The sequence below is a fragment of the Triplophysa rosa genome, linkage group LG15 (genome assembly GCF_024868665.1).
Source record: "Triplophysa rosa linkage group LG15, Trosa_1v2, whole genome shotgun sequence".
NCBI classification, from domain to species: domain Eukaryota; kingdom Metazoa; phylum Chordata; class Actinopteri; order Cypriniformes; family Nemacheilidae; genus Triplophysa; species Triplophysa rosa.
This window is the reverse complement of record NC_079904.1, coordinates 7,920,687-8,209,044: the sequence shown is the minus strand read 5'-3', so window position 1 is coordinate 8,209,044 and position 288,358 is coordinate 7,920,687. Positions and strand designations below refer to the sequence as shown.

Below are 288,358 nucleotides of genomic sequence, written 5' to 3'. Positions count from 1 at the left end.
GAACACAAATGGGGTATAACACGGGCATCATGACATAAACATGATTTATGAGGACGCTTTCTGTGTCCTCAAACCATATATGGCTTAAAAAACACTGGGTTATGTTTAGGGGTGGGGTTAGGAGATAGAAAATATGATTAGTTTAGCACAATATCCATTACAGCTATAGGAAGACCCTATAAACCACATATGCCAACATGCATGTGTGCACGTGTGTGTTTTTGGATGACACAGCCAGAGAAAATGGCAGGAAAGCCAGGATGTCAATTGTGTTAAGAGAGTGACAAACTGTTACCTCAAAATTCTTCATTTTTGTTCTCTCAATTCCATCCGGTCAGCCCTTACTTTAAGAGGACCAGGCTGGTTTTAGAGAGCCGATCGCCATGGCAACAGGAATAGGATGGGCAAAGTCTCATTCTTTACCTTCACTCTGTGCTCTGTCTCATTCACTCAAGACATCTTACCATTAAATAATTTCATAAACTGCACCTACATACACCACAACCCTCTTCTGTAGTCCAAAATAATTATTACACCACATGCGTCTATCTCTCATTTCCAGACAGTCTCTTTCTCTCCCTTCCTTTCCAATTGTTGTTGACTTCAAGTTTAATTTCCTGCTATTGAGAAAAACAACAGGAAAAAGAATCAAGGACATCCACTTCCAACCCAACCTGCTGTTCGTGCGTGCATAATCCAAGATGCAATTGACTCACATTGTAAAAAAGTGCATCCATTTATGTTGAGCAGCAACACCTGCCGTCCAAATTGAATGTCAGGCAGTTAAAAGATCTTCTCTATTAATGACATAAAAGCATCCTTTATATACCTTTTTAATGACTCTGCTATACTCTACAATCCATACACAATCCCAGCATGCCTCGCAACCTATTGCTGCCCGCTCAACCTTGGCCAAGGAGAGACACATACATCACTGTCTTTGTCAGTTGAGATCTAGATTTATGACAGATCACTGTCTTGCAAACAGACACGCACACATAGACAGTCTAGACGGATTCTGACAGTCTGAAGGGCATGGCCGCAGGATTGTGCTATAGTGCAGTGCACCTGGGCGCGGCCCCAAAATTGAAACCACCTGCTATTGTAACCTCTGTAACATGCTGCAATACACCCTTGACAATGTGGCATCGTGCCATTCCGTTATGCCAGCCTTTAATCCCTCGACAGCCTACGCAGTCAAGTGCCAACCTACATGCCCCTTTTAAAGCAAACAAGTCAGTCCTCCCGACACCTGCAGAGCAAACAGTTTCTCTCGATGGCTGGCACCGTGCCAACATCACCCGGCAGCGTGTTATCACCTCCACAGCAGAGTGACATGCCAGATTTCTCCCTCCTCAACACGCGGACACACACACCATCTTGTGTTAGATGCTGTAGTGTAGCTACTACTGTGAAACATGTTTGTGTATGTGTGTATATAGACAAGAAGGTTGGCATTTGAATCAATCAAATATAATAATTATTTTTTGATATTACTTTTTAATATTATGTCAAAACCAATTTGAAGAAATGTGCCGTGTCCTGGCACCTGTGACAAGCTATGACAAAGCCAATAATTGGGTGGTATTCTTCAGTCTGTAAAAACAAGCAAAAATCACATATGTAGTGCAGTAATGCCCTGTAAGTGCAACAGCCGATTCAAGATTACGGATCACTGAGTTGGAGTGAAACTGTAGAGTAACAACCAAGTATGACAGATCATTGTATTTCGCTGCAATGCACTGCCCTTTAAACTTGCATTGTATGTGAAAAACTGAAATTACATTTTTTTAACAGGACAAGACTAATTTTATCACGACATCATGCCAAAAGTGGCTCTTATAAGACACTAAGTATGTGTGAGAGTTGCTTTTTGCTTTATGTGTAACTTTTTAATAGTTCACAGCAAAATCGCCAGTGTTAAAAAGGGTCAAATTAACTCTCACAGTGTTTATATAATCCACACTTTGACAAGTGACCTTACACATACTGGTAGATTAACCATTACAGAAACATAAACAATTATTTTGGTCATCACCAATACTGTAAGTTTAGGGCAGATGTGGCACAAACCTTACGTTAGGTGATGGTCTACTAAATTTGTTAAGCACACCTACACTCTTAAAAAATTACTATAAAATGTTTTTACAGTGATGACAAAGAAAAAAAATTGGTTCACAAAAAAAACCATTTCAGTCAAATGTTCTAATAAGAGCTATTTTCTTTCTTGCCTTTTTCTAGTCTAAAGAACCTTTTTCTACTACAAAGAACCATTTGTGAAACAGAAAGGTTATTTATGGAACCATTCCGCCAAAAATGGTTCTTCTATAGCATTGCAAAGCACCTTTTTTTAAACCAAAAATAACCAAAAATAAAAATGTGAAAATTGAAAGAAAGCGAGTGCTGAAAATCCTCTGTTCGGTGACGTGAGAGTTAAGTCATGTTTGACTCTGCCATTTAGTCTTTCACTACAGGTACAACAGCTAGCTCAATAGCGGCTCATTCAACAGCGAGGGACACTGTGCTTGTGTGTGTGCGAGTACAAAAAAGTCAAGACAGGACACCTGCCTGTACTAACATTCATCTGATGTGACACCTGTAAATGCATGACTGTATGTGTGCTCATCAACCCTGTCTGGGTCACAAAGGCATTGTGGCCTTTCAGTGGGTCATGGAAGAAAACAAAACTGCTGACAAAATCTGACGAAAGAGAGAGAGAGAGAGAGAGAGAGAGAGAGAGAGAGAGAGAGAGAGAGAGAGAGAGAGAGAGAGAGAGAGAGCACCAATTTGTCAATATCAAGCATATTTTAAAATGGCATCTAATGGAAATGATTGCTTAGTTACAAATAAAACATAACAAGGCTAGAGGAAAAATGACAGATGTAACGTGATCGATTACAAATCAGTTTCCAGGGTCCAGTGATATATTACATAACTTTAAAGGTGTGTGTTTCACTCACAATTCAATGGCTTTGTTCCACATGATGGTATATCCTGAGAGGGTAAAGGACTCCACATTCACAATGTGGATGTTTCCTCGTTCCGAGCCGATATACAACCATTTACTTTGGAAGGGCAGATGACAGAATGTTATCCTGAGAAAAAAGAGATTTAAAGAATTAAGAGCACAGAAAACATTTCATTGACATTGCATTTGCTTTTACTACACAGAAATCACATTAAAGGGAATACTTTGTATACTTTGAATACTAAATGTAAACTTGCTTATTGCGACTGAGATAAATACCTGGGGTACTCTCATTCACTATGTCCCTGCTACAGTTACATAAAGTATCTTAACAATGGCTTAAATGCTGCAAAAAAATACGATTTCTGTCTTGTTTTCCAGTAAAAATGAAATTAAACATCCCTAAAACAAAACAAATTTGAGACATTAAACTTAAGACATTAAAAGAGAATATGTCTTGAAATAGATTATTTTTATACCCCACTAGGAAATATTTTTATAATATTTTATATTTTTTCCTGTTCTAAACTTACTGTAAACCTTATTAAATTAGCTTTATGCCTAAAACTTCGCCAGTGGGTCAACAACTTAATTTAAAACACAATCCTGAAAAGAAGTTTTAATATCTTATGCAATTTTGCCTCTCAAATAAATTCATTTTTATGTTTACTGCAAAACAAAACAAAATTGTTTTCGCCCAAAATATATTAAAGCCTGCCATTACAAAATTTAAGTTCTCCTAATTCAACAAAATGTATCAAGGACGTTATGCCTTTCACGTTCATTTTACACCCCTTAATGTCAAAAATAGACTCATTTGTTTCTATTTTTAGTTCTTCTACTCTGTTTTATGAGACATGTCTTAAAGTTGATAAATAAAACATAGCTGAAACCTCATTAAGTTTCCTGTGCTGTTAAAAAGCAACCACGAGCACAGAAGCAATAACATGTTCCTGTGGGACCTGATGGTAAAATAAGCCTCATCAAAAATGACTGCATGCAAAATTTAGTACATACAGTACAGGCTCATGATATTGACAATCACATGCTCTATTAATGAACCGTGCACTTTTATTCCAGCCAAACATGTTTACACATAACTTTTGTTATTCCAGAGCAAGTAAGGAGTTCTGCTTGCTCAACTCAAATGTACTTTGCTGTACGTCCCTAAGGAACAGAAGTGTAGGGAGTAAAAGATTGAGTTTCGGTTTAATCAACACTACAACAGCCAAATTACTGACTCATGGCATTTTCTAAAGCATTTTGTTTAAAACGTGATTTTATGAAACAATTGGTGCAAATGCTGAACAATTTTAATGAAGAAAAGCCCCGTTTGTTTTGGTGCTGTGTAAGACGGCTTGCCTCTCACCTCTTTCACACGCTACACAGACCTGCACCCAACACTTCACTCCGGCACCTTGCAGCATTATAAATATATTCATGAGAGTAAGAGTGTTGAGAGAAACACCATGCATCAAACTCAACACACTTCTTTTCTCTGTCTGTCAATCACACACGCACACGAGAGGGGAGAAGACAATAATACACAATACGAACACAACACGACTTGGACTGCTGACTTTTATTTTTCTCCCTCATAGAAAAGCAAAAATGAAACAAAATAGAGAAATTTACTAGCCATTCAGAAGTAATACAAAATGAATCTTATTTAACATGATAAATGAGATCTCGTATTCAATGAAGCATTTATGTCAAAGACGCAAAGCATGAAAACACAAAATAAGACCCTTGGGGCCTTTCATGATGAGCACTGACATCCAATTCTGAATCTACTCTTTGCATAAAGCATTCCGGATGGACAGTTACCCGAAGATACCACAGGTTGACTGGTGCACAAGTGTGTGTTTATTAATGTGGTTAAAAAGAGCAAGACATGGCTGTTCATGTGTATATGTGGGCTAAATAACTCATTCTAAGGTAATAAAAACATAACCCTTCATTATGTACTGAGGTCTATATATACCTCTGAACACATAACTATGTATATTATATTGCATTTTTGTCAGATCCTCCAAAAAACGACACACTGGACCTTTAAGTATCAAATGTTTAAAAAATGAATTTAACTTCGGATAATGCACACACACCAGAGAAAGAGAAGGAAGGTCATTTCTGTTACCTTTTGCATAATTACACGTAATGAATCTTTGTTAATGAATTCAGTCATTAACAGAAGCCAAATTTAATCACATCTATCACATCATTGCAAATGTGTAATCACATAAAGAGAATTTAACATGACATCTGCAAGGGTACATCTGCACATCAATTCCACAATGACTAGACAAAATGCCACATCATAATACATCCGTTTTTATCATGGCGAGGACTTTCCGTTGAATAACCCAACATTAAGCCTCACAAAAACCTTTTTTATTTTAATTTAGTTTTTTTTCATTGGATGGCGTACCTGAGATATTTTTTGTATCCAGTATAGGATTAGTATAGTTAAATGAAAGTTTGAGTTAATGCTGACAATCTGAGACATAAAGATAATCAGGGGCGGACTAAACCAATAAGCGAGGTAAGCGGCCACTTGGGGCCCCAGGAAACCAGGGGGCCCCCAACAAATACACAGAAGTTCATATAAAGCAGTGGTCACCAACCCTGTTCCTGGAGATCGACCGTCCTGAAGATTTCAGCTCTAACCCCAATCAAACACACCTGAACTATCTAATCAAGGTGTTCAGGTTTGCTTGATAATTACAGACAGGTGTGCTGAAGCAGGGTTGGAGCTGCAGTCTGCAGGACGGTCGATCTCCAGGAACAGGGTTGGTGACCACTGATATAAAGCATGTATAACATATTAGTTTTCAATAATATTTTGTACGGTCAAGAGGATACAACCATTAAAATGTAACGTTATTATTACGTTCGTGTGAATTTGCCTCCCCCTCATCATGGATCAGTGGAACAGGCCATTAGTTATGCACCTACGTCAGCAGCTCAGTGGCCAGAGTTAGAGAACGTTGCGGCAGACGGGAGGGGAGGCAGAGATGGTTAGAACTTAGAAGAGAGAGAGACAATTTGCCAGCGCCAGATTAAGTATGTAATGAAACGCATATACCCCAGCGGAGCCGAAAAAGAAGAGAGAAAAGAGAATTTGGCCAAACTTCCAAAAGTCTCTCCTTTTTTCACACAAACTCCAACGATAGCTAACACGGTGAGTGCTGCTCCAACAGCAGCAGCTGCAGCAGCCTATCTCCCGCCAGACACAGAGGTGTGTTTTCTCCAAGCCCTGGAAAATGACAATGTGCCGGAGAGTGCAGCCCAAGATCAGCACGCAAACAGCACACAGACAGACAGCTTTATTGAGGGACGATCCTGCTTTCTGGCCAAAACATTTATCTGATAAAGAGTGCTGTGAGCTTATTAGGAGAGGGCCAGTTCAAATCAAAGATAGTGTACAGTGTAAAAAAATTATAGTGCAGTTTGCTTTTGTTGTCAAATCTTTAGTGATCTGTTCAGTGGAGATGGGTATAATAACTTTAGAAATTTGTCTTCCCAGTTACAAATGCATAAAAGGACTCAAGACCACAAAAATAATAATAACAGATGTTGTAAATAGTTCATTAGTGAATTTCGTTTTTTTTCATGATTTCACTTTGAGACCATTTTTTTACAGAGAGTAAGATGTGACATAGTTTATTTAAAAATGTAGAGATGGCAAAATAAGGGTTATAAAGGGTGCATATTACAACTGTTGAGGCCCCCATGCCTGGAATTGCTTAGGGCCCCCAAATCACTAAGTCTGCCCCGGAAGATAATTGGGACTAATTTCTAAGAAAAATGTCATAAAAAGCATAGACACAATAAATACCTAGACGTGGCATTGGCCGCTCTGCTCCGCTGCTGCGATACGTCAACGGTGCCGCCATATTAGGTAGGCCAAAAGCCCACTAAACTCATAGAAGCGAATGGGAGAGCTGAGTTTTCTCTGCATTAAAAGCACAATCACGTTTACATTTCAATGATTTACGATATATGTAGAGTACACATTTATCATGTCTCTAGTTACTTAATATCTCCATAGTAATACTTTAAAAGTAATCGTTGTCATAAGGAATTGTGAAACATAAATTGAGCCTGTTATTCAGGAGAATCCACTAGATGGCACCATGTTCAGTGATGTGTTAGGGATATACGCACCAGAATAAAAAAAACACACTTGGAAGTATTAGTCGAGAATAAGACACATGTTGAGATTGTTTCTGAGTTTTATTTGAATCATCGAACAAAACACCCAAGGTAAAATTATTTAATTTACATATTATCTAAAAAATAAAGATTTTTAACTGTGTAAATGGCTTTTTCTGTCATCATTTTATACAATTTCAAAAATAACAGATGTTTTATAAATCTGGTAAAACAATTACAGCAGTAAAACATGTATGTGAGAAAGTAAAACAAATAACACTATCGTGCATTATAAATAGTATGAAATAGCAGTATGGTAATATAGTAAAGACCCAAGAGTAATATATAACCCAGTATAGTTTTCCCCAAGATTTTAAAGTGAAAGAGCTGTGTTCTAATCATGTGCATTTCACCTGCCTTAAATTATATCACATTAGCTATGTGAACACAATTACTAAACATAATGAATGCTTGACAAGCTTGGGTTTTAACAGTTTCGTATGACAATACATTTTTTTCAAGTCTAACCATCTTTAACTGTAGCCAATAGCCATAACGTTTCTGTACTTCACGTAATTTTAAACGTTTTAAAGGTTATTGTGTTTATATGTAGAAAACCGCAGCTCCACCATTCACTTGTTTATAGTCTGCTTTTGTCCTGTCCAATATGGCAGCGGTCTTAACCTACGATCCAGCGGACAATGGCGCGTCTAGGTATTATCCCAGCAAACACAGAACGTTCCCCTAACGTTAGTTTTTGGTTCCCTTTTGGTTATTTTTTTGGGAACCAAAAAATAACGTTCTAAGAACGTTCTTTTCAGGTTTTATTTTTTGCAACCAGAAAATAACGTTCCCAGAACGTTGCAGGCTGGTTTGTTTTAAATAACCAGAAAATAACCAGAAAATAACGTTCCCTGATGGTTATTTTCTGGTTATTTTTTTGCAACCAGAAAATAACGTTCTCTGATGGTTATTTATTGTTTATTTTTTTGCAACCAGAAAATAACCAGAAAGTAACGTTCCCTGATGGTTATTTTTTGGCTATTTTTTATGGTAAAAATAGTCAAAACTGGTAAACGTCAGTGACGTGAAATACATAAATTATAAGATCACATTAACACATGTTATACTGACCAAATGAAATTAATAAATGTGCCTTTTAATGGCTGAAAATAATAAACTAGTTAAGCTAAATGAAAATGCAATCATATATGTGTATTTCTTTAGTGTGGTTGTCTGTTATGTGTGCGCGCTCGAGCACGTGCATTCTCCGCTCTGTCGCGCACTTCCGTCATTTAAAAATTAACGGTCATTTCGTTTTACCTCACCCACTAACACATTAGTTTAGCGGTTTATTTATTTTAATTTTTTATTTAAAACCGTACAGATTTGAGAGTAAACTTATATTTTCGTGATTTTCGATTGATTTGACACATCTAAATCAACAGACCATGATGAAAGGACTGAAACTGAGGGCTTTTGATTGTTAAATCTAAAGGAGCCGCGCTATACTTCTGTGGTGAGACAATAATATTGTTAGCCTGAAGATAATTCAATGTTTATTCTTCTGTCAATAAAAATCTGCTTTAAATATTGTGTTGAAGTCATTGGTTATTTTATTTCGATATCTATAATGTCTGATGTTGAGGTAGTCACAGTGTGGTTTTATTAGAAATGATATACTGCTGTTTAAATCGAAAATTAGGCTACTTTAGTGATGAAAAAGGAATTATTAGGCTAAAAGAATAATCTAATGCATTGATTTCATCCTCCATATTGTGTGGGATGATGCAGTTTACTTATTTTAATTAGATTAGATTGCGATGGATAAAAACACAGCATGAATGTATTCATTACTGACGTGTAAATGGACCGAGAAAAATATTTTAGGCTAACGTTCTGGGAACGTTCCCATAACGTTAGTTTCTGGTTCCCAGAAAGTTTTTTTAAGGTTTGTTTTTGGTTATCTTTACGGAAATAAAACGTTAGTTTCATGGTTTCTATAACGTATTCTATAACGTTAGGGTAACGTTCCCCTAACGTTAGTTTTTGGTTCCCAGAACGTTATGGGAACCAGAAACTAACGTTCTATTAACGTAAAGAAAACTTTCCTGGAGAACCAAAAACGAACCTTAGAAAATAACGTTCTGGGAACCAAAAACTAACGTTAGGGGAACGTTCTGGGAACCAAAAACTAACGTTAGGGGAACGTTCTGGGAACCAAAAACTAACGTTAGGGGAACGTTCTGGTAACCAAAAACTAACGTTAGGGGAACGTTCTGGGAACCAAAAATTGTTAGCTGGGATATGTCTATGATAAAAAGCATTTAAAGGTCCGGTGTGTAATTTTTTGGAGGATCTATATTGCAGATATGCAATATAATATACATAACTATGTCTTCAGTGGTGTATAAAGACCTTACATAATGAAGCGTTATGTTTTTATTACCTTAGAATGAGCTATTTCTATCTACCTACACCGTGGGTCCCCTTGCATGGAATTCACCATGATGTTTCTTTCTACAGTAGCCCTAAACGGACAAACTGCTCTACAGAGCATGTTTCATAAATACGTTATCTCCTTCAGCAAAGAAGTAAAAATGCGACAACATCTTTGTCCTGTGAGTACCGCCGTAGTGCCTCGAAGGGGATGGGGTGGAGTGAGCCGTTGGTTGCAATTCGCAACCTCACAGCTAGATGCCGCTAAAATCTCCACATTGTTCCCTTAAGAAACATCTTAATTTGGTCACCATTTAATATCATTGTTGTGTAGGAGAAACCACTGAGATATTAAAGAGATTTCTTTAATATGAAGATCCACAAACACAATCACCGCTTCTCTCCTGCCGTGTAACATACTTTATTTGTTAGGAAAAGCGTGCCGAGAAATATCATCACTTTTCCACGTGTTAGACTGAGACGTGTGTTTGTGTTCAGATGGCTTCTGTGACAGTGTGATAACGAGCTAAATGAGTGTATTAGCATGACAGACGGATGCCCTGCACCCCTGACATTTGGCTTGCTCTTTACTGAGCCTTCCTGCAGGGACACACACACAAATACACAAACAACACAAGATCAAATCCATTCAGGTTAGGGCACCAAGGTTTTCTCTCTATAACACAGGGTCTCATTCACTAATCATTCATTCTTGAAACTGTCCAAAAATGTTAACAAAAATATGATAGATTAATAGGCTGACACTTATATTTATATATATTTATAGAGACCGTTTTAACGGACGTGCGTGCCTGGACTGCAACTACCGGTCTGTGTTTGTTTATATATAACTATATATATAGTTATAATACAATTATTTATGTTTTATTTAATTGATATTTTATTTTATTAAATTAATATTCATTTAAATTATTATTTTAATTGTATTTAATGAACAATTTGTTGAATTTTGTTGTATGTTAATTTCATTAAATAAAAATGTTCCTGTTGTTTTGATGCATTTAAAGAAATCATATGGAACATTGACTACATTTACATGCGCATCAATAATGCAATTATTTCCAATAACCATAGTAAGGACTTAATTGCTGTAACATGAGAACACCTCTTTGCTCCCGTTTTATTAGTCTGATTATTTGCACAAACGATGCTCTCGGGTACAGTAGGTGTGTGTTACTGGCTATCGTTTTAATATATTCACGTGAATCGCGTCAAATGCAAAACACCGTTATGTGGACGTCTTTTATGGTTATTTGGCGCCGTGATGAATATTGAAATATGATGGAAAAGTCTCCGCAACGGTGGTGTACGCTGTCATCGCATTCGCGCTGTTTCTGTATGAAGGTAAGGAGCAGAGACTGCTGACAGCGAGTTGTGTTGACGGTCAAACTTCAGACTGTCATGTTTACCATGAATTTGCACTTAAGGTGCATGACAGAAGCACATGCGCACCTTGATCAGAGCAGCATAAATGCGATTAAGGTGTTTACATGCCTTCATATTGCGATTAAAACCGGCGAACAAATATGTTACTTCGATTATGCTTACTGCGATTATGAGCTTAATCACATTATTTAAATCGAATGATTGCGTTTACATGAGGTAAAGTGTAATCGCAGTATTGCCAAAATCCTATTATAATCGCAATATGAGGGTGCATGAAAACATAGTCATTGAAATCTAGTGGTTGAGCTTGGTATCGCAGTCTAAATTCAAAACATTGACGGGGCAAGTTTAGCTAAATAATGGTTCTTCTTGGTTTCTTTTGTTTGTTATCAGAAATAATTTGCATGCACTCTATTATTTGTGAATGTGTACCGAAACTTAAGGGCAGTCTACGAACACGCGCATGCACCGAAACGTTTGTTTATGTTGTTGCTTTGAAACCGTCTATAGCATATTTAATATTATATTACATCAAAAAACACACACAACAATCACAGACTCAATCACAGATTTATACATAATACAATTAGAATTTTAATAATTTAGGGGCCTAAAAAAAGTATATTTTGAGTGGCTGTAGCACAGATTATACAGAATGGAAATGTTTTGAGTGTGTATTATGCAAATGACTAACCGTGGGCACATGCTCACTCGTTTAGAGTCATGCAGATCCATGATTTGATAAAACATGAGTTGATAAAATGCTTGGGCTTTTGCATGTCACATTTTGCCTAAAAAACATTTCTGCACATGCATGTATATGCAACATAATAATTAAGTAAGGACAGGACACCCAATTGATTCAATTGATGGGCTTTAAAGTAGAAAATGTTGACATGAAAGACTTTGACTCAAAGAAAAAATGTCAATTTGTCTGACTCTAAATACCTCTAAGAACTGGGCTCTAAAAATAATGGCAAGAATCAAAATCAATTGACAAAATGTTTCCACAGGCAAGCCAACCGTAAAACACACACAAATGCCCAGCTGCGCATAACAACCAGAAAACTGCAACAACACGAGGACAGAACCTGCTTAAATTAGCCTGAAATTCATTTCATTCTGTAAATGCTTACAGGGACAAATGTGTCATGCTTAAATCAGTCACATTTTTTTAATGTGTGAAACAGTTCATGTCTTGAGTGCAGCACAAGCATTTTCAGTCAATGTGCAATGAAAGCGTCTCTCGCTGTTCTCCTTCAGAATGTGTTTGAATGTTTTGAGAAGTACTTTAAACGTCTACTTCAGGAGACAGACAGACAAGGACGTTCTTTAACAGCCTGTTCCGCTCTCTTTCCTCTTTGGATTTTGTAACATGCTCAGACAGCTTCTTGTCAGGATGTCAGGACATCTGATGACCGTGGTGTCCTGACAGCAGGTTCAACTCTGTTTCTCCCCAAAAATCAAGCAGAATCTTTTACCAGCAAGATCTCGGAGGGGTGAATGCTTATATAAAACCGAGAGCAGGATGTGAGCTGCATTCACAGATTTACATACAAGGATTGGCTGCCAGTTTCAGTGCTAAAAACGATTAACAAATCAGTTACTAGCAGTAAAATACTAGCAGTAATACTATCACAATAGGGAAAAAATAAGAAGTGAAAGACAGAGAAAATACCGTAAAACGTCTGGAAAAACAATCAAGAATACCAGATTTTCTTTTTTGCTGTATCACCCAGTATTACAGTACAAGAAGTGCTACCACATCGATATTCCACCGAGCACTAGAATTGTACAACCTTCATGTTTTGCTACTTTAATAACTAGCCTGATTTTAATAGCTCATCACAGAGACACTTCATTTGCACTCGGGGGCTTAGCTGCCTCATTGTTTCCTCAGGGACAAGCCACGTCGTGGCAGGAGACACTTTATAAATGTCAGGTACACACACATCACTGACTATACCTATGCCCACTGCCTCCTGTTTCTGAGGCACACACAGAGAGAGACAGATAGACGCGTACACACACACACACACACAGTATTTGGCAAGAACTTGTTCGACCCTGAAATACGCTGCCGGCGACTTGTCACTTTCATCAACAGCAGCAGTCCAGATTATAAGTGAAGGGCTGCCTCATCTCTTATTAGAGTCAACAGCTGTCCAGAGCGCATCAGAAGGTTACAACCTTCCTGCTCTGATCTATAGCTATAGAGTGCCATTAAAGGTCTCACAAAGTCTACAACTCTCACCACACTACTACTGAAGTGTCCTTATGTTAGAACATGTCTCTTTTAAGATACTCCAAATAGAAACCAGGTTCTTACCATTTCAAATAACAAGAATTTATTCCTCTCAAGTGGTAAGTAGGTTTCCATTTTCTGTCTGCCTTTATAGTATGTCACACATATGCTACAGTACATGTAATGCACACAGTTTAAGAACCAAGTGCTTAGTTAGGACTAAGGAGTTTATGGCCCGGTTTCATAGACAAGGCTTAGCCTAAGCCAGGACTCTGCCTTAGTTAATTTAGGCTATTTAAGTCGCTTTTATTAAATTAACTAAATTTAAAAAACATTACTGATGTGCATCTTGAGACAAAACAATGGCACTGACATATTTTAAGAAGTGTCAGGGCAAGTTATTTTCAGTTAAGATGGGTCAAAATTCATTTTAGTCTGGACTAGTCCTAAGCCTTGTCTGTGAAACTGGGGCTAAATAACCAAGAAATAACCAAGTGCTTAGGATCTTGAATATTGTTATTTAAAGGAGTAGTTCACTTCAAAATTGGCCCCCATTGACTTTCCACAGTAGGAATAAAAATTACTATGGAAAGTGAATGGGGGCAAATTTTGAAGTGAACTACTCCGATACATATTAAACTAAATTAAATATTGAGAAATGTCTCGGAGGTTTTGTGTCCATAAAATGGAAGCATGCTTTCCTGTGGCTCAGTGGTAAGAGAATGGCGCTAGCAACACCAAGGTCATGGGTTCGGTCCCAGGGGATTGCACATAGTCAGAAACAAATGTATAGTACAATGCAATGTAAGTCGCTTTGGATAAAAGCGTCTGCCAAATGCATAAATGTCAATGAGGTACAGTGTTGTTTGGTTACCAGCGTTCTTCAAAATATGTTTTTTTTGTGTTCTCCAGGGTTGGTATGACATGAGGGTGAAAAAATTATATTTATTTCTGGATTAACTGTCCCTTTAAGAGCATCTCACTTATTTCCACTTGTGCACTTGTGTGCAAACACTGTGACAACACATGCACGACTGCCTCCCTTTGTCGCCAACACAGAATTGCCTGGTGTGTTCTGAGCTGCACCTGTGTACCAACACAGAGGTATCAGGTGTGACTGCAAACCTACAGACTCAAAAAGACCTGCCAGAGGCACATGCGGTAATGTATCGCTTACACAAATCAGCATCGCACATGCACACGCACACGCACATTCAGAGCAAGTGGAGATAATGTAAGTGTGGCTGACCTCTCCTTGTTAAACTTGAGTGAGTGTAGCACTGCTGGTCTCTTCTGTCGCAGGTTCCACAGGTGAACACTATCATCGGCCAAAGCACTCACCAGCGCCCCCTATAAGAGAAAGAGAGAATTGCAACACTTCTATTGTATGGACACAAAACCAATGCAAGTCAATGGGAACTGCCATTGTTCGGTTACAAACATTCTTCAAAATATTTACTTTTGTGTTTTGCAGAAGAAAGAAAGTCCTACAGGTTTGAAATGAGAGTAAATGAGGACAGAATTTTTATTTTTGGGTGGACTATCCCTATAACTCCCACTCGACAACACCACTTATTCAGTCACTTCCAAATCTGAATGAACTTGAAATGACATTGACTATAGTCACTAAGTCAAGTGAGTCGGTTTCCAGCAAGCACTCAAGTTAAATTACAGGTGCACCTCTGTGCCTGCATCCATCATTAGAGTTTTTACGGTGCATTTGTCGACTAATGGTCCGCAAAGGTGACTATAAATAATAGGTGAACAACAGCTACAATATACTGCTTTCTATAATTTTGTAGCTATTTTTGAAGCAACATGAAATGTTTTAATATAACTTTATCAGATTTGCACGCAACTTGGTTTTAATTAGTAATATGTTAATATAAACATACATAAATATTAATGGTTGCTTCTTGATTTGGAAAGTGTTATACAAGCTTTTTTAACAATGCAACCATATAAACACTAAATGGAATTCTCCTCATAAAGAGACCAGACATTGCCTGTTGATTTAAGAAGTCCTCTGCACGCCACTAAGTTACAAACACACACACATAATATAATATAATCCAACAGAAAAAGAAAACTATTTATTCTGTAACATTTCTGGAGGCTTGGAAGATTCTAGCTACAGTGGTGGGTGGTGAATATACTGTATGTGTGAGAGAGACAGGACAGAGTGGAAAAATACATCGAAAGAGAGACAGTGTGGGTGGGACAGACTGAAGGAAGGAGGAGAGATGCTAGCGCAGAATATCTACTTTCCATCTAGACACTGACATATTCAGACCAAACACACACACATAGCCTGTAAGAGGCTGAATATAAAACAGTCTGTGCTTCTCCCAGGTGTGTATGCATGTACAGGTTTTGCTTGGTCTGCTCATCGACAGACATACAAATACACCTTTCTATCTGTAGTACTGTCTAAAAGCAATTCAGACTCATTAACACTTTCAATTATCAATTTATTTTCATTGTATTTATAAATGTATCAAATATTTATAAAAACATAGACATTTTATTTAAAAATATAAAAAATATGAATTTAATATAGTAGGTATTATTAAAATGAACACTAAGATTTTTTTATTCAGGAAATCATTCTACAAATGATCTATAAATTCATATTACAGGGTTCGTACAGACATTGTATACTGAAATTCCAGGACTTTCAAGGATTTTTCAAGCACATTTTTATGTTCAAGGACAACAATTAGAGATCTCATTTACCACAGAAATTCTACATTAATATTTAAATAAATAAAAAATGAAGAGATAACCAAAATATACTCGTATATAATTATTCGGTCATTTCATTTATATTGCCTTCAATAATTTAAGCACTTTTCAAGTACCTCTTCGTAAATATGGTTGTTTTCAAGGGTTTTCCAGGACTTCAATTTTAAAAAGGCACATTCAAGTACTTCAAGCACCAAATCCTGATTATCAAAAGCTAAGTTCATACTGAGTGATGATTATGTAAAAATAAATTAAAAGCTGAATTAAAACCTACTTTTAATGTAAAGTTAGTAAATAAACGTTCTATATGCATTCAGGAATAGTGCTCAAATAAATCTCACCTTTTCAGAGTGTTGTCATGCAACATGTTAACCTTAACTCAACTAACAGCTCGTGGTCCAATAACGCTGAAGTCTTGGGTTCAACTCCCCAGCATACAAACATACTTTTCCTGTGCAAACATAATTTTCCTGTGAACAGTAAACTAATTGTTTTGACACTAAGGAATACTATCTACAAGACAGCTTAATGTAAGAGATTCCCGTGGTCTCAGCTGCTGGCAACACTCTAGGGGATGAAATGCTAATATCTGCTTCTACTGTAGGGTCCCTCCAAGGCCACTCTGCAGGACAAGAGGGTATATGGCAGCAAAGGCTCCAAGCTGAGGGATCATTTAAGCCTCTTGAGGCTTCATCCTAGATTATTTAACCAGCCTCTTGGAGCTCTGAGGGAATAGGCTCACAGCATGGGGCTGAGCGGGATACGGGATGTGAGCGAAAAACAGAAACGCTCACCTCGTTTACGGGATGAGAGAAGAAAGAGAAACGCTCACCTCATTTATGAGAAACTGTAGATGGATGACGGCTGCTCCGCTCTCATGCTGACAGTAACACTCCACACCGGGCCGGCCGAATCTGAAAGTGTTTTGAGTCAAGGAGAGAACTGCAGAGCAAGTCTGACTGAAAATATTATATTACAGTTTATTAAAATATAAATAATATATTAAATATCAAGGCTCTTGGGAATGCTCGATTCTGATTGGGCAGTCACACAATTCTGAGGTTTGATAACAACTAATATAATATAATATATGTCTTAAATGCCATAATGATACTATTTACTATTGTTATACTAATATAAATATGATTTTTTAAATATTTTAAAACATAAAATGCATGGCAGTCATTCTTCATTATCTGCGGACAACATATGAAGAGTTTGGTTCCAAAATGAGATTGTAATTTTCAGAAATCATGTTTTTTATTGTGCATTCCAATTAAAATCAATCAAGCTGCAGTTGGTTTGTTTTGATTTAAGCCATAATAAATAAAAAATACAGCTCAACTACTACAATAAAACACAATAAAGATATAATAACATAATAAACATGAACATAAAAAACATGATTTAAAAAAACCCTCTTCATATCAGTTAATTCCCCCTGCCAATCCCTCTGGCCCAGCTGCTGGCCTTCAGTCCCAGTCAAAAAAGCTAATAAAGAAAACAGCCTACTGTATGTTTCACTTTACATGTATGTCATCTTACAATGTCAAACTTCATGTTCTCCCTTTACCAAGACTGAATACTCTCAACAATCGCTTGTACTCGTTCCTTATTAACAAAGAATTTAACACACAGTGACAAAACGTTCTCCTCATTTTAAAAAGCTCACTATGAGAGGGGCCAATTACAGTCCTTTGTACAAAAAGCAATCATTAACACAGCAATTATAGAGCCCTACACCAGAAAAAAGCATCTACACCACATACAGCCTACATTTTGACATCAATCCTTAAAGAGACAGTTCACACAAAATGAAAATTCTGTAATCATTTGCTCACCCTCTTGTCATTTCAAACCTGTATGAGTTTCTTTCTTCCGCAGAACACAAAATAAGATATTTTTAAGAATGTCAAATTATATATTATTGTAAGCTTTCATTTTCAGCTTTAAATTTCACAAAAACATAGTTGGGTAAAAACACAATCAAGATCAAAAGTCATTGCATGTAACTTTTAAAAAAACATCTGTTTATTACTTGTGTCTAAATACTTGTCTGTGCAATGTCTTAGCAGGCTTATGGTTGAACAACAGTGTGTCGGCTTGGCACGCAGGGTGTGTGTGTGTGCGTGTGTTCTGTAGAGATATAATTTGATGATAACCTCTACTGGGAACCTGGAAACTGCACACATTCATTCTCCAGAGCAAGGAAAGAGAGACAGAAAGGTGGGGGTGCAAAATCCAAGTGCGTATACATTAAGAGTGGAAGAAAGAAACAATTAAAACAGATGAAACGAAAGTGTTGCCAATAAGATAAGGACAGATAAGGACAGACAGGAGTACACAAGCATACATAATGATGTATGTAATGGAGTCTTACACTGGGAAGGGTTATAAACACAGACACAACCTGCTTGAGGTTTGCAAGGGACACAGTGGGCCTCATTTATCCATCTAACGTAGAAATGAGTGCAGATCCGTGCGCAGAAATCATCTTACGACAGGGTTCACATGTGATTTATCAAACATTCGTATGCCGCCACTCTCATTGTACGAATGATCGTACCTTGATAAATGCGGCGGCTGAAATCAATCGTAATTTAAATATCACGCCCTTATAAATTCAGGGTGTAGACGCCTTGCTCCTAGATTTTGCGACATGGAGAAACGTAATCTGGCCAAAAAGAGGAACTTTTACGATTTAGATATGTAAACTTCAACCTTGAAATGCGAAATCAGAAGTGGAAAAAAAAGTTTGTAAAGAGATCACTGCTGCGGGCAACAGCGAAGCGAACTCCAGCTGAGGTTGGTATTTTTAGTTGTATATTTACTGGATATTTATGTTTTGTAAAAATGACTACAAATAATTAATTATTATTGTTTCACTAAATAAACTCAAAACATTAAACCTTTTCTCTCATAAACGTTATCTACGTGATAGCGTTTTTTAAAAATGTTTTAGTAGAAAATCATTAATCTGTGTTTAACTGAAGAAAGAAAGTCATATGCATCTAGGATGGCAACTTTCATATTTTGGTGAACTATTCATGTAATTTAACTTCAAGTCAAATTAAAGGACCAGTCGGTGAAATTTAGCGGCATCTAGCAGCGAGGTTGCGTATTGCAACCAACGGTTCACTCCACCCATACCTTTTCAAAGCACTACAGTGGCTGACACAGAACTAAGATGTCGTGTAGAAAAAACATGGCGAATTACATGCAAAGGGGCCCACGGTGTATGTCGATAGAAATACTTCATTCTAAGTTAGTGAAAACATAACAGTTCATTATGTAATGTCTTAATACACCTCTGAAGCCATAGTTTTGTATATGAATAGGGATGCACTGAATGTTCGGCAATCGAAAATATTCGGCCGAAAATGGCACAAAAAGCATGTTCGGTGAATAAGTGAAATGGCCGAATAAATTTAACCGAACATGACATGTGATATGATCAAGCAGCAACCAGAGCAGGGAGAGAAAGAGCGAGAGCGAGAGAGATGTGCTTTATTAATGCAGCAAACATGTTGGCAGTGTGTGTAGCATTTTAAAGTGTCAGAGAAAGACACAGCATGGAACTTGCCGCGCCGGAGTAAATTTCGGAATAATTTTGCAATGTAGCCTATAATAATCCAACAGTTTTCGTTTATTCATATTTTTAGCTTATAATGTTGAATGACACTTTTTAATTAATTGTTTAGTTGTAGGGGTACAGAGTACAGTACATTCTTTCAGCAGTCAGTCATAGGCCTAATATATGCTATTCAAGAAGTGAGAGGGCTCATTTTGTTTGTTTTAATTTAACCTACTTTTTTTGCTAAATTTTATTTTAAGTTATATTGTATTATATTGAAAAGCAAGACAAAATATAAAAAGCATTTTGACCATTCAGTTTATGCAATAGTGAAAAAATTGGCTAAATAAATAGAAGAAATACGAAAAGCCATGTTCGGTCAAGTGTTTCATTTTTATTCGGTTTATTCGAATTTTCATTTCGGTGCATCCCTATATATGATATTGCATTTCTGTCCTGTGTTCTGTTCTGACACATTGGACCTTTAACATTCAACCATTATGCACAAAATAACAGTCACAGCATCTATGCATCAAACTACTTGCTAAACAAACACACTGTGCCTTGAGAAATGACACTATTTTGGCTGCGTTCTAAAGTTGCAGCACTGTACTAAAGTGCATCATTTGTCACCAAGAGGAAGCCCGTACAGTCATGCAGCGGCTGATCTCATCTATCCATCACAGACGCTCTGAAGTGACAGGGATGGAAGATACCAGAGGATATTGTGTGTGCCGATAAAGACACGCCTTGAATCTCATTCATCCTCCGACCACCTGTAGCCACCTGCTTTAGACACCAGTGTTCCATCATGTAATGAGGAAATAGGACACAGAGGAATTGGCTGATATGGTGAGATCAGGGGCAAATGGTGTGGGGCGAGAAAGGCAGGAAGTACACCCCGGCAGAAAATACTAGGAAGAAATAATGTTTACAGGAACGATGAAAATGAATCAAATCAAATAATAAATTATTATTGTAACCATATGAAGACTTATATAAAGTGCTTGTTTCATAACTGATTTTTGTTTATATAAAAAGAGTTAGTAGCTTCACTATTCTGCGTGTGCAATCTCAACCCCTGTATCACAGACATCAGGCTGTCGTAAGAAGTGAGCTAAAGAAGGGATGAAAAAAAGAGAGAATCAGCCTAGGGGACCCATGGTGACGTTTATTCTGTTCTGACGTCAAGAATGTTCAGCTATACTTCACCCTAACCTAACATAAACAACACACAAACACAAAAACACATCCACATAATTCCAGCGACGCAAGCAACTTTTCCTACAAGTATAAAATCCTTTTTCAAATGCTCCTGGGAATAATTAATTTGTCTAATATTCTTTCCAAATAAATAAGCCCCAGGGACCCGTTTGATTTATTGGGAACCCAAACAATTAAAGTTGCAAGCGCTGTGGCTGTCGTTGCAACACGCCGCCTTCACCTTGAGCACGCTCGGGTGTACATCGCCTCCGAAACAAGCCCTCCGCAGATACTCTTGACATGCGGCGGGCTCTATTAAAACATGCAACCGGGGATGATTAATTTTAATACACTTATTCATGTTTTGCTGCTTTTACAGAGCTGCCCTTGTCTTAAAAATTTGCATACGTGGACAGGGTTTTTTTTTCGCAGTCTTGGCTTTCGTCCATGTGATATCGGCTCTTACAGTATGTAATGCTGTATTTGTTGAACTAAATATGATGGCTTGAGCATTACAGCCCTGCTTTAACATGATATTTGCTGGCAAAGATACAACACTGTGGCTAAGAACTGACCAAGAGGCCAAGTGATTTGTATAAAACATAACTGTCAATCAAATTGCTTTTGTATCTACTGTATGCATTTACATTTGTATCCATTGCATGCCCGTATGGATACATATTTAGTAGATATTTATTTGTTCACCCTCATGTCGTTCAAAACCTGTATGTGACTCTTTCTACTGTGAAGCACAAAAGAATATATTTTGAAAAATGTGTTAGCGGTTTTGGGTCCATACAATGCAAGACAATTGGGGCCAGTGTTGTTTGGTTACCAACGTTCTTCAAAATATCTTCTTGTGTTCTGCAGAAGAAAGAAAGTCATACAGGTTTGGAATGACAGGCTGAATAAATGACGAAAGAATTTTCATTTTTGGGTGAACTATCCCTTTAAGGATGTTATAAAGAAAGACAGACTGTATCACTGCTTTACTTTTGTTCTTGCTCGTGATCCAAATAGACAGATCTAAAGAGTGTAAACTAATGTATACTGGAGGACAAACAAAACAGAAAGGGCTTTGTGCATCAATAAACCCTCTTTCGCTGTAGTTGGGTGTGATGGACCAGAGACTATTAATGACCCTGTTCTTCAGGCTAAATTTAGACCCACTGTTCATCACTCACAGATGATGATGTAAACCCTACCCTTTAAACCACAAAAACACAAGAAGATAGTCAAGAAGATAGTCGAGGCGAAAGAGAAGAGAGAAAGCATAAAGATCTAATAGATTTTCTTGTAGCCAGAAGCTACAGAAGAAAATGTCTAACTTCAATGTCGAAGCAATAAACTTTGAGAGAAAAAATTCTCAAGGGCTTTACTGAATTTTAAAGTAGTCCTTGTAACCTTCTTGCACTGTAGGTTACTATGCTTCTCAACAAGAGCTACAGTATATTTCTATCAAAATGAGCTACAAACACAATTTGTGCTTCAGAAAGCTTCCAGGTTATCCACCTACAGGATGCATCTCTTCAAAGCTGAAACAGTTGCACACAGAGCGATTCATCTCATTTATATATGAGCCTGTAAAATACCTTCAGACTGTATCATGCATATCGAATGTTCTTTGTGTTTAAGATGAATAGAAGAAGACAGAATCGATGGCAGAGAGAGAGACAGAATCACTGTGTGTTGGGAATGAAACTGGATATTGCAACCCGTTGGGAGCAAAGAAAGAAACTCTACACTCCTAATCAATCAACGTTTAAACGTTCGGCATATGATGTTGTGTCTGATACTGCGAGAGGAGGCTCAGATTTGCTGCAGTCATTATGAGTGTTTAATAAATGTTTGGATTGAAGGTGTCATATTGAAACGCACAGCACTGTGGGGAAAACTAGACGGGTGACTGCTATACACGTGTTTAGTCACGGTTTCCAGGAACATGAAGAAATCAAACATACAGAAGCCTAAAGTCTTTAACAAAGAGGATTATGCAAGAAGAGACACAAATGAGACGCAAAATGGGAGGAGAAGAAAAAGAATAAATCGAAAAACATTTTCTCCCTGTTTAATAAATAATGCATGAGACCAACTGGGAGTGGGCACATGCATTTACCTTTGTTAATATTTTAAACACCCCAAATGCCAGAGTGCATGTTATATAAGCTTTAGCAACCAAAGATTGTTACTGCATTATTAACTTGGAGTTAACTATATATATATAGGAAATATTTGCTTGTATATATTTAAATGTATTTATTGAATTTATATAAATATTGAATGTCTCATAGTTTTCTTAAATATATACATGTGTGTATATATATGTGTATATTAATACAAAATTAGCATGCACAGTACACAGACATATATTATGTTAGCAAAAACCTTTATTCTGGATGCGATTAATCGCGATTAATCGTTTAATGGCCCTAACTGTAAGCATGGCGTGAGATCGCACAACGGGTATGTAGGAAGATGATAAAGGACATTCGCCTATTAGAGCGATGACTCCAGAGAGCTACACATTAAACCAAATAAATGATTCCTTTAAGGGTCATAATATCCAGTCACATTAGATGTTTGATTTAAAGGAAGAGTAAATAATGGACGATTGATATTAGCATATTTTAAAATTCTCCACATTTTATATTCCTAGCACATAAAGACACATTTTCTATTGGCAAGGCGTCCAACTGTGACTTCAACAAGGTTATGGTGCAATGCACTTACATTGAAGATGGCTAATATTTCACTATTAATCTAACAAATGGAAGGTCAACCCCCATTGAGAGACTTTACAATATGTCTCTTCCCCTGCGATTCCTTCTAACGCTACAGCAAAATCAACTTCTCGTTCACTGTCTTATCTGTCCAAGGACACCGTACGACACGCACACAGCCAAGAATTCCAACACTGGAGCAATTCCCAGAGCACACTGCTGATAAGCCAAACATTAAAAGACTGAAAGAGAGGGAGGGGAAGAGAAGGTGAAAAACAGAGATGGCAGAGACAGATAGTGATGGAGGGAAAGAAGAAAGGAGGAGAAAATGAGAAAGAAAAGATGAATTTTTTTTAAATAAAATGTCCTTAGGTGTCGCAAAGAACGCATTTTGTTCTTGTTGCGGAGGATTCTGGAATCTTGAATTTCTTTGTTTGGAAAGTCTGACTCTGAAATTGAGCATTTTGAAAAAAAGAAATCAGTCCTAATATACAGTAAATGCATCTGACTAGAGATTATTTAAATACACACAATCCTTTACTTTTCAATTTGTGATAATATCTTGTGAATCATCTAAGCGGTTTTGTTGGTTATGTATTGCTGTGGGCATCATTCCACGTATGACACGGTTTCCTAAGCAAGGCATGAGAAAACGATAAAAGCTTTCTCTTCCACGTCAATCAGAGCTTCTGTCGTCTGATATTCACTGGAAACCTCTCATGTACTGTATACCTATTATGACACTGAGACATCGATTGTGAGATAAAAACATTGAATATGACAAAGTTGTCAATGTTCCAACTGGCTGTGTCAACTCTCACTTTAAAGATCAGGCATCACACGCAGTTTCTCCCAATCTCATACTAATCTTGAGTACCTATTCAGTAGTATTGCATACGTCATATCTTCGAAGAGTGTTTAGTTTGGTCACATTTATAAAAGATAGATACAGCTGTACGATTATTTCCGGAGAAACACAAGCTGCTGGAGACTGGCAGTGGGACGGACCTACAGCACGAGCACACAATTATGCACGTATGCAGCGATTGCCAACAAAACACAGACATATGACTTAGTTTCACTTACCGCGTGCAGTTCATGTCCGGCATCCTGGGACTGCGCCATCTATCAGTTCAAATGATCTCCAAATCCAGCGTTATTTACATTTACATTTATGCATTTGGCAGACGCTTTTATCCAAAGCGACTTACATTGCATTGTATTATACACTTTTTTTGTTTCTGACTATGTGCAATCCCCTGGGATCGAACTAGGGATGGGCGATATTATATCGTTTGCGATATACCTGTAGAAATTCCCCACACGATAGGAATTAGTCTTCCCGCGATATAAACGATAAATTCTAGTTGATGACGTATTTCTTTGTGAGACCCATTCACAGCTCATATGTGAAGCGAAAACGGGTATAGCGGAGGGCGGACGTGAAGCTGAGAAAGAGTTTGCACTAAAACCTCTAAATCTCGTTTAGGTTGGCACTGTAGATGCATCCGAGTTAATGTTTAGTTTCACTTTCGTTTTATTGAATTCGTTTGTTAAGTATTCGTTGATAGTCATAATATGTTACACCACAACATTTAGTTTGGCTAAAAGTATTTATTTAAACATTCGTTAGATGTTATGCGCGCATGCGCAAATTGTTTAATACGATTTCTTGCCTGTTATATACAGGATGAACGGAGCGTCCCGTGCACAGCTCGCGCCCACATGTGCTTTCATAGCGACACAGTGTGCACAGCACTGCTGCCTGTTTACATACAGTACACATGCGAGTTTGTATTACGTTATTTTAAATACGTTTATGAGCTTATAAAAGCATGGATTATTTAATTAGATTTATTTTATCCGCATTTTTCTGTTCTCTTTCTGTAGCGCGAGTCATAGACAGATTCAGTGTATGTTGCTGTGAGAAGAGAAGGTTCACACAGTTCAAGAGAGAGTGATTGACAGCGTGATGTGATCGATCGTTTCCACCCAACAATAGAATATATAGAGTTTGTCAGGGATCACGGAGGGGAAGAACCCAAGCGCAGGCAGCGGGGTTGAAGGGGTTAACAAAACTTTAATTATAAATACAAAAGACAAAACAAAAACCCACGATGGGGATCACAGAACAAGGGCGAACTAAAATGCAAAACATGAAAATAAACACTTCCCTCGATGGGGCAAAAATCTCTCGAACTAAAATACGACACAATGTCAAGGCAGGGTAAGGTAATTAAATAAACAAACAAACAAGGCACAGGTTTCGGACAACGAACAGGAACTCACAATACAAGGCACGAAGTACAAGGTACACAGTACAATCCACGAGCACAGGACAAAGAAACATGAGGGCATTTATAGGAGAGACAAACGAGGGATAATGACACAGGGCAGGTGAGAAACATTAGACACGGCAGGGAAGCAATACATGAAACAAGAGGGGCGGGGCCAATGACGAGACACAAGAAAACACATGAGAAGTAAAAAAACATAAACAACTCATGGCTTTCTCACATAAAACCTAAGGGCTCCGCCCCGATCGTGCCACATGACTAGAAATACAGAACCAAGAATGCAGTGACACAGTTTTAGGTATGACATGATGTGTTTATTGACCTTTATACCACGGGGCTGTTGAATGCTTCATTCTGATTGGCTGACGAACGTTCGACGGGTGTGCATTATTTTTCAGTTAAACACACACCTATGAAGGTGTTCCAGGTCTGCTGACCGCATTACAGTTCCATATCACTTCGCCAGGTTTAGCCTACTGTCCACCAGTGAATATGTATTTAACAACAGACACAGTGACAGGCAAATTCCATTGTCTGAGAAGAAATAACTATTAATATTTATGGACAGCATGAACATTTGAACAACAATGGCGAGAGCACTGTACAGGACTGTTCAGACGAAAAACTAAAGCATGTATCAAAGGTAACGGCAAACTACATGACACAATCAGCGGGTTAAAGGTAAAACACGAAGCACAAAAATAACAACAACAACAACATGTTAAATTCGTCTGTGGAATGGGTAAACGGGACTTAAAACACGCAGGAAGCTTTCTATGCCACTGCGAGAACCGCAGCTGGCGCAGAAACCTCCATGTCACTTTTTTCTCTTAATACTCTTCTTATATGACAGGGGTGTTAAATACGACGAAAACAAATCAAATATACTGTAAATACTTGTCTTTTCACTCTCAGTGAAGCAAACGCGTGTGCATGTGCACTGTCTGTCTTCCTCTCGCTCTCGGAAAACTGCATGCAGGCTCAAGCAACGCCTTCAGATGAGATGCGTAAGAAATTAGTCCTACCAGCAAGTGCATTCCGGGACAAATACCATACAAATGTCTTGAGATAAAACATCGTAACAACGTCTTGTGGTATCAGAACAACGTCTTGTGGTGTTGTGACCGTGGTATAAGCGGAATAATTGACTCCGGTCCGTTCAATTATCGAAAGTTAATGCACACCCGAGGTGTAACTCCGCTTCGCGTCGTGGCCGCATTACCACCTCGGGGTGTGCATTAACTTTCGATAATTGAACGGCCCGTCGTCAATTATTCCTTACTTAGTTCATTTAACTTTTCTTTACTACAACCTTTTGAAGTCGTATCTCACTATTATATTTTATATTTACAAAAATACTGTAGGTATATTTTAGGAGCTGTTTGATTTGGGGTAAGTTTTATTTTTTGATAATATTTGTTTTTCTGAGGGTCTAGACTACATGCAGCTACTATCACTTGACGCAAAAAACAGCCGTGGATGGCGTTATGGATATATCGTCATTTTTATCGTTATCGCAACAAATACCAGGAATTATCGTGATAGAGTTTTAGGGCCATATCGCCCATCCCTAGATCGAACCCATGACTTTGGCATTGCTAGTGCCATGCTCTAACCACTGAGCCACAGGAAAGCGAAGTAATATCCATTAACATCCATCACTGAAATGCCGTGAACAAACAGACACACCTAAACTTCACTAGCGCAAGAGTAACGAGCTGCCGCGCACCGAAACCAAACTTGACGCAGCGCAGACAATTGGGTCTCGCTCGTCGGTTGGCGCATGGGCGGGCTCTTTCTTTTGCCTAGCCGTGCTTTTCCGGGAGAAAAACAGTGTGAAGAAGTCAGAGTGCATGACATAGCATGTTACCATCACTTTAAGTGCGTACAGATTCTAAGTATCGCTCAGCATCACGTCGTTCCTAATTAGGACACTGTGTGAGAAAAAGTATTGTCCTCAAGCGTATTATGTTCTCTTGATGATGACTAGAACCAGACAAGAAGAGAAAAGCAGGACTGACAGAGGAGGCAGAAGCCCAGAGTGAGGATCCTACAAAATAATAAAAAGTATAAAAATGAAAACTAAATTTGAAAGTCCAGCACACGGTGAATGAAAACAAAATATGAAAATAAAAAACAAAAAAACAAATGAGCAGTAATAAAGTTAGAAATAGACTGTAATGTAAAATAATTAAAGAGGGACATAGATCATGAAAAAATAATGAGAGAGAGAGATAATAAGAACTCATGTTCCTTTTGAGAGCTTACAAATTGGTGCTGACCCCTCTCAACAGGCCCAGGGGTGAATCATAAGGCAGAACAGTGGCGCATAGTGCACCGACCCATAATACCTCTGTCCCTCTCACCAGATTCTAGAGAATTTCGTCAAGGACAAAGCCTCAGTGTGAAGCTCTGCTCTTCCTATGAGTCAGCACGCTGCCTGGACAAGAAACATCCTTCAACACCAACAAAGAAATACCGACTTGCTGCACTGCCCATTATTTCCTCTTCTGTATTTTGACCGCTTGTGCTTTTGTTCTTTCCATTGAGAACTTTTTCAGGTATTTCTGAAAACCAAAGAAGTTCAATTTCCCTTGGGAATATCGCACAGGGGTCATTTTGAGTCCAGCATTACTATTTCTGTTCAGATTCCTACAAAAAAGGCCATTTGTTTTCTTAAGAGGAAACAAGAGAAGCAGAGGAACGAGAATATTGGGCCAATCCATCATACTCACAAAATACTACAGCACCTTTATTTCATTTTTGTTTATATCAAAATTACAATTCAACCACAAATGAGCATTCTGTTTTCATTTACCAACGTTCAAAAGCCGTGCCGTTCAAGACGTGCGTTCTGTTCATCTTATGAAGTCATGTGATGCTTTTATGTGAAGGACACAAAATAGTGAAAGTCATTAGGTCGAATAAACAAGGTGACAGTTCACCCAAAAATGAAAATTCTTTCATCATTTACTCACCCTCGTGTCATTCCAAACATGACTTTCTTTCTTCTGCAAAACACGAAAAAAGATATTTTGGTAACTGAACAACATTACCCCCCATTGACTTCCAACAACATTAGGGTGAATAAATGATAAGAATTTTTGTTCTTGGGTAAACTACACCTTTAACTGATCTATTCCTTCCTTATAAAACAAGAACCAAATAAAAAACACAACCAACAGTAATGCTTTAAAGAATCTGTAAATAATCTGCCGTTTCATGGTTAAACTGCATAACTCACAAAATCTCTTATTCGCAACATCACAACCCCCCTCCAGCTGTGACTCTTTCATCTGCACCCCAACAGCCATCAACATAAACTTGAAAGCGAGAACAAAATCACTTGTTTGCCCCTAGAAAAGAAGTTCGGCACAGCTGAAGGCTGCATGAATCTCCAAAGTCTCCTCTGAGGTATATAAGTGCCTTATTCAAGAACACGACCATATCGCTTCCAGAAATGAGACACGTCCCGCTGGGACGGTAATATTTTCCTGGTGCATCAGTGAGATTTTATCACCGAGCCCTTTAAACAACACGCACGCGGGCTCGACCGATGCCACCTGACGATATCCTCGCACGTCACTTATGTGGCATTTCAGCCAACGCGAATTACGGTGAGTGACGGCCTCCCGATCGTCTTGACCTTTAATGCACTCGTCCCTACTGCCATATCGCATTAGACAGCGTGTCTGCATCAAGAGCGTCCGTGGGGTGGAACATATGGACACCGCTGTGTATAATATCATTAGCGTCTCGGTTGGCTCACGCCTACAGTTCTTCAACACCTGGAATGCACACCACGTGAAGAGCTAATGGAGATGGATGAGGATGAGAAAATGAGGAGTAACATAATTCAGCTTATATACAGAACGTATAGACAGGCAGGTAGATAGACAGCAGATTATAAACATATGTTTGGATTCAGGGACCCAACTTGGCATCAATGAAAACCTTCCATTTGTGTGCATGATGCAAATGCTGTTGTTGTGTGTGATGTCACTTGAGTCCAAAGCCAAAGCTTGAAGATAAGAGCACAACCCCCCACCAACCTCGTCTGCCTCTAATCTCCTTCCTCTCTCTCTTTCTCTCTCATGACACATATATTCTGCTTCCTTATACATGTAGTGTGTCCCTTGTTAATGCGCTGACCTTCATCCTCAATGCTCATCCTCCATGGGTATCAACTATATGACTCTGAAGCATCTGAGACACGCACACACTTATTCTCCCGCTGGCTCTACAAGAACGGCCACACCCCTTCAGCGCTCTGCCTTCCCGACGCTCCTCCTGCTATTGTCTATAAACCTCAGCGTGACAGTTTGATTGGCGATACGAAACACAGCTGTTTATTAAACCCCCAGGACAGATAGCGAGCAGCAAACAGAGGAAATATGGAACCTTTTAAATGATAACGAAATGAATCTACCACTGATCTGAATATCACATCCGATCAACAGCGGCTCGGTTGTTTACGGTGGATGAGCTAGAGTGGGCCGCATTAAAACAGCGACTGGGATTCAAAATCTAATTCGAACCATGAGATAAAGTTTTAGGATTTTGAGAAATGTAAAATGACAAAAACACTATAATGTAAAATGAGTGAGTTCTTGGGATTCTACACTAATCAAATAAACAAATTTGTGATGCTGACTGTAGTTCGCATCGAAAAGTCAGACTTCTTTGCTTTAATTTTAGCTGGAGATGAAGATCAGTATAGCAGCATGGTTACGAGAATCATATTGTGTTTACAAAGTTGCATAAACCCATTCATATTGAGTAACTTTTAGACACAAAATGGACCCTTATTGGAATAATCGCAACACTTTACAATAAAGCTGTATTTGTTTAAAATTAGTTTAACATGACAATGAACAATACTTCTACAGCATTTAATCTTAGTTCATGTCAATTTCAGCATTTACTCAAACATTTTTTAAATCAACAGTTGTACTTGTTAAAATTATTTAATGCACAACTAACATGAATGACTGTATTGACATTAACTAACATAACAATTAATATGCTTAATTAGGATTAATATTCCTACTTGTGCTATGCCCTAAAAAACATGCACGCTGTATCTACCGTAAAAGAGTACACAAGCGTAACCTAAGTAAACATTGTTGCCCAGACAACATCCTTAACAATCACGAACATCAGTTCATTACTGATGATCATTCATTATTTCTTAGCAGTGCTTACTATGTCGTTTAATTTATTCATTTAGTGAATCATGACTTATTTCATTTATTCAGTGTAGCATCACTAAACTCCTCCTTTCTGCAGTGGGTAATATCAGCCAAAAGGGCGTGCATGAATCGGCATACTGGATACAGTAGATCATCCAGGAAGACTACTTAAGGAATATTAATTTCGACATACGCCTGCACGATTAATCGTGAGCACAAAACTCCTGATCTTTAAAACTGCCACTTTACAGGAAATAAAAAAATGTCACTGCTATTTTAATAATATTTTAATAAGCAAAACCCACAGACAAACATGAAGGGTGACCAATGGTTTGTAAAAAAAAGAACAAGAAATCAAAAATGGAGTAGCAAGGTTTCATTCCGAAGGTGACAAAATGTTAATTTTTTGTGGTGGTGTTTAAATGATTGATTGCGTGCTTTGAAACGCGGTGTTAAAGAAGTTCAACAGCAGATCATAACATTCATCGACTGTAAAGTATAGGCCTAATAAACATGCTGAAGTGAAATTAAAAACAAAAGTTCTGAACTGACAAAATAATCGTGTTAATTAATCGTGATTTAAATTTTGAGCAAAATAATTGTGATTATCATTTTACCCAATATCGTGCAGCCCTATTTCAACATATTACGATTCGCAACTAAGGAAACAAAATATATTGAAATGATTGAAACATCGCAAATGTGCATATCGCAGTACACATTACAATACTGAAATATCGAAACTTTTTAATACTGTAATGTAAAATATGATGATTTTCAGTTTTACAAATACATTTCAGCAAACTAAATAAAAGAACTGAGGATGGTGGTTTCAGACCTTTAAAGCACACTGTGTTCCTACATTTACTAAACTAAGCCACAGTTTACCTCCCAAACATGCTAAGAACAGTTTTACGGCATTTGTGTAGTATTTACTCGCAAAGCTTTCGTACTTACACACCTGCAGCATTAACTGCTCGATCCAGAGGACACGAGGGTGAGATGAGCTTTTGTCCAAACATACACACTCAGCGTCTCATAGAGTACAGTGTGCAACTTTGGGAGGCAAATTAAAAATGCATTGCTCTGCAGCAACTGGGTTATGAAGAAACAGGAAGACGACTGTACAGTATTCTATTGATACGTGTGTGCATGAGCACAAGCGTCTCTGATGAGAGATCCGAGCACACAAAGCAATTATATAAAAGCAACCATGCGTAACACCCATCCGACGATTTAGAAACCTCACCGCAACCATCTAGAACACCCTAGCAACCGCATAGCAACACCTTGGCAACCACCTATAACACTCTCTCACTCCACGGTGGTAAATTGTGCACTTGTGCAGTATTCATATTTTCTGAATTTTGTTTTCTTGATAAACAACTGTTTACTGCCTGGGCTGGGGCAAGTGTTTAAAATGCGTCTATTTGTGTGGGTGTTTGCCCTGTCATAGAAGGCCGCTGTCCGGCAAATGTGGCCAAAGTACCGGCGTGTGGGAGGTTGCAGAAAAAGCAACACTTGCACCAGATACCCTGCCTCAACTGTGACACACACACACACACATACAGAAAATGCCACCCACATCTCACTTTCTCTCACAAGTGACAAATTTCTGAATACCAAAATAACGTCCCTTCTGTTTTCAACTCTCTCTCCCTCTCTTTATGTCTATACGTGCATTTGACATCACCGCCTGTTTGGCATTCTGAACCAATGCGACGTCAACGCAAACATCCCTGTAGCCACGAACGTCCCACGTCATACAGGTTCTGCATGTATGTATGTACATGTCTGAGGGCGGGAGATGTCAGCCGTGTGCCTCAATGAGCATTAACAAAACAATGACTCATCACCTTACACATGCTCCTCCCTCTTTGTCAATGTCTCTCTCAGAGTCTCTCTACAGCAGTAGTTCTCAAACTGGGGGCCGTGGCCCCTGGGGGGGCCCCGAGATGGATCCAGGGGGCCACAGATTTTGTGGCATTTTATGAAATATAGAAATTGATCATAGATTTTATGCAATCAAACATCAGAAAAATAAGACCACCAGACAAAAGAATTGATGTTTCAGCATTGTATAACCGAATATGTTTGTTTAAATAAAAATGTTACATTTAAGATTATAAGTCTTTTATTTGGGGGGCCGCAAAGTGATGCACTCTACACAAAGGGGGGCCTTACAACAAAAAGTTTGAGAACCACTGCTCTATAGGGTCTCTGTGTGATGACGGCAGTAAAGCAGTGCTGCCAGCATCGGACAGGAATTAACATCACAGTCAGCTCCGTTTATAGCAACTATGTGTGTGTCATGTGGGGGAGGGGAGTTATAGCATTGTGTTTGCAATAATTGTGTTGTGTCCCTTATAGCAGCACAATACACCAAAAAACATCCTAGATGTGGCTTACTTGGTAAAGCATGCGCTGCGTTAACAGCGCAAAGACGGATTCCCAGGGAACACACATGCTGATAAAAAATTTATAGCTTGACTGCACTATGAGTCGTTTTTGATGAAAGCGTCTGCCAGATGCATAAATGTAAAATGTAAATGTAGAGGCAACGGCAGAGGTTTGTTGCAATACATTTTCTTATGGTACAGTAGGAAATATCAAATAGAAAAACTGTAGTCGTTTAGGTAACACCTCAACTGATACCATTTTAAATGTAGTTTTGGTGTCAATTTGCATGTCTTTTTAAGTTTCAAAAAGAAAAACTTAAAGATTTCCTAAGCCACTAAAACAGTGATATCTCTGACTCTCCTTTATAGATTTTTCTCAGTCTAACTATAACGCTAAGCAATACTACCGATATACACAACCAACAAGAACAGAGAGGACGAATGAAAAGCAGATTAGACATCTGGAGCAGAACCATGAGGATATGAGCCACAAATACCAAGAAGTTCAATATGATCGTTCAGGAGGTTGGATGACTCCCAGATCCTATTGAAACTAACTCCATTGGATGGCACAGTGATTTCCCTGAATACTGACACACATTCAAGGAATAAGGTCATGAACTTTGTGTGAGCTGTATTCGCTCTCTTCACAGTTTTAGAAATCACTGCTGAACAAACTCCAAATCAAGTGTTTCTCTTCCATTTCAATACAGAGCAAAAAAAGTCACACCTGGATTAACCGTTTATAGTCAAATCTTTACTATAAAGATACTGATTACAATCTTTAGACAATTCATTTTATAGTCATTTTCAGTCGAGTTTCATCAATGCACATCGTTCTGAGAAAATCTGCAATAATACCATGTATTATAACATCATGTATACTTTGTCTTCATTTTCATAATGTTATCTCTTTACTACAGTTTTATCGGTAGCACTTTATTTTACAGTCCTGTTTCCCATGTACATACTGTGTACTTATTACAGTAAATATAATAACTGGGTAATAACTAGGTACTAACCCTGAACCTAAACGTATACATTACATTTATTCATTTGGCAGACACAAACAATGCTTATACCAAACAATAAATATATACCATGTAGTTATACCTTATACTACCCCAGTTCTTTATTAGGTAAGTACACTGCAAGTACACTATAGGTACACGTACTGTAAAATAAAGTGCAACCGGTTTATCACTAAGAAGACTAGTAAGTACAAACAGCCAAAAATAAAATAATTGGTCATATGGTCTAATAGACAGCCAATCAGATGCCTCATTCACAAAGAGTAAACACGTGAAGCACTGCCCACATATCTTCCCCTGTAAAAAGTGACCTTTTGTGTCATGAAACATAAACATTTATTCCAACTTTTTTGATGAGAAAAGAAATATTTTAACAATGTCAGTAAGATATTGTAATAAAAAAATGGTATTTTGATGTAAAGTGACACTTTTAGTTGTTAGGAATGCAAATTAATAAAAAATTGGATAAATGTGGCACAATGCTGAAAGACAAACAATAACATTCCTTAAAAAAATTACAACAATACAAAGAAAATACATATCACTTTTGTTTTACAGTATAAAATAGAAAACTCTCATAACAGTTGAGTAACTAAATCAAAAGTAAAGAATAAAGAAATACCAGAATGCTTACACAAAGAGTAGTAGGAACAGCAGAGGAAAAGAGCTTGATAAAACAAGGATATTTCGCTGTCAGTGAGCGCTTCTCAACCCACAGTAAAGCGTGAATTCAGAAAGAATGAAAAATAAAGAGCGGATTGAGTCGAACACCCACACAAACTCCCTGTCAAGGTCACACCTGCTACCGCACGCAGTACAGTATACGTTTGGCTGAAAGCCACTGTGGCCATGAGGTCCATTCAGGAACTTTGATGCTAGCACTTAATGTTCAAAGGCCATCTCATGGGTGTGATGTGTATTGAACCCCAGGACCGCTGAAATGTTACCAGGATCACAGGCCAGCTGCTAAACAAACAGCAGGCCAATTAGCCCTCCTATTCTCGAAGGTGGGACTGTCCCTGCAACTGGCCAACAGTAATCTGTCAGGATAACACTACACGACACATTCCAAATGAAGCTGAAGACTTGCATGCTAGCACATCTGATCTTCTGAAGCTGTGCAGATTTATAGAAGGGCAAGTATACAAGTAACAAAATATTATTTTGAATGTTGGATTGATTATGGTGTCATTTAAATGACAGCAATTTCCATCAACACTGTACATTTTGGTTTTCTGAGGCAGAACATCGCTCAACACGCTTGAGAGAGATACACATAAACAGGGAATGACCAAAAGTCTGCAACGTTTGTCAAAAATCATTTCATATTTTAACTTATTTCAAATCAGCAAAAAATATGAAAATGACATTAAAATCAGTAGAAATCTATCAAATATAAATACAATTCAGTTATTGAGCAAGTATATGAACACACATTTGAGCTGTCCGGTCAGATTTTGCAGGAAATGTCTCAAATGTAATATGTTCATCAATAAGTTACAAGAGGCTGTTTTTTATTGTGAATAACCCCGAGTACCTTATTGCTTGTATAAAACGGTTACCACACAATACAAATATTAAAGGGACAGTTTAGGGCTGGACGATATGGCCAAAATTGATATTGAAATATATTTCTTCATTTCGGTCGATACGATATAATTCCGATAACAATATGAACAATATTACAAAAAGCAAAATGTAAGATCTAAGTTGAGAGAGCCCTCTGATATGAACAATAATGCTGATCAAAATCATTCTAGATTCCAGCAGTGTGCAAAGCTACGTATGATTAGAATAAAATATTTTTGTATAGGACTGTGCCCTTACCTTGAGTAAGTATCAAATATTAGAATCATAATACCAATAAAAGAGAGAATGACTTCTCTAAATGTGCTTCAAAGCATAATTCCATAACTTCAAAATGTGCTTTAAAGCATGGGCGTATCTTCTAAGCTCTACAGGGGCACAGGCCTCCCATTACTTGACACTTTTTTCTTGAAAGCCTGCTTTTGACATATTCATCTAAATTAACAATCTTCAATTATTAACGTCCACTGAATTTTATGTATGACTGTATTTCCAGTTTTTTTGGTCAAAACTTTACACAAAATTTGCCATTCTCTCCTGCAAGTTGTTTCTTAGCTATAAAAACTGTACGAAATTTGCCATTCTGTCCTCGAAATTGACATTGAGAACTCTTTAAACTTGTTTGTGTTTATTTTCCGAGAAAACGGGTATTTCAGACGAAATGAGATGATCCGTTGTAACTTGTAACATGTGCATCATGGCTGTCGCACACACGATGAACACAACGACATTTAATCCTTAAATTTGAAGTCAAGACTTTCTTCACAAACACCTCATTATGAATGGCCACCGGACGGTAAGCACAGCGCCGCGCGTCACATCTATAACGCGAGTCAGATGCGTACATTATGCATGCGCGTGCTCGATCAGGTTCCAAGTTTACTCCCGAAGCAGGATGGGCCACATTTAACCATTTTTATTCTGTTTGAGTTAAAAATGTGTGGCTCTTAATCTTTAATCAATGAATAGATATTGCGCGGCTGCTTGCTGCAGAAATAAAACAGTCCCGCGCAGACATGAATTTCTGTGCGCATGCGGTTGATGTCCGGCTGTGTCGCTTTTACAAGCATTAGTAAGTTGCAATCCGTGTTGTAAATGAATATAAGGAAGGACAAAAATGATAAATGTTTAACTTAAACTAGAGATCTATACTGGGGCACGAGTACGATGGAGTGCCGCTCCATAACACCAGTAACGTTAGCCGCTGGTGCGATAACACGATATCGATAATATTGTTACATCCCTAGTACGTAGTGATACACACACTTTGTCCAAAATCACCTACTTCCATACTATATAGCAGGCGAAAATCAGTATAAGTCATAAATAGTATTTCCGAAACTGCAGAATCCCTACATACTGAAGGTCTGGGAACTTTTGCCGCTTTGATTGGCCAAGGCCCGCCCAAAGAGACCATATGGCTGATAGGTAAAGCAACCAATAACGTTTCGTTTTGTGCTGCATCATGTTTGGAGGCGTGGAAATGTCCCCACATTAACAGACTGGTGTACATTCACAACCATGTCAAAAGTTAACAGCAACAAAGTTTATGAGTGTATGCAGTGATCTTCGCATACTTTTAAGAATTTAGCGTTCAATCGATCATGATGAATTTTTATTCCAACCGATGTAAACATGACAGCATACTTCTTCAATCAGACGGCTTCGTGTTGTTTCCAGGCGGACTGTTAAAGAAAAATTCTTGGAAAGCCTGTAAAATTCAACCAATCAGATGACGACTTTGAACGTGCTGAAGTGTTTCCAGAAAAGTGTGCCTTTTGCATCAGAAGTTCAGCCAACGGTCCGTGGGCGTGACGGCTGAGGCTGAGACTAATACGTCGTAGGTCAAAGAGCATACAGGTCACATGACCATAAACCATGGCGGATGCAGTATGTTGAAATCTATTCATTATACTCCCACATACTATATAAACCGTACTAATTTAACGGTCGATAGGTAGATACTTGTTCAAATTCAGTACGTACTGTCACAGTATGCAATTTCGGATGCAGCTTTAGAATCATTAAGTAAAGCGGTGAATAAAGCACAGCTATTGACCAATCAGAATCAAGGACTGAAACTAACAGTTTTATAAGTTATGTACACATAGGGATAAATATGCAAATTAATGTTTAAAACAATTTTATTTTTCAAAATGAGATGGCAATAAAGAGGCAAAAGTTACATATTGCAGCTTTATAAAATTTACTTCTCTGGTCACGCGCAATACTGACTTAACAAACATTCCTCCATTTTACAATTTCTACAGCTGCTATGTTGAACGTACCATTTTTCCACTTACATTCTGTCTCCTCCTTTATACACAGTATATCTTAGAAAGTGTTATCATAGGGTGCATTCTCCCTTTCAAACGGCTGGACAGAACTAGACAACTATGATTCATCTGTCGAGTGCTCAAACAGACAAAAATAACACTCATCCCTAATGCAAATGCAAAAAACCCTAAAAGAAAAGACTGCTGTCCACTGGCACACTTCCTGTGATCCAGACACAACATATTTCATCAGTACAAAACTGTGAGCGTGTTTGACGGCGGATAAGCTTGGTTGAACGGTGTGGGGTGCTACAGACTGATGGAGGGGTGGAAGGGTAAGGGAAGGGGGGGTTCTGGGGCTGGAAGCTTCTTTGAAGTGATGAAACAGATCAATAAGCCAAGGACGGGCTTTGATGGCGAGAGAGAACAGCGAACAGGCAGCTCGACGAAGCCTTGTTAGCATGACGAAGAGCAAGCCGGGGTTTGCGACAGGCGACTTATCGCATATGTACGTTTCATGCTGAGCTTTTGCCAAAAGAGTCCAAGAAGCGCAACATTCCCTCAGTTGTGTGTAATTACAGCAGGTAGGTGACCTCAGAGGCACCGGGGACTCGCAACACTGCAGAGTTTACCGTGAGAGAATGGGAGGCTGTCTCGCCTGGCAACCGCATCCCGTAAACTGCACCACACTTTCTAAACTGCATAGCAACCACTTAACAGAAACAGACACAAAAATGCACTGCAGTGAGGTGGGTTGGGGAGTGAAGACGCGGGAAGAGAAACAGAAAGTGGAAGGTACAGAGACAACAACAATATTTGGAATTTGATCATCGAAAGGCTTTTTTAAGTCAATATTAAAAAGAATTTAGTTTTGGATGCCAGTACATAAAGCATCTAAACAGGGTGTCTGCCTAATGCTGGGTTCACACCAAATGCGAACAATCACTTTCCACGCTCTTTATTACTCGCGGGAAAAGTTTTCGCGTGAGTGACGCGATCGGACAAATATTTTCAACTTGCGCGAAAGACGAGATTGACGTGCGTTCGCAGCAATCACGCGGCCCGATTCGCGTCATTCGCATCTCTTGCCGTAAGTTCGCATCTATTCGCGTCTTTTCATTGACTTTATATGTAATTTACTCGTGCAAATCGTCTAATTTGCGTTTGGTATGAACCCAGTGTTACATGCAGCGCATCAATGTCAGTTCCAAAAGCAGTGGAACCAATCAGAAGAATTTGGAGGCGGGGCAAGCGTTGCAAGCTTGTTTACAGTAGCAAGTTGGCATGACAACTGTTTTATTTGAGGGCAACATGGCAGAGGAGGCGTTCTAGGATGCGCTTTTTAAAAAAAACATAACTGAGCGCTGCGTCTCGCGTTTTTACACGCAGAGACGCGTTCTGTCTGATTGGCCCCTAAGTTCAGAGAGTAAACGCATGTACATAGCGATGATGTCTTCGCACGTAACATCACCTTGCACTTGCAGTGACAGGTAAAAATGTATTATGACCTATTTTTTACGAGCTTGTCCAAAAAAGTCTTGCGCAACCTTTGCATAAGGCAGAGGAGTATTTGCACCTCAAAACATTAACAGAGACAAGTGCAAGGTTTATAAAATTAATACATGAACACATGAAATCAAATATTTGTAAATAATGACAGAATTTAAATTTTGGGGTAAACTATCCCTTTATTGCAGCGTTTCTCAACAAGGGGGGTGTAGCCCACAAGGGGGCCCCAGCTGACTTCAAAGGGGCCCTCAGGAAGACTACAATGAGCACTGAAATAGATTTTAAAACTAAAAAACAAGATATTTCTTATTATTTGTCAATTTTATATTAATATAAACACTTTTCCAGTTAATATCAAGATCTTTTTTTCAAATTGTGAGTTTTTGTGAGAGGGACTGGGCCTTTGAATATTGATGAATACAATGGGGGGTCTTGAAGACAAAAAGGTTGAGAACCTCTACGGTAATGGCAGTAAAAGGCACGTTGTCTGAACTTTGAGAGCCGTCACAAACAAAAGCTGTTTCTGAAAGTGACGACAATACTGAATCCTCCTGCAACTTTTCCATTAACCTCTCCTTCAGAATGGTGACTCAAGAGTGCCTTTATGTTAGAGTGTCACCCAGATCCCATTCAGCCCTCCTCCTTGTCTAGCATCCCCAACGTCCCCTCCTAGACTGTAACAGGAGGGTAATTTACTGTAAATGATTCAATAGCCTCTTTTTGCAATGTCACAAAATCATATTTCTATGACGACCGGGTACCGACACATGGTATGTCCAGATACCATGGTATGTCCAGAGGTTCTCTCGCACGCACCTCTGGGGAAACGGATGGCAATATAGGCCGGCCTTATTACATCAGCGCAATAAAAGAGAGGCACTTCGGACGGACTTGTTGTAGTTCTACTGGAGAGCAAATAAAGAGAGAGTATTATTGGAGCTTTTTGAAGAGGTTAGCATAAAAATGAGCTGATATGCTTAAAATCCTGAGGCCAGAAATAGAGAACCAATCCGGGAGCTATTAGATGCAAAAATGCTGTATTAATAAAGCTGTAGCATAACAGTGATTCAAGTAAGGTGCCATTCCATCAAACTGATCTGATTCATTCAGATTCATTTACGTCTCTAAATCTGATTCATTCATATTTATTCAGTTATGAACGGCCACTTCCGGCAGTGCAGTAACACAGTAGAGTAACCTACACATTCACACACTCAATAATAGACGACTACTGTGCCATTATTGCAGAGAGGACCGAGTTAAAGTCTTTTCTTAAGCGGATCAGAGAACAGGAGCACACGCACACACAACTGCCCAGATTTTGAGAAGATGAGCCTCACTTCTGTGGATTATGTAAGAAGTGGCATGGGCATCCTCAGGCAACGTCCGTGTGTACGAATGTGTATGTGTGTTGGGCACTGTTCTACATGCATGACGCACATGAAACAAGTAACAAACAGAAAATGCTAAAGCCAGGTGACAGCTAGTATATTTCCTATCTGTAATGTAATCAGCAACAGTTGATCTATATTCAGTTTAGTATAGTTCATCTGAATTAAGGCTGTCACGATATCAGGTTTTTCACGACACAATGATCACGGCCAAAAGAATTCACAATAACAATGCTCTCACAATATCTACAGTTTTTTAAATGATAGTCAAATTCCTCAGTTTCCTTTATTTTATTTCAGAATTCTGAAAAGTTTACTATTATTCTAAAATGCGGAAAAAATGAGAATCAGTAAATAAATCTTTTGAAAACTTTTGACCAGTGGTGTATGTGTAGAATTAACATTAACAATAATCATAGTTTTTAATATCATGGTTATTGTCAATACTGGTATGGTGTGACACCCCTAATCTGAATACAAGGCTGAAATATACCACAATCTTACTGTATGTGTACGGTCCAAGAAAAAAAATGAAATTAGGAAAAATGCAATTAGGAAATAGTATATTATAGCAAATATTAGAAATAATAGTTTATTTCTTTTTTTCTTAGTATGCCTTTATTCATAGCGAGAAATAAGCTTTGCAGCCATTAAGTAGTTCCAAGGTCAAGGTCAAACCTAACTCAAGTTTGTTCTACATCATCAAATGTGGCGGTATGGTGCTTTGAAAGTCAGTCTGTAAGCACTTTAGCAAGTATCCTTACACCAAAACACTGCCTGCTTAGTCAACGACCGACTAGGTGGCAGGGAAACTACATTAGGTTTGGACAGAGCCACCATATCATTGTATGACATTTTATTCAAGTGTGCTCCAAACAAGCCTCTCTCCAAAACATGCTATTCATAATGGGCACGAGGCGTGATCATTGTGACATACATCTTTCAAAATAAACACCCTTCATTAAATTTGAAGAGGCGAATCATCATCATTATGAACCAAATGATAAGACTCATAGTTGGTTGTAGTCTGAATTACAGTCATTACGACTGTTAGCAATCAGCACCGGAGAAAGATCGCATTTGCGCATAGCAGTCAATAACATCACAGACAGTCGAGGAAGTTGAAATCCTCATGAGACAACTTAAAATGTATCCTCACACCACTTTGTGTGTGTGTGCGTATGCAACATGCGTGCGCGTGTGTGGTGTGTGTGCGTGCGTGCGCGTGTGCGTGTAACGTTGATCAATAGATCTGCGTGTGAGGTGCACAGTCCTCGTGCCCGCAAGGTAGTTGAATTATGAGCGTGTCATTCTCGCCCCACTTTGCATGAAAATACAATTCACAGGACAGGGACCACCCAAAACAGCGTCAGTCACAACCCACCAGTGAATTATTAAAATGAGACGAAAAATATTATGCAAGTAACAATTTTTAGAAAATTGGGTTTTATTGCCCATTTTGGATGTGAAATGTTTTATTTCCTACTTAATATTCAGACACAATTATAAGTAAGCTATTGTAGGTTGTTGGTCACTGATTGTATAAAATATCACAAATTGAACCTGATATAAAATATTTCTTCTTCAATCAGCCATTGGTTGGACAAACATACAGTATATGCATCTAATCACAGAAGAGTGTAGCGTTCGTCAAACCTATTTAAACACAATTACTATTCAAGTCGGTTTGGTGACGTCAGCGACAAAGAAATTACACACTTAAGTTTAAGTGCTAAAGCTAAAGGTCATGCTAATTCCTACCAGTGACCGCTGGAACAGATCGTGAGCACTCAGCTTCAGAGAAACTACTTAATGTCAAACATGTCATGTGGGTTTTTTCTCTCGGCTTTTGGTCTTTTAACATGCGGGTGTCGTGTCACTTTGGGGAAGCTCCGGTCTGAAGTGAGCTGTGGGAAGCAGAATGCTTTTGGGATCGCTGTGCATTTGCCCGCTGGCCTGAGACTGAAGATTCTCTTCTCCCTCCTACCGCTCTAATCTTCTTGACGATTTTGCCAGGATTCTGTCATTCTGCTCTCTTGATCTGCCACTTTCAGTCAATCTCAAGTAGGGAAAAGTTTACCCAACTGCAAAGACAGATCTGCATGGCGCTTCGCAGCAAGAAATACACAACACGGCCTGTTTACGTCTTCCGAAGTGGTGCACTGAGTTTTGTATAGCAGTTATAAAAGAACACGTAATTTAGCAATTTGCAAAAAAATCTACACAATACACAGCATTAACAAACCTAGCTGTTTCAACTCAATATGCTTGATATTGACCGCAGGCCAACGTCATTTACAAAAACCATCTTGATCTACATCAGTTTACCCCATCCAGGTCAATCACAAGATTCCTTTGTACTCCTGTATCACTGCCGACAGCTCAAGATGAGAAGGAGGAAAATGAGGTGGTTGCACTAATCAAAATTTCGAGTCTCTCTGGGAGATTCCCATTCGCCTTCATTTCGCCATTTATCTGATCACAGTCGCTCAAAGAGGCTAAATATCACACATCTCCCCAGACGGCAGAGGTGATTTGTTTCTTGTAAGGCTTTGCTCTCGAGAGGCGCGTGCATCAACCTTTCACCGTCATTGTACAACATCTGACAGAGGCGGAGTCAGGTAAGCTCTTCCCACCTGATTGATGGCACATGATTGTGTTGTGATCGCAGAAGAGATCAATTCAATTAGAGCCGCAATCACTGTAAAAAGTAATGTCATGCTCCTGTGTGAATGAATGAACAAGGGATTGCAAATCGAAGGCCATCTTTCTGAATAACACAGTGTGAATGGAAGTTTTGATTAGACAGGAACTTCGCCATCTCTTAGGTGGGAACACACATCTTCAGTGAAATAACTGAATTCAAAGATTCAGTCCTAAGGGTAATGTGCCATACTGATCCTAATCCCAATCCAGTAACAATAAACACCTCTTTATGAAAGACTTATAAAGGTCCTGACTGACATGCCATGACAGCGGATCATCTCAACATTTAAATCACATTTATGAGAGACAAACACTTGCAAACAGTGGGTTTTTGCACACATCAGTAAAGCTCTGGATTTGTCACGACAACGACAATAAAGACAATGCCGACACGCACCAGTCTATCTGATAAAAAACAGCTGGTAAAGAAATCCAAATACTTACTGATTGGATCACAGCGCACCTGAAACAAACACATGCAATCAACTTTCCATTGAACAGCAGAAAGGATACAATCGTAAAGCTCCGTTCTGAGTCCCAACGGCCAGGATTTTCTGAACCGGGTCGAATGCCATAGAGGACGGTTGGTAGGGAAAGCCATGGCGCACCGTCTGGAGATCAAATCAAAGAGAGTTAAAAGGAGCATGCAATGCAAAAATGCAAAATGTGTCAGAACTGCCAATACATACAGGTTATTAAATGGCCAGTTCGTAGATTTTTACACTTCATTTCACTTTAGTCTTGAATAGTCCGTTACATCCTTATGTGATTTGACTGTATAATATTTTTATGTTACAAAACATAATAGATGTTTCACATGGTAAATTACTATTTACTATGCTTCATTTAATCATTTTAAAGAGAGTGGCGATGTATGAACGACAAATATCTTGTTGGGGACAATTCTTTTCATGACAACATATCCAACTAATGCACAACCAAAACCTCATTACGTCAGGCCCCTTTGAATCTGGATGTCCCACAGTTAGATAAAAACAACAGAAAGTGAGAGTAGAGACTTTGCTGCATTGTATCCAGAGAATAACAGTGGTTGGCTGCAGTTTCACAGCTCTGGCCTCTGCTCAACAGCTGTCATCGCGCGCGCTTCAGGGCTTCGCTTTAAAACCTTGTGACGTCGCCACACAGACAGCATTTCTGGGCAATAAAGGCGGCCCTACGATGCTATCTAGATAGGCAGCTCACTAGGTGTTGCGCACACAGCGTCTGTCTCTGTTTGTTTAGTGGCTAAGCGCGTTACGTAAGCGACGCGCGCGGGGACTGGTAGTCTACCTGTCGATGAGACAAGCTTCCGTCCATCGCGCACGTTTCTTCTCGTCTTTTTGGCAAATATGAATTAAATATTAACCCAACACAACGCTGACATGTTTGCATGCGTATATTTAATTTAGATCTGACAAAAAGGATCAAAGCCTGTGTGTAAGCACTTGTATAAATGATCGTAAATTATTAATCCTAGAAAGTGGTATCGTGGAAAAAAAGTGTTTCGAATGGCGTGTCAGCATTTTCCCCAAAATAAACACGTGTTCGTGTTAGTTCCTGAAGTTCAGGGACTATTTACCCCTGGACATAAACCTCATGACATGACATAATATTTTTTTATTAAATACGACGTGTGTGTGTGTGTGCAAACATTACCGACGTAAACGAGAGAAATGGATTGCAATACTTCGGCGTGCCGTTCTTTTTTTGTGCGCTCGCGTGTTGTTTTATAATCTAACATCACGTTCAGTCAGACGTGGCTTTGAGTGCGCTTGATGTAGAAGAGAGGAGCGGACAGATAACGCATTTCTCGCTGGGAACGATTAACTTCGTCCATTGTACAGTCAGATCTAAACCAACAAGGCGTATTCATAACTGTGACTGTTTCGCAGGACACAGTGGTCGCGTCTCAAAACCCAGCGACCTGCCCAGTACCCAGCCATTATCTCGGTCACCTGGTGACCAAAATGCAGTTGGGGTGTGCAGCTCATAATGTCATTTTGGGTAAAATGAAAATACTCAAGACTGTAAATTGCATGTTAATCCCAGCACAGTATATTATGCAAGAAGCGGGTTGTTTATCCCCCCTCCCTCTCCGCAAGCATCACAGCTTCATTCTAACCCCACATGATTCAGTAAAATACAGTCAAAGTAGCAGTTTTTTACAATCACGGCTGCAAAGGGGAAGAAATTTGAGTCGAGCGTTGGAAGAGATTGGCAACAAAAGCGTATCGTGTTGGCTACAAACAGATCCATCACGCATGAATATTTTACGCATTTGTGCGCATTTTCGAAACATAGAGTCAGCTCTTTTAAAGCACGCACCTGACACACAGCTTGTGTAAAATCATACTGTGTGTGTATTTGAGGCAACAGATTATGGCAGAATAGTGTGCGGATCGAATGTATAGCCTGAGTGCGGATTTAACGCGTAGCCTATGCACAAGACTCCACCGGTGCGTGATTCATAATGAGAATTATGGAGCTCTTTGTGAGATGCATTACAAAATAAGAAATAATGTATAGCATTAGATTGTCTTGTAATATAAGACACTAATATAAAAATATGAAATGCGCAAATGTAATATTACATAGTATAATTCTGCCTACCTGAAAAGACAAACGTCATTTTAAGTCTTTGTGTAAAGTAAAAAAGAGCATGCACCAAGCATCACTTGTTTGAAGTATAGTACCAAAAAAAAACATTAGGTGATGTTGCATGACGTGAAGATACATCGTTACTTGACAGCTTTCTCACCTTACAGAGCTGAAAGTGTTCAGACTGGATCGTCTCCGGGATGAGATCGTTCTCCTTTGCCCCGGGCTGTGGGGACGGAGAGGGAGACGACACGGCCGACAAACCGTCCAGCACCTTACGGATATTAAACTTCTTCATTTTCCCCCGGTTCGAGTGAAACGGAGGGGACGCAGCACCCGAGTCGAGATCACCCGTGAACGATGAGGGGAATAACCGCTCTCGCTCGTTTTTGCAGCACGTCTCTTTTATAGCTCACATTTTAGAGAGTTTTTCACCGTATCCTCCATGGCTGGTGTCTGGGCTGCCACCGTCGTGGGTTGTGAAGGTTGAAAGTTTTTTTCTTTTTTGCGTGAGCGTTTGTGGGGTGTCCGTGTAAGCTTTTCTGACTCGGCGTCCCGCTGCGTCTCCAATCCCCTCTCTCCCTCCCCTTCTCCACTCAAAGCGGAAACATCGCTGCAGCGCCGCGCGTGCGCACATCAGACTTCGAAGCCGCCTTTCAAACCCCTTTTTCAGTGACCAGGCAAATACGACTTGCTGTTGAGTGAGCTGGCGTCACATTGCAGAAACGGGGGCGGGTCTCTGCACCTGGAGCCGCAGGGATATAGGATGGAAAGCGCATCCGCCCATCTGAACCATCACATACAGTCAAAATATAGCTGCAACAATGCGCTCTATAATCTTGATGTGATACATACTACAGAAATTCTTTGTCTCTGGTGGTAAATGACTCAGACATCTGTCTTTGTTTATACAACACCAAATTTACTATTTGTGACAATATTATGGGGGAGTGGGGACTTACCGCAATGAGACTTATTTCTTTATCAGAAAACGTGTCCTTTGATCATACCAGCTACTCAACAGAAAGGCCATGCAACCAAACACAATAAGATATGTCAGACTAATTACAAATTACAATATCAAATGAACATCATATTCATATATTATCTGTGTGGTAGCAACAAGCTTAACATCTCATATCCGCCCACTTTTAGTTCTTTAAAAAATATTAAATGAATCCACCACTTGTAACAAATGATGAATTAAAAACGCCACAATCATGAGGAAAGAATAATTAAAGTAGGCTACACCATATATTTTTGTAATATAATTTACAACATTTTGAGGGAGACGGGTTTGCAAATGCATATTAAGACCGGGTCAGATTAGCAGGGTCAGAATTCTGTTAAAGGGATAGTTCACCCGAAAAATAAACAAATCTGACATGATTTATTCATCATTAAGGGGCAACTGTTGTTTGGTTTCCAACGTTCTTCGTCTTCTTTTGTGTTCTGCAGAAGAAAGAAAGTCGTACAGGTTTGGAATAACGTGACAGAATTAAACTTTCCTTTAAACAGAAATATATGTAAATTGCATAAGGGGATAAAAATACAGCACACATATTAAGACATTCAGCGAGGTTTGGAATAGATCTCTTTGATTCTAAATCCTTTTATAGTGCAGTGATGGAGATGATAGAGATAAGACGATGAATTTCCTTATCAAGCCCTGGAAGAGACTGAAGAGACCCTTATAAGGTACGGGCCGTCCTCATACGAAACGCTGACCAATCACCGGCTCCCTGCCCCGCGCATACACACCGAACACGCCATAAAACCACAGACTGGAACATCAATGACTTTGTTTCTCGTTTATTTTGCTGCCTTTTATTCATGATATTAAAGAGGGAGAGGGTTGGGCATTTACACTCAGCATTAAGTGGCTTGCTGTTTGCATTAATAGGATGTTTCTGTTTGTAGGCTTTGATTAGGCCCTCCCATTGATGCACGTTTTATTGTTCCCTGAGGAAGGGCCAAAGTTTACAGAAGTATGACTAAAGCAAGGTGCTCCCTCACTGACGTGTTTTTCCTCCGAGCAGCTGCGAATTACCACAAAGAAAAGATATTCATAGTTGTTTTTTAGTTACCATAGTGTTATTACACTTAGATGTGTATTAAATAGTAGCTAAGGCTTCTAAAAATGGTCAAATTATCCTTGAAATTTCTAAAACATTGATCAATTTGCTCCAATCCTACATGACGTTTGCTTTCCTCTATGGATACACAAAATGTCTTCCCCTCCATTTCTCCCCATGTAAAGAATATTAACCTGATTATAAAGTGACACAGGTAATGAAAATCATCTCTAGATGCAGCGTGCAACAGATGATGTCATCTGCTTGTCCAGTCTCCCTTTACCCTTGGCATGTTTAGTCCCGCCCCTTTATTTTAATCGTGCACCTATTCTACACAAGCTGATGATGATAATACTTCGATTGTGTGCTTTATTTTATAATCAGAAGACCAAGCATGTCATTATTATTTTGTTTTGATGACCTTCCAACAGGTTATGAATAATTCATGAGATGATACAATATGCAAATATCTGTCTGGTGATTGAACCTAGTGATTTATACTGAGAGAAATGTAAAGTGTTTAATATTGAAGTGTCTTATAGAGAACAGTGTATTACGATTCATTCAAATGGATGAGACATGCTTTACAGGGACATCATTATTATGAGTAGCCTACAATAAGAAAAAAATAGGCACTTACTGTATAGTTTGTTTCAATGTGTTTGAGATCAATCTTGTAAAAAGTATACAGTGAGGTAAAATGTTGCTTTGTGGATTTCTGGGGACATATTTATTAGGAAATATGGTTACATATAACAAATAAGAGTTACACCGTGTCTACACCGGACGCGGCGCGGCAGGATGCGACGCGACACACGGTTTGTTCTAAAGGGATTGTCGCGCCGCACCGCGCCACGTCCGGTGTGGACAAAATTTAAAATTATAACGGTTTCTAATGCGTTCTATTGTCTCTTGTCGCGTCGCATCCGGTGTAGACACGGTGTTAGGATGAAGGTTGGATTTTACTGATTATAATTAGCTTAATATAAAATATAAATAAATAATGCTGTGTGCGCGCGTGCGTGCGTGGTTATACACTGGGCCAAAATATAAGTTCAACAAGTTCATATTCGAATAATGATAATAGCTTTTGGTTATAGGTTTAGGGTTGTAGTGTGAGTCTATGAGATATTCTCAGTAAAAGTGTGTGAGACCTGTCAAAGTCAGTAGAGGAAAGAGAGAAAAAGAGAGAGAGGTTGTCTCATTTGCACTCATTATAACACATCTGCTTTCAGCAGCAATAATCAACAGATGCGATTAGACACCCATCAAGAATTCTCACCAGATACACAGACACAACTCACTGTGATGTCTAAAGGCTATTGGCTATGATACAAACAGCCATGGGTTTAGCTTTATAAATATAAGAGGCATAATAAAATACAGAACGACAAAGAAATTATTTTAAAAAATGTATTATTATGACATGCTTTGGTCTGTTAAAGGTCACTTGCTCAGATAGTCAATAAATCCATTTATTTCTTCAGAAATGTATATGCTGTGAGGCAGAAATGCGAACTCAAATCTGAAGAAAAATTAAGTCACAGAAGATTTGCTTTAGACTTGCAGAGACGTGGACTGTAAATTAGGGAGTTGTGAAGAACACAATTCTTCTGGTCAGTATACTAAAAGACACAACGTTTGTGCTTTATAAAGACAATAAAATGCATTTTTTTCATGCATGTTCTTCTCGTGTCAAATAAAATAAAAAACTAATAAATATTATTAAAGATTACATTCAAGTAATTTAAGATTTGATTCCTTATATACTTTTCATTAGATAATACTTTAAGCATTTACTTGCGAAAACAGATAACTCCGTTTTTTCATTTGTTCAAAAGCATGTTTTTTTATTTTGTTATTATTCTGTTTTAATGCGTTTGTTAGCTGTCTTTTTTTAGTTATTAATAATTCACCAAAGCAACCTATCTGTCTTTTGATTGATATTACTATGCCAATAAAATACATAATTTAAAAAAATGAACTAATCTGTTTTTGCAAATGAACTTTTTAATTACACTTATATTTGTACATACATTATACATACATTTCTTATACAATAAATCAAATGGAAATTGGAAAACGTAACATTTGAGAGTTAACTTGAACTACGTGTTGCTACTTATTCTTGAAGCCATGTACAGTTTGGGAGGGGGGAGATCGTTGGAAATCTTCACATTTCATTGGCATCAACTAGACTGATCAAATAACATCTAAGTGTTCACTGCGAATAACATCTGACAATGACTTACTCTGATGAAAGTGACAACCTCACGCTCTCTTGCCATTTCTGAAGTTTCTCTAAGATAGTCAAAGGTTTAATAGTGTCTGACTATACCTCTAAGCCAGTAACATGCTTCCACTCAGACTGAGAAAGCATTCAGACAGATGACATCAGGGTCAGCTGAGGAGAATCTGTTAATCACAGTGAACAGTAGGGGTCACCAAACAGTCGTAAGATGCTATCAGTACTGTATGCAATTTAAATACACTTTATATGAAAATACGAATGTTACATTTTTATACAGTACAGGTGATCCAGTGTATATTTGTAATATATTTGTTTTCACTGTATTGCGTACTTTTACATTAAGTCATTTAGCAGACGCTGACATAACATAAGTTATCATGTGATATAATCTATATAAACAGATTAACAGTGGTGTTCTGTAAAACTCTGCATCTCTTTCACTGAACATCCTTCAGTATATGTTAAAATAAAGAAACATCTGCCCACAAGATTAAAATAACATTTGTCCCTATTACTATGGACACGCTGTGATAAATGTAAATAAGTGAGGCCTTTCAAATGTATAGAAAATTGTCACTGCACAACACTACAATCAGTACTCTTGGGGCTCTTTTGATGTCCCGTGAGGCCTAATATGAGTCATTAATGGCTCTTTCATAGTTCAGTGTGGGTGTGTGGCACTCATGGATAACTAGAATCAAATCCTGTGCTTTACACGAGCCTCATACCTCATACTGCGTTGAATGTGCCGCGATGCAAAAAGAATTTTTTTTTTGTGTATGTGTGTAAGTTCTGACCATGGCTTAGTGATTTAGCTCCCTCATATGATTTCTGGGGTTATGAAGGTGGCTTTAGTTGGATGTGAAGTGACAGACCCCAGACTGAAGAGTCAGGAAACACATGCACACACGCCTTCCTGTCCCAACACACAGAGACGCAAACACCCAACCTTTTTCTGTTTTTCTACGCTTTAGGGACAAGAAGATAGCTGGGCAGAGAAAACAAGGACAGAGAGAGATTTAACCTTAATTATCCTTATGAGCCGAGGCATCTTCAGAGCGGATGTGAGTAATGCTCTAACTGCCCACTGAAATGGAATATATCCTGGAGCAAGCCTTCCAAAAATCACAGAGAGTGTACTTGAAAAAAAAAAGAATGTCTGGCAGGACAGACCTCCTGCAACCAACTGAGGTCATTCACTCCGTATGGATAGCTGCAATGTAACTGCATTAAACATTCTGACACAATCCAGTATAGTTTGATGATGTAAATAAAATAATAAAAATATCAGTCTAATTGTTTATACATAATTTAATGACAGTAAATCTGGCAAGTTAAGAAATAGGACTCACGTTTTATTGAGCATTAATGCTGTAAACTCATACTGACAGATTTTCTATTACGACAGAACATCAAATAGCAGACTGCAATCTGCTAGAACATTGATAACACTTTAAGCTTGAACTTTTAACTGTAAAGATGCAATCTGTAACTTTTTTGGTTGAAAATGAAAAGTTATTATTGAACAAGTACATAAACAATCAGTGTCTCCCTCCCTTACCCCGATTTACAACGATAATCTTATAAAAAAATGTGAAATTTGAATTTTCAGGTTGTATTTTGCAGGAAATGTCAGTTCTTTATGTCAAATCATGTTTTAAACAAATAACTGGAGGAAGTAATCAATTATTATATATCTGTAAAATCACAGTGGATAACTCAGAGCTAGTAAAATTCTGACAGTAACACATTAAATATTTCTACTGAAAAGATGATAACATTTGAACTGAATTGATAAAAACTGACAAGTTCGGTGTTGTAAAGTTTTGACCAATCGGCTCACTTCCTTTTGCCTCCACTCTTACGTGAACCTGGCTGGATTTGTGGGGGGTTCTTCTCTAGCTCCACCTGTTCGGCTGCCTCCACGGACACCTCTTCTTTCTTCTTATGAGACTGCTCCTCCAAGACATGGGAACGGTACGCATCCCGAGCCTGAAGCATCTTTTGGCGATATTTATCCATAGCGTCCTATAGCACAAACTCAGCAGCATTAAAAACAATCATTGCTCAAATAATTAAAAGTCAGTAAACCCAGTGCAATTACAGTATCAACACATCACAAACCTGAAAACCAATGTAAGTCTCCAGCTGACGTTTCATCATATCCCTTCGTGCAGTTTTTTCCTGTTTGCGTTGTTCTAGAATGTTGTCCCAGATCAGGCGGAAGCTTTGGAACTTCTCAGAACGTTCCCTTCTCTGTTCTTCCTCAAGCACTTCATCTTTTAGACGAGGCTGAGGCAAAGACTTCCTGCACGCGTGAAACATTGAGTTTCAAGTATTTGTCACATACATACTGTAACACACTATGATATATAGTGAAATGCTATGCACCACATTCTGTCCATAGTGTGCAGTAAAACATGATATACACAGAATACAGAATTATTTTTATATGAGAATAAAAATAAATGAAAAAAATAAAACGAAGAAAGCAAAACAAGAACAAAAACAGTATTTATATGTAAAGTATATTATGTATGTGCACAAATACACATGTGGACGTGAATATTAAGATTCATAATAGATACATCATGATAGACAACAGTCTGAACTGGCAAAATGTGCAATATGCATTGCATGTGAGAAAGAATAAAACATTATATTAAATGTTTTTGGATGTCATTTACTGATATGCTTGGGAGACACATGTTTAACAGATGTGTGTGATATACCTGATAAACGGTGTATAATCAATGTCAAATCTGTTCTGTATAAGAGCACTGATCTCTGCGCTCTGTTGGGACTGAGGTGTGCCTACACAAACAGAGACCAACCATTTATATACCCATGCCTTTTAATAAACATACCCCTGTATGAAAATAAAATCATGAGAATTCCCCCCAAAAAACAATTTGTTTCCATTTTGCACCTGAAAGCGTAAAAACACAATCCATAACAAGCCTAATTTACATACAAAGAAGCCATTTGTGGTAAAAATGACTGTAATTTAAACCTTCACAGCACATCACTATTTAGCGCATTTAACACTCATTTACACTGGATTGCAGGTGGTTAGCGAATAAGATAGTTTTTTCATTTTGCATAAAAGCAGTGCATCTGTTTAGTGAACCCTCCTGAGTGTATGTTTGTGTGTAACCTGTCTCAGCTGTGGTCGGTTCCTCCACGTCTTTGAGATAGCGCAGACGGGTCTGATAAGCCTTCGGGACAAATCAAAACCAGGTACAGATAAGAGCGCTTGTGCTCACAGAGCACATGTACCTTTGCAGTGGATCATGTTGTGATACCTTTGCTGCTCGGCCGGGCTCAGCGCTTTCCCAGGCCAGTTTCATCGCTCTGATCTCCTCCAGTGTCTCTGTGTCTTTCTTTACTTCTATATTTCTGGCCTCACTTTGATCGCTCACGACACGCAGGGTCCAGTGGGGCTTAGTCGTGTCCAAACTCTGCACACACACATACACATAGGTATTTACAGTAGCTTTACATTTTTTATTGTTATATTGTGCATGTATATACACTGTTAGGAGGTTTGTGTAGTATCTGAAACCATGTCTGAAAATGTAAAAAGCTTTATATAGAGTGCAGATGATTGCTTTAAATATAAACTGGGTTTTAACACACACACACACACACACACTTGGCCCATGGTGAAGCTTGACATGGATGTTAGTTTTTCTTTGTCCTTCTCTCGTTCCTTGGCCTTGTGTGTTGATTTAGGAGCAGATTTCTGGCCGTCTCTGTTTTGTTGTTCTGTACCAACAGAGGCAGACGTGCCGTCCAAAATATCTCCAAACACTGCCAATGTCAAAGACAGAGACAAAAGTGAAATTAAGTCTTCAATTAAAAGTGGGGCAAATATTTTTCAACAAACCTAAATGCCAGAACACACAGTTCCCCTTTAATATAAGCATTGGAAGTTGCAGACGCTTTTATCCAAAGCGACTTACAGAGAGTTCAGGGCGATATGTCATACAGGAGCAATAATACAATACAGTAGGTGTTAATACCAAGAAACTAGTTTCAACAAAAGCCAGAACAATACCTGTTGAGAGAAAGAGAGAGGGTTCGTTTTTTTTCTCATTTGTCTGTCAAGTATTCACAGAAGAGATGGGTTTTAAGTCGTTTTTTGAATGTTGTGAGAGATGGGAACTTCAGAGATGTGAAGTTAAAGAGATAATAAAAAAAATCCTCATGTCAATCTATACCTGTATGACTTTATTTCTTCTGCAGAACACAAAAGACATTTTGGTAACCAACATTGGTCTCCATGGTATGGACACAAAACCACTCAAAATATCCTCTTTTGTGTTTCAAAATGTTAAAAACAATCATTTTGCAAATGGGTTTAGTGGCTAGAGGTCCCGAAATGACACATTTTCAAGTGTTTCACATCAAGGTTTTTCTTGCTGTTAGAACTGCATGTGTAGATGTATACCCTGCTAGATGGCAGTATTGCTCTATCAAAAAAACTGAATTCATAAAACCCTTAATCTCATTTACCTTCCCCTGTCTTTCTATAATGCCACATCCTTCTATGCAGTTTACTTAGGGCACATACAGGATCCACAAGAACATCATCACAGCACCCTAATCACTGATTTAATCTGAAGTCCAGCCTGCTCTGTGACAGGTCAGCGTGTTACCAGAATGTCACTACATATCAACTTCACTCTATTTTATCTCCACTCACAGTATGACACTGAATCAATATATCAGAAAGCCATTTCAGATATGCCTAAATACGGATTATTGTTATATGCATAGTCAATTATTCTTTAAATAACTGGGATATGTGATCATTATGTATGTATAATGGACTTCAACTATTAAGAGCGTTCATCAGTTTGAGTTGAAATGCACCTTTGTCATATTTTACATATAAATTACAAATAAATCAAATGTCTAGTTGTATTCAGGAAGTGTGCAATACTGTTTTCTTACAATACTGTACAATGGCTCGTCCTACACAACAAAACTATGTTAGTGTGTGGACATACTGAGAAACCCCAGAATCAGTTGTAGGACATTTGCAAATCCCGCACGAGACCATCTACACATATTGTGAGCATTGTGCATGGAGGTCGTTTCAGTTGCAAACCCATAAGGCTTCCATACAGCAGGCTGATGGGCCTTCAGCAGAGTTGAGTTGAGCGCTGTTCTGGGTTCCCATGTGTTTTTATTGATTGGTGTATGCTTACTGTTCTCAGGGTGGCTCCTGCTCCACCGGGAGCCACTCAACTGGGTTAATTCAATTCTCTCCCCTCCAGAAATATTTCCCAGGGCAACAGAGGCCAAGAGCCAACTTCATTTGACTTCCCACTGACCCATTTACAAAGGCCTATCTGGAAATGAAACGAGAGGCGTGACGCACATGCTTGTCAATGTAAATTCCAAGAATAGAGCTCCCACGTGGATATATACGTACATACAGCATGCACGCTGACAGGTTACCACTTATTATAAGCTTAATGTGATAATTCATTCAAAACTTGTATAGAAGATATTTTGAGAAATGTCTCTCTGGTTTTGTGTCCATACAATGGGGGTCCATGGGGGCCAGTGTTGTTTGGTTACCAACATTCCTCAAAATATCTTCTCTTGTGTTCTGCAGAAGAAATTAAAGTCATACAGGTTTGGAATGACATGAGGGTGAGTAAGGCCCAATCCCAATTCTATTTTCTACCCCTTCGCCTACCCCTCGCCCCTTCCCCTTGAAACAAAGTGGCAAGGGAAAGGGTTACAAATTTTCCGCTAAGAAATGGGACACCACTACTATACTGTTATACGTCATCATACGCCGTTGCTAGCTCCTAACGTTACGTCAGTGGACATGCGCCGATGCACCGGGTATATGACATAAAAATATATTTTCTAATATCGTGCAATCAGTGCTGACGTTTTTGCAAACGTTAAAAGAACATCACCGTAAATACAAACACAAGATTGAATGTAACATACATAAAATGAAAAACTGTCATAAAAATCCTTATTAATGGCAAAAATGACTTACATTTATGGGTCTGCTTGCTCGAGTGAGCAGCCATGTTGGAAATTTCTCTTAGCCCTTCGTTTGAAGTGAGGTCCCGAAAAATCTTCGTTTGAAGGGCTATCTGGCCCTTCCCCTTACCCCTACCCCTCCAACCAAAAGACAATTGAGACACCCCTACCCGTTCAACGCGCCAAACGGAGGGGTAGGGGAAAGTGTAGGGGTAAGGGGTAGAATTGGGATCGGGCCTAAATGATGAAAGTATTTTTATTTTTGGGTGAACTATCCCTTTAACCCAACTTTCCATTCCCTGCGCATTTAAATTATAGATGCAACATTCATAGGCCCTTAAAGCTCATTATACACGAGAAGACTTCACATTGCACAATACATGATCACTTTTGATCAACAGCAACAAAATGTGCTAAATGTTAACTTGTTCGTTAGCAAATATGTATGAGAGTGCCACGTCTTATGAAATATACATAACGCATTGAATTAACAAGGAATACAATTATTTTCAGAGGATCGGGATTACAAAAGAATCTTAATGTGATTACTGGACACAGGCCATCGCACTAAGTAGCTCATCCACATCAACCCTACTACCCAATCAAAATACACACAACCAATAGACTCGCTCTCTCCTCCTTCATCTCCCTGTCCTCTATTCATCTCGATCCTTCACATTTCCATTTCTATGAGCTTGCTGCTTATTCATTTTTCTCTGCAAGATCAAGGTTATTCGCAGCTCGTCCACTGAGCTGACCCACAGCAAATGACATTATGTCATCGGTCCAAGGCCAAAGCAAATCACATTTTCCCATTTACCACAAGCAGATGAATTCAGCAGGCTTCCATTATACTCGTGACGGCCAGCTCTCAAATAATGAAAGAAGCGCAGGTGGGATGGGAATTGGTGCACAATGAGGAAACATGAGCATGGATTCAAATAGCACCTATCTGATGCAAGGTTGTTATCATCTGCAATAACTATAATGATGATGTAAGCAGCAGTGATGCATTTCTGGTGATGAAAATGAAAACGGGAGTTTGCAAAAGAGGAAAACTTAACTGAAACTATAGACGGTTTCAATGTGACAACATAAACAAACGTTACTGCGGATGCGTGCGTTCGTGGACTGCCCTTAACTTCCGGTACACATTCACAAACAATGTAGTGCCTGTAGATTATTTCTGATAACAAGTAAGAGAAACCGAGATAAACCGTTACTTGGCTAAACTTGTGTCTCCAATATTTTTTATTTAGACTGCGATACCAAGCTCAACCGCTAGATGTCAATGTACTATACGGTTTCTTTAAATGTAGACCCAACTGTTTATTTAATAAAATGAACATACAACAAAATTCAACAAATCGTTTATATATAACACAATTATTATACAATAAAATAATGGTGAAAATGAATATTAACATAAATTTATAAAATAGAAATAGTTATATTATAAGACCTAGCCAAACACAGACCGGAAGTTAACTGCAGTCCCGGCACGTGTGTCCAAAGTACTGTATAATAATATACGTGAAGTTTCATTTAAAATGATTCACTGTATTTACCCAGTAAGCCAGATTGTTAAAAGATTTAAAAAAGACATTTATATAACCTGTGCTTTTTGTAATATGGATGATGAAACTATTTTGCATCTTTTTCTTGACTGCATTTGTACCAAGTTATTTTGGTTTGACTTTAAGGTATTTTTTAGGGAGATTTCTGGCATTGACATTGTTTTGGATGCTAAAAATATTTTGGTTTTGTATGACAAACCTTTAGATAAAAAAAATCCTTCTTGCTTAATCTATTTATTATTTTAGGCAAGTACATATTCACAAATGTCGATGGTCAGAAAAGACACCAAACCTTACACATTTTAAATGTGAGCTCTGTCAATATTTTGAAACATTGAAGGGTATAGGAACACTAAAGCTAAGAGAACGGTGGACTGTTGTAAAGCCTTGAATTTCAATTTTCTTTAGACCTTTTATTATTATTTATTTATGTTGTATGTATACAATGTTGTTTGTTAATCTGAATACCCCTGTGTATAGTTTTTATTATCTTTTTCTCTTTTATGCTATATGTTGTTGTTGTTATTATTGTTATTTTTTTGTATTTGTCTCATGTATTTGTTGTTGTTAATTAAGCATCAATAAAAAAAAAGATGTGCCGTATAGACGGTTTTATCAGACAAACGTGCCTGGCCTGAAGTTAACTTCCATTCTGCGTTTGGTTATAATATAGCTATGTATTTTATATTTAATTTATATTAATATTAATTTATATGTATATTTTAATGTATATTAATTGAATTAAATTAACAGTTATTGATAGTTATACGAAAGACTTTCGTATTTTCAATCAATGCTGGATGGTTGGATTTAATATCTTAACACAACGCCTGAAAATATGTATTTCAAAACTCATAAACTTGCTACGGGGCCAACTGACATGGTGGTGGAAAAAATATGAGAGGGAAGTTTTTTTTTAAAGCTTTTGCGTGATCTCACAAAACTTTTGCGCTCCCCGAGAAACATTGCGTTCTCTCGCAAAACATTCTTCGAGTTCGGAAAAACACTTCATGTTTAATGTCCCGCTGGCAGAGTTTGAGACTAGCTCCGTATAAACATTGGTCTATAGTCGCAGATTCCCGGACCAATAACTCGTGACCGAAACGTTCTTATAACACAAATGACACCTCATTCTATGTAACGTAAACAATGAGCTACAACTTAATTTTCCACAAACCCAGAATTGTATAGAGAATGTGAAGCTGACGTCACGCCCTATGTTGCATGTTGCGGTGGCACCGGTGGCCTTCTCATATAGAGATCAGTTTATGTTATAAGACTCGTTTTGAGGACGACTAGGTTGTAGATATTTTTCTAAAGAATTATATGTTATTTGTGTTACAACAATGTTTAGTTCACAAGTTATTTGGTCTGGGAATCTACTATGAACCCCTCCATTGTTAATGTACAGAGCGGGACAACAGGACGTGTTTGTCCGAAATGACAATGTTTACGAGAGAATGCAAATATCTTTGCAAAAGAATGTAAAGGTTTTGTGAGGGAACGCAATGCATCTCAGGGGAACGCAATAGTGGTAAAAAATATTTTTCTCTTCCCCCTCATATTTTTTCCACCACCATGTCCCTAAAGGGGCTCCGTAATTTACGGACCCGAGTGGATCCAGAATGAATCATAAAGCCAAAATCATAAAAAGATCTTCAAATCTATGATTAGCTGTACCTCTCATTTCATTGCGCTCCATATCTCTGAGTTTCTGGATGAAGGAGGCAAGCGATTCATCTAAAGGCCAGCTCTCCCGTAACACCACCGCCTGTATACAATACTTATGAAACTGAAGACACAAGAACAAAAAGTCAGAGCTGAGGCTTGGCGTACTGTAGAAACAAATGGAAACAAAAGGAAACCAGCCATCCACATTTAAACACAAAAAAACAGTGGAACACCAGAATATATGTTGTGTTTTGGATGCTGGTCCTTAAAATTTGGACCAACATGAGAACTAATCCTGGCCCATGCACGCACACACATACACAATGAGTGACAGCAGCTGTGTGTTGTGACAGGTACCAATGTGTCCGCAGGGTGCTGGTCACTCCCTTCCTTTCCTCTTGTCACGGTCCCTTCTGCTGTAAGGCCGCCCTGATCCTGTCTTGCCCCCGCCTGGGCCACAGAAGCGCCTGCAACCAGCAAACACACACACACATGAACACCCTATAAATACACTGGCAGGGCTGGCAGAGTGAGGCTGTAGCTAAGTAACCGAGACAGTGACTTTATGAAGTGAATATGTGTTAAGACAAAACGTGGAGTGGGCGGACAAGAAGTGTTAAACTGAAGAAAGAGAAAGGAATGCAAACTATATCTTAGTAAGTTTGTACGACTGGGGATATTATGGCTTGTTTAGAAATGTGTGTGCTTCCATGTGTTTGTGTTTCTGTGACAGAGCATGTGTGATTGTTTAGGTGTGAAAATATGAGCATACAGTATGTGAATGGGCATGTTTCCACATGTTTATACTGTAAGTTTGTATGCAAACATTTACAGTAGCCCCAAAACTATTTGAAGCCACTTTGGCAAAAGCACAAATTTCCTTTCACAGATAACATTCCTAAAAACAAAACAAACATTTGCTTGAATTGTTTTGTTATATAATGCAATAGCATACTGTACATGTTCAAGCGTGGCTTGGATTTCCAAACACTTTTGAGGTCACTGCATCTATACAGAAGTGTGTGTTTGTGTACGCACCGTTGTTGGCTAAGAAGCAGTAGATTGGGATGATGACATGACCTTTGCCCTGGTTGCTTATGACTTCTTTCTCATTGTCTAGGATGCTGAGTTTAATATAGACATCTGACTGTGAGGTCTGAAACTGTACAGTAGCGTTGTGATCACTGGAGACTTTAACCACGTGTCTGACAGGAAAAACACACTAAATCAGTCTTGAACGTCATACAGAATGAATCACTCTGATAACTTTAGGGTGTAGATGCACCTACTCTATATTACTTTACATTTGATGGTAGTGCTAACCTGCAGATGATGTCCTTTTTATTAGGGATGTAGTATCCTTTCAACTCTTTGACAGAGAAATTATTTCTTGGTGTTTCCTTGGACAGCTGTGGTAGGGGTTCTCGGGAGCCAATGAGACGCATGCGCCATTTTCCACCAGTCAGGGCTGTGTTGCCAGCATGTGCCTCAGCTACAAATGTGTAACCGCTCTGCAGCATGTGAAACGAACGACGTACAATAGACTAACGATTAATAAAGAATTCTACAGATTGCATACAAATGCAGTTAAAAACATACATACCTTGTTTGCGGTGTACAGGTGTGGCTCTACTCGGTTAAAGACTCTGGGTATTTCCTCTAAAGTGTCATTATTTATGACATGCAAAGTACATACAGGAAGAGGGGAGTAGATCTTAGGAACAAGCAGCATGTTCTTGTGAACATGAAACACCTCCCTGGAAGAGAGAACATGCAATAAAAATGTCTCAAAGGGACAGTTCACCCCAAAATAAAAATGCTATCATCATTTACTTACATTCGAGTTGTTCCGAATGTGTATAAATGTATTTGTTCTGATGAACACAGAGAAATATATTTAAAAGAATACTTGTACCCAAACAGTTTTTGGCCACCATTAACTGCCATAGTAGGAAAAATTACAATGGTAGTCAAAAATGCCAAAAGAAAAACTGTTTGCTTTCCTCCATTCTTCAACATATCTTGTTTTGTGTTCAACACAGAGAAAAAAATCCTACTATGGTTGTCAATGGTGGCCAAGAACTGTTTGGTTACAAGCATTCTTCCAAATATGTTTATCAGAACAAAGATATGTATATAGATTTGAAACTATTTAAGGGCGAGTAATTGAAACCAAAATTTTCATTTTGGGTTGAACTGTCCCTTTAAATAAATACACAATGAAAATGTGTTAATATTTTTGTTAGTATTTTAGTGCATATCATATAAATATATATTTTGAATCTATCTTGCAGTAAATCAGAACAATAATGTTGATGACTTCAGGATGACCATAAGGTCTTCACTGGGATGGGATATTTAATGATAACTGTTGATATAAATAATAATAAATTAAATAAAAAATTGTTTTTCCCTATGTTTAAAATGAGTATTCCTGACCTGAAGATCAGAATCCAGGAGTTTGTCACCTCTGGTACAGCTACTGAATAATCAGTGAATGTTATTCTGTTGCACTCATCTTCTCTGCAGGGGTACAGATCTGCTATTCCTTCACCATTAGCAACCATGTGCCTATAAGAAACACGCACTTAGTGTTGGATAAAGATTCAAAGAGACAAAAACCGACCTATGACACTCAGACTGTCAGAGTTGGCTAGGTTAGGCTACAAGTGCAGAGAGAATCCACCACCCACCCACTGAGCCCAGACACATGCCACATTCACCCCCCAGGCCAGAGGTCACTCACTACAGACCCACCCCGCAACTAAAACACAGGCCGTAAACAGCAGATGGTACCACCAAAGAGAAACGACGGAGGAAAATAATGATGGAGAAATGATTAGTTAATAGAAACAATTTACCTCAGTAAAGCTACGGCATGTTTCTCCGAATCTGACACCACAGAATCCCACATCTCCTCTAGAGTCTTTGTGACACTCAGATTTTCCTTGGTGCCTATAGGAACGCACGAACAATACAAAGAGTGTGTAATAGGAACTCCAGGTTTAATGAAAAAAATATATTTTGAAGAATGCTGGTAACCGAACAACGGCAGCACCCATTCACTTCTATAGTACAGCAGACAAAACCAATGCAAGTCAATGGGGACCGGCGTTGTTTAGTTTGCAACATTCTTCAAAATATTTTCTTTAGTGTTTCTACGAAAGAAAGAAAGTCATACAAATTTGAAATGACAAGACACTGAGTCAATGATGGCAGAATGTTCATTTTTGGATGAACTATGACTTTAAAGCTCATTGAGCTCATGAAGCTCATTGAATGAATGAAAGTGCAAAAACGACAGAACTATCAAATCTCTTAGAAGAATCTGCATAATGACATCAGGTGAGAGGATGCAATGTCACCTCGTACCTTGCACTTTGCATTGAAAAAAAAAGACGCACTCGCGGGATATTACTGTAATTCAAATATGAAACCAATCCACGTTTTAGCAGCAAATCTTTTAAATCCTATTCGAAAAGAGTCCTGTTCATCTGTGTATGAATGCTGCATCCAGACTGTAATTTTCACACAATAAATGACTTGTTTGAGGTGAAAAGCGCTTGATGAGCAATAGTCTTACGAGTGACTTCGAGTGTTTTGACTTCCCGGATGCAATGAGTTCAAGCTATAGTTTCCTGAAAGTAACACGTTATCTCGCTTAGTCAATATCATCTGCTTCCTTCATTCCTTTAATTCTTCCTCTCATGCTTTCCCTATAACCTTTTAGTATGCTTCTGTTTATCTCTGTGTCCAGTGGCAACTCTAGGAAATGTGTAATAGGATGGCCAGATGGGAACTGGCAGCAACCTTATTAATGCAAACAAACGTATTCCATATTTTTACAGAGTTAATCGCTTGTTTTGTGGTTTACATAAAGACGCCACATACCTCTAATCCCAAATAAATGCTTATTTGTAAGTTTTGTTTTTATTTCAAGTTCAAAGCACACGTCTCACAAACACCGCAGTATCCATTGGCGTGCTACGGGCGGCTCATCCATAAGTAAAAATGGAAAGCTTGCTCATTGCTCTTTGAATTTTGACAAGTGTTTCTCTCTCATCCTCTGTCACTCAGGCTGGATGGAGTGATGCTGGGAGCCAGATGGAGAGAGCGACGGAGAGGTGTGTTATTCTCTCTGCTGTCATACTTACTTGAAGTGACTGGCAGCTTCATTGATAAATATGAGCTCTAGGGCCTTGCAGCAGAGACTCTCTGTCTCTCTCTCTCGCTCACAACACACAGAACAGATGTCAGATATAACTGGCCATACGAGTATGGGTTGGAATAAGTTTCTTGGCCATCAAGAAGCATTGAACTCAGTCCCACACTGAGCCTGTCCTGCTGAATTGCTAAAGCTCGACTTTACCAGGTCTTGCTGCAGTGAGGATTTCGCGGACCAGGTACCCCTTCCATCCTGCTTGCAGAACAGTGGCCGCCTGCATTTCCTGATCCGTGGCCTGCCTGCCGTTCCATCCCTCAGGATTGCCATCTAAAATGCGTGCGCAATCACATTCATACGGTGAATGAGTCATTGATACGAGAATTGTAAGATACAGGAACTCTATTAGTCACACATCTCAAAGACTTCCACCTGATGCCGTGTCCGCAGCTCTTTCATTGCTGCCGTGCAGTGACGGGTCTCCGGTTAGAGTCTGAACCGCGAAGAGTTCCTCGGAGGTCAGTTTCCGCCCCAGCGCAGAGCAGAACATATGATACACAGCCTCATTGAACACCTGGCTCACAAAAACAAAATACAGTCTGCTGTCCTATCTTTAAAATAATGTGTGTGTGTGTGTGTGCGTGCGTGTGTGTGCGTTCATGTTTGTATATCCCGGTGGGGACCTAAACCTGAATACACACCAACACATGGGGACTCGCGTCACCGTGGGGACCAAAATTGAGGTCCCCAGGGGCAAAACAGCTAATAAATTGTACAGAACAATATTTTTTACAAATCTAAAAATGCAAAAAGTGTTCTATGATCTTTAGGTTTAGGGATAGGGTTAGGGGATAGAATATACAGTTTGTACAGTATAAAAACATTACGCCTATGGACTGTCCCCACGGGGATAGTCAACCAAAGCCTGTGCGTGTGTGTGCGTGTGTGTGTGTGTGTGCGTGTGTGTGTGTAACTCACTCTTTGTTGCTGTATGCCTAGACCATGGGTCTTCTCAAGCTCTTTGGCAGCTGATGGCAGTTCTTCTGGATCTGAGAAACAGCTGACAACTCGACCCAAAGCTCTCAGAATCAGTGCTGCCTGCTCGCAGAACCTCAGACTCTCCTGGACACAGGCAGAAGAGAGACATGCTAGCGAAGAACTGTATGACACAGATAACTTATTAGGGGAGTAATTCATGTTTCATTCACTGTATGTGTGCTTTTGTGCGTGTGTGTGTCACCTTGTCAAGGTGTGGCATAACAGTCTCCTCATCACCAAACACGAAAGGAGACATGCTGCAGAGATGTACATGGATGGCCAATGGAGCCCTTGTTTGAATATGAAGAACATGACGTCTGAAAAGCAATGAAGAGAGATATTGAGAGAGATCACTGTTTGTGTTATTTTTAATTGGTCTGAAGTATAAGATCACAAAATGGGTTATAGTAAGATAGGCTACTCTAAAATAAACTTTGATCTAATAAACCACCTGATCCGTGTATCTCTTTTTATGAGCTTGGTACTGTTTTATCCAGGGTCATGTCCTCAGACTCACAGCCAGTAATAATGGGAGTTATGACTTATTCATCTTGCTCATGATCATCACATGACTACTGTAAGTGAGGAAAGTAAATCTAATCTATTGAGAGTAAGCTAACAAAGCAGCTATAAAGAGCTAAATGCCTCTGAAGTGAACTATTTGCTTTACATAATTCACCCATAAAAATCTAATAAAAGCTCACAGGATTTGAGGTCCAGAGGGAGAGAGAGAGAAAGAGAGAGAAAGAGAGAGAGGCGTACAGAATAGGAAGGCAAAGAAAGGCCAAATGTTGAGGCATAACAGCCAAGATTAGGTGTTAACGCATGTAATGAAATACGCATGGTCTTATTGCATTTTTTCAATTTGACATTTTGTTCATTCTATTCATGTCATTTCAAAAGTCTTAATGAAACCTTTAGATCTGACCTCAGCTACTGGCAGTCATAGCACAGGGTTCACACGCGCACACACACACACGCATATTGGTGGTTTACAGGGACATTCCATAGACGTAATGCATTTTATAGTGCACAAACTGTATATTCTATCCCCTAACCCTAACCCTAATAGTGTGTTCAGACCAAACGCGACTTCCGCGAATGAATCGCGCTATTCGCGCGTAGTTGGACGCTTGAACATTTTGAGTTTACTCGCTTCATTCGCGCGTGAAATTCGCATCATTCGCGCGTGAAATTCACAACAGACGCAAGCTCGGAAAAATAAAATGGCAGCCGAAACGCCCGTTGGAGCATAGTTTTGTATAAATGTAAGTTTCATTTTCACTTTCAACAACTTCTGATTGCATTTCTAGCGAGAAATTAGTACTATATACACGCGTCAAATGCCCGAAACGCTCAATTCGCGCGAATCGCGTCATTCGCGCCGCCTCATTCGCGCGAATCGCGCCGCAAGTAGGTCTATCGCGTCTTTGCATTGACGTAATATGTAAATCACTCGCGCTTAACGCTTCATTCGCGTTTGGTCTGAACACACTATAAGAATCATTAAAAAGTTTCTGCACTTTTACATTTTCAATAAAACATTTTTTTGTATGTTTATTTTACGTTTTGAATTACAAGGACATCGGCATGTCCTCATAATGTAGGGGGCGTGGCCAAACACATGAATACACACCGAATTGTAAGGACTGTACGTCCATATAATGTAGGTCAAACCAGTGCACACACACACACACACACACACACATCTAGTCCCTAGTGGAGAATGTTCCTTAAAAATTCTTTAAAAAATAATCAATTATTTTATATTTTATGAAAAACTCTAATCCAGACAGCATGTTCACAAGTCATGCTCTTTGAAAGGTGAATTTTAATTATCATGGAAGCTCAACAAGTGAAATGTCGGTGAAACAATGTCATACAGATGCTAATGTGAACACCAGTGGAGGTCACGGGTCCTTTAAATAGATATGCACATACATTCTGCTCTGAATCCCATCCATGTACACAGCCGTGTAAAAAAAAAATTCAGTTTTTCTGAATTGACTATTTATAGGTATGTGTTTAAGTAATATGATAAGTATAATTCTGTGAATTAGTGACAACATGTCTCCCACATTCCATTGTTTTTATTTGCAGAAAATTGACTGGCAGATTTGTAGTCTGTTTTCTATGTATTTTAGCATCAATTCACAAATGAATATATGACAGAATATGACAACTGTCATGCATCTTGCCATTCTCTGTCTTTCACATTGCTTTTGGGTGACTTTACGTCTATGAATTTTATGTTGCTAAAGGTTTGTTTCTGTTGAAATTCAACAGACACTGGACTGGTATTGCCACATACATGTACTGTGGAAATGCTTGCTGACTAAAGGCAAAACTAGAGTGCTCTCTTTATTTGTTCTGCAGCTGAACATTACCAAACCCGAATAGTTACACCTTTATTTGTCATTATTTAGTTATTCTCTATTAAAATGAGCAAGGACATAAACCTACAGTAATCCTGTGTGTATGAATATACTTATATACAGTATAATAATAAAAGTAACCATGATTAAACATTTTAACTGACTGACTGTTCAAGTTAGATACTAAGTGGTAACAAAATATTCTCTTATTTTTCTTTTCATCCTGTATTAACTTGTTGAACTGCAAATGAATTGAAAGATGTCTACATACACTCCTCTGAAATTTGCCATTTCCCTCATAGTGACCTCTGAATATAGTCTCTTAGCTTTTAGGTCACTACGTAGCTAGAAATAGCAGACTAGGTCATACAGTATCACTCTCTCTTTACATAAACCCAATTTTCTTATCTCTCTTCTCCATTATGGTCTCCTAACAGAACTACATTACATGAATCTCGGTAGTAATATTGAGAGCTTTTAGTAAGATGTGCACTGCTTTAACAGTTCACTTCACAGTGTCAACTGTCATAGCACTGATATCAAAGTTGATCAATTACATAGTCCTCAGTCAGGGTTAAAGACAAATCAGCAGGGTCTTGAAGATGCGGTTATGTTTGCTTAGATAGAACAGCACACATTAAATGAATTGGTACCCAGAGAAATAAACTATTCAATAATATTATGTAAAGCAATGGTGACAGGCAAATTTGTAGTATTTCAGGTATGAAGGAAAATTTATGATATGCTAAAATCACCATTCTATCTAAACATTTGCAGTAATAGTTAAGGGTAAGTGAGAAATAGGAGCGTTAGTTGTTACCCGGGAGGCAGAGTCATTAATTTAGCTTTACTAGCAGTGGTTTGGATCTGCACCACAGGAAGTTCAGAGACGATGCTCTTCCATGAGAAAGGCTTAGCTGTCAGAAAAGCAGGCCTGGGAGGAGACATCCTCTCTAAACACAATGAAAACAACAAACACGTTTTAATCAGGAGCCCGGTTTTTGCAACTGACAGACAAACAGTGTGTATAAGTGAGACCATGTGTTCTTACTCTGTTCCACACTTTCTCCCCACTGTGTTAATGCTGAGAAACAGATGACAATTTCTGTGGGTAACAGGTTGTCCACAAACAGGAAGTGAGTACATTTTCCATCTGTAGACTGAGAGGAAAAAGACATGGAAGTGAATGACGCATCACCAGCAGATATAGCTCATCCAATCGACATGATTTTCTTTCGTTTTTGAAACAAAAATAGGTACTTTGATGAACCTTAACATGTCTTCAATGCGTATTCTTATTTTACACACAATACACAGTCACTTTAACCTTCTATGAAAATGTTTGCAATAGTACACAGGTTTACATTGACATGAGGATGAAAAAAATAATTATTTAAAGGGACAGTTCACCCAAAAATGAAATATCTTCTTTTGTGTTCAACAGAACAAATAATTATATAATATTTGTTTCTACTACGGTAGTCAAGGGTGCCTCAGAAATCTCAGTTGCTAACTTTCTTCCAAATATCTTTCTTTGTGTTCGACCAAACAAAGAAATTTATACAGGTTTGGAACAACTTGAGGGTGAGTAATTCATGACAGAATTTTCATTCCTGGGTGAACTATACCTTTAAATGAAGTCTGTTTATTTTTGGGTAAACAATTTTTTTAATGTGTACTAGTTTTGAATGTGTCTATAAAATATCTGGCCTCTACGCACACAAACCGTTGCATAAACTCACACTAAAGTAATTACCGAATATTAATCAAACCACATGTTCCCGGGGGATAAGGTTTGAAAAAAAGCATTCCTCACCAGCACACCAGAGAGAAGTGCAAAAACAACATGATTATGAAAAACAGCACAGTGCAATACAACATTGTGTGTGTGTGTGTGTGTGTGTGTGTGTGTGTACCTGTGTGTGAACAGTTGCTGTAGAATCCGGTTGTCTAGCGGGAGCAGTAACAGAGTGGGTGGAGGCCACAGCATTGGACAGTGGAGTAGCAGACAGTCGAGAGGAGATAGAGTTCTAACAGAGATATGAGTCACTTTCAAGTTCTTTCCTAACACATCACATCTCTTCCACTACGGATACCATAATTATAACAAGCTCCATTAAATGGCACAATAACAGGTTTGGGTCTGTTTTTAGTATTGGGTGTTTTAATAATATGCACTCTGAATGTCATCCTCTGAGATTTACAAATAATCCTGTTACTGTTTTTATGACATGTATTACACTCCAATTCAAAAACACCAAGGACGAACAAAACATCTTGCATGCAATAGTTACAGCAAAGTCTAGTAGAAATATTAATATGCAAGCACCCTTCCATTAAAGCTGAATTGTCTTTTTTATTATAGTATGCAGAAATATAAATACCATCGTCTGAAGTTAAAACAGTGTGTCTTTAAAAACATTCCTCTTTTTCTCTGAGCATCCTAACCAGCATAACACAACAACGCTGGCTCAATCTGATTGACCCACCAATTGCAGATGAAGCATGTTCGTGATCCCTCATTATTAATATTCCAATTCATTCTAACTGGTGCAGAAAAGACACACTTTAAGGACACGTACTGTAATATACAGTAAAGTCTGCCACAGACTTCATCTTCTATAAACTTTACCTGAAAGTGGGCCCATGCGCATTGATGTGCATGTGTGTCTGGCTTGTGGAAAATCAGCAACGTTCTACAAAACACATTATTAGCATATTAGTCTACAGCATAATACGAACAAAGCATGTGCAACATTTTGACAAAAAAGATGAGAAATGATCAGCATAATTTAGCTTGGGATGTTGCTGGAGATGATTGATCCTCACTGGAAGCATTTGGTGAAGTTGTGAAGGTCCACCCAGGTTTCCTGCAGCAGGGGTTTGTCTGATGAATCCTGGGACTGAAGCGGTGCAGAATTTGATTCCTTGGCTGTCTGCACCTTCTCTTTATCTTTTTCCTCTTTCTCAGGATTTGAAGTCGACTCCGCTTTCTCTGCATCTTGGGAATTTTAAAAACATTACACAGTCTGTTACAAACTAATTAAAGGGATAGGTCTTCCAAAAGTACAACTTCTGTCATCATTTATTCACCCTGACATCATTCGCAATCTCTATATGACTCTTTCTTCTGTGGAACACAAAAGAAGATATTGGCGAAATGTCTCAGTGGTTTTGTGTCCATACAATGGAAGTCAATGGAGGCCAATGTTGTTTAGCTATCAATGTTCTTCAAAATATCCTCTTTTGTGTCCTGCAGAAGAAAGTAGGTCACACAAGTTTAAAATAACATGTAGGTAAGATGAAAGAATTTTCATTTTTGAGTGAACTATCACTTTAAGCAGTGAAATGATGCATGTGACTGACAGCCATTTTTAATGACAAAAATTCAAAGGCCATATTAAACACAATATTGCTGTATTAGAGCTCTGAAGTGGTCTCACATTTCTCCAAAGAGGAATGAGATTCTCTTAAATTACTTCCCATGTGATTAACTCAGTAGTGCCAATCAGTAAAGCTCATTAAGCTAATCGGTGGCACCATAATAACATTTCATTTATTAATACTGCATTGATGTCTTAATTCATTACGCCAATTTTTGGCATCAATGTCTGAAATGTGATATACTGAAGCTTTAATTGATAACCCTCAGTGTGCCGAGCTGACGTACTGCATTCCACCGTGAGAAAAGAGATGCCATAGCAAAGGCATTCAATTTACTTATCCACAGGTGTTACTAAGCAACACACTGGGCTCTCTGGGAAAACACATAATTGGCCTGTTGTGATGAGGGGCGAGTGCAAGATCATGATCACAGACATAGAGGTTCGCCGCGTCTGTGTTTGCGCTCATGAAATATCATGAGATAAATGAGAACTGTGAAGATACACAATTCAACCAGCTATCATATCATTACAGCAGCCATTAGCCTCATTGCTCTGATGGCTAAACAATGACTGGAGAGAGATAAGTGTGGCGAATTATCTGTCTTTACAAATGCATTCTTTTCGCTTCATTTTCATTTGTACTTCGCATTGTTACGGAAGCACTTAGCTGATGAAAATAGATTCCCCTCTTGGCGAATAACAGCTTACTTTATCTGAATAAAAAGATTTCACTTTAAAGGAGTACTTCACCCCAAAACTAAGATTCTGTCATCATTTACTCACCCTCTTGACATTTTAAACCTGTATGACTTTCTTTCTTCTGAAAAGAAGATATTCTGAAGAATGTTAGTAACCAAAAACCATTGGCCCCCATTGACTTCTATTGTATGGACACAAAGCCAAAGTCAATGGGGACCGACGGTTTTCTGTTACCAACAGTTTTCTAAATATCTCCTTTTGTGTTCTGCAGAAGAAAAAAAGTAATACAGTTTTGAAATGACAAGACGGTGAGTAAATGATGACTGAATTGTCATTATTGGCCCAACTATCCCTTTAAGTGCTTTTCAGACAGCTCTCAATTTCAAATTTGCATCAAAATTAGATTAACGGACTTTCAAGATAACATCAAATGACCATTGTGCATACAATTATTTATATATATATAATACAGTTCATATATAAATGTCAGTCTTTGAGTGACCGGACAGGCTGTGCAGTGATACCCATCTTACAGTTGGCGATGTTGGCGTCCTTTTTCTTGTCCTCTGCTGTTACCTAGTTAAACACAGGAGGGATAAAAAAGTGCAAAGGGTTAGCTGGGGGTGACATGGAAGAGGAAGGCAATGGATGTCCATATTCATCCAGTTAGTGTGCACTGAGCCCACTTGGCTTCCAGAGCTAGTCAGAAATCCTCTAATCCGACATCTGGACAGAAAGGGTTTTTTCTTCAACTAACTAGTCACAGGATGTCAAGCGTCGAAAACATTAAGAGTCTTTGGATGAGGTTTGATTAGCATGTCTGTCTTTACCCGCTACTTGAGACACCTCTGTGTAAAACTATTTCACTGTTCTTTTTGTAATGCACGGTTAGACTTGAAGTAACCCATTGTGGTGCCATGGAAACAATCCAACTTAAGTCTTCGAAACTTCTCAAAATGGACTTTTTCCGTAATTGAACCCAACCTCGTGTCACTTAGAAAGCCTTTTAAAGCCTGAGGAGTCGTCCGACTGTGCAGTTTAAATGTGGAGGACAATTAAGGGCTCTCTAACGAACAACAGTGCCAGTGATTCAGAGATAGTCCGTGACTTACCGCCGATCTGAGGTGAGAAGAACAGGAAGACAGGAATGGAGGACAGAAGAAAGGAGGCCTAACCATTTCATGTGACCTCACCGCATATGGCATGGCCCTACAGGGGATGTAACCATTTATTGGTGATGTGATGGCACAAATTCCCTTCGTCACCAGTCTACTTATCGCCAGGATGCACATCTGTGCACGTGCTCTACGGAAAGCGACCTGTATCTGAGCTGAACTTCCTGTGAGACAACCGCCCTCAATGACAGGCTAATTGTGCTGCTTTTTATATCGTTACGAGGACGTGACCCGTCCTTTTATGTAACGCTTCACCGTTCTGTCTCTCGTTCTTCATAATGTGGGATCTGCCAGAGGCGCTCTCATGATTAGGGAGACAGGCAGAGTGACATTGGAGCTGGAGAGAGAGAGAGAGGTGTTAGACGAAGTCATAGCCTGTCGCTGCCTTTCGGCCACCAGCCGCACTGTATCCAGAGCGCAGAACATTGTGCCACAGCACACATGAGAATACATGCACATGTAAACAGCACATCAGTGTTTTTTCTGACCGCATCTGTTCAAAGAGGGTCTTATGACACAGATGCTTAAAGGGATAGTTCACCCAAAAATGTTAATTCTGTCATCACTTACTCACCCTCTTGTCATTTCAAATCAGTATGACTTTTTTTCTTCCGCAGAACACAAAAGAAGATATTATGAAGAAAGTTGGTAACTGGCCCCCATTCACTTGCATTGGTTTTGTGTCCATACAATAGAAGTGAATGGTGGTCAACTTTCCTCAAAATGTCTTCTTTTGTGTTCTGCAGAAGAAAGAAAGTCTTAAAGGTTTGAAATGACAAGAGGGTGAGTAAATGATGAAAGAATTTTCATCACTTTAAGTGTTGCTTTATCACACTGTGATTTTCTGGAAGATTCTGACCAAAACTATTTTGATTGTCCCTATGCTCTATATGTTATGAGGAGATATTGAACTAGAACTTTTGGGAAAATTGTTAAATCACAGTGCACAATTACAGTCAGATCCTTCTTGCGTACCTCATTATTTTCAGCGGCATCCAAAGTATTGGGACTGTTCTGGGTGATGTCATTCTGAGGATGGTCCTCTTCGCTATCATCCATTTCAGAGAAGGAGGTCAGATTTGAGCTGTAGCCACGCCTCTTTACAGCACCCTGCTCCCTAATAAACACACACAAATATTCAATAAAGGCATAGTTTCCATAACACCTTTTATGATCCATCCCCCCTAAAACAGGAAAACAAAACCACTCCCTAAACCACTCCGACACGCTCAGACTACCTAGAATGGGTAATATTGGCTTGTGATCAGAGACAGCACAATGAGAAACTCAATGCCTTGTCTGACTCCCCCACACAGCCAGTTACTAGCACCCACTGTGCTAATGTACTCCCTCCTGCAGCTACAGATAAAATTCCTGGAAGTAAAACAACGCCCATATTCTAACACTCTACACAAGCGAAAAAAGGGTGCTGGGTAGCAGGCATGCCATTGGCTCGGTTGTGATATGGCATGATATGACAAATAACTTTTCCATTACCCTCAGGTTTCCCATTAATGGTACTAGGAAAAAATATATATAGCGTAGTACAAAGCTTACATGTCATGGGTGGCCATAGTCATGAGTCTGAAGTTGATAAAGGGGCTGCACACCTCTATGAACTGCTCTGGCTTCTGAACAGGAGGTTCTGAAGAGCACAGACATCCATTTGAGCCATTCATTCATTACAATATTTTCTTTAAAAAACAAAATATGCATGTACTACCTTTGGGTTCATCCGTAATGTTGGTCTGCTTGCGGGGGCGAATGAGCTTCCAATTAGGAACAGCGGGTGGTTTAGGTGGGGCCACCAGGGGACAGCCTCGAGTACTAGCAAGCAGTACTGGGTGACTGTAGAGCTGAGAAAGGCCGTACTGCCTCAGACTCTCAGATGAATCGGCCTGAATAACAAACCACCCAACACGATCATAGATTAGAGACTTAATAATGGATTAAACAGTCAGTACTAATCCAAACAGAGCTACATAATACCCAAGTGTGTTTTCACATTAATGAGCTTTAGGTAAATTTGTTTGGTGAAGGCGTAATATCAACAAGCTGAGTGGATATGAGTTTAAAGCTGCAGCGCACGTGTGACCCCATTTTTTCTGTTGCCAATTTAACAAGATGTAGGAAAGGCAGACTATTACAGCTATTTGATATTTAAAATGATAGTTCATCTAAAAATGAAAATTCTGTCCTCTCCCTCTTGTCAAACCTGTATGACTTTCTTTCTTCCGCAGAACACAAAAGAAGATATTTTGAAGAAAGTTGGTAACCGAAACAATGGCGGTACTCATTGACTTGCGTTGGTTTTGTGTCCCTACAATAGAAGTGAATGGGTACCGCTGTTGTTCGGTTGCAACTTTCTTTAGTTTTCTTTTGTGTTCTGCGGTAGAAAAAAAGTCATATAGGTTTGACATGACAAGAGGGTGAGTAAATGATGACCGAATTTTAATTCCTGGGTGAACAATTTTTTTTATACAACAACACTTGTGTCATAATGTTTTAATGACATATTGTGTTTTATTACACTGAAAATCATGAAAAGTACCATCTTGGTAAGCACTGAGGTCCTTTTCTCCGAAAGATGCAGGGGTTGGTAACTAGCACACACAACCATTTGAGGGCCAATGGCTAAAACAGAAAGACAGAAAAACATAATTTGAGAAAAAGACTAATATAAAAGAGAGATTTTTATTATTTTATCTACGTTGTCAACTTTCCATCTCTTTAAGATAATGAAATGAAGCGAGTGCAGCTGTCTTAGAAGAAAGAAAAAGACGAAAAGAGTGGATAGATCAAGGCCTGAGTTTCAAAGACAAAGGCGCTTACAGCGGAGAGGGCACCATAATCTGTCAAGCCTTATTTTCTTAATTCAAGCAGCACACAAACTCCCACTGTCGAGAAAGAAATGAGACACGCTGCGTTTGATCTTAATTTCCTCCGGCCATCTCTGATCTGTTATCAGGCCATCAGTGCCTCGACTGTTACAAGCTCAGTGCCAAAAGGAGAAGAAAGGGTGAGGAATAAAGAGACAGAAAAGGTCCATGAACAACATGAAAGAAAATGGCCTTCTTTACCTGGAATTAAAGTGATAGTTCGCCCAAAAATAAAAACATTTAGTCATCATTTACTCACCCTCTTGTCATTTCAAACCTGTATGAATTTCTCTCTTCCGCAGAACACAAAATGAGATATTTTGAAGAATGTTGTTAAATGGCACCCATTCACTCTCATTGGTTTCGTTTCCATACAATAGAAGTGAATGGACTTTGAAGCTTTCCTGTAGCTCAGTGGTTAGAGCATGGCGCTAGCAACCGCCAAGGCCATGGGTTCGATCCCAGGGATTGCACATACGTATATACAAATGTGTAGTATCATGCAATTTAAGTCGCTTAGGATAAAAGCGTCTGCAAATGCGTAAATGTAAATGAATGGGTGCCGGCGCTGTTCGGTTACCAACTTCCTTCAAAATATCTTCTTTTGTGTTTTGCGGAAGAAAGAAAGTCATACCAGTTTGAAATGACAAGGGGGTGGGTAAATGATGACAGAACTTTCATTTTTCACTTGGAATTTTTGTGATCACAATGGGGTAGAACGCACCCAATTATGTGATCATTGATTCGCTATTAGAGTCCTTAACTGGTAAAATTGTACAAAAGTAGGCAAACGCAATTGATTCTGTACCTCCTTTATATGTCAAATGATGGAAAGCATTTTGCATTATCCACAAATGTTTTCAAATGATGCTGATGTAGATATAAATGCAAACCAGCTGATGTTGGGTAAAGTGGACCAATGTGACTACTTGCTCCTCTTATTCAAAATAACACTGAATTGTAAAGGCTTGAGTACTATAAATAGAATGATCAGCGATTGCACGTTTCAATAAGATACCGCTTTAGGCACTAAAGATCTAGGCCATGGTGCTGTAGTGATATATGTCAAAGCATGTTATAATTTCCAACCCATTAATTAGCATCAAGTACCCAGAGGGAGTGAGAGGAAGACAGAAGAGATGGATTCATTATATGAATTAAAGGAGCCTATGGATAAGAGCAAATGAAGGAGGTTTACGAAAGAGAAACACAGAGAGAATGTGTTTGTACGGGGCAAAACGTTGTATTATCGGAATGTAATCTGAACCATTTGCTTGCAGAAGCCAATTATCCAAAACAGTTTAACTGAACAGCAAAGCATTACATTTAATAGACTCATCAAATCATCGGTCTCCATAGAACTGTCAAAAATCCCTGTTTACATGTACACTGACAATTACTCCTCTTTATCACAACACCACTGTGATATTTCAAAGCAGGCCGGTGTAAAACTGACGCATATTGTGTGTGCGCGTAAGTGTGCTTCTGTGCTCTTTGCTCTCCTTGCATATTTCAGGCATAAACGGCATTGTGACAGAATTGACAGAGCTCGCCCGAAGCTGTGCCAGATTATTCAATTCACTTCACACTACCTGTGGGAGAGACAAAAACACACACACATGAGCACTGCTGCTCTACTCTGGCACTGAAGTTCTTTAGTGTAAACACAAACGCACACATACACCACAATCACCATAAGAGGACTGAAAAATGGTTGTTTTATTTATTAATGCTCATGATACACATCTGGTAGTGAAGACTGTGGAAATGACTCCATAATACATGAACCCTGCAGAGGGTGGATTGAGACGGGTGAGGTGCTGCCTAAGGATGCCAGACTGGTACACACAGCATGCGTGACTTTACCCATAATACCCTGCTAAACAAAGCATCACAAGGGCACTGTGTGCTCAATGCCATACTGTATCAGCCAGGAACCATTCATGTGTTTGCAGAAAGCATACACAACATTGTTGTATAGCGATCAAATATTCATATCTCAACTGCATTTTTGGAGTAAATAATGTATGGAGGAGACAGGGAAAAGCACCACATACTGTACAAAAATATGCAAGGCTCAAAAATAACTGTTCATATTTGACGTGTACAATCCTTTTTTTTGTGTAGATTATTTATAAATTATACTTATTTTTCTGTCATTACAAAACAATGCTACCGTAGGCATACATGCAATGGCATTAGTAATAAAACAAAAAAACATCCAAACACATAAATGGAGGGGGGGAAGGATTACGAATTTACTTTCAGTTTAAAAGATAGATATATAAGGTATAAATTCTGTCATTGTACTTTACCCATACGACCTAAACGTAAATGTAAGGCTTTAGGGAGCAGTAAACCTTACAACTGCCGTGTTTCTTTGGATGGATTAACCACAATACAAATCTTCAGTCTTTACTTTACCTTTAAAGGGATAGTTCACCCAAAAATGAAAATTCTGTCATCATTTACTCACCTTCGAGTTGTTCCAAATCTGTAAAAATGTCTTTGTTCTGATGAACACAGAGAAAGATATTTGGAAGAATGCTTGTAACCAAACAGATCTCGACACCCATTGACTACCAGAGTAGGAAAAAATACAATGGTAGTCAAAAGTGGCCCCGAACTGTTTGCTGTCCTACAGTCTTCAAAATGTCTTCTTTTGTGTTCAACAGAACAAAAAAATGATAAAGTAATTTTTCCTACTACGGGAGTCAATGGGTGTCGAGATCTGTTTGGTTATAAGCATTATTCCAAATATCTTTCTCTGTGTTCATCAGAAAAAAAACATTTATACACATTTGGAACAACTCGAAGGTGAGTAAAAGATGACTGAATTTTCATTTTTGGGTGAACTATCCCTTTAAGATGCTTATCTTTTTCATTAGGCTCTATCTCAACTTGCAAAGACTGTGAACAAAGGGTCTCATAGGGTACAAGGCTATAATAAAAGCCTGAAACAATTTACACTTGCAGACTTAAATTACTTTGATTCCTAAACTTCTCAGACCACTTTAAATTGCCATTAGAATACTGTCACAAAAAGAGTCATGTTCACTGCAGGTATCTGTTCATATCGATTCTCTCATTTACTCGCTCTGTGAGTGTCTTTTAATCAGATGTATCACATTCTGCTAATGGATAATCAACTGCAGTGTGTGTGTGTGTACCTCTACTCTTAGGTTCTGTGGGAGATTCACTCTTGATCTCGTTTCCATCAGAATCCTTTGAAGTCGTGAGGTCAGCAGTCGTGGTCTTCTCCTCTGATCCGTCTTCCTCCAGCTGGAATTTTGCAATAGTTTCCTTCAAAAACTCCCAGATTTTTTCAGTATACCAGTACCTGCAGCAAGGAGTAATGGATAACATCATGAGTACATCATCTGTACTCATCCAGAGTGAGTAAAAGAACTCACAAAATCACTCTGGACCCCTCACACCCCGCACACTTTCTCTTTGAACTTCTGCCATCTGGTCGGTGCTACAGAGCACTGAGCACCAAAACAGCCAGACATAGGAAAAGTTTCTTCTCTCAGGCCATCTACCTCATGAACAGTTAAATCTTCTTCTGTGCAATACACAACTATATACTCATATTTATTATATATATGTTGTTGATATAATATTCAGCTATCCACATTCTCCTGCATAACTTGTATATAGCAGTATAATTTGTATATAACACATCTGTACATCCAATATACTGCCTATTGTCCTTTCTGTCAAATGTGTATTGTCTCTAACACATTTATTTTTTACGTTTTGTTACCTGTGCCTTGTTACTTTTTTAACATGTATGTGCACTGGAAGCTTCTGTCACTAAGACAAATTCCTTGTGCATCCAAGCACACTTGGCAATAAAGCTCTTTCTGATTCTGATAAAGGCATCGAGCAATATCTTGATCTACATCACTTAACTGGGAATTTATCGAATAATCTCAACTGATTAAAGTCAATTAAAACCTGAAATAACAAAGACCTTGAATCAATTTAATGGCCAGCAGTAGGATCAATGGATGAAACTAATAAGAGCGAACAAACATTTCCTGCACTTTACACCAATCAATAAACAGCAATTAGACGTAAGCCAAGGAATGCTCTATTTAGAAATGCATTTAAAACAAATTACGCAAACAACAAAGACACTAATTTCTTTTTTTTCTTGTATGAAAAACGAATCTTCACCCTTCCTCATAACTGTAAAAACTATATATGATGTTCTGGCAAGACCTTCCTTCAGCGTAAGCTGCAGAAGTGCGATATGACTCTCAAACCCTACAGGGCTACAACATGAAATAAATCACCTCAGGAGATCCAACAATCCCAAAAAAGTGATCAGGTTCTCTTTTACAGTTAGCTCTCACATCATTCTGCACTGTAAAAGTTATGCCAAAGTTGTACGCTTATCTTACAAAGTTTTAATTTCAAAAATATAAGCACACGCTCACTGAATGTGTTTACTGCTGAGGTCTCTGAGGAGGCATCCAAACATGAAAACTCATCCGAGCGTGAACTACAAGGCATCACTGCATGTTTCCCAAAACAGAGCAGATGGGAGGGTAATGCTGAGGGAGTGTCAACTACAAGCTACAAACAACAACAAACTACAGAGTTTGTAGACTCGAACGCTACAGAAGAGTTACATTCCTGCAGTAATTTAATATAGCCGGATGAGCAGAAAAGTCCCACAGAACAACAGCACACTGTCTTAAAAGGCTTTCTGAAATGAGGGATGAGTTAGTTAGCACATACCACAGAAATAAACAAACTCATATTTTTGGGGGCCACTGTGTACACATACAATACATATCATTCTTATAAATGCTCAAAACTTGTATGTGCATTGTATAGACATGAAGAATCCAGTTTTGTGAGAGTCTCACTTCAAAGGAATGATCTCTGGGATCCAGCCAGTAAGAGAGTGAATGACTGTAAACTCTCCCAACTCCCTCCCGGAGCTCAAGACCGGAACACTGCGGAGAGAACATAAATATCACAGTCAGGGGTGTGACAACCATGTTAACTTTCCGGAAAGCAGTTATTATATTATGAAAGTTTTAGCAACCGCACTAAAAAGGACTAAATTGGGCTAAAATGAATATTACAGTGGTAAGCAATAATCATTTGGCTTATCTATCTTAAGTGTACAGTATTAGGTGAATGATACGTCACCTAATTAATATTCATAAATCAAGCAGATTACGTTTATATCGGTTCCCTCATCGTTACGCGTATGTGTGTGTGCGTGTGTGTGCAACCTCTTGCTCTCCATCTCATGAAGAAACCAGATGGCTGATGCTGTAATTGTGCCTCACGAGATGTTGAATTCAACCAGTCCGGCAGCTATTAATTAACTGCACAATTTTACTGTTCATCTTCACACAAAGTGCGATTCGATCATTATCACCCCCAAAAATACCACACGCAAGCACATGCACTCTTCAAACAGCGGCTTCAGGTGAATCACTTATGTGATTACTTCATCAATAACCTTTTGCAAAAATAAATTAAAGGGGTCATATGACACGGCTAAAACGAATATTATTGTTTGTTTTAGATGTAATGCAATGTGTATACACGATTTAAGGTTAAAAAACGCTGTATTTTCCACATACCGTGCATGTTTGTATCTCCTCTTTGCCCGACTCTCTGAACCGCGCAGATTTTTTACAAAGCTCATCGCTCTGAAAAGCGAGGTGTGCTATGATTGGCCAGTTAACCAGTGCGTAGTGATTGGTTGAATACTGAAAGCGTGTGAAGGAAATGTAATGCCTCTTACCATATTTGGAACATCAGGTCCCAAAGCAATTGTACTGACAGGTGCGCCCACCTTACTTGCGTATACATTTGGGCTTAGTAAAATCATACCACGAACTGACGTAGATTTGTGGGGGTGTGGTAACACGAGGCGTTTTTGGCAGGTCTGGGTGAGCATTCGCTTTTAAATAAGCAATAAAGATTAAATAATCTTTTGTTCCGACACTTTCACTTTTGCAATTTTACGTGTCTAATACATGTATGGGCAAATTATAACACACCAAAGACACTTAAAAACACGTATTCCCGCCATATGACCCCTTTAATAGAACGTATGTGTTCAAAAACCCTTTTCTCTCAGGACACTTAACTATATTCGTTTTTTAGCTGCGTCCCAAATCAGAGGCTGCGTTCTCTGAAGGCTCCACTCCAAGACAGAATGTGTCACAGCGGTGCAACTAAGGCCATCCTATTCCGAAGGATCCTTCAAATGAAGCCGTGAAATGTGTTCTTTCACTATAGGCTGCGACATACTACATACACCGCGGGTCCCCTTATATGGAATTCGCCATGTTGTTTCTACACTAGCCCTGAACAAACTGCTCTACAGAGCGCGTTTTGTAAATGCATTTTCTCCTTTGGTGAAGAAATGAAAACGTGACGACATCTTAGTCCTGTGAGAGTCACCGTAGTGCTTAGGGAAGAGTGGAGTAAGCCATCGGTTGTAATTCGCAATTCCACTAGATGCCGCTAAATGTCATACACTGGACCTTTAAGAAAAGTATTCTGCAGAAAAATGGTCCATGTCAATGTTTTGCTATTCTATATGTTTTGCATGACGATTTTATTGCTGTATATGTTGCATTTCATATACAACTGTACATGTCTTAGGTTTGTCTATTTGATACTTATTTGGCACTACATTTTGTCTATGCTGTGTCCCGATGGCTGCTGTAACTAGGTGGGAATGACCACCTAGCAGTGGGCGGAAACAGCTGATGATGCAAACGGGAAATCCTCCATAGGCTACATCATCTCATTTCAGTTTGACTTTCATTGACTTCTTAGTCCATGTCCTTCGAAGACCAAGTCCTTGCTTTCAAAGTTCAAGTCCTTGTCCAAGTTTTTAGCATCCAAATTCGGACGCAGCTCATATGTGATTAACAGACAGAGACAGACTTCTCATTTCCTATGCTAAATGAAACACTGACTGTGTTACAAAGTGCTCAAGCACACAGACAAGCAAATTTTTCTCCCACAACATGACATTGTGGTCAGAAAATACTCACTCAGTGCTGGCCAACTTTAGTATGCCTTTAGCCAAGACCATCGGCCACAGCTCTGATTGGTTCACAGTAGCAGGAAGTAGAAGGTTGTTGTCCTTGTCAAATGGTAACATGTCATCCACAACAATCTTCCTCCACCATCCCTGAAAAAGTAAAAAAAATAGAGCCGTCAAACTATTAATCGCGAATGAAAGAATCCAGAATGTTTACATAATATACAGCATGTCTGTGTACTGTGGATATTAATTTAGCATTTATAAAAACATACACATACATGCACTGCATATATTTAAGAAAAGTATAAAATATAAAAATGAATAAACATTTATATATTTATAAATAATTTAAAAAGATGTAAATATTTTCTAAATACTGTCTATACATGTATGTGTATGTTTATAAATACAAATTAAATACGCATAGTACCCAGACAAATATTATGTAAACACAAACGTTTATTCTGGATGCCATTAATCGTGATTAATCGTTTGACAGCCCTAGAAATTACATTTGTTAATGAGATTGTATTCTAATATTTGTTCAACACAGAATTGATCTGAGCTGCTGTGTATCACTGTAATAGAAAGTATTGTTTTAAATGGTTTTATAAATACAAAATCAGAACTCATCAGGAGCCTTAAACGTCCACGGTTCATGGATGTGTATTTTGTACACAGTAAAATGAGCAGAGTAAACATTGCAGTGCTAAACATCATTAAATCTAATAGAGCTGTATTAAACCCAGTGAGCTGAGCAGATCAGTGGGCAGCAAAATAACTTTTACAGCTCTGCTAAACTCTACTAAATCTAATGTGTGCAAAAATATGGGGCTACAGAGCTAGCGGTTGTGTTTCTAGTCCTAAATCTAGAAGAGAATTGGTATTTTCGAGCATTATTACATTTCTTACAGAATTTAAAAGAGTGGTTTCAAATGGCCAATATTTCATTTTGTTTTATTTTATATATATATTTCTTTTTAGAAAAAAAAACTGACATAATGCTAACAACAGACCTTTATTTACTCACCAATCCAAAATTGCTATTATTAAAACCTTGCAGGAAATTCCTCAGGCAACCCAAAGCAAATTAGCCTTCCTGAAGTTCCTGGTTGGCCTACAAATCGACATCATGACTGAACTGCACTATTGAGACACGCTTGCTTTTCAAACAATAGACAAGCACTGGGCTTTATCTAAAATACTCTCAGGCTCATGAGAGTGTGCTTGTGTATTATTCTTCAGGATCACATGTCAAACAAATCACTGTTACCAGCGCGCAGTTCAGCGTTCACTCATTTAATACTGTTACAGTAAATAATTGGTTTTCTGTTTCTGGTGCCCAGAGGATAGCGCAGTCCGACAGTCAAGGCTCCAGTGCCTTGCTCAGCTCCCTGATAAGCGTTGTGTTATCACTTAATCACTGCCTAAAGGACACTGTGTCCCTTTAACAGGAGAATGTGAACGTACAGTTTCATACAATAGATGTTGAGGGGTCTTGCAATCATTCCTCACTGCCTTCTGTGTACATTTTAAAGCCATAGCCAAATTATTTGGGGCATAACTCAATACAATATTAGTGAGTATTCATACTCAACCTAAACTTACCATCCAGTAGAGTTTAATGACATACTTCCCATAGGCATTATAGAGGGGCATATGACCCTTAACTGCTTTACACAGGGAGTAGATGTGTTCCCAGGGTCTCCAAGGGTTGGCAGCTGTTTCCGTGGAGACGGGCTTGTTGTCACCTGTATTACAGACTTTCCACAGAATGTAGATCTCACTAATGATCCATCGCATGAGCTGAGAAATCACCATACAGAGGAAAAGAATGACAACCTAGTGTTATTTAATGCCAACTAAGCTAATCACTCTTTCTTCCATCCAGTAATACAGAGCATCTGAAATGATTTATGGACTCACCTCGCTTGAAAGTAAATGCTCATTTGCTGAGGTAAGGTCAAAAGCAGCTTCATTATCCACAACAACAGGAGTCTGTTTTAAATGCACACGAGATAAAACAATTATGCTTATGTTTTTGGATGTTCAACCATGTTTTTGGGTCCTGTGATGCTCCTATGGATCAGGGTTGTTTTAGTTTACTAAAATTAAAACTTTGAAACGTTTTTATTTATTCAAATAAAATAAAATATTGGCCTAAAAATTATTGGAAAAAATAAATTCACAAAAAATGTAAATGCTGCCTCTGAAATACGTTTTAAGCACTAAAATAATAATAATAATAGACTTAATCTTACATAGCAACATAAAAAATAAATGAACAAATAAATAACAAAGTTGCGAAATATTTAACTAAAATTAACATAAAAATCTAAAAATCTAAAAAGAAAAGCTAATTTAAAATATTAATAACACTGCTATGGATGATAACGTCTTACCTTATTAACTATATACTCAGAAGACCGTTTCCAGGTGTGAACTCTCAAAGAGGCAGGAAGTTCAACCTTACCTTCTGGATCATCAAAGAACTGTTGACAGAGAAAATGGCTCACTGACTCAGATTGTCATTCAAAATGAAAAGGCGCAAAACAAAACCAAAGCAAACAAAGATTGCAAATTAAAGTAATCTGTAAATTGGCATGTTGCCAACTAATCTGAGGTACCAATCACAATCTCACAGTTAAGATGTTTGCTGATATAACTTTAAATACTAATGTTGCCCTTTCCAAGGGACAAAGACCCTAAAAGTCATCATTACTCACATTATTACTAACCTTGCTGTCTTTTGAGGTTTTCACTGCATCCCATTTCTCGGCATTAACCTCATTGTCATTCCACTCTGGCCAGAGAGGGAATCGACTCTTCTGTTCTCCAGGCCCTTCTGATGCACTGGCCACTGCCGAGGATGTGCTACAGACAGTGCACGACTTTAAAGTATAGGCCTATGCTTGTTATTTATCTTTGTTTATACCACGGGGCTGTTGAATGCTTCATTCTGATTGGCTGACGAACGTTCGACGGGTGTGCATTATTTTTCAGTTAAACGCACACCTATGAAGTAGTTCCAGATTTGTCGACCGAATTACAGTTCCATATCACTGCGCCCAGTTTAACTTAAATGTAGCCTACTGTCTACCAGTGAACACGTATCTAACAACAGACAAAGTGACAGGCAAATTCCATTGTCTGAGAAGAAATAACTATTATTTATGGACAGCATTTGAACAACAATGGCGAGAGCACTGTACAGGACTGTTCAGACGAAAAACTAAAGCATATATCAAAGGTAACGGCAAACTACATGACACAATCATCGGGTTAAAGATAAAACACGAAGCACAAACATAACAAAAACAACATGTTAAATTCGTCTGTGGAATGGGTAAACGGGACTTAAAACACACAGCAGGAAGCTTTCTATGCCACTGCGAGAACCGCAGCTGGCGCAGAAACCTCCGTGTCACATTTTTTCTCTTAATACTTTTCTTATACGACAGGGGTGTTAATTACGACGAAAACAAATCAAATACAGATACTTGTCTTTTCACTCTCAGTGAAGCAAACGCGTGTGCATGTGCACTGTCTGTCTTCCTCTCGCTCTCGGAAAACTGCATATGCAGGCTCAAGCAACGCCTTCAGATGAGATGCGTAAGAAATTAGTCCTACCAGCAAGAGCATTCCGGGACAAATACCATACAAATGTCTTGAGATAAAACATCGTAACAACGTCTTGTGGTGTTGTGACCGTGGTATAAGCGGAATAATTGACTCCGGTCCTTTCAATTATCGAAAGTTAATGCACACCCGAGGTGTAACGGCCACTCCGATTCGCGTCGTGGCCGCATTACCACCTCGGGGTGTGCATTAACTTTCGATAATTGAACGGCCCGTCTTCAATTATTCCTTACTTAATTATCTTTGTTATGTTTAATCTTCCAAGCACTTGTACGTGGTACATGCATGTCGTTCAGCAAATGCAAATATAGGCTTGCTGAATCTAAGTGTGTACAGTACTAAAGCACTACAGTATTGAACAGCGCTGTAGCTGTAACCTACAGTACAGCGATCTCTGTTGATTTGCAAACTCCGTTAACGGCAGAAAAATAATCATAGTAATCTACACAATTTAAGTAAAAAAGTAAACCAACTTGCCAAGAACAAATGTTGCAAAAACTTGTCAAATTCAATTCACGATTATAGTAACGAATCTGCAGTCGAATCTTACTCTTTTTTGGGAGAGTATCCTGGCGAAGAAGCGACGAGGCTGGTTGAGGACGCTTTTTTCTTTGGTGTTTTAGACATTGCAGTTTTGTGTCTTTTTGGCCTGTCTCTAAGCTAAAAGTTCATACTTTGAAGCAACACTTGGCTGACTAAAGCGGAGAAGCAAATGGTAAACAGAGGGTGATACTGAGGCTGAAGGGAAAGTTTGCTTGTTGCCAGGCGACAGGATCGCTTGGGATTGCCGACAGCTCGAGCGCAGGGCTTTATTAGCGCTTCACGCCACTGAACAGCTCCAAGAAACTTATAAACCTATTTACTGCTTTAATGCACGCGTCTATTAATTAAGACAATATGAAGAGTTTGGTTCCAAAATGAGATAATATAATAATATACATTTTACAATATTACATGTTTTTATATTGTGCATTCCAAATAATATCAATCAAACTGCAGTTGGTTTGTTTTGATGTTTTGAAGCTATAATAACTAAAAAATACAACTAACACAATAAAAAACAATAAAACATGATAACATAATAAAAAACATGATTTTTTAATTTTTTATCTCACTTTGGAACCCAACTCTTCCGATATTGATTCCTAAAAAAAATAAAAAAATAAGCTGAAATGACAGCATGTGTACCTCAGGGTCTGTCACAGCTCTTTTAGCCTAAAAACGGCTTCATAAGACACAAGATGTTAAACGCCATTTTGAGTAGTCATAAACTTGGAAAAATACCAGCTATTACAGCTTTTAACAAAGCAGTTTTATTCATTCTCACTGTTAAGAAACAGGCATATTTGTCTCATTGACGTATAAAGGCATGAACACAACAGGTGCCCAGATCCCTCATTCAGTAGGCTACCAATTAAAAACAAATGAACAAATATGAATATTTATATTTTCTCCATTCGTCGATTGGAGTATAGTTTTGACTTCTAAGTTTGTATGATTTTCAAATTGTAAAAGTTCAATAAAGATAAAAAGTAACTTCTCAGCATAAACTCACTAAATGCCCTGGGAATTTACTATTTTGCCATAAAGCAACATTATGAGAACCTTTTTTCAGCAAAACTTAATAAAGATATTCCCAGTTAGAGAGGCGTACAGCTCAAGAGTACACTGAATTGATAATATATGCAAATAAAAAAAGGAGAATCTGTCTATATTTACTCACCCTAATCTCATATGACTGGGTATAAAACAGATTTAGTAGTAAATGAAAACCAGGGACTGTACACTCCAAAACAGAACAGATAAGCACCGTAAAAACATCATAAAGTAATCCATATAACTTGCACTACTATATACTGTACTGTAAGTCTTACTATTTCCTTTCATTTTAAAGAAAAAAAACCAAGACATTCTGCAATAAATAATGCTTTTCTGTGTTGCACAAAAGAGATTAAATCTGGATGTCGAAAATCATTAAGGTGAGAAAATAATGACAGAATAAAAAAAATGGTGGGGGGGCTATTCTTTTAAAACTGCTTACCTTCTTTAATAGTTTAATGCACATTCAGTTTTGCGTAGAAAGCGTACACTGGTATTTGTCTGCCTATGATATTGATTTAGCTTCTTTCATTATATTCAATATTAAAACATACATACATGTGTAATCGGCTTGACATAAAATAAAATAGCATTTTGTGGTACAAAACTGACACAGACCAAGAATGACACAGAAAAACTGGTATTTAAAAGCCATCAGATGTTTTTTATCTTTTCATCCATCCTTTCGCAGTGCAATCTCCTCTTCAGGTGCACAAACTGACAAGCCTCTTGTGACATACAGTATGTGACCCATGGCAGGGGTTATCTCTTGTGTTTTTTTAAGATTAGGATGCAGGGTGGGATTGTGGTGTAGGTTGGGGGGAATTTTCTTTAGCTGAGTCCCTGGCCTCCTGCTTCCACTGTGGGTATGATGGGACAGGTAAGTGCATCTACATTAACAACAGCCTGACTTGCTCTCAGCAGGCACAGTTTGTTGGTCCAGTTTAATTCGGTCACCGTTGCTCTCTTCATACGGAAGGCCTTTGTCATTGAGAAGGATGTTCTCCACCAGGAATCGGGCGGCCTCATCCACGTTAATGTTTTCCTGCAGTGAACAGAGAAGATATTAAGTCAAAATTAAATCAAAATTGATGCACATTCTTAGTCTTATTGTGGAGGATTGATTGTTGGGTGTCGGATGTACGCCTCTGTGTGAATGCAAGCCTGCTAAATGTTTGACATGTTCCGTTTAAGCCATCTTTCCGGAACATTAGGATCAATTACAATGCTGTCAATAGACAAAACTTGTTAAGCCAAATTGATGCGTGGTGAGACTCAGCCTTTGAGAGGTACTTCAGGATAATGGTGGATTGATGTCACCCGCCTACACCATCTCTGTTCTCATCACTCTTACAAGACGATTCACTCACTGTCCATTTACATCCCTATATCCCTGAGCAGTTTCTGAGGTTGTAAATGTGGATAACTTGAGGGAAGGTGGAAAAACAGTGAGGTTAAACAAAAGCCAACCATCAGTACTTGACATTCATCCAGAGAACTGAGCTAGATACGGGCGGCACAGGCATGCTGAGGGACAATTTCTGTTTCTGTGAGAATGTCCAGCATCGTAAAAGGCCATATGAGGGGGAAAAAAACTTCAATGAAATGATATATGGCTCTATTTTTGTTTATATGTTTTACATTTTTTTATATAAAATACAGGTTATAAGATTAAAAATAGTATTTTTTTAACTATATATCACCTGCACTTTGAGCTCAAGCTTTTTCTTGAAACTTGTTAATATTGTTAGCACTTGTATGATAAATTACCTGTGATTTTCATAACTTGTAAGTTAGCTTTAATAAAAGCATCTCCTAAACAAGGTTATTTTAGTTTACTGAAATTAAAACTTGAAAAACATTTCTGTTTGTTGAATCAAATAAAATATTGTCACAAAAATTACTGGAAAAACAAACTAAACAAAAGATGTAAGTGTTGCCTCAAAAATAAACTGAAATACATTTAAGGCACTAAAACTATAATAATAAACAAAAAACTAAAGTTTACTAAGCTAAAACTAAAGTAAAAATAAATTAATCTACAGGAACTTAAAAAATAAACAAATAGATATAAAATGACAAAAGCATATATTGATAAAAATTAAAAAATATATATAAAAAAATTAAAGTTATATATTTAATAATAATAAAATATTATTAAACTACAGTAAAACTAAAAACAAACTATAATAAATGATTAAATGTAAAATTTCATATAAGGAGTAAACAATGTTCTAGTGTTTTTAACAGGGCTGTACAAGTGTGATGTCATGACTAAATGAAATTATTGTGATGTCACAATCATAATAAAGAGATTAATAACAACACTGCAACTGCCTCAATGCACAGGATTTAAAACTCATTTTAGCCTCATTAAAGTACAATGGAAAAAGGTTAAAAGCTGTTTAAAAAATGATTTCCTAAGTGCGAGCAGTTGGTATTTTGCAACTAACTTTAATTTTCAAGCTTGGGACTGTTTCAAGGGAAGTGACCTGTCGTAACCTCATCTGGTCACAAAATCTTCAAACCGGTTGATAGAATTGGCTTTTAAAGCAATGCGCATGTGGCATGGTGAAACTTGTTTGAACTATATCCACAGACATGCTATGAAATTATTATGATAATCGATTAGGGCTACAGAGCTCACAGAAGCCCACACCGTGATACATGGTGCATGCTTATAAACAAAACCTTTTCTCTCACTGGTTCAAATCGAAATGTTCTGCAATCGTATGGAACCTGTTTTCATTGCAATTCCTCCTCAGGGACTCTCTGATTCAGAACTGAACCAACAATGCCTTATATATTCCACATCAGTTCCAGTAGCCTATTGAAATTGTGAACTGTAAACAGAATTATGATTTTGATTTAAGGAAGTAGATTTGAATGAATACAAATTCAGAGTGTGTCTTCTGGACGTTTGTGCTTCTGTTGTTTACATCTTCCAAAATGGTCCGTATGAAACAAAATTGTCAGAAAGAAAGAGATAGGGACATACAGTAGAGCAGACACGAGGAACAGTGGCTGCTTGTCTGAACACAAGGATGTCCTCATAGATGAGAGCTGTTCATAACCATAAACACACATGTATGCACGTGCACACAAATACACACGACAGGTGCCAGAGCTCCCCGCCAGACATCTCTGTGTTGAGTCCCTAATGGAGAGATCTATTTCAGAAACATGTGCTTATGCAGACTGAGGGCTGTGACACCTTCTGTTAAACAGTTAAAACCAGACACCACCACAGGGAGACAGAAACCCAACATAATAATACTTTCTTTAAAAGCAAGACACTTGCAAGATATTTAAGGCCAAAACTTGTGACTAGAAATTTTTAAGGGGTACAATTAAGCAGAGTGTTAAATACCTACCCAAATCACATACACTGGCATAGACAACATATTCCCTAGAATTAACACCAGACACTTCCTCCTCCTCCCTGCTCGTCTATTTTCATTCTTTCCCTCGAGTCTATTTCTCTATAGCTGTCAAACAAGGGAGCCTTCAGCAACTACATTTTTCTATCCGGCATCCCTCAGTAGTGTGTGTGTGTGTGTGTGTGTGTGTGTGTGTGGGAAGGGTAAACCCTACGGTATGGGGACAAAATGTCCCCACAAAGATGGCAATATCCAAAATCCTTGTACTTGTGGGGACATTTTTTGGTCCCCATGAGGAAACAAGCTTATAAATCATACAGAATTAACTTTTTTGAAAATCTAAAAGAGCAGACAGATGTGTGTGATTGTTAGGGTTAGGGGGTGGGTTAGGGGTAGGGAATATGATATACAGTTTGTACAGTATAAAAACCATTGCGTCTATGGAATGTCCCCATAAAACATGGAAACCCAACATGTGTGTGCGTGCGTGTGTGTGGGAAAGAGAGAGAAGATTAATACGCACAGAAACATATCAGAGAGTCTGCTGATGTAAGATTATAAACACATATTTCTCTATCTTTGCAAGAAGATCAGTGACAATGAATCTTGACAGCCATTTGTAATAATAAACGCCATGGAACTCAGCATACTGCAGACACTACAAATCCTTTTTAATCTAGAAAGAACATAACTTTTATGATACATTTTTTATTAGTAGGCAGCAGTGGTCCCCTGTGTTTTAAAGAAACACTTCTACTTCTCAGTTGTCTTGAATACCCAAATGTATGGTGATTTTCTGCCAAAATAATAAAAAATTTAAGATGCCAAAAATGTATAGGGATGATGATGTTTATATTGCTTACGTACAGAATATTAAGATCCAGCATTCGTATGACTTGATTATTATAATGCACTTCTGGATTGATGCCACATAGAGTCCATAAATAATCTGCAGTATTTTGTTTAAAATGCACCAGGCAAAGTTCTAACCAGGTCTAAAAAAATATGTGACTAAACCATAAAGCAAAGTACCCTCTTTCTAATGATGTTATTTTTATCTTTCTTATCCAGACTGCTGCCTAAATATAATAATTTAATATATTTACATTAATATTTATAACATTTATATTCCTTTTCATTTTAGTGCACAAAACACAAAATGTGTTCAAATTACTCAAAATAAATGGACCAAATCAAATTAGTCAATTCCAGTGTCATAGATGTGACATTTTCAGGCAAAACTTGAAATATAAACTCCTGTTGATAGAGTCTAGACCAGTGGTTCTCAAACTGGAGGCCGTGGTCCCCCGGGGGCCCCAAGATGGATCCAGGGGGCCACAGATTTTATGTCATTTTATGCAATCAAACATCAGAAAAATAAGGCCACCAACCAAAAGTATTGATGTTCCAGCATTGTATACCTGAACATGTTTTTGGTTTAATAAAAATTCGAAGTTTAAGATTATTAATATTATTATTAAGATGTTTTTATTTGGGGGACCGCAAAGTAATGCACTCTAAACAAAGGGGGTCTTACAACCAAAATGTTTGAGAACCACTGGTGTAGACAACAGAAACATATCAGTCTATGCACAAATTTTCTATTTAAAAAAGGGAAATAAACATGCATTATGGATGTGACCATTTGTGAGAAACAACATACAGTTGAGCTCAAAATTATTCATATTCATGATTTGGTGCCCACAGGAATAAAAAGTACCCCATGTTTAAAATGATATACATCGCTGTATCTTTAATGTTTTGGGCCTAATTCTCTGCTCGAGATCCTGGATGTCTTGTTCAGATAGATGGCATCATGGATTCCAGCAAATACCAACAGATAAAAAAATCTGTCCCTGCTAGGAGTCACTTAATGAGCCGAGTTTGGATCTTCCAACAGGACAATGGTCAAAAACAAACATCAAAATCAAAACAAAATTGAGCACAAGACAAAGCTTCTGCCGTGGTCATCCCAGTTCCCTGACCTGAACCCTATAGAAAATGAGTGGGGAGAACTGAAGAGGAGAAGCACCAGCATGGAAATCTGAAGGGTCTGGAGTGATTCTGGATGAATCAATTGTCTCTGATCTCTTGTCAGGTGTTCTCTAAACTCATTAGGCATTATAGGTGAAGACTCAGAGCTGTTATCTTGGCAAAAAGACGGCTGCAAAAAGTACTGAATAAAAGGGTATGATAAATTATGAGCAGTGTGTATTAGAGAAAAACATTTATTACTTAATGACATTCCCCTCCCCACTTAAAATTCCTGCTCTCTAATGAAAGGTTTGATTTTTGTATTTTTTAAAATAAAAGATCTAAAGGCTTAATGATGCAGATTTATTTTTACAGCCTTCTTTGATTGATCATATGTGCAAATGGTATGAATAATTTTGAGCTCAACTGTACTTTATAGGATTTCTGTGAATTACAATTTACAAACCAAAAGCAATAAAACCAAATTGATGGCACTTAATAGAAAATAAAATAATTATTTTCAATTTTCATGTACCCATTTATGAAGAATATGGTCCGTTATGGACGCTTTAAAAAATGCTTTAAAAACTGAGACATCATTTTAAACCACCAAATACTGACCAAAATCTGTGCTATCAGTATGGAAAACTTAATTTTTTATCATAAGGTTTAGCTTTGAGTGAAATTGCCCATATGATAATACCAATAATACCAGAACTGTCATCTTCTGATAATACCAAAAGCCAAATCCACTGGAGGTGAAAGAGCATTTTCCAACAAAGCTATTAAGCTTTAGGACACTCTTTCTAGCAGTGTTTGAAGCTCAAACACGATTTCTTTCTTTAAACCCACACTGAAGGCTTGTGTTTAGCCAGGCATATCAGTAAATGACCGTAGTCTTTTTTAATCCTGCTGACCTGATGCTTTTGGCCGGCACACTGGGGGGGTTTGTTAGGCTCTATTGTTTGTAATGTTGCTTTGGAACAATGTACTGTGAAAGCCCTATTTAAATAAATACGTAAAGACATTAAACTGTCCATCTCTATGAGAAATGGCCCCAGTTAAGACCAAAAGTTTCTCCCTTCAAAATCGTATTTCATTGCGTCACATGACAAGTCACAAGGCAGCTTTCATGGTCGTCTGAGCTGATTAGTCAGGAAAGGTGTAGAAAAAAGCTTCTATTCGTAGCAAAAACATCTTGTGACAAGTTCCAAATTCTTCTGTTTCACCAAGCACAAACAAACACGAAAAGAGCGTTAGCGTATAATCAGTGTACTTTACCTTAGCTGATGTTTCAAACCAACCCAAAAAGCCAGCTTCTTTGCAGAAGTTGTCCATAAGAGAAGCATTGTTGGAACCATCTTTTTTCTGATCACATTTATTGGCCAGAAGGACAGAAGGGATTGTATTTCCATTGGCTAGTTTCACCTTGCTGTCCAAATCGTGCTTCCACTTTGAAACGGCCTCAAACGTAGAGCCTCGAGTAATGTCGAAAACAACGAAAGCACCCACGGCCTCCTTATAGTAAACCCTGGTCATGTTCCCAAAGCGTTCTTGACCTAAACAAGAGACAAAAGGCAAAATGAATGGGGACATAAAACCATCACCATTTTTAACCAAATTACAATGACTGTGTATTTATTTTTTTCCTCAAAGCTATCCAAAACAGTTCGTGTAGCAGTGTTATACTGCAACTGCACTCATTTCAGTTCTATCCCAAAGCAAACAATGTCTGGGTACGTGTGGACAGATGCTGTCTTAGATCTGCTGCTCTTTCTCACAGTTCATCTCCCCGTGGAGGGATAAAGCCCAGCACTGCACCAAATCTTCGAAAGCTAGATGGACAGAAAAAAAAAAAGAGCGAAAAATTCGCCCAACGGTAGTTGCTAATAACACATCAAAGAACTCCCTTTTCATATCCCTCACACCTCAATTCACCACAGCGATTTCCTCCCTGCTTTATGTCATATTGGATTGATATGTAAAACCCAGGATTATACATCAAGCCTTTTTTTAGTACACAATTCATATTGTACAAAACAGCATGGAAAGAAAAGAGATGAAGCAAAAATGGCAAATGTTTGAAACTGAGAAAGAATGGAGAAGGGAACAGCTTTCGTATCAAAAGTGAAAATGGCATTCAGACTCGCTTGAGGAAAGAAACTGAGCTTGACCTCTTTTCTCATACAACACGCTGAGGCAAAATACAGAGATTGTGAGGAGGAGAGAAACTAAATAGAGAATATGACAATCTGAGGGAAATGAGAAACAGACAATTAGGAAAAGAGTAAATGGTGTGAAATGGTGGAAACACACAATGAACTTGACTTACAGGACAAGCAATTTGGTGCTTGAATGGAACCAAACTAACAAACATGTAATATTGTAACATTTATTTTCTTTGGAAATTAAAGCATGTAATGGGGAGATAATCACTCGATATCTTCTGGATCCCAATGATCTGGTCCAAGACCTGTCTTTTTTTTATGTGGTATACAGAAAGCATTGGGGGAAACCCATTAAAATAATCAAAATGATTTTAACATTTTTTCTGCTGCAAAGTCTCAATTTGACACCACAAACGTACAACACAAACAATTTATCTCCAGCAAAAATGATTACAGCAGCATAACATGTGAAGTCTGTAGATTATGGTTATACTGTATTTAATTTATTCGTAATAATGGCATCAACACAATATGCACTTAACGCTAGTGTATGTCATCAGATGACTGAAATTTATTTATATGCAAATAAGTGACCACGGTGTTCTTTTTAAAATAATTCAGTGTGCTTTTTCCCTGAGGAATGACAGCTTTTGAGTTTAGTAAACTTGTGTAGATGAGCCAGAACCCAAATTACTGCTTCAGATCTGAGTTCAGACTGATCACAGGGCTGTCTGTGACGCCTGACACTGCTTTGTTCTCCCCCCCTCTCTCTCACTCTCTCTCTCTCACTTTGGAGTTTGAGGGAAGCAGAGGAAGTGCAGTAAAGCATTATATGTGTGTTTAAAGGTTTGACTATCGTCATAAGAGCCCAATTTTTGTCTTCACAAAAATCTATTGACAGATATGCAATATAATCTATACACAAATATGTCTTCAGAGGTGTATAAAGACCTTACATAATGAAGCGTCATGTTTTTTTCATTACCTTAGAATGAACATTTCAACCCCAACGGTCTCCGTTTCATTATCTTCCCTCACTCTGTTACGCACTTCACATGCCAAAAGCTCCTCCGGTCTCTTGGCACTTAATTGCTCTTGATTGCTGGTCTAAATTTAGACCATTTAACCTCAGGTGAACACACGGGAGGCCTGACACACAAGACAGAACATCATTTTTGGCTTCTTGACAATTTTGGGCACACAGCCCCCAAAAAATCTTTGAAAAGAGAATTAAAAATACAAAGCACCAGGAGACCAGGGAGAAAGTAGCTTGTGAATGTATTTTGTGAGATCAGCCAGCTGTCACGGAGCAAGTCAAGAGTGAAAATTAAAGAACAGCTTTTATGGTACTAGAAATAACATGAGGAGGACCAGAATCATAAGCATGATCGATATTCCACAATATGCCACGAGTGCCTGCTATTTTCTCAATAATTGAAGGTTCTTTGTTTATGATGCTATTATGGGAAAAAGAGGGCCAAAGAGGGGTCAGTACTTTCTACTGACTGAGCAAATGTACCTGTGGTGCTTTATAGAAAGAAACCGAAAAAGAAAAGAAGAACTAGTGTTGAAACAGGTGAGGTTTAGCACAGCGTTAAAAAGGGCAAACTGCAGTAGTATGCTCTTGTATTAACTGAGAAAAAGCCACAGTTTGATGTAATAGTTTCACATTTGCAGGTGCATTCCCTAGTCCCTAACATTGAAATGAGGAAGTGGAGAAAAATATTTTTCTCTAGTTGGTACATTTCGACGAAATGCACTTTGACAAGTCAACATTTTTTTTGCTGAATGTTTTGCTTGACAGATGAGGTAAAGTAATAGACTATTGGCTGACTTTTAGTTGTATTTTCCTGGTGGCATTGATCAATACTGGAGCTCCTAACCTTTCAAGCAGGGAATGAGAAAGTGTCAATAATTGTGCAGTGGGAGATCTTTCTCTCCTCTCTGCGGAAGCAATGTAAAGAATCAATCTCCATTTATCACCGATCGATGGACTTGTTTTTACATCCCACGAAGGAATCAATGAGACAGGCACAAAAACTCGCCTGTAGCATTTGCAAATATAGCACAGCACAACACTGACAGTTTTACAACAATAAAAAGGAACCAGGAGTAAACAAAACCTTTGATGCATGGTGGTAATAGAGACAGGCCGATCAATGTTTTAAGAGGTCAATGCTGACTAATGATTTATAACATATATGATAAGCTATTTTATCGAATTATTATGAGAGATACCACTTAATGACCAAAAGTATGTGTACATTTACATTTAAATGTAAAGTGTGTTTACAGGAATGCACTTACATTAAAGGGATGCACCCCTAAATGAAGATTCTGTCATCATTTACCGTTTACTCACAGTCTTGTCATTTCAAACCTGTATGACTACTTTCTTCTGCAGAACACACAAAAGATATTCTGAGGAAAGTTAGTAACCAAACAACGATGGTACCCATGCAAGTAAATGGGTACCACCGCTGTTCGGTTATCAACTTTAGTCAAAATATCTCCTTTTGTGTTCTGCAGAAGAAAGTAGTCATACAGGTTTGAAATTACAAGAGGGTGAGAAAATAATGACAGAATTGTCATTTTTGGGTGGACTATCACTTTAAATGTATTGGTTTTATATTAGTTATATTTAGTATATATTTGGGCAGGGCAGGCAAATTATTCAACTATTAGTTTTTATTAAGACACCTTATAGCTTGGGTTTTAAACAGGGGACTATGAAAATAAATAAATAAATTATTCAAAGCAAAAAAGAAAAGAATGGCATGGAGCCAAAATTAAGACTACCGAGAGACATCCCTATTTGATAATGCAGGCACAAAAAACAATACAATTGCTAAATGGCAAAATAAAAATAATTCTGCATTGTATAATTTAGTTTAGTGCCATTTCTATGATGCTATTTTCTGGTTAAGCATCGTCATCAGTAAGAAAGAATATTCATGAGGCAGTCATATGCAAATGAGTGTGTTAATGGGAATTGTGCCATTCTTCATAAAAAAACAGATTTTTGTTCTCTTAAGTCTTTATTATACCAGAATTGTAAACCGCATTGCAGACCTCCAAGTTAATGAACAATAACTACTAATCTGATCAGCATTATATGTAAATGTTTTACTAAAAAGTCATTTTAAAATGTTACCAGGAAATTATAATTTTTTTTATCAAATGTATAATGCATAAAAATGTGAGTCCTTAACTTAAATGGGAGACATATGCTTGATGTTATAGTCAAACATGTTATGTGTAGGCCAAATGAGCCATGAAGTATATAATATACACATTGTGGTCTCTTGACCTCATTGAATGAAAGGAACAAAGAAATGCTGCTCAACTCACACATATAGAACAAAAATCCAATTGATCTTAAGGCAAATTATTCTTTACCTCCTGATCCTCATGTGAGACTGAAGCTGATGAAACACAACGGAGAACTCCATTATATATTGATTTCCTAATACATACATTGTAAAGTACAGTATTGTTCATTATCTTAAACCACATCAGAACAAATCTGTGCATCCTTAAATATAACAGCTATAATGTTTGTGATTTTTACAGATTACTTAAAAGCTTAAGATACTGAAAGACAACAACAGAGGAGACAGCAGCGAAAGGAGACAGGGATACTCGCTGTCCATAGCCATGACAACCTAAAGTTTCTCCTGCGTGGCCTTTATCAAGATAACAATCTTGTGGGTGTGTTGCTATGGCAACAATCCAAGCCAGACGAGCCAGCTGCATATTTTTGTGATGCTCCGCATAACAGAAACACACTTCAGACACTCGGAACTGCCGACCAACAGTACGTCGAGCTAATGACTAGAGACAGAGGTCTCATGGTGCTCGGGGAGCGAGTACCTGCAATCACCACGAAAAACTGTTACCAAATTATTATAAAAAGTCCTAGAGAAGGTACATTTCATTCCAAAAACAGATCATGGATGAAATACAACCAGCTATTTTGCAAGATAAATGCATAACTTCATTACTTCAGCAAGCATTAACTGGTGGTATAGCATTGATCAATGTTGACACATCTGGCTGGGCTCCCAGGCACCTAAAAATCTGAAATCCCCCACCCAGTTTGAGAAATGTATCAGTGGTTTTGTCCATACAATGGAAGTCAATTGGGGCCAATGCTGTTTGGTTACATTCTTCAAAATATCTTCTTTTGTGTTCTGCAGAAGAATGAAAGTCATACAAGTTTGGAATCATAATGAGGGTAAATAAATGATGATTTTTAAGTGAACTATCCCTTTAAGGCTTTCTCTTAAACATCAAGCCCCGTGTCTGTAATAAGCATGTCCCTTTCAGACAGCCCCAGTGGATCACTACTATTCCGGGCCAAGGTGGGCGGATGAGCCCCAGCTTCAGTCAGGGTCCGACACATACGTATTTGCAGAAGGCCTTGATTACAGTCATCCAATTCAGGGTCATTATTGTAAATGTTGGTCGGTGCGAGACTGCGAGTATGGAAAAACAGCGTATTTGATTAGTACCACAGAGCCACCAATTATGTGCATGATTAACAGGGTTAAATAGCGATGTAGAAGTTAATGCGTAAATGGAGCAGACTTTAACCAGGATGATACAGGTCCAGACCGGCTTTGGGAACTGGTCCACGATGTCACAAAGCTACACAATTGGCATTGTTGTTAACACAAACTAATCTCATGGTTTAACAACAGCCAGCCACCGATTGCTAGAAGATATGTGAGAAATATCTATTGCAGGCTTACCATAGTAACTTATAATGGCCTCAAAATAGTATTTTAATTTTTTGTCAAAATAAATTAAAATGTGAAAACAATGCATGTATGCATGACGCACACACAGGACATTTAACAAAGCTCAGTGTCGTCCAGCTGTTCTCCAGACACACGCACAAACCCACACACCCAAATACGGTACAAAGAAAGAATGCAACCTGTCTAATTCACACATCATTGACGTTGTCCTTGCAGCTCAATGTGACAACCAAGACTTAGGTGAGAGAATAAAAGACTAAGTGATAAAACAGGGAATAAATATTAAGGTTGAAAATGAGTTTTAATAAAACACTGGGGTCTAAATGAAGGACAATTCATGACTGATTAAAAGACACAGTTTAGCACGTCATACCTTTTAAAGCATTGAATAAGACTAGGTATAAAAATAAAAAGGTCAAATGTGTAATTTTTGGAGAAATGCAATATAGTACACTGAACAAAATTATAAACGCAACACTTTTGTTTTTGCCCCCATTTTTCATGAGCTGAACTCAAAGATCTAAGACTTTTTCTATGTACACAAAAGGCCTATTTCTCTCCAAATATTGTTCACAAATCTGTCTAAATCTGTGTTAGTGAGCACTTCTCCTTTGCCGAGATAATCCATCCACCTCACAGGTGTGGCATATCAAGGTGCTGATTAGACAGCACGATTATTGCACAGGTGTGCCTTAGGCTGGCCACAATAAAAGGCCACTCTAAAATGTGCAGTTTTACTGTATTGGGAGGGTCCGGGGGTCTGAAAACAAGTCAGTATCTGGTGTGACCACCATTTGCCTCACGCAGTGCAACACAAAGTGCCAGACGCCATTGAATGTAAGCATTTGCTTACATTTTGCAGTACATTAGTAAGACAGACAAAAAGTGCAAAAACATAAATGTATAAAAGTGAAGCGAGCAATGTTATGCATTTTGCCTCCTTCTCCTGCGTCGTCGTTACAAGCAACAGGGTAAACCGCTGCAGGCTTGATGACGCAAACAAACCGCGGTTCGGACCCAAATAAAATAATATGATCGCAGTCCAGTGGGGGCAGGGGGAGCAAATGAACTAGGGTTCAGACCAGGCAATCGAACTAAATGTGAAACCGCAGGTTATTTCATCTTTGCTTCTTGTCAATTTATTTAAGCATTGTACAAATTACTGCTTAGACTTCACAATTGAAATTGTCCACATGCTTTGTATTGACTGTAATAGGACATTCATAAACTTTCCTGAAGGCCAGTAAGAAAGTTATACATCATAAAGGAGATTAGTCAGTGATATCATGCGTTTGTCTCAAATTCAGAAAGTAGCAACAATTAAATATCACTACTGTCCTCCATATTTCGTGATTTTCATTTTTTGCCATAAATCCTTATTATTAGTCACCCTTTATGTTTGTCACTGGGTTTTGCAAATATGTAACCAATAAAAAGTATTAAAAAGAGCTTGACAACAAAGTATTAATCATTTTTAAAAAATCAATTTCCTGAAAAACAGCGAATTTGGACATCCGAGGTTTCAGAAGGACATATCAGATTGATATTCATAACCTATAAAAACATGGCTACAAAGAGCAGTTAACATCAGGGCTGAATTCTGCAAAAATATGCAGCCTTTATAAAAAGTGTGAAAGTCATTAAATTCTTACTGTATTCCAAATAACGATTTCATTTGAATCAGGTGATTTATGTCTGCCTCATTATACAAAGGCTGACAGACAAATGCACAAACCAATGTGGTCTAACAAAGACACATGATTCAATTTCACAGGATGCTCAATGCACATGGCGCTGAAATTAAATTGGAATCTAAACCTGTCCATTTATTTGGTGTGGACATTTGGTAAGTATATTGAATTAAACATGCCTCCATGGTGCTATTGTTCTTGAAGAATACTGCAGTGCAAAGCTGTAATCTCTCTTCAGGGAAATATAGGTCTGCAGATTGAAGCAGGACATCAACCTCTAATGACACCAGAGGTGCAGCTATGGGATGAGAGGGTGTGAATAGAATAAAGACCGCTCGCCTCTCAGCTCCCAAATGTCTCAGGAGCACTTCAGTGTGAAACCGCTGAGTCACTGCAATGATTGTTAAGCATATGAATCAAACGCAAGAACTATGCGAGGTAACAAAAAAGCTGAAGGACAGAAAAGAAATAGAGATCTACAGAATTGTGTCTTAAAGGGACAGTTCACCCAAAGATGAACATTATGTCATCATTTACTCACCCTCAATTTGTTCCAAATCTGTATAAATTAATTTGTTCTGATGAACATAGAGAGAGAGAGATGCTTGTAACCAAACAGTTCTTGGCTATCATTGCCTACCACAGTAGGAAAAAACACAATGGTAGTCAAAAGTGCCCCAGGACTGTTTGCTGTCCTACATTCTTCAAAATATCTTCTTTGTGTTTAACTTATAAAGCAATTTTTCCTACTATGGTAGTCAATGGTGGCGCCGAACTTTTTGGTTACAAGCATTCTTCCAAATCTTTCTCAGAAAGGAGAGAGAGAGAGAGAGAGAGAGAGAGAGAGAGAGAGAGAGAGAGAGAGAGAGAGAGAGAGAGAGAGAGAGAGAGAGAGATTTCCTGCATTAAACGCTGACTGAAAGTCCTTCTGTCTGTTAAAAGAGCTCCTCTAGACTCACTTCTGTAATGGAAACTCAACCAAGACTTCCAGTAACGGATAATAACCAAGTCAGCCGGTTATTATGGCAAAATAAACCCCGCAGGGTGATCAGGACCTCCTGTTTCGGCCTGAAGGGATTTCTTGATAACAACCAGTAGCTGTACATGATCTCAGCAACTGGACACAAATATCTGATTCAAGATCAAATATTTTTATTATAGATGTACCGATATAAAAGCTATTTTTCCACAGTTAATGGAAAAAACACGTATTCAAGTACTTATCCTAGCACCTTCGCTAACACAAAAAGAAAACAAAACACTTACCTTCATAATCAAACAGGTACTGTTCAACGAAGAATTTGTATCCTTTCTCTAGCTTTGATCTTGTCGTTAGCAAAAATTTGTCTGCAAGACGTTGTACATCATCTAGCCGTATTTGTGGCAGATGTGCAAGGGACTTTGTAAACTCTAAGGCGCTATAGCGGAAGTGGCTTCTTCTTGAGTTTTACTGGCGGTTGGCAAACCAGCTTATAGGTGCATTACCGCCACCTTATGAACTGGAGTGCTAGCGGAAGTAACGATACACTGCTTCGCGGCAGAACGGAAGATGCGTGACGTCATGTGAAAAGGGCGTATTCAGAGTTTAATGACTTGCAGGTTGCTTCGTAGATTTACGAAGTCACATCCAAAATTCAGCTGCCTGAATATTAGGCACACCTCGAAAGGCCCAAATGCTGTCTAGGTAGGCAACTACAGTAGGTTTTTGACACACAATCACAGTAGTGGCACAAGGCATATCTCCCCCTCCCCTCACACCAGTCTCATAACATGACCTACATTCCGTTAGTCATTATGTTCGCTAACGTGATTATTGTGCTCACACGTATCTGCTTAAACTATTGTGCTTCCAGAACAGTTCTTCAATATTCGTACGTGCTGATAACGTTTCAACCAAATATTTAAGTTAATTCAAAGCAGCCAAGAACACTGCCATTTACAGTTGCCTTGAGGTGTGTACAGTGGGCGAATCTACTGTAGGATCGGCGTCTTTAGACCAACATTACAGAGTCGCTTGCTGCTGTGTGCGCGCTTGAATGATTTAATTTTAAGAGTTTATCGATTAACTAGTTTCAATCATTTTATAAGTGTGAACCTATATACGCCATCAGGAGGACAGACTGATGACGTTTGTTTACGTTCGCCACATGTGTAGGTGGAAGCTAGGGAACTTTCCCGTGTTATCTTACCTGCGATGTCCCACAGCTGTAACCGCACTAGTGTTTTGTTGTCCCAGTTGATGACTTTGAGGGCAAAATCCACGCCTATGGTCGCTCTGTAGTTTTGCGAGAAAAGCTGATGCACGTATCGTTTAATGATGCTCGTCTTTCCAACACCCAATTCCCCGATCACCAATACCTTAAACAGATACTCCTTACACTCCGACACGGACCCGCCTGCCATGCTGTCAGTTAATTTAGTGCAACTCCAGATGTCAGTTAAATGAGAAAAAAGTTTTGCCAACTCTGAGCGACCACTTCCTTCGGTTTGGAGAAGTGCTCGACAGCTTCACGTTTCGGGTGAGAGAAGAGTATTCAAACAGAAAGCATAAGCTCCCATCTCCTCCCACCGGGCAACCACCTGATAAGTCACAGGACCCGGAAATATCGCGACTGGATTGCTTTTCTATTGCCTGGGGTTTAGGGTCAAAGAAATAAAGAAGTTATGATTCACGAGCTGTGGTATGGTGAGTCGTGTTGGGTAAATACGGAACCACGAACCGATCGATTTCAACATGCTCTTGAGAGGACACACGACTGCAGAGAAGTCGAAAACTCAAATTGGTTTGTTTAAAAGCAGGCGAGACGCGAACAAGAAGATTAAATAAAAGCACGAGGTTCCACTTAGACTGAATTGTATTTGAATGAACGTCCTTTATGAAAATTAACCCTGGTTTAACCTTAGTAACCAGTTCTAACCAAAAGTTTTCCATGTTCTTACTAAGGAGTTCAATTAATGATTCAGAATTTGAGATCAATAAAATATAATCATATTTTCATAAAACTAAAAGCTATACTGAATTGGTAATCAATGTTTGAGAGCCTTTACATAAATAAAACCAAGGGTAAATGCATTCCATTTCATTACAGTCATTTGTGGAAAAAATCACACAGCATTAGATATAAAATATTTATTTTACAGCATGATTTGTCCTGGCAAAAAGAGAATTTTTCCTCATTTGTAAGACAATGTAAACAGATGATCTGTCAGTTACTTTACATTTAACAAACAACTTGCACTAAAAGACCTAATATTACAATCGATTATAACAAGTACAATACTTATTGAATAATATTCTTTTGAGAGTTGCATTCTAATAGTCCTTTGAAACTTAAAGCATTACAGTCGCAATGTGATAATCCTACGCAAGATCGGCAGTAAATGCTACAAGTTACCACTAGAAGCAACTACTCATAGGTAAAATGTAAAAAATGGCACATTTAAAAGAGAAATCCTCGGATTTGTAAAAGTTTCTGAAAGGTAACTCCATCCATAGCGTCACCGCGTAACCCTTTATCATAAAGAGCAAGTTATAAGACGTTTTTAAAACTTACAAATTTCTAACATTCTAATCATAGAATCATATAGCAGATGTACAAAGACACCATCTGTGTGGAAAACAATAGATGGCAAAAACAGTATACACATGTTTGCAAAACATTACTCCCTTTTCAAAGCTGAGTTCATACATGTGTTCTCTTTTTATGTACCTTAGCTCCATATTTATACTAAAAAAAGCTTCCTATGTCTATCATATACAATCACAATTCCTATCTGTGACTCTCTAAGCAAATACTGACTTTGGGAGCCTAAAGGAAATTGGAAAAACCCTTAGCTGGGGAACTCCATGTTTACTCATCCAGCCTGCCAGGTGAAACATTATTGTGTGCACACGGAGTTTCACTTTGTGTTGTACACAGTTAACCGTTTAAAAATGTAAATCATTGAAGTAATACCAAAATCACACAGCAGCATGAAAACCGATGAGAATGATTTGCCTATATGTGCACACATTTGTTTGGTGTTGATTTGATGTCTCTGTGCTGTCTGCTTCCAAACCCATGGTTTTTCCTATATGCCTTATCCTAAATCCAGCTACAAAGTTCAAAAGCACATATTCCAGAACACCAGTGTCTCGTCTTTCTTCAAGAAACACATATAAGAGTGAAAAAGTAAAGCAGCAAGCTGGCAGTATCACTCCCGCACTGTTGTGATGCCAGCTGATTTCGGGCACAGCGACACAATGAATATTTGGCACTCCAACTTTCCACAGCATTTGGAAACCGGATACTGCCATTGTAGCCTCCAAGAAAAATATTCCCAACAGGACATTCCATTTGCTCACGCTCCTTCTTTGTTTCTGAAATTATGTCTTTTTGACAGAGCCAAGTAAGCAAGCGAATTATGTCCTCCAATGATTGATTTATAAACAGCGGCATTTGTACCCTGTGTCCTGAGCGTGTGCTGTTACAGTGTCAAAGAGCTCTGTTTGGGAGCGTAGTTCAAATTCTGGGAAAAGGGGGGGTTGTTGTCAGAGGTGGGGGATCCGGGAATGGACCCCCCTGACCGAAGCGAGTCCCTGAAGGGAGAAGGTGGAGTGAGCAGGGTCAGCTTACTCTGTGCCAACTCTTCCTCCTCCTCCTCTTGAGTAGCACTGTCGCACAGAAACCTGTGAATGAGGTCGAGAGCTTCCATTTCGGAACCATCCTCTGTGAACGCCTTCCCCTGCAGAGGAAGCGGCAGTTGATTGGCAGATGATTTATAGGCGGGGCTCAACTTGTTGCCTGTGCCGATGACAAACTGATCAAAATCGGGAACTGTAGAGCTCAGCGTGTCTACCTGCCCCCCCTGTGGACGATCAGTGGTGCGATCTATTAAATGAGTAGGAGAATAGGAAGGCTCCTGGGTCGTATGTTGTTGGAGATGTTGACTTCCGTCCTCGTTGAGGTTGTAGAGAGCCTTGTCTTCGGGATGCGAGCCGTTGGGGGCTGCGTTGAGGCCAGCATCATATTCGGGATGGGGGGGCTGTGAGGCATTAGTTAGGGGTCGTATGACCGCCGTCTGACTCTGGCCGACTGCTTGCCTCCTCACATGCACAGACAGTCTGTGGAACACACTCGACCCCCTCCCCTGGGGTCTGGCACCTGATTCAGACCATGACACAGACTTTCCATTAGGACTATGAATGAACAGAGACCCAGCGTTATTCCCACGGAGAAACGCCAGAATGCAACACAAAGACACAGAAGAACACCACAGAAACATTATCATTGTGCATGTCATCATTTTTCCAACACAGCAAATGACTACTATCATCAAAACTCTCATGATAAGGGTTAGCACACGATGCGTAACTGAACGTTGTTAATTCATGAAGTTGCTGACAAAGACCTCCCTCAAACATGCTAATTGCGTATCTCATAATGACCTGCTTGCAGAGCATTATGAAAGCCGTGATGGCTCATTCTCCGCCATCCATTATCTGCGCCGCTCTGCTCAAACCCAACACCATGCAATGGGAAACAAGGGCCTCATGGAATTCCCCGCCCAGTTTCAGATCACGGCATTTGCTGTCCGCTCCTAATAACTGAGTTAATCGGACAGAGACGCCTCAGAGCTGAAAGCTGTTTCAGAGTTAGAGGGAACAGGATGTTTCGAGCTTCTGAGAGAACTGGGTTAAATTTTTAGTCAAGAAAAGGAGGGACAAGGTTTGACATGGGGGAGGCGGGCACTGAGAAGTGGGTTAATACCAGGGAGGAGAGGGACTCGACGGATGGGTAGTTTGATGAAAATTAGGTTACGTTTTGGAAGAGGATTCAACACAGATAAAAGACAGCCGTATAGTTGTCTGGCTCTAACAAAACACTACGTACATACTTTTTGGTTTGCAGAAGGTAGAAAAACGTGGGAGAGCTAGCATAAGAGAAACTGAAATACACACACATGCTAGAAAAGAACAACCAGTGCTATCGTTGCGCTCCAACTTGTTGATGTGCTACTGAGAAAGACACACTATTATTTGGTTTCATAGCCTGTATGTGCATTTAGCCCAAATGTCAAAAGTGTGACGCACTGCGACACAGCAGAGGATACTCACTTGGTGCTGCCGGTTGCTTTGGCGGTGTTCTTCTTCCTGCGAAACATGTTGAGGATGCTATTGCTCTGGCAGGGAGCGGCCTTTCCGTCGCCCACATGCATACGGACCACGTCAGAGGTCGTGAAGGCGCTGCGGACGTTGCGCTCGGGCTTGGAGATGATGATGTACATTTTGGGGGTGAACATGCAGCCAAGAGCTACTGTGACGCTGAGGCTGACGGAGAAGGAGGTGGTGATGATCTTGTAGTTGGAGCCAAAATAGATGGGCACAAAAGCCAGCCAGATAATGCAAGTGGTGTACATGGTGAAAGCAATGTACTTGGCTTCGTTGAAGTTGGCCGGCACGTTGCGGGTCTTGAAGGCGTAGTAAGTACAGCTCATGATGAGAAGGCCGTTGTACCCCAGCGGGGCCACCATGCCCAAATTACTGGTGTTGCAGATGAGGTACACCTCCCTAATGCTGGGGTAACTCTTCACCGGCTCAGGTGGTTCCAACACAATCAGCGTGACCACCAGAGCCAACTGCACACTAATCAGAATGAAGGCAATAACTACCTGGGCCCAGGCACTCATGAAACGGGGCTTGCGTGTGCAGATTTTCTTCTTGCTGCCAGCCAGGATGCGGGCAATGCGATTGGTCTTGGTGACGAGGGCGGAGTAGCACATGGCGGATGACAAGCCCACTAAGAGGCGCTGCAGGTAGCAGGAGATCACAGTGGGATAGGCGATGAGCGTGAATGGGCAGATGTAGCCAAGGAAAATACCCGCCAGGATGATGTAGCAGAGCTCGCGGCTGGAGGACTTCACCACCGGCGTGTCGCTGTACTGGAAAAAGATGAAGGTGACGAAAAACGTAATCAGGATACCGAGGCAGGAGAAACACACTGCGACGATGGACTCCACGTTGCTCCACTCCAGGTATTTGAGAGGGAGAGGTTTGCATCCTGAAATAAAGGAACAAAAAAGACAGACTTCTGGTTTGTATGTTAAGACATGACATGTGGCTAACATTTGTTAACATAACATGTTGGATTGATGTTTTAATGATGTTTAGAGATGGGTTGACTATAGACCACTTTGGAAGACGTAAACAGTGCTGGTCCAAAAGAACGGTTTCAGGGTTTTTTTAACACTACACCAAGTTTGAACAAAATACATCCATCAGAACCTTCATAACCAAGTCAAAATGTTAAACAAATATCTTTAAGATTTTACTTTTTATGTAAGATTTTAAAAGAATAATATGAAATAAATAAAAACTGAAACTGGAAGTGCTTCTGGACCATCTTGCAAAGTGGTCAATAGTGCTCACAATATCACTACACGATAATTTTGACAAAAATTACGATTTTGTTGCATTTGTATTGGGAAAGTGGCACTGAATTATTTAAAATATTAACATACGTATGGGATTTACATGACATCAATAATCATTATTTATATGAATATAAATAATATATTAATATCGCCATTATTATTGCCATTCCCGGTATATCGCAATACCCACAGTTAACTAGTTGTCCGAAAACCACTAAATCAATTGGGGATTTTGAAAATATGTAGTTTTGCACATGACATGTTTTATACAATACCATCATGTGGATTTTTCCATCCATGTTAAATTTCATATGACTCCCGTATTCATGTTTAAAAAAATTCTATACATTTTAAGCTCTCTCTCTCATTCACTATGACAGAGCTCTTCTCTATCTCAGATCAGTCTGCCTCTGGTAATCAGAATTCCCTGTAGCTGCTCAGGTTCCATGGTGAAACTGTTGAGTCTGACACGGCTGCTGGGTACTAATGGGATTCCAACCTCACCGTTATCCAGCTCTGCTCACCGCTGCAAAGAGCTGTCAAAACAACGCGCCGCTCGCAAGCAAGAAAGAGAGAGCGAGAGAAAGTGTTGGAGTGGATGAGAAGGGCATAGAGAACAGAGCTGGGAGGAGATAAGACTTAGATCTAAACGTTGCCCGTACACGGCAAATATATCGTATTGAGAAGGAGATATTCTCAATGGAATAGTGTTGTAAGCATTTTGAATGAATGTTTAAATATGTTTCCGGATAACTTAATGGATGAATGAATGCGTGTTACCTGCCAGTTCGTCNGAGAGAGAGAGAGAGAGAGAGAGAGAGAGAGAGAGACATTTCACTTCGCTTTTATGAGAGCACGCGAACTTGCACAATATTGGCAGTGTGACTGGTTGCGTCACTCAGGCTATAAAAGCGCATAGGCCCTTTTCACAATGACGTCACTTAACTTCCGCCTTTTCGCAAAGCAGTGTATCATAACATCCGTCTTGCAACAAACAAGAAGAAGAACTTCCGTTTTGCCGTCCTGCTGGAATTTAACAACAGTGGAAAAAAACACGTATTCAAGTACTTATCCTAGCACCTTCGCTAACACAAAAAGAAAACAAAACACTTACCTTCATAATCAAACAGGTACTGTTCAACGAAGAATTTGTATCCTTTCTCTAGCTTTGATCTTGTCGTTAGCAAAAATTTGTCTGCAAGACGTTGTACATCATCTAGCCGTATTTGTGGCAGATGTGCAAGGGACTTTGTAAACTCTAAGGCGCTATAGCGGAAGTGGCTTCTTCTTGAGTTTTACTGGCGGTTGGCAAACCAGCTTATAGGTGCATTACCGCCACCTTATGAACTGGAGTGCTAGCGGAAGTAACGATACACTGCTTCGCGGCAGAACGGAAGATGCGTGACGTCATGTGAAAAGGGCGTATTCAGAGTTTAATGACTTGCAGGTTGCTTCGTAGATTTACGAAGTCACATCCAAAATTCAGCTGCCTGAATATTAGGCACACCTCGAAAGGCCCAAATGCTGTCTAGGTAGGCAACTACAGTAGGTTTTTGACACACAATCACAGTAGTGGCACAAGGCATATCTCCCCCTCCCCTCACACCAGTCTCATAACATGACCTACATTCCGTTAGTCATTATGTTCGCTAACGTGATTATTGTGCTCACACGTATCTGCTTAAACTATTGTGCTTCCAGAACAGTTCTTCAATATTCGTACGTGCTGATAACGTTTCAACCAAATATTTAAGTTAATTCAAAGCAGCCAAGAACACTGCCATTTACAGTTGCCTTGAGGTGTGTACAGTGGGCGAATCTACTGTAGGATCGGCGTCTTTAGACCAACATTACAGAGTCGCTTGCTGCTGTGTGCGCGCTTGAATGATTTAATTTTAAGAGTTTATCGATTAACTAGTTTCAATCATTTTATAAGTGTGAACCTATATACGCCATCAGGAGGACAGACTGATGACGTTTGTTTACGTTCGCCACATGTGTAGGTGGAAGCTAGGGAACTTTCCCGTGTTATCTTACCTGCGATGTCCCACAGCTGTAACCGCACTAGTGTTTTGTTGTCCCAGTTGATGACTTTGAGGGCAAAATCCACGCCTATGGTCGCTCTGTAGTTTTGCGAGAAAAGCTGATGCACGTATCGTTTAATGATGCTCGTCTTTCCAACACCCAATTCCCCGATCACCAATACCTTAAACAGATACTCCTTACACTCCGACACGGACCCGCCTGCCATGCTGTCAGTTAATTTAGTGCAACTCCAGATGTCAGTTAAATGAGAAAAAAGTTTTGCCAACTCTGAGCGACCACTTCCTTCGGTTTGGAGAAGTGCTCGACAGCTTCACGTTTCGGGTGAGAGAAGAGTATTCAAACAGAAAGCATAAGCTCCCATCTCCTCCCACCGGGCAACCACCTGATAAGTCACAGGACCCGGAAATATCGCGACTGGATTGCTTTTCTATTGCCTGGGGTTTAGGGTCAAAGAAATAAAGAAGTTATGATTCACGAGCTGTGGTATGGTGAGTCGTGTTGGGTAAATACGGAACCACGAACCGATCGATTTCAACATGCTCTTGAGAGGACACACGACTGCAGAGAAGTCGAAAACTCAAATTGGTTTGTTTAAAAGCAGGCGAGACGCGAACAAGAAGATTAAATAAAAGCACGAGGTTCCACTTAGACTGAATTGTATTTGAATGAACGTCCTTTATGAAAATTAACCCTGGTTTAACCTTAGTAACCAGTTCTAACCAAAAGTTTTCCATGTTCTTACTAAGGAGTTCAATTAATGATTCAGAATTTGAGATCAATAAAATATAATCATATTTTCATAAAACTAAAAGCTATACTGAATTGGTAATCAATGTTTGAGAGCCTTTACATAAATAAAACCAAGGGTAAATGCATTCCATTTCATTACAGTCATTTGTGGAAAAAATCACACAGCATTAGATATAAAATATTTATTTTACAGCATGATTTGTCCTGGCAAAAAGAGAATTTTTCCTCATTTGTAAGACAATGTAAACAGATGATCTGTCAGTTACTTTACATTTAACAAACAACTTGCACTAAAAGACCTAATATTACAATCGATTATAACAAGTACAATACTTATTGAATAATATTCTTTTGAGAGTTGCATTCTAATAGTCCTTTGAAACTTAAAGCATTACAGTCGCAATGTGATAATCCTACGCAAGATCGGCAGTAAATGCTACAAGTTACCACTAGAAGCAACTACTCATAGGTAAAATGTAAAAAATGGCACATTTAAAAGAGAAATCCTCGGATTTGTAAAAGTTTCTGAAAGGTAACTCCATCCATAGCGTCACCGCGTAACCCTTTATCATAAAGAGCAAGTTATAAGACGTTTTTAAAACTTACAAATTTCTAACATTCTAATCATAGAATCATATAGCAGATGTACAAAGACACCATCTGTGTGGAAAACAATAGATGGCAAAAACAGTATACACATGTTTGCAAAACATTACTCCCTTTTCAAAGCTGAGTTCATACATGTGTTCTCTTTTTATGTACCTTAGCTCCATATTTATACTAAAAAAAGCTTCCTATGTCTATCATATACAATCACAATTCCTATCTGTGACTCTCTAAGCAAATACTGACTTTGGGAGCCTAAAGGAAATTGGAAAAACCCTTAGCTGGGGAACTCCATGTTTACTCATCCAGCCTGCCAGGTGAAACATTATTGTGTGCACACGGAGTTTCACTTTGTGTTGTACACAGTTAACCGTTTAAAAATGTAAATCATTGAAGTAATACCAAAATCACACAGCAGCATGAAAACCGATGAGAATGATTTGCCTATATGTGCACACATTTGTTTGGTGTTGATTTGATGTCTCTGTGCTGTCTGCTTCCAAACCCATGGTTTTTCCTATATGCCTTATCCTAAATCCAGCTACAAAGTTCAAAAGCACATATTCCAGAACACCAGTGTCTCGTCTTTCTTCAAGAAACACATATAAGAGTGAAAAAGTAAAGCAGCAAGCTGGCAGTATCACTCCCGCACTGTTGTGATGCCAGCTGATTTCGGGCACAGCGACACAATGAATATTTGGCACTCCAACTTTCCACAGCATTTGGAAACCGGATACTGCCATTGTAGCCTCCAAGAAAAATATTCCCAACAGGACATTCCATTTGCTCACGCTCCTTCTTTGTTTCTGAAATTATGTCTTTTTGACAGAGCCAAGTAAGCAAGCGAATTATGTCCTCCAATGATTGATTTATAAACAGCGGCATTTGTACCCTGTGTCCTGAGCGTGTGCTGTTACAGTGTCAAAGAGCTCTGTTTGGGAGCGTAGTTCAAATTCTGGGAAAAGGGGGGGTTGTTGTCAGAGGTGGGGGATCCGGGAATGGACCCCCCTGACCGAAGCGAGTCCCTGAAGGGAGAAGGTGGAGTGAGCAGGGTCAGCTTACTCTGTGCCAACTCTTCCTCCTCCTCCTCTTGAGTAGCACTGTCGCACAGAAACCTGTGAATGAGGTCGAGAGCTTCCATTTCGGAACCATCCTCTGTGAACGCCTTCCCCTGCAGAGGAAGCGGCAGTTGATTGGCAGATGATTTATAGGCGGGGCTCAACTTGTTGCCTGTGCCGATGACAAACTGATCAAAATCGGGAACTGTAGAGCTCAGCGTGTCTACCTGCCCCCCCTGTGGACGATCAGTGGTGCGATCTATTAAATGAGTAGGAGAATAGGAAGGCTCCTGGGTCGTATGTTGTTGGAGATGTTGACTTCCGTCCTCGTTGAGGTTGTAGAGAGCCTTGTCTTCGGGATGCGAGCCGTTGGGGGCTGCGTTGAGGCCAGCATCATATTCGGGATGGGGGGGCTGTGAGGCATTAGTTAGGGGTCGTATGACCGCCGTCTGACTCTGGCCGACTGCTTGCCTCCTCACATGCACAGACAGTCTGTGGAACACACTCGACCCCCTCCCCTGGGGTCTGGCACCTGATTCAGACCATGACACAGACTTTCCATTAGGACTATGAATGAACAGAGACCCAGCGTTATTCCCACGGAGAAACGCCAGAATGCAACACAAAGACACAGAAGAACACCACAGAAACATTATCATTGTGCATGTCATCATTTTTCCAACACAGCAAATGACTACTATCATCAAAACTCTCATGATAAGGGTTAGCACACGATGCGTAACTGAACGTTGTTAATTCATGAAGTTGCTGACAAAGACCTCCCTCAAACATGCTAATTGCGTATCTCATAATGACCTGCTTGCAGAGCATTATGAAAGCCGTGATGGCTCATTCTCCGCCATCCATTATCTGCGCCGCTCTGCTCAAACCCAACACCATGCAATGGGAAACAAGGGCCTCATGGAATTCCCCGCCCAGTTTCAGATCACGGCATTTGCTGTCCGCTCCTAATAACTGAGTTAATCGGACAGAGACGCCTCAGAGCTGAAAGCTGTTTCAGAGTTAGAGGGAACAGGATGTTTCGAGCTTCTGAGAGAACTGGGTTAAATTTTTAGTCAAGAAAAGGAGGGACAAGGTTTGACATGGGGGAGGCGGGCACTGAGAAGTGGGTTAATACCAGGGAGGAGAGGGACTCGACGGATGGGTAGTTTGATGAAAATTAGGTTACGTTTTGGAAGAGGATTCAACACAGATAAAAGACAGCCGTATAGTTGTCTGGCTCTAACAAAACACTACGTACATACTTTTTGGTTTGCAGAAGGTAGAAAAACGTGGGAGAGCTAGCATAAGAGAAACTGAAATACACACACATGCTAGAAAAGAACAACCAGTGCTATCGTTGCGCTCCAACTTGTTGATGTGCTACTGAGAAAGACACACTATTATTTGGTTTCATAGCCTGTATGTGCATTTAGCCCAAATGTCAAAAGTGTGACGCACTGCGACACAGCAGAGGATACTCACTTGGTGCTGCCGGTTGCTTTGGCGGTGTTCTTCTTCCTGCGAAACATGTTGAGGATGCTATTGCTCTGGCAGGGAGCGGCCTTTCCGTCGCCCACATGCATACGGACCACGTCAGAGGTCGTGAAGGCGCTGCGGACGTTGCGCTCGGGCTTGGAGATGATGATGTACATTTTGGGGGTGAACATGCAGCCAAGAGCTACTGTGACGCTGAGGCTGACGGAGAAGGAGGTGGTGATGATCTTGTAGTTGGAGCCAAAATAGATGGGCACAAAAGCCAGCCAGATAATGCAAGTGGTGTACATGGTGAAAGCAATGTACTTGGCTTCGTTGAAGTTGGCCGGCACGTTGCGGGTCTTGAAGGCGTAGTAAGTACAGCTCATGATGAGAAGGCCGTTGTACCCCAGCGGGGCCACCATGCCCAAATTACTGGTGTTGCAGATGAGGTACACCTCCCTAATGCTGGGGTAACTCTTCACCGGCTCAGGTGGTTCCAACACAATCAGCGTGACCACCAGAGCCAACTGCACACTAATCAGAATGAAGGCAATAACTACCTGGGCCCAGGCACTCATGAAACGGGGCTTGCGTGTGCAGATTTTCTTCTTGCTGCCAGCCAGGATGCGGGCAATGCGATTGGTCTTGGTGACGAGGGCGGAGTAGCACATGGCGGATGACAAGCCCACTAAGAGGCGCTGCAGGTAGCAGGAGATCACAGTGGGATAGGCGATGAGCGTGAATGGGCAGATGTAGCCAAGGAAAATACCCGCCAGGATGATGTAGCAGAGCTCGCGGCTGGAGGACTTCACCACCGGCGTGTCGCTGTACTGGAAAAAGATGAAGGTGACGAAAAACGTAATCAGGATACCGAGGCAGGAGAAACACACTGCGACGATGGACTCCACGTTGCTCCACTCCAGGTATTTGAGAGGGAGAGGTTTGCATCCTGAAATAAAGGAACAAAAAAGACAGACTTCTGGTTTGTATGTTAAGACATGACATGTGGCTAACATTTGTTAACATAACATGTTGGATTGATGTTTTAATGATGTTTAGAGATGGGTTGACTATAGACCACTTTGGAAGACGTAAACAGTGCTGGTCCAAAAGAACGGTTTCAGGGTTTTTTTAACACTACACCAAGTTTGAACAAAATACATCCATCAGAACCTTCATAACCAAGTCAAAATGTTAAACAAATATCTTTAAGATTTTACTTTTTATGTAAGATTTTAAAAGAATAATATGAAATAAATAAAAACTGAAACTGGAAGTGCTTCTGGACCATCTTGCAAAGTGGTCAATAGTGCTCACAATATCACTACACGATAATTTTGACAAAAATTACGATTTTGTTGCATTTGTATTGGGAAAGTGGCACTGAATTATTTAAAATATTAACATACGTATGGGATTTACATGACATCAATAATCATTATTTATATGAATATAAATAATATATTAATATCGCCATTATTATTGCCATTCCCGGTATATCGCAATACCCACAGTTAACTAGTTGTCCGAAAACCACTAAATCAATTGGGGATTTTGAAAATATGTAGTTTTGCACATGACATGTTTTATACAATACCATCATGTGGATTTTTCCATCCATGTTAAATTTCATATGACTCCCGTATTCATGTTTAAAAAAATTCTATACATTTTAAGCTCTCTCTCTCATTCACTATGACAGAGCTCTTCTCTATCTCAGATCAGTCTGCCTCTGGTAATCAGAATTCCCTGTAGCTGCTCAGGTTCCATGGTGAAACTGTTGAGTCTGACACGGCTGCTGGGTACTAATGGGATTCCAACCTCACCGTTATCCAGCTCTGCTCACCGCTGCAAAGAGCTGTCAAAACAACGCGCCGCTCGCAAGCAAGAAAGAGAGAGCGAGAGAAAGTGTTGGAGTGGATGAGAAGGGCATAGAGAACAGAGCTGGGAGGAGATAAGACTTAGATCTAAACGTTGCCCGTACACGGCAAATATATCGTATTGAGAAGGAGATATTCTCAATGGAATAGTGTTGTAAGCATTTTGAATGAATGTTTAAATATGTTTCCGGATAACTTAATGGATGAATGAATGCGTGTTACCTGCCAGTTCGTCATCAGGCCACCAGCCCAGCTCACAAGCCCTGCAGGTGAACTCATCCTGAACATATTCATTATCTTTACACGTAGTGCAGATCCAGCAGCAACTCACTTCACCTTTTCGGATCACCTACGATGAGAAAACAGAGAATTTTTGTTGAGGACAGACACTTTGGTTGTTTGAATAAAACAGAGAGCTTTAAAGCTGCATTTTGTCATTTCTGCATCACTATAGCGTCATCGGTGTAATTGTCGATAACCGTGTTCCCCAAATACAATAGAAATCATGTTTTTATTTTGTGATTTATTAACCCCAAAAAAGAAAAAACATAATATAAACAGTTAAAGATTAATTTAACCAATACCATAATTTGTTTCGAAAGAACATTTCAATATATATCGCGATAATATTGTTATTGTTTCCCAAATAGGTTTTCCAAACACTCCTTGCCTTTTCTTACAAACACATTTGATTGGTCAGACTATCAGACAGTCCCACCCCAAACTCACACAATTGGTCAATTTGGCCTTTACTGACCAGCCAATGTTTTGAAAGTACCACAGTGTTTTCAAGGAAAGCTTTCTACTAATGGCTTTCTGAATATATTAAGCTTGGATACCAGTAAAGGTATTTTAAAAAATCCTCAAATTGATACACTTCAGCATTAAGGGCTCTATTTTAACGATCTAAGCGCATGGTCTAAAGTGCTGGGCGCAAGTGTACTTAAGGCGTGTCCGAATCCACTTTTGCTAGTTTAACGAAGGGAGAAAACGGTCAGCGCGCCAGGCGCATTGTCTAAACTGGTTGCCCCTATTCTCTTAATGAATCATGGATGTGTTTTGGGCAAAACGTGCAGTGAACCAATCAGAGTCTCATCTCCCATTCCCTGGGCTGAAAGTGTAGCAAAAACACTTGCGCTGCGCCTTGCGCTGGGTGTACGATAAGTGTAGTGGAAGTTTTTTTTTTTTAATGCGAATGTGCATAAAAGCTAATGCCACACACACGCACCTTGATCTGGCCCTTGTAGCATGGTTCACTGCAGACCGACCGAACCATCTCAGTGCGGTTTGTCATGAGCTTATAATCATTGATACTCAGAAGCCCTTCATGCCATGAACCCACATTAATGTAATCATGGCGGCCCAGTTCCTCCACGTATTGCAGATTCATAATATCATACCTTAGGGAGAGAAAAGAGAGAGAGAGAGAGAGAGAGAATGATTATGCAGACACAAAAAAGTCTGGCATAATATAGCTGTGCACTGCTGAAACCTAGGGACCGGTAGTGATGCATAGTCAAACCTTTGACAAAACATCATAAAGTCTAATCCATCATGCATGTCGATAAAGTCATAGAGTTCGAAATATATTCACTGCTTGTGAATGTTTAGTTAGGGTTGACATGTACATTTCAACAGTAACAAGAATTCCACTTTTAACATCTTTACACATCCAACAAGTCAATCAGGATGTAAACCTCCATCTGGGATTCAAATCAGCAACATCCCTAAAAGTGGACAAAGTGCCACAAAAGCACAGATGTGCACAAGGCAATGGCAGTGTTGGCAGCAGTTGGAGCTGTCATCCTCTCTTCATGTCTACCCTGACCGCATCAGGGTATTGGAGTGGAGAGGGGTGAAGCATCTCCTCAAGACAGCCAATCTGTTCCACTCCAATCCCATTACCATCCGATATGCAACTCCTTGCATGTGCTGGCTAGGGTACTAATGGAACCTGAGAGGGTGTGTGCTCAATTCTTTTTTCATAGAATTGCCTTTGTTAAAATTATCATTTAGTCGTCAAGTTTTAATATGGATATTAAACTTCCTAAATCTGAAATCTTAAAAGCAACTGATTCTGCATTTCATGGCAATGCAAAGTGTTTTGAAACCAGTTTCCTGCGTGAAGCATGCCAATGATATATTAAATCTTAATTAAGTTTTAGAAGATAGCAGTAGTATTATTCATGCCGATTACCTGCCAGGTGTGTCTCCGTTTTCATCGAAGTAGATTTCCTCCCCAGACACGCCGCTGAAGTAGGTTTTGAGCAGATAGTCCAGCAGTTTACTGCCATCAATGGGATCCATCGCCTCACACAGGCCAGGATGGTTTGGGCACATTTCTCTGTGCATATCATGAAGGCCGTGAGCCATCGCGTATATTGCATTGATCACAAAGCCCATCTTGCTGTCCTGGACATAGTTGTCCTTCAAGCTTTCATTTCCTGTCGGGGAGAGATTGTAAAGGGACAGTTCATCAGTTTCATCATTTACTCATTCTCATGTCATTTCAAACCTGTATGACTTTCTTTCTTCTGCAGAATACAAAAGAAGATATTTTGAAGAACGCTTGTAACCGAACAACACTGTACCCCATTGACTTCCATTGTATTGACACAAAACCACTAAGACATTTCACAAAATATCTTCTTTTGTGTTCCACAGAAGAAAGAGTCAAATATAGGGTTGGAACAGCATGAGGGTGAATAAGCGCTAACATCATTTTTCTTATAAACAAGACTGTGCAAAAGGTAAAATATGTATTTGTAATTTTATAAATATTCATAAGCCAGCCCTTTGAAAAGCCATTCCAGTGCTTCAAATACATCCAAGAGAGTCAAGACACAAGAAATCATCCTTAAACACAATCATACTGTATATGTGTTAGATGTAATTTCTTGAATGTGTATCTCTGTAAGTGCAATCGATAAGGTTTCGCAGTGATCTATAACACACATGCAGACAGGTTGGGTACCTTATTACACCATGATCACAGTGTTGTTGTTTTTTTGCATTCACACAATTGAACTCACGCTGTGATAGGGCGTGTTTCTCCTTGTGCGACAAGCTGCTCCTGTGCTTTTAGTGTCACCAAGCTTAGCATACAAGAGCTGGACTGATATCTCGCTTTGGCAGGTGTACTGTCTGACTTTGCTTGACTTTTACGCTAAACTGAAGCCTGCAACAGATACAGCTTAGCAAAATGAAAGAATTTTACAATCAATATCAATCCAATGCCATTCTAAGTGAACGGACACGGTAAAATGTGAGAATGCGGAGCTATACTGTCGCACAACTGTAGCCCGAGCTTTGAGAACAACGTTCATTATGATATGTTGAACATGGTTTAAGGATTTATAGAGGGTTTACAGCTTTTTGCTGTGTTACATCTGCTGATTGTACCCAGATAGCACAGGTACATCTGTACGATGTCTGCTAAAGATCTGGAGATCTGGAAAACATCTGCTGTGTAAAAACATCTGCTAAACATCTTAGAAAGAGCTGTTGTACATCCATTCTAAATCATACACATCTTACAGACATCTTCTAGAGGTCTATATGACATCTGACCATCTCAGAGATGTAGGGCAGATGAGCAAACAGCATCTGCCAGATGTCTTGCAGATGAAAATGCAGACATGAATGTCTGCCAGATGTACGTGCTATCAGGGAAAGGAATAATGCGAAACAGGCAATGGTGCATGATTTGCATGTTGTGAATCTTGCATGTCAGTTTTGTCATTTGCAGGTCAAGATTGTACAGCATCACTACAGTACAGTATCACTTTACACTACAGTCCATGAACATCAACAGCCTTCACATGTGGATGTATGTAACACTGGCTTATAATACTCCAACATTAAATCATTGTTTGATGAAAAACTGCTAGTGTGAACAATGGAAAATGTACACAAATATAATACACAAATGTATTCAGTGCTATTTCAGAACTGTTATTGCATCATTTAACTGGTATGAGAATATCCCATTACCATCCGATATTACCATTTGATATAAGTTAAATAACAGTTTAAATCCGTACAATTTGATCTTCATCTAAGATGATATTTAGTGTGCACGCGATGCATCTCTGCTTTATTATGGACGTTTTTACAACTCAAAATAGCTCTGCCAATAAAAAAGCCAAACACAGTCCAACCCATTGTGCTGTCTGTTGCCATAGTGAAGTGCTTTTCAGTGCAGGTATCATAACATTCTATGGTCGCTCATCAACTCTCACTTACCACCATGACCCTGATAGCACACATACATCTGGTTTACGTCTATTTGACGTCTGCATTTACATCTGCAAGACATCTACAATACATTGTTTGCTCATCTGCAATACGTCTCGGAGATGTCTGCTGTCAGACATCATATAGACATCTAGAAGATGTCTCAACTCAACTCAACTTTATTTATATAGCGCTTTTACAATTTTCATTGTTACAAAGCAGCTGTACATGAGACACATTGACTACAAGCAAAACAATCAAAGTTGTACCTGCAAAAACAAGAAAAGGTTGAAAACACAGAAGACAGACACACCCACACACAAAACACTCCACACACACAACACGCACACGCACCAACACACACAGACACAGAGACACACACACACACACACACACGTACGTACACAGACAAGTACGCACACACACACACGCTCAGTGAGAGCACACATTTAGGATAAAGGAGAGAGAAGCACAGGTCAAATATAACAGATAATAAATTCCTATATGCAATATTAATTAAGTAAAACTTTAAGATTCTAAAGCAGCCCCCCTGGTCAGGCAGATAGTGCAAAAACAGTATGCAAACGGTGGCGAGGAACCCAAAACTCTAATCGAGAAAAAAAACCTCAGGAGAACCCAGGCCCAACCAGGGGATTCCAGTTCCCCTCTGGCAAAAGCTGCTGCCTCTGCACAAGCTCCAGAGAACTTGCACAACAAGGCTAAATAAAATAAATAAACTTAATAATAAAATAAATTATAGTTTAAGATTATCATTAATAATCTAATAGCATTTGAAGTTTTGTGGTGAAGACATGTCTGTAAGATGTTTATGATTTAGAATGGATGTACAACAGCTCTTTCTAAGATGTTTAGCAGATGTTTTTAAGCAGCAGATCTCCAGATCTTTAGCAGACGTATTACAGACGTTCAGACGTCTCCGAGACGTATTGCAGATGAGCAAACTATATATTTAAGATGTCTTGCAGATGTAAATGCAGACGTCAAATAGACGTAAACCAGATGGATTGTGCTATCTGGGGAGGGTCTTACAGAGAAAAAGAACAACAGTAGAAAATAACAGAAAATTAAGTAAAGCTCTTGTGACTTACAATCTAACCCACATAAAGGTTATTATAGAATACTCATCAATTGAAACAATTGAAAACACATTTGTAATATTGTAAAAACTTGAGCTCAAGAAAATAAGAAATGCTTAAGAATGCGGCCGCTTTAAGAGCTGTCTCTCTACGCAGATCTGACGCCTCTCCCATTTATACAACTCTTTGCATTCATTTATTTAACACGTCGAAGTCTGTGCTTAAGAAAAGGCTAGACAAAACAGGCTTTCTGGCAAAATCTTGTGTGGTTATGTTCATTCAAGCACAAAAGAGAAGTTAATATTGGTGCGCTGTCTGACAGTTTCTGACAGAGATTCACTGACGCAGCCTTTGGCCCGTGATTGCATACACCTGACTGGACCGCTGTTGCGTTGTGTTTTGCCGCGTCCGCATCTACACAGAACGCGTCAAAGCAATTGTTTTATATAATTTAACGCTAGACAAAGGATGACAAAACAAACGGATGCTGCATTAATTGCGTTAAATATATTTAACGCGTTAAACTGAAATTTTTGAAAGAATTTTTCAAAAAGAAAAAAGTTGACAGCCCTAGTTACAAGCATTCGTACAAATATCTTTCTCTGTGTTCAACCAAACAAAGAAATTTATACAGGTTTGGAAAAACTAGAGTGAGTAATTCATGACAGAATTTAAATTTTTGGGTGAACTATCCTTTTAAGTTGAAGCACTAAGCTTATTAAACTAAAAAGCAATAAAAATTAAACTAAACATATGGCAATGACAATAAAATATATTAAATACAAAAAATCTATTTAAAAAATGAAATAAAAAATATAAATAAAAAAATAAAGCAAGCACACAACAAAATTGCTAAAAGTTAATGTGAGAAAATAAAGCTAATTTAAAAACAAAACTATAACAATTTTGACCCACATAAATACAGACTAGGATATCAAGGTTGCAGTAAAATTTCATTACCATTAAATCGTTATTTTTGAAGACATGCAAGATAAAATAAGTAAAATATTAACTTGTCTCAAAGTGCTGTTTTTACCGTTACTTACAAAAGCAAACAAATGTAATTCTATATTTCTACGTGTCGTGGACCGACAAAAAGAACAAGAGCACAAAATATGAATGATAAGTTGGCACAGCTCAGTTCACCTACAGTATATCACCTTTAAAAGCATTGACCAAAGGATAATTACATTAAAGAAATGGAAGTAAATACTCAGACGGTTATTATATTAATTCAAGAAAAATGTCACCATGAACATGCTATGTTGTCTATAACATAGTATTTTTAAAGGAAGACACACATGCATGCAAAAACAACACGTCTGTTTATTTCAAATGACACGCTGACCTTCTGATAAACTAGAACGAGCAACTTTAATGATTTTCACAAACAATTCCTAAACAATGCAATGAATTGAAATTCATTTACAGCATTACTATTCCTCAATATCTGTTACTGCTTTGAATTGATTTGTTTACCTGTGCAGATCTTCTGGTAGTTCTGGTTCTCCTGAGGATGCCCAGGAATGCGACACTGAAAGCGGTACTGCCAGAACTCAGCAAACCACGGGTTCCTGGTGTTAGTGTCCAAGCGCAACTTCAGAAAGTAGTCATTAAAAGACTGCACTTCCTCCGTCTGTAGCTTCATTGTGATCCCACCATCTGCTTCCTGCTCATAACCTTCCACCACCTCATCACGATCTGCCCAGCCATCACTTCAGACAAAAGACAACATTACAGTACACGTCAGATGAATGAACATTACTTTCACTGTGCATTCTGGTTAAAACTCACAGATGACATTCATCTTCCCTTAAATCAGCAGTGGGCGCTGAGGCACTTAAATGTTGAGCCTAGAGTTGTTGTGTTATTGCATTTAGAGACATTTTCTCAATGACCCTTATAAATGTAGTCTGTCTTATCTAAATGAGAGCCATTAGTCTTTCAGTGCACCAAAGGACTGAGATTACATTGAAAACCATGGATACTATTTTAAACCACAAAGAAGAGCTGTTTAAGAAAAAAAGAGATTCTTCATTTTACCGGTCATATACGTGTCATCCATTAAAGGGATAGTTCACCCAAAATTTTAATTCTGTCCTCATTTACTCACCCTCTGTATACATTTCTTTGTTCTGATGAACACTAATGGCGCTTTTCCACTGCATGGTACCGTCAGGTTTAGTACGACTCGGCTCGGTACAGCTCATCATAAAAAGATCGGTTTTAATTAAAATATCTCCTTTTATATTCCAAAGAAGAAAACGTACAAGTTTGCAATGACATGAGGGTAAATCGATGACATCTTTAAATTAAATTTTGGGTGAACTTTCCATTTAAATTCAAGCTTACTGTGTGATTGTTACCTTCCCCATTCAGTGTTGCGCTCTCCTTTTACCATTGCTACTCCCATTCACCTCTCTTCTCCTCCTTCATTTAAATCCAGTAGATTATGCTCTGTGTGCCTGACTGTTGCCAGATCCTCTCCGGAGGACCGAGTTAGACAGTGCAGGCTTAGGCTGAGGGCCATTAGAACACATCCAGAAGCTTTTACTAATTCATGGCGCTCCAGTTAGCAGCAGCCTGGCTATGTGTTTCACAAGCAGTGTTCCTGTGCTGGAAGCCCCTCATCACATCTGCTCTCGCCCCCCACACCAGCTTTCATCTGCTTCTATTCCTCTCTCTCTTTCTCACATCTGCATGTGTATGTGTACTTCTAAATACCTAAAACAAGTCCATTCACACATAACACATGTTAGTAGGGATGTAACAATATGATCAATTTCATGGTATCACAATAGCAAAATTGTCTCAATATTATCGTGGTCACGTGACTTTTTGAAACGATAGGTCTTCCAGGCCTTTAACAGAGAATGTTAAACAATATAATAGATATTACCTCTGTCAAGGTCCAGCTGGTGCAGTTTTTTTATTTTATAAGAGGGAGTTTTAAGTCATTTGACCTATCTCATACTATACCTCACACCTCTAAGCAACAGTTATGATTAGAGGATAAAGAAAAGAGGACAGCATATGACATGGTTAATTTGTACATCATTGCAATGTTCAATAATTGTTTATTAAACACTTATGGCACTTTTTCCCAAGTCTTTATTTGTCTTTTTAAATATCGCAGTAATTATTGTACCGCAGACATTACACAGAGGTATTATCGTACCGTGAGATTTTGATCATCCCTACATGTTAGTGTCGGCTTCTTTTTAAACCGGTTTGAATTCACATGGGATAAAACTGTGTAAACTCAAACCTCTTAAACCTTACAACAGTGATAAAGCAGATGTGCTTTAAGTCCTATGGGATGTGGTATAATGCAGCTCCAATGACAGAGCTGTTGAGATGCCTGCAGGCTGTCTCTACTTTAATGTAGTTCTGCTGTAGTTGTTTGAACCTCAAGGTTTGAGACTGACCTCAGAGTGTGTTTGTGAGATGCACCACGGACTGGGAAGTCACACACACATGTGCGCACTCACACACAAACACACTTATGAGTGCAGTTTCCCTGAGATAATACAGTTAATGCTGAACTAACTCAGTATTCCTTATTTTCATTTGTAGAAAAACTAGCAAATGGTGATTAAAAGGCTAGTTCACTCGCCCCAAAAATAATTTATTACTCATGTTGCTTAATACATGTATATGACTTTCTTTTGTGTAACACAAAAGAAGATATTTTGAGAAATGTCTCTTTAACTACCCCTTTAATGGTTAACGGCACCAGGTGTTTTTAACGCAGACTTTCAGAGGTTGAATTTTAATAGCTGGACTTCAACTTAATGCTTAAGCTAAGACAATTTATATCAGAGGAACATTACATAAAGACTAAATAAATAATAAATAACTGTGGTCCCGTTTTGTGCCATAACCTCTTCTAAATCCGCTCTCTTCTCATGTCTCTTTCTTACAATTTTATTCCACTAAACTGAGTTCACAAGTGTGGGAACGTCTCATGCACACACAGAGCAAACTCTCTCTCTCTCTCTCTCTCTCTCTCTCTCTCTCTCTCTCTCTCTCTCTCTCTCTCTCTCTCTCTCTCTTCACCCTCATGACTAATACATCTTTTAAATGTTCAATATGGAGGGCTAATGAGAAAAGGAAGTTTCTAGAGTATTAGCCTTCACAGAGCTTTACGAGAGATCTCTTGCAAAACCGTTATATTCATAGATCTTGATTTCACAAGAAGGTCGTACTGTGGAGAATCATGCAGTACTGGCTGCATTAAAGAATGTGGAATCCAATTCTCCACATGAGAAAATAACCACAGAAAAGCTATTTGCAGAGTCCAAGCGCACCTTGTATTTTAAGACTTAAAATGTTGTTTTGTATTTTAGCATTTGTATACTTGTTTACATTTTTTATCTGTATTTGCATAACTAAACATAGTCACGTTCTGCAAAGCAGAAAATAAAATAAACTTCAACCCAATTACAAACATGTTGATGAACTGTGCCTAACCAAAGTCTATTACATAGACTGGAGTCACTCTTACATGGTCCGTGGACGCTCTTACACTGGTTGTGGACACTGTTCCGCTCAATAATCTGCTTCAGCTAATCTTCTTCCTGCTTCCAGCTTCATGCTGCTCTACTCAAGCAGACAAACCCTTAAAGATCACTATCAACTGTACAGACTACCCAAACCATCCTGTAGCTGTGACATTGATAAGCCTGTAAATTTATTTCCATGAAGAAACACATTTCCAAAACAATGGCAAGATGACAGCTGATTCTGCAAATAAAGTTCCTGCAATATTCTCACAGGATGAGCAGAGCCGAGAGGCAGTGTGATGCTAATTAAAGAGAGGGGCTTGGGAGGGACGCTGGAGTTTCAACGGGAAACTTGGGCAATGTAATAATACGCAACGATTGCGAGGATGAGCTGGAAATCTGAGAATGTTTATTAGTACTTGCTGAGGCAACGCATAATTTGTGCTTCAGACGGGAGTGATACAACCAGCTGGAAAACATCTTAAATCGACCCAAGCTGAATCGACTGGTCTGTTTGTATGGTTTTGGGGCATTTTTGGTCAATCGTTCTGGGAAACCAGCTAAACACCAGGTTGGCGAGGCTGAAAGCCAGCCCTGAATAAACCAGCTAAGGCAAGCAAAACACAAGTTTTTTCAGCAAGGTACCTAAAATTGTGTTGAGCAAATTACTTTTAGATTACCAGAAGATTTCAGCAACCAACAAGCAATACCCTTGCAACTACACAAAACACATTAACCGCACAGAAATGCCCTAAAAAACACTCACCAGAACAGCTTAGCAATTTCATAACAACATCTTTTTTCCATCCAAACACAGAATGCAACTAAACTTGTTCAATGGAGGAAAACCCTAAAGATTAATTGCGACTGGGAACACACAATGCACAAAAGGTGGGTCGTGCTTTGGTTAAACATTTTATTTGGATCGTTGAAACAAACTTGATATTGAATTTCTCTGTCCTGAGAGCAGGACAATCTGTTCTTATGGAACTATCTCTTGGGCACATGCTTTATGGGACTCTATAAAAAGGTGCGAGAAATATTGCGGCTGAACTCTATTAAATTGTTCATTAAGAGAGCGAAGCAAAGACTGTGTCCAATGTAGCTTGACTATTCTAGGCAATCCAATGTAATAAGTGTTAGGCGAGCTCCCTGCGAGACTGAGCATGTTGATTACAAATTACAGAGTCAATGTTTTTTTGTTTCTGTAGAAAATTACAGCGCTTGGTTTTTGTTCGAAATGAGACGCCTCTGAATAAACAAAACACACACACGCACACGCACACACACACACACACACACACACACACACACACACACACACACACACACACACACAAACACGTATACACTAAGAGCAGTGGGACCTTAAAGAGATAGTTCTTCCAAAAATGAAAGTTCTGTCATTATTTACTCATCCTCTTGTCATTTCAAATCTGTATGACTTTCTTTCTTCTGCAGAACACAAAAGGAGATATTTTAACAGTGGTAACCATTGACTTGCATTGGTTTTGTGTCCATTCAATAGAAGTGAATGGGTACCACCATTGTTCGGTTACCAACTTTCTTCAAAATATCTTTTGTGTTATGCAGAAAAGTTATAAAGGTTTGAAATGACAAGGAAGTGAGTAAATGATGACAGAATTTTCATTTTTGGGTGAACTATACCTTGCCTTTCACTCGCTTTCAATTCCTCTCTCACTCCATCTCTAGCTAACTTTCTTAGCTTTAAGGCTTGGACATGAAAATACAAGACATTTCATTGAATCTTCATTCGATCCCAAAGCCATTCTTTCTCTCTCTCTCTCTCTCTCTCTCTCTCTCTCTCTCTCTCTCTCTCTCTCTCTCTCTCTCCCTCTCTCTCGCTCAAGTACTGATAAAAACACATTCTTTCGTGTTACCCAACTGATAACTGAATAAGACAGGGTCATGCAAATCCAAAAAAGGATGATAAGCCAGTCTCCGGACACAATGTTTTGACCTAGAAAGTCTGTTTGCTTAATGTGATGGTCTGCCTGTGATTGTAGGTGGGTGGGCTATAGATGTTGCCTTGATACAGATTAAACAAGATAGCTGCTACAACTCATTTCCCCATCTTCAAGTCTGCAAAGGAATATGTCTGTGAATGTTATCCGGCACTGCACCAAATTCGCTGACAATTCTGAGAACAGCCTTTGAAAGAAAATGGTTTTATGATAATATCTTTGTCCACTTATAGAGGGCCAATCACTATTGAAATAAATAACGACTGGCACATTATTAATTTTCAAGTCATTAGCGATAACATGATACATCCATTAGATTGAAAAAACCCAAAGAGCATCTTTTGCGCGCCTGCTGGTTATTTGGCGTCGGATACGTTTCCTGAGAGGCTGCGAAATTGAATATTTAATACTCAGCCCACAGCATCTCCACGGCTCTCTAAAATTAAGTGACCTCCCTCTCTGGCACATCCACAAAAACACACAGTCGCACAGTATAAGACAAAGACAGGCAGTTTACAGGGATTTGCCAGACAGCTTCTGAATCACAAATTATTCATTAATGGTGAACAGTGTGAAAAGCGCCTCTGTTCACAATGTCTACATTTAAGCTCATCTGGTTTCCCTGGAAACTTGTGCATTCTGTAGCAACATGGATATTTCCAAGCATTCTGATGCGTACTCTCTCTTGCCAAAATGACAAAGCATATACTGTATGAACACGCCAATTTAGCGATAGAACTTTTGAAGAAATAAAACTTCAAAGTGCTGAAAGTGAATCATCATCCACTTCTTTCCAAAACCGTGCCTACAAAGATGAACCTAATGGTACATAATTTGATCTCTGAAATTCTCTTAAACAGCAATTTTGTCAGATTTTTTGCTTCTTGTGCATAAGAAAACATTCTGAATTTTACATTTACATACTATGTGCACTATAACCGTGAGCAAGATGGAGCATTTGGACTTCTTTGCCCTATGTGTCTCTCCAAGGCTATCTTTTCTTTTAACATGATTTAAAATAAACAAATTACAGCATTTTCAGTTATGTAGTTTTGCTCATTTAACACTTTTTAGCCTTACCTCCCAATTAGCTGGAACTCTCCGGAAACGCTAAGACGCCTCATGGCCATCAGCAGGCCACGCACGGTCATTCCCTCACAGAAGCAGACAACCACGCGGGCTTTGGGCAGGCGCTCGCGCAGTTTCTTAAGCAGGCGGTCAAAGTGTTTCTCTCCGGCATTACTGTAGATCTTGTCAGAGTGGGCGATACAAAGACCCTCCTCTGCTGCCAACTCCTTAAAAGCTTCCATGCCGCTCTCACCATAGTTACCTGCGTCCACATGCAAAATGGAGGACGGTTAATAAACCATTATTTAAAGCATGTGCCTGTTTGTAAAAGACATGGAATGGAAGATGGATTACCGACACTGATCCAACACCTGTCTGACCGATCAGAGCCCAGGATAAGAATGGATGACAGTTCAACATGGAGGACACAAAATGACAAGTAGACAGGCAACTGAAAAAGACATGAAATGGAGAAATGGTTACCACCATTTGACACAGAAATGGCAGTAGTGTTAGAATGAGAAACATTTGATCTCAATTTTTAATTATTATTATAATAAATAAAGCAGTAACAAAGCAATAAGCCCCAGGGGTCCATGAGGTGCAGTGACATTACAGTGATAAGAGTGTTTACACCTTACCAATGACAATGAACAGACATGAGTTGCTTATTGCTTAAAAACAAATGACAACAGCAATATGACAAAACAAATAATCAATATTTGTAGTAATAAGAATCTGTAATAGCAGAAACGCCACAACAGGTCACTTGAAACACTGCGTGCTTTTTAAAATACTTCATGAATCAGAAACAGGTGAACAACGGCTGCAGTTTATAACAGTATACACTTAACAGTGTAACAGCCAGGTGGTACTGACATCCTGTTGTAAAGGCAGCCGAGGTCAGAGCTGTTGACTGTACTCAGGAGAACACTACTACCGTCTAATCTGAAGAGATGAGTGGTGTGTGCTCTCTGATGACTTTCTTCACGTTTGTCTCTGTGCTGTGGGTGTGCAGGTGACAATCGGAGCAGATTCACAGGAAACGCTCTCTGACAACAATTCTATTTTACACTCTTTCGCTGTGTTGTCTAACAGCAACTTTATTTCCTTTTAAGCTACAAGTTATTAGGTTTCTCAGTGCTACCTATCTATCTACAAATGTATGTGTGTGTATATATATATATATATATATATACTGTATACTATATATGTATGAAGAGTTTGGTTCCAAAATGAGATATCTCATTTTTCAAAAATAAAGTTTTTTATTATGTTATTATGTTTTTATTGTGTTTTATTGTGTTAGTTAGCTGTATTTTTTAGTTATTACGGCTTAAATCAAAACAAACCAACTGCACTTTGACTGATATTAATTGGAATGCACAATAAAAAAACATGATTTAAAAAAAAAAAATTAACCGGAGTTATTTCATTTTGGAACCAAACTCTTCATATATATGGATAAGTATATGTATATATATATTTATATGTATGTATGTGTGCATGTAAATGTGTGTATGTATGTACAGTATCTCACAGAAGTGAGTACACCCCTCACATCTTTGTAAATATTTTATTATATCTTTTCATGTGACAACACTGAAGAAATGAAACTTTGCTACAATGTAAGGTAGTGAGTGTACAGCTTGTATAACAGTGTACATTTGCTGTCCCCTCAAAATCACTCAACACACAGCCATTAATGTCTAAACCGCTGGCAACAAGAGTACACCGCTAAGTGAAAATGTCCAAATTGGGCCCAATTAGCCATTTTCCCTCCCCGGTGTCATGTGATTCTTTAGTGTTACAAGGTCTCAGGTGTGAATGGGGAGCAGGTGTGTTAAATTTGGTGTTATCGCTCTCACTCTCTCATACTGGTCACTGGAAGTTCAACATGGCACCTCATGGCAAAGAACTCTCTGAGGATCTGAAAAAAAGAATTGTTGCTCTACATAAAGATGGCCTAGGCTATAAGAAGATAACCAAGACCCTGAAACTGAGCTGCAGCACGGTGGCCAAGACCATACAGCGGTTTAACAGGACAGATTCCACTCAGAACAGGCCTCGCCATGGTCAACTAAAGAAGTTGAGTGCACGTGCTCAGCGTCATATCCAGAGGCTGTCTTTGGGAAACAGACGTATGAGTGGTGCCAGCATTGCTGCAGAGGTTGAAGGGGTGGGGGGTCAGCCTGTCAGTGCTCAGACCATACGCCGCACACTGCATCAAATTGGTCTGCATGGCTGTCGTCCCAGAAGGAAGCCACTTCTAAAGATGATGCACAAGAAATCCCGCAAACAGTTTGCTGAAGACAAGCAGACTAAGGACATGGATTACTGGAACCATGTCCGGTGGTCTGATGAGACTAAGATAAACTTATTTGGTTCAGATGGTGTCAAGCTTGTGTGGCAGCAACCAGGTGAGGAGTACAAAGACAAGTGTGTCTTGCCTACAGTCAAGCATGGTGATGGGAGTGTCATGGTCTGGGGCTGCATGAGTGCTGCCGGCACTGGGGAGCTACAGTTCATTGAGGGAACCATGAATGCCAACATGCACTGTGACATACTGAAGCAGAGCATGATCCCCTCCCTTCGGAGACTGGGCCGCAGGGCAGTATTCCAACATGATAACGACCCCAAAAGAAGCTGAGGGTAAAGGTGATGGACTGGCCAAGCATTTCTCCAGACCTAAACCCTATTGAGCATCTGTGGGGCATCCTCAAACGGAAGGTGGAGGAGCCCAAGGTCTCTAACATCCACCAGCTCCGTGATGTCGTCATGGAAGAGGACTCCAGTGGCAACCAGTGAAGCTCTGGTGAACTCCATGCCCAAGAGGGTTAAGGCAGTGCTGGAAAATAATGCTGGCCACACAAAATATTGACACTTTGGGCCCAATTTGGACATTTTCACTTAAAGGTGTACTCACTTTTGTTGCCAGCGGTTTAGAAATTAATGGCTGTGTGTTGAGTTATTTTGAGGGGACAGCAAATTTACACTGTTATACAAGCTGTACACTCACTACTTTACATTGTAGCAAAGTGTCATTTCTTCAGTGTTGTCACATGAACAGATATAATAAAATATTTACTAAAATGTGAGGGGTGTACTCACTTCTGTGAGATACTGTATGTATGTGTATGCATGTATGCATATATGTGTGTATGTAAATACAGTATATATATTTTTTTTTTCTTTTTGCTGCTGTCCTTACAGAACCTCAGATGTCCAGGAAATGAAAAAAACACAGTACTTTTTTAAACAAATAAATTCTGTGATGTCAAAGTTGACAAGAAATACTTCTTATTGGTTAGATATTTGCAAAACCCAGTGACAAACATAAAGGGTGACAAATGTATGGCAAAAATTTAAATCACAAAATATCGAGATATGAGATTTCAGAAGGACAGCAGCAATATCTATTTGGCAATATGAGTAGAGCTCAGTATAAACACAGACCTAACATTGTATAATGCTATACTATGCACTAAATATTCAGTTTTGCTCCATTTGTCTTTATTTTGTGTGAATCTGCTTGTAAAGGAATTTTACATTAGTTTAATGTAACGGAATGTCTATAAAATATTTCCGTACAAACTTGTGTTAAACTGATGCTTGTTTAGATCTGGCCATTAAAATGTCTTCAAACCAGATATAATATTTGGCTATATAATTAGTGTAATAAAGCATATCTGCTGTTACTATGGGCAACAGACAGAGACTTAGCTGCTGACGTTGTATTTGTGTGTGTGTGTGTGTGTGTAGGCCTATACATAAAAGTATTGCCTGCAGAAAATTTGTTGTACATTATTACATTATATGAGTTTATTAGAGGAAAAGTTATCTTACTAATTAGTGTTCACTTAAATTTGAGTAGTGGACAATAAGAACTTCCAAATAACCAACTGTGTCTACGGCACCATCTTCCAGACATTACAACTTAATATAATTCATACTGGGTTTACTTCAAATAAGTCTGCTGACTGTTTCTAAATGGATTTACGGGGAATATAAATTGAATCGTGTTTACTTTAATTCTGTTTCGCTAGTTGATAAAAGACTGTTTGCTGTTCAAGAAAACAGAAAGTGATGTGGCCCATGAGAACATTATTCATCTCAATGTGGAGTTTAACAGACTATCATTTCCACCTAGTCTAAAAACATCAACAACCTAATGTGAAGTGATACACACAATGCTGGGACAAGCACAAAATGTTTGCGCCGCCAGTACACAGGGAAGGGGTGGAAACAAGGAAGAATTCATTAGTACCCTCATTGTGTATGGATAAGCAGACTGAGTCATTAAAGCATCCTCCCATATGCAAATACTAAAAGGTCTTTGGTCTTCTTGCACTACAACTCTAATGTGATTCAATTCACATTTAATTATACATTTTAAGGGATATAAAATGGTGTACTCGCTATTTAAAAACGCACCTTTTCGATTGTTTTCACCTGAATTTGAGACGCTAACAGACAATCGGATCTGATAAATTCCAGTATTTATATTCCAAGATCGATGCAACCTAAATTCTAATTCTGAGTTCTTCTATCTAATAAGTGTATTTGTATAATACCAATGAACATTGTTTAGAAAAGTTGTTTGTAAGTTTGTAAAAGAAGGGGAACAACAAGAGCAGATGATGCTGTCAATGACTTACCCTCTGTGTGAACAGCAGAAACATAAGTCCAATTATAGTGTTTAACAATGTCTAGCATGGCACGCGCCTGCAACGTGTCAGAGGGCACCACGCGGAGAAAGTACTTGAAGAGTGTTTTGTCGCTCAAGTCAATGCTGGTGGCCGAGTAGGCGATCTGGGGGATGTTAAACAACTGCAGTAGATTCTGCACCTGGATGGCCACCGAGCTCGAGCCAGGACCTATGACTCCAGCAATAGGCTTCTTGCTGGGAGGAGGTTGGTTGGAAGGCGTCCCGTCGATACACCACTTAGATCCGTCTTTGTCATCCCGAATAGAGATAAGGGAATCTCGGATGAACTCGATGCTTTGCTCTAAAGCCACAGAAGAGTGCCAGCACGAATCCCGTATCTCGCAGCCTAGGGTGATGTTTTGCAGCAGGTTCGGGTCGGCATTGATACGGTCCAAAGTATGAAACATTGCTTCCACCCGCTGGATCCCGTACTGCTCGCGCACGTCTCCACATTTTCGTTCGGCCACACGCTCTGCTGAGGGTTGGTGGTGCACGGAAAAAAGCGCACCGATTATCACATCACCGTCCATACGGGCGACGGACCGGGCCGCAGCGCGCTGGACCGCCGACCGGCCAGCGGCGCGCGGGACCATTGTCCGCGTATAGATGTTTCCAAGCGCGTGAGATAAAAGTGCCTGTAAAAACAGACACATGAAAAGTGGGAAGTGTCCGCACGAGAGACGTGTCTGCATCTTCAAGCGTGCCATTTTCCACACTGCGAGACGGAAAGCAGCTGTGCGGGCATAGCGTGCGAGCTGCTCGTGCCAGCTGGGACTATGAGCGGTGGTCGCTTCTCTGCAGTCCCAGATTAAATTAACCGATCATGATGCACAAGCGAGAGACCACGAATGCGTCCTGGTACCTGCTGAGAAAACAAAGAGTTAGACACGCAGAGACAAGAAAACAAGCCCAACTTGCTAAAATACGCGTATAAATGTATCATTTTTAAGGCTACGAATAAACAGAGCATGTAACAGCGATAAAGTACTTAGTTAGACGCCACATTTAAGTGTCACTTCAAAAGCTTTCTTAGAACTATGAAAGCAAACTTGCGTCATTCGGTAAGTGTGGTCAAATTAACGAAAAAGACACACTCGTCTAATGTAAGAAAATACATAATATTACCACATTATGACAACTCAAATTTAGTTAGTGAGCTTGTCGAAATGTCTGCGGGTGACCTAAACGGAAGCGATTTCAGAACCATGGACAGCGCAAACAACATTATGGGTCTCACTATGTGACCCGCCTCACTTGTCAAAGCGTAACTATCAAATCAATATCTTGACACAAAATAACTAAAAGAGTCTATACATGAAATCGTGTTTTCATACAAATCGAGTGATTATCTAACCAGAATCACAATTTTAAATTCAAGCCTGCAGACAATATGACAATCTCCAAAAGACAGATTTCGTACGGTGAATATTCATTTACCGAGTACGTTTATGCGCATGTTGAGTCATTTCCATTCAGTACTTGTAAAAATCAATGTCTTAATCGATCGCACTCAATCACAAATGAGCCGCAACAAGGATGCGATGCCTCGTGCACTCGAATTAGTGCCATTGCTAAACATCTGTCCGGCTCGCAATTACTAGAGAATATAAACAACTTTAGAAACATCTGGACAAGAATTCGACAGCTACGCACCTGAGTCAATGAGACATCTCTTCACCTCCTTCTGAGACAGCTGGTGCACTGGTGATGATATACTTCAGTTATCAGGGTGCAACCTAGCCAGGCTCTCTCTCTCTCTCTCTCTCTCTCTCTCTCTCTCTCTCTCTCTCTCTCTCTGTCTCTCACACAATTTCATGTTATTGGGCGGGATCCACCAGAACCAGTTTTGGGTTGTAGGTACTTAATTAAGTTGTGATTCAATGATCATAGCACATACGTTTTTGATTAATTTACAACTGGAACTGGGAGTCGCAATTAGTTTGGTCTTCATTTGTTATTTTATTCTTTTATATATAGGTTATACAAAAAATGGGATTGTAAGTGGCTCGCAGGGCGGTTGAATTCCGAATCTATTGGCTTGTGTGGTACGACATGTTATGTAGTGACGTGCACTCAAGGCATGACCATCTTTCTGTGAAGATCTCGAGGGCATTCCTCTATGATTCAAAACCCGTGGAATGATCGCATGTGTCACGCTGGCATTAATCCACGCGACTCTGTCTGACATACAGTTTGATGGGTTGACCGTCACCTCTCATCTGCTTTTGCTTAACGTAGTGTGCTCCACCTTTTCCCATGCAGAGGGCGCTGTGAATATTAGCACGCAATAAAATAACTAATCGCCATTTAACACACATGACTACAAACACACTTCAAATTGTTCGGTGGATATTTTGTCCAGTCTCTTATCTGACTGTTCTATTCGGTAATGCTAATCACTGCGCTAAAAAGCGACCCATTACAGTATGCTTGATTATGAGAGTGAATCAAATCTGTAAGTGTACAATGCCATCTGCTGACGGGAACGACTGGACTCAGTTTAATACAGATGATTTTATAATTTAACGTTTTAAGATTCGTCAACATTTCTCTCGCCTTAAAACTAACAGATCTAATAATGATATCCAGAGGAGGTGTAGATCGCTAATAAATAAAATAGTCAAATAACATTACCGGCGATATATTCCACAAGAATGCTGCTAAAATGTATTCCTCTCACCTGCACAACAATACTGCCCTCTACTGAAAGAAGATTGATATTGCAACAGAATGTACATTGACGGTGCCAAATACTGTAAAGGTAGACCTCTTCCACTGTTTACATATGCTACATCGTGTTTTCAATGCTATAACAAACAAGCAAAGTTTCGATTTGCACAATTGTCAATTATCGTGTAAATTCAAATTAACTTTAATTGAGCCAATTGAAATATTTAGATGCTAGAAATCATTAGAAAATTCTCAGTTAAAGAGGTCTCATTTTATCTGTGTTCTTATTTAGAATAAAAAAATTGCAATTGCACAGCTTTTTGTGTTTCTGTACATTAAAATTATTATATTAAATCGTGCCTGTGAGTTAAAGAGTACTGGAGGGTGTTTTATTTACCCCTTTCATTGGTAAATGTGTATCCAAATAAAAGAGAAGGCTTTTTTCTCTGCTTTGACAATGACCTGCAAGCTACAGCTAACTTTTCAATAGGTTTAACTATTGAGTGATCTACTTTGAGGCACCTTTTCTTTTGAATGTCACTGAAGATGCAGGTGTTGTGAGCTGTTACAGCGGCACCACCAAGGTCATGTACTTTCCAGTTTGTTTCACACTTCTCCACTGGGTGGCAGCATAGCCAGTAGCATGTTATAACGTGTTTAAAATTACGATTATAATAATAATAGCAAACAAACTCAAGCAATGTTATTCAGTGTCGTTTGTGTGCGTTTATCATCATCCGCCCATGAACCCTGACTAAACTTGCATACACTAGTTTAAGTTATACTTTCGTACAATAGCAACATAGTCTAATTTTGACAATGTCATTCATTTCATACACGTATATATGGCGGTGCACAATAAATCCAGGAGATGGAGCTATATCCTGTTATTTACTCACCTGCATTGTGTTGGGTCGTATCTGTTAAGGTTATACTATTTGAAATAGACGCTCTATAAAATTATTACGTAATAAGGTCAAGAAACCATACATTTGTTGGCGCAGGGTTTGCCCTTTAGCCCATCTTTGTTTTAAACCTGGCAACATTTAGAGGAAGTGTGAGGCAAACACGTGGCACTGGCAAATGAAAGCTCAAGAAAAGCGTAGAAAATGTTTGTGCAGAACTTGCGCAATGTATATATGTGGGAATTTATGGTGTACAATTCACTACAGATTGTGGAGGATGACTGTTGTTATTGTCCTTTTGTTGCTAATAATAAATCATAATAAAGGATTTAAAATAAAAAAAACCTCGAAAAAAAAACTTGTACAATGTGGAATGGCATTGTGCATGAAGTCGATTCCTAAGAGGGTGGAGCTTAACAGACCAGACGTTGTCTGTAATTTTAAATACGATTAAACTACATAATAGATCTTAGATCGTATCTCTTCATTGTGTGTTTCTGTTTAAGGCTATAATTAAACGGTCACAACGTACTTTCGAGTGAAATTTATTGCATATCACTTCTGAGTACGTTATTATCACGTGGTACGTGTTCATAGCTTGTCAAGATAATCGTATTTTATCATTTCTGGACAAATGGGTTATTCCACGTATTTACAGAAAGTTCTGAGGATGGTATTATGTCAAATGTAATTTTATTTTATGTTATTAAATGTAAACGAATTAACAAATCTGAAAACGTCCAAAACTGAGCGGATTAGGTTTTGTGAGCCCCCGAGCGCCCACTAGAGGAAGACAGTTTTAGTTCCGTGAAGAAAAGCAACATTTGCGACGCAAAACTAGTCACGTGACCTTGAAAGCAGGAAGCGCAGCCACATCCACAACTCGAGTAAAACTGCGGACAGCTCGACCCACTCGCCCGAACCAGGATTGAGAAAATACCCATCAGACAAAATGTTTTGGAGGCTTTTCTTCGTGACGTTATTATTAGCCCTCTTGGGATCGATGTCCGGCCAAGACTTGGCGGAAGGTGAGTGTATTTCACATCAAATCGGCTTGAAAATTAAATAAGTGAAACTGTGTTCCTGTTAGCTCAACGGCGATTCAAAACAGTATGTCACCCCATACGCGTTCGCCTGAATCGTGATTTTAACAGCCATAATGATCAAATTAACAGCATCATGTATTGTAAAACGCATTTGATGGACATGTCTCCATCAAATGCGTCTCGCATTTTGACTGGTTTGTTTTTGTCCAACAATCAAACAGTAAGACTTAGTTTGCCATTACGGAATTCTATTCTGCCAAGATGTTATATCCAGCCTTGTTCATGTTTATAGGTTTTTACTGGAAAGATTGATCTCTTGTCATTTGTGTCACTATGGCTGATCGCCGGGTTTGCGGTTATATAATGCAACACTACAGATTTGCTTTTTTGTTGCCTGCGTTATGAGGACTATATTTGTCCTCAGAATTACATGCGTCGGCTGTAAAATAAATCATTGTTGTCTTCAGTACAGACATTGCGCACAAAGACAGAGTTAGGCAGGCCCCATGGCACTGGGGCCGTGTTTCAAAACTTAAGGTCCTGCCTAACTAAATAGCGTTTTTGTGCGTCATATGGGGCACGAGAACATTCGAGCTCACTAGGTTTTTAGGTGTGTGTTTCTGGCCAGAGACAGTAGACCATGTCCACTTGGTCACAAGTTTTGCTCATTTTACCCAGTTTCATCTATCCGCAATTTCCCAACAAAACTATTTAAAACAATGTGCTGGGTCACCGGCAGTGAAGAGTTTAGATATTCTGGGCATCTTCTATAAATCTTGTGCTTTAAAAAATGTATTCAGTTTCCGTGTTTTGTGCTAGTGAAATGGCCACGAGATAAAAGCTGACATACTCTGGTGGCAAATCTAGGTCAACAATTCATGAAACCTGTTGGAACCCGAATGTGAATGTTGTCATGAATATGACAAGCTCTTTGTAAAAATGATAACCATATATGTTCAATACATTGACCGCTATTTAGACATATTAAAATGATGTAAATGTTGTATGTATATTGTGTATTTTTACAGTTCTATGAACAATCTTGAACTAACGATAAACTATAGTATTTTGGTTAAATTAACATTAAAGGGATAGTTCACCCAAAAATGAAAATTCTGTTATGAATTACTCACTCTCTAATTGTTCCAAATCTGTATAAATGTCTTTGTTTGGTTAAACGCAGAGAAAAATATTTGGACAAATGCTTGTAACCAAACAGTTTTTTGTCCCCATTGACTACCATAGTCGAAAAAAGTGCCCCAGAACTGTTTGCTGTCCTACATTCCTCAAAATATCTTCTTTTGCGTTCAGCTGAACAAAAAAGTAATTTTTCCAACTAAGGGGTACAAGAACTGTTTGGTTATAACAAGCATTCATCCAAATATCTTTCTGTGTGTTCATCAGAACAAATAAATGTATACAGGTTTGAAACAACTCGAAGGTGAGTAAATGATGACAGAATTGTCACTTTAACCTACTTTTAAAGTTCTGTCAAAGCTTGTTGTTCATCATCTGTTCATGATACCCACTTGTACTTATTTGTGATTGAATTCAACCTTTTTTTACTCTAGAAATCAATGACTGAAGAGCAAAATTTGTCATTTAATGGATTGTTTCTTTTGCAGATGGGTGTAGGAAGTTGGCAAATTGTGAAACATGCTCAAATGTGACTGACTGCCAGTGGATGGATTGCACAGGTCAGTTCCTTCTCCAATGTCTAATTCAATACGCATATGACACCATTCATACGGCATAATATAGACCACGATACATGTTTTTTTTTTTTGTAATAAGAGGCTGCTTGAACATGGTGTGCGTCAACATTTGTTTCCTGATAAGCTTTTCTCATGGGTGGGAGGGAATGACGTTTGAGTGAATACAGTACTAGACTTTCGACTTCATGTCCTATTACACACATGCCTCACCTGACCTATTAGACACAGTGACTTGTTTTATATAGTATAGAAACGCACACTCTCATTTCACTAAAAGCATGTTTAGGTAAATTAATATGGCCTCGAAGTAGGCATGTGATTTATGAGGACTGAATATCAAGCTTTGTTTCTGATTCAGTAGTGCTTTGCTTGTATTAGCTTAAGTCTGCATTTTTCGTTTAAGTGAAACTAACAGTTTATAAGTTTTAAACCTTTCGGTTTCCTTCACCCAAGTGTTTTTAGATTGATAAAAAGTCTGTTGTGACTCGCGAAATATCCAAGATTTGACATAGTCAACGCTTAAAGTAATAGTTTTGCCAAAAATGAAAATCTTGTTCACAGTATCAAACCTGTATGACTATTTATATTTTGCTGAAGATATTTTGAAAAATGTACTTGTTCATCTTTTTCCATACAATTTAAGTAACTAAGGATTATGTTTTTAAAGTCAGCAGGGTGATTAAATGATCACAAGTTTAGTTTTGGGTAAACTATTCCTCAAAGCTGTGGTCAGAACAAGCTTTGGCGTCATCGGCAGGATGTAACTGCATAAAGTGGTTCTAATGTGACATTGTAAACCTGTGTGTGCGTGTGTTTGTATGTGCGTGTATGCGTGTGCGCACTGTACACAATTTGGCAGTTTGTTTAGTTCATTTGGTACTTGATGCTGGTTTTGGTCAGTGTGCGCCTGAAGTAACTGGCCTTTCATCCCTGAAGCCCTTCTGTGTGCCTCTTTGCTAATGGTTGAAGTGAAATGAATCAGAGAGAGTAACCATACTAATGAAATGCACACACACTGTTGCTATGGCTCGGAGCTCTTCATGAACAAGACATAAGAGAGAAGGCTGGTATCATAGAGGAGAGATGTGGAAAATTCAAATGAGACAGAAATGAATAAACAAACAGAACGAACCAGTGGTGAATGAGAGCATATGTAACAAGAGGGAATCTACCCAACTGGGTTATAATAATAAAAAGCTTTCAAGAATAACATTTGGACTTTGAATGCATAGATGACCTTGAGCTCTGTATTTTGTCAATATAAAATCTTTATCTTTTTTATAGCTTTGTACAGATGTACGGTTGTTCTTTTATAGTGGAAGAGGTTTGCGTAACATTATGACTGTGACGTTTAATATATTTTGCTATACATGGGACGGGTGGTCAACTTTGCTCTCTTATTTTTGAAGTGGTGGTTACATTAGCTAGTTGTGTCAGTCAGTCATTTGTGTTGGGCAGATTGGGCCGTTGCACCCAGTAATACTATTCTAAACCACTTCCCTTAAGAATCACTTTCGCTGGTTTTGTTCTCATGTTAAAATTAAAAGTCAGCTGCCTCTCTCCACACCCACTGGGCGTGTATTGTGTCTCTGAGAGTGGCCTGCTCTCATCGGTGGGGAGAAGTGGTCTGACGGGATCCAGCAGGTGTAGCGTACTGTATGTAACCACACCTCTCCCCCCCAACCCCCCCCCCACAACAAAGCCCAAAGTGTTAGCATTGTGCTATTGGCTCCCTAGAGATGACGCGATCGTTTTACACTGATTCAGAGAAACACAACGCACTGGAAATAACTGGGTCTCTCTTGCTGTAGTGCACAGTATAAACGGTTAGAGAGGAGAAAATATTTCGGTTGAGTTTTAAGGGTGAGTCACGATTTCCAGGAGCCTGATGGAAACAGGTGAAATGTAAAGGTGTAAAGTCTACATGTTGAAACGCTACTTGTAAATACACTCATTTGAATTATCAACATAGATGTCTGGTCGTTGCAAGAACACTTGATCAGGAATATTTGGAGAACAAATATTGAAACTTTTTATTGAATGTGTTTTATTGAAGATAATAATCAGTTTTCAATCTCAACTTGATAACATAGCCTAACAATGAGATTTGTTTGAGTGGCCGTTTTTGATTTTTGATTAGATTGATAGATTTTTGGCCATTCCGCCCACTTCTAACTCGAAGGAGAGTGAAGACAGAAATTATCCTTTTAAAACAGAATGTGGATCTGATCCAGTTGACATTATATTTATTTAGCTGAATGCTTTAGTGTTCTTGTGTAGTCCTTTTAATGTAATGAACGTTTATACATTTCCCATCAATTATTTCTTGAGACTGGGCTGTTGAATGTGTTTTACCGTATGTATGTATAAACTGCTGAGGGCTGTTGTTGTGGAATGTTTGGACATTTTTTGCTAGTCAAGCACTTAATCAGAAAGCACATTTGTCTCGGTGTGATGTCACAGTTTGGAATTTCTACATGAGAGCTTTACCTTTCACAAAAGCATGTGACATTTCTCTCTCTATATGATGTTTCGATTTGAGCGCACATAAAACTCAATGTACTTTCATAAACAACCTTAGTTAGTTTAACTTTAGCAGCGGTTTTCAACCTGTGGGACGGGAGTCACGGGACCCATTTTGGGGTTTCACAGCGCAAGTTAGTCGGATAGTCACTTCGTTCAAAGATCCATCATACTCGTGTCATTTCAAACCTAAATGACTTTATTTTTTCTGCAGAACACAAAAGAAAATCATTTGAAGAATGTTGATAACCAAACAGCATTGGCTCCCATTGACTTCCATTGTATGGACACAAAACCATTTCTCAAAATATCTTTTTTTGTGCTCCACAGGGGGTGAACTATTCCTTCAATGACTAGCAATGACAGTGAATTTGATATCAGACCATAAGCATTTGACTATTGCAATTAAACGTATATTTCATTCATATTATGACATTGACAATGAAAAGAAAAAACTACTAAAATATAATGAAGGTGTATTTTATACCCCATAAAAAAATGTAGGAAAGTACTTTACATACAAGTATTGGATTTATAAGTCTGTGAAAACTGTTTCCTGTTTATTACAGTAGGGATAGTTTAGGGAGGTTTTATACATTTTCTATGTTTTTCATTTTTGTACCTTAAAAAATGACTAAATACATCGACTCGTATGATGTATAGTATAGGAATGTTAACTGCTGAATATCTTACTGGAATCTGTCGATTATGGAGTGATTTTAGTCTCATTAATTATTCACGCGTAAAACAACAGTTGCACATGAATAAAACCTAATTTACATGCACAAAGTATAAATATACTAGGGCTGAACGATTAATCGAAATCGAATCGCAATCGCGATGTGAGACGTTGCGATTTGCTAATCGCAAGAGGCTGCGATGTGGAAGCGATGTGAAAAATAGGAAACGCGTCTGTTCCAAGCCCGCTTTGAGTGGCATTCTTGCTAACCAACTGAGTGAGCGCACCTCCGTTATGCCTAATCAGCACTGCCCCAGCCAACTGCGTAAACGTCCGACATTAAAAAAACAAACAAACAGAAGGCAGGAGAGAGACAGTGTGTGTTATTATGGCATCTGCAGAGTCAGATCGATCATTAGGCAAATAAATACTAAAGAACCGTCCAATTCAGAAGACCGCGCACACAGCCTGTGTCATACTCGCGCGACTCTTCCCCGCGTTGTGCGTCTCGTGGACGAGCCGTTTAAACTTGACGCGCACACACAGCCTGTTTCGTAATGACGTTTATAGTACTTGAGTCCGGCTCGGGCATCTGGCAATATGGACGAGGCTTGACGCACGCACCCTGTGTCAACTCACGCCTAGCTCCGCGTTTCAAACAAATGTAAATTCTATCTAACTGTTTTGCTAATTTCACTTGGATGAAATTAAACATTCAGCACATTTTTTACTTGTTTTAAAAAATCCCACATACTTAAACAATAATAAATCAGCCTATGTAAACTATGAACTATTTTAATAATTCACTAACACAATAGAAAATGTTATGGATTTAAGGGTTACAATGGGAGTTGTATTTGTTTTAATGGAAACTATAATAGTGTACACTGGTATTTGGATTCTATTGGTGTGATGTAATCTGGAAGTTGGGAACCAATTGAACAACAGTAAGCCCTATTTGAATAATGCCCAAAGCACACTACAAAAATTAATTTTGTAATGGTTTTAATGGAAACAATTAAATGTTTTTATTTTTGTTGTTTTCTTTCAGGGTAACTATACCCATACTGTGCTCCACACAACAATATTGAATTGAAGCTTGAATTAGAAAAGTTAAAATCGCAAATCAAATCGCAATCGCAATGTCTGTCAAAAATATCGCAATTAGATATTTTCCCCAAATCGCACAGCCCTAAAATATACATTTACAAAAAGCAATTCACGTGCGTAAAACAAAACTATTTTCTCATAAAGTGTGTTTTGCAAACATACGACTGTGCACAAATATTTATAAAGTTTAAAATGTACACGTTTATCGTGTTATGTGAATGTGCAAATCATCATTCACGTGTGAATCGCCTTGGATGTGTGTGTGTGTTTTTTGAGACTCTCCTGGCAGCGCAACCCTTCGTTGTCGTACTCTTTAGCCAATCAGATTCAACCTTACCATTCAACCAATCATAAACGTGGAGAGCACAGGACTCAAGAAAAACGGCTCTGCACACCTTTTGCGCAGTTTGACTTCCTGTGTTGCCAATTTAGTGATTTTTCAGCCCCCTTAAGCAAGATATTTTACAAAAGGCGGCTAGCTACAAATCTATGCACCCATACAATGCTGGTTGTGTAGTTTTAAGTGGTCATGATCACTCACTATTTCATTCTTTTGTTTCTACAAAATAAGTTAATAAAAACAGATTTATTGCGTGGCTGTATTATGTTTTAATACAGCATCACAGCTCAGAGAGGAGATTAGTGATGCTGTACAAACGAGCCTTTAGTGCTAACACTAGTGCTCCTTGAGTTCTGTGCTGTCCACGATTATGACTGGTTGAATGGTAAAGTTGAATCTGATTGGCTAAACAGGATGACAACTCAAGCGGGAGGGACAGCGCTGCCAAGAGAGTCTCAAAATACACACACACAAATCCAGGGCGATTCACACGTGAGTGACAATTTGCACATTCAATGATAAACTTGTACATTTTAAACTTTCGAAATAATTGTGCACAGTTGTATGTCTGTGAATTGTATTAAGCGTTTGTGAAACATATTTTATGAGAATATAATTTTATTTTACGCACGTGAATTAGGTTTTATGCATGTGAAACTGGCTACGCAAGTGTACATCCTTTTTTATGTGTGAATAATTAATGAGACTAAAATCGCTCCATAGTTGATAGCTGCACGCCCATGACTATCAGAGCAATGAGAAAGTGACACATAAGGATTACGCTGTCCGTAAAGTGAATTACGAAATAATGTGTTTAAATGTAATTTTTTTATCAGTAGGTATTTCGGCTGTGAGCCAATGCACACAATGCTGTGTTCAACACAGTGAGGTACTCTAAATGAGAACCAGCTGATTGCGATGCTGGAGCGTCTTCTCTTTTATTATGTTTCCTCCTTATCACACTACATTTTGCCCGTTTGTCCTTGTTTTTCTACTGGATTGTGGACGTTTTTTCTCTTTTCAGTCCCATTTTGCTCTTTTTCTAAAGATGAGTAGAGTTGATGGAATCATTCAACCCACACCCATAATCTTGTAAAACTTTTTTGCTTTGTAAAATTTGTTTTTTAAAGGGGTGGTATGACATGGCTAAAATGAATATTATTATTGTTTTAGATGTAATGCAATGTGTATACATGATTTAAGGTTCAAAAACACTGTATTGTCCACATACCGTGCATGTTTGAATCTCCTCTTTGCCCCGCCTCTCTGAAACGCGCGGATTTTAAACAAAGCTCATCGCTTTGAAAAGTGAGGTGTGCTATGATTGGCCAGTTAACCAGTGCGTAGTGATTGGTCGAATACTGCAAGCGTGTGACGGAAATGTAACGCCTCTCACCATATTTGGAACATCAGGTTCCAAAGCAATAGTACTGACAGATTTGGGCAGTCTTAGTCAACTCACACCACGGACTGACGTGGATTTGTGGGGGTGTGGTTACACGAGGCGTTTCAGGCAGGTCTGGGTGAGCATTCGCTTTTAGATAGAATGCATCTTTTGTTCCGACACTTTAATTTTTGCAATTTTACGTGTCTAATACATGCATAACACACCAAAGATACAGAAAAACACGTGTTCGCGCCATATGACCCCTTTAATGTGATGAAATATGTGTTTGACAATGTCTCATTTATTTTGTACATACAGATTTACCAAATTGTCGTAATGCTTCCATTGAGAGTGAAACGGCCAACTGTACCAATCTCAACTGCACTGGTAGGTCCTGTCGTCATCTTGAGCTTTTTCTTTTAGTAGATTTAGTCGAAAGATGTAAAGTTGTGTTCGATTTTAATTAGACTTAATAGAATAAACAATAGATGCATTTCTACAGATTATGAAACTGAAGGCACCTAAACGACTAGCACATTAACTATTAATGTTCTGTCTATTAAACTGTATTTTCTCAGTATCAACAACAGTGAGCCCACCAGTGACCACCCCCGCCAACGCCACAAACAGCACCGTTCAGCCTTCTAACAGTAAAAGACTTGCACTCACCTCATTTACCTTTATACACACCTCAAAACTGTACGAACACACACACCTACCTACCTAACTCCTGCACACTGAAACATTTTGATTGTTAACACGACAAATGCAATATTATTCACATGTACTTTATACGATCACAAAATGTTTAAATCCTGTTTACACCTTTGTTCAGAGCAGTTTACCTCACATGGTTTGTTTTCTGTAGGCAATAGGTCAACCCTTGAGTATATTACACAGAACAGGCTGTAAAACTTAATGCGTCTGCATTTGACTGTTTATTATTGAGGTCGAAAAATGAATCTGCACTTTCTTTCTGTTTAGCTACCACAGTGATCACCACTAAACCACCAACAGTGGCTCCGACTCAAAATGGCACAGTCACGAGTAAGTACAGCTCGGCTGTCCACACCTCTTTCAGAGTGATTTGTCACGCAGCAGTTTTAACAAAGTAAATCGACTAGTCAGACTAGTTATGTTACAAAGTGGGGTGAGAAGTCTGAAACAACTAATCAAAATGCTTTTATGTAGCATTTGTGTAATATACTAGAAATAGTGTTGTCAGCATAATAAAAATCAAGATGAATTTCATCGTTTTCGTATTTAGATTTTGTATTCCAGACCTTTGATTATTTTTCCACAGATAGCACGAGCGTGGCACCTACCACTTCTCCACACAAGAAGTCCACTTTCGACGCCGCCAGCTTCATCGGCGGAATCGTCTTAGTTCTTGGCCTTCAAGCTGTCATCTTTTTCCTTTACAAGTTCTGCAAGTCCAAAGATCGCAACTACCACACCCTGTAACGCACGCTGCCACCCGGAGGCACCACCGCAAATCCCACACTCCTGCCCTTACGTGAACGAAACAGAGACGGTGCACAGATATTCCTTCATCACCTTTGTGATCTCTTCTGTTTAGCCATCTATTTGACATTTCTCATGTGATTTAAGCTTTAAGTTCAAGCTCTCACAATCACTCTGTAAATTCATTAACACGTACATTAACACACATACACGCAACATGCAGACTGATGCTCTCGTGTGAAATACGTCCTGCCACTTCAAAACCACAAATCATCTCTATCAGCTCCTTTTTTAGTCCAGTGGTTCATCAGTGATCAAAACAGTGCTTTGTCTTGCCAATATTGTGGCGATTTGGTTTTGAGGCGCGGTGAGCCACCGGATTCCACCGTATAGCAGTAATTGTCCATTTCCAGTGTTAAGTTGTAGGATATATCATGAGGGCCTGTTCTCTTCACTAGAACAGTGTTTTTGTTTTTGAGGTTGCTATGAATAATGATTCTTTCTATGGTGTCCAGTCTCTGAGTGAAATCGCAAGAAACGTTTAACACACGTCAATCACCTTCTCTGTTCCTACATTCACATATAAAATGTCAAAACAATGCTTGTATCTATTAGGACTAGTTAGGTTTTTCCTTTCCAAAACCCTTCAGACTTTTGGGTTTTTTTGTAAAAAAAAATTTATTGCATCTTCATTCATATCAGCCAAGAGAGCAAACATGTGTGCATTAAATCACATACCCCTGCTTATTTTAGTCTCTAGTGGCCAAAACTGCACGAAGGACAACCATCAGCTTTTAAAACCTACTACAAACTGGCATTTATTTGGTCTTGGAGTATAATCTTGGCAAAGCTGCAGTTCCTTGCTTACCGTGCGGATTTACAAGATACAGACAATTTTAAGATGTATGTTTGGGAGATTATGAGGATTAAAGCCAAAATTGATATCAAATAATAGCTCTTGGTTTAGCATTAGTTGATTCTTCTGCAAAGAGGGGCACTTTGAGGGCTGGGGATCGTGGATCCTCTTTAAAATGATAGACAGTTGAAGTGCCTTTAGATGCAGGCAGTGGATTACTTTCGTTGAGGTTGAGGAGTGATAGGTTTAGTCCCTCTTCCTCTTCAAGCCTTAAAAGTGTGAATGTGTTTGTGACGAGCGGTTGTTGTGGTTGTATTTGTGCCAGGCTCTGCTTTAACCTGCTGGACTAGACCGTGTTTGTTTGTCGGATTGCTTGTGTTGATGAAATAGATATAGTGTCTGCCAGCTGGACTGATTGCTATACAGAGTAGATAATAAAAAGATAAATCATTTGTTTGCTGTTTATGGATTAATGCTTTCCAAAGGCTTTAGTTCTCGAATTGTTTCGCTTGCACACAAATGTTGGATAGATTCTAGAACTCCTGATGCTCACGTTTTTCAAACTGATCAATATTTATATACTGAACTCATATATTTGACCAGAAACTGACCATATAAATCAATATTAATATGTAAGGCACTAAAATGTCTTAAGATTTATCTAGGTTTATGAGCCCTTGTGCTGAATCCCGTTTAAGAAGTACATTTCTAAAACTGTGACCCAGCAACATAGAAACGTCTTTTCGTAGAGTTCTATTTTTTTGCTTATTCTGAACCAACTGTTGCTGCAATCATCTACAAAGTTTTGGATGGAATCTTAGAACAGAGGTGTCTCAGATCAACAAACAGATCGTGTTACGCTTAGCTTGGATTTCTTGGTTTGGGATGTGATTCTTGTGGTTAGGGGGCTTCTGTTCACATTCAAAAGTGAACTTTGACCTTGCCTAATACCTGCCTTATGTGGAACAGTGGTGTTGGGCTTATTTTATTTGGTACTCTGTTCGTAATTTCACTTGTCTGGCTACTGAACTGATTCGTGTGTTGGCCGAGGGCTTCAAACTTTCATTTAGTTTTTTTCCTCCATTCCTGTGTTATAACGTTTGGATATTAATAATCAGAATAAGCTTGCTGCTAATAACATCCTTGTCGGTTTGAAAAGCGATCAACGTTCTTTAGGTTGCGAATCTTGTAATGGTAAAAATGAGTCGTTTTTTATACAGTGTTGGTGCTTCACATGCCAGCGCTGAAATGTTAAGCCATTCCCAGCATTGTGTTAATTACACGTTTCTTCAAAGATGACTGTTAAAAAGTCACTCTCTTTATTGAATCACTTTCATTGCTTGCATATTGTCGTGTCGCAGTGCATTAATGTCATGCCGAGTCACTAAAAAGCTGCTATAAAGCAACACCAACTTCATGCCCTCATTTTAAGTAATCATAGTCTTAGTGTAGTCAGGGAAATGTTTGCCTTTTTGCTTCAGCAATGCCAAATTACAAACACTGCTTGTGGAAAACGTTTAGAGTGCACAGTGTTTGAATTGTATTTTCTGTTATGACTTAACCAGTGCTGACAAATCGATTAATCGCGATTAATCGGTTCCAAAATGAATGTTTGTGTTTACATAATGTATGTGTGTGTGGCATGTATATTTATATATATATAAATGCACAGTCATACTTGTGTATATATAACAAACAAATGAAACGCGCCACGCACGCATATAAAAACAAACATTTATTTTGGATAATCACGATTAATCGATTTGACAGCACTAGAATTAAGACAAAATTACACAGCTCCTCACAGTATTGGCTGTCTATTATTGGTTTTTACAAGAGCCCACTTAGTTGCAAATGGATTTGAGTTGTGCATGTCGAGTGCTGTAAAGAGCATTACTTATTGCATTTAATTTTTTGAATGACAAAGAGATCGATGAAGTTTGCTTATGTTTTGTTGAGAATGTAAACTGCACAATAAGTGTTTCACACCTAGTCTGTGGCCTTTGATCTCTAGCGCCATCATGTTTGCATGCATTTATCGATAGATTTCTACAGACACAGCCATGAAAAATGCCACTTTTGTTGTCCCTCCCAACACACAAAGTGTTGCATTGCTGCACCTTTTGAAGAAAAAGTGCCTTAATTATTTAAGATTTGTGAATGAAGATGAATGTTGCTGTGAAGACTTGCACTCAAAGGGACTTGATCTTGCTGGAATGAAGGTTAGGTTTGTTGAAGTTGTCAGCGGATAGCGAGGTACATTGAGTATTGCATCTTGCTTGTGCCATCATTTTTGCTTTTGTTTCGAAATTTAAAGAAGGTTGCATTTCTTTCCGTTTCATTTTTTTGTTACTTTTGGCCTGTTGTGCTTTTTCTTAATAGCTTCACATGAACAGCGCACGCCCCACGTATGCTTTATGTTAATGATAAGATGCTATTGTTGCGTCTGCTGCAAGAAAGTTTGCCTTAATTGTTTTATGCTCTCTGTTGGTTTTACTTCTCTGGTTGTCAGATTCTTTAATTTGTCTTTTTCTTGTTTCAGACCTGCATTTGCAGTTAGGTTTAAAATGTTGTGATCAATTAAAGTTTGAATATGGTAAAACCAATGTGGCTGTAGTGTGTTTTTTTTGTGAAAAGTTGTTAATAAATGTGAAGTGCAATATGCGTACAATATTCAAATATCCAAACAAACGCTCCATGTAACATAAAACAAATTTATTAGGCTACTAATATGATTGGAGACTTAATCCCAAATTAGTCTTCATTATATTAAAGGGAAAGCTCACTCAATTCTCATGTAAATTCAAACATTTTTGACTTTCTTATGCAGAACACAAATGAAGATATTTTGAATGTTGATCATGAATGTTGGTAATTAAACAACATTGCCCCCCTTGAATTCCAATTTATGGACACAAAACCACAGTGACATTTCTCAAAATGTTCCACAGAAGAAAGAGTCATATGCAGGTTTTAAACAACATGAGGGTGAATAAATGATGACAGAGTTTTTATTTTAGATAAACTAAGCATACAGTATTTCCAAAAAAACCCACAGATGACTCATTGAAACCTTTAATGCCTGGACAGTGTTTTAATCTGTGTTCCAAGGTCTCTGTGTCCTAGAAAACTGTCCTTAAACTCTGCAATGTTTAACTAACAGGATATGCGGTTAGCCTCATTCTTGCTTATGTGGCCAGATTTTGATTCTGGACAGGATGTGTGTGTTATTATTAAAAATAGATATATTTTTTATACAATAGTACAATCTGAGTATAAAAATGTAATAAATCATTTAAAGAGAGATCCAGTATCACATGGACACTTTTTGTCCACTGTAACAGGCGGAGCCGTGATCTTTAAGTCTAAAAGATTGCCAAAATCAAAAATAGAATTTCCAACCAAGAATCTATGGTGTTGTTGCATGTGTGTTTGTCACTCCAGGTTACAGTGTTTTCTGTACTCAATGTTTCTCAGTCCAGGGTCAGTTTTTGTTATACTGATTTAATTTGTACTTTGTCAAGGCATAATCCAATAAGACTGTCTGCAAAACACAGTCTGCCTTTTCTGATCAGTCTTTCTTAAAATGTGATCATTCCCTCTGATTTACAAGTCTTTTTCTTTAACAGCTCTACCTTCTTCTCATTCTCTCAACCGATCCAATGACTATCATTCTTTGTGGTTGTGATAAGATAGATGTTAGAGAAAGGATAATTTTGTTGTGGAAACAGTGAAGGAAACAATGTGTCAGCTGATTGTAAATCTCATAAGACACACACACAAAAGCTGATGCTGCAAGAATACTCTTTTTTTCTTGTCTCCATTACACTGCCTGATGTTACTGTTACCCCTTTTACACTGATATTATTAGTTTGAGGCCGTTTGGCTATATATACTGTATATATATATATATACACAGTATATGCAACTGACCAATACCAAAATAACACCGTGATATTTAAAGATAATCTATTTGGTGATGACAATGTAGGTAGAAGTAAAAATAATACAGTGTTGAATTTTTCTTTTTGTGGTGCTTTCCAAGAGCCTGCATCTATCAGATAAAGTGCACAGGAAGGACTGTTTTTTTTCATTGGGATATGTCAAACATGTCTGCATTTATATTGTTATTCATAACTTGTATGCATAGGGCTTGGATCAATATTTTTATTTTACAATATTAATAATTAAATACACTCTTCAGAAGTGTAAGTAATGAACGTATTCCAAAACAATTCAAGTCTTATACTAGTTATAGACCAATATACGGTTTAAGCTTATTAATCTAATTATATTTCAGTGATTCTACTTAGTGTCATGTTAACAATATTTAACTGCAGCCTTGTTGACAAATATTCTGTCATTTTCAAACACTTCTTCTAGTAATTTATTTTGAAGTATTGAAAGATCAAAACCCACATTATCCACTGCACAAAACATCAAGTTTGTCTGTATACTGAAAAGGGGTAGATATTTTATTTTCATTGTATTATTCAAACACATAAAGGTCACAAAATAGATTAAAATATTAAGAAAAATAAATTAAAAAGCTCATTTAACTGGAACATTTAGGTAAAACAAATCTAATGTGGGATTCTGTGTTAGGATACAGAATAATGTTTTCTGATCGCTTTGAAGTCACCGTCATCCCAATGTCCTCTCAATTTGTTTTCTTCACAAGCCCAAGATATGTGTTACAGGACACTGGAACAGAGACTATGTCTCCCAAGCGATGTCCTGTCTGCGGAGACTGGAACACAGTTTCTGTGTCTCTCGGAGCAATCTCAGAGTTTCTTGACTGCTCCCGTTCTGTTTCTGGACCTTGCTGGGTGAGGCTTTGACAGGGGATGGTGGAAAGGCTTGTACCCCACTCTGTGCTCTGGTTTTGTTCTTCACGCTGGCTGCTCTACCTGGCTTTTGTTTGGGGCTGGATGGTTGCGAGAGCTTCTGAACCTACAGGAACAAACACACACACACACATTCAGACATAAAATAGCTTGATATGCATCAGTGTGTTTGAGTGATTCAAGAACCGGTCATAGAAGACAATGCAGGGAAAACCATCTTGCAAAAATTCTCACAGTTTCCTTATGTTTGCGCAGTTTGGAGATTTGAGCTGCTTTCTCTTCCATTCTCCTGACCAGACAGTCCAGCTCTCTCTCCAGATCCTCTCTGAGATCTCGCTTTTCAGTCTCATCTATCTGCCTGACCAGCTCCTGGTGCTCACTGTCACACAAACACGAGAAGATATTTACACCTCTCTTTCATGATCCAAACCCTTACACAATCCAACTTTGATCTGTCCATGCACAGGATGTTACTCACAAACTCATTTGTCCCAGTTCATCCTGAAGGGCGAGCAGAATTTCAGAGAGGCTGCCCAGGGTGGAAACTGCTTTGCTGGGAGAGGATGGAGGTCTGCATTGGTCCCGCTGGCTCTCAGAAGCAGACTTCTGCTGAGCGCTTACTCTCTCACACAGCCGGAGGTTCCTGTGCTTCATCATGTGCAACACACCCTGAACATTAGCGTTGACCGAGTGGCTAGGACTGGTTGACTGAAAGAGAATATTTATCAATAACATTTTGTAAAGTGGGTAAAGCTAAATATACGCTCTTAGACTCCAATGTGTATGATTAATAACGTAAATGTAAACAAAGTTATGTTGTGCTACGATGAGGTCATACTCACTGTTCCCGCTACAAATGGCAGCCGTTTAGCCTTAAGAGGATATTGAGGGGGGGCTGCCTCCGCCTTCACTGAAGGGGACTTCTGATGACACATTAAATAATAAAACAGCACCGTAAACACCATTATATAAATTTAAATATATACACCTTTGATATTTTGTTCTGTATATGTACTGCCACCTATTGCTCACTGTACACTACTGCACATTACATTAGTCAGATACATTCAAGCTATACTTTTTTTTATCAGTACCATTATACCCTGAGTATTAAACCTACAACCTTGATATCGCTAGCATCATGCATGAGTTAATGTGAATGTTGTAAAGCTACTTACCCTGCATGAGGTCTTGTCCTTCTTCTTTTTCTTGCTTTTGGGTTGAGTAGCAGCAGAAAGGGAGAGGACATTCTTCTCAAGCTCTCTCTGCAACTGAGGACATCATGCATGAATAAAAAACAGCTTTTCAAAAAATATGAGATTTGATGTAATTCAATTGCGTTTTTACCTCATCTGCTTTCTCTTGCACAAGCTTGCGTTGATGCTCCTCTAATAAGAGTTTCTGTTCTAAGAGCTCAATCTTCCTCTTTAGAAAAAAAGACAACATGGCAGATTAAGAAAAGAAAAATGTCCCACTTTATTTTTTGGGGCAAATAAGCGCATACTATATATTATAATGTGTGTATACCTCAGCCATGGACTGCGTACTGGTGAGTTTAAGATACTCCTTTTCCAGTCTTTCCAATTTGTTGAGTTGTGCTTGTATTTGTGGATCTGTATTTGTGCTCTCCTTATACATTGACTCCTAAAGTCAAATCCGAGTAGAGAAACAGAGAGATAAAGAACAGTGTTAAAAAAAAGTGTTCTTTTTGCAAAAGATTTTCAGTTTCTTACAACCAAACATTAAAGGGATAGTTCACCCAAAAATGAAAATTCTGTCAACATTTACTCACCCTCAGTTTGTAACAAACCTCTGTATTAATGTCTTTGTTCCTCTAAACACAAAGGAAGATATTTTGAAGAATGTCAGATCTCGTCCCACATTTACTGCCATAGTAGGGAAATAAATACTATGGGAGTCAATGGGGAATGAGATCTGTTCAGTTACTGACATTCTTCCAAATATCTTCTTTTGTGTTTAGCGGAACAAAGACATTTATACAGGTTTGGAACAAACTGAAGGGGAGTAAATGATGACAGAATGTTCATTTTTGGGTGACCTATCACTTTAAGTTTCTCTGCTTGTTTGAGCATTGTGTGAAACATTGGCTCAACCAATGGTATGATTTGCGGTGGGACGATCTGTTTGGATAAGGGAACGGGGTGGAAAGTGCTAGAAATTGTACACACAAAATAAGGCTGTAATATTGTACGAAATAAAACCAAACATACACAGTTTTCCTCTCTGCCCATCTATAACTCCAGCATTCTGCTCACCTGTCTCTCTGACTGAGTGATGTTCTCTCTCTCCGCACATGCCACCATTTTCTTCATGTAGTCGAGCTGTTTTTCCAGCAGAGAGCAGCGTGTTTCTGCGGAGCGAAGCTCTGAAACCAGCTCTTAAGAGAAAGACACTTCATGTTAAAGTTCACCCAAAAATGAAAATTCTGTCATCATTTACTCACCCTTTTGACATTTCAAACCTTTATGACTTTCTTTCTTCCGCAGAACACAAAGAAGATTTTTTTTGAAGAACGTTGGTAACCGAACAGCACTGAGCCCCATTCACTTCTATTGTATGGACACAAAACCAATGCAAGTGAATGGGGGCCAGTTAACAACATTCTTCAAAATATCTTCTTTTGAACCATCTTAAGTATAGTATACATCTTGATAAATGCTGCTGAATTAAACACGTTCTATTACCTTTCCTCTGTGTGGGCTCATTCTCTCTGTGTGTGGAGTCATTCTCTCTGTGTGCAGAAGGATGATCCTGGAGCTGAGCAGCTTGAGAGAGGTGCTGGGCGCTCTTTGCTGCTTGAACCCTTTCCAGCTCAATGCGTCGCATCTTCTCCTGCAGTGTCTTCAGGGCTGATATCACTGCTGCTCAAATACAGAAAACACTTTGATTAGAACAGACCATCGCTTCCGCGTTTGTTTCGTCTCAGCCAGCTCAGTTACATCCGGTTCACGTAGCATCCGTAGGCAACAACAACGTTTTTCACTCGGTTGCTTCAAGATGCACCTAGGATTACAACGACTTGGATTAGCAAAAAACCTAACAATGAAGATAAATCTCTTTTATGCTATTTTATATTATAAATATTCATATTACTAATATAAAATAAAATATTAAGTTTGTTTTAAAAAAAATTGCTGTCACACCATAGGACACATTTATTAGTCAACTACCCATTATACTACAGTTTATTTATCCACTAGATAATACTACAGCATAATTACAATATTATACTAAAATTACTAATGTTTACTACGGTAACTTCTATAGTACCCTACAGTTTTCAAAGTTTCATGTGTGATGTGTTCCTATAAAGATCAACCTTGATCTCCAGCACTTAATAAACAAGCCTCACCTCTGCTTCCAGCATCAGGTACTGTGCGATAAAGCTGTGGGTCGATGTCATGTAATCCATACATATGCCTGTCCGATGGACGCGTCTCTGTGTCCATGTGCAGGGGTCTTGAAAGCCTGTCTGGAGGCATGTAAAAACTGCCAATGTAACTCTGTTTAGACGGGGAGTCCAGATTTAAAGTCTGCGATTCACAAAAAGTCAAGTCGTGAACGTCGTAACGTATTCAGAAAAACATCGAGACAGCTTATCAAAAGTTAGAGAGCTGCCAACGTAGACAACATCTTTTGAAAGCATTTAAAGCATTGCGAATGGAAGACTTCTCTAAGATACACAAAGTCGGTAACGCTACGTTTTGACAAAGAGAAATGTGAATTCATGCACATGCTAACAGCGCCATGTAAACATCGCGTAAAGTAACTATAACAACACCATATCAAACATATATACCTGATCTCGGTAACGGTCCATAATCCATAAATTTCTTTATTACATATAAAATGAACCTATTGATCGAGGTGCAGGAGAAAAAATAATTACGTTAGCTCTGCTAATTTAGCTGAAACAACTGTAACCAACAGCGCCACCCAGTTCCTCGTGTTTCAAATTTCCCCCTTCTTTTACCGCCACCAGTGGTTCCGCTTGCACTGCACAGCTTTTACACACAGATATGCTGTTCATAAAAATGCACGAGAGACAGACAGGCATAGATAAAAAAGACCAAAAACGTTTACGTTAACTTTTAATTGATTCTTTCTTTTTACATTTTTTAAATGATCTGGGTAATAAGTGAATGCAATTTTGTATTTATTGTTGTATTTATTGATATTTGTACCAAAGTAATAGCCCAGAATTCATTATTGTTATTCATTAGAAAGACAAACAATAAAATGGGTTGCCTTGTAAGAGCAGAAAAAATGGGATAGCCCATATTTGACAAAGAATTCTCCAGAGCTAAGACACAACGACATGGTTTAGGTTATTATTTTTCATACATTCAGGTTTTTGTTAGCAGTATTACTATATTACACAGGTTAACAACAACAATTATGCTTATTGCTTTAAGAATTTTTAGGTGTGATATGAAGGAAAATACAGGATGGAGCTGTCCAGTCACACATGTAATATTTTTAAGGATTAGCTCACACATTTTCATTGAATAAGATATCTGGTATAAGCTTTGCATTACTCATAAAGGTTTGAGATAAACAAGTGGTGGCGGGGCCTCTGCAGTTCTCCAACGTTTGTTGTGGATTTTGGTAGTTGTAGTTCCTTGTTTTATTCAGCGCAAGGACATTAACCCGCGTTTAAACTACAATTCCCGTTTTAATAGCGCCGTGGGGAGAACGCTATAAGGAACGCCTTTCTAATCGTTGATTGGTACGTTGTAAGATTATCTCCGCCCATTTGTTTTTCTCTGGAATACAATTGGACTGTGGTACCTGTCAATCAACAGTCGCTTTGCAATGGACTGAAATCGACTGAAGACCTACAGCGCAGTGAGGTCTTATTCAACGGCATCGGTGAACGCAAGAGAGAATGTGAATTTAGTAAGTATTGCGACTTGACATGTTTTGCAGTTCTTTTAAAATTCTGCTGTTTTTCTTAGTTAAACAACATGTTTGCGGCTTTATTATTTGTGCAGTCTTTCGAAGATGTTTGCCTAAACTGAACTTGATTGAATCGTGTAACGTTATTCACCACCGGCTTTTTTCCTTAGGCAGTTCACATATTTTTTAGTATAGTTATGTGTAATGCGTAATACTACACTACATGTTGTTTTGGTAAAATACGAGGTTGTTGTCAAACAGAAAAGTATAAAAATACCTTCAGATATTAAAGTTTCTATCTAGACTTCAGTGGGTTTGAAATTATGTCAGTCTGGCTCTTTAAAACAAAGTGTACTGACTCACAGACACACAAGTCCCAATAACGTTTACTCGGTGCTGCTGCATTTAGTGCAATATAAGTACACACAATTGACATAATGCCTGTTTAGGCTTGCACATGCCAGGGATTTGCAGACTTCCTAAATCCTTCTTGCAGCAGAGAACATTCATTTAATGTTTTAGCTATTTAAATAATTGGCACACCTTTTTGTCTTACAAGGTTCAATCTGTAAGGTGTATAGTGGAAGAATAGTTAAGTGACACAGTGATGGATGTGAGCGATGCTGCTGGACGGTGGGATGCTTTGGGAAGTCGAGATGCAAGCTCCAGACATGCAACAATGGAGATCATTCACCAAGAGGTGATGAAGAGAATCGAAAACATCGGCCCGATACCGGACACACACTCTTCTGCCCTTTCAGGCGTGAATGACTGTCCAGCCAGTGACCTTAACGCTCTGATGGCACATGTCCTGATGCTCTCCAAAAGGTGTCCGTATGAAGACGTCAGGGAGAAATGCTTATGTTTGCTCCAGAGGGTTCAGGTTAGTACTAATAATTATGGAGATAATGGTGAAAATTACGTTGACTGTATGTTTTCATAACAACCACACATACTTTTTAATAGAAAAGTGACATCACCCTCTCAAATAATATGCTGTGTGTAATTGCACTACATAATGTAAAGCCCTATTGATTTTTACTGTACTATATGATATTAACAGCAAAAAGTATAAAAACACAACTCTTATATAAGATATGCTGCTTTGTAGACATGTATAAGATCATATAAGCATTTAACACAATATTGTCCATGTTGGATTGAGAAGCTGTTGCTTCCACAGTCTTTAAACGGAAGAAGTTGAACTACAGAAGAAAGGGGTAGTTCATAAAAAAATTATAGAATAGAATAGAATAGAATGAGCTTTATTGGCCAAGTATGTTTCCACATACGAGGAATTTGTTATAGTGACAGATATAATTTCATTCAAAACCTGTATATGACTATCTTTATGAAACACAAAATAAGATACTTTGAGAAATGTCTAAGTGGTTTTGTGTCCATATAGTGGAAGCCAATGGGGGTCCAATGTTGTTTGGTTACCGGCGTTCTTCAAAATATCGTCTTTTGTGTTCTGCCGCAGACAGAAAGTCATACAGGTTTGAAAAAATGAGAGTGAGTAAATGTTAAAATAATTTAAATTTTTGGGTTAACCATACCTTTTATCATAGAGATTAAGCTTTTTTGATAGCTTTATTTCTAAACAATTTATGAAGACTATTGTATTAAATTGTATTGTATTGGATGTTATATACAATTTATAAAATATATCAGAAAGCTCAGACCACTGATAGTCAAGATATGAAAAGGTAAAGCAGTCACCATTTGTTGGTTCGCACAAGCATGTTTTTTGTTTTTTATAGGATTGTGTGATCTTAAAATAGCTTTGCTTGGGTTTAGGGAGCTACAGGGGATTGGGTCATTTCTTACAGTATATGAGGCTTTTAATGTCAGAGATTTTAATGTGGGGCAACAGAGCAGACCAGGGCTCATCTCACCGCCTGTCAGATAGTCACAGATGCTGTTGAAAAGTTCACCAGCACATGGAAGGCCATTGAACCAAAAATGTGTGAAGGTCAGTCTCATTAAGGACTCATTCTGTAAATCAGAAGCTTGCTCCCCAATATATGGGACAATGTTAAATGTTCAATGGTTTTGACCAAGGCATTTGTTGTGTTTGACCTTTGTTTGATCATAAAGACATAATGATCATAAATAGGGCAGCCACTTTTGATGTGGAAATATTTGCACATACTTGTTGTCGTTTGGTTTGCTGTTTTATTTGTTTCTGGATCAGCAAGTTTGATAATTGACACTCATGTGTTATTAATTAAAAAGGAATCTCACCCCATGGTGTCCAAAATGATTATTATCTAAAGTATGCAAGACACACACGGGATGTTAAATTTAAGGAAATGTCAAGTATGATGATGTATTGTCTTAAAGGTATGCGTCTCTTTGTTTCAATTAAGGAAAGACTTTGTGAAATCTGTGTCACGTTTAATAAGGAACTCTACAATTACATTTAAATGTATTGTAATGAATGCATAAATCATTCCTTTCCTATTGTTTGATGCTTGTTTTGTGTTGTGGTTTGTTAGACAACAGGATGTTCCTCCCTTGGTTTGTGTTGACATTTTGACCGTTTCTGCTTACTGTATCAGCATTAAGCCGTCTGCTGCGATATCCGGAATTATAGGATTCAAGGGGCTGAGACTCAATTGAGGTCGCAACAGCAGGGGAAAAAATGAAAATGACCTTTGACCTAGACAGCACCACACAGACGCAGACAGGCATAGACACACATTCATCAAAAACATTAATCCAAGGAAAATGACTAGATCTATAGCATGGCATCTACTTTGTGACTGTGGGAGGGGCAGAACATTGCTCTTGGTACGCAGGACAGCATCTGTCCTCGGGTTGTGCGTAGCACCTAAGTGACTTGACCATTGTTCATTGTGAGACGTGTTTGCTGTATTGCATGGTTTTGCAGTGATAAGCCCTGGGAAGCCGTGGATAAAAAGACAGATTTAGCTTAGTGTCAGTCCACTGGTCTCAACGGATGAATTTACGTAAGATTCCCATTTTTCCTAAGGCCTGTATTCTGTTTGATATGATCAAAGTGTCACATCCTTGTTTTGAACTGCTGCTAGTTTTTTTTTAATGCTGAACTCGTAAGTAACCACCTTCAGAAGTGATGTACACAACAAAGATGTAACAAATACATTTACGCATTTGGCAGACGCATTTATCCAAAGCGACTTACATTGCACGATACTGTACATTTGTTTCTGAGGACGTGCAATCCCAGGGATCGAACCCATGACTTTGGCGTTGCTAGCGCCATGCACTAACCACTGAGCTACAGGAAGAAAAGACATTAAGCTTCTTGTAGTATTAACGTACAGTGTACTTAAGATCAAATGTATAGTTTACATTAAATGACAATGAATAGTATAGATGCACAGAAAGACATGCTATGGAAAGCCATAGAGGAGTGTGTTTGTTGTCCATCGACGCTTTGAAAATGATTCCTCACTGGTCTTAAATTAGCTTGGACCTTGTGAGAGTCATGTGGTTTGGATAGATGTTATATAGCCTGTGTGTGTTTGGTTTGTGTCTGGAAGCTGGCTTTCACCATGTCACTTGGCACCAGGTTAGAGAAGCATTTTGAAGGGAAAGTCGTAGATTATCATAGAGGAAGACAAAGAAAATGAGTGGAAACATCCACAGACTGTATTTTTCTCATGCAAGGAGTGGAGGAATATGTCAGCATGGGGATTTGGAGAACAACAACCCCACAATTGGGGAGGGGGACTTGTTTGTGGTAACTTGCTGAGGGAAATCCTTGGAAACTTTATCAACTCCAGGAATCGAGGATTTGTTACACCACAGCAGAATGACGGATGTTTGGATGTAAAAATGTGTCCATGCTCCAAAAAGAAATATTGCAAAAGACACAAGACTCATGCTCCCTAAAACACATCACACAAAATAACTTGCATAGTTAACACCGTGGCTCCTTACCAAGAGATCTGGACAGTAATGGTGTGGTTATACAGGACATTATCTGTCCCCCGCTGGTTCTGAGTTAATGTCTTAATGGGAGTGTTGGTAATGTTTGTTTAGATTCATCTGAACAAAACCTCATGAAAAGATTAGGAGAGATGGCGAGAATGAGGAAAGCAGCGCAGATGCAGAATTTCTTGATAGATCATGGAAGAGCTACGAATGAGAGGTGGAGACACACTGGGGAAAACACAAACAAATTTTGTGTGAGCGTGCATTAGACTGCGTGTGTGTATGGGATGTTTCATTGTGTTGGAGGGTCAGATTACAGCCCATCTGGTATTGATTAATTTGACTGAAAGCATGCAAAGCCGTGCACATGTATCCGTATGGGATTTGATTTGAGAACTTTTCCGCATAAAAGTTGGTCTTGTAATTGATGTAAGATTCCAAATCCCCATGGTCAGGGAGGGACCTGTTTTTCAAGTCAAATGCGCGGAGCAGATTTGACTTTTACTCAGAACGACATTGAAATTGGATCACAGATGTTATATGTTGTGATCTACCACAAAACCGAGTTTTTCCTCATAGTGTGGAAATGCAAGCACCAGGTGGCAGCATTAGCTCATTACTAAACAACATGACCACTCAACTGTCTTGCAGTCGATGCAGCGGAAATTTCCAAGGCTTGAAGGGCTCTTGCTTGTTTCTTTACCCCTTTGGTCACACAAGCGTGTCTCGGTTCACAGTGGTATTTAAGATGGCCTGAAAGCCTTGAGGATTGGATGACTAAACAAGTATAGTGAGTATATGAGTGTGTTATAAGTGTGAAGATCAACAACAAACGCTGGCTTTGGTTAGACCCCAGTCTTGGTTGTGCTTCAAATTGATATTAGTGTGTGTGTAGTGTTTATTCACAAAAGCATTCACGTTTTTGGAAATAAAGAAGACTAAACCAGTGTCTGGTTTACTGGTCTATTGGTTTTACTAAGCACAGCATCAACAGGTTGCACTTTTACTGTATTAAGTAGTGCCTCAATGTGATGATGTGATATCCACCCATCCATAAAACCACACTGTCATGCCAGCCTTAATTGAAATTTTATTGATGATGATGATCTCCATCATCTCAAACTTTTTTTGTCGGATCTCTGAAAAATTCGAATGCCACGTGAGCCACAGCCACACGTGCCACAGAAGCCACGTGCAACCAGAGTCTAAGAGGAAGTGGTGTTCCTCCTGCAAAATGAACTTTTTTGGTGTTATAAGGCATAAGAATGTCAAAGGGTAAAAAAGAGGAAATTACGATAAGTGGGATGTAAAATGGAGAACAGAAATAGATAGAAGAAAATAGAAATAGAAGAAATCTGGTTGGAGGGTCTTTTGACAGTTCACGCAGTGTAGGACACTGTTAGTCACAGCTTATTTTAAAGAACAAAATTAAAGATCTGATTAAGATACAAAAAAAATAAAGATACAGATCCTTGTCCACTTTCTATAGATCTCATGCTAAAATGATCATTGAACTTTGATAGTATCTCAGTGCCCATGAAGCATTTTCTCAATAACATCAATTTTTGCCTTGATTCCAGTATTCAGCGTAAAGGTCTTTGCACATACAGTCCGAAATTTTCATATGCATTTTTCGTATTTGGCTCTTGTTTGTACACGGTGTCTCTGAATTGTTAAAAATGCCTCTCAAAATGCTTGACGGTTGCGAAAAACACAGAAAATCGAACCCGGTCGGAATTTTTTTATGACGGACGAAAATATCGGAGGCAGTGTGAATAAAGGTAAATGTAATTGTGATTGACACAATGTGAGGTCGTATTTATTTTTTAACGTGCGGAAATTTCGGACGCAAATTTGGGACTCGATGTGCAATGGGCTTAAGACTGGGACTGGCATTACTTCCCGTCTGAACGCCCTTTCTGTTTCCTTTGCTAATTTTGCTAATGTTCATGGAAATGATTTCATGGGAAGATGTGTGATGGAAAACCCCATCGGGATAATAAATCTCACCTATAAACGTTCAATTTTCCACTGGGTAGGCAGAAAGGATAACTATAGCGGCATGATGAAGTTTCTTGGTAAAAATGGAGCACTGTATACATTTATATTTACGCATTGGCAGATGCTTTTATCCAAAGCGACTTACATTGCATTACCCTATACATTTTTTCTGAGTACGTGCAATCCTGGGATTGAACCCATGACCTTGGCGTTGCCAGCACCATAATCTAACCACTGAGCCACAGGAAAGTTTATACTGGGAATATTATGAATCTCATCAGGTTAAGTAGCTGTAATAACAAAACATACAAACAATAATCTGCAATCTGTGCAAGGAATGAATGGCTTTATTGTGATTTGATGCAACCAAGAAAGTGTGACTCATTCAACTTTATGTATGCATGCTTTTTTCACTAGTTTTTGCTTATTCGTGCATACACTCACAGTGACAAAATATACAAAAACAGTGGAAGACAAGCATTTGTAAACAGCATAGATCACACTATGATGTTTGAAGCAGTAAGATAAATGAGTCAAAAAAGATTAGTAGTCAAATTCATTCATGAGGAGAGACTGTGAAACTGAGAGGTTGAATGTTTGGAAGCTGAATAAAAGGTTAGAAGGAGTGAGAGATGAATTACGGTCAGAGAGATAGAGAGAGAGGGAGAGGGAGAGAAAGGGCAAGAGAGTGAGGAGTATAAAAAGAACGGAAAACAGAGCTATCAATTTTATAACCTGGATGTTAGCCATGTTTATGTCTCTCTCTAGACCCATGGCATTTTTCACCTCTAGAGGAAAAACACACATACGTTTACTTAGGGATATAAATGGGACGTAGTCTTTTTATACACAGCCTAAGTTTAATTACTGTCTTCTCTATCCCCAAACCAAAACTTGTTGACATTAGATTTAAAGAAATGCATAATTTGTCTCATTTATATATAAAATAGTTTTTTTCTCCACTTCACACCTCAGGCTTCTCATCCATATCTATTCAGATTCACTACCACCAGCCTGATCCACAGAGTTAGCTGACAGGTCTGCGCCAGATCAAGCTCATAGAAACTGCAATGGCATTTTGAAGGCTGAGGTTGGTGAGATAGGACTGGATTGTTGAAAGCTGTTGGCTATTAGGACAGGTTTAAATCAGCGATTCAGCACTAGCCCTGATTTAGCAACATGTGTCAATGTTGGTGCTGACTCACTCAACAATGCGTTTATGGAAGCATAATAAAAACATCACGCAAGATTCCTCTATCAGACGCAAACTACGTCCTGGTGGGACGCTTGTGTGTGCACATATTAGATTTATTTCATTTTTGTAATTTATGTAATTTATATTTATAAAATGGTTGCAAGTTGATTTGAAAGTCAAACTCATGGTGGGGCTTAGAAAGAATGTTTTAGCTACTTGGCAGTTTTTTTTTGTGCATACACAGAGATTTCTATCCATTGTTTGTCACGGATTAGAGAATCCACATGCAGTTAAAATCCAGTTTCTTTAAGGGGTCATTACATATGCCATGTTTGGTTCGATTAAAACGAACTCTGGTGCGATTGCTCTGTTAGTGTCATGATACACAAGGTAAGTCGACTCAATTGCAGGGAAAAATGAAAGTGTTTATTAGACACACACCAACCACAGAGCGTAGGCAACGAAATACTTTTTAGTCCAAGAGAGAGGGCAAAAGAGACAATAATTCAGTTCGTAACAGCCTCAGAAAATCCTTAGGCGCAAACAGAAGCAACAGTTCGTAGATGTCACAGGAACTCCAGTGAGGCACGAGCTGCGCCGCAGAGATGGTTGACCACCACAGGAGAGGCGTAAGGATTGGAGAAAACCTCGGAACGAGAGAGAAGGTGCCCAGCCGAAGGATGGCTCAGGACCTCAGAAGAGGCTCCGCCTGAGGGCAAACATCTGCGGATAGGTGAGGTGTCAGCGAGTGGAGAGTGGAGCAAGCCAGGACGCCAACGGGAACTGGAAGAAGTAGAAACATAAAACAGAACCAAACAACTAGGGAAAAAAAAACACGAACAAGAATTAAGCTAAGACCCTGAGAAAAACTAGACTCTTACAAAGACTACATAACAAGACAGAGAAGCATAAAGCACAAGAAAACAAAAGCCGCTATGGCAGAGATATCTGATCAGAGGGTTTACACTGAAACGGTCCGACACAAGACAGGAGAACAAGAGGGACTAAATAGGAAAACCTAACAAGCCACAGGTGGCGGGGGAATTAGAGAAAGCGATGATAATGATGGTCGGAAACATCTACAGGTGAACAGGGTGAAGAGGTGATGAGAAACCGGTGAGGGAAAAGCCTAACAGGGAGACACGAAGGTGGGGCAAATAACGTAGACACAAAACAAACAGACATAGTGACAGGAAGAGAACCCACGTGACCGGGATCACAACAGTTAGTGCGGTTTATTTGTGTAAGTGTGAACGCTGCCACCTGAACCCTGGTGCGCACCAAACAAGCGAAAATATGGGTCTTGGTCCACTTTCAAACGTACTCTGGCGTGGTTCAATTGAAATATGAGTGCAACACGGACCAAAGGCATCAAACTGAACCAAAAACAGGAAGTGATAACAATATACGACCCGAAAATCAAGTGATTTGGTAAAAAAAAAGAGCGTTTATTAAATCTGTGCTTGCGCATGTAATGGAGGAATTCCTGGCGCCGTTTTGACTGCTTTAAACACTGCATGAGGTATTGCTGGCTTGCTAAAAAATACCATCATATGCGCAGGCATACCCTGAGCAAGTATAACCCACTACACAGCATTATTTTGGATGTCCGGTAAGTTCCGTTTTAAAATATAAATCATAAAAACTGTCCAATCTCGTTGTGACTTGACACGTAAGCTGTTAGGTTCGATATCTTTTCAATATCTGTTAAAATGCCAGTCTGAACGCTAAGCGAACTAGGACTAAATTATTATTTTTTCTTTTTTGATCCGGACTAAAATAACCGAACTACAAATATGAACGCACCCTAATGGTCCAGTGTATAAAATTAAGTGGCATCTAGTGGGAAGGTTGCGAATTACAACCAACGGCTTACTCCACTGCTCCACCCTCCCCTTCGAAGCACTATGGTGGCTGACAAAGGACTAAGATGTCGTCACGTTTTCACTTCTTTGCCTAAAGAGATAACGTATTTACGAAACGCGCTCTGTAGAGCAGTTTGTCCGTTTAGGGCTACTGAAGAAACAACATGCCGAATTCCATGCAAGTGGACCCGTGGTGCATGTAGATAGAAATAGCTCATTTTAAGGTTATAAAAACATACCACTCCATTATGTAAGGTCCTTAAACACATATGAAGACATAGTTATGTGTACTATATTGCATTTCTGTCAATAGATCCTTCAAAAAAATTACAAATTGGACCTTTAATAAATCAGTAAATAAATCTCGTTTGTTGATGAGTTCTAGGAAATAGTTTGACTGATGATTAAGTATGCAATAGGCTTTATTGCAATGATCTAATTGGAGCATATGTTTTGCATGCACATGTTTATGTGTTTTTTGTTCAGAAGCCAGAATGACCCAAGACCCTAGAATGACCCGAGAAGTGAAGTGGAGGGTTATGATTTGAATCCATGTCTTGAATAATTCATGGTTGGCAGTAAAACAAAGAGTTATTTATTACCCGGCTCGCTAGAGTACTTCATTCTGATTGGTCGTTCGTGGCATTCTGTGCTCAGACATCGTGTAACAACTGTATGATTGACCGTTACCCTTGGCAACTCTTGTTTCCTGACAGTTTTATGTCTTGTATCACTACGCAGTTCTTTCTTCTAACAGTCGTTTCAACTTTGCATTGGGCTCCTGATCACCCTCGTCACCCTGGATTAAATGAACATTGATGTATGTGTGCTTTATATGCTGTGTGTGTTGACTTCATCGGTAGAGCTAATGGCTAGGTGTTTATGCGTCTGTTCAGTACAGATAGTGCTTTCAGTTGGAGTTATGGCCTCACCCCACCCTCCGACTAGCTAACTTAATAACTCATAATGTGTGTGTGTGGGAGAGTGGGTTTCCTGAATACCTTCATGAGCAGACGACGTTCAGTATTTATGACAGATTCTGACCTCTCCTTCATTTGTATCAACATATCAAGAAAGCGAGTGAGAAAAATAGATAAGGGAAGAGGGATGCCGTTGAAGAAACAGGGGTACACTAAAAAACAAACAAGTAGTGTCGTTCATAGACTCTGGGTGGCTCCTCCCCCACTGTTCTGCTATTTGTCGAGGCGCACGGCATGACCGCTCTGTGATTGGTTCAGAGGACACACACCTCCAGAATCCTAGAATGTGTTTGTGCCCTGCATGAATAGTACATTGCAAACCAGAGAGAGAGAGAGTGAGAGAGAGAGATGAAAGAGAGAGAGAGGGGCGCATATAGAAAATGGATGAGGGCTTGGAAATGGGGGTGTGGGCCATATGGCTGGAGTTGTCCCAGAAATTTCTAGGAAACCAGAGGACATGTTGTTTGCGCTGAAGCCTGTGAGACGAGAGGAGTTGACCCACATTAAACCACAGATTCTTCTGCATCTTTAGCAACTCGCTCCTCCCTCTCATCCATTATTTCTGTTGTCAAGCCATTCCTGGAATCATATTCCAAATAGCTCCCATCTGCCAAAAATGTGTTTTGGGACTATATGTACAGTCTCGCAAAACATAAGATTTTGGTGTTTTTTGGAGAGCATAAGCTACTTTTTCAAAATCAAGTTGTATTTTATTAACATTTGTTTAGTTTTTTTCCTCATGGGAGATTTGAACTTCAAATTACATAATTAGATTAGTTAATAGGTTTCATTTGGTTAAGCATTAGTCCGTCCTAGTAAACAAACAGATGGACTCTTGACATTGGGTCTCATTCACAAATAAATGCAAACATGCCAAAATATTCCTATTCAAAATGATGTCAATGTATCCTGGTAATTCTAAACACAATAAACACCACAGACTACACAATTTCTAATAATAGTTATGCTTTGCACTCTGTTTGACCTCTTTCTGGCATCATTCTCCAGCTCTCTGGTGTTGAGTAACAGGCTTGTTGTATTTCACATTGCTACCATATTTTACAGTCATACACATGACAGACATGGATGCCACAGAGCGCGGTTTAGATATTAGACAAGCGCATATTCAAAACAACCCAAATAGGATGTTCTCTCAGTGACGGTATGTTTAAACAGTCCAGACTATCAGCTATCAGTTCCTATATTTTAGCAAGGGAGTGACTTGCAGACATGCAGAAGGCTCAAGCTGATATGCCCCATTTATCATAGACCATAGCCAAGGCATTTGAGAGTGTGCATGTGTTTGAGATTGCTTTATCTAACTGATAGGTCTAATCTTAGTCATTATGTGTTAAAAGTAAAATATGAAGAAGCCAGAAAGTCTAATCGTATGACAAACTATCCGCTATCCAGTAATGCGGCATATCTAAATAGTTTTTGTAAGGGTAGGGGGTCCACAACCAGGGGGTCTACAAATTTCAGCTTAAATGAACAGTTCACCCAAATGTGACAATTCTGTCATCATTTGCTCCCCCTCCCCTTCGTCCTGATTAACACAGAGAAATATATTTGGATTTGAACTTTTATTTTGGGGTGAATTGTCCCTTTAATGTTTGTTTGATCACAAATAGCTGCATGTAAAAAGAATGTAAATATGCAATAATGGAAAATAAGTTAATATTAAGCTAACTTTAGAGGAATACTCGCCCAAAAATTTAAATTCTTTCATCATTTACCCAGGTTAGTTGTTCTAAACCTTTATAAATGACTTTGTTCTGATGAACAACACAAAGAAAGATTTTTGTAAAAATGTTAGCAACTGACATTTCTTGGACATCATTGAGTACCATATAGGAAGAATTACTGTATAATTTGTTTGTTCTGTTGAACACAAAAGAAGATATTTTGAAATATTTAGGAAAGCAAACGGTTCTGGGGCACCTTTGACTACCATTCCATCCTATATGGTAGTCAGCGATGTCCCAGAAGCTATCAGAAGGCAAATATCTTTCTTTGTGTTCAACAGAACAAAGAAATGTATACCGGTTTGGAACAACTTGAGGGTAAATGATGACAGAATTTTCATTTTTGGGTGGACTATCCCTTTAAGTTAATCCTACATTAAAATGTACTAAAATGTAGTTAACAAAGATATAACTATTTACATTAATGATGATGCCTTTGCTTGTATCATAGTAAGATATATATATATATATATATATATATACAGTATATATATATATACATTAGTATGGTATGGATACACATTATAAAATGTAGAGATGCACCGATATATTGGCCAATAATCGATATTGCTTCATAAAAGCAATTTTTCACACTGTCGGATATCTGCCGATAGTTTAAAAAACAACCCATGATCAAGGCTGATACATCCTGTCAGTCAAAAGAGGACAGGAAAATACAATGAATAAGTGGCCTATATATATAAAATGTTAAAAAAACATTACAAGTTTGAAGTTCAACACCAATAGTCATTATAGGAACTATAAGATTCAGAAAGTTTATATAGTAATTAAGAAATATTAATGTAATCTTAAGAATCTGTATCGGTGGAGAGATTTCGTATCGATGCAATCTTTTATAAAATGGCCTAAATTGCAACAGGCCGAGGGGTCCTTGGCTGAAAAAGATGACACATTTTGCTTGTCTGTCTGCCTTTGTGCGGTCAGCTGCCGGTGTTTGGTCCAGATTCACCTGCCACCTGTCAGGACACATTTCACAGGAGACATTTAAAGTCGGACAGTGTTGTAATAGCAACTTTAAAACAGCAGCTTCCAGCTATAAGCTCCTGTAGTTTGAAGTTACAAGCTACTAATACTAAGAAGTTAACAACGTCAGAGCTTTATCAGTATTATAGTATTATATAAGTATTTATCTGGCATTAAAGGTAATGAGTATCTCAATTAGGGTAACAAACTGCATTAAATTAAACGGATACATAATAAATCCAATAAATATGCTAATGCATCACTACTCTTTAGCGAAAGTAGCTTGGTACTGGAAAAACAACAGAGCTAATATTGAAAAAAAGGTATTTTACACTCCACAAAAAAAAGACAAACAATGTCTCATTTGGCTCATTTGATCACTCTCGTACATGCCTTGGTGCATAAAGCAACAGAACAGTTTAGTACAGGGTCACGGACAGTTTGTTACTCTGAGGTATGAAATGAGAGACACTTTTCCCCTCACCCCATCGCTCTACCCCTCTCTCGGCTTGTTTACCATCTCAGCACAGCTTGGAGGTGCTTATGAGCTGAGGGGGGTGTGTCTGTGACACAAAACGCCTGTGTGTTTGTGGAGGGGTGACGTTTACGATATGAGAGTACTAGTGCGTGTTTGTGTGTGCATGAATCGCACACCAAATGCTTGTTGCGACACAACTGCTTCTCAATATAGCTTAAAAAAGAGTAACTAAAGAGCAGAACACAGTGTCACCAAGTTTTTTATAATGTTGGTCGTGCAGCTTTAGCAAGACAAGATGATGCATGAATTTGTAATGCAGTTTATTTGACCGACTTGCATCATCCAAAAGTTGTTATTTATAAAGTTTGGATGACTGGATGTTATTCCACTTATTATGTGACTTTTTACAGCATAAATAAATAAACAGAGATCAAATATTAATTCGGGTTAAAATGATTTGATTATGAGAAAAATAAAAGACCACAAAGACATAAAACTGGACTGCAGAATTTCACCATCGACCAATCAAAATGGATTTTGCCAGAGAGCCGTGTGATAAAACAATGCAATCCGCTACCAGAAAACATGTTTTGAGTCTACGACGGCATTGTTTACATCTGTATAAATACGTATGCTGAATGACAAACTCACACGCACACAAACTTTCTCACATTCCTCTTCCTCAGTCAGTATGTACTCTGTGCGTGTAGTATGACTGCCCTCACCCCTTACATGTTCGAGTATTCATTCTCATACTTTAGTCATTCTGTTCAGTAGTTGTGGAGACAAACAACTAAAGTTGAGCAACTAGAGAGAGAGAGAGAAGTGAGGGAATGCTGTTTTGAGACTGTGATTGGGCCTCATTAGGTGTGAAACGCAGCTTTGAGTCTTGTATGCGTGCATATGTGAATGTTTGTGTGTGCACCTTTCTCCCCCCACATAGAGCTCTGTTCTGTTTTTCAGGCCTACTTGTGAGTAGACATGTGTAGGCATGTGTGGCTCACGTGTGTTTTCGGTTTCTACCAATTTTTTTTTTCCCCGTTTTCTCAACCTATCTTTAAAGTGCAGATGCACAATATGATCAAATCATTTCTGTCATAAATCTGTCTTTGGTAACAGGGGTGTTATTTTATTTCTTGCTACTATGATCTCAGCTTGATGACATTAGCGAGATAAGACATGGCCTAAAGGAAAACAACACTTTTTAGAAATACTTAAGTAGATCTTTAGATAAGTTGATCTGGTGGTACAGTATAAGCAACATTTTTTAATAAAAGGAGTAAAATTCCTTTATAATTTGCCGGTCAACAATCATTTTGATTTTGTTGCATCCAAAACATTTTGTTACACAAAAAATGGTAAAAGTTTACAAGTATTTTGTTGAATAAATCATGAAACCAGATGAAGCTGATGTCCCCCTACTATATTACAGACAGTATGAGGTAGTACCAGAAAGTTGAGGATTTGACCTATGACCTGTCACACGTACTGTGGTTTAGGGGTGGAGGTGCGGCCAGGACGTGCAGTTCGCAGTCACAGTGTATGTAGGTTTTGCTCCACTGGTATAAAAGACATGCTGCGGTTTAAGGATTCTTCTGTTGGTAGAACAGCATGTTCTGTTCCTTTGTAAAACAGGAAGTGTGCATATTTAACCGTTTTGAGCGTTGGGGTAACCTGCTAGTTTGAAAAGATGACCAGTGTATGGAAAAATCTCATTTTGGACCTTTTCTAATGGGTCATCGTAGAGTGTTTTGAAGGGACAGCTCGCCCAAAAATGAACATTTTTTATTCTGAACAACCTTAGTAACCAAACAACATTGGACCTCAGTGACGTCCATTGTATGGCTACAACTTAGACGTTTCTCGAAATATCTTGTCTTGTATTCCACAAAAGAAAGAAAGTCATACAGGTTGAACGACATGAGGGTGAATAAATGATAGAATTTTTATTTTTGGGTGAACTGTCCTAACTTTTCATTTCAGTGCACCCAACTGTATTTATGTATTATGAGTTGCATGTCAGTGTGTGTTACAGAGTGCACGAGTGTGAATGTGTACACTTGAACAGGAAGTGCAGAAAAGTGTGGTATCGTCTACAGAATATCATACTGTGAATACGAGGTCGTCTTTACCCTGGGGGAAATTCCCCTACACCCTGATATATTCACACACACTTAGTGGTACAAAACTCACATCCTGACCTTGACATCTTTCTGAGATGTTATCTATTTGTCATGATAAAGTAGAGACAGCTGCACCAGAAAGCACTCCAGAGTCCATTTAATAAAATAACTTGTGTCGTTTGTATATACAGTATATTAACATGGAATGCAAAAGATAATAATTTAAAGATGTTTCCCAAACATAAATCTTTAACCAGAGATCTATTTGGTGCACTATAAAATCACCCTAAAATGTACTTCAGACAACTGATGCACTAGATTTCAAAATTCAAGTCATGTGATTAATGTTTTGTGTAATGAATAGCTTCAAATGTATATGCAATTTGATTTTCTTTGATAAAAAAACATAAAATGTAAAATTTTTGCTTTGATTAGATACATAGGAGATTTTGTTCAGCTCTAAATTCTGTATATATTTAAGAGCATTGATTGTAAGTCTAGTATATTCTGTGCATTACAACAGACCTTTCCATATTTTCACAGTTGAATACTTTTGATCAATGCACTACAGCATGGACACATCAGCCATCTCTATGCAGATAGATAGCCAGTGACGGAGGGCTCATTGTTAGTGGGGCGAGCTGGCTTTGGTCTTTTCTGTCAAAACACACAAATGCTGAGGTAGCAGAGATGTACTGAGAGCAGTGTGTGAATGCGTGAGAGAGGTCTAACAGGATAAAGGGAAGAGATCCCACACCCTGTGTCCACTAAACATCACAGCTTCCTGTCCCCCAACACACACACATTCTCATGGCCATTCTCGAACCTTTCCCTCTCACATTAGTCTTTGATTGCAGTTCACAAAGCCATGGAATAATAATCTCACTTGTATAAAATGTTAATTTGATTGGAGGTAGCTGGGTGGGTGTTGTAGGGAGTGGGGGGGCTTGTTGGTTGTGGTTCGGGGCGTTTCATTTGTTGGGACTGTGTGGGTCTGGTCTGGTTGGTCTTGTTTTGTGGTCGATGTCGGACAACAGAGGAATAAAGTTAATTATGCCATTACTACTTTTCGTTGGTTGTCCCTCTGTTGTCTGTTGTTGATCACGGAATGGGACCGGGTTGGACCTGCACGGTTTCGGCGGGTGGGGCTTCCTGGGTTGCGGCTCGTGGGCTCTCCCTGTTCTTCGTGGACGTTGCTCGGTGGCTTTGGTCGGGGTCACTGAGTGCAGCTATGACACGTCAGAGGAGATCTGGCCCTCCCGGCTGAGCCTGGTTTCTCCCGAGGTTTTTTTTTCTCCATTATTCAGCATTGGAGTTTGGGTTCCTCACCACAGCAGAGCAGTGCAGTGTTGGCTTGCTCACCGGGAGACTGCATTTATTTATTTATTTATTAGATATTATTTATTATAATGATCTTGCTTGGTCTATAAACACCATGCACTGTGCTGTGTTTTACCTTTCTGTGTTTTTCTTATTTGCTCCTGTAAAGCTGCTTTGGAACAATGCACATTGTGAAAAGCGCTATATAAATAAAATTGAATTGAATTAATTTAGTATGATTTGGTATGTATAGTTTATTCTTGATGGTGCTAGCGATGCCAGGGTTGAGAGTTTAAAGTAGCTACTTTTAACCTGACTTACAGAAAAAATGAAAAGTTTGACTGTTATTGTCCTTTTCTTGTTTGTTTGTGTGTGAGAAGGAGTAGATCACATGACCCACCGCCCCTCTCTCAAGGCCCCTGAATTATGACGCTTCGCTGACAGTTGCTTTTCATCATACGATCAACATCCAGGTTACACATCTGACCTCCCTCATGGCCCTGTGATCTTATGTAACACCCAGCTATGTGTTGCCCTCCGTGAGTGACGCCCACCGAGGGGTTATTTTTTGCTCTGTGACGCCAAAGTGTGACATTCTGCGCCCTGTAGTTTGTTGATAGTTTTCCGGCAGGCTGCACGTAAAACCTTTTCATTCCTTTAGTGCCCAGTTACACGCTCTGCACATTAGCCCGCGTTCCTTTCAGATTTATGCATGCATGTGTCATGTGTTAGGTGCAGCTGCTGTTGCATTTCTTGATGTTTTGTCTTGTCAAAGAGATTTCTCTGGTGTTTGTTATTCAAGTGTTGGCTCATAAAGGGCTTTTGTGTTGAAAGACGCACCGGCGGGACTCAGCAACAACTCACCATTGGCAACTGTGCAGAAGGAGTGTGTTTCTGGTTTAAAGCTGAATCAGCGTCATACTGGGAGAACAGATCCACACACAGATTAAACTGTCCTGTCTGTCTTAAATCTTTCTGACATTTATTTTGTCCTAAACTTGCTAGAAGCTCTACAAACACGTTGTAGAATGTAATGATTCTCTCACTGTATGTGTGTATACAGTATGTGTACATGTTAGGAAAGGCATGACTGAAGAAATCAGAGACAGATTAGAGGAAGAAAATATGCATGTCTTTTAAGATATATGCTAAGAAGAAGTTTAGATTGTAATGTGTGTGCATTTAGAGAGAGAAACAGTGTGTGTGCTCGACTATAGTCTAAAAATGCATATGTTTTCTGTTTGAGGTAGAGGGGGAGTTAGTAGTAGTAATTATTATTAGCCTTAGAATAATAGTGTGTGTGTACTCACTCAAAATATTTTAGGGATACATTTGTACCCAAAAGTGAGCACAAACTGAAAAATCTTAGCAAAACCTCCCTCTGGCCGTCATCTGTAAAAACACTATAAATACGGTGAGGGAAATAATTATTTGATCCCCTGCTGATTTTGTAAGTTTGCCTGCTTACAAAGAAATGAAGGGTCTATAATTTTTATGGTAGGTTTATTTTAACTGATAGAGACAGAATATCAAAAAAAAATCAGGGAAAAAGGTATTATATAAAGGTTATAAATTGATTTGCATTTCAGTCAGTGAAATAAGTATTTGATCCCCGAGCAAAACATAACTGTACTTGGTGGAGAAACCCTTGTTGGCAAGCACAGAGGTAAAACATTCTGGTTGGTAGGGGATCAAATACTTATTTCACTGACTGAAATGCAAATCAATTTATAACCTTTATATAATTTCCCCCCCTGATTTTTTGGTTGATATTCTGTTTCTATCAGTTAAAATAAACCCACCATAAAAATTATACACCCCTCATTACTTTGTACGCAGGCAAACTTACGAAATCAGCAGGGGATCAAATAATTATTTCCCTCACTGTATATACAGTATAAATAACCTTTTTTTAAATTGTTAAAGTGCAAAAAGATTAAAGGTGCAGTTTGTAATTTCTTGGAGGATTATTGACAGAAATGCAATATAATATACATAACTATGTCTTCAGAGGTGTATAAGGACCTTACATAAGGAAGCGTTATGTTTTTATTATCTTAGAATGAGCTATTTCTATCTACATGCATGGAATTCGGCATGTTATTTCGACAGTAGCCCCGAACAGTGTTTCGTAAATATGTTATCTTCTGTGGCAAAGAAGTGAAAACGTGCTGACATGTTAGTCCTGTGTCAGGCACCGTAGTGCTTCGAAAGCGAGGGGTAGAGTGAGCCATTGGTTGCAATTCGCAACCTCACCACTAGAGACCGCTAAAATCTCCACCATGCTCCTTTACGGGGTTAGGTTCAGGTTGTAGTATTTCTAACTAGCTGGGTAGGTTTTGGTTTAGGGCAGCGGTCACTAACTAGCGGACTCCGGTCCGAATGCGGACCGCGAGATGCGTCCGTCCGGACCTCAAAGACTTTTGACATAATAAAAAATGAACGCCTAACATTATTTTCTAATGCAATCAAATTTATACAAGGCACATCAAGGTCCGCTCAGTAGCAGTTTGGGTCCTACGGCGCCACGGACAGTTAACATATGCGCACTGTCGCTACGTTCAGACGTCGTTGAGTGAAGAGAGTCGAGACAGACTCGCTGCACAGCGTGCAGACAGATGTAACTGTCAGTGACTGAAAAACAATGTCCTTTTCAAAGTTAGAAAAGTTGACGCCGAAAACCATGTTTTCCGAGATGAATGGGTCGAGAGATTTGCATTTATTCTTCCTGCATCGACATGCACGAGACCGGTTTGTCTCATTTGCTCGGAGTCTGTCGCGGTTGTCAAAATTGGAAACCTTAAACGGCATTATGAAATTAGACGTGGACACTTTGAAGAAACTTACCCGCAGCAGTCCGAGGTAAGGACACGGAAAATATATGAGCTCAAAGCCCAGTAGGAGTGATCTACACGGGTCCTCCCTCACTCACTTACCGCCCAACAACCAGCATATGAATGTTCATTAAGAATACAGTGGATCTTAGGAAAACATAACAAGCCCTTTACTGATGGGAAAAAAGTAAAAGAGTGCATGGAGGCTTCTGTGAAACACTTTTAGAAGGAAAATAAAGACATGAACTAAAATAAAATATTAAACAAACCCCCTTTCAGCTGCAACAGCCACAAGAAGAGCTGAAATGCTGTCAGAGGATGATCAGTCACAACTTGATGCTGCTATTTGTTCATCTCAGTTCAGCAGAAAACAACACTTTATTTTCTTTTAAAGTTGTTAATGTTGAAATGAATGTATGTTCAGTGCAGGTTTAGAGATTAGGGCATTTTGCACATTTTCCTTCATTATATTGTTCTCAGACATTGTTATGCCATCGTATAGATATAAAAAAAACCATCTATTCATATTTTTAGGTATTTAATTGTCCGGACCTCGGCTGGTAAGGAGGGTTCGTTTACTGGACCTCAAGCTATTTTAGTTGAAGACTCCTGGTTTAGGGGATACAATGTACAGTTTAAAAATCATCATGTCTGAAAGTCCCCATAAAACATGAACACCCAACATGTGCTGAAAAAAAATGCCGAAGTCAGGTGTGTTTTGGCATAGCTAATGTTCATCCATAACACTAACATTACTTAAACGTACACACTCTGCTGACGTCAATCACTGTTCTACAAACTAAACACACCTGCACGAAGATTCAATTTACTTTGTCCACTGTCTTCAAGAGATTAACCTTAATACATGTGAAAACATCTTTACAAAGAAAACACACCTACACTGTTTTTTCTCTGAGACAAATGCTTCGCTATCTAGGGGTTATACCACTGATTCTTTTGTTTCATTTACATTTATGCATTTGGCAGGCTCTTTTATCCAAAGCGATTTATAGTGCATTTAGTCTATACATGTCTTTTTTTTAATCAGTGCGTGTTCCCTGGGATCGAACCCACAACCTTGCATTGTTAGCGCAATGCTCTACCAACTGAGCTACACAGGAACACTTCAAGTTTCAATAAAACTAGTTAGTCAGTAGTTATAATAATCCCATAAATAATGACCTTCATTATATAAGTAACGGAACTCATGACAGGCGTCGTTGTGTGAGAGACAGACTGACAGTGTTTTGTCTGCTGCTGTATTTGTGAGATATACAGTTTTAATATTCAATGCATTCAATGTTGTTTACCTTGGGAATACTGTAACTGCTGGTAAGTACGTGTTCATGTGCGCGTGGAAAACATACTGTGGAAGGGTGAAAGGGACAGGGCCCAGGGTTCTGCTCCAGTGGCCCTCAGCGTTAGAGCTCTAGACCCTGTTACTACCACAGTGATGTCATCGTGGCAGCTGGTGCAATGTGTCCTCCGTTTCTGGACTTCCTGCAGCGAGATGGCGAATCATCCTCCCCACTCTCATTTACCACCCCCTTCCTTGGCTTTGTTAAAACAATGAAATTTAGCATTTCGAGAGAAGGTTAAATGACTAGCTTTAAATGTTTTTAGAAGGTGATGTCATCGGAAGAGCACAGCTGGTGTGTGAGAAAAAGCAAGACTTGCAGCAGATGTGCTGGGTCTGCAGGATCAAGGCCTCTGCTGACGTGCACCTGATGCCATTCTCTATGTGTTTCATGTATGTGTACTGACACTTTGAAATAAGTCTGTTTGTTTGTGAGCAGTCAGAGCAGGTACGGTCATTCTGAAGCCACCAGCGGCCGGTCCACGTTATCTGAGGTGACGTAGACATTTGGCTTAAATGTCTGTTAAACACTGTTGTTTATTGGGGTCAAGTTGGCCAGGCTGTCCAAGGGTATTGCCATTTCCACGTAAAAGATAACTAGCTGACCATAGATTTTGACAGACCTGTTGGTTGAGTTCAACCAAAAATGACCGTTTTTTCATCATTTACTTATACTCATGTTGTTTTAAACCTATTCTGAGTGTAAAACATAGCTTTGTAGACTGAAAAAATATTAAATGCTCTATCATTTGTAAGTCACTTTGGCTAAATGAATAAATGTGTATGGGTAGTTGACAAATATACTGTACATGTATGATGTGACAGCAAAAATGTAGAAAAAACTCACAATGACGATAAATCTCTTGTATGCTATTTTATATTATAAATATTAATATTAATTAATAATATAAAACAATATATTATATTATTTGTCATCTACCCAAATGTCGTCATATCTGGATATTTGGAATTAAAATTGACTATTAATTCATGTCCTGGCTAAGATTTTCTGGTATGTTAGTGGATAAGGACCTTGTCTTTTGGCTCAGTTTGTGTGGTAGGGAACAAAAAGAGTCAAATATGAGCAATTAATACAATACAGAACTTGTGTATTTGTGTATGTTTGAGCCAGATAAAGAGAAAAAAGCAAATAAGGTGAAAAACATCTATTGTCCTAGTCATTCTCAATGTCTTTCTCTCTTTCTCATTGGTAGTGATAGATACTTTAGGCTTCTCACATCTGTTTTTAGCAGCTTCACCATCATATATCAAGGCAAGTGAGAGAAAGAAAGAGACTACAAGACTGGAAGATGGGGCGTCAGGGAGACAGCGAAACAAAGAGGAAAAGGATGAGAGAGAGAGAAAAACAAGAGAGGGATCACTAAATGCTGCAGGGGCTCAACAATAAGGATTTCTTTTCTGCTGGTCTGTTCAGATTTATACTTGCCCTGCCTATATTTTCACTGGCTCCACTATGCTGTTGCACCATCCTTAATGTTGAGCCCTGGGGGGTACCACTCCTCAATAGCCCTACTGTATCTGAGGGGCTTTCACATCTCTGTATGTGACAGTGAGAGAAAGAGGTGCAAGTGAGGGTAAGACATAGAAGTTACACCCTTGTTTTGCCTTTTAAAACAACAGATTATTGCATTTTGTTAATGGGAATCCAGTGATTTTTTTTTAAAAGGTCATCTGTCCGCCAATGAGCTTCCAATGAACGTCCATGCCGAAATGCTGAAAAAGGACTGGAACTCATACAGTGTGGATTTGTGCTGACATGCACGTGGTTTATGGACTGGTAATGTGATCAGTGTTTGTTTTCTACAAGAGTAGATCTTGACCCATCAGAGCAGGAGCTACTGTATGTAAACACACACACGAGTTGTTTGGCTGTTAGCTTTGAGACCATCTCTATGCAAGCATATTGCTGAAAGTTAAAGAAATCTACTTTCAGCATGTCAATTCTTTTAAAACAGAAAAGAAAAAAAGAATTTACTTTTGAATAATAGATCTAAAATATTGATGACTCATCCTGCACTTGATCAAGGTTTTGTCCAATCAGATTATCTCTATAATGAAAATGACCCTCCCCCAAACAGCACTTGCCTCTGCAAGAAAGAGCAAGTCGCAGTCTACAGTTCGCAGCTATTGTTGTTCAATATACAGTATCTCACCCCAACTTCCGGTTTTATTAGGCAGAAAAAAGAAAATGTATTAGGTCGTTACATGATGCTAGAAAATGTTCACACATATTAACATTTGCATATACAAACAACAGGATATACTTTAGAATAATGTTAACACATGCTTTGACACAGAGTTAAGCAAGAGTGGTGACTGTTGCTATGAACAGTAAAAACAGATGAATGTCTTCTCTGTCACATTCCAACTATTGTCCCATTGACAAAACATGACAACAACATATTACGTAAAGCCGCCAGAGCAAACTCACCCCATATGTTTACATTTTACAGTACGTGTACATTACACGGCAGACGCTTTTATCCACGGCAACTTACAGTGCAAGGTTTACGTTTTATTAGTATGTTTGTCTCTCTGAAATTGAACTCATGGCCGGCATTGGCAGAGCAACATTTTACCAGTCAAGCTACAAAGTCAAGTCAAAGAGAGCAAACACAACAAGAGAGAGATCAGTTTAAAGAGGACGTTTACATTCTGCCTCGCCCTAAAATAAAGATTTGTTTTCTGTCGTTCCCTCTTTCTTGCCACACACCACAGACCTCGTGTCGTTTTTTCATCATGTACAAAACATGTTTTTCAGCAGGACACTTTTACTGACACAGTGCAGCCATTCATACTCGCACAACTGTGTAAGCATTGCATAATAAAATAAAATGTACTTTTATAATCTGTGGTCTGTAAGTGTTATCTAAAAACGTTTTGGGTAAATAATGTTGTTGCCCCGATACAAAAAGAGAGCGAGTATACCCAACATGTTTCAGACTTTCTCACACAGGTTTAAGCTTATCAAGAGGAAATTAAGCTCTTGTGTTTTCCTCTTTAGTGGACCTTTACCCAGTTTGCTTTCCCGTTTTTATTTTTATTTTTTTTTAAACTTTTTAACTGGGGTCAATGCAGCATGTTTTTTGGTAAGAATACAAGAATTCGAAGTTACAAACCCAATAGAGATCTTGGGGATGTATAGGCAGGAGACAAGGACGTACTCATCAACCAACCCCACTGTCTCACTAAAATTAGGTGGAAACACATGTAGCCCTTCGAATGTATATCTGCGCTATTCTTTTGGGTCATTGTGTGTGTGTTCATTGACCATGGCCATTTTTCATTGTGTAGAGAGGTTGTGGCCTTTTTAAGGGGGTTTGCATTGTCTAAGTATTTCCTCTGAGAATCCCATAGGACAGTCTTGTCTCTCCCTTCAGACATTATGGGACGCTGGACAGTTCGCTGAAGCTGAAGTTTGGCACAAAGGTTACGATGAATGTTTGGCACAAAGCAATGAATGTTTCAACCTGATATTGAGACAGACTGTACTGCATCTCTCTAGCCCTCAAGCTGTGTATGAGATTTCAAAGAGGATATGAAGGGATTTAATGATGGATGGATATTTGAATTGAGTTCACTCCTGCTTGCTTGTTTTCATATTTTCTGTGTTTGTGTCTTATGTGTTATTTAAGGGGTCTATGAAGAGTTTTCTAAATCTCTTTCTGCACTAAAGCTGTCAGAGAACGTAACTTACAGAGACCTTTCATTTGATAGGACGGTAACAAATTCCACCTTCTTGTATGTTACTCTGACACTAGGTGGCTCTGTAGTTTTTATATGGAACTTATTATGCATCATCTTGCATCAAAGAATTTTGATTTGTAAGATTGTTTTTGCAGATATCAGACAGTACATAGTTGGGTGTAGCCAATAATGACTTATTGACCTTCATGTTGTTAAAGCAATGTCCAAACCTCCCAAAACCTGGCACTTCTAGATCACTATAGTTTTCTCAGTTTATTGAAGGTTGAATTTTACTTGATGGTTAGATTTCACATGCTGGAAGTCCAGTTGGAAAAACAGCAGTAGTCTTGTTTACAAGAAGTTATAGAATATATTTTTACATTTAGCGACAATTTTACCTTTCTGATCAGCTTGGACCCTAATTATAGTACCGCAGGGATGACATATTTTTGTAGGCCAAGTAGCGCTATACCGAGTCCCTCGACCAAAAGCCTATGGCTTTTTCCCATAGACTTTAAAAGCTCTGTGATTAACAAAGGTTTATGATACACTTCTCTATCAAGATAATCTTTACAAATAAACAGCATTTGTTAAATACAATCGCCAGAAGTAAAAAGCTAACATGAGGCTATAAACAGACTACAGCACAGTTGCTCGATAGCAACATCACCACCAGCAAGCCACCGACAACTCTTTCAAACTTTATTAAAAACGTGTTTCCTGGTAAGTAATTAAGTTTTTAGAGATTTGTGCCCATGTTGCATTATTTGTGAGATTTAAATGCGAGAGAACGTCCCCGCCAAAGTATGTAGTCGCTTTTAGCAACTTGTTAGCAACTGCTGTTTTTAATACACGATAAAGCTTTCAAAATCACGAGCAGGTTATAACTGTTGTGTTTTATGTCATAGATTAAAACGTGAAAATATTTAGAGGTTTTGTTAACCACAGACCTTATTTCAGGCAATTTACCAGAAACCCATTCAAAAAACTGACTTTGGGGCAGTGGAATCGGAAGTGCTAAAATGCTAACTCGCTTCTGGGATTTACATACAAAAATACGTCATCCCTGCGGTATAAACACGGTTTTATCGGTTATATTCATTTTCTATTTTTCCACACTAATATCAAGTAAAAACACCTAATATACCCATAATCCAGACCAGGCTGAATGTATTTAAGTTACGGCTGTAGTCAAGTCCACCATTGTCGAGTCCAAGACAAGTCCAAGACCAGGACTAGTCGAGACCGAGTCAAGTCCGAGTCCAAAGAGGTTCGAGTCCAAGTCAAGTCCGAGTCCAAAGAGGTTCGAGTCCAAGTCAAGACCGAGTCCAATTGAGACAGTCAAGAGAGACAGAAAAAATCATGACTACAAGACCACATACTTAACTATTGATAATTTATGTGATGCAAGAGACAGCATATCTTCTATTCTAAGATAATCATTTCATTATTGTTTGTAATGATCAAAAAGCAGATAAAATAAGGTCATTTTATTTTTACTATATAGGTATAGCACTAAAGTCACAAAGCCGAAGTGTAACTGTTTATTACTATTGGGTTTGCCCCACTGAAACTGGTGATTATGATAATGATCACTACAGTACTCTGATCAATGAGTTAGAGACATCGGATTGAGGTTGGCCATTTATTGCACTAGTGACCATATATACATTTGAGGTAGGCAGACATATGTATATAGGTAGTTTTTGAAATAAATAAAATAACAGAAATCAATATGTAAATAGGATAAATGAGATCACAACTTAAATTACAAATTCAATAAACAATATGTGCATTGTTTAAATATACAAAATCTTAACCAAGGCTTGTCCATTATAATCATAAATTACATAGCGCAATGCAATATAACACTTGAAATCCGACTTGTATGGCAATTACAAACATATATACAGCCAGTAATAATGCTAAGTCCTGACAAACGTCAGAGCACCAAGAACATTAAATGACAACTAGAAATTGTGGAAACATTTCCAGCACGAGCCGAGATGCTAGCGGGCTAATGTACTGCAGGTGCAAGTGCAAACATAAACGTTATCTCGTAACCAACATAAGAATTACACAGATGGCAATCGCATTACACAAACTGTGCCATTGTTAGCAAACATAAATGCAAACTTACTGGTTTATAAACTTTATCTAGCGCATGAAAACGACCCTAGTGCTAGTCTGCTGACGGACAGCTGCGTCTGATTAACTCTATGAATAAGCAGCTGCGCTAAGTCCGCCTGCCCTAGAAACACTGCATTACGTAACTTACGTACCTCGTAACCTCACGCATCACACCGGTAAAACACAATATACTTAGAGGGGGAATTCACAACAATTACTTTTTTAAGGAACTTTTTTATCAGCCCTCCTAACAGCAAGGTTGTGCAGCAATGAACACTTTCGTGCGCGTGCGTGCGCGCGCCTGCCCGTGCACGTGCGTGTTCGATAGAGGAGCCGCTTGAAAGAGCAGAGGCTCCACGGCTCGTTTATAAGCACGTCGGTGCCCATCCTTAAATAACATGTTCATCACAATGACAATAAAAATACGATCAATCTTATCTTTAAGCCCTACTTTCCAAACTTTATAAAATACTCAAATGCAACGCTAACTCTGAAACATGGCCATAACTTACCTCTCTTTGTGATGCCTTTGCAGGTGTCTTACGAAATTGGATGTTGTCCCACGTGTTTCGGGGAAAGTTTTGTTGCAAAAAGTTTCCTTTTAAGCGCGCTGTCGATACATTTATTATGGTTTGTAAAACCAATCTGTATTATGCCGCTGCTCGCTGACATCGTGCCTGATGAATGATTGACGCTGGTTCGCGCCGCGGACGAATCGTTCATTTGAACCGGTTCTTTCTTTTTAGTGAACCGGTGGAACCAGTTCAGCTGAATCGTTCCCGTTTAGCGTCTCCCGTAAACACTTAATATTATCCACAAATTAATTCAGTTATTCACTTTCTGGCGTGCATGACAGTCCCGCGAACTTGAACCAATATACCAGAGTTATTTAGTTACAACAACAGCACACACTGAACTGAACTGCTGTGTGAAGAGAGAACTTATGAGCACGCGCAGCTCTCGTTCTAGAGTCGAGAGTCGGCAACAGTTTTCGGATCACAAGAATATTGCTCTATCAATGTTTTGTTTTGAAGGAGAAAATAAAACATATATCGCTGGACTCGGACGAGACCGACTAGAACATTTGCGAGTCCAATGACCAAGTCCGAGACAAGTCCGAGTTCAAATACCAACGAGTCCAAGACAAGTCCGAGACCATTAAAAAACGTCTCGAGTCCGGACTCGAGTACTACAGCACTAATTTAAGTGCTACTTGCTTCTACTTTAGCATGTTACAAGTTTTTCTTAGCTTCCTCAAAGACTCTCGCATAGACCTGCTGTAAAGGTGCTGTGTTTGTATAGTTTAAAATGGATGTAGCTTGACAAGCCCAGTCTTTCCTGCTGCTAACCATATGCTTCCTCTGAAACAGGCCTCATAACAGACGCTATGTGTGTGTGTGAAGGCGAGTTGAGTTGGCCATCATTTTTCTCATAATCATTATGAGAGTAAGTCCATTTTAACACTTTTTAGTGATTGGAGGTTTTGCATGTAAACAGGCTGCAGTACTCTCTGCTTCCTGTGTGGTATGGCCAAGATACCAGTTCAGTGCAGTTACAGTTAATTGGAGTCATTTATAGCCACTTCCAGACGTGTTGTTTGGTTTATGAGTCAATCAATGTTTTATTCTAGTATTGCTCCCCATCACCACCCGTCTAGGTTTTGCAACATGTTATTCACCTAAAAAGCTGCTAGTCTGCAGAACCAGTTTCTCTTCTCTCGGATGCAAGGACAAGAAAAAATGAGTCGGGAGGGTGGAGAGGGGCAGTGTGGGTGTTTAGGGAGAATTTCTGGCACGCTTCCTCGTTTTGTCTTCATAGATAACATGTTTTCTTTTCTTTTTTTTTGTTGCAATCCTCTGTCAGTGGAACAATAGTGTTGTACTGATTTTGCTGTACTGAAATAAGAAAAAGTGGTTGTTTTGACTAGTTTATTCCTGGGTATAAAATACAATAAACATTTATAGATTACTACCACCAAAACCTGTACTTATATTATCAATGTAGCTGAGGATCTTAGCATTCCTGTGCCATTTACAATGTAATTGTGTCATGAAATACTGTTTTGTGAAAGAGAGAGAGAGAGAGAGAGAGGTAGTCTCTCCACCTTATTGCATTAAATTGATCCTAATTGCATTGCTTCTCTTTCTAAGCAGACAGACAGGAGGGTTGTTGTGAGTGCTTGTATATTATATCCTTTTAAGGATGGACATTTTTACACCTGGAAAAAGGAAATCTAGAAGTATGCCCTCCTTTACAGGGCTTTCATAAACAATGAAATATTAAGTGGCTGCATTCTGACTATAGCACAGCGCAGGCTTAAGCAGCTTTGTTTGTGCACGGGCCTCATCTGATATTGATGAAGAAAGAGGAAACGGCCAGTGAAATTAGTTCACCAGAGATTTTCAACAGGAGCTTATGATGCCCCTGTTAAAGATTTTTAGAAGATCTATGTCTTACAATGTGAATGTTAAAAGGGAAGGGTGGGAAATGTATGTGGGAGAATTATTTACCGTGTAAAGGTTTTTCAAACATTTCCAAGGGTAATAACATCATTTTTGGACTATGAACTATTTCTTCAAGATTTTTTGCACTGTGACATTATTTTCATCAATTTCCCTAATTCAATTTGGCACATTACCCCTTTAATTTTTTATATTTTAATTGAATAAATGTTTGGTATAATTATTGAAATGGGTCAAATACAACCCAGACAGGTTCTTTTTTCATGAGATTTATCCAGGCAGTGTTCTTGTATGGGGTGTTGGGCTGTTTTGGCAGACATTTTATTACAGTATATTACAATATTACTAATAAAAGTTGTAGACTCTTAAGGAAGTGAATGAATTGATCCAGTTAACCAATCACTACACTACACTATCTACTGCCCTACCGTTAATGGTTTGACCGTCTAGGAATATGTCATGTTTATAATCCCTCATCTGAGGTACAATGTGGTATGATACAGATGCTGAATAGTCAGATTGCTGGCCCTCATAAAACCTCACTGACACTGTTATTTTTTCTTTCAAGATTATGTAAGATGCGATAGGTCAACCAAATAAGTCAACATCAAAAAGGCCTTCATGTCATTTCTCCACAGGTGTGATAAAGACTGATAGGAGATGTGCCTGCTATGACTCTATTACATACTTATTTTTTGTTTTGAGGAACAGCTACAAGTACTCTGTGGTCTAAATGAGGAACGAGTGCTGTTTCGTTGAGCATGGCCAACTGAAACAAGCAATATGCCTTCCCATAGAAGTTTTAGGGACAGTCCAGATTTCTAAATTGCCCTATTTGGCTGACTTGTTTTGCAGATATTGCTTTATAGTTACATTTCAGACTAGAGCTTAGGTTAACTTTCAGCAGATGGGGCCATTGTTAATTCGATGGCACTATTTTTGCGTGGCCGCCTTCTCTGTATTAGTAACTTATAAATGCGTATGTGTATATATGTATTTATGCTTAAATAATGGCTTAAGGGGATTCAAATTATTGAATTACAATCACAATAGTGTCTCCCCTGTATTTCTATTATATGGGTATTGAATTGTGTGAGTGTGTGTGCTTTGCCGCCTGTATTGTAGCAGCTGTGAACCCTCTGTAAAAATAACATCCACAGGAACTTTGGCTTCCTCACATGCAAAGTGCTCAGCAGATCTACAGCTATTCAGTAAGAGAGTCATAGAGAGAGAAGAACTGTGGTCACAGAGTGTGTTCTAGGGTATCTGACTTTCCCCAACGCAGAAAAGCTTTTATTTTCTGTATCCCAAAAAATCTATAAAAGTACTTCTAATGCTGTTGAGATGAACTTGTGCCGTTTGCGTGTATGCATATGCGTGCTTACATGCTGTGTAGCTTGTGCTTTGGGAGTGCCATTTCCTCTGACTGTCTGCATGTGTGGGTCTGTGTGCATTTGTATCGTTGTTCCTAGCGAACCGCACCTCTTTCAGGAAGACAGATGCTAGACTTCGCTGTTCCAATCAATGCTGTTCTCACAATTCCCAGGCCGAATCCAAGAACTAGAAAGAGAAACATGGGAAGTTGGGTGAGAGGAACCACATTGACATTCAAAATATAGGGATGGGAAAAGAAGAGAGGAAAGGTGGATCTGATAATGATGTAAAGTGAGGCTGAATAGTTAGACGTTTAGTGTCATGACAAAGACCAATGAGCTTGTCCAGAGGACCGATCTGTCACTGTCACATGGATTTTTTCTAGGATCAGTAACAGATCCTCAGTTATGTTTCATTGCAGTATTCATTTCCCCTCACATTCCCTCCTACGGCAAACAAATTGTTTAACATTTCAGTTTGCTCCCCACTGCTGAGTAGAAACATTTTCTTTCTTTCCTCTGTTCAGTTTTCTCCCCGTCATTGAACTTTCATTGTAATGTAAGTTTATTGGCCTTGACTGGGCAAAGATAGTTGCTCAGCATGACCCAGTGAAGCTGTGTTAGTCAGTAACAGTTTACGCAGCAAATTGAGAAGACAGCTGATTATGAGAGCAACATAGTCTTAAAGACCGTGGCATTGATCTTTGGACCACACTCAAACTATGGTGATATGCTTGGACACATTATTAATATGTACATTTACATGAATTAAGTTAGTTACCATGAAACTTAATACAATACACAATTAGTATACAAAGCAAAGCAGTTACTTGGAAAGAAAGAGAATGAGAGAGACTAAAACTGTAAGGAACGTGCCCAAATACCCAAAAAGAGACCCAAGAATCTACAGCAGAATTGGTATTAGTTTTCCTCCCCCTCCTCTCCATAATGTTGACTTTAAAGAGCCCTTTGTTTCACACAGAGAGAACAAGACTTTAGATCAGTGTCAGAATGAATGAAATGAAACCACTGCAAAAACAATAAACACTCAGTCAGCACGGGTGACCGAAAGTTTATATTTCCCCTTCTTTTATTATTAGTAGTTATTGTCACACCACATGGTCTAAAGTTCAAGGCTGCAAAGACTTTAGTCAGCTTGCAACACTTTCCCTGTGTACAAAGTAGCAGACGCATTTGGTCATAAAATCATATCATCAGTGCTTCAAAAACACACCAACTTGATTTTGAAATGGGACTTATTTTTTCTTTCAGAGGCACTACGATGGGGGAGCACGGGCGAAAAAAACACATTGGACCCTGAAACTGTTGTTCTGCTTTCTGATTGGCTGGCTCCTGTTGCTAGGCTTATGTCATTGTGTTTTTTTCACTCTTTCTTCCCCCGTTCTCTGATAGGTCAGGATGGAACTGGTTCAGCGGAGGGCTGTGTCAGGCAACTTTTCTGTCACTTGTTGAACATCCGAAAGCTTGTGGTTTTAGCGTGGCTGCGCTCCTTTGCCACAAGAAAAACAAGAGCGCAGAAGCGCGCATTCACACAGAGACGCACTTCTACAAGCACACACCCTTTCACACAGAAAGAAAGGTTTCTCGCTGGCATGCAGACTCCAACCTAGGTTCAGTTGTTGGCAGATGTTGGCTGTTTTTCTCACAGCTCCAAAGAACCTTTCCAATTTTATATATATATATATATATATATATATATATTGCACTTTTTGTTATTGTCTCTGACTGTTAGGGTTAGGTTTAAAATAAAAATATTTTAAAGCTTTACCTTGTGAAACAACATATACACATATTGTATATATACAGTATATATATGATGTAAAACAATATATGTCATATACTGTATATCTTATATATACTACAGTATATATGATGCAAAAAATAAATAGGTAGAGGGCTTGCATCTGGCGAATAATTATTTACTTGACTGACTTGTTTAACTTGTCCAAATATCAGTCTGACATGTTTTTGAAGTTTTGAAAAAAAAGTGTTTGTGAAATGTCATAAAAACAAAGCATATAGCAAGTTTGGGCATTCATGTGAGAAATACATGAGTTGCATATGTCCAGGCATGTTCCCAATTTGGATGCTCATCAGATTAGGGGTTTTGAGTAATGTGACAACCAAGTCATGTTTTCAAAGCCTTATATGATTCTTTGTAGGCTGTATTCCTATGAGATACAAGTTCTTATCTGTGTGAAACTTCTTTTTTGCAGTCGATTTTGTTGCCACAGATAAGCAATCTTCAGATAATGGTTTCAGCTGGCTTTTTTAATAAAAAGAAATGATGGGCGCAAGGCAAACGCTGACTGTCTCTTCTGTAGGTTTGCTGAGCGCCGGGTAAAGGCACCCCCCTCACCCCAGACAGAGTGCTGACTCCTGCTCTGGTCTGTTTACACCCCCTCATCCCCTGATGTAGGACGGTCACTTCAGACACAATGAACATGCTGAATAGCGACTCTTCATCTCGCAAGCGATGCCAAATCCACACGCTTTGCCAGCCTTCTCTCGCTACACACAAGACTTGATTCCTACTGTTTTATGGAGCTTCTTGCACATCAGCTTGGACAAAAAATAAGACGTTACGTATGCAAGTAACATTGCTTGCATAATGCTGTGCTCTATAAAATGCAAAGAAGTGCACAACATTTAAATCGGTGTACGGTTGTTCTGAAGTGCATCATCTTGAAAAAGTTACTTTTTGGTTTAGCTCATGCAGGGAGTCTGTTTTTTAGAAAATATAAAATATCTAGGGTTTCGAAATATGATTGCTTACGTGTGCGTGTATAGGCCTATGTTGCATTCTGAAGGATTTAATGAAAGACAGATCAGACTTTCAGTCAGAGAATAGGGCACTCAATAGTTTAGTCCTTTCAGTGCAAACAAAGCCACCTGTAGTGAGTTTTTTTTCTAAGAAAATAATCAATTTCTAAGCCAAAAGCGTCACTTTATCTCTTGGGTGGTTTGACTTGGCCCCTTTGTAGCATATTAAGCCAAGGGCAGGAATTGATCCTGGCTTGTTTTTCACTGTAGGCGATGCCGTCATTCTCATTCTAGTTCTCGTCGTCCAGTTTGTTTATCACAGTTAGCGGTTGCTCAAGGAAAAACATCCCCTCCCATTCGCATTGTACTACTTCAATCTGTTCTTTGCATGGGCTACTATTTATTCTGTCTTTTACAAGTCGGAACTGCAGGCTAGAGACTAAGCACATCCCCATTTTGCTAATAGATCCGAGTTAAATCACGTTAAGCATTAACCAACATTAAACGAGTTTTCCAATCATTATATCAAAGGACAATGTAACGAGGTTTAATAAAAATACATGCGATGTGGCAACAACAATGCAATCAGTTAAACAAGAATCTCATTACAAACAACACGAACAATGGCCATCACTATTTGCTAAGTATGATCAATACTGTCGCCGCAACTCGCGTTTTAATACCCCAGTTGCGTCAAGCTCCTCCTTTAACCCCGCCTCCGCTGCGCTGATTGGCGCAACGTCGGTTGTTTTCGCAAGGCGATTGGCTCATAGCGGCGTCAGTCATATTTCCAGCCTGTTATTTACCACAAGAGAGCTAGTCAAGAGTGGGTTTCTGCTCGGAGGCTTCAACAGCTGATATGATCCAGTAGCATTTCCCAATGCCTCAAAGAACAAAACCGACCTAAAGAAAATAAAACACAGTCGCTCTATTTTATTTTTTCAAAGCGGAAAAGCTCAACATGAGGCACGCGTCGGCATCCAGTGAAACTATGGAAAACAACTCGATCACCGTGACAGACTTGTTCAAAATTTGCACACAGTGCGATCGGCTTAGTAAAAAGGTAAGAAAACGGATACGAGGTTGAAATCGATGTTCACTGACGCATAACGGGTCGTTTGGATCTCACTTTTCATTGATTTAAAGCCACGGTCAAAGTTGAAGATATCCGTTCATTGGGCCGTTTGCTGCAGTGCAGTCAGTTCTTTGTACTTCGCTGCTTAATTCACTCACCACTGGGTTGTTTTTCTCAGGCTGGAAATCGCATCTGAACAACAGATACTACTGTTTGATCAATAAAAGTCAATGTTATGCCAGTGTCACCTTCTTAAAAATGTTTTTGCTTAAATCAGCGCGTTCAAGTCATGTCCGCAGGATTTCCATTGAGAAAGACTGGTGCAAATGGGACATATTGCATTGCACGGGTAGTAAAGTTTAGTGGTGTTTTACAATGAGTTTTACGACTGTTGCTTGCATATTCCTGTCAGATTGGGCGCTTTTAGTGATGTTTACACCACTGGTGTATTGTTAACAGTTAGCTTATACCGTTTTTGTTCGTTGAGAGCGCGAGCTGATAGATGCGAGTAGTTGTTCGACTCATTCTCTCTTTGTGTCATCTTTCCGTAGTATGAATGACAGCTGTGAATACTTTTCTCTGTTGATACTGATTGTAAATTTAAATGATTTGTATTGTTTAGTTTATGAATTGCTTTCTGACAAATTGCTATTCCTTTACAACTCGCGCATCACGCACAATGCAATAGAGATTTCTGGAGTCCGCGGTTGACATTCGAGCTCGGGAAGGATGTTGCTTTTAAGAGCCTGAAGCCAGACTATTTTAGATCTAATCCTAGTTTTTTGCCATTGTGTTTGCTTTTCCCGAGGTTTCAACGTGTTTGTGAATCATGTGATCTTGTTACTCAAAGACACAAACCGTGTTTTGATCTTTTGTAGGACGTTGGGGTGCGAATCCCCAGACCCCTGGGAAATGGACCAAGTAGATTCATACCAGAAAAAGAGGTTAGTATAACTTATGTTAACAGACATATCATTATCAATAATTCAACAAGAATACAATTGATCTCATCATAGCTAAGTTCACCTTGTCTTTGTCTCAGATACTTCTAGTCAGTAAACTGGACAAAAGAACCCAGTCGATTTTCGAGGATGCCTTTGCAGTGCTCGGTCGCCTTGACAACATCTCCCTGGTGATAGGGTTCCATCCTCAGTATCTGGAGAGCTTTCTTAGGACACAGCATTATCTGCTTCAGATGGATGGTCCATTGTCTCTTCACTACAGACATTACATAGGCATAATGGTAGGAGTCCAAGCCTGTGTTTTGGTTGACTGTACTGTTTGTTTACTCTTAATGTAAATAACACTGCGACAGATTCCACTAAATGTCTGTCGGTTTTCAACAGGCTGCTGCCAGGCACCAGTGCACGTATCTGGTCAACCTGCACGTGAACGATTTCCTGCAGGTAGGAGGCGATCCCAAGTGGTTGAATGGTTTGGAGGAAGCCCCGCAGAAGCTGCAGGCTCTCGGGGAGCTCAACAAGATCCTGGCCCACCGCCCTTGGCTGCTCACCAAAGAACACATCGAGGTATGACTTCAACCTCGGAGAGCTGGCCACAGTTCTTATGTGTTTACATTAGAAATCGGCATAGTTACGCTTGAAATACTCCCTCTACAGCTATACACAATTGCGTTCCTTAATTTCCTAACTTTGCCTTTTGCTTTTGATTTACCAGAGTTTACTGAAGACAGAGGAGCACAGCTGGTCCCTGGCTGAGCTGATTCATGCCGTGGTGCTGCTCACACATTATCACTCGCTGGCCTCATTTACATTCGGTTGCGGCATCACCCCGGACATCCACACAGATGGAGGACATACGTTCAGGCCGCCCTCGCTCAGTGGTTACTGCGTATGTGACATTGCCAATGGCAACGGGAGCCTGGAGGAGATGATGGGGAACCAGCAGGTGAGAAATGCAGCCATATTGCAGAGGAGGTTAAGATGATGCAAGACTTTCTAATATTTGCTAGCATTTCATCAAGTGGTTTGCAAGAAGGAATCTATGAAGTGCGGGGTTCAGATTCCAGACCCTACTGTATACATGCTGCTGTACTGTAAGTGAGCCATGACCTACATTCATGTGTGTGTGTGTGTGTGTGTGTGTGTATGTGTAGGTGTCCGAGTCGTCTGGTGAGGTGGAAGTGTTGATGGAGCGGATGAAGCAGCTACAGGAATGTCGTGACGAAGAGGAGGCCAGTCAGGAGGAAATGGCCACTCGGTTTGAGAGGGAGAAGACAGAAAGCATGCTGGTGGTCACCTCTGGTAAGTGATTACTTCAAATGACGAGGTGTCGTTTTGGATTTTTTTGACAATGCATGTGCATTATAAATCACTCTGTGATCGGTCAACAGAGGACGAGGAGTGCGTACCCTCCAGGGATGTGTCACGACACTTTGAAGACCCCAGTTACGGCTACAAAGACTTTTCCAGGAGAGGAGAGCATGTGCCCACCCTTAGAGTGCAGGTAAAAGGAAATTACGATAAGCTTTTAATTTGCATTGTCAATCAAGGTAAATGGAGGATGATATGGGGATTTTTTTTGCTTATAACAGGATTATAGTTGGGAAGATCATGGCTTTTCCCTTGTGAATCGACTGTATCCAGATTTCGGACAGCTTCTCGATGAGAAGTTCCAGATCGCTTTCAATCTGACATATAACACAATGGCCACACACCAGGGTGTGGACACCTCCATGCTCCGGAGAGCAATCTGGAACTACATCCACTGCATGTTTGGTATACGGTGAGTACCTTTGGCTTTTTGTTTTGCAAGTAAAGATAAACTGTGTATATTGATCGATTAGTTATTTAAAAAATATATTTTCTTTCTTTATGGCAGATATGATGATTATGACTACGGGGAAATAAACCAGCTGTTAGACCGCAGTTTTAAAGTCTACATTAAGACTGTGGTGTGCAGTCCAGAGAAGATCACCAAGAGGATGTACGACAGCTTCTGGAGGCAGTTCCAGCACTCTGAGAAAGTAAGGAGAACAGATACAGACACCTATTGATTTTGAGTTAAATATTCTTGTTGAGGGTTGTGAATGATGATCATGTTTCGTTCTTTTTTCCAGGTCCACGTTAATTTGCTTCTTATGGAAGCGCGCATGCAGGCAGAACTGCTCTACGCTCTGAGAGCCATCACTCGCTACATGACATGAATTGCTGTTCTCGTCTACCTTTTTATTATTTTTTTACTGTTGTTGATGTTGCTATTGTGGGACACTTCAATAAAAGTAAAAACTACAAAAAAAGAGGAAAAACAAACGTGAGGAAGAATAACAAACAGCCATTGGGATGATGACAAGAGGAACGGATTCATGGTTGTTTTGCTAAAAGAAGGAAAAAAACATCTGTCAACTGAACCTACTTGCTGAATCACTTGTGTGGCTGCTCAGCCTGCAGGGCCAAATGTGGCCACTGGGCGGAGTCCGAGCAGACTTTCCCCAAACTGGGGGTTTGCAAGAGGACAGCTTGAGACTGCGAGCTTCTGGAGGTCAAACCTCCTTTTAGTATATTAAATGCATCTGCGATGTCGTATAATCATATCTTCTTTTTGTGAGATGAGATTAAAAAAAGAAAAGAACACACCTAGCAACTCCAGCACGGTGCAGATAGACTGCACCAACATGCCTATCTACTAGTGTTTCTCCATATCGTTTTATATCGTGTTTTTATTTTTAGCAGTGGCTAGAGATAGAAGCATTACTGATTTTTGCATAAACGCGTGCCTAGTCATGCGCAGCACTGGCAACAGATGCTGATGTGCCATCTGTTCAAGCTGCTTTTCTCAATCGAGAGGCCTCAAGACACCCAAACCATCACCCATGTGTATAAGCTAATCCAAGAATGACTGTGTTTGTGTGCGTGAGAAAGAAAGTGAGAGTGCAATTCAAAAGTTATAGCTGTCTGAGCCCTTGTTAGAGTTTACTGTATGACACCACTTTGTGACATAATTTCCAATGTGAGAAAGAAAAAATCTTATCATAGGCTCTTCTGTTTTTTTCTAATGCATTAAATATATTAAAGCACTTTTTTAAGAAGTCAAGATATGCTTCAGCTGTTATGTAGCCATTTTGTTTTGATGACCGTTTTCTGTCTTTTATTTGTGTCAGTGATGCTCGACGCAAAAAGGTCTTCCTTTTGTGATTTCCTCTGATTTATCCGCCTCATGTCTTCCCTTTAATGCGCGGTCATCTTAACTCCTCAAGCTTTTTATTTAGGGGTTCATTATAACTAAATACCTCCTGTTATGTGTCCTTAAATATCTAAGTGCTGTCTGGTGAGCAGAAATATGTCTTACGTGGCTGACGCTAAGAACCAGGCAACCCAAACGGCTGCGCAGTTGTGGGGTTAATTAATGCTTGTTCTCATTTTTAGAACTTTAACCAGTGTAACTAAGATTTTGTTTTGTTAAAAGTGTGTGTGTGTGCATTTTCTTTTATTTTCAAGCGGGGTGGAGTCTGCTGTCTTTTTACTGTTTACTGAAACCAGTTAAGTACTGCATTCTGATGATGGCAGGACTAGTTGAGGGATGGTACTTTTTCTTTTTGCATATGGACATGAGGAGGTTTTTAAGAGACTGATGTCAGTGACTGACACTTTTATAAGAGAAATTTGATTAAAAAAAAATAAAACGTGGTATTTCAATGGTTGTATCATTTGTATTTTAATCATTTTGTTTGTTCCCAACATCACAATAAGATCCTTCATGATTGTCAAACAAACATCCTTAACCAGTATTAACTAGAACAAGAATTTAAGCTATCTGAACATAAGCTTTCCATTCTTTTGTGTTTCTATTTTAAGACATAGTTCACATAGATACAAAATAAATATATTTTTAAGTTCATAAACATCCATTCACCAGCAGAAACACTATAGGGCTTTAGAAAACTGCCCCCACTATACACTAATGATTTAAACACAGTGTTAAAGGCACCGATTCACAGCAAGCATTAAAGGAAGTAACATTGTTGACCATGGAACCAATCCAAATAATAATTTCCCTTACACCGCTGGTAATTTCCTTTGTTGTATCTGTGATTATCTATCTATATTTTTTATGCCAGTATATGGTCATTTTGTATGGAAATCACCACACTTACTGTTAATTGAAAAAATCTAATTTGAGGAACTGTGTTCCCCTCTTTTAAACGGTAAACATTCCCACTGTTGTCTGGAAAAGTCCCTTAGATATTAAAAAAAAAATTTTGCGTTGTTTATACACGCTGGACATTGTGGGGGTAAACGTCTACCTCACCACATTGCAGTTAAACAAAATGACTTTTCTGCATTTTAAACACACATTCAGATCACCTCTAGGGCAGCTGTGTAAACTGAATATTATTGTATAGACTGTAGCTGTGAAGCATAACTGTTAAGAAGAGGGAAGTGAGTGCCATAATATATCAGTTTGATGTGATTGTATTAAGAAAGTGACGATGTTTCTATTCTGTGTTCCTTCTGAAATGTTTTAATAAAGTCTTTGAGATCACTGAGATGGTCACGAGTGCTTTTTACAAATACATCAGCTTAGACATAACGCTTGTATAAAACAAATCTAGTATTTTTCAATCTAAGCTAAATACACCAGAATCAAGACCACGGGCCTTTGAACTAAAGCTGTTCTACACACTTGTTGGTTGTAATTCATAGTTCAATTTTAAAGCATCAAAAGTGACAGGGTATTAAAGTGCAATATACACACTGGCTCGTTCCTCTTGTGTGCATGTGTACATTCATATCTGAATGTGAGTGTGAAGATCAGAGAAGCTTACTAACTGATTCCAGTAATGTCTTCAACATGTAAACGTTGTCTTAGCCTCTCCGCCACAGGCAAAAAGAGCAACTCCCAGCATGCTTCCTGGACCTGTCTGACTCCATCATTTGAAGGCCACTGCAGAAGTCCTCTGTCTGTCCGAACAAAAGCCAAAACTTCTACATGTCTAAAAGGATCACCTAATGATAAAATCACCTATACAGATCTTAACAGAGTGTGTGATTGATTGTGCACCTGTGTAGAGCCTTAATATCTTCAGAAGCTCTTCAGAATGTTGCATCTCTCCATCTAAAGAGCAGTTCCACAGCGTCTGACACACCACAGCGGCCAGATGCCAGTCCTGAGACCCAAAGTCACGCAGACAGTCAATAAGCCTGCAACAGAGAACGAGTGTACAACAAAGCATATCAGTACTTCATCAGCATTTTGTCTGGTTTTTCAATAAAACTCTTAACATCCCTACAACAAGTGACTTTTTTTAGAAGGAGGACTGCATGAGATATTAGATGTGTTCGCTATAAGATACACATTCTGTTTAAGTATAGAACATACATTTTCAAAACAAGTCTTACACAATTTTGCTTCTCTAGTTACAGATATTTCACTGGAAACCAAGATAAAAACAGATAGCGAATATGATTGTGTTGCACTGAGGCGAGTTACTTCTGCGTGGTTCCCTCAACCCTCAGTAGGGCCCTATTCTCTGAATCTGCAGATAAGTTGATAAGAACGCCACACGCAGAGAAACACACATCAGGGTTCTTGGAGTCTATGAGGGTCACCACGAACTGATGCACTGAAAATGCAAACACAACATTATGAAAAGGTGACCCAGAGAGGTAAGGTGTGTTTATTGTAGAAATAAAGGCACCTTTGTGCTGCACGATGAAGCGTCTCACATCTTTGATCTGAGAAAGATTTCCAAACACACGTGTGGCCTCCAATACACCTTCCATACTGGAGCCCAACAAGAGCTTTAGTAGCACTGCTATGACAGGAGCAAGAACGAAGAGATTACTGAAGGACTACAGATGCAAGGTACAGGTTTTCTCACACGCAAGCGCTTGTCTTACACTGGGAGATGTGTTTGTGCTGGGAACGGACCACCGAGCTCTCTCCCTGGTAGAAAGACAGGTTGTTGATGGTGGCGGCAGCATTAATCACTAGCTCTTCACTCTCCTGCACGCATCTGGACTCTGAGACGCACAAGAGAAAAGAAAACACGAATGAGTATGAAGTGTGAAATATCAGTTATTTTCAGTCCGTGCCATCTGTAGACTTCAGATTGTCTCGATGCCCATTTGCTCATCTCTCCCACAGCCGTAATATTTAATGTAATGTTATCGTATGCGCTAGCTCAGATTACTGTACAAAATATCCTTCCATTTACCAGCTGATATACGAAAGAATATGTGCTAGAAATATGCAAGAAATCTTGTTGTTTGTCTTTTAACTTTCAGGAAACAAAACAGACTTTTGGTATTGAAAAGTGGTAAACGCGGCAATCTAATCTGGTATCGCTTCTATCTTGAAACCACTCATGTGTGTTTCCAAGTGAGTATTTCATGATAAATCTGAAAACTAAGTAGTCAGAATGGGAGTGCGTATGACTAAGACCCTGTATTTCCCGTTCAAAGTGTGGTTTATACTGTCAGTGTTTGTGTCATGCTGCAAATGTGTCTGCGCTTCGAAACGTCTTTTGTTGTGGCCAACACTCTCTCATTGTTAGCCTTGATTTCTTAGTATCTTTTAAAGTTTCACCCTCCTCGATTTTTATATTCATCATAACAGGATGTAATTTAAATCTATCAGATACAAGAGAAAATCAGCCACCCATTTTCACTCGAAGTGTCGCCATCTCCGCTTTAAGAAGTGACAGCATCCTCTAACTGTCACAAAAACTGCTTTCATTTTCTTACATGCTAAAAATGACACTTGAAAAATATTTCTACAATATAAAGTCTTTCTATATTTCAAAAAGGAAACATGTAACCGCCTCTTCAACACAACACACCTGCTCATGAAACTTTCACATGGCCAAACGTTTGTTTGCATCCATCACCTACAAACCACACTGCAGTATCTCAGAAAACCATGAACAAGATGCATGCACAGTAAGAACAGCCTCTGGGAAATGACAACTTTACAGCGTGCATGTTCTCGTCATCGGAGAGGATGCAGTAACTTGAGCGTGTGTACCAGTAATTGACGTGGAGAGAACAGAATGTGAGCGCACAGTGCAGAGCAACTAACTTGCAGAACTCAAGGAAGTACACGTAGCCTGAAACATCTGAACGATCTCAACGGTCTGTGTCTCACATAGGTTCTGCTGTGGTTACATATGCACAGTAAACACGTAGCATTTAAATTTGGTAGTAAATCAGAAGCATCCATCCACGTGCGTATGGAATACAGGAGTCACTCCCAAATAAATGATAAAGCGACAACTATAGCAACATTTTGGTCGTGCAGCTATAAAAAAACAGACGGCAACAGTTTAAGTTGTTTGTTGTTAAAAAATGTTGACCAAAGTAATATTAGGGACAGGTGCAAATTTTTGGAAACTAAACATGACAGGACAGAACAGAACAAAACTGATCATTTAAAAGATTTAATTATGCTGTGTTTTATACCCAACACTTGTAGTAGAAGCTGAACACACAAAGGGTTGGCAGCCAGCGCTGTGCCCACAGTGGGATGAATGGCCAGGTTTGCCAGCAGTCGGATCAGTTTGATGAGAATGTCCTCTCTTTCAGGAGCAGGATGTTGTTCAGGGTGCGAAGGTGTTCTCTGGTAGACCTGGAAAAGATCTAAAAGGACATCTATTCCCCCTTCCTCCTCATAGACCCGTTCTCTTGCTTCAATGCTCTTGGCTGTTAAATTCCCCAGTGTGAACAGGAGACGAACTACCAGGTCCTGCAGTGAGAAAAAAACAGATACATCGAAAATAAAACAGTGTATAGACGTTTCATCGGACGCACGCGCTGGCCCGAAGTTAACTTCCGGTCTGTGTTTGGTTATAATATAGCAATCTATTTTATATTTAATTTATATTCATATTCATCCATAATAATATTTCATAGTATATTAACTGTAGTAAATTAAATTAAAACTACTCAACTGTTATTGATTCTTTGTGGAGGTCTACCAAAAGTTAAGTTTGGGCCGCTGAAACTGTCTATACCCTTACAAAAAAGAAGTGTGCTATTAGTATACTTCTTTAGAACTAAAAAAATAAGTTTACTTTCAGGCTATTTTTATGTACTTCTCAAAAATGTACATTATTTGCTTCTTAGAAATTGATTGAAAATTACACTTAAGTATACTTGAAAATTCAAAAGTATATTTAGTCTATACTTCTGCTCAATTATACTTTTAAGTACATCTCAATCAATAGATTAAGTATTCTAAGTACACTTATAGCTGTGTTAGTCTTTTGATTGAGTAGTCTATTAAACTCTTTTCACATTTTTAATTACTTTTATTAATTATTAATAATTACTTTCACAGTATACTTCAAGGAGTACTTTTATTAACTAAAAATGTGCTACAAGTATTGAACCAGTAAACTATCAATATGCCTATAAATTCAGAAAATGTAGTTAACTACTTAAAAGTATACTTTTATCAATTAAAACGGGTGCTAATTTAATCCCAAGGGTCTGGAAATAGTGCACTTTCAAGTATCCTACTAATACACTGATATTAATATACTTACTGCATAAAGTTTTTTTTTTAAAGATTTTTACCTTAAAAATGTACTCGATGTAATCTTATTTTGACATTACGTTTAACACTGGTTAAAGCCTGCTTTTAATCCTGGGAAGCTCTGTTCCTGAATTCTAGTGCCAAAGGTATACATTATAAAAAATAAGATGAAAAATGTTATGGCAAGCTGTTTAGCAACAAACAACCAATTATAAACAATTTGTAGCGTAAAATGCCTATATGTGTGTTAACAGCAGCGGTTAGATGAGCTGCTAAACAGTCGCGAAGGGCATCTGCCACGAGTCTGGAGGACACTATGTCCCTATGTAAAGTACAGGGTGCGGGTGGGACTGTGTTTATGATACCTAGTACACAGAGTGAACTGTGTTTATTCGGTACGAGATTAAGAGCACATGATCTCATAACTCTCAGAGCCAGCAGGCAACCGAGAGAAGCCCATCTGAACTAACTGTACCGAAATAAAAAGACCAGAAAAACACATGCAACACACACCTTCCTAACTATTGCTCAAGTTTCATTTGAGGGCAGAAAGCGGAACGCTCACCCTATATGTCTATACATGTGCATGTGTGTTTTTTCAGTGTGTACATGTCCATGTGTGTGTTGAAAGAGCGACTCACCTGTTTCCGGCTATGTTTGCCCAGCAGGTCTAAAAATAGGATGCAGCAGTGTGGTGTCTCAGCTAGAGCATAACAGCACTCAGTGTAGGTTGACAGCTTGCTGGAGACCAATCATACACACGTCAGCATATTCTCACACATCAGACGGCACAACTTTAAAAACAGAGATCAAGCAGCCCATCTGATCAAACTAAATGAAAACAACACTTCTTACACTCAGATGAATATTCTGGCTCGAGATATTTTCATGTGCATTATAAAACAGGTGGCCATGTAAAACAGCACTAAACGTAGGAGTTTTTTAGCCAGGGAAAATATAAAACTATTAAACCACTCTGGTGCATCTGTATAACAAAGAGGAAGGAAGTCATCTGTGGCCATAAGGCAATGATTTGGCTTTGTTGACAGACAAAATCAAAAATCAAGACAGACGTAAAACATATTGACTGAATGGTTTTCAGTTTACTTTAAAACAGAGGCCTCCACTTAGCGCACTGTGTGCCAAATCTGGACTCCAGATTACTTCTAAAAATCATGTCTCAAAATGGACTTGCTCATTGAGTCACAACATGCATGAAAACAAAGTATTTTCCTCCTTCTTCTCTTCTCTTGCTCATTCTTTCTACACTTCTACCCTATACAAACACACTCATTCAGACCATCATGCCCCTCTCACCTGAATATCCGGGCCACATTAATGCAGATGTCAATGTCATTGCGGTGGTTCTCCACAATCCAGCAAAGAGTAACAAAGGCCTTGCTGGATAAGAAAGAAGGCCGAGACTCAGACTGGTCAGCTATATTTCTCAAAGCTGCAGTGACCTAGAAAGATCAAGAGTTGCATGTGATTGAGAAAACGAATAACTATATGTTTGTCAAATGTGTGTATGAGGGGAATCAGTTCTGTGCAGCAGGTGTGCTTGTCTGTAATAAAGTCAGTCTAAAAGGTCCCATGCGTGAAGGAAACTTTTAATGTTTGACTGGTGTCTAAGGAACACAGATGCATGTACAGTAAGCACTTTTATAATCAAGCAAAAATAACAGGAGGTTTTAGAAGTGCCCTCATAAATCTCTCTATCAAGAGCTCAGGACACTGATTATGGGACATGAAGGCTGCCTGCTAGGGCTGTTCGGCCCATTGGGCTGTACTTTTCTAAGAGCCCTCATTTCCGTCTGCCAACAGGCTAATGAGCGCCACGGCTATTGACGCTGAACATCAAACCGTGCGTGCCGAATTCAGGAAGTTTGTTCAGGAAGATTTAAATGATTCCTGTAAAATGTACTTTGGAAAAGCATAAAGGAAAATATGGACACGAAATGGAAACACGAAAGCAAAAACAAAAGCGCATTTAAAGTCCACCCTCCATTTCGACCTCTTGCAACCCCGCCCCTACAAAACGCTCGTATTTTGTTCCATTTCGCTTCCAGAGTTCTGAGAAATATCCGGGTGGGGTTTGTGCATGCCAAATTCCTTCATTTTTTAAAGGCTCCAAGACACATAAGAGATTTACCATGTTTGCATTGCAAACCTATTTGTTTATATATGGTGATATGTAAGAAAACACTAGGACACAGGGGGAACACACACTCACGCTTGCTGTGGAAATGCATTGTGGGATCCTACAGGGGGTTTTTTAACAACAAGAAGGAAAGTCACTCAGCAGATAACAAACCACAGAAAAAAGCCTGTTCGACTTCACATGTTGTAATTTGTTTCAGTTTGCTTGTGTAAGGATGGTCCTAAATTATGTATTTGCCACACGCCAATGACATGTGATATTTTTTTCGGACCAATTGTTATTCCAAATATTTTTTACTGGTGTTTTATGTATGATTGTGTCATTCACAGCATCCTATACGATATGGGCCTCTAACGAAACTGCAACTTTCAAGATGACACATCATGTTTGTGTTCCTCACGCTTTTGTTTTGGTGGCTTAGCAAAAAATATTCCACAGATGTGTTACCAAATAAAGTTCTGCCACCCTAGATAAACTTCTGATGGTAAATTGTCAAGTGTGGTAAAAGTTGTGGGTAGACACGCGAGTTGTAACAGATGTTCTTTTTAGTAGAATGTTGGTATGTCTTTGATTTGAGTCAAGTGAGTCAGCGAGGGTCAGATTATTGTTTCTCAGAATTCGATTAAACCCTCTAGTTCCTAATAAAGTTCTTGCAATAAAAACTACCAGCCAACGAGCATTTAATTTCCTTGCCAAAGCCTGTGGCATTCACTGAGTGTTCATTGTATACACTGTGTGTGTGTGTGTGCGTGTGCGTGTGTGTGTGTGTGTGTGTGTGTGTGTGTGTGTGTGTGTGTGTGTGTGTGCGTTTGAGTAGCACATGATCACTAACAAAAATAAGATTATGAATGATGCTACAGCAACTTTAACTCCCTTAAACAGCCCAATTAAAGCAGGGATAGTTCATCCCTGTGAACATTCTTTCACCATTTACTCACCCTTATGTCATTCCAAACCTGTATGACTTTATGACACAAAATATATTTTTAAGAATGTTTGTAACCAAACAACACCGGACCCCATTGACTTCCATTGTGGACACACTGATACATTTCTCAAAATATCTTCTTTGTGTTTCACACATATACATGTTTTGAATGACATGAGGATGAATAAACGACGACAGAATGAACATTTTTGTGAACCGTCCCTTAATGTAGAGCTCACCTGTACCAGTATGTGTCCTGCAATGATATGCTGACCCTCTCCCTCTGCCCTGTGATTGGTAACATTGAATGAAGTTTGAGGCATACAATGTATCAGCCTCTTCGATAGCAGCAGCAGTAACCCGATGAAGTCTTTACCCAGCAGCAGACTGGCGAGGGCGCTGTTTCCTGAGAGGAGCTTCAGTGAGCCGACACAGTACAGCACGGCCTCACTTTTACTCCACACATCCTCACACTGCAGCAGAGAAAGAAGCGAGTCTGTGTGGAGAAACGCACACATGGTGGGCTGATGTTACACAAGTTATTTTCTGATTACAGACAGAATGTGTTACACATAAATCAAAACTGACCGAGGACGGAGCTGGTGAAGAACAGGGTGTCATTACTGGCGTTCCTGCTGATTTTGAAGACGAGCTTACAGATGTTCACCAAGTTGTTTCCACTCACATTGAGCTTGTGATATAAAAGTTATAGAAGAACAATATTACAAGCAGTGTAACCTCAAAACCTATTCAATATTAAAGAGAAACAGTAGTTCACCCCAAAATGAAAATTCTATCATAACTTACTCACCCTCATGTCATTTCAAACCTGTATGACCTTCATTCTACTGCCTAACACAAAAGAAGATATTTTGAAGAATGTTGGTAACCGAACAACGGCTGTATCCATTGACTTGCATTGGTTTTGTGTCCATACTAACCGCTGTCGTTCGGTTACCAACATTCTTCAAAATATATTTTTCGTGTTTTGCAGAAGAAAGAATACAGGTTTGAAATGACAAGATGGTGAGTTAATGATGACAGAATTGTCATTTTTGGGTGAACTATCCCTTTAAAGCATCACTGCTATTACAGGGTAAGATCAAAAACGACTTACTGCCAAAATGAGTTTGGCTAAGGTTAGGTTAAGTCGATCAGATCCCACATCTACAAGTCTGAACAGCGATCTTAGGATAGTGGACCTCTTTTTACACTGCCTTCCCAGCATGCCTCTCTCAGCCAGGGCATTATGGAGTTCATTGCATGCGTGACACATTCGTCCCACCATCTCTTCTGACGCTCCGTCATCTACACAGATCACAGAAAATCCTTATCAGCACAATGACCTGAATTTCAGCACACAAAACAGGTAACAGTTTCTCACAAAATGTCTCAACTGCAGCATTGCCACTTTTCACACTGTTTCTTTGAAGGACACTGAAAGAAGAGAAGTCTGTGGGTAACACAGACTCTTTCATTCAACTGAGCTGATGTGTACACAGAGTAGGCTTACTGACATTTCACTGACATTTGGCCCACATGTCAACACCCACTGACTGAGTTAACATGGCCCTTCAGAGCAAACTCCCCCCTGTATGGTACGCATTATTAGTGTGCGTGAAATAGCTCTCTTTCTACATGCTCAAACATCAACGTCACCGAGTAAAGTATAACTAAATGGAAGGTGTACATTAGACCTGAGTTTGAATCAATAACCTTGAATCTCATGAGATCAACTTAACCAACGTAACCAATCAATAATATACGTTTTATTCCCAAGACACTCCCTTCAATTAAGAATGGCATCCAGCTGTTAGATTGCTTTCAGAAACAACAGTGATCCATCTCTACATGGTTTCTGACCATTGTGTGGATTGGCAAAGTGCTGCGGCCCTAACTTGCCTTTAGGGGATAAGGCAGAGGCAGCATTTTCGAAAGCTATTTTTGCTAAAACAAATGTTGTTCCTCAGTTCTGTTTCCAAGATGGCTGGCAGATCCTCCCCAATGGCACCCTCTGATGATACCGTGGAGAATATGAAGGGTATTTTATGCATGAACTGAGAGGCTCTTGGCACAATGAATATTTGATATTTATCTTTCAAATGAATTTCTATTGAATTTTGAAAGTGCTTAAATATTTACTGCTATTAGATTGCATTTCACGGTTCTCTTCCCCCACATGCTTTGACTTTAAAAGCTCTATACTGTGCCAAGCTCAACACAGATCTGTTTTTCATTCCTCAGCATTCATTGTGTTTTCCTTCTGCCTGCTGTTTTGCTTGCACTCCGAGACACATTCATGTGCTGAAGAGCAGCTCCTTGGTATGAATTTACTTAAGCACAATTCAATAACCCCAAAATTGGGAATATCTTTCCAAAGTTGGTAAAAGCAGAAAAATACTACACAACTTTTTGGACCATTAAGAAAATGTTTTAAGTTTAAAGGGACAGAAAGAAAGAATGCTTGTAACCAAACAGTTCTTGGCCACCATTGACTACCATAGTAGGAAAAATTACAATGGCAGTCAAAAGTGCCCCAGAACTGTTTGCTTTCCTAAATTCCTCAAAATATCTTTAGTGTTCAACAGAACAAAGAAATTTTTCCTACGATGGTAGTCAATGGTGGCCAAGAATTGTTTGGCTACGAGCATTCTTCCAAATATCTTTCTCTGTGTTTATCAGAACAAAGACATTTATACAGATTTGGAACAACTTGAGGGAAGTAAGTTAGTAAATGAAGACAGAATTTTACAAGTGAGGATAAAGCTCATTCATGCAAGTAATTTTATCACCTGGTGCAAAGGACTCGATTTCATGAAGGACTGGAAGGACTTTAGAGTTCCAGTACTGAGATTCATCCATATTATCATCTGCATCTGTGTCATTAAGTCCATGATAAGCATCTAGAGCAGAAAGACAGACACAAATCTATTGATATTAATGGTTATATGTAGACAGATATATTATTGACCCCAGACAGAGAATTGAGACAGTTCAGCCCTGCAGTTCTTGCTCTTAAACCAAATGTATGTAAATACAGGATGTGCAACATAACATAAAAAGGTCAAAGCATCCCACCCACACACTTTTTCATTAATATATGTTCTGTATACATCCCTCTGTGAACATTTGCATTGTAGACGAGCTGAAGGAAGCAGTGGGTTTGCAAAAACAACAGAGCTGTCATCTGGTAAAAGAAGGCTTGAGAAACTGCTATAGGAAACGTGGTTTTGGGTTTTCTATCCAATCAGAGTTTGTGGTCTAACAAGATTGTGAGAGGTTTGCTTTGTTTATCATTTAATTAAATAAAAAAGGTGACCAGCAGTTTTTTTTTGTGCAGATATATGGAATGTAAACATACCAAAGCAATGGTGAGAATGAGTATGGTTATTTACACATGCAAATAAAACAAACCTGGTTTTGATCCACTGGATACATCATTTTGGGCTGACTGCGGTACCCTACTAGTAACAAACACATACAAAGATACGTGTAAACAGAAAAAAGACAGCCCAAATAAAACTATTATGTAAAAGTCTAAGTGAATATAAAAAACGAATCGTCAAATTTAATATATTACATTTGAAATATGATCACTGGGTACAGTATTCTTATGAAAACTTTGCACAGCTCCTATTTTATGGCAGACACTAGGGGTCGCTGTTGTGATATCCTTATGCACCATCACATGCCCAATTTTTCTCTGTGGCCTTTATGTAAGTTAGCCAAAAACAGTTATTTGGTTAAACATTTAAAAGGATTCTTATGTGTTTGTTTATGAGACTCTACTTGCATGTGAGGGCCACAGCAACAGACAGGAAACCACAGCTTCACGTGCTTGTTTCAAAGCTAGTCATGCACTGTCATGGTAAATTTTATCACACGAATCAAGATATCCGTTAACATTGCTTCAGCATATCCTGCCATGTACTTTCTTAATCTGTGCCATCACTTATAACAGATTTAACTGACATTATCTGGGTAAACACTCTCCACGTTTTAAATTATGATACAATGATTTAGCATTTTTGTATGTCGCATGGGTGCTTCTTAAGGATTGCGCTGATATTTTGATGGTACGGCAGCCGCTGGGCATTTATATGGCATTGATCGTGTTTGGGCTTTGTACTGCCTCGATAATGCCTCTTTGTTGATGGGATGCCTCAACCGAGACGTGATGTCATCTTGTGAATCTCGAACGAGACTGTACTAGTGGTCAACAGAGCAGCCATCCAGCCGGCCACAAACAAGCTGCATAATCTAATATCTCTCCATTAGCAACTATAACAGGGAGATGGGCAAGAGGGAGAGGGGGTTTGAAAGAGAAAGAGAGAGAGAGAAAGGGTTTCATGCCTGACTTTGACTTAATACGTTTCAGAGTGTCTGTAAATGCATGTAAATTGGAAGCATTGTGATTTTCATGAGTGGCCATATTGGGCAATGAATTAATGAGAGCTGTTGGAACTGACTAAATGACCCTTTTCATGTGGCCTTTAATGATGTATTACGCAATTCTGTTGCATATCCCGGAATATGTAGATGTTTGTGAGCAGAAATGACAAGACAGAACATTGCATTCTCAAATCAATTGACAATAAACAAGTTTATTTCCCGAACAACATACTCTGTGAGTCTAAACCGATATAAATATAAACCGATTCACTGAAAGAGTTTAATAGTGTATTTCCTACACTGTAATGTGGGTCCCTGTTATAGACATGCTGCTTAAAGGGACAGTTCTCCCAAAAATAAAAATTCTGCCATCATTTACTGATGATCACAGAGAAAGATATTTGGAATAATGCTTGTAACCAAACAGTTCTTGGCCACCATTGACTACTATAGTAGGGAAAATTACAATGGTAGACAAAAGTGCCCCAGAACTGTTTGCTTTCCTACATTCTTCAAAATATCTTCTTTTGTGTTCAACAGAATAAAAGACATTTTTCCTACTATGGTAGTCAATGGTGGCCAAGAATTGTTTGGTTATAAGCATTCTTCCAAATATCTTTCTCTGTGTTCATCAGAATTTAAAATCAATTTATCATCAATTTAAACAGATTTAGAACAACTTGAGGGTGAGTTAATGAAGACAGGGTTTTAATTTTTGGGTGAACTGTTCCTTTAAGAACTCAAAATGATCTTTAAAAGTCTGTTTGATAACATTTAAAAACAATGATGGGTAAATGTGCACACTTTAAAACAAACAAAAGAGATGGAAAATCATACCTGCTTTTGGTAATTGTGTGCCGGTCAGCTTCTGAGGAGGCTTTTGTGTTATGCCCTGTGACATCAGCACAATGTTGCTTTTCTCCTTCTTCTGGTTGGTCTATTCTTTCTTCTACAGACCTATCTAAACCTTTATGTCGCATATAAGCACATAATAATAATCACTCAATCTTGATCTTAATAAAGATCAACACGATTACTTAAAACAGACAACATACAGCTCAGAAATGGCATCTGAAGATTGGGCATTGGACATATATAACTCTTTTAAAAAAAGGAAAGCACAGCTAGACAAGTCAGCTTTTAGGTCAACTAGAACTGTCCTTCATTGCGACACTGAACATTAACAATTATTTTAATACATTACCAGCACAAAAGTTGAGCAAGTTAATCAAATTAGGAAACTACCCAAAGGACAAATATATTTTGTCTTCTCAATACAAACACACACACAGTATGCCCACAAACACTCTTGAGGCAAATGTGGCAGAGTTCCATCCCAGGGATGTAAACTGATTTATATCTGATTTTTTGGAAGTCTATTCATTTTGGTTCTTCTGTGAAGCACTTAAGCTCAGTTTCAAAACCTCACTGCCTATTGCCTGTATAGGCAGCTGCTTTATAAGTCAACATCCTAAACATTAGAGCTCTATGAATTACCCTATTGGAACGGTCTACCACCACAACCCTATACCGTCACAAAAACAGTCCACTGCATGATGGAGAACTGCCTTCACACAAAGCTTACTCGATTTTGAAACAGCATTAAACAGCTGTTTTTTCAAAGGGATTGAGACACATGGTGTAGATATGTTATGCTGGGGATTCCATTTTGTGGTGTGGTGTCTGTGGTAGTTGTCACTCAGTCAAAGCTGATCATATGCCTGTGACTGGTCAACCCACTACATATTGAATTAAATCATTTTAATATTATTTAACAAAAGTGCTCTATCCATTACACTGTTGTCTGCTTTCTTTTCTCACTTAGCTTATTCTTTTTTCTTTATCTTATCGCAAATAATATGTCAACTGTATACACTCTTTTATTTGTATTAAATTATCTCTCACTTTCTTTAAACTTTACCGTATTGCAGTTAACTTTGTTTAAACGTTAATCTTTCTTGTTTGTGAGTGTAAGAAATGTAATCTAGTTTACTTACTCTTTGAGTGTGATGTCATGAGTGGTAGCCTGTTAATGGATGACGTTCTAAGATGTCTGGCTCGACACCCTCCTGAATCTCTCCTGGTATTCTCTCGTTCAGCTGGGGGTTTGGGGAGAGCTGCTTCATCCTCACGACCATCCTCATCCCGAAACACAGTCAGCCTGGGTTTCTGTTATTGAATCAAAAGTATTAATGTTTCCTGTTTTTATTTGAATAGTTAGATACAGTGTTGAAAGCCCTCTTACATGTTCCAGTGGGCTGAGACGGCTTCCAGAACCTGGTCTGGAGTCAGGTGCTTCAAAATTCCGGGCATGAAGACTAAAAAAGTTTTTTTAGAGCAATTAAAACCAGCATACTGGGTTTATATAGATAATCATATTAAATCAGAGTTTTGTTAAAGGAACAAAGTCCGAAATCTTCCAATTGTGATGTTTTACCTAAATGCAGAAGGTGGACGTCCGTCACGTGCACGAGAGGATGACTCTCCAAAAAGCTGCCGATGCTTCTCTTGAGGGGTGAAGGGTCGTTGTGTGGCAAGAGTTCTGAGAGAGCGACGGGCCTCGGACACTATCTCAGCACTCGTCTGCCTTCTGGTGTACACACGCTCACTTTTCTCATGTTGGAGCTCCATTAAGGACATGCTTGAGTGATAAAGATGTAAACCCGTATCAAGGGTCTGAAACATTGTCCATCACTCTTGAAACATAATGGAACAGGCTGGAAGGCAGCACTGCTATGCTAGAAGTTAAATGAATATAGTGGGACATTTTTGTTTAGACTATTAGATAGACTACTGGATAAAATTTCCAAATGAGCTGCTCTACGTTAAAAAAAATACTAATTTTGATTTGCATTACGTTTTGCTGTACAATTTTTGTTCACACATGATCCCTTATCTAGCGTTGAAATGTTTCCACATTTTTGGGAAGTAGTGAATTCGCTCATGAGAGCTTGACAGGCTTGCGCGTTCACGCACCGTCCCCATGGCAACACACAACGCTGCAACATGGACTCGGGTATAAACATTAAAAACCCAAGGACTGTGCGATTTATTGAACTTTTAACAACCATTATAATAAAAAGCTCGCATTCGTGATGTTATGCCAAGTTATCATACAAAAGTTTAAAATAAACCAGGGCTGTAAATTAAGCATCAAATATTATATACATCCTACTCGACCAAAGAAGACATGTTGCTCTAACAGTACGCGTTGTAAACAGCCCTTAAAACTGCAAAGAAAATTGTGCACAACAATATTTAACGTTACATTTGACTCGGATTACCTTGCGTCCAGTTATGGTTTGGTTTCACAATTTTAAAGAGGTCATTCTGTACTCCGCAAAGATGATCTGCGTGACACCAGAAAGATGGACGCACGCGCTTCGCGCCACAGGTCAGCCTGCCACTGCCACGCGCGTTGTCACGTGACTTACCATTCGCCTGTGTTGTGTAAAAACTGACACCTACTATTTTGAGGAAAAAGTAATATATTCATCTTTCTTAAACAGAAGTAGAAGAAAAAAACATTGGTAACAATCCATAACTTCATAATTTTGATTGTAATACAAGTTATATTTAAACCTCAGTCGTAACGGAAATACGACAGGTGAGGAAGTATGAACCTTAACGTACTGTAAAAGAGTAATGGTTTTAATTGACTTAACCTCCATTTCAGCTTAAAAATCATATTATTTGCCTAGTCTTCAATGAAAAATGCTGATACTGTATCCACCCAGAATTACACATAAAAAAACTATTTACAGCTTTTCGTTGCTTTTTTTAGCCATAATCAAATGAGCAAAACAGCATCCCTTAAAAAACATATTGCTGGGGCTGCTCTCTGAAGTCATTTCAGTTGTGAATTTGGATACATTACATTATTCAGAATAATGGATAATTTATAATATTTTGTCTGGTATTTTACCTCAGAGCTTATTCTTTCCTTTAAGTCTTGTTATGTGCACATGATTTATCCATTGGCTTAATTACATATTAGAGAAGTAAAGCTTGTCAAGTGCTGTGTTGCTGTTGACTCCCAACTGATAGAAATGAATGAGCGCAGTATACATGAAGGAGTATGAATTCATATTCTCTTGCTGTTCAACAGGTCATTTTAACCCAGTTATAAACCAGGTCACCACAAGTAAGACTAACATGATTTCTCTAGCACACTAACAACCTTCTGTTTCTAGCTTCCTTTTTTAAGTGAAGTGTACTTCTTTTCACTCTATAGTTAGATTTAAACAGCTCTAAGAGCTTCATTCACATGGATACAAGGAGTCTCATTGGTGAAATGTGATTGGAGGAGCTAACCAATAAGAAATTAATACGGGGGTGCTCATTGGCCAATGGCTGTATGGATATGGTTGCTCTCTTATTGTCACTAGGGGAGGTGAAGTAGTCACACATTATAACATAATAGTGTCATCCGTAGAGCTTCTCTGTATGTAAGGGTTATCAGAATTTAGATGCACACACCTGCGTGTATTTAGAGACCTGTGTGATGTTTTCTAGCGAACCTTGATACATTCACACAATAGCACATCACTGACCCTCGTTGTTCTTCATCTACGTCACTGAGGTAAATTGATTTGCTTTGCAAGGACCATCATTTTTCTTGCTGCTGTCTCCTTGGCAACCAGTTCCTGCTGGGCAGTCATTGGACAGATACTCACTCCCTCACCTGGTGATAAGGAGAACACAGACGTACGCGTGACATGGAGGTTAAAAAATCGTCAGTCTTTGCTTTACGTTGTGACCTTGTGTCGGAGAGTCGGACTCGTGACCAGAAGGTTGCCGGTTCGATTCTCAGGGCCGGCGGGTAATGACTGAGGTGCCCTTGAGCAAGGCACCTTACCCCTACTTGCTCCCCGGGCGTTGTGATAGCTTCCGGGTGTACGTGTGTTCACGACTTGCTGTGCGTGTGTTCACTACTCTCTGGATGGGTTAAATGCAGATGTCACGGTTCGGGTATGGGTCACCATATCTGACTAATAGGTCACTTTCACTAATTGAAGGTTTTGACCACTGATTTAAAATCACACTCACAAGAAAACACAATCTTTGCAATGTTATTACACACGGGGGAGATTACAACACAGACATTTTAGCTCGTAGGCGTTCCTCGGTGTATGTACATACTGTACAAGTCATTTTTATTGCAACCGATGTAAACATGACAGCTTACTTCTTCAATTGGACGGCTTCGTGTTGTTTCCATGCGGACCGTTAATGAACGCGACACGCACGTCTTACAGAAATCCTGTAGAATTCAACCAATCAGGTGATGACTTCAAACTTGCTGAAGTGTTTCCGGAAAAGTGCGCCTTGTGCATCAGACGTTCAGCCAATGTTCCGTGGGCGTGACATCTGGGGCTGAGACTAACAAATATGTGACTCAGAATGCATCATTTTGAAGAAAAAAAAGAAGATTGGAAACTCTTACTCTTTTACTGAAGCAAAATAAACAGTACTTTTCCCCCTCCGGGATTTAGTAACTCACGCATCAAAGGGTTGACTGTGTTTGATCTATGAAAGGCAGGCAGATGATTAGAAGTGGCCGGAAATGTCACCAACTGAGCTAGAGTACAGTATCTGTACAGTGGTCATGCCGGAATTCCAGAAAAAAACGCTGTCATTGTTTGTACTCAGCACCCTCTCATCACCTATTTTACTTTGCGCAACATAAATGAAAAAGTACTCATGGGGATGAAGACTTGTTTTACATTGCCCAACATAAATATTGTATAAATTTAACCTCTACATTACAGCGATAAGAGACAAAAGACTTGTGTGTTTTGGAAATAACAAAGGCATAAATTAAACTTGACCTTTCCATCTGAAATAACGATTTGCTGAAAGAAAAAAATGGTTGTTGCTGCCATTTTCTGCAATGGCACAATGGCTTTTATTATGATGTAGTGAGGACAGACTGCTGATTGACTCATCTGCTCCAAGCAACACGCACACTCTTTCTCACTTTGTTCTGTGACATGAGTGGATCTATATTGCAGGCAAATATAGTAATAAATAAAACAGCTCATGTTGCAGAGGATATAATATAAGAATTTCACACTGACCTCGTGCGTTTAAATGTGTTGACATGGTGGAATGGAATGTAAGGTAGAATGCAGTGATGATACTAGACTCAACATTTGATCGTGTTCTTTGTCGGTGTGGCGCACCTCTGACACCTTACCTTTCTGAGGGTGTGCAGGACACCATTGTCAGGCATACTGAGGCATAAGCCTACGGTTTGTCACAACCAGCTACACCTTCTTGCGCATAACGTAACATAATTGGACTAATACACACTAATGATGCTATCATATCATTATAGCAATTGATGTGATAAGTCATCTTTCAAGCATGTATATGAATAAAATACTTGTAACTTAGTCAGTCAACCGCACACACTCGTTCTGACAGTCTATTAACATGCATTATTAAGAACATTATTTTTCTTTTAAATTGTATTATTCTAGATTTTTATTCGAATTGAGATTTCACGTTGGACACAATGGGAGTCTTTGTTTCACATGTTTGTGTGGTGCTACTATACTATTGTGTGCCTTCCCCCTCCCTGACCCAAGATTTATGTAGGTAGCACACTATTTCTCCCCTCCCTGCTGATTAGAAGGGTCTCTAAGGATTGTCATAAATGTGCTCTATCTATTCTTTTCCTCTCCTCCCTCTCTCCTCCCGTCTTTCTCCCCCCATCTAAAGACACATATCACATACTCTGTTCATTTTATTTCTATGCTTATGTCCATGGGTCTGTAGGTCATGTAATGAATAGAATCTATTGCTCTCATCTGGCCTGGGAAACAAAGAAAAGAGTGTGAGGTTGGTGTGTGTGTGTGCGTGCGTGCGTGTGTGTGTGTGTGTGTGCGTGCGTGCGTGCGTGTGTGTGTGTGTGTGTGTGTGTGTGAGGGAGAAGGAGTGAATCTATGTTATGTGAGAGATGCACATAATGGTGTTTATAAATCATGACTTGTCCCATTTTCCTTTTGTGATAATGTCAGCAATCACCAAAGGCACAGATTGTTTACAGTAGATTATTTCACCGTTGTCGGACAAAGTGTAGCTCATTTATTCTCTCAGTTAAAGAGAGAGAATATGTAAAAAAAGTTGTAATAAAAGAGGGATTTCAGAGAAAACGGACATTTTTTTAGTTACAGTATCGAGGAAGTTATATTAAATTAGGAGAAGCAAAAAATAAATAAATAAAAACATTCATACAGGATTAAAATCACAAACTGCATCTAGTGTAAAATATTTATCTTCAGGGTAAACCAGTCCCTTTTGAGTAAAGGTCTTCGCACATACAGTCTGAAATTTTTGTATACGTTTTTTTCGTATTTGTCATCCTAAAAATTTGTCACACACAGATACCTTTCACACTGAGTCTGAATGTGTATTAATTCATCCATTGCGAAAAAATGTGCAAAACAATACAGCCTGACCCTGCGTTCGCTCTGCCTCTCTCCTTATCTCTTTCATCCCTTGCTTCTATCCATTGACAGTACGTCGCTAGGTAGGCTGTCCTCACTCTGCTTGCATTTTCTTGCATAACGTTACCTGTCAACACGAATCTCCCGTTTTTCACACCTATCTGCCTGCCGCCATCCATCCGTTTTGTTATTTCTCCCGTGACTCCAGTAGCCTATTTCAGTTTCTCCAGTGAACGCAATTGCGAACAGACCGACGGAGACCGCAAACAGCCCTGGTAACCTCAAAACCTTGTGGGTCTCCTGGATTTTAAATGTTGAAGTACGGTCTTCTTGCTTTTGGCAGCGTGCTTAGAAAATCAGTACTATTCTGTTATCAAGCTGTTCCGCAATCATCTGCTCATCTGCCACACTCTCTCTTTATATTCTGTCTTTGTAATCTGCACTTTGTTTCTCATACAGTACTTTGTGCTGCGAGACGAAGTGGACTTACACACGCCATCCTGGATTTTGGCGCTCGCTTGTACTGTGTCTCTGAATTGTCAAAACACCTCTCAAAATGCTCGCTATTTATTGTATTGTTTTTTTTATTGTATTTGTTGTGTTTATATTTTAACGTGTGAAAATTTCGGACGCAAATTTCGGACTTTGTGTGCAATTACCTTAAATCCGCGGTCACACTTGACTTTTCATTCCATTGACTTCCATTCATATGCATGCCAGTCCGAAGATATTTCGCTGCGTAGCAAAGTTCAAGTTTGGTGAACCAATAGAAGATCAAAACATCACAGCGTGACCTCTCGGTACTAGTAATCGCTCCCGCCCGTTTTCGTAGCACTGTCCGAACAAATTGCGCAATGCTCAAAGTCAAGTCTGACCGTGGCATAAGACTTAAACATTTTATAGTGCAGAATAACCTTGACCTCTGTATTATCTGATTATATAATGTATGCTATAAACTGTGTCTGGACCACATTAGACATTCTGTGGTTATCATGGTTAACCCTTGTCTGAAATCCTGTACAGGGCAATAAAAGAAGAGATGTACTAAAAAGAGAGTGGCTATCTCCCTGGGATTTCTACAAGCATAGTACAGACTCAGAGTTACTAAAGCAGGGCACCAGTGACTGCTGATAAATTGAAGATAGTAGATGCACTTAGATCAGGCCTCCATTGTTCGACAAGGTCAACAGACACAAATCATATGAACTTTTAGGAATTTCCTAAGAAAAGTTATAAAGAGCATGTTTGTTTACGGAACAGTGCCAGATTGTGATTATATATTATGCATATTATGTGAAAACAATAAATTGATATCCTACATTAGTTGTCAAAATTGTTGCTTTTGTGGCTAAAGCAACAGTGTTTTTGATGGTAAAGTTAGATTTTTGCAATCTTGTCAGCTATCCCATCCCTACCCGATACGCTGCGTATGTGCATGCCCATGTTCTGCCAATGTAGTGTACGATGTGCAGTGTGTCATAAAGTCAGAGAGCCGTTCGTCACGCTGCTTTGAGGCAGATTATATTCTACTGCCTAATGGATAGTAAACCTGAGATCCCTCAAGCACAACCTCTTTCTTTTTGTTTCTCTGTCGCTCATTTGACCATGTCACACTATCCATTCAGCGATGACATCACCACACCACAGCCCAGTTCTCAAATCCCCTTGTCATCAATACCTCCTCAGACAGCTTTGACCGGTCAGACCGCTGCACTGACAGTCCTGGCCTCACCTGAGGAGTCACGGCGGTGAAGGCATTGATGGCATGCACACGATTCACAGTATAATTGTCCAGGAGCCCTATTTTTAAAGCACATGACATGTTTTGTGTAAAATGTACTTCTCTCAACCACCTCATGCCATGCACACCTTGTAATTACTAACAGTGATTACTGTGATCATTATCTGTCATAATAGGAACACTGATATACCCACACGTGAGAAAGAAGAAAATATCACAAGGCAGGCTGAAGTGATGCTATGGACTCGGAGTAATGTTATTCAATCATGGCTGATATTGACAGGTTTTAAATTATGCTCAGTTGCCTTTAAATAATGTACACCCTGAAATGTTCAGTTAAATAAATATAAGCGTGTTGACAAAATGTTTATATGCTCTACTTGCAAATCGTTTTGGATAAAAGTGTCTGCCAAATGAATAAATGTAAATGTAAATAGGGTAACCACTTGACCAGGGACTTAATTTATACTTGAATTATGTGCTCACCCTCATGTCATTCCAAACCTTTATGACTTTCTTCTACAGAACATTGGTAGCCAAACAACATTAGCCCCCATTGACTTGCGTTGTATGAACATAAAACCACTGTGTAAAGTATGCACTGTATGCTTTATAAATATTATGCACAATACACTTCAATGCGTAAGAATTATTTATGTAAATTAAAATTTGATAAATTCCAGCATTGGCAAGTGTGGCAAAAAGTTGATTTTGGAACCTGGACATGATGCATCACTGGTATTGAGTGCCACTAAGGTCAAGGATGTTTTATGAGAGTGGTGACATGCCGTTGTGTGCAAAAGAAGTTTCCACTGGCCCGTTATGTCGTATTTTGTCTGAACAGACAGGTTTAGTGTGCTAAATTCATGCACAGACATGCGCACACACTGGGGTGTTTTACTGTATAAGTTAGGACATTTCAAAGACTGTCAATGTTTTCATACCACATTTTTATTCCATGTGATCACCCATTCAGAAGTTCATGCTGGAATACAACATACTTTTTGCATATGTTCTCTTAAGTCTATTTTACTATGTAAATATACAAATCACACTATCATTCCAGTGTGCTTCCAGTGTTACCCTTATAAATTAGTGAACATAAGCACTGTGTTACAGATTTTAGATACAAGATGACCCTAATGAGCTTTGTTAAAGGACACCTTGTAACTTTTGAACTCTGGGTTGTTTTGTGAATCACTGTGCTGTTTCCACAGCAAACACCACACCTTAAACACACACACACACCTCTGATCCACAGTATTGGCGAAACAGATTTGACCTTAGAGTTATGTAACAACCCTTGACCTTTGGTTGCAGTGGCCTGTGAATGTGTCCGTGTTTGGGACAGGTGGGAGATTCCAGACATTTCCTATGGCTCTGTCAGAGAGGGAAAGCCAACACTTTCTATTAGTTGGTAAACATTTCCCATATAAATTGTACATATAAGGGATTTGTGAACTGTTTTATGGGTCGGTAGAGAATGTGTGCTGTAAAAAATAAACTGGATGATTTTATAGACAATAAACCTTAAATTAGCACATGTGCATACCAAAGTTCAATTAAGTTTAAATTAAAACTTTGTATATGGGCAGTGCACAATAATTCCACAGGGAATTTCCCAGGATTAAAAAAAGTCAGACATGAAAAATGACCTTTCAGTAAAGTCATACCAGTTGTTTTATATAGTGACTGAACATAAACACAGCGTGCATAGTGTAACAGGACTAAAATAATTGATTTTAGGAGAAAACTGTAACTTTTAGAGTTTAAATGAATTTTCAAAGAATTTAGACATATAGCTTAATCAAGCTTTATTTACATGCGCACCATTTCTTATACAAACTAGATTACAATTCAAATGGAGTACACAGGAAAAAATACTCACAAACATCTAGTAGAGAAGCCATATGACTATAAGATAAAGAGGTAAAACAGCAAAGGTTTTATGAAGGAGATGAGGGAGGAAAGAAGGCTACGGTCAGGGTGGTAAAATGTGGGAATAGTGGTATATGCAGATTATCACTATGGAAATAGTAAATAAACACCTGAAATGTTTAAAGATGTAACTAGTAAATGGGAAGACAGGTCTCTGTGTCAGATGTCTTTAAAATAGGTTTATTCCCATAAAAGGAGGTGTAAGAATACATGCAAGCCAGGTTTGGGGACAATGACAATATTTTGAATTTTTGAATCAATTTACATGGTAAGCTGTTTTATAGGGGTGGTTTTCAGGCCAATGAATTTGCCGCATTGTGGATATCACTGGTACAGCGTGTGTCTGAAAACTAGAATGAATATGATGATAATCTGATCCCACGACACAAATTAAGTTTGACACCACTGCTATGGTAATTGTACCCATCTAACAATTACATAGTTTAGCTTAATACATGGACTCCAAAAGATTTATCTGTATTATTACTACATGACATAAGTATAGCAGGATGTATACATAGATATGCATTTTACATGATGCATATGTACATTTACATGCATGCATACATGAACGTATGCAGTGAAGGGTCAGGTACACCAAACATTAAGATTTGTACATCATGTTTTGTGATAATTGAACAATGGAACAAAACAAAGTTTAATACAGTGACAATACCCTCCCCCCCCAGTAAAGACATCATTAAACAACACAGGATGGATTCATCTCTTGACATTTATGAACAAATGTTCATAAAACGTTTTAATTGTACACAGCCAGGATGCAGTTAATTCAAGATGAGGCTCTGATGTTGTAATGGAGCCCCCACTCTCCCCTGAGCAAGTGATGCATGTTGCATATAAGGACAGAAAAGTCCCCTGATCTCACTTTGTTTTGTGATTTTGGCTGCCAGCATCTTCTACATTTTCAAGTAATTTGGCAAATATACAAAAGATAGCTTATTGTTTTTGCTCAGTAAAGTTGGCTTCCAGAGGAAAGTCCCATCCACCATTGAATGCTGCCATTATTCTAATTGCTACCGCTAATCATTTATGCTATGTCCTTGTGGCCAGGAAAACATAAAAGGCCTTAATAAAGGACAGGGCTTAACACTGATAATTTAGCACCTGGTATGGCATGGAAATGTCCACAATGCAAGTAAATATTTTATTTTATTAATTTATACTTTTGGCTACATTTATATGCGAAAACCAATAAATAAAATGCCTCCACCCTGCCAAGCTTTAAATCTTGCCATTTTTTGTATGGTTATAGATGCACACGAATTAATTACTCATCATTATACAGTTAAAATCAGCCACAGACAATTTGATTATTTCATTATTGTTATGAGGCAACTATATTTCAAATTTGAAGCTAACTTTGTATGGTAACAATGCGATAAAAATGAAAGCAAAGTGCACTTTGTCTAGATACTGAAATTTTCCAGATTATTTGCTGACCTTTAGTTGTATTATTTAGATTGAACAATGACAAAATTAGTGCTTAGACGATGACAAAAACAGCCAATCATTTAACAAAAGTGTTAGGAAAACAGAGAAAGACTATAGAGGAAACTAAACTAGGACAGAAAAGCTACAACAGACCTCAGTTTCACTTTTTATCACTAACAATTGTTTCATTTTTATCATTGCATAATGTTGCATGAACTGTGAGTTCACCATAAGATTGTTTGTGTGTCCATTGGGCAGTCTTTTGTTATAATCTGGCTCTGCTGAATTGAAGGTAAACATTTTGATGATGTCGTAGTCGTCAGATTCATCCAGTACTTGCTGCAGACAGCAAACTTGGCAAGGATACTTCAAGTCTGGTGGATTTTTTGCAGGATGTTCATTATTCTTTTATTTGTTGTTTGTCTGCTGTTGTGAGCCTAGATAATAAATGAATGTAATAAAAAACCAATACTAATTGTATTAGATCCAACATGTCATGTATAATAAAACACAACATTCTTATTCTTGTATTAGTCATTTGTATTTTGATTTCTACATGACATTTTGGCTCACCTATATAAATGCTGTCAGCCAGGCACCCAACTTTGATTGGACTGCTTTGTCCCGGTGAAGTTTCCCACAGGATTCAGGCTAACAGCATTTTGCACCAATGCATCAAAGTTAAAATCCAGTCCATCAGACTCCATTAGTTCTGTACGAATTATAGAATCCACATCACAATCCAGACTCCCGTTAAATATGTCCAGGTCCAAGTCCGAAGGAAAACGGTCTGTTCCTGACGGGTTACAGATCCCTATCCCATTACCTCCATTCAGCCCGGAGTAAAGTGAAGTCTGTGTCATCAACATAGTGGACTGTGGCTGGAGGTGCTGCTTTGCAGAGACTAAGTTATTAGCATCATTAGCTAGACTTTGAACCCTGTTGTTGGAGAGAGAGCGCAAAGAACCTTGTACGCTGGACCCCTGATGGTGTTGCTTATTCTGGAGGTGACTGCTTCGTCCATTTACCACCGAACTAAACGATGACATCATCGGGTCATTACGGAGCATGAGGCCATTGCGAAGGCGGGAGTTTTGAGAGGTGACGGCAGCACTGGTCTGTGATATGAGCGGGTCCGACTGTGTCATCATGACATCGCTATGACTGTGAGAGCCCAATGAATCAGAATTCAGGAGCTCTTGAAGTGAGTTCCCAAAACACGTAATGCTAGAAAATGATGTTTGCTTGTTTTCCTGGATGGTCTGCATTGGTGTCTGACGTAGTCCTCCAGTTGAAGGTCCGAAAATGGGGTTACTGAATCCTGCACTGTTGTTGCCCACAGTTTGAGAAGTGGAAATGGAGCTTGGAGAAGAGGTGGTGGTTTTGGAGCCAAAACTAAAAGCAGAACCCCCTTGAACTACCTGGCCTTGTGTGGTGATGTTGTTCAACAAACCATCCATTAGGTTGTCAGCCTCATTGAGATTTATTGTGCCAGTCAGGTCAGCAAGTCCCGGAAGTTCAGCCGGGCAAGTTTTGGAGTTTGATGAGGAGGACGAAGGTGGAGAGAGGCTGCTGGGGCTGGAGTAGAGCATTGGGGAGAGAGGCGGGCCATCCGGGACATCATCAAGCTCTGGATTAGCTAGAATAGGTGACAGTCGTCCACTCAAGGTGCTAGCATTGGAGTTGGTTCGTGAGCGGAAGTCAGTCCAACAGGATTCCAGTTCATCGCTGCTGCGGGAAGTGGGACTTCCTGGCCATTTCGACAGGTCACCACCACCAGACACATTCTCCAGCGAACCCTCTTGGGCAGCCTGCAGTGCTGCCTTTTTCTTGGCCGCTCGCCCACGTGCGCTCTTGGTGTATTTGTTACCATTGTCCATGGAGACTGCACGTCGCCTTGGTGCTTTGCCTCCCCGCCCCCCTTCAGGATTGATCATCCACCAGGAGCTCTTCCCAGTTCCCTCATTCTGTACCCGGATGAAACGACTATGCAAGGACAGGTTATGTCGGATGGAGTTCTGGAAATAGAGCAGAAACAGGTGGTTATGAATATTCTGATAACCAACATGTGATTTAGAATAAAAGCATTTGGTTTCAATCTCATGCTTTAAACAGACAAAATCTTTTTTGTTTAGATCTTTAGATCTTCATTCGTCTTTACACTGATACAGACATACACTCTCACTTGTGTGCAGCTAGAACTCCTAGTGTTACATAAGTCAGCTTTGTTGAAAAAGACATAAGGATCTATACAGATTACTCAAACCATTGATGTAACGCACAAGAGACCAAAATAATCCTCCTTTCATGGTTGCCTAACTCGCACAGGTATTTTTCAGTGTTACTGAATAGGAAACCGGTGGAAAATAGATGCCATTGTGTATTAAGCATACAATGTGATCTCGAGAGGTTGAGAAAGCACAATATGCTGTGTAACTACAGTAATTTAGCAGAGGAAATGTTCTACAGCCAGTAACCTTGGCATAACAGAGAGGTTGAATCTTCGAAAACATTGTTTTTTTCCCCTGTAATACTAGAAAGAATGGTCTTAAATGCTTAAAAAAGTCTATCTATCTATCTATCTATCTATCTATCTATCTATCTATCTATCTATCTATCTATCTATCTATCTATCTATCTATCTATCTATCTATCTATCTATCTATCTATCTATCTATATGCATATATGAATATAGTGTGTGTGTGTGTGTGTGTTAGAAACAGCTTACTTCATACTTGTAATGTAGTTTTGAGTTAAGATGAGCCGTACCACAGATACTGGTGTTTACAGTGCCAAGTCTCTCTTGAGATTAATGACATAATGTTTGTGTGTGAGAGCATATGTGTGAGGGAAAAGAGGTGGAAGTGTATGACTAAATCCTCAATGGAGCAGCATGTTATGAATGAAGTCATTACGAGCTATAATTTTCCTTCTCCACTTGCTTGGCAGCTCTAAACAAACACGGTGCCATTGACACCAAATACATTTTCTCATTTTAGGTACAGTTTACGCGTTATACCTTTAGTATGTTCCTCAGTACTGTATGGAGGGGTCTTAAAAAGTATTAAAAAGTCTTAACTGCCATTTTACAAAGTATTACATTTACATTTACGCATTTGGCAGACGCTTTTATCCAAAGCGACTTACATTGCATTATACTATACATCTGTTTTCTAAGTATGCATTAAATTTGTATCATCTTTTTAGATTTGTCCAAAGAGGTCATACTGTATATACCCTGTGTATGCTATGCTCTACATACAGTAAAAACTGAGAGATGCGCACACCTTTTAAACCCTATTATTATCCTCTCAGTTAGAAAAGCACGTACACACACTTTCCTTAATCTAAAGCTCATCCTTTCAGCCCGAAACTAATGAGGCATAACAAATTCTCTCTCTTTTAAGCCTAAGATTACATCAAATCTAAACAATTCCACCTGGTGTACATTTTCACCTGTTTTGTTTACATTTCACTCATGTTTTGTTTAAACGGCTAATCAATATGAATGGTATGATCTCTCTGCAGACTGCACGTGTGTGTGTATTGAAGGCTGTTAACTGAACGCCCATCTGCACACCGAATCTCTCTGGAACACAGAGACCTTTTTGTCCGTCAGCAACATGTGGTAACAATCCATCAATGTCAGCAGCCACGCAATGCACACACACGCAACTATGGCTTCACTCACATTCTTTTGCTAAGAGATATAGAGGAGTGAGTGTATTTGGTTAGTCTGGTGCTTTGTGTGAATGTTATTGCATGCTGGTTGGAAGCCAGTGCATCTACAAACTTGTAACCTACAAATTAACCAAACAAACACTGCTGTGAAATAAATCTAAAATAAAAATAAAGGTGAACAAGAGGTATTAAAAAGATGATACTGACAGATGAAGTAAACATTTGTAATATCAAGACACTCCAGCTGCATGAAGAATGATGCTCGCCATAAGGTTTCATAAGCTAGAAATATAACCTTTCAAAAAAATACAATTCACAGCTTCATAAGCACCCATAAATCTCTCTCCACACACAAACACACGAGTATTTGAGGAGCGTTCCACACTTCACTGACTGTAGTAAGTCAGGGCAGTGCCAGTGTGTGAATAAGGATCTGGCAGCTGAACACTTTGACTTTCAAATACACTTTTAGTGACTGTGGAGTTTGTAAGCTTATTGGGAATGAGAAATCTTCCCAGCAATGTGCAAATAAAACGTGACTGTGTCATCTTTGCGTTTGTGACCAAAAGAAATTAAAAACGCATCCAAAGCATAATCCGGTGTTTATATTTTTAAGATGGGCTATAACAGGGTTAAACGAGAGTTAGAAATAAGTTAGGAAAGTTTGGAATGGAGTGAGAAACCAGTCACTGATACAGCAAGGGGAGAGGGAGTTTATACATTCACACATACACGGTCCAAGCACACTAAAACTCTTGCACCCTCCCACTCCCGCCTCATCCCATTCCCAGCTGCCTTGACTGCTGGAGAGAAGGAGAGAACATTCCATTCCATCCGAAATGTTCATTTCCCAGCCAGGACAGGCCTTGTTTGCAAAAGTGTGTATGTGTGTTTGCGTGAGAGAAAGAGAATGAGTTTGTATGCAAATTTTCATCTGAAAACTGAAGTGGATTGCTTGGCGAGTGGCGATCCAGTTTTCTCTGAAAGTACATTCTGTATGTTTTCTTTTCTTATGCTCTCTGTTATTCTTCGGTTCCTTCAGAGGTTCATAAGTCAGGTCAAGCCATTTAACAGTTTCCTTGGTTCATTGAAGGCACAAAACTCAAATCATTTATTTTATTCTGTAGGCCGTTCGTGACAAACCAGCTAGAAACAAAAATGCATATACACACACAAACTTAATTTATGTGAATGTTTACTCCCTCCCTCCAGAAATGTTTTACACACTAGCAATAAATGGAGCTAATGTTTCCAAAACATTTCCAGTTCAAAGCTTGATAAGCCTGTGTGTGTGTGTATAGTGCACAGATTGCATAATGTGGCACATTAAAAGACCTCCTTGTTTATTCTGTGACTTTCGATCAAGGGGGTGTGGGCCTTCCCAGCCCACTCTCTTTAGCCAATCACAGTGCTTGAATACAGGCACACACACAGCAGTTGCATAGCTGATCTCACAGTAGTATGTTTCATTGGTGCTTGTCCAGCAAATGTACACAGTCACTCCTCCTTACTGATTTTACATTTAATCAAAGTATTTATATCGTATCTAAACACAAACATTCAGATACACGTTAAGTGTGTACACATTTAAGAGCTAACCAAGCAGTCATTACCAATTACATTATAGCATGTCACAGCCATTGACTCGCCAAGAGGTCACTGCAATGTCCCTGTAGTAATAGTATTATGTGGCAACGAGTAGGACATGTCTTGGGTACAGTCAGTTTCATTATCAGGCCTATGTTGTGTGCCAAAGAACAACTGCATATCCCATCATTTCAGTTTAGCCAGCGTAAACAACACACACAGTGGAAATGCAAAATGAACAAAGGAAGGAAACATGGTGATGAAAAATTATTGAGAATTTTACATTGGTTTTGCAGCTTTCACCTTCAAAATGAACTTTCTCTTACTCTTAAAAGAACAGTTAACCCAAAATCATTTACTCATCATTTGTCATCATTTACTCATTCTCAAGTTGTTCCAAATCTGTATAAATGTCTTTGAATGTCTGATGAACAGAGAGAAAGATATTTGGTTCTTGGCCACCACTGACTACCATAGGAAAAATTGCTTTATAAATGCTTTTGCTCCGTTCAAAAAAATATTTATATATATACATTGAAGAATGTAGGAAAGCAAACCGTTCTGGGGGATTTTTGACTACCATTGTAAATTTTTATAGATCAATATCCTTGACAAAATGTACTGTAAAATTGCAAAAGAGATTCAGAAACCTATATTTAACCAATCCAGTGGAGAAGAGTATCTCCTGTATAATCAGACAGTACTAAATGTGCCCTTCCTGTCAGGCAGTGAGGACAGCGAAATGTCTGTACATCTAAATCTCAGTTACTTTGGTTGATGGTTGAAGTATGCAAGACCTACAGATGTACTGTAGGAAAGGGAGGGAACGGAGTGAAACGTGGAGAACATTGACTATGAAATCCAGTAGAAATGTGTGCTCACTCATAGTAAACAACTCACACATGTAGGCATCGTGTATTTCACTCCAGTGCTTAACCTGCTTCCCACGTCTAACCCCTTATGGTCAACACCCATCTTGGAATATGAAAGACCCAAGACTCATGCACATAAACAACACTGAACAGACATCAGCCACACATGTGATATTTTTAGCTACATTTTGGAACACCGTGTCCCTTGATGTCCCAGGTTATACTGGCCAAATACAAGGTGAAACCCTTTATACATTTAGTTAAAAAGGTTTGCTAATAAAAGACAGATTTTCGTTTTTGAATAATATAATCCCAAAGCTTTTTCACGAAAGCAATAAAGCCATATTTCATGGTTCCAACAAATCTGTTCTCAATCATGGCCATATTTGGTTCTCACTTTATCGTGCCAGGGAAGTGTTTGTCTAGCGAAGTGCAAGCAGCATGTATTGAACAAGCGACACGTATTTGGACAGCCACAGCTGCTATATTTAACCCATAATAATGGCAGAGCTTGTGACATATCAGTGAATCATTGGTTTCAAAAGTTTAGATCAGAAGCACATTTCATTGCACTTTCTGAAAGATTCACAGGCGGAATACTGGAAATATAGTGTGAGTGTAATATATTGTTATTTATCAAAGACTGAGAAACAGGTTCTCTTTCTTTCTACTGTAATAATATTCTTCATAATGATTTGGTTCATGTGGCTGTTGTCATCACATTGCTGTGGCTCTAGCAGTGTATGAAAGCAACTTGATCATTGTTTGGCTCTGTCTCAGTGCTAATGTTTGTCACTCTTGTGCACATCTGGGCTTGATTGAAAAAAGGCCGTGTTGTGTTTTGTATTTGTGGGCAACTGCTTTTCTTACTACGATCACAAGGGTGCGGCCTGTTTCGTTGGGTTTTGCAATTTTATTGTAAGCCTGCATGAATGTGGTGAATTGGTGGTTTCAAAGCTCAATCAAAGCTCAAAAGTGTTAAAATTGTTCCCTCATTCACTACGCACTAGATGGTGAATTCCACATAGCATGCACTCTAGAGATGTTGCAGATACAACTTTGTGACATACATGTGCTTCTTGGCTTGACTTGAGAAAATGGCTACTTGATAAAAAATACTTTATATTTGTCAACTTTGATGATGGATGGATGCATTTCATAAAGTTACCCAAGTTAGTTAGTCAAGAAAGATTAAACACTTGCGATTAAGTAAGGTGGACAAAAATTATTTGGTTTGCTATATTAACCAGCGTGTGTTGGAATAAATAAAGCTAAACAGCAATACAGAGAATTGAATCCCTCGGAAAACACCAAGTTGTCCATCACCCCATACTAGTGCATATAGAGACTAAAGAGCGATTATGGGCACAGCTTAGGTCACTCTTTTAAAGCAAACAGGCTGACCTGACCTCCACTTTTATCCCACTAAACATCAGAAGAAGTGCTGTTAAAACTGACCCCTAGCCTTTTTTACTAACTAGCTAAAAATGCACATGCGTGTGTTTCCACCTGCGGAAACTTAGTGTACAAACACACTCTTTATCTTGCGGAGCTTGCCAGTGTAGGGAGGACCAGCACCCCCACGCACATTTTTTCTGCAAAAAGTAGATAAATACAAAAGGAACATTTCTTTATCGCTCCTCACCATGCAACGTTAGTGAATATTACTGTATGATGATAATGCACCGTAGAACCATCAGTGCAGGGATCTTGCTAACAATTCACTGGGGTAGCGACAAAAGAACAAGACAAAGAAACTAACGTTGCAGCAGAGAGTGAGCCACAGGGTTTTCTGCTGTACCAGCAATTCTCACTCCCCCCTTCTGTAGTTCCTGCTACCTTGACTTTTGGGCCACATGATTTCCTGTTTCTGCGACACACACAAACATAAATACACTTGCTGTCTTGCACGTGCATGCAGACACATACAGAAAATTATTGCAGTATTGCACTCAAATCTTTATATAGTAATGGTCAGTGTTTAAAGAAACACTTTGTGTGACCTAGTTCTGAAGTTATATCATCTGTGGATAATTGAGTGGGAGGATTAAACACAACTAGCCAAATACATGTATCACTCGAAATTAGGTAGAAATCTACTCCACTGGCTCTTATACCAATTAAGATTTTGCAATCCTTGCACTTTTAGTCTTTGTACAGTATGTTACTTCGTACAGTATGTACACTACTCTTGCCTGTGTTTGAAGATAGAAGGAAAAGGAGAGCGCAGATATCATTGGTTGCTGCAGTGTGACTTCAGATAAGGTGACAAGTTCATTTTGTCTGTGTAAACTTTGCTGAGTGCAGACTTGAAGAGCTGAGCGCTGTGAATCTATCTGTCCACATCTTTAACCTCTGTAATGCAGCGGAGAGAGGTGCGTGCTAATGTCTTCCTTCAAAATAAACTGGCCTGATTAGGTGATTAAGGCTGAGGTCATTTTGGCCGTGTGTGTGTGTGTGTGTGTGTGTGTGTGTGTGTGTGTGTGTGTGTGTGTGTGTGTGTGTGCATGTTTGGATAAATAGGAGATTAAGTTCTAAACATAGAAATATTGAGACGTGCATAACACACACGTCTCTCTGGGGAGGGTTCGGTAAGGGCACGTATGCATGTTGCACTGTAACCAGGTTTGTACCAAGTTTAATCCGCCAATACATTCAATGAAATAGAGCAGGGGTCTTTTCTTTGAGGGCCAGATTTCAAAAGTATAAATAGGATGCGGGCCAGTTTTTTACCATATCATAATTTCTTCTGTTATTTTGTATTTCTGTTATTTATTGCATTTTGTTCCTTTTATACTGTTTTTGTTGCTGTTACTTATAGGTCATGTATTAAAACATGCAAACAAATATTGCATCCAGTATGTGTGCCTTTTCATTATATTTAATTAAAAGGGATATTGTCTTTTTAAATGTATTTTATATTCCTTGATGCGTTCGTTTACCCAAAAAAGAAATTGCTGTTAATTTACTCACCCCCATTCCCACAGTATTTCCAAGATGTGGGTGGCATTGTTTTTTCAAGAAGATATTTATGAAGATATTTGGTTGAATTAATGAAATTCAAATTAATAAAAGTGAAAAATCCTAATACATTCAGCACAAAAGTAATTCCTGCCCTTTGTGACATTAAACTGGTGTCTTATAAAGCGAATCAATTGGTCTCTGCAAAAAACTGAACGCTATTGTCATAGATATGGCTATTATCGCATCTTCGGCTGAATTCCTATCGCATTCATGTGCCCCACGCAGGGCAGATCCTTTAAAGCGCAAGTTCTGGAGGGAGAATGCAAACTATCGCGTGCGCAAACCGATTGCCTGAGGCTGTGGATTGCTGATTATAATGTTGTAAATAACATTAAGTTTCTTGGACAGACCGATCAAATCGCTTTACACGACGTCAATCGTTATAAGCTGCGGGAATTACTTTCGTATTGAATGTAGCATTTTGGACTTTCAAAGATGTGGCGTCTCAGGACGTGCATTTCTTAAAGCACACCATTCTTAAAGTCTCTCCACTTATTCGAAATGTTAAGGCGGGCCAGGTAAAGATGATTGGCGGGCCGCATTTGGCCGCCCGCGGGCCACCAGTTGACTAGCCCTGAAATAGAGCTTCACTGTGGGTATTTAAATAAAGTTTTTTTCAGTGCAAAATCCTAAAAGGAGTGCATACAAAGCTCTAAGAACTGACCCACAAGATCGGGAATTGCACAGGGGAGATTTTGCACTATTACCCAATTTGCATAATTGTTTTAGTGAATCAGGCAAAAGCAGACGACAACTAAGGCAGTGCACGCAAACTGTCCCTCTTACTAAAATTCGCTCATCTGTTTTTCTTCATTTACGTCTTTGTGCTTTACTATCTGTGACCAAAAAAGACAAAAAGAAATGCTTCAAACATCGGTCTACACACTCAATGAAAACAGCAAACAAACACAAGCTTCAGTTGTCTTGGACAGTGTCTGGGGCACATGTGGTTTGAACAGCACATTCATTCTTTGTGTAAGGTGCAGGATGCTCTGAACTGTCACTTTTCTCTGCTCGTTCATCTTCTTTGCTGTCTTGTCTTCCATTTCACTCTGTCTTTATGTGTCTTTGTTCTGCTTCTCTGAGGCCCTGAGGTCTTAAGCACATTCTCACTAATGCCGCAGCTTCCCATCATGACGAAACACACTGAAACACACTGAAACACCACACAGGCATGTCCTCCAAACTGTGCCTGTCTATTGATTTACCCCTCCCCTTCACGCTCACTCTTTCCCTACATCTACCACAGTCCCTTGCACCCAGTCTGAAGTGTACTTTTTGACACTTCAGCCAATCCAGGCGAATTGTTAACATTTCTTAACTGCCATTATGCATTGCTCTTATCCTGTAAACACAGAGAAAGATATTTGGAAGAATGCTTGTAACCAAACAGTTCTTGGCCACCACTGAATTGGAAAAATGCTTCTTTGTTCTGTTGATCTCAAGATATTTTGACAAATGTAGGAAAGCAAACAGTTCTGGGGCCCTTTTGACTACCATTGTAATTTTTCCTACTATGGTAGTCAATACAATAGTGGCCAAGAACTGTTTAGTTACAAGCATTCTTCCAAATATCTTACTCTGTGTTCATCAGAACAAAGAGATTTATACAGATTTGAGAGTAAGTGATGACAGAATTTTTATTTTGGGGTGAACTGTCCCTTTAAGTATGGTCGAAATAATTTTTGGGACTACTCTACATGCGTAATATGGCTAACTAACCTGACCCGGAAAATATAATATAAAACAAAGTTTACCACGACAAAGAAGCTTAATTTAAAAACCACTGGAATGGAGCTCATAGTTTAGGAAAAATACTTAATTTACTAACATCTTATATGTTCATGCCCTTGTTGCATTACATTAAAGGTGTCAATGAATTACGATGTCTAAGGGCATAATCAGTCCCGTGATTCCACAGTAAACTGCTGATCTCAGAAGACTGCTTTAGGTCATTTTGGCTCATTACGACTTGGAACATATTTCTACACGACAGCAGTATCTCAGCCGAAGCTGAAAGGCTGAAATCCTTAATAATAAATCAGACTCACAAGTAGGACATTTGGAGGTTTTTCTTCTCGCCTCTCCTTTTCCTCTCTTTTCTCCCTTCTGCCATTTCGACTGGATGACTCCTGTGAAGGGCTTTTCTCTGGTGGAACCAAGAACAAAAGCCTTCCAGTAACAACTCATCTACTGCTGAACTCTCTGGAGCAGCGCCAATGCATTCACACGCTCTCTGGCGAATTGGACCCCTGCCAGAATCGTTACACATGCACACACACACACACACACACACACACACACACACACACCACCAACACACACACCCACAACACATCCACACACACCCATCACACACATCTTACAAGCCACAAACCAAACACACACACACCAGACACACACACACACACACACACACACACACACACACACACACACACACACAGTGTTGAACCGGGCCTCTCTCTGGAATTAAAAAAGAGCTCTAGGAGAGAGCAGTGGACCTCTAGCGAGCACGTAGCTCTGGTCACCATCCATTAAGGAAGATTGATACATGAGCAGAGTGCCAATTCAGGGGGCTCAATCTCACCATGAAACCACTTTTGAAAGAGGTGTGACCAGTAATCCCTCCAGAAATTTAGAAAGCAGGGGTGGTTGCAGGGAAGAAAAAGTGCTGACAAGTTCTTCGGTTGAGTACTGGAGAGCTGGAAACTTGAAAAACCTGCAGAACAACCCTCTCTCTGACACATACTCTTGTGTACACACACACACGAGCGTCTACTCCATAACCACAGCATCCCTTTAGGCAAGATATAGCAGACTGTGCATTTAGGATTTGTGTCTTAACTGGATTTACCTCTCACACACAGGCACAAATATTAAAAATGTACGCCAGGTACATTTGCGGTTTTTCTGTGTATTTTCCAATTCTGTGGATTTGCTCTCGTTGCTTTATGGAACACTATATGTCACCCTGCCAGTGAAAACCCAGATTTGTTGTTTTAAGTCATCCTACATAACGTAAAGAACATTTTGTGAATATATCACCTTGACATCTGAAATATTGACTGAGTAAGGCCAAAGATTGAAATCATAGTGAAATGAATGATTCAAATCAAACTTTGATACTTGTTATCTCATATATACATTATGAGACTTTAGCCTGGGTTACATATCGTCTACTGTAGGCCTACATTTGCACCACCAGAAACCACGAAGGCCATAATCTGCTGTTTTAAATAGTCATTAAAAAAGGAAGCGAGTTTATATTCTATTTTTGTTTGCAGACAGACAGAAGTTGCGGTACGATCACGAGACAAAAGGTGGGCAGGATGTTTACTCTTTGGTTCCTCTACGTCCATTTGCCTACAGGGTCCAAAATTATTGGCGTAATGCTTGTGTGCTCGTAAGGTGTGGCTGTCAGCTGGCTGCTTCACTACCTAGTTGTGTTACGATGTGTCAACGAAACTCTTGTTTAAATGCCATAGCACTAGCTTTAAAGCCGTCTCGCTGCTTGCTGTATACATAGGGAGCTGCCTTCATACCGCCCACTACAGGAGACTCACAACTGATTCAAATACATCGATCGAACGACATCAGCTTGTCCCTAAGTTTCAAATGATAATTAAATATACAGCACATACTGTAAATAAATTAAATAAGATGATCAATTTTTAATCAAACTTGATTTTTTATTGATACTGTTTTAACCTATTCAGTCTTGAATAAAATCTCTCGCCTCTTTTCAATGCTCATCACGATGCATTCTGGGATCATCTACTTTGCAAAGAGCACATCCTTTGCTAAGAATTCAGCTAAATTTTGTATAGAAGGCAGTATAATTAAAATGTTTACTTTTTAAACATCTACATGTCAGAAGTATGCTTAAAGGTCCAGTGAATGAAATTTAGCGGCATCTACGGCTGCACGATTAATCGATAAGAAACCGTACGCGGTTTGGCGGTTGGCTGCGCAGTCTGTCAGTGAAGTATGGTTAAATGCAGATGCTTCCGAAAGCGCAGAAACGCCAGTGCTCCACAGAAGAACCACGCGTATAACCAGGAAATGCGGTCTTCCTATCTGCATCGCATCTGGCATCTTTCTATCACTATTTTTCAAGCCTCATCAGGTATTTTCATGACAATAAACTATATTTATAATGATGATGTTTGACGGGTGTTGCTTTTTTAAATGCACGTTATAATTCAATTCAATTCAATTTTATTTATATAGCGCTTTTCACAATGTGCAATATAAGCGACTCAAACACGCAGTGCTTTCAGATGGAGCAGCATTTCCCGCTATTCATTCCCCTGCTTCATGAACAAGCTGCGCATAAAACATAATCGCAGTTTTCGTGATTTCACAATCGCGATTTGAAGGGGAATTGCGATTAATCATGCAGCCCTAGCGGTGAGGTTGCGAATTGCAACCAATGGCTTTCTCCAACGGTCACCCTTCTGTTACCAAGCACTACGGTGGCTGACACAGGACTGATGTCATCATGTTTTGCTTCTGTGTCGAAGGAGATAACGTATTTACGAAACGCGTTCTGTAGAGCAGTTTGTCCGCTAAGGGGCTACTGTAGAAACAACATTGCGAATTCCATGTAAGGGGACCCGTGGTGTACTGTATGTAGATAGAAATATCTAATTCTAAGGTAATAAAAACATAACGCTTCATTATGTAAGGTCTTTACACACCTCTGAAGACATGGTTATGTATATTATATTGCATTTCTGTCAGTAGATCCTCCCCAAAAATTACCAATTGGACCTTTAAAAACCATTCAAATACCTATGCAGGCAGCTTGACCGTTTTTGTTCCATCTAGTTAAAAAAGGTAGAAATCTGGGTGAAAGACCTTGAGCATTTAGTCTGCCTAACAACAGTGATTCATAATTCATTGAAGTGTAGAATACCCATCAGGCTTTCTGTGTTTGGGTATGTGTGCTTACTGAGTTTATTCACTGTAAAATGCACAGACAGAGTCGCTCATGAGACTCTTTGTCTGACCCTTTCTCTCTCCGTCTAGACATATATCGTCTGGAGATACAGTGGATGTTTTTGCCTTTGCCAGGTTGTCTTGCACATGTTCATGTGTCTATTGGGACGTTCAGAGAGGCGAGGTAATTCACTGTCGGGCATGCTTAGCAGCTCAACACACTTTCTGTGCTTTTTGTGGCACGCCATAGGGACTCTAGAAAAATTCCTCGCTGTGCCAGAGGGAAGTGCTCTAAAAGTACACGGGGCATTCTCAGGGCAAAGTCGTTAAAGATGGAGAAGTGTAGTTTTGAACAACACTCAAAGCCTGCTCTTTCCTCTACCCACCCTGGCGTTCCCTTTCACTCTACTCTCTCATTTGTAAAATATTTTGCTTCGAGAACACTACAGCTTTCCAAGACCGTTGGCCAATGGTATGTCTGGTTAAATAAAGAGTTCGCAAAAAGCAAGAACCACTGAAAGGAGACAAATTGCTGCCCCTGCGTATTTATACGTTGTGGTTTAGGCGAAAGTTCATTCAGAGATGTTGTCATAGAAACTGGCCATTGCTGACCTTCTGGCACTAAAATCATTTTGACAGGATTAAAAGAGCAAATCTGGCCATGAGATTAAAATCTGTTTGGAGTCGGTCCTTACGAAAAGTTGTTTCGAATGTTTGTCACAGATTGGGGACCAAACACTAATGCATTTAGTGCAGACTGGATAGCAGAGGCCTCACGATCTACTCCTTCCTCCCTCTGTCCTCTTGTTCTCCCCCTTCCCCCTCCGCTCTCCCTCTGAGAGAGACATGGAAGACTGCCAGTGTACGCAACCGCGCAGCACACACACACATACGAACACGCCATGCAGCCCAGCTACACACTGACCTACATATGCTTTCACTGCGCTGATTGAGTGCCCCGCTGAACCTCTGAGCCTATCACGGCTGGGGGAGGAGTGCTAGTTAGCCAATAGAATTTGTTCGCCCTCAGCAAGAGCACTCTCAGTCTCTGTACAGTTTTAGAGTTATCAAGCAGAAATAAAACATTCAGTAAAAATGGAAATTATATGCGGTGACTTTTCAACCTCTGTGTAAGAAGTTAAATTTGACATATTTACAGATTTAGGGTTTGTGCCAACTTTTGTTTGACTAAATGGGGGCTGTGTGCTCCAATGTCAAATTTGCCTGATCGCAATCTCAGTGGAGCGTGAAGATTGCCCAATCAAATTTATTGTATACTTTAAACACACACAAAGAAACACAAAATTTTGTGTAAATGTATACATTCTTGCACACATACAGGAAGTCAAGAGGAGGTCATATACATTGTTTTTACTTTTATGTATGCAAGCCTTTTTAAAGGGACTGTTCACCCAAAAATAAAAATTCTGTCATCATTTACTCACCCTCATGACATTTCAAACCTGTATGACTTTTTTTCTTCTGCAGAAGATATTTTGAAGAATGTTGGTAACAGAAAAACCATTGTTCCCCATTGCCTTGCATTGGTTTTGTGTCCATACAATAGAAGTCAATAGGGATCAACAGTTTTTGGTTACCAACATTCTTCAAAATATCTTCTTTTGTGTTTTCCTGAAGAAAGAAAGTCTTACAGATTTGAAATGGCAAGAGGGTGAGTAAATTATGAAAAACATTCATTTTCTCCCTTTATATTTGTGTGGACGACACTTGTGGCACAAAATATGTGTTGACAAGTCTTAATGATAATGCTAAATCATATTCAGTATAATATAAGGAACTAGACTTTGATTAACCTTAACAAACGTATGCTTCCTTCATCATCTTTTATCTTGTTTTATCGGTTACTCTCCCAGTGACTTTTCTTTTCCCTCTTATCTCTGCACTTACGCATCATTTTGTTAGTACCTGGTGTCATCTCTCAGCATTAAGCAGTCTGATGTGATGTGAAAATGATGTGGTGTGATCGTGAAACTGATGTAATCCTACATACCTCATTACTGTGTGATCCTCGGTTAAATTATCTGCCTTCGCTCTGTGTACGCACATACAAAAGAGCTTTAGCACACTTTATGTGTGTACATACACGCACAATGTACACTCAGACAGCTCATATGACCAGCCACCTGACTAAGCCTCAAGTTTAAACAGACTAATCCTCACACTGCACATCACACCACTAAAATAAATGTTTTTTACAACACCTAGTGCACATCTTTATCAGAAAGAGATTCTGTACGGGATAACATTGGTATGTTAGCTGGAATAATGACAATGCATGTCTGTATAACAAACTAGCAGACTTTCAGCAATGCGCTGTGTGTCAGAAAGCCTGGCCACTGCCTTTGTGTGCTCCTGGAAAAACTGCTCAGCTGCAGGAAGAAGAAAAAAAGAAGGGAGTAAAAGGCTGGGTGGAAGAAAGGGGAAAGTAAAACAAACAAGGGGAAAAAGTGGGGAGAGGAGAGGCAGGAAAGGCACACTAACCCACATTTACCAAGCAGAGCTGAGAGCGAAGAAAAAATGAGAAGAAAAAAAAGACTTTTAAAGGGATAGTTCACCCCAAAACAAAAATTCTGTCATCATTTACTCACCCTCTTGTCATTTTAAAAATGTATGACTTTCTTTCTTCTGCAAAACACAAAAGAAGATATTTTGAAGAATGCTGGTAAACAAAGAACGTTGGTCCCCATTCACTTCTATTGTAAGGACACAAAACCAGTGCAAGTCAATGGGGACCAACGGTTTTCTGTTACCGACATTCTTCAAAATATCTTCTTTTGTGTTCTGCAGAAGAAAGAAAGCCATACAGGTTTGAAATTACATGAGGGTGAGTAAATGATGACAGAGTTTTCATTTTGGGGTGAACAGTCCCTTTAAGAGCAGCAATACATTGAATATTATATATGTGCACTGATTCTGCAAACAACAACACATGGCAGTGCCATATTCTCACTTTCATGTACATAAATCAATCAGTCTAAAAGCCCTTTCAGTCAAGCGGTGATGTCATCCTCAACCAGATCATCAGCAGTCCTGTCCCACCGGACCAATCTGTCTGTCTTTCTCCCTCTCTCTGCCATTCTCTGCCCTTTGTGTGTATTAAGATACTTTTACATAAAGCTCTAAACACTCTAAGTTTAAGATACTGTCCTTGACTTGAGCAATACCACTTTGCAAAACTTTGCATACCAGAGTCACCACCACAGAGCTCTGACCAGAGTTGTTGTATAATCTCACTGCATCCAAGAAACATAAACAGTGTGGTCATTTTATGCTTTCTTGGAATTACAGAGATGGAGTAAAAAAACACAACGAAAACAACTTCCTGCACTTTAAATAACAAGCATTTACATGTGTGTGCACGTGTATAAATGCAAACTTGTCATTTTACACTTATATTCTATATATATACCTATATACTGTATACACTATATACTATATGTTTCCCTCAAAAGTCTTCATACAACGTGGGACAGTGTATCGTCGCACCCCCACCCACTTTCACAGTAATCTGAGAGAAAGAGAAGGAGGGAAACTGAGATAAAAAGAATAAGGAAGAGTAAGAGAAAGCGAGGGGCCCCTTTTTGTCGAACCCCATGTAACCCCTTACTGGGCCTCTACACATAGAGAAAGAAAAAGCAGGAAAAGAGACAGACATACATACAGGCGGATATATAAAAAATCAGTTTTTATGCTAAAATGTGTGTATAGAGAAAGAGAGAGAGAGAATGGCATCTACAAACACCACAGGAACCAAGAGACATACAAAGAAATAGTCTCAGGCACTCCTAATTACTCCCAAAACAAAAGGGGGTATCATGAAAATGTAGTGAATTGTGTTTATTCTCTGACCCTACATGCTTGGCTTGCAGGATTTAGGGAGCGTGACGGTTTGTGAGCGGCGAGCGCAGGCGGTGAAGAGCATGTTTACTCATTAAACCCTGTGACCCTTCATGCCACTCAAACAAACTATTACTACAGCTATTATTTTAAATAGCAGAAGTAAATTGTGTGTGTTTGCACCGTCCATTTAGGAAAGTCTTTCATCTTAAAACAGTCGCATCATAAGAATGTTCTTATGCCAAATGCCTAAATGTTATCAGTTTAAATGTAGTTTTAAATTGAACCATTTTTCAACAACAGCCTCGGTCCAAGTTTGAAAATGTGTATCTTTAACTATGAACATATGATCATATGCTCAATAATGACACTGATTTTAGTACACTGACTTATTTTTATGTTGGTCTCGTGACTAAGATTTGTGTGTGGTGAATCAAATAATTCTGTAAACACTGATTCTAGGTTTCTTTTAGTGAAACATTTGACAGATTAATTCCAACTCTCGAAAATGTGGCTTTTTGAGAATTGTTAAAATATCAGGCTGTTTTTTCTACACAAGCATTGTATTGTACAGCCATTAAAAACATACAAATTGGAAGTATGATTTATTTTTCCATGGCAGTGTAGCAAATAACAGTTTGTCGAAAGAAAGTACAGGACCAGCTTTTTAGAGCAGTGTTGTTGTTTTTTGCTTGGAGGGATTTTTTCAGTTTCGAATGTTACAGTAGTTTTATAGTACAATACAAAAACTCTTAATTTTGAGTTTTGATTCTTAGAAGTTTTTGTGGGATGGTGTTTTTGGTTTGTCTGCTTGTCTTGTGCTGCAATTCACCACTCACATCATGGTCTTTGACATTCACAGTAGCAATTGACCCATATTGACTAGGTTACACCTTATGATCATTTGTTTCCAAGAGGAGGGTAATTGGCATATGCAAAGACAAAGAATTCTCTTTTTTCAACTCGAGACTGTACATTTCCTTTAAAGGAAATAGAAATTAGAGACAGACAAATTTCAACTAAATGCAAAAAAACCGAAACAGACATATCAGTAATGGAAGTCTAAGTAGCAGCACGCGAATGCCCATGAGCTGTGGAGCGATTTCATGCCCCCATAAACACTGCATGACAGAAAATGTGAGGTAGGTGGGGGAGGAGTGCAGGCAGAGGTAAATGGGACAAAACTGAGCAACTGCACAGTAATTTAAAGACAGACAGTGTTAGAGATTAAAATCCTAGCATCTGATGTGTGCCAAAAGGCACGCCACATGATTTAAGCCCATAATGATCTTCATAGACGGTTTCCTCGCTCTCCCTGAGCTGCCCGATAACAAACTGCTGATGTGTCCAGCAGCTGGACCTGTTGCAGACTTTACTGCTAAGTCAGCATTCTGTCTATTCAGTCTATTCAACTTGATCCACTGGCCTCCCCTGACATCCATATCACCACGGCTGACCCCAGGGCAGGTGTGTAAACACTAAAGGTGCAGTGAAAAAGATAAGGATTCACTGAAACTGCAAGGCATTGGACTCTTAAAACAGATAACAGACTTGTGTCGATGACCTCACCATGCGCGGAGCTTCTGATTGGTCTTTTATTTAGAACCCACTGTATTGATAAGAGGAGATAGGGCTGTTGCGCAGACTGTGCTGTAATGACCTGGCTTCTTGGAAGACACTTACACTTTAGAAATATTGTGATTGAGAAACATTGAGATAGAGATAAATAAATGTATATTGTAAACACTTTTTACAATACATGCATTACAAAGATGTGTCCTACCAAACCCCCTAGTGAGGAAACCAAAAGTTCACCTAAGCAAATTCCCACAGGCCTACAGATGCATTATTTGACCAGATTAAAAATGTGTCCTGTGCCAAGTGATGCCCTCTGTGAGGTTCCCCAGGCCGTACAAATTTGACTACCAAATTGACTATGTGCACGTAGTCACTGTGGTGTTATGTCACAGAAAGCGCATTTGTTTAGTCAACATCTGTACAGCTGAAAGTCTTCACAGACCCAGATATAACACCTGCTTCACGATGATCCGGAACTGCAACGTTCAATCGAGCGTAATCTAAATCTAATCTTGGTTAATCAATCTAATTCTGTGGCTAATCACAAGTTGACACACACACGCTCCAACACACAAGCACCCAAAGAAACCATCTGCGTCACCAACCAATCGCTTACTTTTGTTTGACACGGTCTCTCTCAAAGGGCAAATGCTAGAGATTGTCAGTGAGGACATATTTCCTTAGTAATAATCACTCACTACAAAGCATCTCCTCTCATTACCGCTAGATTTGTCTGGCCAAGAGCCCCTGACACAGAAAGCTAGCTTTATTGTACACAATTAAATTTGAACCAAAAACGATTTATCCACCCCTGCCTCGGCGCTCATGTCATGACAGACGCGCGTAATTGGAAATGACGGGCCGGGAAGAAAACAAATTAAACTTTAAAAAGCCTTACAGTAGGTCAACGCTGCAAGCAAGAACAACTTTACCAAGCAGGAGACAGAAGGACAAAAAATTGGTTGGGGCAGTAAGGTCATGAAAAAGGTGTGTGATGAGGAATAGGCCAAACTAGAAAGAAATTCAAATGTCCTTACCACAGATCTGCTTCTGACGGGCCTCCGTAGGCACCACCTGATCAGGAAGTCTGTGTTTTAATCAAATGTTTTCAAATATGAAAATGTCTCTGGGTAAAGGGGGAGAAAAAGATGATATGCTTAAAGTATGTAGGAGCGAGTGTTGGCTGAATTTGTCATTGGAGGCTTGTGGTCCATACGCTTATCGGGCTTATCAGTGTGTACACTTTATCAAACAACATTTACGGTGACCTATTAGCTCACCTATACATCCATATCAACATCCTTGTACCTTCACTTCGAAGTACTGCAGACCTGGCATGCTACTAAACACTATCTATATTTTCCTGTCCTCTGTCTTCCACTGTAATACCACACAGAAATGCATAAAAACCATCTTGCCTATTGTTACGTTACACAGCACTTAGACATCAAAAGCAACAACAACCTTTGATGGTACACAAGTGAACACATGCACCCTACACCCTTTCTCAATATTATAGACAAAACATTCTTCAAATACGGATATATTTATAAAACATATGGTGCTTCTAGGAAAGTTATGCTGCATGTATTTGTGCACGCATGAAGCGAATGTTGCATTTGAAATCCTCCCTCTTGACAATGAATAGATTACAAGCAACACTTAAAAAGCATCCTGGAACCGTACCAAGTGGATTTCTTAGAAAACAGACCCTTTTGAGAGCGATCATTCTCCTCTCTTCACTGTGACTGAAACATTTCAATAGGCCTCATTTCAGTAGCTCAAAATATGAAGTGTTCCAGGAACAAGAATGGTGCAATTACATTACAGTAGTAGTTTGGTCTTTATGACTAATGTAATCTGATTAGATGTGAGATAATCAGAGCGGTAATAGCGTTGGTGAGAGGTTACAGGCAAATGTGTGGTGGACGAGATTAGAAGATTAAAAACTGTGTAGTGTGTGATTTTAAGTTACCCCCAGCCTGTCATTACAAGAGCTCATCGTGAAGAGGGATGATAAAACTATAAAATCTCACCATCTCTACACCTACATTTTTCTGTTTCTGTTTTCTGAGGAGAGTAGGAGGAGCATTATGTAATGTCACCTATGCTAAAACAGTCAATCTCGTTCCTCTCATAAGAACTTGATGTGCTTGCACACATCAATCATTTATTGTGTTTGAAGATAAAAACTTGGAATTTGCATGTTGGCGGTTTATTCGGTTAAATTGCTGGAGTGTTTATCTACGCTGTGTGAACCCTGGTGTCCACACACTGTACACAAATATAGCCCTCAGACATGTGCTGGAATGCGTGTCATATTCAGAGCTTAAGTAACACAGGAGTTCAGTATCACATGGGTAGACATTTTTCTACTTGACAGAATGGCAACAGGCACTATACTACTTTGTTTTTTTTTGCGTGTACTTGTGCTATTAATGTGGTTGTAGTGTTTAATCATAAAAAACGGATGTTTCACATAGCTGTTTGGGAAACACGATCATTCTGGGGTGCAAATTTACGCGAGTAGTTTGCTGTTGCCACAGGCACATGCACAGCAGTAACCCAGCTTTCACTGTTATAACTCATGGCTATTTACAGCCAAAGGGACAGGCGAGCTGGGCTTTCTGCATTCAACTGTCCTTGACCTTGCACCCACCACCCCACCACCTCAGCCCCATCCATTTATACCCTCCCCCAACCCACTAGCTGTATTAGTGAAAGGTCCATGTGTCTTGTGCTGGCTATGGATCATGGCAATGATATTCCCATTGAAGGTAGTTGTGACAGGAACTTCGCACCATTCTGAGTCATTACGCAATCAGTAATGCCATTTAACAAGGTCTGGAGCAGCATTTATCACAGGTACATCTACCGTGCCAAGTTTTATGTAAGCAGTGTGTGCATATTAGCATTAACATTTATTATGCCTGGCACTATTTTGGGTAGTTTAACCATAATAACAAAACGCAAATGTTCCTTAGTGAAAAAGAAACTGGATTTACATGAGTTAATGTAAACGAACTCGCCAGCTGAGCGATATTTTGTCTAATATTCCTTATTTTTCGAGAATGTGGGTAATTTATTTAATGCTGGCGTCCAGAGAAAGGGTTTGTTTACCGGTGACGTCACCGATCTCACTATACCGCTGAGGCACGCGCACGCAAACCATCCAAACCCCTTCTAGCTCACCCCCCCTCCAAAAAACACACGGACATGTGTTTCTTGTTGTGATGTGGAGTGACATCAGTGCACAATGAAAGAGACGCACGGGAGCGCGACTGACACATGCATACATTCGCGCGCACACATTCGCTTACCTTCCAACCAGCGGAGCTGTTGCTGTCGCCTTTGTCTTTAAAGTACGGGACGCTTCTGACCATCCAGTCGTAAATCTGAGACAGTGTCAGTCTTTTGTCTGGGTCGCTTTCTATGGCTTTAGTAATGAGGTCTGCGTATGACAGGTTGCCCCAGGCGTTCCTCCGCGAGGAGGTCTTCCGTGGGGTTTGCTGTTGGCTGCCCTGGCCGCTCGCCCCCGGGCTCGCCGCGGTCGCTGAACCCAGCTGGGAGGACAGCGGAGAGCCCGTGTTGTCCTGCCCGCTTGCATGCAGTCCATCGGACAGGCTCGGACTGCCGGTGTCCTCTCCTTCAACAACACCATTGGCGTTGATCGCCATCGCGCTGTCATCCTCATCGTCCTCTTCCTCGGGAATTATGTCAGTGTCATTGGACGCGGGCTTCGCCGAGCTGGACTCCGGCAGTGGCCAAGTGCATGATCTCGGCCGTTTTTGCGGCTCAAAATCCGGATCAATGGCAACGTCCAGATCAGAGAACGGCTCCAGGGTTGTCTCTGCCATCGTCTCTATCGTCGCTCCCCTTTGCTCACTAGTTCAAAGTTAGATAGGCAGTGGGACGCGGTCACAGTCGCATTCCATGAATGCGTCTCTACTCTAAATAGTGCTCTAACGCTCCTCGAACGACTAGTGCAAAACTTGAACTTGAAACTTGAACCTCACCCTGTGTTTGAGGAAAGACAAAAATGCAACATGCATTTACAGCCAAGCCATATTTTATAATAATCAAACAATACGGAGCATCAATCATTTTTCTCAATACACTTTAAAATAATCACTGTTGTAATAAGCAACATACAAATCTGAATATGTATGCATTAGTATATATAACCATTCAATAATTTGCATACGCACCATTCACTCAGATCCCACTGTGTTCTTTCTCTCTGTCGCACTCCCAGCGACTTGGTGCACTGATGTAATTCAACTATATCTCTCCAGCGCACTTCACCAGTAGCCACGGACAAAGCGCCTCAACGTCACCGCACGCAATCATCACAAGCAGCAAGTCGCTGTAGTGACAAAAGAGCTGTCAGTGCCACGGCGCATAAAGCTCGCTACGAATTAAAACGACGTTGTCAGATCAAGACAACTACAGGAACGAGACTAAAAGTACTCGTGCTCGTCGAGTGCTTTGGTATTTTGTTGCCATTTGTCAGTTTGACGCGTTGTTCCTTCTCGTTCCCGAAATCTCTTTTAACAGTTAAAGGTAGAGACGCGAGTCCCGTTCATCGTCACTGTCTGGAAAGAGTGCGTGCAAACGTCTCGATGTCAACTGTACGATGCGAAAAATTTCCTTCCGAAAGGCCCTTCTTTTACTGCACCTATGCCCCTATCTAAAGCCACAGGCTGCTATACTCGTCTGTCAGCACTCAAGTAAACTCAATTTAGGACTGACTGACTAGAGAGCGAGAAGAGAAACGCAGTCCGCTGACAGGGACCTGCCCCCTAGATTCCGCGCATGGGATCGCCTCTTAAAGGGGCACTGCTCCTCACGCACAGCTGCCAACAGGCGAGAGGACATGTTCAAACAAGTCACTTCAACCCATATCAGTTTATCGGTTTTCCAAATATAGATTCAGTTGCTAGAAATTGTCGTTGAGACATGCAAACAACAATATCTAGACATATTCCGAAGTGCTTGAGATTAGAAAAAAAATCCAGGTAACACAAGTTCAACATTCAAGATCTTTAATGTCCTCTGTAGTCTGGTAACGTTACATTAAATTCTTATTTTGTCCATCTCTCTCGAGAAAGACGGCGCACAAGGGCTTAAGAGACAATAAAGGACAACTAGGGGAAATGATAATGAACTTTTCAAGACAAAAGTCAATAATAACGAAAGAAATGAACGAAAATAAATAAATAGCGTGACATTTAGCAAAGAGGTAACGGTGTTTTCCAAATTTGCTTGTAGGACTAAGATATCAGAGAAAATGATAAGAATATAACTTCTTTAGAAATGTATTATTTAAATGTTTAAATGATTGCATTCGTTCTGTTTTTACTTTCAAACTGTAAAACACTTTTAGAGGTATTTCAAAACTTGAGGCATGTTTTGTATTTACCTTACCTCTTGTAAGTCCCCTGGTTCCCTACAATAGCCCTTTAATCGCTGTGTGAAATCGTCCGTCACGAAACGCCCCCTACTGCCAAACTTTTTTATTTAAACACATGACGTAATTCATAATAAAGAAACGTTATACGCCTTTTGCTCTCCTTTCCTTGTGGCACTTGGCTCGTTCAGTGACGTACCCTCCGTCATCTCATGTCCTACCAAAACACCAGCATGTCTTTGTTCGTTCAGAGACGCGCGTTTTGACAATGCGCGCAACTGATGTTTGTGAAGGAATGCGCGTCCTTCTACCTGGCCGTCTAACCAACGATTAATCGCATTATCCAAGATAAAGCATAACTCATCAATGCAGATTTATCCAACCTGTATGCTTTATACCTATCTGTAAAACAAGGGTGTAGAAGCATATTACACGCATGCGTGTTTTCTGTAATCATTTTTGCATGTAGCTGCAAGGACTAAAATGCTGTTGCTCATTGGGTCAAAAAAGATTTTACAGCATGGTCTGCACAAACAGTTCAGCTAAAGACCCCTTCTTGATTCACTCCTTATCTTTTCAAAATCAACCCTCCCCCTCCTGTCTTACTACCCTTCACTCCTTTGTTCCTATCCAACCCGTGGCACACATGGCAAATCTACAAGTGAACTCCTCTTAACAGTAAATATAAACACTCAAATTTACCTCAAATAAGTCATGCAGTTCCTGTAATTCAATTACTTATTGATTCTGTTTAAACAAGTATTCATATTCATAAGCATATACATTTTGACACGAGTACACATTTGTTTGCTGAAGATGAAGAAGGTGCATATTACACCCGTTTCCCCAAAGAATAAATAGATCAGGAGGTGCAATATGTTTTAATAATGTCATCTTAAAACAAAAACAGAGCACGTGGAGGCAACAGTACTCTTATGCTGCCACCTTGAGACCGAAAGGAGAAACTACAATGGAAAACTGTTGCAGAGGCCTTATTACTCACTCTTGCAGTTTATATTTTTTTCGTCCGTGGAGGTCTGTTCAGTCCAGCTTTTCAATATTACCAGAACCAGTGAAAGACATTGAAAGACAGTTTTATTTGACCCATTTCAATAATTTAATCAACATAATTGCAAAAAATCACATTAGACACATTTGATTGAAATAAATAGGTCTACTTTGGTATTACATTTAAAATGAACATTCTTCCCCCCTCATATTTGACTTTGAATGTTGGGTCTGTGTGTCCTCGTCCAAACTCCAAAAAGTGTACTATCCACTAGGGGGCGCTAGACATCTTCTCATTACCCAGCATGCGCACCCACTTTTACATGCTTGCTTAAACTTTCCCTAAAAGTACAGCAAACATATAGCTTTTTCTGTTTGCTTTAAAGATAGTTAAGTAACAATATATGGTTTGCAGTATGAGTGCTTAAGGTTTTGACTCTGCAGATATGTTTAATGTGTTCTGTGATTTTGAGGTAGTTGTAGATGGCAAGAGAGGTTTAGTTCATTTCTTACTCCGATCCCCCCTAATCCAATACTGTTCAGTCTGCATCTCTGTAAGGCGAGACACTGTCCTCTGAAACGCAAAGGTCTCCTCCTCCGCTGTAAACAGCGTCAACCGACTACTGGCCTCCTGAATAAAACAAACAAGAACTGTAAAATCATGTAATTCTAATGGGTGCTTACACGTAACTGTCCTATCAACAGCATCTGTGATATATATTTTAAAATAATTTATAAAACAAGCAATTTAACAATTGAAGTCGATACAGCTCTGAAGTCTATACTTCTGGTATGTTTATAATGTAATTCCACTTGGTGGCATTTACTCCATATAAACAGCATGTAGCAGATTGTTACCAAGTAAATTCAATGTGTGGGAAACACTGTAATTTATTGCCATTTTAACAGGTGAACAAGAAATTCTTTTCCGTAGAAAACAACAGAATTCCCCAGAACCTGTCATTAGAGCTTAACTTGCACTGAACACAGGTCATTATTTTAATGTGCATAAACAACACATTTGGACTATTATATATGGTATATAAGCAGCAGACCCACACACACATTGACCTTTCTGAACTTTTTTCTGCACTGATTTGGGGGAATTTCTTTTTAAATGGATATAAACATCGTAAAATGGGTTAAATGGAGCTAAAGAATACTACACTCCTACAATAGCACAGACCATTTGGAATTTATCGAAGTATATAATAATATCTGCATGGTCATGGTGATTATATGTCAACAGTTGTCATGCTTAGGTTATTACATCTGTCAGGCCGAGTTCATCTAGCATTAGCCGATCTCTCGCCTCCTCTCCAGTCATGGGTCCCTGATCAAAGAGGCAGTCTAGCGGTGCATCGGCCAACATTACAACTCTGACCTGAGTGAGTTTTGGGAAAGAGTGAGTAAACAATCATATACTTTTTGTTTTAACAAGGTATGACACAGAAGAACATCAAGTAACTTTAATGTTTAAGGCTTTATATAAGGAGGGTGATGTGGTGTGTTACCTTTTGGTCGTAAAAATTGTCAATGAGTGTGATGAAGCGTCTAGCTTGGTCCTTCATTCCAACTCGTAGTTGAGGTACATTTCGTATGATGACTGTGTCAAAATGCTGCGCGATTTCTAAATAATCAACTGCACCTAATGGCTTTAACCAGCAAAGAAACACACACACAGATGTTGAATTAGGTTACATTTAGTACATTCACTTGCGCTCTCAACCTTGACAGCAAACAAGTGGGAAACGTCACAGATGTGACATACATTTCTACCCATCCATCTCTCTTATCACATGCTCTCGTCCCCTCTTCAATTTCTGTCTCTAATCTTCCTTGTCGCCCTATATTCTGCATCTCCCCTGGCTAACATGTCTCTCTGCTGTAACACGCATTAAGTGGAAAGGCGCATTAACACATGCTGACATAGCCCCAACTGCATTAGCCTGACCATGAAGACTAAGAAGTTGAGGACTCTTCAGACGAACACACACACGTACGTGCGCTCTCTCGGTACATTGAAGTGAGCAGCGCTCTGAAAGCACTGAAGGACGCAGAGACAGTACCTTAGCTCCATTAGAGAGCCGCATGCTCGCTCTTTCTTTCCTTCACAAACAAAAAAGGGAGCACCAGACTGGTAAACCAAGTCCAAGGTTACATACGTAAACAAGCACACACACATACGCGCAAGCTGGCTTAGCCTAGCCATAGACCGGGCTTTGAAATTGAAAGCGCTGGAGGTGTAGCCTAGTATTACAAATAGACGAAAGGATGGAGGAAAGATGACTAAACAGTATCGGAAGAGTAAAGATGATGGTTAGTGGTGGAAGATAAACATACAACAGAGTAAAAAGTCAAAGGGATAAATAGAAGAGATGTTAGTAGTCTATACAAATACACTGGGAAAATGCTAGGATGTTTTTAATACATGGTTGGGTAAAATATGGACATAACAACGGCTATGCTAAGTTGTTGTTAGCCAACCATGGGTTGAAACAAACCACAATTTTGGACTGAAATATCTCATTATGTTTAGTCTACCATTTAAATTTTATGATTTTCCATTGCCAATTTCAATGCCACAGCAAAGACTATTGAGCATGTTTATTTATTTAAAATGTTAATATAAATCTTAATATATTCAATTAAAAGACCTGTATTCTTTTTCTACAGGAGAAAAGATAAAGCTTATTTTTCAGATACCAAACATCAGTATCAAGTATTCTAGGCCTAAACATTCAGAATTAGAAACAAAGATACAACCTAAATGTGTTCACATTAATACCTTTCATATAAAAATAAACCGAAATCTGCATTGAACATTCATTTCAGACTTACTCGCTCACACAGTTCTTGGAAGGTGCAGTCTGCCATGGTACCACATGTCAGGCTCAAGGTAACCTCTCTTCCGTGCACTTTCAATACCCTTGGCCTGGTTACTACAAACACAATTTATAGGTTGATATACATACACAGCATTATTTGGTTACAAAAATAACACAATGGAAAGATCTAATACACTGTCTACACGTTTAGACAGTCGAACAGTCTGGTCTACAAGACGAAAACCTCACGAAACCCCCCACATGCACACAAAGTCATCCATACTTAACCTTTAAACCCCATCTATGCAAAGGCAAATTAACTTGCTTACCATCATTTTGTCTGTAAGCCAGTTCCTCAAATAGAGTATTGACAGCATTCTCAGCATCAGGCTCACTTGATCTATGGAAAGCGAGTGAAAGAGAGAGATAATGGAATATGAAATTAACCAGGTTTGAAGTGGTAACATCAAACAGTGCGTGCGCATGACCTGCGTTTGAATTTTCACGGTGTCTCAATGGAACAGGACGTTGGATTCAAAACGCAAACATTGAGAGAGTGTGAATTAGAGTGAGCAGCAATTAGGTGTTAACACAAACACATGCATATTAACATCGACTGAAATAGCAGCTGCGGAGATAAAGGCTTTATAAGTTAACACAAGAATCTCTGTGTATTTATGTGCACTTTTTTTGCACTCATTTTTATTAGTAGTTCAGCTTTCTCTTTTGAATATTAACCGTTTTAATCATTTCAATATGTTTTCTTTACTTGTATTATCTTACTTTATCAACTTATTTCTTTGTTCACTGACTTAAAAAGGAGAGTACTTGCATGTAGTACAGACGCCCTGCTAGTTCCATTTCTATTGTGCGGTAGTCTTTTCCGGTGTTAAGATTGATAGCGTGACAGTGCTTCTGTATGTGAACAAGAGATGGAGAAAGATATTGTTTTAGAACACACCAGTTTTTTAGATTCATTCATTTCTGCTTGCAATATACAGCTCACCCATAGGGGGTGACAATGACACATGTAGGTTACAAATGTTGTATTGATTTTAATTCCTAAAATGTTACACCATGGGATCCATGCTATCATGATCCAAACCATATGATTTAGCCTGAAATTAAATGAGACTTTTCTAATGACTTCAATGAAAAAATGATTTTACACAATCTTAACAATAAACACATTCATGTGCCTCTTTATTTGTATACAAGTGAGTTAAGCATACGAGACTTCACAGTTTAAAGAGAAAGATTCTGAAACTGTACTTTTGTATTGATTATAGTGTTTGTTGATGAACTTGTTTTACAGCTTATAAAACAAAACTAAACAGGTGTTAAATTAGGTGTCAAAGAAAAGTAATGTTAAACTGTTGATAACTCACTTCTATAGACTAAATATGTGAAACCAGAGTATATAAAATGTCTGTGACGTGAATGTAATGGGGGGAAAAACATGAAAACTGAACAAAATGTTGGAGGCACGTTGACAAAAATGACTGATGAAAAGGAAGGGTGATTATTTTTAACAGGATGTGGATAATACGTGGTATTTAGGCGAGAGGCCTTTGCCTGAATCAGTCCTCAATGACAGCTCTGGCGAATTATGAAATCAGTGAATTTTCCGCCACCCTCCTCCTTGAACTAAAGATAATTAGCAATCACCACACAGAGCGAGAGAGGAGCGATCTATTCCTCTTCCGTATCTCTCGCCTCTTCCCCCCATTCTCCAGCGCTGTCAACTTTTCTCTCTCGAGCGCAGAGTTCCGCGTCCGAGCCAATTGGCTGAATCAGCCATAATGACAGGCTGACAAACCATGAGCAGAAGAACACAAAAGGAAAAGTGTCACTTCATCAACCCTGCTCGACCTCGTCAGCAGGCCGCCATGCAAACAGCAGCCACGGCCGCGCTTCCCCCAACAGCCGTCAAAATGGTTATTCCTGCGCACACCCTATTCTGTCAATTTCTTTTCTTTTGTAAAACTTTTTTACTACTGTATCTTAACGGTTGATAGGCTATCTTGAAGCAGAGCCAATGCAAGGAGGGAGGGGGAGAAAAATACAATCAGTAATGATTCCAGTGCTTGGTTCTGTATAATCAGTTGAAGACACGTCCTCTTGTGGATCATTGCATGATTATGGCCTTTGATGGGTTCATTAAAGACTCATAACTCCTTAAAGATCTTCATTGTCAGTCGTTCTTCAAATGCACTTTGCCAAACACGACTTAGATGCACATCAGAACCTCCAACAAGGCCCTGTGAGATACCCAGCTAATATGTGGGATCTCCTGTCAGACTGAACTTCTAATACCATAAGTATACATTTAAAGAAACTGTAATGTCAACATCTGTTTCCTATGGAATTGAAAGTGTCTTAAAATCGTTAACTCACCGTCATGTCATTCCAAGCCTGTATTGTTTTCTTTCTTCAGCAGAACACAAAAGGAGATATTTTGAAGAATGTTGGTAGTTAAGCAAAATTAGACCGCATTGATTTCTATTGTATGGACACAAAACCACTGAGAGATTTCTCAAAATATCTTATTTTGCGTTCCACAGAAGAAAGTCATACATATTTTGAACGACATGAGGGTGAACACATGATGACCCTTTAAGAGAGATGAATATGACAGCTATTCATGGCAAGCATCAGATTTTCAAATTGCAATTACTTTAATTCCCTGTATGCCATGATTGGATAAATAGAAAATGTAGGAATGTTGCTTATATCAGTCAAAAATTATTAAATGAAAGTAACAATCAAAATTGCCAAAGTCAAACTAAGTTGCATGCACTAGATGCCAACAGTTTAGAATGACTCTCTCTCTCTCTCTCTCTCTCTCTCTCTCTCTCTCTCTCTCTCTCTCTCTCTCTCTCTCTCTCTCTCTCTCTCTCTCTCTCTCTCTCCAATACTTCTCAAAAAAGTTGCCTTTGAGTTTTTCAAAGCAAGGGTTTCCATTGAGCTCCAACAAAAGCCAAGATAGCTGGCGATTGGACCCTGATGAGGTCCACTACCTCATTACTGACAGCCGAAAACATTTGATGCTTTTTTCCCTCCTGTTTGGGACGAAGGGGGGCAGATTGACAGAGCCTGGCTTAAGGAGCGCGCGGTGGGAGAACTGAGAAAGAGAGGTGGCAGAGGGGGACAGGGCTAAAGGTTGTCGTCCATTCAGCTTTGTGTGTCTTACAGCCTCTGTGGTTGGAGAAAAGAAAAAGGGGGGTGGAATAAGGGGCGGGGTAAAAAGAGAACGAGAGACAGCTTAAAACAGTGCCTTTATGCTTTTGAGTCCAGGACGACTCCTCTAACATCAAAGTGTTTTTACCACTGTGGTGTGTGATTTTGTGCGTCTCTCTCTCTGTGTGTGTGCGTCTTTAGTGAATGTATTGAGAGATTAGATGACTAGTGAGTGTGTGTGTGAAAGAGAGAGAGAGAGAAAGAGAGCTATGGGGGTGGTTAACGACGTGAACATACTAATTACGCCTAATTATCTATTCCCTTTACATGTAACCGGCTTTGTTAGTTACTCTCAAAACATACTCAAAATGTTCTCACAACCTCTCCTTGCCCTGTCCAGGACTCGTAAAGAAACATCACCTTTGGAACATCTGTTTTGCTTTGAAAGCATGGACCCCCCAAACCTCACAGAGGCCACAGGCCACAGCCCTCGTCCTCTCCACAACAATCTGGTGCTGCTAAAAACATGACTGACTAACTTTAGTGGTGACTTGGCAAAACAAGGTCTTTTGAGTGGATGGTGTGAACTGTTGACAAAACTTCTACAATTTTCAGGGGGAAATTTGCTGAGAAAATGGGATGCGTTTTTAAAATTTGGGCAATTCAATTTTCACCATACTGATAGGTCAGATGTCAATATTTGGGGGTTTAAATACCCATGTGATGTCTCTAAGTTTTTAAAGCAAAGTTTTCCATCAGTGAATCGTCACAACCATAATGGTCCATATTGAAATGAAAATTAAAATATAATAACTGTAATATATTCCATAAAGCATCCCTTCTCCATTTGTTGGGTATCACGGCTTCAGGTTTGCACATTTTAATTACAGAAATCCTACAAAGCATGTTGTCTCTCAAAAACGTATGTACTTACATATACATTTTCCCTCTTTTAAAATAGAAAACTTGTGCATAGACTGATATTTTCTGATGTCTGGACTCTATTATCAGGGGTTTGGTAAAATATAAATGGATGGTTCAATATATAGGTAATAAATATTCTCTGAGAATTTATATTTCAAGTTTTGACTCTCACATCCATAACGCTGGAATAAAACTAACACCAAAAATCCTACTGCAACGATTCATATTTTTTACAGATTCAGAAGTTTATTCAAATGATATTTTTTAATCATGATGACCGGGTGCAAGTATGAAAGCATTTTAGGTCAGTTGTTAAAACTATCTCTTGCCCTATACTGGACCATTCCACATCAAATTGAGTTTTATATGGATTTTTTCAAGGCCAAACAAAATCTGCAAGCAAAACAATAATTTATACTGCAGTGCAGCTATTACTGGGTCACACTGACACTACAAGAGCTCAAGAGTCACAATTTTCCCCAAACAGCTGATCTCGCATAAATAACCAACATATGACTCATTTCCAACTTTTTTATTTATTGACTTTTTATTGATATTTATGCTGCTGTGAAGTTTCAGGCTTAAAAACTTATGTTAAGTTGCATTAAGTATAAACAGGGTCAAAATGACCCTTAACATTGTTGTAATATATGACAGACAGACAGAGAAGAGACAGCATGCAATTTCCTGACCTCCCTCATTTTCTCTCTATGAATGGTTTATTGGATTAGATATCTCTCATAGGTGGCCTGTCCTTATTAACTGCCTCCTCTAATTAATTACCTGTTACCAAAGCAAGAAAGGGTCAGCTTATCTTGTCGACTTTGATTCAATAAACTACACTGAGGGTTTTCGTCATGCAGAGTTAGACATTATATTTTATTTAGGGGATAAACTGGTTTCAATGGATGGAAAAAATAAATATCAGAAATGGGAGGTTATCTAAAGGTCAGTGGAACAATAGCAGCCATCCAACATAAATGACCTCTTTTCATTTTTGCTCAATCCTCAAGATATTCAATCAAACACAAATCCTTATCCAACAGACCTTCAACATGAAAACACTACAGTCGCAGCCAATCATATGCACCCTTTACTCCAAACAAACATATATGGGAATAACATGGAAAGTGCTTAGGCACAATAAAGGAAGATATTTGAGATATGAAGGTCATCTATGCAATATTACAAATCTGTCTGTCAGACCAAAATATAAAAAAATCAAAGTAAAGAGAACTGAGAACACAGAAAACACAGTTGCAAACTCGTGTATAAACAATAAAGGAATTGACTCACTAATATGAATAATAATAAATGCTCATAGAGTATAATTCATTATAAATAAATCATAAATAAAGGAGTCAAGAGCCAGCGAGTGCATCCCCCCACACACCTTCAGTGAGTCACACATTATTAGGGTTGACCAGACATGAGAGGAGATACTTAGGCCACCCCAGTTAGCCTGAACTGGGATTCCATGTTGCCCCAAAACCAGATGGCCTAACAAAGAAGCTTGAGCGGTAGTGGTGCAAAGCAGGGCGAGGAGTTTCAGCATTCGTACCAGGCAAGAATAACAGAAGCCAGAATAGAAGGTGACTTTAAGGACCCCAGGGATTTAACAGAGACTGGCTAAACCACAGTGAGTGTGCTGGGCCACTGACTATAAAAGACAAGAGGTCAAACCGAAATACTCACAACTTGAATAAAGCGACTAGAAGCAAATTCTGAGGGCAGGGGCCTTGAGGCAGTGTAGTGATATTACAATATACTGTGGGTTTGAAAGACATTCTTTTCTGTCCAAAAAAAGAAAAGAAATGAGAAGCAGAAGCAGAGCTGGAGAAAAATGATGTTATCTGTCCAGTGGTTTCAGTGTCACTGTCATCACCAAGTTCTTTCTCTAAATGTAAAAACGTACTCAGCGTGCTGATATCAATCAAATGTGTAAGAATGTGGGCAGTTGTAAAATGCTTGAAAATGATGGTCTGATTATTTATGATGGAAAGCTGTCGCCGGATGATGATAATTACCCAGACAGCACGCAGGCTAATGCCAATACCTGCTTAAAATAATACAATTAACTTGCAAAGCAGATCAGAGCATCGCTGGCGTCCGTGGCCGGGCTCACTTTGAAATGCAAGCAGCTTCGCGCAATGCTGTCTCATTCCAGCCAACCCACGCCAGTCATTAAATGGCCTCTATGTCTGTCACACTCGCTCTCTCTCTGTCATCTCCAGGTATGATCAAAGCTGTCTTTTCTGTTTTGTGCGTTTTTGCAAACACATATGGGCTCGTGTGTTTTTACCTGTGAATGAAATACATCAAAAACCAGACGGAAGAAGAGAAGGAAACATAAAGAGCGAGGGAGGAAGATAAAATAAAAGGATAAATAAATTAACAAAGAGTGTGACTTTGTCTTTACCTTGAGTACGCCAATGAAAGGCACAAAAGCAGCCCTCTGAAGCCCGTTTTTGTACAGTTCTGAGAGACAGGGAGAGGGAGAGAGAAAGAGAAAGAGAGAGAGAGAGAGATGCTGGTTAGATTCACTCTTTAGCCTCTTCATAATGTCATTTTCCATCTGTGATTGGCAAATAAAGTGTCTATTGATGAAGTGAGGAACAGGAGAGGAGGAGGGACAAAAGGGACGAGGAGAGGCAGAAATTGATTTCTGTGGGCAGCGCTGGAGAAAGGTAGTACATGAAATTCATTACATTCCCAAACAATGAGCTCAAGAGAAGAAGTCTCTCTTTGGGCACAGACAATAAACCAGCATCGCGGTGAATGGAGACTTCAATTAGCCACACAAGCATGTTAAGCCGCGCACACACGCACGGATATAAAGAGACAATGAGGAGTATATGCTACTCTCTGTGCTGTAAAAGCTTGTTTAAAGCTGCAGCGCGCAAGAAAATAAGGTAACAGAATCATCATAACAGAGGGATGTTGAGATATAAGCAGTGTAATGCTGAAAGTCCAGCTCTCACTCAAGAAAATCACATCTTACATCTTGTTGGCAAACAGATGATGGTCATTCAGTTCCTGAGGTGACTCACCCTAACTTACTGACAGACGGTGTTAAAGGGACCATAACATACATTCTTTTACCTATTCCTTATTTCCTCTGATAATGTTAGTCAGGATTTGTCAGTCGTAATGTAGCTCTCATGCTTTATCCTTTCTCTGCTTCTTAAAACTAAAGGGCCATTTTTGCTGCTGTACCTTAAAGGGACAGTTCACCCAAAAATGAAAATTCTTTCATCATCCACTCATCCTCATGTCATTTCAAACCGGTATTACTTACTTTCCCACGACTTCCATTGTACGTATAGACACAAATCCACAGAGACAGTTCTCAAAATATCTTCTTTTCAGTTCCACAGAAGGAAAATTAACATGGCTACATGACTACAACTACATGACTACAATTTTTATTTTTGTGTAAACTATCCCTTTAAGACTTCAGTTTAAATGCCCCTCTCCGTGTGAAATGAAGAACGGTATACCCCGTCGTGGTCACTTATGTGCACAAGTGAGAAGTAATATTAATATTTCCCCTGTCGACCAGGTTGAAAACCTCTGTTCTAGGTCATCCAATTTTATTCAGGAGCACCTGGAAGGATTTTTCTACAGTCATATACACAGACAAACACATCCAAATGCTTCAGCATAAATTCTGAGACATTTTCCTTGCCAGTTTATTTAACCATTCTCCCCTAGAGCACAACCAAAGGGACTTAAAACGTCATTTAAAGATTTAGGAAGTGAAGTGCACCCTCCGTCCATCCATTTCCCTCACTTCACCTGAAGAAATGGTACTGCAAACCCCTCCGGATGAAGATGAACAACCAAGTTCAAACACGCGAGCCTCTTTAGCGGCTCTTCAGCTCGGCATCTTTATATCAATAAGCGAGCAATCTCTCTGCGTGCAATCTCGCTCTCCCCCATCTTTCATGTGTACCCGTCCATCCATTAGTCCCCTAATTAAAATGGAATAAGATGGCTATTAAGTTTTAGCGTAGTCTTTGTTCTCAGTGGCTGGTTAATGTTAGGAGAGGTTCCCTTTATGTAACTGCCGCTCACCGTTTGCTGCTCGGCACACAAGGCCACTTCATACAATGAGACATTAGCAGAGCTCCGAGACAGAGACCGGGGAGAGAAAGGCAGAAAGACTGTCTTATCTCTACCCTTATCACTCTCTTTCACACGATCACCCTCCAGTTTAATGTAACATCACAGCGATTGCAAAAAACCCCGGCATCTGTTGAATCAACAATGAGGCTGAGGAAGAAAAGAGCGGAATGATGGAGAGACATAAAAGAGTAACTGCTCACATTCAAGCGGGCATCAAGTGAAGTTGCCTCGTTTCACACTAAACGGCAAACAGGCGAGAAATCTTTGATGCCAAAATTCGTTATGATTTAAGTGATATTAATATGACATAAGATTAAACGCTTGTAACAGATACAGGCAGTGCGTGTTGAAAGCGTCTTTATTTCTTTTTTACCTGTCACCTAATGCATACACCTAAAAGCACATGGGAAATAAGTGCTTTGTAGACTACAATTATTGTTAGGTCCTTAGACAAAATTTTAAATGTTCTCTCATTTGTTAATCGCTTGGATAAGCATCTGCTAAATGAATAAATGTTATTACATTCTATACTTTAGGAAGAACTAATGGTTTTAAGCAACTTGTAGTTTAAAGGAACAATAAGGCATTTTTAGGAGGATCTATTCACAGATATGCAATATAATAAACAAAACTATTTCTTCAGAGGTGTATAAAGACCTTACGTAATGAACCATTATGTTTGTAATACCTTAGAATAAGCTATTTATATCTACATACAGAGTGGCCCTACATACATTGAATTCGCCGCCATGTTTTGTACAGCAGCCCTAAACGGACAAACAACTCTACAAAGCGCGTTTTCTCTTCCTTTCCGCTGCGGTATCGTGGTGAAACGGATCGTGCTCTCCGGTGCGGAACGCATGTGACCCGCGGATTAACTGAAAGTTTATTCATCATTGAGTAAAAGAATAAAACGCACTCTCGCTCGCTCTCCAGTTTCAGCTCCAACGCGCTCTCGCTCTCTCTCTCAAGCATCTGGACGAGTACAATATTAAAGCGGTTCCAGATAAACAATGACGCTCAAAACTGCTCCATCGCACAGCTAATATTACAACAACAACATATCTTGGTATGTTAGTATGTTACTCACATACTGACCCGAATCAAGGCAACCTCCTCGGGGGTGATTTTTAGACGATCTTTCTCTCCAACGTCTCTCTGCTGGAAAGTATCTGCAAAGATATCTGTGGGTATCTCTGCTAAAAGCCTTAGTACAGCGGGTCCTAACGCGTCTCTGCTATAAAGACTTCATAATATTAACACAGGTTCTAGCTCCTGCCTGACTTTTATCCTTCTTTTTAAACTTAAAATCCACAAACCTTTTATTTTATGTAATACACAAGACATCGCTCTTTCTACAGTCCTTCTAATGCCCGCAAAATCTCTTCCCTGCGTCAACATGAGAACGACATCTTTTTGTACTGTGGTGGCCACCGTCGTGTTTGGACTGAGCGATTCGTGGCAAATCTATAATACAACGCTAGTGGCCGCTGTTAATCAAGAACTGCGCCTTTAAGGAAGTATTTTTATATAAAGGTCAAGCGCAGACACAACCTTTTTTAATTATAACTTATCCAATATCTGCACTAGGGATGTAACGATTCACCGTGAGCCGGTTGAAAATCAATTATAATGTGTGACGATTCAAATCGGTTGAAGTGTGAACTGAATCGCAATACATTTTTTGAACAGCAGGGGCCGCCATGTTCACTGCAAACCGAAACGTGGACATGCTGATATTTCTTAAATGCAAAAAAATCCAAGAAAAGCACAGACAGTATTAGTTTGTTTATATTAAAGATACTTTTTCTATTATTAATTTGTTTTAAAATTGCAGTTTAGTTTTGTTATTTGAAATAAAAAAATATATTATACAAAGAAACGTGAAGCATTTAAGAAATAATGCAAGGGAAGTTGTTCATTTCTCTAATTTGTTTCAACTCATTTTGTAAAAATAAATCGTGAGTAAATCGTGAATAAATCGCATCGTGAGATCAGAATCGTGAATCGCATCGCATCGTGAGCTGAGTGAATCGTTACATCCCTAATCTGCACAATGAAAAGAACATTCAATAAAATAGATTTAATAAATTATTTTTCATAGAAAAAGTACTGTACAGCGTGAGCTTCAAAGTTATAAAGTGAGGCTGGATTGTATTCTTATTCTGATGTTTCATTCATTAAGAGAGTTATACAGTGAGGAGCGTCTTCTTTATACAACGCGAGCTGCACAGACACGCGTCTTCTTTATACAGTAATTAAAGGGGTCATATGACATGGCTAAAACAAATATTATCGTTTATTTTAGATATAATGCAATGTGTATACATGATTTAAGGTTCAAAAAGGATCCAGGAACGAACTGACAGGATTACCTCCAGTTAGGTGGCCTGACATCTTTACCTACCAAATGGAGAAACCAAGCGTGTATAGTACAGATAAACATCTATAGATGCCTGCGTGTACTAACAGTGGCAAACGCTAGCAAATGCATTTACTTGAACACAAACCTGACACATAACATGAGCCTTCTCACTGTTCCCTTTCCCTTTAAACTAATGCACTTGTGACAACTAAAGAAGAGATGACAAACAGTTTCCTTTATGTTTAGTTTCTGGCTGATATTTAACTGCTACTTGTGTAACTGACAAAGTTAGCTAGCATACCCTATGCGTTCAAAAGTTAACGCTACGTGAAAAATAACCTTGTTCCCCAGTTTCTGATTTGGGCATATGTGAGATATTTTCAGACACATACCCAAATCATAATCCACACCAACAAAAGACAGTAGATTTTTAATCTTAAGTGTTATGAAGTGAAACGCAAGCATTTTTGATGATCGTTTCTGTTCAGTCTGCTCGTTTTATTATGTATAACTGCAGCTGTCGTCAGTGTTTTGTTTGGCAATGGCAGTAGGTATGTGTAAAAATATCAAATTGGAGACTGTATTCTGTCGATTGTGGCACTAAACAACACAACAAGATGATATTTTAAACTCCTTATGTAGCCGAATCTGTGCTGGTTTGTATTGACCGCCTCCAGTTTTCCCTTTGTTTTGCCTTCAGCTAATGCTGTGACGCAAGCGTGACGTCGGCCGTAAAGGGGTTTATACAGCGCGAGCTACACAGTTCTAAAGTCAGGCTAGTCTGATCTGTACAGTGCGATGTTTTATGCCTCTTAGTCTTGTTCATATTTGTTTACAACACGCAGCCTGCAGCTAGAGTCACGTGATGAAACTGAAACATTTGTTGGAATCATGATGCCATCTCAACATCATCATGTCTATCAGCCATCGGCGATTGACGATGGCATCGTCTATCGGCCCAACCCTACCAGGAAGTTATAAAAATAAAAATGGTAAAACCAACATGGTACAAATTTATCTTTTTGTTCACTTAAAAGGAATAGTTCACCCCAAAAATTGGTCGCCATTGACTTTCCACAGTAGGAATTAAAATTACTATGGTCAAGTCAATGGGGACAATTTTGGGTAAACTATTCCTTTGTTTAAGTGAACATAGAGATGAATTTGTACCATGTTGGTTTTGCCATTTTTATAACTTCCTGGGTACTTTTTCTATGAAAATCTGGAAATTTATCAAAATGTTTTTCCCCTATTTGGGTAAACTATACTGTAATAAATCAAAATAACCCAACATGATTAGTATCTTCACATATGTTTAATATTTGATCCAATATATTTAGACTTATTTGATGGGGACATAAAAATGTGCTACATAACAGGAATGACTCACTTAACGCTAGATTAGTAACCCACCACCACAGAGAAGCAGCCAATGACATGTGTACAGAAGAGGGAAAGAGCAATGAAAAGGCAGCATAGCAGTGAGAGACTTTACACAAGTTATCAATAGAATTAAAAATCATGGCATCAAAATGCACCGATTAACAAAGAGTGACTTAAAGGGGAGGTGACATTTAGAAAAGGTAAAGGAAACGCGAGCCTGACATACGAGATGGTGCAGAACTGGATTAAAACACGAACCGGACGTGTAGTTTAGGAACATGTTTTACTTTCAGGACACACAAAAGAATGGCACAGAGTGAGAAAGGTACAGCTTTGTATTGTTTAGAAGTTGGTAGTGAAGGTACAATAGAAGGTGAAAAAGTACTGGAGTCATGTGTTCTTTGTTAACTTAATTTTCACACACAGATTGATGGAGGAAATGAACGAACGGAATAAACTACTTTTCCTTAAAGGGTATGAAAATTCTTCAAAAAAGAAAAATCTGTCATCATTTACTCACCCTCTTGTCATTTCAAACCTGTATGACTTTCTGTCTTCCGCAGAACACAAAATAAGTTATTTTGAAAAATGTTGGTAACCGAACAATGGCCAACATTCCTCAAAATATCTTATTTTGTGTTCTGCACAAGAAAGAATGCCATACAGGTTTAAAATGAGATGAAGGTGAGTAAATGACATAATTTTCATTTTTGGGTGAACTATCCCTTTAAGTGCCAGATTTAGACGGGCCAGAAATTAGGCTGTATACAGAATATTTAATATATACAAATACATAAGTACATTCGACAAGAATTGTCATAGCATTACCCAGACATCCTCTTACCTTCAGGTGGCCGGTTTGAGGTAGCAACGACCACCACACCACATTTGAACAAGCCCTCAAATAACTGCTTCAGAATCATAGCGTCTGCTACATCCACCACCTGAAAGAGACAAAAACCATTTTAACACTTTATATCACTTTGTTTAAGGACAGTTTCATTAGCATCCACATCTGCAATTCCCCTTTTCCTGCTCATCCAGCATCTGTTTGTTTGTTTATGAGAACATTTACTTACTAAAATCCATCTGAACTTCAATACAAATTTACTAGAACTGGATCATCTCTCAATATGTCAAGTGGTTGAAGGGAATGGGTGAACAAATAAAAAGTGCTTGGTTTAGTTTAGAGTTAGTAATAATAAGACCAAAATGCATATCGATAAACCAAATAGGCTCAATTTTGACTTTAAGGGTGGCATTTGCGGTTACCATTCCGTCCGCTCGCCAGGACCCTCACAGACTACAGAAGCTGGGGCAGGTGTATCAGCTGAAGATTAGTGAGGCATAACGCTTTCCCCTTTGCCCTTCCTCTCCCTTGAGCTAATTACCACAATTGTGTGCATGTATGTGTACTTGTGCATGCGTGTACATGCGGCCGCATGAATGAATACCAGGTGTTGTTACATTTTAAAACCGCAGACTCGGCCAAGGTCCTTTGACATCGCCCTCCCCGGCACGCTCACGCGTACGAGCAGACGCACACAAAGCCACTCCACCTGACTGTAAAATGGCCACGCAGAGCGACGGCTTTCTGCTGGAGACAAGGACAAGTGGCCGAAGCAGCTTGAAAAAAGCAAATAGATGAATACATAAATAAATAAATAAACAGCGCTCCGAGGTAAAATCAGTGGCACAATGACAGCCAGATGGCCACACCGAGACAAACGCGCACACATACACAGATGCGCTTGCATTGTGCTCTCGAGGGCCTGGCATAGCTGTCCCTGAATCTCAGAAGCGAGAGGATGAGTGGGTCTTTCATTATTATCATTTTCATCATCATCATTCATTATTATCATTTAAACGTTGCCTTTTTCACAGCAGCGAGCTGTTGCCTCACACACATCTGCAGACGCACAGGGGCCGCTGACCCTCCCCTGACAAAAGGAGCCCTTTAGTCAATACCACACAATGAGATCTTCCCTCAGCGATTCGCTCTCATCTTCCACCGTACTTTTTCAGGGCTGAAATGCATTTAAACGTTTAGTCAAAAGACTGATGTATCCTTGTTTCAACTAATGTCTTACGGAGTACGTGGCCTTATTAGTGTTTGGATTGCAGATTCGAATCGCCAAATGTGTGTTTTTGTCATGCAGAAGATCTTCCTCATTCAGAGCTCTACAGCTCTTAGGAGACACTTATCCCCGCCATACCCCCAGCATATGTTGTTTTTCTTATATTGAAGTGTTTCCCTTTTTTGCATATTAAACCTTCGGCCCCATCAAACCCAATTAGCATCCTCTATAGTGGTCCTACCATCGGCAAAGACAAGGCGCGTATGCATGCGCATTGTCAAAAGGGTGGTCTGTTACAAAGATGAGGTGCTAGGGCCTAAATTGGATCACATTTCTCTTTAACCGTCCTCGTCTATTCTTCATTTCAAAGGAGTCATTTAATTATGACCTTTTCATCCGTGCCGTATTTGTTTTTTGTTTGTCACGCAGGCACCGCGACACAAACACTTCGCGGGGTATTGATTGCCAGGTTGAGTGCGAGGAAGCCCTCTGTGCCGCTCTTTGGCGTTGTTGCGGACGACAACCAAAACAACGGCACGAATATTCAAATGAGCATCCAATTACGGCAGCAAAGAGTCACTTTTGTTTGGCGCACACGGGTGCCAAATTGCACTCTTTTGATCTTAAACCTTTACTTGCACAACTCCGTCGATGAGTAATTTCGCCCGGCGACTGACAGGGGACTGAGACAATGCCTCAAACGTTTCCTCCTTGCTTGTCCTTTCCCTCCTGCTTTTTCTATATCTCTCTTGGTCCTTCTCTCAATACCTTGCATTCATTAAGGGAGTGAAGAGGGACAAAAGGGGAAGGCTACAAATTACTGATAATGATGCCGGACTAATGAAGAGAATGGAGAAATTTCATTAGCATTTAAGAGGCACGGATGCATGCGACCCGCCGTAGTCGTTCTCCATTACCCCTCACTCAAGGAAGCAAGAGGGGCCGACTGAAACTCGATGCCTCATTTGCACGCTTAAGTGCCAGTGGCTCCTGATTGGTAAGGGGCTGTCAGCTCCTCATTTAAGCATCATAAACAAAATATGTGTGCTTCCCATATTGCCGTTGGCAACGACTGCCGAGTGAAATGATGGACGAAGAGCGCCCAGGCATCGACGAGATGCATGCAAGAAAAAATAAATAAAAAAGAACTCAAGATCAGGTCGGAGGTAAGGTTTCGGTTTGAAAAGCCATTAATAAAAAGAGCAGCCCTTGAACTTTAGACACTTGGAGAAAGACTCTGATTATGAGACTCTCCATCAGAATAGACTTCACAGGTTACTTGTGTGCTAAAACAAATCTAAGATATACATATTGTTGCTGTCCTTCTGAAACCTCGGATGTCCAAATTTTATGTTTTTCAGGAAATGGAAAAACACAGAAATTTTTAAATGATCAAATACTGTGTTGTCAATGTTGACAAGCACTTTTTAATACTTTTATTGTTTAGATATTTGCAAAACCCAGTGACAAACATAAAGGGTGGCTAATAATAATGATTTATGGCAAAAAAATAAAAACCATGAAATATGGAGATACAAGGTTTGAGAAGGACAGCAGCGATATAACAGAGAATTAATGGCACATTCCTGATATAGAATAAAAAGAAAATGACTATATGATTGTTAATATTTATATTATTAGTGAAAGTGAAATTAATATAATATAATATAATTCAAGAAAAATATTGATATTACGGAATTTCCTGACAAAATACAAAAAATGACATTTTTGTTGCTACATCCCTGTTGGCATGAAAATCCAGTTTTTCAATTAAAGTATCTTTGTAGTAACTGGTAGAGCATTGTATTAGCAGCTCAAAAGTTGTGGGCTCAATTCCCAGAGAACACATATTGATCGTATCAATACACTGTCCGTTGTTTTGGATAAAAGTGTTCCTTGGTGAGTGGCCTCAGCTTTTTCTAAACTTTGTGTGAAGGTATGCAACTCCACTAGATGGCTCCAAAATGAACAAACCTTCCTATGGCTATGAAGTGCTTCCTGCACTCTGGTCATATACTGTACAGTAGTGTCGACCAGGGGTGCGTTTCCCGAACAACGACATAACTCGCTAGTTGACCACCATAGTACGATGGATCATTGGGGAAATTAACGATGTAGTTATGACCGTTTCCCGAAACCGTAGTAACTCTGTCGGAGATCAATCGTTTGAACCAAGTTGGTTCGGCAATGACACCATACAGGTGGTGGAGTAATGACGTCTACTAATAAATACGTTCAGATCGAATTAATGTCAAATTCTTGCTTTAAATAACATACATTGCATTTAACGGCGACTTTAGTTATCCTATTGTTTTATTTCACGAGATTTCATGGATTTTATTTGTGGACTGCTGTTTAGCATAAGGGATGGCTGTGTTAAATAATGTATATCCAAAGCCATCTTACGGGCATTATTTGTGATTTCTGTGGCACACATTCTACAGCCCTACACATGCACAATCACACAGTACATTAAATTGCAGCTTTGAAATTTGACAAACTTGCAAACTCTCACATCCCCACCCCTCCAAATTCTATACTCCTTCTCTCACCTGAAACTCATCAAAGCATATGAGACAGGTTTCCTCTGCGATCTCCATAGCAACCAGAAAGATGGGGTCATACATTGTCATTTTACCTATCCTTCGCTTTGGCAGGCTCCGTTTTAGTTTGTGGATCCCTGAATAAAATTGCAGAAATTAAGTGAAATGTAAATAACCTCTGAATTTAAACATTTAAATAAACTTCAATCTTGTAGAGAAAGGCTTAAACGATTCTATGTTCCTTAAATATTATTTACACATTATGAGTATATATTTACAACTAATTTAGCTTTTCTACTTATAACAGTGTTGTTTAAAATTAAATCAGATAAACACATATAAAACTGGTCAGAATGATTTTCAAGGACTCACTTCTATGTACATCTAACATGAATGCATTGAAATGAACCCTCTTTTTTCTGCTGTTTTCCACACATGAATAAAAAAGATCCATCAACATTGTTTTTCCAGTGCCTGTTAATTACAAAAAACACAGAATATTAATGCTGTTGCATATATATATATATATATATATATACACACTCACCTAAAGGATTATTAGGAACACCATACTAATACGGTGTTTGACCCCCTTTCGCCTTCAGAACTGCCTTAATTCTACGTGGCATTGATTCAACAAGGTGCTGAAAGCATTCTTTAGAAATGTTGGCCCATATTGATAGGATAGCATCTTGCAGTTGATGGAGATTTGTGGGATGCACATCCAGGGCACGAAGCTCCCGTTCCACCACATCCCAAAGATGTTCTATCGGGTTGAGATCTGGTGACTGTGGGGGCCATTCTAGTACAGTGAACTCATTGTCATGTTCAAGAAACCAATTTGAAATGATTCGAGCTTTGTGACATGGTGCATTATCCTGCTGGAAGTAGCCATTAGAGGATGGGTACATGGTGGTCATAAAGGGATGGACATGGTCAGAAACAATGCTCAGGTAGGCCGTGGCATTTAAACGATGCCCAATTGGCACTAAGGGGCCTAAAGTGTGCCAAGAAAACATCCCCCACACCATTACACCACCACCACCAGCCTGCACAGTGGTAACAAGGCATGATGGATCCATGTTCTCATTCTGTTTACGCCAAATTCTGACTCTACCATTTGAATGTCTCAACAGAAATCGAGACTCATCAGACCAGGCAACATTTTTCCAGTCTTCAACTGTCCAATTTTGGTGAGCTCGTGCAAATTGTAGCCTCTTTTTCCTATTTGTAGTGGAGATGAGTGGTACCCGGTGGGGTCTTCTGCTGTTGTAGCCCATCTACCTCAAGGTTGTGCGTGTTGTGGCTTCACAAATGCTTTGCTGCATACCTCGGTTGTAACGAGTGGTTATTTCAGTCAAAGTTGCTCTTCTATCAGCTTGAATCAGTCGGCCCATTCTCCTCTGACCTCTAGCATCAACAAGGCATTTTCGCCCACAGGACTGCCGCATACTGGATGTTTTTCCCTTTTCACACCATTCTTTGTAAACCCTAGAAATGGTTGTGCGTGAAAATCCCAGTAACTGAGCAGATTGTGAAATACTCAGACCGGCCCGTCTGGCACCAACAACCATGCCACGCTCAAAATTGCTTAAATCACCTTTCTTTCCCATTCTGACATTCAGTTTGGAGTTCAGGAGATTGTCTTGACCAGGACCACACCCCTAAATGCATTGAAGCAACTGCCATGTGATTGGTTGATTAGATAATTGCATTAATGAGAAATTGAACAGGTGTTCCTAATAATCCTTTAGGTGAGTGTATAAGGCATGTTAAAAATAATAACAAATTAAACAGCTAAAATCTATTGAACGTTTTTAATACAATGAATGTAACTAAAGCTTACCAACATCACCATAGATATAGTGACCACAGGGAGGTTGTGGCTTTGGGACCTCCTGGAAAAGAATAGCAGATATTAACCACAGCAAAAATATAGTTTAGCACATTTGATCTTGCTAGCACACGTCTGAATAGGTTTAGTTCCAATACTGATGAGGGTTACAGATGCCATGGGAACTCTTGTGACCCTAATCATTAAAATTCAAAAGGTCTGCTTTTGTCCCTTAACAAATGTAAAATGTTTAGGTTACCCTTGGCAGTAATAGGTAAGACCAGGGGTAATTGTAACACAATAAACGTACAATCACAAATGTACCAGAGATCAGCACATGCTAACTACAATTCTGTTTTTGGTAGAAAAGAAAGTATTATTTAAGAAATGTGTGAAAATTTTTCAATAGAAAATTGATTTTGAGATTTACGAAAAATCTGTTTAATATTTATTGTAATAGGTGCGGTTGTAACATTAAGATATTAAACTTTGATAATATGATTTAGCTGTATTATATCTTTACCAATAATACATTTACTTGTGACATAGAGTTGTAATACTAAGAAAGTAGTACTTTATGAACAAACGTGTTGTTAAAAGGGTTACAGTTGCCCATGGTGCTTTTCTTGAATGGCAGTGTGTGACTTCTCACTGACTTCCAGAACTCTCTGTGGCTCATTATTGTGACGGGTGGCAGTGGTCCAGTTACAGCAGAGTGAACAAACACAGTGAGAAGACTGAGCTGGACAGGACACAGGCCCTGTCAGGGATAGGTCCACAAGGTGGAGTCATACGCTACACTTTCACAGGGTGCAGCCAGGGGGAAAAGTTCACATGCCAACACTCTTTAGGTGTAAGGGGACTGTTTCCACTCTCTTTAACTCAACAAATGAACTGTTGTTTGCTCTGTTAATGCTTTAAATAAACAACGACTCTAGGTTTGAGTAGAAGGAAGAATGACAGAAACTTGGATTGCCGTAACCTCTATTCAGATCAATATACAGTAAGTGTAATAAGTGATTCACTTTTATTGATGAATTTATTATTACTTATTTGAATATGCATTATGCTGTTCGAGCTACTCTGAAAGCTGAAAAATAATAAAAGACTTAAACAAGATAACTAAGACAACAGCACACATACATATGTGTTCATTTCGCCAATATTAAGTGGAGCTGAGAATGTCTTTCCCAGACAATGGCGACCCCTCATTACTGAGGGATGGGTGGGGTGTCCTGACTCAGTAGGGGGCCGTGCTGTGATCCAGCAAGTGCCAGATCGGGTCTTTCCTCCCACTCTCCACCCCCACAAACAAACAAATACACACAAACAGGCTGGGGCTTCTTTGACCTACAAACAACAGTCCCACGGCACATTAAGCAATGCCACAGTACAAGTGCTCAAGTTTGAATAAAGGTTTTCTGATTGTAAACATTCAAAGCACAGGGGATATACAAACCATACCTCATGTGTGTCATTTTCATCATCTTTTTCATTTGACAAAATGTCTTCAGGCCTGCTAGGTTTTACTCTTCTGTCTGCCTCCCTTCCCCTTGGCTTTAGTGTATTCTCCAGTTCTGAATCATTTCTGAATTGACTTATTAAACTATAGTCTTTGGGTGGAGAGACATACATTGGGATGTTGTTATAGTCTTTCATAACTCTGTTTAACTGCTCTAATTGATACAGTGCAGTTCTCTGCTGGGCATCTTCTCGTAGGGAGGCGGAGCACACAAGGCTGTCATAGCGGCTGAGCAGTTCACTGCGTTCATTTCCAGTACGAGATGCTGACAGAAATGGATGTGGCCCAGATAATAATGAACAACCTAATACATAAATATTGAACAGTTGTTAATCAACTACTTACTGCAGTTTTATTTTTATATCACACAATAAACCTAACATTTTTTTATGTACAATAACTTTGTTAAGTTGTATTTGATAACTAAGTTACCCATATGAAATAAAAAAGTAACCGTCAGTTACCTAATGCATTATGACCTACAGTAAATAATTTCCCGTAACTTTTACTTTTTAGATTCTATCAACTCTTAATGCATACGAAATAAGAATATTAATGCTCACCTCTAACTGTCTTGAACCCTGCACACCAACTTCTTTTGAACAAGCTTATCTCTTTGAAAATAACTCTAAAAAGATATCCCGTTGTTAAGTACGACGCGTGTGACGCCGCCATGTTGATTCAAATTTTATAACTTTATTCATCTTTGTTCGAAGACACTTTGAAGTCATGCAAGTGGCATGAGATCACTGATTAATGCATTACATTTATAGATTATTTTTTGTTTGTTTGTTTCTTTTACTACTGTCATTCATATTTTGTCTATTGTATATTATATTTGTTAAATTAATTGGTTTGAGTCACCCTAACATACATTTTATTTTACTTAAATAGTAATGCAAACAAAGTCAAGTTACACCCAAAACATCAAAATAAAAGCTTATTTGTATGGCAGGATCATATATTGAAAAATAATGCATTACATAATAGTAATAGTTGAGCAAAAAATAATAAACAATACAAAAAACAAAAACAAATAAAATAACTAAACAGTCTCAGGTAATATCAGTTTTTTAAAGAATTTTTCATTTATCAATTTTATATTATCAATACACACCAAAAGTGCCCTTTCTTGCTTTGGCAGCAATCGTCCAATAGCATATCAGGAAACTGGCACGTGACCTTGTATGTATGTCACATGTCAGCTGGTCCTCAGCTGATCGGAAGTACAATCGATAGTCGCCTGTTTGCCTAAATCTGTTAAGGGGAGCGATGGCTGATGCCATAGCAGACACGAGAAGGCTGTATACCAAACCACAAAACCTAAGCGATGCTTACGGGCCTCCGAGTAACTTTCTAGAGATTGAAGTGTCCAACCCCGAAACGGTTGGCGTTGGTCGGAACAGGTTTACGACATATGAGATCAGACTGAAGGTGAGCAGAGAATGCTGGCCTGATCAGACTATCAGACCCTTGACATCTTTATTTTGCCACAGTAATCTGTCTTAAAAACTTGTATTACGGTGAGAAGAACTAACAACATTGATTATGACGATTGGAAAATAATATTATTAAAAAAGCAGTCAAGATTATGTCATAGTAACACAATGTTACGTCCTAGCACAAGTTCATCCGTCTTTCCATGTGTAAGTTTGTAGAAGTGGGTAACTTGTTTGGCAACATAGCTGCTGCATTTTCATCTTTGTTTTGGTTGTGGTTTGTTATTTAGGATAGCCAAGTATTGTCAGCAGGTTTGCAGTATGTAGTCGTATTTGACACATGTCTCAAGACCTTGTAAGTCTGAACGTGTAACGTTAAATGGACAGCTACTTTATGTTGTGAAGTGGAGATCCCAGTTTGGTAGGAAAGCATAACTTTGTAACAAGAGCACAACAAAGACAACAAAATTGAATTCTTGTAGTTTTCACTTAGTACTTTGACCACACCCCTTGTGCGCGGCAAAGATAATAACGGTAAAGAATGGGAAAGAAGTAATAAGAATGAAGTACTATACTCTTCATCATCTTCACTTACTGTAGCCTTTTGTTTTAATATTTCCATATACAGTTATGTGCAAAAGTCTTGGGTGCATTCGTTTTTTTTGCCCCAAAAATGGTTTAAAGCCAATTATTTATACCTTACAAGTTTTGCTGTACTGTGTCAGTATGCAATATCAGTTTACATTTGCAAACATTACTTTCGCCATTATTTGTAATAATCCAGTGGGCATCGGGTCTCGGGTAATTTAAAATAAATGTGCTTTTAGCGAATTGCCCCGAAAAGACACAATTAAATCAATCTTGTGGTAAGGTAAAGAAATTTGCTATGCCAATCTTTATAAGACATAATTAGGTTAATACAGTGAGCGATTGATATTTTAGCGTTTCAATATTTCAGCTAACTCACTAAGAACTTTGGCATGTTGTCATACACGCATGTTCGTGTGAGGCACATTATTGGAAAATGCACACAGAATGCAACAAAAGTTTTTTGACGCTTAGAAAACCATCTGTTAGATCCATAACGCTGTGAGGTATCTTACTTGGCAGCAGGCTGTAGGCTACACTACGTTTCGGTTCTAGTCGGGTTCTAAAGAAAGCACTGTCTATTTGTATCTGGTCTATTTTATCTGACCTGCTATAGCACAAGGATTGCGCGTGGCTAAAAGATCAGTTTAAGTCTCGTATTAAAGGGGTCATATGGCGGAAATACGTGTTTTTTTGTGTCTTTGGTGTGTTATAAGTTACCCATGCATGTATTAGACACGTAAAATTGCTCAAATTAAAGTGTCGGAACAAAAGATGCATTCTATCTAAAAGCGAATGCGAACCCAGACCTGCCTGAAACGCCTCGTGTAACCACACCCCGACGAATGTATGTCACTTCGTAACATGATTTGACTTAAGACCGCCCAAATCTAAATGCAAGTGAGGTGGGCGTACTTGTAAATCTCATTGTATCGTCACCGCCACAGCCATGTCGCGGACACGCTGTGTGTTTCGTTGCGAAAAGAAAGAGTCTTTGTTTGCCCTGCCAAAAGATGTGACAACTAAAAACAAATGGTTACATTTTATTTACAACACTGTTACAGAAAAGTACAATCCAAATGTTCAAGTTTGTGCAGCGCATTTCTCCGATGATTGCATCACGAACGTGGGAGAGAGATTAAGACCGGCTATGCGCGAAAGCTTTGGTTAAAAAATGGGGCCGTTCCAACCATTACAACTTTGCTGACGCTTCAGTTTCGCAGCCTGTAAGTATATTTTCATTGTAAAAGACTTCGTTACGGTGTAACGCGAGTTGAGTTTGTCGTGTGTTTGTGATCTGCAAATGCAGACATGCGTGCAACATGAAAAAGGACAACATAAGTCCTAATAATCAGTAATTATGTTCCAACTAGAGGCAACAAATGTCATGTTTATAATGGGGTTTATTGTCTTTGTTGAGTCGTGTCGAGACGTGGCTTAACACTGGTTGATCAAGAAGGGCCAAAGTGCTCGCATTATTAATTATGTTACCATTCCCTGCTGTAATGCGAGCTTGTTTCTATCTCACACAAACTCTGTATGATGTATATGGTTGTTTGTTTATAGTCTTTATAACGTCGTATATAAAAGGTAAAACAGTTAGCTATAGTTTTTAACTATTTAACATAATATTTTTTTAATAAAACCTTACCAATCCTTTACATCGTGCTCATGTCGCGCTGGCAAAGTTGATGTATCGGCTTGATCATCTTCATTTTCCGTATCAGATTCGGGCTCGAATTGATATAAGGAAGTACCGATGACATTTGATCACCTGTCAGGAGAATTGCGTGCGAACATGATGTTCCGAATATGGTAAGAGGCGTTACATTTCCGTGAATGCTTGCAGTATTCGACCAATCACTACGCACTGGTTAACTGGCCAATCATAGCACACCTCGCTTTTCAGAGTGATGAGTTTTGTAAAAATCTGCGCGTTTCAGAGAGGCGGGGCAAAGAGGAGATACAAACATGCAACAAAAAGTATGTGGAAAATACAGTGTTTTTGAACCTGAAATCCTGTATACACATTACATTACATCTAAAACAAACCATAATATTCGTTTTAGCCGTGTCATATGACCCCTTTAACAAAATTAAAAAACAACGAACGTTGTTCGTCATGTGAGGAAAATTTTTAAAAAGTTTGTAGATATTGGTCAGATGGTCTAGTCTGCTGTGATTGGTCTACAGCGAATGAGGCTCACGAGCTACAGTGTTTGGGGGAGAAGAGTGAAGTTTTCGCGGGCAGTCCTAGCAAAACGCAGTCAGGGATTATATGTAGTGATGTAAAACCGCGGTTCGCGACTCGGACTAAGGACGACTCGTTTGCGTGATTCAGAGTTGACTCCCTATTTTCCAAGCCAATAACTTTGTTATTCATTCACCTTCGGATTAAAAAACTTGGCAGACTGCTTACTTTCAAACACGGCAACATCACACACTAAGTAATTTTCATGATCTCATGTTATGTACTCTTTAAAATCAGAGCGGCTGTCAACCGCTTTAAACACAATAAATGTCCTCTAAATGCTAATGATGCACATGATTTATGTGAATATTAGGTGCTGAATAGAAAAATAACTTTCTAGAGAAATAGAAAAATTCCTTCAAGCCTGACCAGGAGGAGGGCAGTCAAAGTCTGAGCATAATAGGCCTACAGTGTCTGTCTGTGCGGACTGCAATGCAAGCGTCAGTAAACGTTCTGAAAATGTTGATGATTCATAAGATATCAATGAAAACAAATATATTCACTTAATTTGCAGATGAGTGGACTGTGCGACCAGCATATAAAGTATCGGCATTTCTTGCTTTGGTCTTAGTCAGAAACGACTTGCACCACCTGCTGGTGAAGTGGTCAGGCAGCAGGAAGAGATCATGCATTTGGCGCTCTATTGCTTCTCCTGGGATTCCCGGAATTTGCCGAATTTGAACCACTGAATTTGTGGAAGCCAAAATTTAAACCAAAATAATATGGACTGAAAATTGTCTGTTGAATATTAAAGGCTGTATTTTAAAACAAGTTGAAATTTTTTAATAAAATTTAAGAGGTGAATTTTGATTATTGAATTTTTAAAAAGGTGAAATTGTGTGTGAAATGTTTCAATTTGAAATATTCACAGGTTAATTATCCAACAATATTGAATTGCAGACTCTAAAAATGCAAGCACTGGTACTGCAACAGATTTTTTTTTACATTAGTGGTAATTCAAGATGCTTTTTTGCTTCAAAGACGTATACTTCCATATTAATTGTCCTGAGTGCTTAACTAACAAAAAAACAGTCGATCTTGGCGTTATGGGTGGTATTTAATAAGGGTTGGTTCTCAAGTGGTGGTCTTAGTGGTTAAAGTTCTGGTATGGTAGCCAAAAGGCTGCAAATGTATTTGAGCCCATGTCTAATTCAGGGCTGTCACACGATTAATCGTGACTAATCGTTTGCAAAATAAAAGTTTTTGTTTACATAAAATATGTGTGTGTACTGTATATAATAATTATGAATATATAAATACATACACATACATGTATATATTTAAGAAATATTTACACATATATATACATTCTTATATTTATATATAATTTATATTGTATATAAACATAAATATTTAATATCCATGTATTTTAAGAAAAATAATATTTGTGTATATTATATATATATATATATACAAACGAAGATATTTTGAAGAATATTGGTAAACGAACAGTGGCGGTACACATTCACTTCTATTGTATGAACACAAAACCAATGCAAGTCAATGGGTATTGCTTTTGTTCAGTTACCAACATTCTTCAAAATATCTTCTTTTGTGTTCAAAGGAAGAAAGACACGCATCTTTGAGTAAATGATGACAGAATTCTCATTTTTGGGTGAGCTATCCCCTCAAACAAGGTGCATAGCTGCATGTTGCTCAGCTTTGCAACATTGCAAGAAATACATTTTAATGGCTCCAGTCATTCTATGTTATGGCCACATTTATAACAGTACTTTTTGAAGTTCTCTTATCTTCCGAAATGCACATATTCAAGCTTAATTACTTCTATTTTTGTTGGGTATTGTTAACAGAACTTTTCCCATCTCAATTACTTTTCCTAAAAAGCCCAGATTCTCCCGTGACATGCTATACTTTTAAATGCCAAGTATTCGTATAAAGGAGGCGGATGCGAAGATAAGACAACGCCGCATCCCCTCGCTGTCCTAAGCAGTCATTTTCCACAACTGATGAGTTTTGACAGGTGCCGTTGTGTCTGCTAATAGGCCACTGTCTTCCCAGCTTTCCTATAGTATTTTTAGCGTTCCCCTACCTACACAGCCAACCACCGCCTGCCATTAGTCCAAATCTAAAGCTACTGTACTTGATTAGCGTATAATAATTAGCATATGCGTGTAATCAGTATTATTGTGTGTCTCCGAGTCGGTGGTGACCCTGCTTTGCATAAGGGAACACCCCGCACATCCCTCTCACGCTATCACTCTCTCGCTCCAGCCTTAAAGACGAAGAGAAAAACAGAAGCTGTCAACTTTTGATTTGCGTTTGAAGTAGCCCAATTTCAACAATACATAGAGATAAAGAGATTCTGTTTGTATTTGTCATAGTAACAGTGCCGATGTTGATTACATGGTTTTGTTTGCCAAGGGCACCGTCTTTCTTTACACTTTTGCATCCGCACACACTTTCTCTCCTTCGCTCTGCGACCAATCGTCTATTATCCCTTCCATCGTCATATCCCGCATCCCATAGATGATCCTGGCACAGTGTGTGAGAGAAAGAAGCCAAGCCATATTTGTGTGGATTTATGTGCATCTTGGAGAAAAAGCGAGAAGCTCCTAATCCCTTCATTGAGAGGGGAACATGAGAATGACTAGGGGGTGCAAACCTCATTTTTAACCCCCTGCCAAACCCACCCCCTGACTGGATGGCACAAAAAGTGCCCATCCCCCATCATTTGCTCTTCTGGTCTCATCTCAGGATGGGCACATTTGATCCTCAGATTTGGCTAGTGAAGTTTACAGCTGGATTGTAGTTGGTTATTCTCTCATTTGAGTGGCAGGTTTAAATTCAATAATACAACATAGGTTTATTCTTATGGCACTTTAAGATGTTTCTCAGGTGTCTTTGTTTTCTCATGAAATCATCAGATTTTGATGCTCTAGTGATAACAGAAACAGTGCATTATTTGAAGAAAGCTGCTTTAAACTTTTGATCTTCTACTTCATACTGTGACACATTTTTCCCTGACAATTTTATTGTGTGTGTGACGCATTGAGTTTGCTGTTCTGTGTACTTGTTTATGTTGAAAGTTAAGCATATTAAACTTTAATGGTATGTAATGTATATTTGCAGTGATGGATATTTTTGCATTTGTATATATTTGGTAATTAAATTATGTAATGATGCGGGTGGATCACCTGAACGGTTTTCGTTTTTAGTGACTTTAGTCACTTTAGTTTAACATAATATCCGCTTTGTGATGTTCTCTGCACAACATCATATCTTTTTTGTGGCCCACTTGTTTTTAGCATAACGTATGTTCCAAGCCGAGTGACATTGGTCTGTTGACTCTAATAAAAAGACTTTGGGATTCTGCGTTGTTTACAGGTCGTCGGTCCCCCTTTCATTCCATACCCATCTCTCACTCCCTTTCTCCACTCTTCACCTCCTCCTCTTCATCCTGCTTTCATTCTCTTTTCCATTTCCAAAACCCCTCTCTCTTCTTGCCATTAATAAAAATGGCTTGCCTGCCTGGTTGTCAGTCCCAGTCAAGTGTAATCCAAAGTCTACAGCATCCTCTTCGACAACTATTTTAATGGTAATGGGCAGCATATTGTATCAAGGCTACCATATCCTACTTGAGATGACAGTATCAAAAGTGGGAGTTGATGCTGTGGGAACAAAGACAGGGGCAGCTTTTTGCCAGAGCGGGGGTGTCGGGTGGGTATGTTTGTGCTTGTGTATGTGTGTGAGAGACTTGTGAGTAGAATGTATGTGGGGGGGGGGGCTATCGCTCTCATTGTCCTACAGTCCCCTTCTCTTTGGAGCTATGATGTGATGAGATGGCATTGTGCTTCCATTTCTGCTACTTTTATTTTGAAAAAGAGAGAGCAGAGCGGAGAGATGAAATGCTCGCTCTTAAACTTGACTTGATCCGACTCGCTAAAAGCTAATGCATAGGCGATGCAGGGCCCTTACGCTGGGTGAGGTGACCTCTCTCGGCTGTTTTTGCACTGCCCTCTTTCTCTTCCTAATGAGGATGCACCATTGTCCCCAGCACACACGTGTAGCTGAAAAAGAGAAGAGAGACCAGGTTTCTGCCATCTCCTCGTATCGGCATAAGCCATGTGGAAGCTTTTAACAGCGAGGAGGAGTGACTGAAAGAAAAAGTGCTTTTAGTGCACCTTTCACACAATTGGCTATTTTTGGGTGATGTACATAAAATGGACCTGGTCTCTCTCTGTCTCTCTATCCCTCTCACTCATCCTGTCCCGTTCTGTCTAGGTGTTTTTGCTTTGATTTGAACATTTTTTTTATTATTATTGACGTTTCTCTTAGACTTCAAGAGACTTCAAGGCCTATATTTTACTTTAGACATATCTTCCAGTTTGAACAGGAAAAACTTGTTAATGCATCAATGATGTCACACTCATCTGACCAATTGAATTGTTCAAAAACATGCCTTGAACATTTTTTATTAATGATTAAAAATTAAATCATTTAAAAAAAATGAAAAAAATTATTTAGTAGGGCTCAAAGTCAGTGTGGGGTAACTGTAAGACTCTCATTATATGAGAAATATAATATATAAATTGTCGAAATGAGAAATGTTGGAATAGAAGCTGAACAGAACTTGAAGAATAACTTGAAGTAACTTTTATTGTTTGTTAATTTATAGTGGCATTATGCTTAATAATAATAAAAAATGAGCTATGAGCAGGTCCTCTTTGTAGCTAACTTTAAATAATAAGAGAATATGCATCATCAAAACATCTGACACAGCTTATTTTATTAAAGGTCCAGTGTATCAAATTTAGCGCAATCTAGTGGTGAGGTTGCGAATTGCAATCAACGGCTCACTCCACCCCTCCCTTTCGAAGCACTACGGAGGCTGAAACAGGACTAAAATGTCGTCACCTTTTCTCTTCTTTGGCGAAGAAGATAACATATTTACGAAACGCGCTCGGTAGAGCAGTTTGTCCGCTTAGGGCTACTGTAGAAACAACATGGTGAATACCATGTAAGGGGACCCATGGTGTATGAAACTCATTCTAAGGTAATAAAAAACATAACGCTACATTATGTAAGGTCTTTATACTCAACTGAAGATATAGTTACGTATATTATAATAGATCCTCCAAGTATAATAGATCCTCCAAAATATTACACATTGGACCTTTAACATATAAACCTTCCAATAGAACATAGGCGACTATCACAGAGTCTCTAAGCATTTCATCGTCTTGTCTGACATTGAGTCTCATTACTCGCTGGTTTAATCATGTCATACCATTCTCCTCTCATATCAGGTATACAGGCACACAGGTATTGATGGACCTCTTGAAAAGCTCCGTCTTAGCTGCAGCACGAGTCTGCCGTCTTAATGAATTGGGCTGTTTTCATCTGCTCATTGTGTTGAGTGTTTGATGTGTAAGGCTTCCGTCTGTGTGGTTAACTTTGGTTGCCACGGTAATCAGGGCTTTTGTTGGGCTGTTTTGTTTGCTTGTCTCAGGTTTGATTGAGATTATTAGTAGTGCGGGGAGGACAGTCAAACTCCTGAGTTCACATCTTCAGCATTATACCAAGTGACGTACCCCTCTGCCTTCATTGCACGCACACACACAAAAATCTCTGTTGCACCATTTTGTTGGTGCTTGCAAGCATCCTTAGTAGGATTAAGGTAAGCTAAAGGATATACACGGTCCATAACCTGTCCCACAACGTTTGTGCCACGGACATGAGTCACATGACTGATACCTTAGATTTGCAGATTGTTCACTATGGTGTTTTATTACTGTTCTTAGTGACCACATTTTAAGGCACATTTTTCGATTCGTTTTACTTTTCGCTCCAGCAACCACATAGCAGCCCCCCTAGCATCCACAATGCTCTAGAAACCAACCATAAGATACTAACTTGGTAGTGGTAACTTATATACACACAAGGACCACTTCCACTTTCTTTAGAAAAGTGTCTTGTTCCGAAACAAAATATGTTATATTGTTGGATTCCTAAGAACACATAAGTGACTGTGTGACTATGTATGACTATGTTCCTATACTGTCTTAATGTACAATTTTAACATTGGCTTATATAGTTATGCTCCCTACATTGCTTTAAAAAGCTCTTTAGGGATGCACCGATACCATTTTTTAAAGACCAAGTACGAGTACCGATATTTTTTCTGGTACTCGCCGATACCGATACCGATACCTATAACCGATGCCTGTATAATGTACAATAATTCTAATAAACCAGTATCTTACTGGTACATTTTCTTTTTTCTTTTGTTTTTAGGTCTACTTAAATTTAAGTACTATTTTTTAATTAAGTTCTATTTTTTATGATAAGCAGCACAATTTTACTAGCACATTTACTTCAGTTTACTAAAGTAAACAATATACTCTGTGGTCGGATTATAAAAAATTTAAGGGGGGTGGTGTGGTAAAATGTGAGTGTATTATAACTTGTTCAAGTCAACCGAACTTTTATTTTGACAAGACGCCGCAAAGAGCGTTTGTTTAAGTTTGTTTAACTGGGCTCATCAACCATTACATCTTCCAGAACGGCAAGAAACCTGGGAGTGGTGATCAACGATCAGCTTAGGTTTACTGATCATGTTGCCAGCACCACCCGGTCCTGTAGATTCATCCTCTACAATATCAGGAAAATTAGACCTTTCCTATCCCAGCATGCTACGCAAGTCCTAGTCCAGGCTCTTGTTCTGTCCAGACTGGACTACTGCAATGCGCTACTGACTGGACTTCCAGCTTGCACAACCAAACCTCTACAAATGATTCAGAATGCGGCGGCAAGAGTGATCTTCAATGAACCAAAGAGAGCGCACGTCACTCCTCTCTTCACTAAGTTACATTGGCTCCCTATAGTCGGCCGAATCAAATTCAAGACTCTGCTCCTGGCCTACAAGACCACCACTAATTTGGCACCCCCTTACCTTCACTCGCTAATGCAGACGTGTATATACCCGCCAGATCCCTATGCTCTGCAAACGAACGACATCTTGTGGTGCCATCCCAAAAAGGTAAAAGATCTCTCTCACGTACCTTCTCGGGATCGGTTCCACATTTATGGAATGATCTGCCCGCTGCTACAAGATCAGCAGATTCTGTAGCTATCTTTAAAAACTGTCTGAAAACACATCTCTTCCGTCAACACCTGACTGATCAGCTCTGACTTCTATCTCTTTACTACTCTTCAAAAAAAAAAAAAACTTAGCTCTGTATACTGTGATAGGCTATATGAGACCAATTTTCTTTTTGCACTTATGCGTTTTGTTGTCCTTATGTTGTTCCAATTGCTTCCATTGTTTCCCTCATCTGTAAGTCGCTTTGGATAAAAGCGTCTGCTAAATGACTAAATGTAAATGTAATTAAACCAGACTTTTATTATGACGGATCGCCGCAAATGGTGTTTGTGTATGTGTTCGTGTCCTCGTGCAGTGAAACGCTGGCGCTGAAAGCTCCACAAGCACAATTCGTTCAGTACACGCAACCGCACCACTCTTTCACACACGGTAACGCAAAACAAGCAGAATACATATAAACAGTATCTGAATATTTCGTTAACTGTTATGTTAGCTGTTCAGCGCTAATTTATTGTTAGGAAATGTTTGGATTCCTCGATTCCATCCGCGTTTTGCGCATTGCGGAAATCATAGGCCTCTATGTATGTCACTTGAGGTATCGGTCTTTGGTATCGGTGTGTCATTACGAGTACGAGTACATGAGCTTGGTATAGGGCCACACTGACTAAACTCAACAGTTGTGTTGTTGGACTACCTATCTTAAGACTGATGAATTTGTTGACTTGAAGAAAAAGGGGAGGATATAACTAACCTATTTGATTTTTTTTTTTTTTTTCACTCCACCCCCTTGTTAAGACTGAAGCCCTGAAGTAAATTTCTTTATTATTTCTTTGTGTGTGTGTGTGTGTTAAGCAGTTTTTAAGATTAATGGGCTTTGACCCAACAACTAATCCTGTTCAATAACTAACTAACTCTTCCTTCGGTGTGACTGCACACCGCATAATAGTCCCGAAACCATGACATTATTGTCAAGAGTGTGTGTATTAAATTACCTGTAACTGGGATCATTTGACATGGGGATTAACTTCTTTAGACCTCCTTACTTAGTGGAACCCAAACCCAGTGGTTCAGCCATTCACACAGTATTAGCAGGCACCTTGGCGCGGTTGTTGCTAAACGCTTCCACAGCACTGCAGTTACCCTGCTCTCATAGCCGTTGTGTTAATCCCCATCTCAAATGACTGCGTGGTTTGGGGGAGGGTCTAGATCGGGGTTAAAAAAAATGGGATTGGAGGTCATGGAATTTGGAGTAATGGTAAATTCGAAATTAGACAAATTTGCCTCTACAAGTGGTTGATGTATATATTTCGTAGAGATTTTCCATATGTTGTTACAAATTTGTTTGGCTCTCTTTGTACTTCATAAGAAAGAGATCTTTTAAAGCACTGTTATTGGGTGGATTCAGTGCAGTGGCAATACATTATGCCTCACTTTTTGATTGAAAAACAACCCAATATTAAATCGGTTTGATTTGATTGTTTTGTTCCACCCAACCGGGTATCTTTTAATATTGTTTTGTGTTCCGAAGTCATGAAAGGACATCACGGCGAGTAAATAATGAAAATGTTCATTTTTGTGTGAATCATTCCTTTAATGCAAATGGAAGAAAAGGTAGATAAGATAAATAGACAAAATGGCAAAGCTGGATTATCAATTTGATTTCATCAGTGTTCCTCATTATGAGGACAGATCTACGGGTTTTGAAGGGGGGCTCTCAAGGCTAAAGCCTGACTCAAAGCAGCTGAGGGGATTCGAGACTGAGCGATCGGGAAAGAAAAAGAAGTGGCTGGGGCTAACTGCAGATCGATGAACATTTCAACTCCTCTCCAATTAGGGCCACATTAGACTTTTTCCCCAAAGCACACATTCATTTATTCGTTTAACTTACTGTCTCTTCCATCTTTTCATGCCGTCGTCTCTTTTATGAGTCTGCGTTGAGCAGCTGCGCTTTTGTAGGTGCATTGATCTGGACTTTTATGCTTTTCTGTGGGTTTGTTACTTTTTCTGCCTTTTGCCTCTTCAGCGTCTCTTCCAATGATGTCATCAGGCTGTTCCTTTTTCAATGAACATCTTCCTTACCAGTGACCATCTTTTACTGTCTCTGATGTTAAATGAACCGTGGATCACTTTTTTATTAATTACATATTTTTTTAGTACAACATTATTTAAACATTGATGCTGTACAGTATTTATGTGATAGCATGGTGTTCAGTAAGCAGTAAGTAACTTACTTTTGATCCGCGATGGTCGACATGGCAAGATCACCTGTTCACCTCTCTTTTCTCTTTCTCCTCAGACCAACCTCCCCATCTTCAAGCTGAAGGAGTCACGCGTGCGGAGGAGATACAGTGACTTTGAGTGGCTGAGAGGCGAGCTGGAGAGGGAGAGCAAGGTGAAGGAGCAGAGAATGATGGTTGTAAAAATCACAGTGTGGGTTTTGGCGATTGGTTTTGCACAGGGACACAGTTGCAACTATAGTGTTTTGAAGTAAAATGCAGGACATAGTTCAAGATGCTGTAAGGGTCTATTTCATCTAATTCTGCAGATCAGGTAATGACGTTTGAAGGGATTGGAAGAGATGGATTGCGTTTTGATTGTGTTTCAAACAGGTTGTAGTTCCTCCACTTCCTGGAAAGGCTCTGTTTAGGCAGCTCCCGTTTCGTGGGGACGATGGTATATTTGACGACTCGTTCATCGAGGAACGGCGGCACGGCCTAGAACAGTTCCTCAACAAGTAAGACCTTCTAAACAACTTGCATCTCACCTTGCCTGAGATATTTATCTTCACCAGCTAGTCTGATTACGAAGAATACCTGCATAGAGGTTAACATCGCAGTATTCACTAAAAATAAGACAAATATTTGTGATCTTCATCAGGTTTGCTTCTGTAATGAAAATGAGACAATTTCAAACCCAATACATATGTATCAATGATCATGTAAATAATAAATAAACAACCAACCAAGATGTCCGGATATTTACATAGTCTCTTACAGGTAGCGGTATCTCTACCCCTTTTAGCACCCCTGAACTGTTTTTATAAAGTGAATCTGTTTTCACAGTACGAAGTACAATAGTTTTCCTGTCTGTTCATTTGGAGTTTTTAGGTTAAGGTACTTCAGCGAAAGAGAAAAACAGACACTTGTCAGCCTTTGTGTCATCTGATATCTTTCCCCACACTTTTTCCCTTCTCTCATAATTACCTACAGAATGATCGAAACTGATGAGAGGCCGCAAGTGCACCAGCTTTACTTTTTACATTTGTTTTATTTTTGATGTGTAATTTATGATAATTGCGAGCGAAATTACAGGCGTGCATACCTTTTCCCTACAAGATGTTGTGTGCACTCCTGCTTATTTTTGATCCGAGGTGCCGTTCCCCCGCCGGCTGAGACAATAAAAGTTACAGTTCGATTGTAATTATTTGCTTTGATTGCAGACTTTGCCATTATCTTTGTTTCATGTGCAAATGTGCCAGCTCTACCTGTTTGAATTTTAATACGAGACGAACAGCTGTAAATTAGGTTTGAAGAAAGAAAGGATATGGAGGTAATTAAGATGGGATTTTTTTCTTTCAGCAAAAATTCCTGAATTAAATGTCATTGTTCAGTTCTAATAGCACCTGAAGGAGGGCGCGTACCCTCGCTCCATAATATTTCCAGACAGCGTTTGAGCTGATCTGGACAGCATGTGTCTAAGTTGCCTGTCCTATATGTAAAATTGATTGTCCGTCATCTTGACTTGCAACGTCGTGTGCTGTGTAATTTTAGAGGTGGGAGAGTTTTTAATCTTTTCTCTACAGCAATAAGTTGGACTGAATGGTAATAGAATGAATTTAAATATCTTTGAAAGGTCATTTTGCTGTTCTTATGAATATGCATAAGCAAATCTATATATTGTTATCACTTTGAACTACACACTGGATGATTTATGATCTGACAAAGAATGATTTCCTGAATATCGTGGGGTCATCTTGATTGGGGTCAAGAGACGCCGCCTCCTCTCCACATGTACACTGTGTGTACTTGCATAATATCGTTGATCATCCGCTTATGTGTTATTTTGTATTTTTCCTCAGAGTGGCCGGTCATCCACTGGCCCAGAATGAGCGCTGTCTGCACATGTTCCTGCAGGATGAATTTGTGGATAAAAACTACACCCCTTCCAAAGTTAGACAAGCCTGAACCAGTCTGGAGTCCACACGGTTAAAAAAAAAAGGCCCACAAGCAATAAGACAGGTTTGATTCATTCAAAACTCAAACAGGATCTTAGCATGAACCGTAGGGCATCCAGAAACACTTACCTCGTGCAAACAGATAGTGAACAACAAGAAGACAAATGTGACATCAAATTATTCTTGAATTAGTCATCGTGTCCCTTCGCTTCTCTCTAAAGCACTTGTTTTTGATCTGTCCTCCCTCATAAATGGATTGATAGTCTTTTTAAAATCAAATATTGAATTACTCATTACCACTTTTGGTCGGATCAAATTATGTTCTTGTTGTGTGATCAGTTATTTATGATAGCTCTGTCTAAGACCACCACTAACTTTGATATTAGTAGGTCAGGATATACGGACACACCAAATAACACAAATAATGACAGTTATGCAAGTACTATATCACTGACTTTCCTGTGTTATTGCTACTACCCACTTGTGTCGCTTTTAAAAACACATGCAGCAGCTCAAGCACTTCATCGGGAACCTGATATTTGGTGGTTAATTGTGCGCTATGTATCCCAGTTAGCTGCAGCGAAGTCTGTTTTTACATTGGGAGTGCTGTCTTCAATGCATGTTTTCAGATTTGTATACTGCTGTGCCATTTGTTTTGTTTATGAGAATTTTCCAATAAAACAGATCAAACACACATGTAATTACTGTATGTATGATATGTTATTGAAAACAATCTCTGCACATCTTTTGAGGCGAGATTTAGGCTGTATTCCTTTGAATAGCACGCAACTAACAAAGAAACACAAAAAGTTGAAGATAATCTAGAAGCAGTCAATTGATGCTTTTTTATACTTTCCTTCCAATATTCAGATTAGTGGTCAGTAAACTTGGTTTTGTCCTTGACT

The 288,358-nt window shown here is 39.1% G+C and overlaps 11 protein-coding genes across 15 annotated transcripts in view; 3 read left to right on the top strand and 8 right to left on the bottom strand.

The window, feature by feature from the left end:
* The window catches only part of stxbp5a (syntaxin binding protein 5a (tomosyn)), an 87,347-nt gene extending 40,286 nt beyond the window's left edge, over positions 1-47,061 (bottom strand). The window contains exons 1-5 of the mRNA XM_057352536.1: positions 46,606-47,061; positions 44,361-44,458; positions 16,795-16,876; positions 14,467-14,567; positions 2,961-3,095 (exon numbers count right to left, since the gene is read on the bottom strand). Coding sequence (XP_057208519.1) covers positions 2,961-3,095; positions 14,467-14,567; positions 16,795-16,876; positions 44,361-44,458; positions 46,606-46,743 — 554 coding nt within the window. The 5' untranslated portion in view covers positions 46,744-47,061. The remainder of the gene's footprint in view (positions 1-2,960; positions 3,096-14,466; positions 14,568-16,794; positions 16,877-44,360; positions 44,459-46,605) is intronic.
* A 4,085-nt stretch (positions 47,062-51,146) lies between these two features.
* adgb (androglobin) lies at positions 51,147-87,120 on the bottom strand. The gene is made up of 35 exons (XM_057353926.1): positions 86,974-87,120; positions 85,523-85,658; positions 85,187-85,276; positions 84,711-84,782; positions 84,393-84,590; positions 82,792-82,931; positions 80,629-80,718; positions 78,919-79,088; positions 75,421-75,503; positions 74,593-74,767; positions 74,427-74,514; positions 73,845-73,986; positions 72,228-72,270; positions 70,439-70,610; positions 70,242-70,305; positions 69,526-69,639; positions 68,661-68,769; positions 68,430-68,562; positions 65,437-65,551; positions 65,175-65,318; positions 64,629-64,770; positions 64,404-64,526; positions 62,896-62,989; positions 62,474-62,605; positions 61,638-61,791; positions 61,358-61,545; positions 61,073-61,239; positions 60,392-60,501; positions 60,044-60,155; positions 54,427-54,584; positions 54,077-54,232; positions 53,929-53,989; positions 53,504-53,585; positions 52,896-53,079; positions 51,147-52,799 (listed from the first exon to the last, which is right to left on the bottom strand). Exons 1-35 carry the CDS (start codon positions 87,048-87,050, stop codon positions 52,611-52,613), a joined length of 4,407 nt encoding a protein of 1,468 aa, XP_057209909.1. The 5' UTR covers positions 87,051-87,120; the 3' UTR covers positions 51,147-52,610.
* A 575-nt stretch (positions 87,121-87,695) lies between these two features.
* On the bottom strand, positions 87,696-104,565 carry rab32a (RAB32a, member RAS oncogene family). The gene is made up of 3 exons (XM_057353925.1): positions 104,188-104,565; positions 94,658-94,935; positions 87,696-89,067 (listed from the first exon to the last, which is right to left on the bottom strand). Exons 1-3 carry the CDS (start codon positions 104,399-104,401, stop codon positions 88,918-88,920), a joined length of 642 nt encoding a protein of 213 aa, XP_057209908.1. The 5' UTR covers positions 104,402-104,565; the 3' UTR covers positions 87,696-88,917.
* A 548-nt stretch (positions 104,566-105,113) lies between these two features.
* On the bottom strand, positions 105,114-136,609 carry grm1a (glutamate receptor, metabotropic 1a). The gene is made up of 13 exons (XM_057353270.1): positions 136,483-136,609; positions 134,780-135,691; positions 130,134-130,383; positions 124,043-124,278; positions 119,428-119,674; positions 118,459-118,630; positions 117,453-117,579; positions 115,357-116,299; positions 113,731-114,438; positions 111,449-111,663; positions 110,192-110,296; positions 108,096-109,038; positions 105,114-107,177 (listed from the first exon to the last, which is right to left on the bottom strand). The coding sequence occupies exons 2-13, from the start codon at positions 135,534-135,536 to the stop codon at positions 106,466-106,468; spliced, it is 5,415 nt and encodes a 1,804-aa protein (XP_057209253.1). The 5' UTR covers positions 135,537-135,691; positions 136,483-136,609; the 3' UTR covers positions 105,114-106,465.
* Positions 136,610-139,260: 2,651 nt separating this feature from the next.
* Positions 139,261-152,130, top strand: cd164 (CD164 molecule, sialomucin). Its single transcript, XM_057353180.1, has 6 exons — positions 139,261-139,432; positions 141,076-141,147; positions 147,523-147,591; positions 147,783-147,854; positions 148,189-148,251; positions 148,508-152,130. The coding sequence occupies exons 1-6, from the start codon at positions 139,357-139,359 to the stop codon at positions 148,666-148,668; spliced, it is 513 nt and encodes a 170-aa protein (XP_057209163.1). The 5' UTR covers positions 139,261-139,356; the 3' UTR covers positions 148,669-152,130.
* A 1,720-nt stretch (positions 152,131-153,850) lies between these two features.
* cep57l1 (centrosomal protein 57, like 1) lies at positions 153,851-158,407 on the bottom strand. 3 transcript variants are annotated; one of them, XM_057353091.1, is made up of 11 exons: positions 158,192-158,407; positions 157,745-157,925; positions 157,077-157,253; positions 156,648-156,769; positions 155,899-156,015; positions 155,719-155,796; positions 155,550-155,642; positions 155,214-155,291; positions 154,850-155,079; positions 154,606-154,750; positions 153,851-154,477 (listed from the first exon to the last, which is right to left on the bottom strand). In XM_057353091.1, exons 1-11 carry the CDS (start codon positions 158,210-158,212, stop codon positions 154,241-154,243), a joined length of 1,479 nt encoding a protein of 492 aa, XP_057209074.1. In that variant the 5' UTR covers positions 158,213-158,407; the 3' UTR covers positions 153,851-154,240. The 3 variants fall into 3 exon arrangements, with proteins under 3 accessions (XP_057209074.1, XP_057209075.1, XP_057209073.1); XM_057353092.1 differs by having other exon boundaries at positions 153,852-154,477; positions 155,214-155,294; positions 157,745-157,864; positions 158,192-158,405; XM_057353090.1 differs by having other exon boundaries at positions 153,852-154,477; positions 155,214-155,294; positions 158,192-158,404.
* Positions 158,408-159,187: 780 nt separating this feature from the next.
* sesn1 (sestrin 1) lies at positions 159,188-199,099 on the top strand. Of its 2 annotated transcripts, XM_057352449.1 has the most exons (11): positions 159,188-159,291; positions 159,851-160,174; positions 194,508-194,573; positions 194,672-194,872; positions 194,976-195,158; positions 195,307-195,537; positions 195,746-195,893; positions 195,983-196,095; positions 196,184-196,374; positions 196,471-196,615; positions 196,709-199,099. In XM_057352449.1, exons 2-11 carry the CDS (start codon positions 159,899-159,901, stop codon positions 196,793-196,795), a joined length of 1,641 nt encoding a protein of 546 aa, XP_057208432.1. In that variant the 5' UTR covers positions 159,188-159,291; positions 159,851-159,898; the 3' UTR covers positions 196,796-199,099. The 2 variants fall into 2 exon arrangements, with proteins under 2 accessions (XP_057208432.1, XP_057208433.1); XM_057352450.1 differs by lacking the exons at positions 159,188-159,291; positions 159,851-160,174 and adding an exon at positions 193,370-193,617.
* Positions 199,100-199,349: 250 nt separating this feature from the next.
* On the bottom strand, positions 199,350-213,993 carry armc2 (armadillo repeat containing 2). Its single transcript, XM_057352448.1, has 18 exons — positions 213,890-213,993; positions 213,043-213,246; positions 212,851-212,923; positions 212,603-212,774; positions 211,443-211,572; positions 209,628-209,677; positions 209,006-209,116; positions 207,331-207,521; positions 206,802-206,904; positions 206,453-206,709; positions 204,442-204,587; positions 203,766-203,865; positions 202,050-202,332; positions 200,490-200,612; positions 200,288-200,404; positions 200,080-200,212; positions 199,651-199,790; positions 199,350-199,550 (listed from the first exon to the last, which is right to left on the bottom strand). The coding sequence occupies exons 2-18, from the start codon at positions 213,243-213,245 to the stop codon at positions 199,414-199,416; spliced, it is 2,469 nt and encodes an 822-aa protein (XP_057208431.1). The 5' UTR covers position 213,246; positions 213,890-213,993; the 3' UTR covers positions 199,350-199,413.
* A 7,557-nt stretch (positions 213,994-221,550) lies between these two features.
* foxo3b (forkhead box O3b) lies at positions 221,551-247,505 on the bottom strand. 2 transcript variants are annotated; one of them, XM_057352771.1, is made up of 4 exons: positions 246,944-247,505; positions 246,056-246,752; positions 223,764-225,208; positions 221,551-223,627 (listed from the first exon to the last, which is right to left on the bottom strand). In XM_057352771.1, the coding sequence occupies exons 2-3, from the start codon at positions 246,590-246,592 to the stop codon at positions 223,778-223,780; spliced, it is 1,968 nt and encodes a 655-aa protein (XP_057208754.1). In that variant the 5' UTR covers positions 246,593-246,752; positions 246,944-247,505; the 3' UTR covers positions 221,551-223,627; positions 223,764-223,777. The 2 variants fall into 2 exon arrangements, with proteins under 2 accessions (XP_057208754.1, XP_057208753.1); XM_057352770.1 differs by having other exon boundaries at positions 221,551-225,208.
* Positions 247,506-249,020: 1,515 nt separating this feature from the next.
* On the bottom strand, positions 249,021-272,613 carry afg1lb (AFG1 like ATPase b). Its single transcript, XM_057353269.1, has 13 exons — positions 272,502-272,613; positions 271,881-272,242; positions 270,429-270,480; positions 268,955-269,056; positions 268,592-268,719; positions 264,806-264,905; positions 258,505-258,563; positions 252,814-252,896; positions 252,311-252,381; positions 251,995-252,095; positions 250,668-250,808; positions 250,424-250,537; positions 249,021-249,784 (listed from the first exon to the last, which is right to left on the bottom strand). The coding sequence occupies exons 1-13, from the start codon at positions 272,611-272,613 to the stop codon at positions 249,656-249,658; spliced, it is 1,554 nt and encodes a 517-aa protein (XP_057209252.1). The 3' UTR covers positions 249,021-249,655.
* Positions 272,614-273,160: 547 nt separating this feature from the next.
* On the top strand, positions 273,161-288,154 carry snx3 (sorting nexin 3). Its single transcript, XM_057352854.1, has 4 exons — positions 273,161-273,372; positions 285,576-285,671; positions 285,889-286,013; positions 287,358-288,154. Exons 1-4 carry the CDS (start codon positions 273,211-273,213, stop codon positions 287,461-287,463), a joined length of 489 nt encoding a protein of 162 aa, XP_057208837.1. The 5' UTR covers positions 273,161-273,210; the 3' UTR covers positions 287,464-288,154.
* The last annotated feature ends 204 nt before the right edge of the window (positions 288,155-288,358 follow it).

What these genes read in the sequence shown, in the direction of transcription:
- adgb (XM_057353926.1), bottom strand. Translation starts at nt 87,050, where the DNA reads ATGTCTAAAACACCAAAGAAAAAAGCGTCCTCAACCAGCCTCGTCGCT. An exon ending in TCATTAAACTCTACTGGATG is followed by an intron (nt 82,932 to 84,392) that starts GTAAGTTTAGGT and finishes TTACTTTTTCAG; the next exon opens with GGATGGTGGAGGAAGATTGT. An exon ending in CCTCACTGCAGCAAGACCTG is followed by an intron (nt 62,990 to 64,403) that starts GTAAAGTCGAGC and finishes GCGTTCCTATAG; the next exon opens with GCACCAAGGAAAATCTGAGT.
- rab32a (XM_057353925.1), bottom strand. Translation starts at nt 104,401, where the DNA reads ATGGCAGGCGGGTCCGTGTCGGAGTGTAAGGAGTATCTGTTTAAGGTA. An exon ending in ACAGCTGTGGGACATCGCAG is followed by an intron (nt 94,936 to 104,187) that starts GTAAGATAACAC and finishes TCTCTTGTTTAG; the next exon opens with GTCAAGAACGCTTTGGGAAC. An exon ending in GGTTTGAAACATCAGCTAAG is followed by an intron (nt 89,068 to 94,657) that starts GTAAAGTACACT and finishes TGTTCACTGCAG; the next exon opens with GAAAACATTAACGTGGATGA.
- cd164 (XM_057353180.1), top strand. Translation starts at nt 139,357, where the DNA reads ATGTTTTGGAGGCTTTTCTTCGTGACGTTATTATTAGCCCTCTTGGGA. An exon ending in CGGCCAAGACTTGGCGGAAG is followed by an intron (nt 139,433 to 141,075) that starts GTGAGTGTATTT and finishes TTTCTTTTGCAG; the next exon opens with ATGGGTGTAGGAAGTTGGCA. An exon ending in CACCGTTCAGCCTTCTAACA is followed by an intron (nt 147,855 to 148,188) that starts GTAAAAGACTTG and finishes CTTTCTGTTTAG; the next exon opens with CTACCACAGTGATCACCACT.
- cep57l1 (XM_057353090.1), bottom strand. Translation starts at nt 158,212, where the DNA reads ATGGACCGTTACCGAGATCAG. An exon ending in TGCCATTTGTAGCGGGAACA is followed by an intron (nt 155,080 to 155,213) that starts GTGAGTATGACC and finishes ATTCTCTTTCAG; the next exon opens with TCAACCAGTCCTAGCCACTC. An exon ending in TGCGCAAACATAAGGAAACT is followed by an intron (nt 154,478 to 154,605) that starts GTGAGAATTTTT and finishes TTGTTCCTGTAG; the next exon opens with GTTCAGAAGCTCTCGCAACC.
- sesn1 (XM_057352449.1), top strand. Translation starts at nt 159,899, where the DNA reads ATGGATGTGAGCGATGCTGCTGGACGGTGGGATGCTTTGGGAAGTCGA. An exon ending in CATGCTGGTGGTCACCTCTG is followed by an intron (nt 195,894 to 195,982) that starts GTAAGTGATTAC and finishes ATCGGTCAACAG; the next exon opens with AGGACGAGGAGTGCGTACCC. An exon ending in CACTGCATGTTTGGTATACG is followed by an intron (nt 196,375 to 196,470) that starts GTGAGTACCTTT and finishes TCTTTATGGCAG; the next exon opens with ATATGATGATTATGACTACG.
- armc2 (XM_057352448.1), bottom strand. Translation starts at nt 213,245, where the DNA reads ATGTCCTTAATGGAGCTCCAACATGAGAAAAGTGAGCGTGTGTACACC. An exon ending in GTCTCAGCCCACTGGAACAT is followed by an intron (nt 212,775 to 212,850) that starts GTAAGAGGGCTT and finishes ATTCAATAACAG; the next exon opens with AAACCCAGGCTGACTGTGTT. An exon ending in TAGCCAAACTCATTTTGGCA is followed by an intron (nt 206,905 to 207,330) that starts GTAAGTCGTTTT and finishes TTATATCACAAG; the next exon opens with CTCAATGTGAGTGGAAACAA.
- foxo3b (XM_057352770.1), bottom strand. Translation starts at nt 246,592, where the DNA reads ATGGCAGAGACAACCCTGGAGCCGTTCTCTGATCTGGACGTTGCCATT. An exon ending in ACAGCTCCGCTGGTTGGAAG is followed by an intron (nt 225,209 to 246,055) that starts GTAAGCGAATGT and finishes CTCTATTTCCAG; the next exon opens with AACTCCATCCGACATAACCT.
- afg1lb (XM_057353269.1), bottom strand. Translation starts at nt 272,613, where the DNA reads ATGGCGGCGTCACACGCGTCGTACTTAACAACGGGATATCTTTTTAGA. An exon ending in ACAATTTTTACGACCAAAAG is followed by an intron (nt 250,538 to 250,667) that starts GTAACACACCAC and finishes AAACTCACTCAG; the next exon opens with GTCAGAGTTGTAATGTTGGC. An exon ending in ATGAACTCGGCCTGACAGAT is followed by an intron (nt 249,785 to 250,423) that starts GTAATAACCTAA and finishes TGTTTTATTCAG; the next exon opens with GAGGCCAGTAGTCGGTTGAC.
- snx3 (XM_057352854.1), top strand. Translation starts at nt 273,211, where the DNA reads ATGGCTGATGCCATAGCAGACACGAGAAGGCTGTATACCAAACCACAA. An exon ending in CATATGAGATCAGACTGAAG is followed by an intron (nt 273,373 to 285,575) that starts GTGAGCAGAGAA and finishes CTTTCTCCTCAG; the next exon opens with ACCAACCTCCCCATCTTCAA. An exon ending in AGCTGGAGAGGGAGAGCAAG is followed by an intron (nt 285,672 to 285,888) that starts GTGAAGGAGCAG and finishes TGTTTCAAACAG; the next exon opens with GTTGTAGTTCCTCCACTTCC.